Source organism: Spermophilus citellus, assembly GCF_964194105.1.
Source record: "Spermophilus citellus genome assembly, chromosome: 8".
Lineage (NCBI taxonomy): Eukaryota > Metazoa > Chordata > Mammalia > Rodentia > Sciuridae > Spermophilus > Spermophilus citellus.
The window spans coordinates 1,183,972-1,427,764 of NC_138189.1; the positions used below are offsets into that span (position 1 = coordinate 1,183,972).

Sequence of the window (243,793 nt, forward strand, 5' to 3'; positions counted from 1 at the left end):
CTTGGAGGGACTGTGGTGACAGTCAGGTGCTTCCCAGTCCAAGCAGTCCCCAGGAGAAGTGGGAGGAGGAAGGTCACCTGCCTGTCCGTGGCAGAGCTAGGAGGAACAGAGGACAACAGAGCCTGGGAGAGGCATCAGGATTGTTAAGGTCACCTGGGTGAGAGGAAGCAGATGTCCTCACAGGGCTGCGGGACAGGATGGGGGGCCTGGTCGGGGCAGGAGGCCACACTGGCTGCGAGATACCAGTAGGCTAGCCCTTGGCTGGCCAGGCAGTGTGCATGGTGCTTCAGGCAGATGACTTAATCACAGGCGGGCTTTGTCCCTGGGCACCGCCCCCCTGCCGGATCCTCCGCCTGGCTGGGCCCCTGGCTGCACGCCCCCATCCCCAGCTCCTAGCAACCTGCAGTGGAGCATGGGCGAATGGGAGCAGGGCTGGGGGCTCCACCAGGCTGGGAACAGCGCGGGGGTGGCCACAGGGTGCGGCCAGGGTGGATCCACCCTGGGCTGGCTCAGGGGACACCCGCCCGGCCTGGCCCGTGCCAGCCCCCGAGGGGGGTATCCTGGGAGTGGCTCCCGGCTGGCATCCTGGCAGAGGAGGTGCCAGGGCCACGACTGAGGGGGGTTGGGGGCTTTGTAGACTTCTGCCCCCCCTCTTCCTGGGGGCCCCCACCCGCCTGATTCTGTCAGAGCCTTAGAAAGAGAGACAAAAGCCCCGAGAGGCCCTGGGAGGGCCGGACACAGGCAGGAGATGGGGTTTTAATGACCAAACTATCGTGTGGGAGCAGAGGCAGCTCATTAACCCTGTCGGGCCCTCACACTGGGCCCACCCAACACTGGCCAGGCCCTCTCCCAGTCCTCCTGACCCCCAACCCATGAGAAGGTGGTCTTACCTCCAAAGACGCATTGCCAGGGTGCCAGAACTTGCTCCCTGCTCCTTGCAGAGGTTCTGTGCAGGCTGCGGGTGGCGGGTGGGTGCAGCAGGACGCCAGCCTGGAACACCCCGTCCACCATTACTTCCCCGCAGCCTTCCCGCTTCCTGACCTTGGATCTGAACTCCAGCCAGGGGCATTGGCTTTGTGTGGGAACCCACCCTCCTTGTGGATTGGAGGGTGGAACTGGTGACCCCCAGGTTCTTCTCGGATATCTGCCTCCCAAAAGTGGAGGGAACTGAAACCCTTGGGGGCATGAGAGGATTCCAGGCCTGGCCTATGGAAGGACCGAGGAGCTGCAGATGGGGCTGGGAGCGGCAAGGGCCTGCTCTGTAGGGTCAAGTCCAGATGCTGGGTCCAAACAGACCAGCATGGACGACGCTTGCCCCTGTCTGTGCAGGACCTTTTGCCTGTGTCTGCATGGAGAGCAGGCAGGGTGTGCCTGTGGACCTGTGTGCGGTGCCAGGTGGGTCGTGGTGAGGGCACCCATGTCCAGGCCAGTGCTGGCGCTCCTGTGTCATGAGCAACAGCCACTCCAAAGGGTCACAGGCTCTCCGGAGCCTCCCTGATCTCTGCCCACCACAGAGGCCAGGTTCTGAGCCTCAGGCCACCTCCAGGATCCCTGTCCTCTTAGCTGTGGTCTCTCTCTAAAAGGAGGTCTGGCTCTGGGATGGGCACCTCACCCTTCCCCCTGGGCTGGGCGTCCTGGGACAGGCACTGGACCCTGCCTGCATTGACCACTCCAAGAGAATGTGACAAATGAGGAAAACTTGGGGCCTTTGCAGAGGCCTGAGCCTGGGAGCCTCTGAGGAGGGTGGCGTCTCTGGGCCTGCCTGGAGTCCTCCCCACCCCTGGAGGACACAGGCTGGGCTGGGTCTCCTCACCTGGGGAATGGGCGCCAGGGGCCTCGAGGTCCTGGGGGGCCAGACCAGGGAGGGGCCAGCAGGCCTGGTGGGTCAGGGTGTGGCTGCCAGCGGCCAAGGCACAAACAGCCGGGCTTGTTTCCCCCCACGGTTCGCGGGTTTCCAAAAGCCTGAAAAAGGAACGTGGCCGGGAGGCAGCGTGTGGCAGCCGTGAATGGAGCCTGTGAGCCGTCCTGCAGGCTGGCTGGGGGGCCGGGATAAAGGGCCCCAGTCATGCTGCTGGGCTGGCCCAGCGCGAGTGTGCTAAGTTGAAGCTATAAATTACCCACGGCCGTGGCCAGCGCCACCGCAGGGCGGGCGGGGCGGCTGGGAGGGGGCGCGGGCTCTGTAAATCGGCCCTTTCACCGCTGGAGGCCGGGCACGAAAGAAAAACTTTGTTTTATTAAAGCAACATCAGGGTTGTGGCCGCCCGGCCCAGAGGCGCCGACAGAGGGGCTGGGCACCAGGCAGGCGGGGGCTCCTGCCGCACCCGAAGCCTCACAGAAAGGCCCCTTCAGGAGTGGCTGGCTCCAGGCATGGGAGCCAGGTGGGGGGCTTGCTGCCGCACCCCAACCCTAAAGGCTCACAGCCTCTACCTTGCCCCACAGCCAAGACTTGCTTGGGCCCCCCAGAGTTCCAGCTAGCCTGTGACCAGTCAGGAGGTCAGGGCCCAGAGCAGGGTCCCAGGGCAGCCACCTCACCCGCTCTACCCCGCGTTCCCTCAGTCAGAGCTGGGTGCCCAGATGGCTGGGGCAGATGACCAGGCCTCGGGCTCACCCACAGGACTCAGGCTCTGTCTGGTGGCATGGGTGTTGATTGTGGTGGCCCAAACACAGGGCAGCACCCATCGGGACAAAAACTGCTCCTACAGCTAGGACCCTCCCAGGATCTGGGGGAACCAGGGGGCCCAAGGGAGAAATGGGAGAGGGCTTTGGGAGCCTGTGGTGACAGACCCCTCAGTGGAAACGAGTGGAGACGGGTGGCTTGTCTGACTCCCACCCGGCCATGGTGCTCTGAGGCCCTGTGACGTGGTGGGCGGGTCTGGGAGACCCAGGGCCTGAGTGTGAGCCTGGGGCTGGCTCCTGCCCACACCTCATCCTCATGGGAGGCCGACACCCCCTCACCCGCTACCCCTGTGCTTGTTCCTGCAGCACCTCCCTGAGTGGAGCCCTCTGCCCCTGTCCTCATGCCCCATCCTTCTCTGAGCCTCCTAGGAACCTCCCTGGCCCCCGGTCACAGTGGGCTGCAGCCCAGGCCGGCCTCACTTTTGTGGTATTAGCCACTCGGCTTCCCTACTCCCTGCCTCACCAGAAGGCAGGCCTAGTCCTCTTCTGACCCACCAAGGGACAAAGGAGATAGGTATGTGGAACAAGCAGGATCCTGTGGAGGGGCCCAGCCTGTGAGATGGGCAGGGCGACCTGTCCAGGGCAGGAGGGGTCTCCAGACTTCTTGCAGGTGCTATTGGCTGTGCCCTGTGCCCTCTGGGTTTCGAAGACCCTCTAGCTGAAGACAGGTGTCGCGACGGCAAAAGGTGCGAATCACGCAGTCCAGGGGGAGAAACAAAGAATGTGCACACACTTCTGCCCTGGTCAGTGCTTTATTCCTCAGATCACTCAATACAATTTCACTCTATAGGTTCTTAATCAAGAAGATGACAATCCTTAATGCTAGTCGCTGCAATAGACATAATCAGTTCACAGCAAACCATTCAAGATTAATTCTAAGCACCGCAAACCCACTTAATCCTGACGGGCTCATTGCAGACATGCCCTCTGCGTGCCAAGTCCAAGTGTCAGGTCAAAAGTCTCAAGCCTTAGGCTCTAAGTCCAGCAGATGCACACTCACTCAGACCAGAGGCACACTCATTCAGGCCGCAGTGATCAGGTCAAGAACCCAGGCAGGCTTCTCCTGGGGTGGAGCTGACCGCTGGCTGAGGAGGCTCTCCCCAGGGCCAAGATGTGGCTGTAGAGTTTGAGAGTGGCGAGGAAGATGCAGAGGATCAGCAACGATGAAAAGTGTCGGGATGTCAGTCCAGGTCCTCATCAGGCGCTCAGCGTGAGGGCATCAGTGTGGGCTGGCTGAATGTCTGTTCTCTTGCTCCGTTATTTATACCAAATTTTGGGGATTTCGACCCCCTTTCAGTCCTTATCAGCTGCCACTGGGATTCCCAGTGACATCATTTACCCTGGGGTTAAAACATCTGGTCTGGTGGCCCCCCTTATTGGGGGCCAGGACAACAAACCAGAGGCTTCACTGAGTTTGTCAGGGTGGGGATAAGTGACTTGTTTGTGCCTGAGGGCCATACTGGAGGGCTCCGTAGTAGTCGTGCCTGGTGAGACAAAGGTTTCAAACTGGAGTTTGAAAATGGAGTTGCTTAGGCTCAGGCCTAAGGCCGTCCTTACAGCGGGGCTGGTGCTAGAGCTGGGTCCACCCTGGGCCTCACTGTGAGCTGAAGCCCTTCTGTCCTGGGAGACCCCCTGCCTGCCTCCACCGGGCTACATGCCCTTGTTTCCACCAATGCCCACACACCAGGATCTAGGCCTGGCCAGGACGGCCCTGTCCCTGGTCACCCCTGGCTTCTGGTCCCTCTGTTTTAGGGAGGGTCCTCCTATGCCCTAGGCCTCGCTCTCAGATGAGTTGAGGCTCCCTGGCGAACCAAGAGTGGGGCGAAGCCCAGCTTGGTGGAGAGAGGGGCCTGCCAGGAGCTGAAACATGGTATTCCCAGGCAGATTTCTGTCCCCAGGGTCCCTGGGCCAGGCAAAGCTCAGGGAGCTTAGAGTCCTAGAGTCCTAGAGCGCAGGCCTGGCTGCTCCGGGTTCCACAGCCACCCTCAGACCTTGGGCCTTGTTGCTCTGTGGTGCTACCTCCTCTTCCACCCTCCTGAGCCCCCACTCACCCCTGAGACCTGTCCAGGAGAACCCAGATCTGACCAGGCCAGAGCAGGGCACCAGGGCTTATGCTGACCAGGGCCCTCCTCTGGGCTTGGCCTCTGCTCTTTGCTCCTCCAAGACTGTGGAATGGAGGTGCTGGGTAGGCCAACCTCACAGGGCCTGAGTGTGGCCCACGAGGCTCACCTCCTCACTGGAGCCCATGCTCACACCTTGGACCGTGCTGAGCATTCATCAACAGCACCTCTTCCTGTCCCCTGAGACCCCCTGCCATGGTCCCTGCTGTGGGTGGCCCTGTAGAGAGGTGGAGGCTTAGGCTTGGAGAGGTGAAAACAGGAGCCTCAAGACAGGCTGCACAGCCATGGGCAAAAGGCAACTGCAGGAGGACATCAACAAGTCTCATCGGTCCTCCCCCCGGGTGGGGGTCCTGGGACGGAGACACCCATAATGTGTGGAGGAGGGCTGGTGCCACTTTCCAAAAGTGACGTCAGTGCAGAAGAGCCAGGGAGTGTGCCAGGTGCCCAGCAGGCTCTCAGGAGGAGTGGACTCTCTGAGAAGAAGTGGACAATAAAAGCCAGACCTGAGTGGCCCTGAGGGGCAAAGCACTGGGCTACATGCCCAGCCCCAGTGAGGAGACAGGAGTGGGGACACGTGTGCTGAGCCTCAGCACCCAGGGACTGGGAGCCCCTGCAGTAGAGTGATTTGGGGGTGGGAGTGGTCCTCTGAGCACGGAGGCTGTGCAGGGCTGGGCTGAGGGTGACACTGGGAGAGGGGAAACTCCAGACCTTTGCAGACCAGTCCTGGGCCAGTATGCCCAGCCTTAGCCCCCTGCCCCTTCTGGGTACTAGGGCCCCTCCCTCAGGTGGTGGGCAGAACTCAGGCTGGCTGGACAGCGTTGGCTGGAGGGCAGGTACTACCAGGGCACTGGGGGGCAGGGCTTGGGAGGTAGCCATGCCCCTAGGGATCATACAGCCACCCAAGAGATGAAAGGCCCTGCCCCTCTGGGGCCTCACGGTGCCCTTTGAAGGCTGTGGGAATGCCCGCAGGGCAGGCGGGTGCCAGGCCCCAGGAGGGGGCCGCTGGTGCCAGGCCCTGTGTGAAATGCAGCAGCAGCGGGGGCAAAAGGTGCCACCCTCCCTCGAACCAGTCACTGAGAGAAAACCCTGTAACTAGAGCCTCAGCTCCCCCGGCTGGACAGCCATGGGGTAGAAGGAACCCCACCCCCCAAGTCTTGGGCTCTACTGACCCTGGGCAGTGCTCAAGCCACAGGGCCAGGAGAAGATCAAAGTCCATGACAGTCTGGGGGTTACCAGCTAGTCCAGTGGTCAGCAGAGAAGCTCTGGTTAGAAGTGAGGCGCCCAGTCTGGTCTCTGCTTCTTCAGACCAGGCACTGTGTATGGGTGGATGCCCTGTCCCTCACTCTGCCCCCACTCTGGACCCAGGCCTGACCCTTGGCTGCCATCGGTGATGGGGACTGGGGGCAGATTTCAAGGACCTGGGGCAGGGGCAGGGCCTGTTGCTCCCGGGGGCCGGGCGGGGCTGGGGCTGGGGCTGGAATGTTTGCACTCTCTGTTTGCTCGAGGAGGTGCACAAGGCCCCTGCAGGGGCTCCCCTCCCGCGTGCTGGGTCTACAGCTTGGTGGCTGGTGGAGGCTGAGCGACCCTCTGGCCTGGATGGGGAATTCCAAGGCCGGCCTGGACACAAAAGGGACCTTCCTGCCTCCTCTAGGCCACTTCTGGGCGTCGGCAAGGGGTACCCGCGCCCACAGGGACATGCCCAGCCCGCGCCTCCCGCCCCCTCCCGGGGCTTCCCAGCCGGGCGCGGAGATTATGCAAATCCCCGGCGGCTTCTTAATTAAATCCCTAACGAGGCGCTGGGGCCGGGCCAGGGGCGGCGCTGAAAGCCGGGGTCACGCTCCGAAGGGGCCGCCGTCTGCGCTGCGAGGGCCCCGCGCCCGCCCGGGCCTGGGAGCGGCGCGCGGAGGGGCGCCCCGGCCTCCCCGGCCTCCGCGGCCTCCCGACCCGGTGGACCCGAGGCCCCGCGTCCGAGTCCCTGCGACTCCGCCGAGGCCGGTCGTGGCAGGGAGGCCGCGGGCAGGGCGGGCCGTCGGGGTAGAGCCCCCGCGTCCCGCGCTCCGCCTTCAGCCGCCTGTTGTTGGGCCAACAGCTCGGCCGGGCCGCCTGAAAGGCCGGGATTAGCGAACATTAGCGGCCTTTGAGCGGCTCCGGGGCGCCCCTTCCCGGCCACGCCCCGCTCACTCCGCTGCCGGCCGAGGCCAGCGGGGACCTCGCCTCCGCGTGGGGCAGGCCGCTCCCACTTATGCCACTTCATGCCCCAAGGCTGTCTGGGGAGGTCCCTAGCCCCCTAGTCCAAAGTGGTCTCCAAGTCGGGGAGCTGGGTGCTGCGCACTAGGCCGCGCTGGCCCTCGGTCCCCACGTGGCCTCTGAACCACTCCAGCGCCCCGTTCTCATCCCCACCATCCCCACGGCCAGGTCCTGGCTTTCAACCTGCCCACCGCTGCCGCCCGGTCCCAGCGGCCTGCCTGGATCTCCCCAGTTCAGCTCTGGGCACTGTCCCTGAGCTCCTCTTCCCTGGAACCCTTGGCCTCAGGGGTACAGGTGTAGGTTCCTATCCCTCCCTCAATTCCCATTTCGGCACACCCTTTCTTTCAAATAGTCTGAGTCAAGGAGGGAGGGGACCCTCCCCACCCCAGGAGCCAGAGGAGGAGCTGCTGACCAGCACCTTGTCTCCAGGGAGAACTTGGAGGATGCACTCAGAATAGTTACAGAAAGCAGCCTTATTACTACTCCCACTTTAGAGAGGAGACATTGTGGCCCCTGTGTGGAGCAACCTAGGATCAGGCCTTGGGTAGGTGTGGAGCAAGACCTGGATCTCCACTCCCATTCTCATCTGGCCCAACTCCCTCCAGCCACCTGCCTGTTCAGGGCACTGCTGGCCCTAGAGCCCTGAACCTCTGCCCAGCTGGGCTGGGGACTAGAGTTGGGGTCTTGACCTGGACCCCACTCATCACTGGCCTGCTGCCTGCAGGCTGTGGCCTGGGTTAGGTCTCCCCTCTCTGAGTTCGCATTCTGTTTCTGCTTAGTGCTGACCATCAGTGCCAGAGGCCACCTGGAACCTGCCTTCAGTCACCCAGCCACATGGACACGTGTATGCATGCACACGCATGTCCCCACATGCAGGTGCCCCTCGGCAAGTGCCCCTGCCCCAGGAGAGTAAACATCTTAATCGGAAGAAGCAACAGACTCCAAGAAAAAATGTGGCCAAACCTGACTCAGGCAGGCCTGTGGGGAGTTGGCTGCCCCAGGAGGCCCCCACTCCTGCTAACACCCCAGAGTCATGATGGCCTCTCAACTTTGGTGGTAAAACATTGACAGGACCCTGCCTCCCGCCCTTGAGCCAGACACCACATGGATGGTAGGGCTGGGTAGGAGGCACCAGGTGATAGGGCCAGGTGTCGGCATTTCAGTGAGTGCATGCTGATGGGCACGTGTACTTCTTTGAGAGATGGCCATTAGAGCCTGAATGGCCCCCGGGGGCCTCCTTGGCCTGCCTTGCAATCTTGCCTGAGGGAAGACAGCTGTCCCCCATCCCCAAGCGCCACTGATACACCCTGAACCGGTTTCCCACTCTGTACCCCTCTGGGTCAGGACCAGAGGGGGGCCAGTAGATATCAGAACGGCTTGAGGGGCTCCCCAGCTCTAGAGACAAACCCAGAGCCTGCCCAAGCCCACGGCAGAGAGGCTGCTGAGACCTTCTGGGGTGACTCTCAGCCTAGGAGTCCTGCCTCTCCTGATGGGAGGTGTCTTTGGCCAGCTCCGACCCTCTGCCTCTGGGAAAGCAGGACAAAACCAGAGTTATGCCCTCCACGGGCCCCCAGTCTCCTGGCCAGGACAAGGACAGGCCTGGCCAGGATCCTATGACTCTGGAGCAACCACAAGGAGCCTGGGGTTTGCCTCAGGAACCTAATCAAGTCATGACTGGGTTGGTGTGGAGGCAACCAGCCAAGAGGAGTGGCCCCACTGGCCCGTCCCGTTGAAGACCCCTGCATCCCACTTCCCACTGAGAGAGTGTCAGGACCAGCACCAAGGCCTTCCTCAACCTCTCACTCCCAGTTTGGCCACTCTCCCTTCTTGGCCAGCCGAGTTCAGCACAGTTCCCCTTCTAGAATTTTCTGGAGCTTCTGGGTTAGCTGGGACTACTCTTCTGTCCAGCCAAAGGGCAGTGTTTCCCTGTGCACCATTAGCCTGGCCTTGCTAGGCAGACCTGGCCACTTGGTCTTGGCCCGGGTCAGGACCAGGAAAGGTAGATCAGGGTCCTGCAGCCACTGGCCAGCACGACTCAGCCAGGCCTCCTGAAATTGCCCTCTGCTCACTTAAAGCTCCAGGGTCTGGGCTAGACCCCTCTGGGCCTAGTGTCCACCACTTAGCCAGTCCTCAGGGCTATCCAGGGAGGCCCAGTGCAGAGGCAGCATGCAGAGGTGCCCAGAAGCCCTGGAGGGGCTGGCCACATCCCGGATGGCCACATGAACCAGGATGGGTCTCGGGCCTCCTTGATGACAGCCTCCAGGCACCCGTGTCAGCAAGGGAGACTGAGGAAGGCACAGTGTGCCATGACTAGCCTGGGCCCTGGCTGGGGAGGCCCCCAGGGCTTGTGGGCGAAGGGCACACGCCACGCTGTTTGGCCAAGCAGGCTTTCGGGTGGGACTGGGGCCAGGGCCAGAGACTCCCTTGGCTGCCTCAGCCCAGGCGGGCAGTTTTAATTACCGCTCGCTGGGCCCATTGAGCCTCTCACTAATCTGGGGCCCCCGCCCCGCGGGCAGCTCAGGCAGGCGCCCCCTCCCCCTGCGGCCCGGGCACGGGGTCCCTGGGTTCTCACGTCCCGCCGGCCCCAATTAAAGTGAGCTTGGCGGGCCTGCCATGCTAATGAGCTCTGTAGGCTGCTGGGCTCAGCGCCAGGGGGCAGGGTGGGGTGGGCGGAGGCAGCTCAGGAAGGGTGGCTCGGTCCATCCCGGGAGAAGCCCCAGGAAGCCCCTCTGCCTACCTGCCAGGCTGAGCTCTCTGGCCCCCTGAGGAGGAGTGCTTGACTCGGAGAAGTGCCCAGCCCAGGGCGTAGCCTCTGACCGGCATGGGATTCGCACTCAGAGTCCAGATGCCCACAGAAAAGGACGCAGCGCTGTGGGGGACCAGGTGCCTGGGGCAGTAGAGCCAGGCTAAGGCCACAGCCCTGGATGGACTTCCTCTCACTTGGTCATTGTTCACTGGGCTGCTCAGTGGCCCTGCGGGTAGAAGCCAGTAGGGTGCAAGTTCTGGCCCCTTTGAAGGCTTGACTCCTTGTGGGGGCTTAGGCTTGGGGTCCCCCTTGGCATTTTACCCAGGCTGGGCTTGGGCACAAGGCCCTGGTACTCCTGGCTCTACAGGGTCTGGGCAGCCATAGGTCAGGGAGCAGGACCAAGGAAATTTGTCAGAAACTCTTCAGGCTCTCTTGGGTGTCCAGTCTGAGGCTGGGAGGTCCCTGGGATCGCTGGGCTTTGAAAACCTCCAAGAGTCTTCAGGTCACTGGGTGGCTATGGCCAGGGCCCAGGTTTGAGACTCCCACGTGGTGAGGGGCCCTGGTACAGCTCTCAAGGATCACAAGGCTGGCAAGACTGGACATTCCCTGGGAGGGTCCCTAACCAGACTGGGTGCTGACAGACCATGACGGACAGCTGTTGGGAGGGCTGTGTGCATGGGGTTGGGGTACTCTGCAAGGAGCACCTCAAATCTGCTTCCCAAATCTGCTGTGCTGTGTGACTTGAAGGGTTCACCTTCTCTGGGCTTTTCTAAAGGCTGGGCTGGGAGTGGTGGTGTCCTGAGGGGCCAGCATTGTGGCCAGGAGCCTTTCCCTCCCCCCCGGCCTTCCCAACGCTGGAGCCTGGTGGTTTTGCTGGGGCCTCCAGGTCTGGCTTGCAGCATAGCACCCCGTCCCCTCCGGTTATGCGCCGTGGCCTCCGAGCTGACTCTGCCAGGAGGCCAACAGGAGCCCTGCAGGCAGGTGCCCAGAGAGGAGCAATAGGCAGGCCTTTGGGGACTCTGGGAAGGCAGGGGTGCTGGGAGCCCTGGCTGCAGCTTGCTGGGACCCTGACCCTGCAGGCCAACTGCGTACCCAGGGCCTCAGGTCCAGTCAGCAGGGGTACTGTCAACACCTCTGCTCTGGTCCCCCACCCCCGTGTACAGTGACCTGGGACACACTCACAGACACGTGGCCCCTGGGTAAGCCTGGCCCCCAGCAGGGTTGGAGCTCAGTGACTCTCTGTGGTGTGCGGCCCTGTGGACCAGGTTTGTGCAGAGGGACTTGGAGGCCACAAGATGACCCAGTTTACTGGAAGAATCAGCTGCAGAGGCAGAGGTGGGGAACTGACCAGGCCACTCGAGGCCACACAGGGGTGGGCACTGGACATACATGCCTAAAGACCCAGAGATTGGGCCCCGGGGCCAGGTCAGGGCAGCATCAGTAGTCCAGTCCCTGCCCACTCATTCCCAGCTACCGGAAGATCCTCTGGTCCCCTCCTCCCAGAGATGAAAATGACGGCTGGGAGTGGCCCAGGACCCCTCCCTGTGGCTGCTCTGTTGGACAGGGAAGAGAAGCCATGGGTCCAACCGTGGCCTGGGGAGGGGGACTTCCTCCCCTTCCCTCTGGGCCCCATGAGCCGAGCGCGGGAGGTGTTGGGATCCTTTGTGGGACAGGAGCAACCTGAGCCCTGAGAGAGGCTGAAGGGAGGCAGGGGGGTTCTGGCCTCCCACTGCCCCTCCCTGGAGTGGCCCTAGTGCTTGCCGCTGCTTGGCTGGAGCCTGGTGCCAGCCTTGTCCCCTGGACAGCCGGTGAGCGTGGAGGTGTTATCTGTGACAGCAAGACAAGGGCCATGTCGCGCCCAAAGCAGGTGTTGGCGCCTGGGAAGGGGCCAACTGGAAACCCAAGCTGCCCGCCTCGCTCTGCCCGCTGCAGACCTGGAAGGCCGTCGCTGGAGACGGAGGGATCAGCGCGACCCTTGTCCTGGCCCCTCCCTGGCAGATCTGCCCAGATACAGCAGGGCCAGGCACTTTCAGAGGGAGACGGGGCTGGAAGAGGACGGCGGGAGGGGGCTCCCAGGCTGGTGTCCGGGCCCACACTGCCGCAGCCCCGCCTGGCCTTCCTGCCGGATGGCAGCAGATCTGGGGCAGGGCCGGGCGGCTCCGGTGTTGGCTTACCTGGCTATTCTCACACCACCTTCCTCTGGGCACCCTGGGCCCCAGAGGTCCCTAGGGGCTGCCCACAGCAGGCCCACTTACCCATAGGCCTCCAGGTGTCCCTGACCAGGGCCCTTCAGTTGCACAGGTCAGTTCCTGCCCAAGGGGCCATGCTCTTTGCTGACCGCATGCCTCTCCCCTCTTGGGCCCACTCAGCGGTGGCCTGGTCCGGAATGCCCCCTTGAGCCCCAGCCCCAGGCCCCGCGCCTCCCTGCCCCACATCTGAGTTCTTGTCCCGGGGCACTCTGCTGGCCCAGCTGGACTCCCGGGAGGGCGGTGCAGCCCAAGTCTGTGCGGGGAGTGTGTGGAGCTGGCAGATCTAGGCCATTGGTGTCTAGGTGGGCAGCAGGGTGGCAGGGGCAGAGCCGGGGGTGGTGTGGCCAGCGCTGCGTCAGCACCTCTCAGCCGGGGTGGGCAGGAGGCCCTGTCACCCCCACCCCACTGGGCTGAGGGCTAGGATGCGGTGCCGGCCTCGCTCTGACGAAGCCCTTTTAAATACATGAATGAAGTTGGGAGGAAGAGTGGGCAGGGCGCAGTGGGAGGGAGCCTCCCAGAGCTGGCCTGCCCTCAGAGGGCCCTGGGTACAGGGGACGTGCCCCCGGGCCCGGGGCTCATGCTGTGCTCAGGAGGGCTTGGGGTGGAAGGCCAGGGAGTCAGGAGTCTCACCCACAGAGCAGACACTCCTCAGTGGGCTGTGGCCCTATGGACGTCAACATGCCCAGCGACACCCTGGCTGCTGTGGAGAGGCAGAGGCCCAGCTCAGGTACAGCGGGCAGCACCTACTAGCCGTGTGTGCTCGCAAGCCAGGGGCGCCCATGGTGTGCACCTTCCCCGGGCCCCGCCTGGACCTGGAGACAGCCGGGCCCAGGGGTGTGGACCCTCCTGTGGACCTTGGCTCCATGATGGGCCAGCAGGGGATGGTGGCTCAGCAGGAGGCCTGCCTGTGGGAACCTGGGCCCAGTCCAGGTCCACCGGGGCCAGGCCTCCTGCCAGCCTTGCCCTGCCCTGCCTGGGCTGGGGCCTCAGGGTAAACGGAGGTCGGGTTCTGCTTCTGCCAGCCTCCCTGCCTCTGGGTACAGGCTCTGTGGGGCTCTGAGACCTCCTCCTCTCGTGGGGGCTCCTGGGCCCCTGTGATGGGGATTCGGGAAGGGTGGGGCACGCTGTGGGAAAGGGGGCTCCACCTAGCAGGGGCCTGCGGAGGCCCAGGTCCTCCCTCCAGGACAGAGGGGACAGAGGGGATGATCAGGGCTGGAGTAGTCTAGGAGGGCTACCTGGAGGAGGGGCCGGGGCAGGGCCAGCAGGAGAGAAGTGCCTAGGCTTGCTGGAGGCAGAGCTGGCTAGCCACCCCAGTCCAGGCTCTGGCCCAGCCCCTAGGGCAACACTGACTCCTGGCCATCCTGGGGACAACAATGGCCGGCATTTAAATTCCAATTGAGTCGGCCAGAGTGGCCGCGGGCGTGAGAACGGGAGCCGCCACCCCCAGCCCAGCCCCGCCCGCTGCATTCCTGCCTCCCCGGAGATGGCCGTGGCTGGCCGTCGCCAGGGGGCCCGGAATGCAGTGCTCAATGGACAGGGACAAGGGCCCATTGAGCAGTGACGGGCCGGATTGAGCCGTCAGTGCCCCCCAACTCAGGACCCCTCCTCTGTCCCCACCCCCTCTCCCAGCATTACCGATGTCAGCTGCTTGTGGGCCCCTACTCCTGCCCTCCTGAGCCAGGCCCCAGCAGGCCTGAGCCGGGTCCCATTGGACTGGCCACCGGGCCTCTGCCCCCAGCCCCTCCCCGCCCGCAGCGGGGCCTCTCAGAGCCTTAATCTATCATGTCATGGTCTGGGCCGGAGTTTTCAGGAGCTGCCCAGCGTCCACAGGGAAAGAAGGCCATGCTCTGGGGCCACAGGCCCAGCTGACCACTGCCTCTTCTGGCTTGCCTGGTCTCCCACTTTGCCCTGTCCTGTGACCAGCGGTCCCTGTCACCCCACAAAGACAAGGACCCCCCATTGCTCCCCAGTAGCTGCCCCAGGCCTGTCATTTGGGGTCCCCCAGGTACCTGGTGTTTGAGAAACCAGGTTGGAATATGGCTGGCCTGAGACTGATGCCCATTTCCCCTGGACCCAAGGCAGGGCACCGTGGCCTCCGCACAGCGTGTCGGGGAAGACAGAGGCTACTCGCACTCCTGCCCTCTGCAGCCCGAGGCAAGGCCCTTCTTGGTTTTTAGATATTTTAGTTGTCAACGGACACCTATTTTATCTATCTGTATGTGGTGCTGAGCGAGGACCTGTGCCCACCCTTGCAGACACGCTCTGCCCTGAGCCCCAGCCCAGCCCCAGCGGCCCTTCTTGGAGCAGCTGGAGGTGCATCTGCTGCCTTCTCCCTGGCAGGCCCATGGGACCCGACCCACCTTTTGGCTGGATCTGCCCCGTCCTGTCCTTTGCCCCTACTGCGGACTAGCCCTGGCCTGAGCACCCCCCTGGTGGGGCCTGCCGCCAGCCCTGGGCTCAGACTGCTCCGAGGCCGATCTGACATGCCACAGGGGTCCCTCCCTCCCCCTGGCCAGGGCTCAAGTGTACCAGGAGGACGCCGGGCACCTGAGGCCCGGCTGGGCTGTCCCAGGGACAGGTAGGGACAGAAGGCAAAGGCCCTGCCTGGTGCTGGGGCCTCGGCTGGGGGCTGGGAGGAGCTGGCATCACCCAGGGACAGGGCATGGGAGGGACCTAGGGAAGCCTCCATACCCTGCTTGGGGAATGAGCCCATCCTGTCTCCTGCGGTCCTCTCCTCGGCAGGGGACTGGCTGTGACTGGCTGTTCATCTGGCATGGGCATGTCCCCCCAGGAGCCTCAGGGTACGCTCGATAGTGAGGACCTGCAGAGCAGGGAGGTGGAGGCACCTGGAGACCAGGAGCCTGTCACACCACCCGCTTCCCTGAGCAGCCTGTCAGGAGTCCAGCCTCGGCCACCCACCACTGTCCAGCCCTCCTTGGCTTGTGTTGCTCAGGTGAGTCCCCAGGTCCCAGGAGGTACTCTGGACAGAGAGGTGTGAAATGAATGTGGAACGAGTGAAGGCCAAACTCCAAGTCCTGATTCACAAACATGGAGCCCAGTGTCCAGTCACCCAGCCCCGGGTAGAGAAGCAGCTGTGCAAAGGCCCTGAGGTGCGGGCACCTGTCCTGAGTGCCGGTGCCCAGGCTGAGCTCTCATGGTGCCCTCTCTCTTTGCAGCTGAGGACCTTTGCCCTGTCCCCAGAGCAGGCCCAGACTCCTGCTGGGAGGCCCTGCTGGCCCTGACTCTTGCCCTCCCCCATGGTTGCCACATGTGGTCCACTTCATGAGACACCTCACGAGCTCCATTTTCGAGGAAAAGCCCTGAGCCAGCTGGACCAGCAGAGTGGGGTGTGGCACCTCAGGAGGCTGGGTCCCCAGGACCGCCCACCAGGCCCTCTGCTGGCTCCCACCCTCCACACCTCATCAGCTGGGCTGGACTGGGCAGGAGCAGGCCTGCGCCAGGCCTGGTGTCCAGGATGTGCTGCAGGCAGCTGCCCCAGGGTTGAGCCCAGTTCCTTAGGACAGCCCTTAACCTTCCTCCCCAACCCACCAGGTCTGCACACCTCTGGGCCTCAGTGCATGCTGTGCTCCAGGTGGGCCATGCCTCGGGGAAGGCAGTCTGAAGGGGCCTGGAGCCCAAGGCCAAAAGGGAGCAGGGGTGATCACGGTCAGCCTACAGCCAGTGAGGAAGGGCCCGGGAAGGCATAGGATGAAGTTTCCGGTAGAGAAGCAGCCGAGCAAAGGCCCTGAGGTGGAGGCCCACTTGGTGTTTCGGGAGGGTGAGGAGCAAGGTGGTCCAAGAGCTTGTTCTGGAAGCCCTGGCCATGCTGAGGAGCTAGGAGCACAGGGCCCTGAGCAAAGAGGAATGCAACCCCATGAGTTTAAAATGGACCCTGGACTGCCTAAAGAAGGGACCGAGGTGTGCAGATGTCCCCACCTTCATGGCAGGGCCCAGAACCCCAGGGGGCTTTGGGAAAACAGCAGCAAGCAGTGCTGGAGCTGGTCCTGACCTGCTCGTCCCCCCATCATCCCAGGCCCAGCCTGGGCCAGACCCTCCAGCCCCAGATATCCTGGGTCAGTGACCCTCCGACAGCTGTCCTCTGGCCAAGTGTCCTACAGCCTGGAATTGCTGTCACTGCACTGTGACTCTGTCCCCACTTCTGCCAGGACACAGATGGTGGCTGCATGTCCCTCCAGGGTACAGCCTCAGGGTAGAGGCTTATCTCAGCCTCTCAAGGGCACAGCCAAGGTGTGAAGGGCCCTGGGTCTCCAGCTGGACCTTGATGCTCTGCTCTCAGGGAGCAAGGGGCCTCCTGCTGCTCTCCGGGAGTCTGTCCGGGAGCGCAGGACAGACCCGGGCCCAGGGCAGCCCTCCTCCGTCCCTGAGTTCCGAGGGTCTGTGTTCATCTGCTGGTCTGTGTGTAACAGTCATATTTTACTCTGTTTAATATTTTGCTGGGGATTGAACCCAGGGTCTCACTCGCCACCCCGCTGCACCCTGTCCTTTTTATTTTATCTTTTTTAAAAAATATTTTAGATGTTGATGGACTTTTATTTGATTCATTTATCTTTATGTGGTGCTGAGAACCGAACCCAGGGCCTCCCAGTGCCCGGCAAGAGCTCCACCACGGAGCCCCAGCCCTGTCCCATTTCACCTCGGGACAGGGTCTGCCAGGGAGCCCGGCTGTGTGGAGCTGGCGACCCTCCTGCCTCGGCCCTGGGCTGCTGGCACCCGGCTGCCGGTCGTGAAGCTGTGCAGCATGTGCCCTCCTCCCACCACAGCCCACACTGCCCAGACCCCAGCACAGCCCAGCCTCAGCCCTGGCCGAAAGCCACCTCTGCACAGCAGTCCGGGCCCTGGGCAGGGCAGAGGCAGCACTGGGCCTGGTCCGTGCTGTAGCTGGGCATCCCAAGGCATGGGGTCCACACGCATCACTGCACATGCTGGTCAGGCCCCTTCACGGGCACCTCCTCTTCTCCAGGGGCCAGGGTTTCCCCGAGACTGAGCTGCTCCCCAGGACCGGGGTGGTGACCCCCAGAGTGCCCCAGGTGCTGGTGGGCTGCAGCAGAGGTAAGGACACAGCCGGACCAGGCCCAGCACCAGGCCCAGGCCCAGCACTGGGCCCTCCTCCAGTCCAGCCCAGGCTACAGGACGGTCCTGGGCTGGGGGATGGGGGCCACTGTGTTCAGGGCACTTTCAGTGGGCTCTGGTACCCCTCAAGGGCTAGGAACCCCGCCCCGTGGCAGAGCAGGCTTGACCCTGCCCCCTGGCAGCTGGGACACATCTGGGGCCTCCTACAGCAGAGTGTGCCCTGTGCTGCTGCCCCCGTGCAGTGGGCTCTGGTGGGGGGCAGGGCTGACCACCAGCATGGGAGAGGGTGAGGCTCAAGTGAGTTGAGGGCTGGAGGTGTCTGGGGCACCCTGTCCCACGCACCCTGGGTGCAGACACCAACAGAAGCCCCCGTTCCTGGTCCTGACAATAGTGTCCCCAGGTGTCATCCTGAGCCTCCCATCTCCACCCACCTCTGCTCTTCCCACGGCCACATCTCTGTGGTCTGCATTTCACAAAGGACCTCACAGAGCAGGCACACCCAAGCTTCGTCAGTGAGCTCGGAGCCAGGACCCCAGGCTCAGTGCCTTCTGGGCTGTGACCACCCCAAGATGGGAAGAGTGACCGAGAGGACAGTGCTGGCCAGGGGTGTGAGGAGCTTGGAGAGAGGTTCTGGTAGGGGCCAGAGCTGCCTGTGTGCGGCCTGGGCATGGAGAGGAGGAAGCTCTGCCGTGGAGCCTGGGGCACTCTGACATACAAAAGGCTCAGAATGGAGGTCAGGCTCAGAATGGAGGCCAGGTTCAGAATGGAGGCCAGGCTCAGAATGGAGGCCAGGCTCAGCCCAGGAGGAGCCCATGGCAGCAAGACAGGAGGCCAGTGACTTCCACACAGCAGCCACGAGGGGTGGGTTGCCGGCGAGTTGGGGATTGCAGGGCAGGCTGGGAGAACTGCGCAGAGAGGCTCTGGGGAGCGGCCAGCGGCCTTCGAGTCTCCACCTGCCCCACCAGCCAGTTTCTGGCACTACCAGTTCTGTGAGCTCAGCAGCAGCAAGTGGAGGAGCCCAGAGCCCTTCATGAGAGGACCAGGTGTCTGCGCGTATGAACATGAGTTTGTGTACACGGGGGCCTTGGCACGGCTGGAGAGCCACTCTCGGCCCCCAGGTCCTTCCAGGCTGTAGAAGCACAGGATTGGTGGTCTGGGGACTGGCCGAGGGTCTTCCTGCAGTGGAGGGTAGATGGGGTAGGATGGCATCTCTCTGGAGTCCATCAGCTTATGGTTTGGGGATTTGCTTCTCCAAGGACTGGACCCAGCAAGGGGGACCTAGTGGCTTCATGCCGCGGGGGTGCAGGCCAGGCAGGCCCAGGCCTCTGGGCCAGAAAGTGTTCACGGCCAGCTTCGATGAGCAGAGAAGGAGGTGCGGGCAGCCCTCCTGAAACAACACCAGATGGGGGTGACCACTGGCCTCCTCCTGTGCCCTGTGGCCAGGGCCCACTGCCCAGTGGAGCGCCTGAAGGTCTCGCGTAACCAGGAGGATAAGATTTGAGCGAGAACAAGCCCATGGGTGAGGCCAGCTCCAGGCCCTGGGGTGACCCTTGTTGAACCCCTTCAGTTTCTGAGGCCACTGTGGAGGGGTAGTTGTGGTGAGATGGTGATGGGGTGTGCCTGGTTCGGAGGACTTGGGTAACCCAAGGAAGGCCACTTATGTAGACATTTCTGGGGTGTTCAGAAGAGGAGTGGCTCTTTTTGATTTGCTGTGTGTCCTGGGATAGGTTGCTGCCCTCTCTGAAACTCAGATTCTGCATCATCTCCTGAGACCATTCATCTCTCTGAGTCCCCAAAGTACAGGAGTCTCAAGCAGGGAGCCCTTTCCTGCGCTGACCAGGTTTGCTCAGGGTACCCGACTGCCCGGCTTTGGTGGCCTGGCCTGGGAACTGGTAGCCTGGGCATTGCACTGGTCACAGTGGTCCTGACCAGGTTGGGCACCTGGGTTGGGAGGGAGACCTGAGCTTGAGCCAAGCAGTCGTGCCCTCAGGACGGTCACATGGGAGTGCATACACAGGGGGCCACGAGGGCACCCAGGCGGGGTGTCCAGCCCCAAGCTACACTGCAGTTAGAGCCCTGCCCTGGCCTGGGGCCTGGGCTCCGCGGGGTGCAGGTTCCGCAGCTGCTGGTGCAGGGAGCTGCCCAGCCTTGCCCTGACCCAGTTTTCCAGGCCTGGCCCAGCTCTGTGCCCAGGGGCAGGCAGTGCTGCTCTGCTGGGCAGCACCACCGTCAGGGCCCACACCACCTTGCCAGCCACCTCCTGGCCGGCCTGGTGTGCCCAGGGCTCGTCCCTGCAGGGTAGGCCCTCCGGGGACTCAGCTGCCCAGGCCCACCAGCATCCTGCCCTGGTCATTACTACAGTGAGGGAGGCCCCAGCGGAACTGCTGTGCTGTCCAGAGACCGGGCCTGTGGCCTGCGTTCCAGGGTTGAGTGGGTACTCCCCGCCATCCCCTCCTGGAGGCCACTCATGGACCCTTGAGGGGCCCACGGATTTGCCGAAAAGCCACAGAGCCCCAGGGGCTGGGAAGGCCCAGGAAAGCATCTCAGAGGAGGGAAGGGCAGGAGGGTCCATGGCCCGAGGCTGAGGGACCAAAGCCACTGGGAGGAGGGATGGTGGGGGAGGGCAGCTGGTGGCTGTGGGAAGCCAACCCTGGCCTGGCCAGCCTGACAGGCCCCTGCCATCTCACTGAGGCGAGGCAGACCCTCGGCTCGAGACCACCTGAGAGTGCTGGGCTCCGGCCCAGCTGGCCTCACAAGGACACCCTAGCCCAGCCCACCCTGAGGCAGTGGCCGATCCGAGGCAGGTTCTGCCGGGAGCTGGAGGGTGGGGACCTGGCCGAGACCTTGGAAGAGCCCAGCTGGCTTCAGGAAGGGGAGCCCAGGGTGCCTACTCCAAGAACTGCCCAGTCTTCAGGCAGCTCAGCCCGGGTCCAGCTCTCTGTCCCTTCCTCCCCCTTTCACCCTGAGATGCGAAGCCCCTGGGTCTGTCACCCCTGGTGGGGCCTATGAGAGCGGTGGCCATGTGTGCAGCCTTGTCTGGCCAGGGTCGGGGACCGTCTTTGCACGTGTGGGCAGTTACAGTCATGCGGGGTGGGTGCGCCCTGCCTGAGATCCTTTCCTAACACCCACCCCTGTCGGGTGGTCAGCCTCCGCCACACCCCCAGCCCCTTGCCTGTGTGGCCCGAGAACAATAAAGCTGTCAGCAGTCGGGCCCCAGGGCAGCGGGTGTGGCAGGAGGACTCCAGAGGACATCTCTATTAGGGCTGCGCACCCTGCCCCGTCCATCCCGTCCAGCCCTGGGGTGTCCAGGAGTCAGAGTGCCCGCCAGGCACAGGAGCTCCCTGTTCACCAGGCCTCCCTCAGCCCAGGGAGCCCAGGCCCATGGAGAGGACCACCTGAGGCTGGAGCAGGGGCGGGCGGGGACTGGTGAGGGTCCACACAGGGCCTTCGGGGGGCAGCACCCAGCCCCGCAGGCCTCTTGGTGTCCAGAGCCCCGTTCTGACCCGCCCCAGCAGCCCCTCCCCGGGGTTCCTGGCGGCAGGTGGTGGCAGTGCTGGGGACCTGGGGCCTCCACAGACACTCCTCCCCAGTAGCCCCCATGTGCCCACGGGGGGCTGCAGAGGTCCCCTTCCCTGGGGAGCTGGCCGCGTGCTTTGGGAGGCCGGGCCGGAGCAGCCCCCCACAGGCCTTCACCCTGTCCACCTCACCTGACTGGGGCAGAGAAGGCCCCCCATGAACCGCAGCGGGGGCCCTGTCCTTGGCAAGAGGCGGCTTCTGTTTGGGGTGCTATGGGGTCCAGCCGAGGCCAGCCGAGGTGTACCTCACAAATTCCTCCTGACTGAAATCTCCAAAGATCCTTCTCGGGGAGCCCAGGGCCCACTCCTCGGTGTCCCCTCTGAGCACTGTGTGAGTCCCTTTCCAGCAGCTTCCAACAAGGCCCCCCCTACCGAGACAGGCCTTGAGCCCCGGCACTGGCAGGTGGTGGGGGTCTGGCCGTGAACCCCAGGCCCAGGCCCATACTGCTGCTGCAGCCCTGAGACACAGGGTCAGCAGGGGCTGGACGAGGCTGCAGGGACCGGGCTGACTGCTGGGCAGGTTGCACAACTTGCTGGGCTCTGCTGGCCACCGCAGCAGAGTTGGGGGCAGGGGTGTGGCTCTTGGGGCCCAGACCTGGGGGCCTCTGCAGAAGGGGCCCCTGGAGTGGCCATTGCCCAGCCTCAGAGAGTTCTCTGCAAATGGTGCCTTCTCCAATCAGCTCTGGGTGGCCCTGTGTGCCAGCCTGCAGACGCTGGTCCTGGTGGAGGACCTCCGTGTGCAGCCAGGTGCGGGGCCTGGGGCTGGGGGCCCCGAATGCTGCAGAGAACACTCCACCCTCTCTAAGCCCAGCTGAAACCTCCAAAGAGCAAGGCAGTCCTGTGGCCACTGGGCCCCTCAGCAGGCCAGGCCACAGGGTGACCTGTGCCTCAGTTTCCCCACTTTTCTAAACAGGGCTGATGAAAGGGCCTCTGTCTGTGCTGACCTCACCGTCCTCCCTGCCATGCAGGACAGGGGTTGCCCAACCCACATCATCCTGGGGAGGGCCACAGTGGCTGAGATTGAGCCTCCCACTGTCCCCAGACTCAGCTGGCCAAACTGGACTCTCGGGCTCTGGTTGGACACTGTGCTGGGACTTGTGTGTGGTGGCTGGGTGCAGGGGTGGCAGGGTCAAGGGTGTGGGGTGAGGCTCTGAACAGGGCACTGGCCGTGCTGCCCGGGGGTGCCCAGAAGAGCCGGCAGGACCAGGAGGAGTGGGCATTCTGCGGTGGAGACGGTGGGGCTGCGGAGGCGTTGGTCGGGTGGCCTGGATGCCTGACTCAGCTGGAGCCTGGAGTTGGGCTTGTTTATTTTTGGCAGGAAGGGGGTGGGGAGGGGAGGGAGGCCTTTTCAAAAAAAAATAATAATAAAAACGTTCATTTAGCAGGCTCCCAAGGCGTGCTGAACTCCAGAAGGGCCCTGGAAAAATGCTGAGCGGGTTTAAGTGTAAATGGACCCAAAACACCATAATTAAATTTCCCTTGGATTTACCAGAGTTTGGGGTCAAAGAAAAAATAAAACTTAGGGAAAATACACTTGAGGTTTCAGGCAAATGCCAAGTGCTTAGGAAAATAGATTTCCGAGCTGCTCAGCGGCTACTGGCCTGGCCCTCCAGCTGTCTGTCGGGGCCTGAGCCCCTCCCTGCTGGACTCCGCTGCCCTCCCCTGGCCTCCCCTGTGGCTGCCTCCTGCCCTTCTACCTTGGCTAAGCAGCCTGACTATGCCAGGCTTTGGATGGGGAGTGGGAGCCCCCCGCTTCAGATGGGTGGACACCAGGACAGTCTGAGCTCTCACCTCCTACCACACCTCTCTCCTCTGCCTGCAGACAGCTCTGGTCTCCCATCTTTGCTCATCTGAGAGCAACCACATTTTCCAAATCAAAAGTCAGGACTTGAGGTCTAGAGATGTGAGTGAACGAAGGGGCAAAAAGACCAGAAAGTCTGGTCTGAGACCATCACGGTAAGTCCCAGCTCCCAATAGCACATAGTTCATGTTGTTGCCCTTTTTGCTCAGCCTGCCAGGAAGCTCAGAGCTAAAATTTAAAAATCTTGCATAGTAGCTAGTGTTGGCTGAGGGATTTTGAAATGTTTTCTCTCTCTGTTTCCATGTTCTTTAAAATTCCATTTCTGTTATAACAAGCAAATCAAATGTGCTTTTTTATCTTTACCCTCATTCTCTCAGAATAAATTAAAAAGGCAGGGGCTGGGGATGTGGCTCAAGTGGTAGCGCGCTCGCCTGGCATGTGTGCGGCCCAGGTTCGATCCTCAGCACCACATACAGACAAAGATGTTGTGTCCGCCGAGAACTAAAAAATAAATATAAAAAATTCTCTCTCTCACTCTCTCCTCTCTCATTCTCTCTTAAAAAAAAAAAATTAAAAAGGCAGAAATCGCCCATGATCTCATCTGCACATAACACCCCACTCAAGCGTGCTCTCTCCTCTTTGGGGGAGGAGTCAGCCCTGCCCAGCTTACAGGACTACTGAGGGGCCCTGTTCCTCCTCCCATGATGCCTACCCTTGTGCCTAGACCCCTCCTGGGGAGGAGTCTCATGGCAGGGTGGAAGAAGCTCTCACAAGCTCTGGGCTAGGCACCCACAGAGGGCTGGCTGGGCAGGGTGCTCCCTGAAAGTCCCCTGTCCTGGAGTCCAGGCTGGCCCTGTGGGCAGTGGGCAGTTTGCAGATCCAGGTCCTCTCCAGAGCGTCCCCTCTGCCAGTGGCACCCCGTGACACCCCATCGGCCTAGGTCTGGCAGGGGCAGCCCAGGAAGGCAGATGCGAAGTTGGCCCCTGTGGCCTGCTGGTGGCCTGCAGCCTGGGCACTTCACCTGGTGCTGCTCTGGGGCAGCCCTCTTGACCGCCCACCAACACAGGCCCCAGCAAGCCTGGGCACCCAGGTTTGAGTCGGCACCCGGGCTGGGCTTGGCTGGGCCATCAACCTCTGCCTGGGCCTGGCCTCCACCTCCCACCCGGCTGCTTTTCACTGTGGATCCAGGGGCACTGGACCGGGGACGCTGGCAATCTGGAGGCTCCCTGATATGGGGCCAGCCACCCTGGACTCCTGCACCACTGACAGGCCCCCTGAATCAGAAGCTCTCCAGGGAGGGCCGCCCTGGGATGCAGGATGCAGTTGGGTAGTGCTGACCGGAGTCGGGGGGGGGGGGGAGTCAGGGCTGGTAGAGGGGCGGCAGCACACCATCCAGGCAATGATCTGCCACCCCGAGGGTGGCACCTGCCTTGTCCCAGTGTCCAGGAGGTGACCCCCAACCCCTGTGCTCTTTGCTGAAGCCGACCACTTAAAGTGATGGCACTGAACATCAGAGTTGTTCTGACAGTGCTGGACTGGCCTTCGGGGAGGCCGCCCTGGAGCGTGCCTTGCTCCTGACAGCACAGGCCCCTCTGGAGGCAACGTGGCTGCTCTCTGCCCCATGGTCCCCAGACAGTGCCCACAGTGTCTGAGAGCCCCCACTGAAGGGGTGATGCCAAAAGAAGTGGGTCTCCTGGGTGTGCAGTGGGCAGGACAGAGGCTCAAACGCCTGGGCCCTAGGGCCTGAGCGCTCACGGGGAAAGGGGCCCTAACAAGCCAAGCCGGCTAGGAGCTTGAGATGAGCTGGCCCTACACCCACAGGTGTCCTTACAGAAGGCAGAGGAGGACACAGAGACACAGAGAGGGCCCATGAAGAGCTGGGAGAGGGGCCGGCGGGGCCAGGTTAGGGTGCACACATGGGAGGAGTGGGGCCGGGCCGGAGCATTACGCCCAGGAGACAATCCTAGAAACAAGATGAAACTGTGCCAGGATGGTACACGCTGAGCAGGTTCAGGTGCCCAGGGAACAGGGCACCACTGATCCAGGGAGACAGGCCTGGAGCTCCTCAGAGCCCTCCTACCCGCAGGAGCCTCTCATGGGTGCCCCTCCAGTAGGAGGCACCTCCCTGTCTCTCCTGCCATCTTCTTCCCACAAAGGAACCAGGAGGGTCAACACTACCCCAGCACCCAGAGGAAGGGGGTCAAGGAGACCCAGGAACAGACTCATTGGCCAGTTAATGGACTAGGGCAGGACATCTGCTGCTGCCTGGGGATGGCATCCTGGGAGGGGACCTGGGTGGCAGCTGCCCAGGGAGTGCACTGGAGTGAGGCTGGACAGTCCTTTGGGGGTTCAGCCAGTCTGGAGGGATATATGCTAGGCCAGACCAAGTGACAAGGGTGGCACAGGCCGAGGTGCTCAACTGTGAGGTGAGTATAGGGCACAGGGCTCCCTGAGGTCAGCCCAGGCTGTGCCTGGAGCTCAGGGTGAGCACTGCATGCTGGGCAGGGATGAGCAACTGGGGATGAGGGGCTGCCGTGCCCATGTTCCTAATGAGCAAACAGACCCCAAAGCCTGGTGGGGGAGCCCACCTCTGCCCTGGCGGTTCCCATTAGCTCCGTCCTCTGAGGCCCTGCCTGAACACGGGAGAGATGCTTGTGAGGGTGGTCACAGAAGCTAGGCATATGGGGCAAGAGGACCCAGAGCATCTGCAGAGCAGTACCAACCGCTTCCTGGCCTGATGGGGAGGCCAGGCTGGTGCTCCTAGGCACTGATATCAGCAGCTTGGACCTTCACCAGCTGGAGCGTGTCCCACACTTTTGGCCAGTTCGGACTCTGCCACCAGCTCCCCACATGGTCGTTTCTCAGAGCCCTAGGGTGGGCTCCCCACACCTGGTGGTTCCCAGCCTCAGCTTTCTATTTGGAGGCCTGACAGACACACAGCCTCCAAACCTGTTTTTTCCCTGGAAGGGAGGTTGTGACCCCGCAGCAAGGAGCTCAGCTGAGCTGCGCTTGTGCCATAGGGACTTGCGTCTGGGATGCAGAGCATGGTCCCTGCATCTTCGTCCTCACCGCCAGGCCTCAGCACATGCATTTGCCTCTGCCTGGAATGCGGTCCTGCTTCCTTCACCTGAGGAATTCCTGCTCACTCGGCGGGGTTCAGTTCAGCGGCCACTTCTCAGTGAAGCTGCCCGCACTCCCCGTTCCCCACTGAGACCTCCCCTGTGAGCGGGTGAGCACAGTCCCAGCGCGCCGGGGCTGCGCTGTGCGAATACAGGCCTGTGCTGGGACTCGCTGCGCCCCCGCGACAGGATCGCCCTCCGGGCCCCGCCCCTGCTCCCACGCCCTCCAGGACCGCCTGGCGTCCCCGCCCGGACCCGCCCCCGGACCGCCCCCGAGGAGGGGCGTGTCCCTGCGCCCCAGCGAGCCGCGCGGGCGTGTCTGGGGGCGTGTCCAGGGGCGTGGCGGGCGCGGGCCGTCCCCCACTGGCTGCCGCGCGCCGGGCAGCCCCAGCTCAGTGCACTGTGGCGGCGGCGGCGCGGGCAGCTGGCGCCGCTCGGTCCCGCTCCGGCGCACGGGCGCACGGGCGCACGGGCGGGTCGACGGCCCGAGGGACCCGGCGAGCGCTGCCCGCGGGCTACAATCCGAAGTGGGAGCCGCACTCAGTGAGTTGGGTTCCTGTGGCCGCCAGGTTGGAGCGGGGGACCAGGCGGGCTCTTGGAGAGGCCCGGCGGGCGCTCGGAGGGTCCCGGGCGAGCGGCGGGCTCGGATCTGGACCGGTCCCTACGACGGGGCCCGGCCGGGAGCGGGCTTCCCGCTCTGGAAAGTTTGCCGCCGCCGCCGCCGCCCTGGGAGGGCTCTGCGGCAGCCAGGGAGAGAAGGAGGAGGAGGGAGGGACCGCGGCGGGGAGGAGGCGGCCGGCGCCAGGCGGCCCGTGAGCCTTGGGCGGCGGCGGCGGCAGCGGCGGCGGGAGGGGCGGCCGAGGGGCGGCGGGGTCGGGGCGCTGGCCCCGGCCCGGGTAACGAGCTGTTTTCCTCCCGCAGACTCCGGAGCGGCGCCCACCTCCTGCGGGAGCCCGAGCCGGGCCGTGGGGGACAGCATGTCCGCGCGCGCCTCCTGAGGACGCTGCGGCCTCCGCCCCCGCCATGGGCGCCCCAGCCTGCGCCCTCGCACTCTGCGTGGCCGCGGCGGTTGTGGCGGGCGTCGCCTCGGAGCCCCCGGGCACAGAGCAGCGCGTCGTGCCGAGAGCGGCAGGTAAGGAAGCTGCAACGTGCACCTAGAGGGGCCGGGCGGTGGCAGGTAGAGGCGTCGGGGACCCGTACAGGGCCTGAGTGGTGAGAAAGTCCCGGTGGAGTGTCACTGCAGGACTAGTGTCGGGTTCTGGTGTCCCTTTCTCCCGAGATCGCAACCAGAGCCGACGCGGCGGTTTATGGGGTTACTGGAGCCGCAGGGCCACCACCCAAGTGCGAGGCGCCAGACTCCCGTCCCCCGCGACTCCCCAGCCAAGGCGCGGTCGAGAGGGCGCGGTGGAGGTACCACCGAGTTTCCACTGTTGACCCTCGGGTGCTCCGCAGTGGAAACTTCCTATTGTTGGTGCCCCCCCCCCTCCCGGGGGCCTCAGTGCTTGGCCAGCGTCAGCTGAAGCAAGAGGTTGGACTTTGGAGGTGGGTAGGAGTGCGTAAGCCGAAGCTCGGCCTCTGCCCTTCAGTAGCCCGCGTGATGAGGTGACAGCCTCCGGGCCACCACCGCCCCCTCCCTGCTCTCTTGCCCGGGGGTCCAAAGGGTCTGCCCCTGGGTGCTCACCCAACACCAGGCAGGGAGGGCTGTGGGAGGTGAGGGCGCAGATGTCAGGGTTGTGGGGTCGCAGACGCGGGCTGGCGGTCAAGGTCCAGCAGGACGTCGAGGGTCAGCAAAGAGGGCCTGCAGAGCAACAGGAGGACAGGGTGCGCCAGGCCCGCCCAGCACACGCTTTCGAACCTGAGGCGCGGCGCGCGCAGGGGAGCATGGCGGTGCTGCGGACTGCTGGGTGGAGGGTTGGTCTGGCTGGCGACCGCTCGGAGGGAGGCCTTCGCCCCGTGAGCCTGGCCCCACCCGGGCCGAGGCCCGAACAGCCGCTCCTTTGTACGCGGGCGGCCACAGACCGCGCATTGATGGCGGCGGCCTCGCGGGGAGGTGCGAGCTGCGCGGCGGGCGCGGCGGGACGAGGCAGATGGTGGCGCGCCCCTCCCCGCGCCCCCGCGCCCCTTTCTCCGGCGGCGGCTGCAGCCTCCTGGAACAATGTCATTTTTTTATGAATGAAAGTGGGCCCGGCGCTTGAATGTGCGTGTCATTCAGCGGCGTGACAGAGGCCGTCCGGAGGTCAGCGCGCGCTTTTAGCGCCTGCTCCGATGGCCCAGCTTCCAGGGCGCCGAATGGGCGGCGGTGGGGGGCCGCATTAGCATGCGCATTCAGATAAAGATATTACTCCCTACGCCCGGGAATGTCAGCGAGCCGAGAGAGGAGCGGCGAGGGGCTGCTGGACCCCGCGGCTCGGACGCACGGTGGCCTCCCCGCACGGTTCCTCGCGCGCCGGCAGGGTGCGCACGGGCTCGCTGCTCCTGGCGCCCGCGCGCTGCGGTACCCCCGCCCCCTCACGAGAGCTGGTGGAACAGGTAGGGAGTTGATAGGTCAATAAACTTAATCCGGTTCCTTAACGAGATGGGCCAGCAGTAAAAATACAAAGACCTCGTGAAATTTACAGAGGTCCCGGCTGGTGCTTTCTCCGGGAACATAAATTATGGAGGTGGAGCCGGGTGGGGTCAAGGGCAGTGGGGAGAGCTTTAGCCACTGGACTGCTCTGGCCACCTCAGGCCCAGCCAGGGCAACCTCCATCCTTGCTGGACCACGTTCTCTGGGGAGGCCCGTAGGAGGTCGGGAGGTTAACCCTACCCCAGCTAGGAGCCACCTCGAGGGAGCAGCGCAGGTCTTTCCCCAGAAACTAGGTCCTGGCTCCAGCCTCCCCCACTGCTCCTGGGCCCGGCTGGACTTTGAGCCCTGTAGGCCTCTGGGTGGTTCATTAACCCTGGCTAATCCTCTGCCCTTCCAGCCCTTGTATTGTGACTAGGGACCCCTTGTCACCCACACCCCCTCCTTGTCTTCAGGTCTCACTTAGGACGGAACCGATTGTGGGTGCTTCTTTTTTTTTTTTTTTTAAATATTTATTTATTTAGTTATCGGCAGACACACAACATCTTTGTTGGTATGTGGTGCTGAGGATCGAACCCGGGCCACACGCACGCCAGGCGAGCGCCGCTACCGCTTGAGCCACATCCCCAGCCCCGTGGGTGCTTCTTTTGTAGTTGAGTCCAGAAGGGAACCAAAGGGCTTGAGGTCTTTGGGCAAGATGGCCTAGGGTCTGCCCAAGGGTTAGGGGACCTGCTTGGGCTCAGGGAAGAGCAGGGGTCCCTCAGGCCTTAGTCATTTAGGAGAAGCTGTAAGCCAGTCCCCTTTTGTTTGAGGGGGTGTATGCCTAGACCTTCAGGCTGCCAGCTGTGGGGCAAGGTTCAGGGTACCCTCCTGGAACCTCAGGCTTCTCACCTGTCCGAGAGGACTGAGGACCGATAATGGCAGGATTGTTTTGAGGATTAGCCTGGATAATCCCCATAAGCCCTCATTAGCCCACCCGGTCTCCGGATCACTTTTTTTCCCCCCTGACTTTGTTACGAAACTTTGTGGAATGTCTCCAGGTGGGATGGGAGGGGAAGTGGAAAGCCAGACCTTTGCTTTGCCTTCAGGGTCCCTTGGGGCACTGCCCTTCTTTTAGGCTACCTTAACCTCATACCTGGCACTGTCTCCCATACCTGGGCTTCAGACAGTGTCCTGGGCCAAGCCAGAATGCTTAGCCCCCCCTGAGCTTGGGGTGGCTGGCTTTAGATTCAAGTGTGAATTTGATGCTAGTTCTGCAGGGTGCATTGGGCCTCAGCTGTGGCGACTCAGCACTAGGAGAATGGTTTCTTGGGCAGGAGCCATGACCCTCCTCAGCAGGCTGGCTTGGCTGTAGCCTGGGGCAAGACACCCAGGCAGAAATGCCCCTCACCCCCACCCCTCTTCACCAGCTCCAGCATGTAAGCAGGTGAGGTGGCCTTCCTGGGTCCCCAGGCCTCCAGGGTAGTATTTTTGAATTGGGTTACAGTGGTGGGAACTGAGGCTCAGAGACAGGGAGACCCCAGGCCCAGCAAACCCTGTCCCCAGAACACATGCTCCTCCAGCTCTGACAGTGAGCTCTCTTTGGTCTGAGGTGCTCTGGCTGGGTTCAGCTCCGTGGGACATGGGGACACTAGGTACTGTGAGGCCTAGGTGGCAGACATCATCCCCACAGGCACAGCAGGAGCACCAGGGGCTGGTGTGGGTGCAGGTGGTTCCTTGTTGATGAGGAAAGAACCTTCCTGCCTCCTGCTGAGCATGGGGGCCAGGCTGGGGCATTTGGGGGCTCTGCTGCTGCCTCCCCAGGGGGAGATAGTGTCCACTCAGGCCAGTCACATTGTCTTTCCCTTGGCATCTCCCTGCCAGACTCTCCTAACCCAGTTCCTGCAGGTCAGCCCCAGGCCCTATGGGCCCTGGAATGTGATCAAAGGAGGTGGAGACTCTGTTGCCTGAGGTCGCTCTGTTGTCTCTGGCCTCTCCTGGCACCCCGCAGCAGGGTGGATGGGCAGGTCAAGGGTCAGCGATGGCTGAGTGCAGGGCCCCTTCCCTTCCCATCCTACACCAGCAGCCATCTGCATGATCAGCCTGGGGCTCTTCCGGGTCTCCTCCCAGTTCCTCTCACTGGACCAGGTTGAAGCAAATACTTGTGGGGATGGCTTGACCTGCTGTCCTTGCCCAGACCAAACCGGAACCAACTGGCTATTGCCTTTGGCCAAGGCCTGAAGCTGAGGCTACTACCAGCCTGTCCTTGGCCTTCTGGGGGGCCTCAGCAGCTCCAGCACTGGGTGGTCCCCACAGGACATACCAGCAGGGATGGAGGGCTGGAGGTCAGGCCCAGAGCCCACCTGACTGCGGGCCCACCAGGGCTAGCCTTAAATTGTGGTTCCCTGTGGGATGCAGGCTCCCATAGGTATTTCAGGGGCTGAGCGGGTCCTTTTGGCTGGATCCCATGGCCCTGGGTGTGTGGGACAGGCAGAGTCATGCCTTTCTGGGGAACCAGGGACTGGTGTGGCCAGAGTGGGCAGCTGGGCCTTGAATCTAGGCCACGCGTCGGCAGAATGACAAGTAATGGTGCAGCGTCCAGCTGGCTAGGAAAGGTCTGCCTAGCAGGACCACCCGCCCATCCTGGGCCCCAAGCCCAGCTACCCCCATGCAGGCGTTGTATGCCCTGGCAGGGAGGCCTGGGGGTGATGGTCAGCCCTGCTGATAGTGTGTCCCTGGTCTCAGGCCTGGCGGCCCATCAGCAGCTAGGCAGCCCCTGGGCAGGAGGCCAGAAGCCACCTTTGCATACCTGCCTGGTGCTGCACTCCCACCCGAGGCTGTCAGCCCTCAGGGCAGGGCCCGGGCTCCTCACCTGCCCTAGACTTCAGCTCTGAGTACTCACCTGATGGCTAGACTGCATCCCCTCCCTGTCTGTGGCATCTGTGAAGTGGGGTCCAGGCCCAACATCAGCCACTCTCCTGGGCCTACCCAGGTTCCCTTGTACCTCGAGGGCTGCCCTTGTACCTGAGGCTGTGTGGAGCTCTGTGGAGCGGAGGGGCCGCCACTAGCCAGTCCCACTGCAGCTCCCTTGCCTGGCCACCTGGGGCGGGGCTTGCCTTGCTGGCTGCAGCCACTGCCTTGCGCCTTGCGTGGAATAGGACCCATTGGACCTACTGACCTGCATTTCCTTCCTTTTTTTTTTAAATTTTTTTTAATATTTATTTTTTAGTTTTCAGCGGACACAACATCTTTGTTTGTATGTGGTGCTGAGGATCGAACCCGGGCCGCACGCATGCCAGACGAGCGCGCTACCGCTTGAGCCACATCTCCAGCCCCATTTCCTTCCTTCTTATTGCCGGGGCAGGGGCTGGTCCCTGGCTCTCCATGTACACTGCTTTATTTTTAATGTTTTAAACTTTTTTTTTTTTTTTAAAGAGAGAGAGAGAGAGAGAGAGAGAGAGAGAGAGAATTTTTAATATTTTATTTTTTAGTTCTCGGCGGACACAACATCTTTGTTGGTATGTGGTGCTGAGGATCGAACCCGGGCCGCACGCATGCCAGGCGAGCGCGCTACCACTTGAGCCACATCTCCAGCCCCCTTGTTTTAAACTTTAAAATTTGTTCTAATTAGTTATTCATGACAGTCGGATACATTTTGACATTGTACACAAATGGAGCACAATGTCTCCTTCCTCTGGTTGAACTTGGTGCAGAGTCACACCAGTAGTATGATCATACATGTATATAGGGTAATAATGTCCATCTCATTCCACTGTCCTTTGTTGAGGGCCACAGCCGAGTGGAGTCGGGGTGGCACCTGGCATTTTGCCAGAGGGAGTGGTTGAGAGGTGACAGCGAGCCATTGAGATGATGATAGTTAAGTTAAGCTGTGTATTCAATTGTATACAGACCCCTGCTGTCCGCCTCTTTTGGAGTTCTTGAGGGGATTCCTGGGGAGTTGTTGGTTGGTGAAGGCCCGGTGGAGGGAGTTCCGGTTGGTGTGTGGTGTCCCTGGAAGGGAGTTCGGAGGAGTTTGGAAATAAAGTTTGTTCCGGCTTGAGTGGCTCGTGATTTGTGCCCAGCCAGACTGTGGCAGTCCTTCCCGTCTCTACCCGCTCCTTGCAGAACCCAAAGTCCTTCAACCCCCAGCTCCTCATTATGGATTAGCACTTGCTTATCAGAGAAAACCTTTGGCCTTTGGTTTTTTGGGTTTGGCAGGGTCTTCTCCAGCTCCTCTGAACTGCTCTTGAAGCTGCGGTGAGGGCTGTGGGTGAGGAGAGGGCCTCCTTGGGAATTGCTGCATCCCCTCCTCTGAGCTTTATTTTAGCCAGAGGTTGATGTAGTGTTGCTTGTCCTTCCTGCTTTTGTGATGGTGGGCCCAGAACGGATTTTACATTTCCAAATGGTAGAAAAATCAAAAGAATAACACTTAGTGGCACTTTCTTCTCCCCCGGCCTTGGGATCAGACCCAAGGTGAATGCACACTAGGCAAGCGCTCTGTCACTGAGTCACACCAGCCCCCTTTGGAATACTTTGAAATTAGAATTTTCAGCGTCCTAAAGAAATTCTGTTGGAGCACAGCCATGCCCAGCCACTTAGGGATTGTCTTTGGAAGGCAGCTTTTGTACCCCAACGCAGAGTCGAGTCCTTGGAACAGAGACTGGTTGGCAGAACTGAGAGAGTTGATTCCCCTGGGCCGAGGAGGGGAGGTTCTGGCCCCTGATCTGAGTGTTATCTGGCAGGATGTTGGCTCTGGAGACAGACCCTCCCACTCAGGACCTCTGTAGCTGTGCTGGGTTGCTGCGCAGGTGCTGGGCGCAAGGTGTCTGATCCCAGGCTTCCCTCAGTGCTGCCTTTTCACCCACAGAGGTCCCAGGGCCTGAGCCTGGCCAGCAGGAGCCGCTGGTCTTTGGGAGTGGGGACACCATGGAGCTGAGCTGCGACCCCCCCGGAGGTGGTCCTGTGGGTCCCACGATCTGGGTCAAGGATGGCTCGGGACTGGAGTCCTCGGGCCGTGTCCTGGTGGGGCCCCAGCAGCTGCAGGTGCTAAATGCCTCTCGTGAAGACACTGGGGCCTATAGTTGCCGGCAGCGGCTCACACAGCGTGTGCTGTGCCACTTCAGTGTGCGTGTGACAGGTAAGCCCTGTGGGTGTGCAGGCCGGGGCCGGGGGCGTGGCTGGCAGGGCGGTGAGAGGCCAGGGCCAGCCCCGGCAGTGTGGCTGCCGCAGCCCTGCCCCAGTAGGGCACCTGGCTGGGGGCGGCTGCGGCTGGGCCCACTCACAGTCCTCCTGTACTGCAGATGCTCCATCCTCTGGAGACGATGAAGACGGGGAGGATGTGGCTGAGGACACAGGTAAGACCAGGGGCTGGGCACTCAGGGCCTGCTTCCCTCTGCCCAGCCCTGGCCACCACGGGCAGGCGAGACACCTCACTAGGCCTGGGGGATGATCTCTGTGGGCCACCAGGTGGCTCTGGATGCTTGGCTCTGAGCTCCAGGTGGCCGTGGGGTGGGAGAGACCCATGCTCACATGGGGAGGCTTGATACAGCGTTCTGGAGAGGCGAGGCCAGGTCTGGCTCGTGGGGACTTGGGGTTGGTTCTGGGTGAGGGGCTGTCCCAGTAGGAAGATGGCTGAGGGACAAATGTGCCCAGGAATTGAGAGCCCCTGGGGTGACTGTCACACTACAGCAGGAGCAGGTGGCTGTGCCGGGGTGTTTCAGTGTGCAGCTGTGCGTGTACAAGGTGTGTCCCTGGGGCAGACAGCAGTGAGGTCCCTGTGAGCAGCAGTCTCCTCCCTCCTTGGTCCTGGACCTGCTGCCTCCCTTGTGGGGGGCAAGGCCCAGCATCCTAATGGGTCTGGACGAGAAGGCAGCACCGGTGCCCCCACCCCCCTCTCAGAGAAGGAGAAAACCCAGTGGGGGTTGGAGGTGGTGGCAGTGGCCCTGGGCACCAAGGCAGGGAGGAGCAGAACCTCCAGGCTGCCATCCTTGCCAGGCCTGGCAGAGGCCTGGGGGCTGACATGGCCTGGCTGCTTCCCCTGCTCTGCATACTCCATTTCCTCCTCCTAGAAACCATGTCCCAGGGCTCAGGGCCTGCTGGGCTGCTGGCTGGGTCTTGGGCCTCCCTCAGGTGGCTGCCTATCCCAATGTGCCCTCCTGGTAGGGGCCTCCCTGGACATGCCCCCAGGCCAGAGCCTCTCAGCAAGAGCAGCCTCTTGCGGGGAATAGACATGGCCCAGTCTGAGGGTGTCCAGTCCACAAGGAGGACCCTGAAAGGCCAGCACACCCCAAACAGGAGGGGAAACAGGCTAGAGGCTTAGCAGGATCCAGCTTTGGAAGGAGTGAGGTGGACCTCTCCTCCCTGCCTCCACTGTGGCCTCACATCCACCTGCACCCACAGGGGCCCCTTACTGGACTCGGCCAGAGCGGATGGACAAGAAACTGCTGGCAGTGCCAGCTGCCAACACGGTTCGCTTCCGTTGCCCAGCTGCTGGCAACCCCACTCCTTCCATCTCCTGGCTGAAGAATGGCAAGGAGTTCCGAGGGGAGCATCGCATTGGGGGCATCAAGGTGGGCCCAGGGCAGGTCTGGGGGCCTGGCAGGACAGGGCCTGCTGCTGCTGCTCACCAGCCGGTCCCATGTCACCTGCAGCTGCGTCATCAGCAGTGGAGCCTGGTCATGGAGAGCGTGGTGCCCTCCGACCGCGGCAACTACACCTGCGTGGTGGAGAACAAGTTTGGCAGCATCCGGCAGACGTACACTCTGGACGTGCTGGGTAAGGCCAGCCGGGCCTGGGACTTGGCTGGGTGGCAGCCAGCCAGGGCAGCCGAGCCCCTGACCAGCCTGCTGACCCCTCTGCAGAGCGCTCCCCGCACCGGCCCATCCTGCAGGCGGGGCTGCCAGCCAACCAGACAGCCGTGCTGGGCAGCGACGTGGAGTTCCACTGTAAGGTGTACAGTGACGCACAGCCCCACATCCAGTGGCTCAAGCACGTGGAGGTGAATGGCAGCAAGGTGGGCCCTGACGGCACGCCCTACGTCACCGTGCTCAAGGTGGGCACCGCCACGGGGGCTCGGCCAGGGTGGGAGCCTCTGGAGGAAGGTGGGGCTCAGGGCCACACTGGAGCCTGTGTCCCTGTTTGCTCTGGGTTGGCCTCGGCCCTCTGGAGCCCCACAGCTTGGAGCTGGCTGGCAGGAGGCCTCTGGGTAGGCTTGAGCTCAGGTGACAGTGATGGTGGCCCAGGGCAGGAGGCAGCTGCCGAACCTCCCAGCACCCTCGAGGACCTCACACCTGGACAGCCACTCCCAGAGCTGGCCCAGGTGGCTGTTGCCAGCCACGTGGTGTGGCACCGCTCGACACCCGCTGCCTTTCCCTGCCCTAGCTTGGTTCCCATGGCTGCGGGGTGGGGGCCACCCGAGTGGGGATGGTTGCAACACTGGAAGCCCAAAGAGAAACCTCTGTTCAGAGACAAGCGGCCTGTGGGAGTGGGGCGGCACTTGGAGCAGGACGGGAGCCAGAGTCCAGAGAGCTGGGACAGGCTGTGGGGCCCTGTCCCGTGGCGTGGGCATGTGGGAGCATGTGTGCCCTCAGGAGCGTACGTGCCCTGGGCCCAGCCAACACTCTGGGCCTAGGCGGGGGCTGGCTGAGGGGTCTGGGCTCTGGGTGGAAGTTTGGATATGGAGAAGGCGCATCCTGTGAAGCCACAGCCCATCACCTGCGGGTCTTGGCGCCTCCTCTAGGCAGCCCGCGGGATGGCGCAGCCCCATCCCCTGCCTTCCTTGGGGCTCTCCTGCCTCCTGCCTGGTGTCCAGCTGGGCTTCCTGGGGTGTGCCTGAGCCAGGTCTCTTGTCCCCGCAGTCCTGGATCAGTGAGAATGTGGAGGCGGACGCGCGCCTCCGCCTGGCCAATGTGTCGGAGAGGGACGGGGGCGAGTACCTCTGTCGAGCCACCAATTTCATAGGCGTGGCCGAGAAGGCCTTTTGGCTGCGTGTTCATGGGCCCCGAGCAGGTAACAACTCTGTCCCAAGCCTGCCTGGCACGCCGAGCTCTAGCTCCAACGCCCCGGCCCTGTGCCTGCCTGCACGCCCCTGCACGTCCCCTCCTGCTCCCTCTACCTTATGGCCGCACTCCGCTTGTGGCCAGCCTGGCAACGCTGGCAGCCCAGGCCCACGACTGTGAATGCTGGCTTCAGACTCCTGGCCTATGCTGACCCCTCCTGTACCCGATGTGCATCCCCAGAAGGTCCTCAGAGCCTGTCAGGGGCTGAGCCCCACACAGAGCATCCACTCTTGGCCTCTCTTTGGCCACTGACTGCCTGCTCGCCTTCTGCTGTCCATCTGTCTGTCTGTCCACCTGTCTTCCATCTGCACCTCTCCTCTCTGCACTAACCCTGCATGCTGCCTTTGAGCGGTGCCATGCTGCCCGCCTGCTGACGCTCAGCTGGGACAGAGGACTCGCCGGTGGAGGGACTGGCTTCAGGCTCCATGCCAGTGCCAGAGCACGAGGCGGAGGGCCCTGGGCCGTGGCCGTGGCCGTGGCCGTGGTGGTGGCCAAGTGGTGGTGGCAGTGTTTTCCTTGCAGCCTGGCTGGATCGTCGCTGTGTGGACTCTGCCGCGGTGCCCGTGGGCGGTGCTGGCGCTCGCCTATCGCTCTGTTCTCTCTTTATAGACGGCGGGCGCTAACACCACCGACAAGGAGCTAGAGGTTCTATCCTTGCACAATGTCACCTTTGAGGACGCGGGGGAGTACACCTGCCTGGCGGGCAATTCTATCGGGTTTTCCCATCACTCTGCGTGGCTGGCGGTGCTGCCAGGTACCTGCTACTGCTGCTAATGGCTTCGCACCTGTCCTCGGGCTGGCTCAGGATAAGCCAGAGCTGCAGGGTGTGGCAGGGCCCTGCCTGCGGCTGCCCACCACATGCAGGCCTCATGCCCGGCCTGGTTCCTGGCCTGGGAACATCAACCTGGCCCGTCCTGGCCCACGTTGGGCCTCCCCTGTACCCTCAGGTCCCCCTGCCCTGCTCTGGCTTCATCATTTCCGGGTGCTGGGTGCAGTGGTGCTGCTGCTCTGCTGGGCTGCTTCCGTCCTGGGTCTGGGCCTCTTGACTCCACAGACGTTCTGACTGCAGCATTTGGGCCTGTGGGGCCATGGAGGCCTCGGTCCCTAGCTCTGGTCCCCCTGGGGGCTGAGCCCTGCCTACCCCACTGGAGCTGTGGCTCTGGCCCTGGGGCTCCGGGGAGGCTGGGCCAGGCCCCAACGCCAGTGTCTTTGCAGCGGAGGAGGAGCTGGTGGAGGCGGACGAGGCTGGCAGCGTGTATGCAGGCGTCCTCAGCTACGGGGTGGGCTTCTTCCTCTTCATCCTGCTGGTGGCAGCTGTAACGCTGTGCCGCCTGCGCAGCCCTCCCAAGAAGGGGCTGGGCTCCCCCACTGTGCACACGGTCTCCCGCTTCCCGCTCAAGCGACAGGTAACAGAAAGTAGATACCAGGTTCTGAGCCGCTGCCGCCCTAGCTCCCAGAGCTGAGCCTGCTTTGCCCTGGCCTTGCTGTCCCTGGGGCTGTCCTCCCCACCCCCTCTGGCCCCCCACCCTGTCGTGCAGCACCAACCTGCCTTTACCGACCCAAGCAGGTGTCCTTGGAGTCCAACTCGTCCATGAACTCCAACACACCGCTGGTCCGCATTGCCCGGCTGTCCTCGGGAGAAGGTCCCACGCTGGCTAATGTTTCTGAGCTTGAGTTACCTGCCGACCCCAAATGGGAGCTGTCCCGGGCCCGGTCAGTGGTGGTGAGGGATGACGTGCAGTTGCCTGGGCCTGGCAGGGGTTCTGTGGCGGGTGGTGGGACAATCACTGTGTAGAGGCCCGACTGACTTTAGACTGGAACTGGGCTGGGCACAGTGGCTTTTGAAAACAGGGCAGCTGTTGATGCAGGTGGAAGACTCAGACCTCTCAGGGTCTCAGGGTGTGTATGTGAAGGGCCTGGCACAGGGCAAGAAGCTTGAGGGTGCTGCCCTAGTCTCAGGAGCTAGGGCACAGGGTAAGGCTGGAGGGCTTCCTGGAGGCGTAGCCAGGCCTTGAAGGCTGTGCTGGGCCAGGGCGCACCCTCAGAGCCTCTCTGCTTCCAGACTGACCTTGGGCAAGCCTCTTGGAGAGGGCTGCTTTGGCCAGGTGGTCATGGCAGAGGCCATTGGCATCGACAAGGACCGCGCTGCCAGACCTGTTACAGTGGCGGTGAAAATGCTGAAAGGTGAGAATGGAGACATCAGGGGGCACCTGGGTGGGCTGTGGGCGCCACTGCTTGACACCCCACCTCCCGGGACAGACGATGCCACTGACAAGGACCTGTCGGACCTGGTGTCGGAGATGGAGATGATGAAGATGATTGGGAGGCACAAGAACATCATCAACCTGCTGGGGGCCTGCACACAGGGCGGTAGGTGGGGGGCCGGCTGGACAGGGCGGGCGGCACCCTCCCTGGGCCTGGTGTCCCCTCTGAGGCCCTGTGCTTGCAGGGCCTCTGTACGTGCTGGTGGAGTACGCGGCCAAGGGCAACCTGAGGGAGTACCTTCGGGCGCGGAGGCCGCCGGGCATGGACTACTCCTTCCACACCTGCAGGCTGCCTGAGGAACAGCTCACCTTCAAGGACCTGGTGTCATGTGCCTACCAGGTGGCGCGGGGCATGGAGTATCTGGCATCCCAGAAGGTGAGTGGGCAGGAGGCACAGGCCTTCTGGGCTGAGGGGAGGGTGACAGACCTGCTGGGGTGGAGACCCAGGCCAGGGCATCACACAGCGGGGCAGAGGCGAGGAGATGCCAGAAGGCTCTGCTCATCCCTGGCCCCTGCTCCAGTGCATCCACAGGGACCTGGCTGCCCGCAACGTGCTGGTGACTGAGGACAACGTGATGAAGATAGCCGACTTTGGCCTGGCCCGTGACGTGCACAACCTTGACTACTATAAGAAGACCACCAACGTGAGCCTGGCCCCAGGTGGGCGGGGGCTGGAGCCAGAGGTGCCTGGTAGCCAACACCTGCTCTTGTGCTCCTAGGGCCGGCTGCCGGTGAAGTGGATGGCCCCCGAGGCCCTGTTCGATCGGGTCTACACCCACCAGAGTGATGTGTATGTGCGCCTAGGGGGGAGCAGGGAGCCAGGGACAGAGCAGACTCGGTTGCTTCCCACACAGGCCCTGGGGCAGTGCGCTCTGCACTCCTTTGCTCAGCCGCCTCCCCTCGGCCCTTGGGCCCTGTAGTCCCTGGTGGCAGGTGCTGGGGTGGGGCTGCTGAAGGACTGGGCCCTGGGATCGTAGGGCAGACTGGCTTGTCTCACTTCTGCAGCTGGTCCTTTGGGGTCCTGCTCTGGGAGATCTTCACCCTGGGGGGCTCGCCGTACCCCGGCATACCCGTGGAGGAGCTCTTCAAGCTGCTGAAGGAGGGCCACCGCATGGACAGGCCAGCCAACTGCACACACGACCTGTGAGCACAGCATACTCCACGGGCCCCTGGGGGTTCCTGCTAGGGCCTGGGCGCAGCTCCTGTGGTGGGTGGGGGGCTGGTAGCCCTGTGTTTGCAAGGTGGACCAGGCTGAGGGGCTGGGCCTGAGCAGCCTCGTCCCTAGGTACATGATCATGCGTGAGTGCTGGCACGCAGTGCCCTCTCAGAGGCCTACCTTCAAACAACTGGTTGAGGACCTGGACCGCATCCTCACTGTGACGTCCACTGATGTGAGTGCCAGCCCCCTTCTGTCCCCCATGTGCTGCTCTGCTTCCCCTTGGGAGTGTCCTTGGGGATAGCCTGAGCACAGCTGGGGTGGGGCTCATGCAGGACACAGCACTGACTGGTTCCATTCCTGGCAGGAGTATCTGGACCTGTCAGTGCCCTTTGAGCAGTACTCGCCAGGTGGCCAAGACACCCCCAGTTCCAGCTCCTCAGGGGACGACTCTGTGTTTACCCATGACCTGCTGCCCCCGGCCCCACCCAGCAATGTGGGCCCTCGGACGTGAAGGGCCCTTGGCCCTTAGGCCAAGCCCCATCAATGTGAGAGTGGATCCCAGCCTACAGTGCTGCTGCTGGTGTACAGTGGACTCGGGCCCAAACCCAGGATGGATGGGCAGATGGACATAGATGTTCGTGTGTGTGTGTGTGTGTGTGTGTGTGTGTGTGTGTCTGGCGGCCCCCAGGTGCAGAGGTCTCCTGGGGCCTGCGCTGCTATACAGTGATCTCCTGACTCACCACTGCCAGGAGCACCAAGGGACCCTTGTTTTGGGGGACCAAATATGGAATGTAAGAGTGCCTGGTCCTTCACCACCACCCCATAAGAAGCACCACAGGCCAGGCTGGACCCAGTGTCCACAGTGGGCCTCAGGCCCTCCAGTGCCCAAAGCTGAGCTGCGGGGATGCCCTCTGTGGCAAGCCTCCTGAGTGGCACCTTGTGCCTGGGGGTGAGTGGCAGCTTCCCCACCTCCAGGCCTCCCCACTTCCCACCCTGCCCCTCCAAGACTGAAATTACGGGTATCCGAAGGTGGGAGCCTCTGCCTTCTATCCGAAAGTTTTATTCCAGAAATGAGTGTACATTTATATAAATAGATGCTGTGTATATGATATATATATACATCCATACCTGTAAGAGTATCTGTGTGGAGGGAAGGAATGCTGCGGGGTACAGGGGGCATTGCCTGATGGGGGAGGCCCCTTGAGGCTTGTTCGGGAGGCAGATGCAACATAGGGGAGCAGCAGGCTTTTCTGGCACTGCAGTTTTGTTTTAAAAATTGTACTTGGACCCTGTATATTTGTAAAGCTATTTATCAACCCCCAGAACCTTGCACCCCACCCATGTTCACAGCATTTAGCCAGCACATGGCAGAGAGTAAAGTCTTAACTTATTAACAGCCAAGGCTTAGCCAAGTTACCAGGCTGCAGGAGCACGTGCAGCTGCACAGGAGGCTGAGCCTCGACGGCAGTCGGCCAGAGGGCCTCCTTGAGCTCGTGTTTCCTCTGGCCTCCTTTGCAGGGGAACTAGCTTTCTATAGGAGATTTATTTTTTTGTACTTCAAAGCGAGCTGGTATTTTCATACAGATTCCAATTGTTGCATGTTCCAGGTGGGGGCCACGTCCGGGGGGGGGGGGGCGGGGGCTGGCCCTGCTTGCAGGTTCAGATGTTATTAGATGCTACAGTTTATATATATCTATATATGTAATTTATTGAGTTTTTACAAGATGTATCTGCTGTAGACTTAACACTTCTTACGCAATGCTTCTAGACTTTTACAGCCTGGACTGCTACCTTTCAGAGCTTAGGGGAGAGAAAGCCGTGAATTCAGTTCTGTTACTTTGTGTACTGTTAATGGGCCCCAAGCTTGGGTGGCTGCCTCTTGCTGGTCGCTGGTGGCTCAGGGCCTGCTGCAGTGGCCAGAGGTGTGGCTCATACTGGGGAGTGATTGTCAACCAGCAGATATACTTTCCAGACAATAAAGAGAAAGGCCTGGTCCTGGTCCCTGCCTGTGCCTCTTGCCTTCTGCTGGAATCTTGGCAGCTCTGTCCTACTTCCTGTCAGGGACAGGTTCTGTTCTTTGTTCCCAAGCGAGGGAGGGCCCACTAGCCACTGAGTTAACAGTAGTAGCCCGGGTGGTCCCCAGATGGAGGTGCGGGTCTCCTCAGGCTGAGGGGACTGGCCATCCAGGCCATGCCTTCAGAGGGTCTGCAGCCCAGGCTTCTGGCTCCCACACCTGGAGATGTGAGTCCTGGGTAAAGCCAGGGTGATAGTGTCCAGTGTGTCTTGGGGAATGGGACCTGACCCCAGCCAGCAGAACCTCAGGCCACGGGAGGTCTGGAGGCTCTAAGAGCAAGGAGGCGTCAGGCAAGTTGGAATTTTCAGGAGGGGCCCTGGTGGGTGTGAGGAGGAAGCTTTCTGGCTCTGCCGAGCTCCCTGGCTGCCACCCCTCCTGAGGGCTATGGGTCAAGGGGTTACGTCTAAGCACTAGCTGCTAAGGCCTGTCCTGCATCACCCCACTCACTATGTGGGTTCCCACTTAAAGATGCAGATGAGCCTCTTGATTCAAACCCTACACACTGGTGGCCACACCCCTATTCCTGACCACCTTCCTTCCTGGTCCAGGCCTGCTACCCACCACCACCAGGGCTCCATTGGTGCCATGACCCCGTGACCCTGCAGTGACTACTTTGTCTGAAGCCATGCTTCTGGCCTCAGCTGGTTGGGCAGCTCCTTGGCCAGAGAACACCTGGGCTGCTTCTGAGTCCCCAGGAGCCTGTTAAGTCAGGACCCCTTGCTGCTTGGTGGGCCTTGACAACTGGGGCACACAGGGCTACCCACAAGTGGGGAGTAAGCCTGGGAAGCCTTCCTAGAGGAGACAGGAGAGGGCTGTTGCACCCGTCCCCCACTCTCTGGTCTAGGCCAGATGGTGGCCCTGGATGCACTGGAGCTGAGCTGGTACACTCTCTCAGGCTCTGCTTTCTGCTGGTCCAAGTGGGCCCTCCAGATGAGGGAGCTGGATAGGTGAGGCTACTCAGTCTTGGGTCTGATTCAGGGAAGCACTGCAGTCTGGGGGCAGGCTGCCTGCCAGTGACCTCATAAGGAGAGCCAATCCTCCAACCCCCCAGAGCCCTGTCCAGAGACCCCATGCTGGGAACAAGGACACTGGACTGGCCATGGGGACACCTTGGACTGACCAGGACTGGGAAGCAGAGGTCAACTGGAGGAGGACTGCTGAAGTTCCAGCCTGGAGGGCAGTGAGGGGGTGCCAGGTGGGCTTGGGCCAGAGGCAGTGCTGTCCCCCAGCTGGGCTTAGCATTCTTGCCTGGGTAGGCAGAATGTGAGTGGGGCGCCCCCTGGTGCTGCACTGCACCCTGTTGCTGCCCTGAGGCCCCTCTCCAGCCTGTGCCCTGGTGAACCCCATAGGCTCTTGGGAAAGGGGGCTGGCCAGGGGAGTCGGGGAAGGCCAGGAGCCTGCTCAGGTGACTCACACCACTGCTGGCCGCAGAAGGAGGGCACTAGACAGTCATGAAGCTTCCTGTGGACATCTCTGCCCAGTGAAGGAACCCCTTTTTGCTGCCTTGCTGGCCTCTTCTGGTCTAGAACAGTCCCTTGCTTTCTGCTGATGAAAGCCATGCCTTCTGAACATGGCTGGTGGCCCCTGCAGTTGCAAGATCTGCTCAGGCCAGTGCTGGGAACAGGAAGGCTCCCAGCACTGCAGGCAGCCCTGTGGCTGTCCATTTCCCAGGGCTGGGGTGGGTCTCGGGTTCCCAGGGCCATCAGCTAAATTCTTGGCTAATGAGCCTCCCCAGAAGGCTGGGAGGTCACTGTGTTCTGCATGAAGGTCCTGTTCTTAGTGTCACCCCCATCAGGCACATGAAGCACATTCTTTTCTCAAGAACCCCTGCCTGCTACCCACTGTTGGCCCGCACCTTGTTTGGGTCACTGTGTCTTTGCTGCAGTTGACGCCCTCTGTGCTGGCCGCTTCCTCCTTAGGTTGATGTCCACCAGCAAACACAGCCCACCCCAGCCCCAGAACAGGCACTTCTTGAATCCTAGTGCCCTGTTGTGGCCCCTGGACTTGGGATGATCCATAATGGTGTACAAATAGGCTCCGGCCCAGGCTTTGTCCCTGGACAACTCTCCTGAGGTACCCAAGGCTGTCCAGCTCAGGCTGTGTCCCAGGACACAGACCCCAGGGCCAAGGGGTCTAGGGAGGCCCCCAGCAGTGGACCCAAGTGTAAATGCTGAGATAGGCTGATGCCCTTGAGCTCGGGGTGGCATGCCGAGACCTTCCCCCTGCCAGGCCACCCCAGGGTAGGGATCTAAAGATGGGGCTGCAGTGTGAAGACAGCCCCCACCTTCCTGGGGATCCCCTTGGGTAGGGTTGGGCCCCTTGATCCTCCTGGAGCACCCCTCGCAATGGTCCAGCCCTCACCCACTCAGGATACCAGGACCACCAGTCTCAGCCAGGAACAATCTGGGTGCAGGGTGCCTTGGCTCTCAGGACTCCCTGAGGTCTGTGGGTTGGGGAAGGCTTCCTTAGGCAGTGAGTTCACCAACCTAGACAAACCAGCCCACAGCAGACAATCATCAAGTGGCACTTTATTATATCATTTCCTCACATCGAATGGTGTCTGAAACATCACCACATAACCTGTCAGTGTCATAGGACAAGGGGACATGGGTCTAAGAGGTCCCACAAGGAAGAGGCCTGAATCCAGGGCCTCAAAGGACAAAGGCTCCTCTGGAATCTTGAGTGTTGGGCCCACAGTGCCGTCATGAAGGCAGACACTTAAGACGGCTGAGTTTCCATCTGATTTATGTCAAATGGTTCAGAAATATTACAGGAGCACAGCCTTGATGTTTTAATAAAATAAAAATACCATTTCTACAAAAGGTGTTTACACAGATCCCCGGCTGGGGGCCCATGGGACCCTGAAAGGATGACAGAGAACTTGCTCCCCCATTGCGTTCCCAGGAGGAACCACCCTGCTGGCCAGGGGCACAATAAGAACCACCTGGGGGCTGCTTTTCAGAAATTACATGGTGCCCTTCACGTTTAAAAAGCTACACTGTGATATTTCAATGGCCTCCGGATGCCACACACTAGTTCCCAGTGCCTGCATGAGAAGTGGGTGTGTAGGGTGTGAGGAGGATGCGTCGAACTGCTGTGCTGGGAACTCTGCTTCACAGGCATGGACACCCCAGCTCCAGGAAACACAGGAAGGTGGAGTGCTCAGGTGCAGGGCAGGCACAACCTGTGGACAGCTAGACACAACCACCATGGCAGGTCCTCATCATACAAGGCCCTGGCTTCTGGATCCATCATTCCTTACAACCACACCCAGACACTGACTTGGCTACAATAAATGATTCCGTACAACAAAACACATCCAGAATGGCATTGGGGAGAGAGCCTGCAAACACCGCATGTGCACCCACCAGAACCTCCCACCCATACGTGTGCCACCATGCAGGTCTGAATGGCACCTGGAGGTGCGCCCACATCCCGAGGCGCTGCTTGACCAGGGAGGGCAGACTCCAGGGCAGAGGGGATGACAATACTGGCAAAGCCACGCAGGACGAGGATACAGCTGATGGGTCCATAGTGCTGCTCACAGGAAAGATGTCCCTCCTGTGGGGCATATTTGGCAACCAGAGCTTGTCCTCAAAAGGAAGGACACTGACAGCTCAGAGGCTGCTGGAGTGTGGGCAGGTGACTCATAAAGATCACTCCAAGGCTAAAACACTCCCTTCTCCAACGCCTGAAACCAAGCCCTTCAGAGCCCCATGGCTTCTGAGTGTCTCCAGGTGAGACTGTACAATCGGATTCCTATTCTGTCAAGTTTCTTCTTTAAAGGCCAAGGAAAAAGCCAAGTAACTGAGAAACTGACATCTCCGAGTGCTGCAACCCCCTCCCTGGCTAGCTTGGCTTCATGGGTCCTATGTCTGGAGCCCTCCAGAAGGACACTCTTGCTGGCAACGCACAGCCTCAAAGGACAAGTGCAGCTGTTGGGGGAGCAGGAAGGTGGAGAGGCCACAGGACACCCAGCTCTGGCCTGCCCACATGGAACTGTCCCTGACAGGGCCATCAAGTGTGAAGAGGCTGCTGGCCACCAGAGCTCTGGAGACACCACCCAGCCCCTAAGTACATGGGGGGCACACTGCAAGCCCCTCAAGATGCCACTGCTCACTCACATGACCACCTTCATAAGGACTTGGTGGGGCCATGCAAAGGCTGAAGTGCAGAGACCATCCGGGTGCCCTGGCCCAGGAGGCCAGCTGTGGGCGATGGCCCCTCCAGCCACGTCCTCCAGCGGGCAGGGTTTGTTTCACAAGGGAAGCCATCAAGGGCCCCACATGTGCTCCAGCCAGAACCTGCTCCAGCCAGGCTGTGGTGAAGGCCTAACCCTTGGACCCCAACAGTGTGGCAATCACCTGGCAAATGATTCCTTCTCAAGGGCTGCACTGGTGTGTCTCCCCCGCACTTCATTCTGGATGTTACTCCTGAGTCAGACTCTCAAGTGCAGAGATCCTGTACTAGTCAGTTAAGGATGGGGAAGACCGAAGGTGAATCAAGAGCAAGCTCAGGAAACACACCCCAGGATCCACTCAAGACATGGGCACTACTGTCAGGAGAGGTGCTACTTCCAGAGGCCACTGAAGTCACAGACGCTTCTGTTGAGAAGAGTCACACAAAGATGACTTTGAAAATGCGGGAACAGACGATCTATTTACACAGATTTTTAGGAATCAAAGTTCACAGACCAGCTGAAGGATCTTCAGAGCTGAGGAGGGCTGTGCTCCTGTCTGATTCTTGCCCAGCACATCTGAAAACATGAGGTGCATCTGCCCAGTTCTACTTGGACATTGGGAGTCCATGTGGTCCTCACTCTCAGGGAACAGAGAGCACAGGTCAGGCCCTGAGATGGCACAGGCACGTGCAGGGAGGCGCCCCTGCTGCGACTGTCGGTGGCCTCCGTGGGGCCACTGAGTACTACACTAGATGAGTCCAGACACAACTCCCTGGAGGCTCCCAGATTGCAGACTGACTTAATCTTCATGGAATGATGAAAATTAAAAATTACTTGATTACGGAAGTTTCTGACTTATTCCAGACAAAATATTAGATCTGCCACTAAGATCACCTCAAAGCAATCACTCTCACATCATCCCACCGCAGTGGTGCGGGAGGAAGAGGACGCCCATGGGGCTGTGTGTGAGCTGGGCACCTCCCTTAGTTCTTCACCTCTGCAGCCTCCTTCTCGGCCTTGCCCTTGGCCTTCTCCTTCTCTTCCACCTTCTCCTCCTTCTCCAGCACGGCCACAATCTCAGCCACCTGGCTAGTGGAGATGTGGACATCTTCTTTGTCCACCAGCTCGATAACCTGTGCACACGAGAGGGCTCAGAGGGGCTGCCTGCTCTTGCACAGATGGCCTAGGCCATCTTCTGGTTTGGAACCTACTTGTTGCACAGCATGCCAGGGCCCCAGAGCACCAGGGTTCCCCGGGGAGCCAGAGAGCAGAGCAAGGCTGCTGGCATCAAGCCCTGCCCTGGCCAGTGAGGCCCCAACATACTGCTGGGGGCCTGCCCTGCATGGGGCTTCCCCAGAACATAGGGTGCTGGGTTGGGGCACATGCCCCTCTGCTGTGAAGACTGAGGAGGGAAGGAGGGACGGTGCTTAGCATGTAAGTCTGACAGTGCCTTGCTTTTAAATGGAAGTAAAAGAAAGTCGGCAATGTCTATGGTTATGTTTGAAAAATCACTACCTTGCCAGGTGCACCAGGACCATGAAGGCAGTGTTTTTTCAGAAGCAGAAATGATTAAGTCTCACCCCTCAGATGAGAACCCAGACTTCCCATCCAGGTCTCCAGGGCTGACCTGGGGCCCACCTGTTGTCACCTCTCAGGCCTCAGGCAACCCCAGACGGGTGTACTCAGCCCCACTACCCCGCTTGCCACAGGTGCCAGCTCCACACTGTGGCTGGAGCAAGAAAGGCAGACACTGCCAGCCTGGAATGTGGCTGGTGTCCTTTTCTAGGATTAGCTCCTGGCTTCCTCAGGCACCAAAGCCCAGCCAGGCCCAGGGTCCCACAGGCACGGCAGGTGGCCTGCTAAAAGGGGCCTTCTCAATACCCTCTCCTGGACCTGGACACTGCCACCTGTCAGAGCCAGCCAAGTCATGGTCATGACAGGCGACCTCAGGGCCTTCAGGAGGGTCCATCTTGCTGTTTCATCAGCACTTTCTACCTCTGGCAACTCACTTCCTATGCCAAGGCCTGAGGGACCCCACCTCCTGACAGCCCCCAAAAGCAGCCCCTCCCTGGACTTGTGGACGTTGGAGCAAAAGAGCAGCCAGCCAGCCTGCCCCATTCAGTCCCACTGAGACCCACCTTGACGAGGTCATCGATGTTGACCTTGCCATCCTTGTTTTCATCCAGTGCTGAGGCCAAGCTCACCAGCTTGCTTTCTGGAATGTGCTTGATTTGCTTCATGGCGCTGATGAGCTCAGTGACGCTGACAACATTCTCCCTGGGAAGCACAGCCTGCATGTGGCCACCACCTTGCTCTGCCCTTGGAACCTCACAGCCATACCCAGCTCCGACTCTTAGCCCTGACTCTGATGGCCACGTGTGAATTGGCGGACAGGAAAGACCTCTGATAGTGAAACTCCTCACACCCTGCCAAGAGCCCCACCCTTTCCTTGGGGTGCATGACCCTGGAGTGCATGCCTGGAACGGGACCACTGGGTCCTTGGGCCCCTGTCTGCCCCAAGGACAAAAGGTCGATGAGCCTCTGGGTTCAGGGGTGTGTCCCAGCTACCAGCCTGCTGCATCGCAGGGTCTGTGGTCTAGATGGTAGCAAGCCATACACACAAGCACAGCTGCGGCTGCAGGAATCTGGAATACACTGCGGTACAAGGCAGACAGCCCCATGATGGCATCCCTTGAGTGTGGGGGTCAGGGAGAGGGAGGAGGCAGGAGAGAGCTTGACTGTTTGGGCAAACAGGAACCAAATGGGGCTGAGGCTGGACTATGAAGGGTAATGCTGGGGAAGGCAGTAGGGGGACATCAGCAGGGAGGTAACAGGTCCAGGAGTAAGCTACCCAGGTGAAATAGCATCAGAATGTAAAAACTCAGGTGTGAAAGAAAAAACTATGAGCAAAGATGCCCCTAGAGTGGACCCCAGCTCCCAGGTGATATCAGGCAGAGCCAAGATGTACACTCTGGAGTCAGAAAGGACAGAGCACAGATCATGGCAAAGTGCCTGTCAGCTGCAGGCTTGGCCTCCCTGGGCCCAGAAGCCTCTTCTGTTCATGCCCACTTACCCCACAGCTGAGCCCTGGGCAGGGCCCAGCTTGCCGGCCTGCTGATCCATCTCTAGCTGTGCAATCAGGCCATCGATCTGCCCAATCATCTGCTGCACGCGCTTTGTTAGTCTCTTGCTGGCTTTAGATTCTTCCACTAATTCTTCTTCACCGGTCTTAGAAAGCTCCTTCTTGATCTCTTGCAAGTCCTAAAAAAATTATTTGCAGTTATAAAGTCTATCTTTAAGGCAGGTGGGGGCGGGAGCTGGGCACGATGGTGACCACACCTGTGTGGTCCAGGCGACTCAGTAGGCTGAGGGAGGAGGGTTATAAGTTCCAGGGCAGGCCCAGCAACTTAGTGAGGTCTTATCTCAAAACATTAAAAGGGCTGGAAAGTAGTGGTAAAGTACTCCTGGGTTAAAATCAGTACAAAATAAACAAAAAAGTGGGGATCTTATATTAAATTTAACTTGAAAAAGTCATTAAACCCATTCATTTGGGCTAGGGGTGTAGGTCCATGGTAGAGCACCTGCCTAGCAACTATGAGACAACGAATTTGATCCCTAGCACTGCAAAAATAAATACCAACTCCTCCAAAAATGCATTCATTATACAACAACAGAAAGTTGCAAAATCTTATTCCTTCCTACCAAATAATTTTTTTTTTTTAAACCAGGGATTGAACTCAGGGGCACTCAATCACTGAGCCACATCCCTACCCCGATTTTATATTTTTTAAATATAGAGACAGGGTCTCACTGAGTAAGTTGGTTAGCGCCTCACTTTTGATGAGGCTGGGATTTTGCACTTGCAATCCTCCTGCTTCAGCCTCCTGAGCCGCTGAGATTACAGGAGTGTGCCACCGCATCTGGCTGGTTCTTATTTTTTGAAACTCATCTTCCTTCATATTTGCTGAAGAATAAAGAAATGAAGCATTGGGGAAACCTAAGTGTTTCCCCCTGAAATTCTAATTCAGTGCCCCCCAAGGAGGGACAGGAGCGAAGAGTGGAGTGGGAACAAGACACCATCTCACCCAGTGACAGACGCATGGTTCCCATGGAGAAGCCCCCCAGAGGGACGGTGCTCCCAAATGGCAAATTGGTTTTTACTAATCTCAAAACTTGTTACCTTTCCCAATGAAGCTGTGAAAATAGTTCTTTTACATCAGATTAGAACGTAATATCTATAAACCAACCACTGGTTGATGTAGGATGTTGCTCGGTGGTAGAGCACTTGGTAGCCTTGAGTTTGATCCCTAGTACCATAAAAGGAAGAGGGAAAAAGAACCACCATCTAAGAAAAGAAAACCGTCAACTGGGTGCTGGGTGCACACCTGTGATCCCAGCAACACAAGGCCAGAGTGTCTGTCTCAAAATACAAAATAAAAAGAGGTCTGGGGATGTGGCTCAGTGGTAGAGCACCCTGGGCTCCACTCTCTTTGGGGGGAGTTGTGAATGAAATTAAGGTTCTGCCTGTCGAGGGGCCAAGTGGCCATGTGACACCTTCATTTTCAGACTTGGCAATGCTACATTCACACAGACAGTGGCCCCTACAGCAGCCGTGGAAAAGCTCTGGAATAAAACTGATTTCAGATTCCCTCTGAAATTTCCCTTATCACATCTTTGACAGATATCATTAAATCTTTTGGCTGATAAAGCTATTATTTCAGTCTCAGCCTTAGCAGCAAACCCTACCCACCCCTGATGTCACCGGGGAGCAGCTGCCCCACCACGCCCACCCATCCTGTCCACCTCATTGTAGTCTTGGACGTCCTCCTTCAGCAGCTCCAGCTCCTCCTTTTCCTTGGTCAGAGATGACTTCTGCTCCTGCAGCTTGGAGCAAGCGTCACTGAGGACATCAATTTCTTCCTGAGTTATTTCCTCTTCCTAGGAAAAGAGCAAAACAGGTTTAAGTGAAGGGACACAGTGGCTCCTCCTGCGGGGAGTTCGCACCTTATGGGCCAGTACCTGGGGGTAGTCTCAACTGAGATGGAGCCCAGGTGGGGCTACACTGGCCTGAGCGTGTCATCAGGCACATTCAGCATGACCCATACGTGTACCTAAGAAGCGCACAGCACTGGACAGTGAACATGCTGGTCAGCCCAATAACGGCTGGCCTCCCCAGGACTTCAATCCTCCTCATGCCCAATAAGTCAGCCTATATCTCCAGGGTTTTACATAAGAGCAGTCGCCAGCACATCCTCCTCTCTGACTCGTTCTGAATCATCATGTGGTGTCAGTGTGCTTTTAACCCGAGCAGCTAGACCAAAGCTTGTTAGTGTACTGACCTACTGAGAGACATGTGCTTTGTTTCCTAAGCTCAGTGATTACAAATAAAGCTGCTCTGAACGCTCAGGTTCAGGCTCCTGTGGGAAAATGCCTAGGAACGGAAAGGCTGGTAATTGGTGTGGTGTAGGTTTGTCTTTTTAGGAAACTATCAAAGTGGTTTCCAAAGTGGTACAACTCCTCCACATCCTCACCAACACAGGATTGGGACAGGCCAGTTTTGTCTTCCCCCACAGTGCTGGAGATGGAACCCAGGGCCTCTGCTTTCTGGGCAAATGGTCTACCACTGAGCTCCATCCCCAACCAGTCTGACTCCAACTCTGGTTGTGCTAATAGGGGTGTGGTGGCATCTCAGTGTGCTTCTCCTTTCACTGGTGGTGAATGAAGCACTTCAGGTGCTTAACTGGCTAGCTGCATGTCTTCTTTGGTCAAGTGTCTTCAAATCTTTTGCCCACTTTTGAAATAAAATTATTTGTTTTTTATATATTCTAGAAACAAGTCCTTGTCAGGTAAATGTTTTACAAATATCTCACACTGTCCATGGCTGATCTTTTCACTTTCTTAAGAATTTCTTGAAGCAAAAGTCTCCAATTCTGATAAATATATTGATTTTTTTTCTCACCTTTATCATATTTTTTTGTTGTACTGTATCTACTGGTAAATCTAATATCACTAAAATATTCTCCCATGTTTCCTTCGTGGAGTTTTTATAATCCTTTCTAGTTTTTATACACTGTGTGAGTTATATAAGGGTCAAGGGTCAATTTTTTGCATATGGCTATCTACTGTTCCAGCACAATTTGCTGAAAGATTTCCCTTTCCCTACTACACCATCTTGGCACCTTTGTAGAAAACCTACTGACCCTATCTGTCTAGGTGCTTACTTCTTTTCCATTGGGCCTATCTCTTTACCCGTTTTATGGCAACATCACACCTTTTCATGTGTGGTGGTGCTGGGGAGGGAACCTGCGGCTTCATGCATGCTAGCAGGTGTGCTCCCACTGAGCCATGGGCTGGCCCCACCACACCTCTTGATAACCGAGGCTTCGGTAAGTCTTGGTGTTAGGGAATAATTATAGATGAGTGGGAATACAAGGTTAAGGTTAAGGGGACAATTATATGTGAGTGGGAATACAAGGTTAATACAAGTCAGCCCACTGTGCTGACCCCCCCACGTACTCTCTTTTCCATGAAGCAATTTACCTGCAGCCCTGCCTGGCCGAAATGAACAAGCTATGTCACATTTCTCAGCAAACTACATGTTAACTGCAAGAGAAATATAGGCCCAAAATAATGTTGATAAGAGGAACCCAAGTTTTCCCAAAGGGGAAGATTTTGTGACCAAAACTTGAAACTGGGAGATAAGAGTAGTTTCTCCTAACCACAAAATCTATAAGAATGTATGGTTAAGGGCTGGGGTTGTAGCTCAGGGGTAGAGTGCTAGCCTAGCATGCCTGAGGCACTGAGTTCGATCCTTAGCACCACATACAAATAAAATAAAGGTATTGTGTCCACCTATAACTAAAAAATAAACGTTAAAAAAAAAAAAAAAAGGAATGTATGGTTAAGAATCCAGTTAAAGGGCTGGGGCTGTACCTCAGTGGTAGAGTGCTTGCCTAGCACATGTGAGATAATGGGTTCAATAGCACCACACAAAATAAACAAAACAATAAAGGCATTCTGTTTATCTACAACTACCAAAAAAAAAAAAAAAAATCCAATTAGGGTGGGGTAGTGGCTCAGTGGTAGAGCACTTGCCAAGCATGTGTGAGGCACTGGGTTGAATTCTCAGTACAGCATACAAATAAAAAAAAAATCCAATTAGAACCAGTCAGCTTGGGCCAAGGTAACCTAGAGGTGCCATGACAGTGGGTACTTGAGAGTCTGATGTCATCCTGCTATCAGTCAAAAGTGGGACGGACTCTTTGGCAACATCCCTGGGATCCCAATAAAACTGGAGTGCATGAGAGGTATGCTACCTCTCTCCTCTCTGAGACACTCACTCTCTCCCTTGAGACTGTCTCTTTTCCCTCCTCTTATCCCTTCAATAAACTCAGAGTAACTCCTGCTCCTCTGAGTGACATGTCTGAAATCTTTCTGACTTGATTGTGAAAACTGGGGATTCTCAAGTTTCTCAGAAGGCCCCAGCTCTGTAACACTGGGATCCAGTAGATAGATGTTCCTCTTACTTTTGCTATTTCACAAGGATGTCTTAGGTATTTTAGATCCTTTGACTCTCTCCATAAATTTAGAAAAGGTTGTCAACTTCAATAGAAGGTCCTGCTTTTTTTAAATATCTTTTTTAGTTGTCAATAGACCTTTATTTTATTTATATACAGTGCTGAAGACTCAAACCCAGTGCCTCACACATGCTAGGCAAGCGTTCTACCAATGAGCCCTAGCCGTCTGCTGTGTTTTGATGGTCTGGAGGAATTTCCAAAACAGCTGAAGGAGGATCTGCATCTCAGCAACACTGAGTCTAATGTCGCATTTTCCTAGTTCTGTCCCAGCCGTTTCTGTTTTATTTTGAGATAGGGTCTCCCTATGTGGCCCAGGATGGCTTTGAACTTGCAACCCTCCTGCCTCAGGCTCAAGTAGCTGGGATCACAGATCTGGCCACCATGCCTGGGCCCAACTATCTGGTTATAATGTGCTTCCCTTCCCTAGTGCCCTGGCTACAATACTGAGGAGGAGTGTGAAGAGCAGCAGTCCTGGCAATGCCCCAGTGCTGGGGAGCTGCTGGTGGCAGATGTGCAGTGGCATCCCTCTCCTCCTGCTCGGCATCTATTGATCACACTGCATGCTGACGAGCATTCTTGAAGAGGCCTGACAGAATCATAGTATGCTTATCTTATTAAAACATTAAGCCAATCTGTATTCCCTGGGCAAATTCCATGTGGCCACAATCCCTTCTGTAGAATAATTGCATTTGATTTGCTAAACACTTTGTTAAGAATTATATTTTGCTAAGAATTTCTGCGTCTATGTTCATAAGACAGCAGCCTATAATTTTTCTTACATGATTCTGGTTTGATACAAGGTGATGCTTCATGACATGACTTGGGGAATGTTCCCTATTCTGTCAAAATTTCCTCAGCACTGGGACCATCTGTTTCTTTTTTGGGTACTGAAAATTGAACTCAGGGGCACTGGACCACTGAGCTACATCCTCAGCCCTATTTTGTATTTTATTTAGAGACAGGGTCTCACTGAATTGCTTAGTGCCTCGCTTTTGCTAAGGCTGGCTTTGAACTCGTGATCTTCCTGACCCAAGTTCCCAAGCCTCTGGGATTACAGATGTGTGCCACTGTGCCTGCCTGATTTAGATGCACCAGTGACCCCTGTGAAGCCATGCAGGCCTGGGGGGTCCTTTGGGGAAAGAGTTTCAACTATAGGCTCATGTCCTCCCTGGTCTTGGGGCTGCTCAGGCCATCAATCTCATCAACAATGATGGGCACTTGGCAACCACAGGCTGTACCAGTCCATGGGGGCTGGGCACTCTTCAATTTTTTAAAATTTAAAGTTTTTTTTTTTTAGTTGTAGATGGACATAATACCTTTATTTTATGTATGTATTTGTATGTAGTGCTGAGGATTGAACCCAGTGCCTCACATGTGCTAGGCAAATGCTGTACCACTGCTATACCAGTCCAAAAGTCTGGGTTTCTAAGACATTCTTGATGATTCTTCATATGTTAGTTCTGTTAGTTCTCCTGAGATTTCTTTCTTTCTTTCTTTCTTTCTTTTTTTTGGTGGTGCTAGGGATTGAACCCAGGGTCTTGTACATGTGAGGCATCTCCTGAGATTTCTAAACTTCCTTATAGCCTAGTCTTTTTAAAAAAAATTTTTTTTTGTTAGGTGTAGATGGACACAACACAATGCCTTTATTTTTATGTGATGCGGAGAATTGAACCTAGGTCCTGGCGAGCACTCTACCGCTGAGCCACAATCCCAGCCCCTAGCCTAGTCTTTAACCCGTTGAAAACAGGATTCATGTGTTCCATGAGGCCAGCCTTGTCTTGCCCTATTTGCTGATTGGCCAGGCCCTGCCTGTTTTGCTAGGCCTAGCCCAGTCCTACATCCCTTAAAAATGAAACAGTTATATCTCACCTTAACACCTTCTGCAGGAATGCCTGAGGCCCACCTTCGTGGGGTCACACTCGAGCCCAGATTCCCTAGAATGTCTACTCCTGCTGTGAACTCTCCCTTGATGGTGCCACATGTTGATTTCAGAGTTTTCTGGGTCAGCAGGAGACACCTGCTTTCCCTAGGCCTTTAGCCCTAGAGTTTCACCTCCTCCTGGATTATCCTAAGTCAGGTTAGTGTCACAAGGAGCCCCTACAAGGCTCTGGTCAGCCCTGCCCCATGCAACCCTTTTCAATACAGTGACTGGGGCTCAGGCTCATCACTGCAAAAGCCCCCCAAACACAAGTCAGTTTCAGATCTTTCTCCTCTTTAGACACTTCTTCTCACAGGAACACAAAACTAGACCTATCCTACCTCATAGGCCTGAGTATGGGGCTGCCCTCCCTGGTCCTCCAAGGCCCCTGTCCACCAGAGGCAGCACTCAGGCCTCACCTTTATCTTTGTCAAGGGCACAGCCAACTCCACCTCCTGGGTACCTCCCTCTCAGCCCCAAACTCAGATCTGCCACCCCATTCTCTCCAGACACATGTGCTTGAGGCTTCTTCAGAGCCTCACGCTAAGACCTCCCTAGACACAAACCTCCCACCAGCAGCCAAATGCCCAGGTAAGACATCCTAGAATCTGCTTCTTTCTATACATGGGATCCTCCAGGAGCTCAGAACAGAAAACAATGGATGGCATCCCAGGCCACCTGGCATGGGTCCCCGGGGATGTCTGTGTCCCCAATTGGCAGGCGGTTCCCAAGGAGCCCCCAACCCAGGTCATCCAGGAGATGACACCATGTTGGCCTGTGGAGAAAGTCCTGCCTTGAGGGATCAGCCTTCATTCCCCTTCCTGCTGCCAGGCAGGCTGACACACCTAAGGCCTTATCCTTACCCTCTAGCCTCCTCCCCTCCTGGACGGAGCATGCCTCTTACCTTCACACCCTCTAGCACTGGAGCAATATCCTTCAGGGCCTCTGTGGGCAGGATCACATCAGGCACCTTTGACTTTGGCTCAACCACTGGCCTCCCAGGGGTGGCAGCTTCCACTCCTTCCAGCTCAATGTCCTTCTAGAAGAATCACAGGAAGAACCATGCTGTCACACCAGCACTCTTGCATGCATATGCTACTAACAGAGGCCAAACTCGGAACGAGTCCATTAGGTCACAGTGGAGACCCAAGAGCCATTAACCAGCAGCAGACTTGCCTGCTGAAGTCTGAGCAAGGCACCTGAGGCCCCTCAACAGAGTGGTCAGAGTGCCTTGTTCTGTATTGGTCTTTCCTCACTACCTTTCCATGGTGCTCAACACTTGTAGAGCAGGAGGCTGCCTATGGGTGGGTGATGAACAACCCAGAACACCCCAAGCCCTTGTCACAGTGCATCTTCCTGCAGCCTCTGAGTCCAGGGAAAACAAGTCTGGTCTCTGCCCAAGGCCCTAGGCCAGCACCCTGAGAAGGTAGGTTCCACAATGACCCTCTGCCAGTGCTGAGTGGGCCTCCCTGCAGTTCCCTGACTACTTCAGAAGACAAGCAAGGACATGAAGGGGTTTCCAGGGAAGCTGGACCAGGACAGCCACAGCCCCCAGTGGTGGGTCTTGTCCAGTGCTTACTGCTGCCTCTGCGGCCCTCTGCAGTTCCTTCTCCCGGTGCTCCTGCTGGATGGCGGCCTCTTCCTGCAGCGTGGCCTCCAGTTTTACTTTGTTGTCCACCTGCTCACCCTCCACCTCTGCCACCTTCATCTGGGCTTCCTTTGCCTTCAGAGAAGAAGGGCACTTGTGAGTGAGTCCCAGGGCTGCAGAGTGCACACTGTCCCAGGCCTCTCTGTATCTCCCAGCAACGTCATCATCTGAACTCCACAGAAGTGACGGAAGGCATACTGAAACATTGCCACCAGTGCTGGGAATGTACAAGGCTACCAAGTATTACCTCCTGCACCTTTCAGAGGACCACTCTATATTCAGAAAAAAGATGGACACAGGCACCATTACCAAGACTCAAGGAAGCCTTTCAAACCTGCTGCCTCCAGCCAACTGTGGCAGGATCAGGACGACTCAGTGTGCCCAAGACTGGCTTATCCCAAGCCAGGTGTGGTGGGTGGGGGTGGGGCAGGCAGATAAGTGATGAGGCGAGAACAGGTGGACCTGCAGGCTCCTGCATGGAAGGCTTCCATGGCTTAGAAGATGAGTGCCCCCCTCCCCCCCAAGTGAACTGACAAACAGGGTCTCCCAAGAGCACATACCACAATTTCCGGGAGGGTTTGCAGTGTGGATTTGAGCTGGTCAGCAGGCGAGAGAGTGTCTGGGAGGTACATGGCTCGGGACAGGATGAGCAGTGACGTGGGGATCTCATGGTGCAGGTGCAGGTCCAGCCACTGGGATCAGAACAGGTTTGTTGGTGCAGCCTCCATCCCACCTGACCCCTGGCCCTATCCTGTTCTCTTGTGAAGGGCCCAGATCCTTCAGTCCCCAAACTTTACTCTGCTGCTATGGTTTGGCAGCAACAAGCAAAACAGGGCTTGAGTAGATGGATTCATTAAGTCACTGTAACAAATGCTCCAAAAATGACATTCCATGTTTCAAAAGGTCATTTGTTGTGCTACCTTGGAACTTGACCACCCTGGTAAACTGAAGGCACAAGCCCCAGGGCCATCAACAGCTCTGCAGCTCAATCACCAGGAGTTAAGAACAGTCAACAGGCTGGGGTTGTGGCTCAGTGGTATGTATAGTGCTTGCTTGGCAGGTGCGAGGAATTGGGTTCGTTCTCAGCACCACATAAAAATAAAGTACACAATTTGATTTTTTTTTTTTTAAGAACAGTCAGCACTCTCTGTATTTAGAAACAGCAGAGCAGCAAAGATGGAATTACTGAGAACCTCCCCACTCATGCAGGAGCACAGAGACTGACCCCACTCATGTGTGTGTAGGCCTGCCACAGGTTGGGCACTATGTCGGGCTACTTCAGTGATTGACATTTGGACACAAACTGAACACACAGAGAAAGATAAGACAAAATGCTAAGAACAGGATGAAAACACTGAACAGAGGCAAGGAAGAGCCCTGACCCCAAAACATGCTATAGCCTCATGGACCACACTGAGGAGCCTGAGCAGGGAATACACACACAGCACCCCACCCAATGGCTCCAGGCAGCTGTGCTGCAGAATGCTGAAGACCACCAGAAATGGCCAGCACATGCAGGGCGGGCCCACTACTGGGAGTTTCTGCTGGGGAGCCATGCATCTGGTGAGAAGGTACTGCCCAGGAAATGCCATTTACGTCAAGAGGGGAGGTAGGTGTGCATGCCTCTTCATCTACATTGAAGAAGGAATGCCTGAAAACCAGCAGGAGGATGACAGCCAAGAAGCTGTCATCGTGGAACAGAGCTGGAGGGAGATTGGGTCTGAGCCTTGCATCCTAGGCCTTTTGAAGCAAAGGACAAATGTCCCCTAACCCCTGTACATTCACTTGATCCAATGGCACTGAGCACCAAAGACCTGACATTGGGATTTCTGCTGGAGGGCCCCTTGAGCTGCTGCAGGAGGCAGAGTGCACTGAAATCCAAATGTAGGTGCCCACTGTGTACCAGACACCTATTCAGAGTTGCCCAGCCAAGGGCATCAGAGCCAGATTAGAGAGCATGTTTCCCAGACCTTCCCAGGCTCAGCTGAGCCATCACGAAGTGTGAACATGCCCCAGAGCTGTCCAAGGAGGCCACCTGTGCTCACTGGTCTTCGGGTGACAGGAGCAAGCTGAAACAATCAAAGCCACTCTCAACAGGCCACCAAAATTGAGGACACTCATATTGCACGACAGCAGGACTAGAAGGCCAGCAAGCAGTCCCGGACTGGCTCAGGCACCCCCTTGGGTTACAGTGCCACCTCATCAGGCCTGCTTGACAGCCCAGAGGATGGCAAAGGCCCAAGCGAGTCTTAGAGGGCCTTGAACATGCCAGGCAAGCACTCCCTCACTGAGCCACACCCCAGCCTCAGTAGTTTTTCACTCTTGAAGCTTCCCACAACAGGCCTATTCTGGTCTGGGTGAAAAGCGAGCTCCTCCTAGAACTTGGGCCCCAGGCCACGCACCTGCTTCAACTGTCCTCGCAAACGTTCTTCTGTGACACCAAGGGCCCGCATGCCTCGCGCCCGGCACGCTGCCTGCAGTTCCTTGACGTTCAGGCTGTCCACCCCTTCCTCAGCAATCAGCTGTAAGAGAACATCAGCCAGTCACCATTGTGCAAGGTTTGTGGTGCTGCTGTTAACATGACTAGAAAAGAACTGTCAAGTCAGAGGCCATTTTTCTAAGAGCTTTTGCCAAGCAAAAGACAGAGCATCACACCAGAGCCTGGTTCTGGGTCTGAAGTGACTAGAAGGATGGCCAGGGCCCAGGGAACACAGAACGGCCAAGATTAACCGAGAGACGCAGAGAGATCCACCTCGACCTAGGTCCATGTAGGGAGTAGGCACTCTCAACACGCGGGCACCTCTTCCGTGTGGCAGGGCCCACGTCTTGCCAGCAGAACCTATCCTGCCCTGGCCTGATTCACAGAGCCCGCGATCTGCCAAGGCATTCTCAGTGTTCACAGGATGGAGGGAGGAGAGACCCCAACACCCTGAAGATACCTGTGGCTTCATACCCTGAGGCTGCACAAGTCACAGAGAAGTATAGGAAGCAACAGGTGGGAAGACAGAAGACACAAGGCCAGCTCTCAGGGCCCACCTGGTCTGCGTCAGGTAGCCCTAGCCCCTTCTCAGCGTTTGCCTCATAAACATCCTAGGTAGCAACTTTATCTCCATTGTAAGAATCATACTTTTTGTGATCATTGTAGATACACATGTAGCTCTAACAAAGAACAATGACCCCACGTGCCTTCTCTGGGAGTCCTAGCGATAACAGTTTATAAAGCAACACAACATTCTAGCCAGGATCCATTCTGCTCCAGGCAAGATGAAGTCACCTCCACCCCCACAAGGGCCCTCACTTGCATGGCTGTCACTTGTCAACTAAAGAATGTCATGTTCATGGGGATCATAGGACAGAAGCCACCCCTAACCCAAGACAGCCCCTGCTTGCATGGCTGTCATCTGAAGAATGTCAGGCATGTGGGGATCATAATGCAGGCAGCTTCTGGAGTTCCCTCCAGACCCATCCAATTGTTGTGGCATCCAAGACAGCTCCTCCTAATCATCGAATAGCATGGCACTAGATGGACAGAGAAGTCTGCTCAGCCATTTGCCTACCTGGGTTGTGTCCACTTGGTCTACTGTGACTAAAGCTGGTTTTCACTTCTGTCTGTTCCCTGTCCTCCTGTGGGACACCCAAGTTGTGCTTCTGGAGCATTTTCAGCAGTCCCCTAGTATCACAGTGCACACACTCCAATCCACTCTCCTGCTGGTTCAAGTAGAGTGTAGAAACCTCACCTCCCTTTACTTCTCCCAGTCATAGTAGTGATGCTTGGAATGCTGCCTGTCCTCAACCTAAGAGTCACACCACATGTGCTTCAGTCCCCATCCCACTCTAGGTGGAACCTTCATAAGCTTCGATTAGAGTGTTCAAGAAAACAAAGCGAGCTAGGTGCAGTAGCCGCGCCTGTAATCCTAGTGACTCAGGAGGCTGAGGAGGAGGATCACAAGTTCAAGGCTAGCCTGGGCAACTTAGTGGCCTCTCTAAAGCAACATAAAAGGGGTGAGGTTATAGCTCAATGGCAGAGCACCCCTAAGTTCAATCAATACAAATACTGCAAAAAAGAAAAAATTGGAAAAAAAAAAAGAGAGAATTTCTATGGTTGAAAGTTAGAGGTCACACAATGGGTATTAGAGTGGAGCCAACCTGGGAGAGAATGAGGGATGAGTGACCTGAAAGCAGAAGCAAGCACAGTGGTTGAGAGGCTAAGATGCCTGACGCACAGTGTGTGCAGGTACACTCAGGGAGCACACCCTGCGAAGGAAGCTGCAGAGGAAAGCTACCCTCTGCAAAACAATGGCAGGCCTGCTGACTGTCCTGGGGGAAGCCAGGAGAAGGGCTTGGGGACGTGTAGGAAGCCACAGTGCAGCCCAGGGCAAGGGACAGAGGCAACTTGGGAGCCTGAGGCAGGAGAACCACAAGTTCAAAGCCAACCTGGACAACCTGCCTCAAAATTTTTAAAAAATATTTAAAGGGCTGGGGACAAAGCTCAGTGACTTAAGCACTTGCCTAGATGCTTGAGGCCCTGGGTGCTATCCCAATATCGCAACATACGAACATGCAGAATAGATATGTATTGAACATCACATGGCACTCCACAAATTTGTTAAACTTTTACGTTTATATATATATCAGTTAAAGAAAAAAAAAAAAAAGGAACAGAAAGGCAAGAAACCAAAGAAGCAGAGTGGTCCGCGTGGCCTTTCTTGTGGCATGGCTCACCTTGTCATCGGCCTTTATGGACCTCAGCCTCATGGTGAGCTGGAAGCGCAGAAAGTTGTTGGTGCCGATGGATTGGAGTTCCAGCAGCCTGCACAGTGCCACCAGTTGCGGTCGTGTGAGGTTATCCAGAGTCAGCTCATCCTCAAACAATTTGGAAAACCGCATGATTTCCTCATTGCTGGGTCTTTCTCCTGTCTCCCGGATCTGCAGCAGGAGCAACCCAGAGGGCTTATCCACTTGGTAAGTTCTAAGAGCTCTCCTGTCCCCACCCCAGTCTCAGGACACAGCAGAGGTGAAGAACCAAGGGGGGGTCAGGGTGCAGAGGCCCTGGACCACCCAACTCTTACCATACTTCTATGGGGAGCCTCTCACACCTCAGGAACTCAGTGTCAACTGAGCCTGTCATGGATTCAGATACACACGTCAACTACTGGCCCTGCACCTTTCCTGCCACCATTCACTGGGAAAGGGGACCTAACCACCAATTGCAGAGGCAGTGCCCTGGGTCCTAACGCAGAACCCCAGCTGCTCAGTGGTGAGAAGAGGGCAGAGCTGTGTGCACCTGCTTTTCCCTCCAAGAGAGTCCAAGTACAGGGGAATGGGCTGCCACTTGAGCCCTGGACTGCTACTGTCTATGTGCCTGCCCTCTAGGAAGCAGAGAACCTCAGTTCAGACCAGTCTGGCCCGCACCTCTTCCCATATAACAGATAGGCTTAGTCTCTATCAGGAGTGAGCTGGGCTGGTCCCCAGCAGAGGTCAGGGAGTAGAACAGCAGACCTGGCACCCCCAGGAGCTTGACTCAGATCAAAAGGACCCAGACTGAGCCACACAGGATATCACCTAGAAACAGTTTTGGAGGTTCTCCAGGGGGAAGGCCAAATGCAGCATCCCCCAACCCAGGCTGCCACAAGCAGGTCCTTCTCTGGAGCTGCAGCCCACCAGCAGCCCCACCTCCCTTCTAGCTCCCACTTGACCCCACCCTCTCCTGGGCCTCTGAAGCGCAGCTGCTTGCAGCTCCTTGCAGAACCTACCTACTCAACAGTTCCATAGCTATACCTGCCTCTTCCCCAAAGATGATATCTCCAAAGTTGCGCTGGGGTGAGCACACTTTTCTGTAAAGGCCACAGAGCAGGTATTTCTGCCTTTGTAGCTGCAGACTTTGCTCCTCTGTGCTGCAGTGCAAAGCACCAGACAACACATAAGCAAGGGCCAAAGCCCAATAACACTGTCTGGTGGAGGCTTTCTGAGAACCTCAGACACAGTCTTTGTGCCCTATTTTGTATTTTATTTAGAGACAGGGTTTCACTGAGTTGCTGAGACTGGCTTTGAACTTGTGATCCTCCCTGCCTCAGCCTCCCAAGCTGCTGGGATTATAGATGTGCACCACGGCACCCAGCTTCAGACAGTCTTCAGACATCAAAAAGCAACACAAATCTCTCAAGCTCCATGACCCTGAGCTTGATCCCAGAGACCCTGTCGATAGCACTCCCTCTCCCTTTTCAGCTCCTGCTGCCATCACCCAGACTCTGACAAGATTCTAGGTAGCACCAGGCAGAGTGTCTCAGCCAAACTACCCACCATACCATAATCTCAGGTCTTGGGCTCCTTGTCTATGATGTTCTCCCTTCTCTGAGTGCTGCAAAGCCAGGACATGAACAAGTGATTCTGGAGACCAGCAGAGTCTCCTTGTTAAACTCCCTAAAGCACCAGCCAGCACTGCCTGGCAGCTCCGCTCTGCTGAGTGTAGCCAAAAGGAAGGAAGAGAAGGGAGGAAGCAGCTGCCAAGGCTGGAGTGCTCTGCAGCTCCACCTAGCCTTGGACTGATGGAGAGTACACGGGGCTGAGGCACACAGCACCTTCTGGAAAAATGCAGAGAAGTCTTTGGTGGCGTTTCCCTTGGCTGCCTTGTTCTTCAGGGCCATCTCCTCAATCGTGTCTTGTAGGAACTTGGCCAGCTCCAGCTTGACCCGTAGCTCCTTCTTCAGCCTCTCCTCCTGCAAGGGCAGAGAGAGGGCTGGGCTTGCCCTGGCCCACTGCCCTCCCACATCCCACCAGCTCCCTCTACTCCAGGCCACAGCTCCAGGAGCCTCCTCCAACTGCCATCACCCCTGTAAAACAAACGTCTCACACTTCCATCAGGCTCCCCCAAGCTCCCCAAGCTCTAATACACATTTCGTACAACAATGCTTATTTTCATCTAAGTGCAATACATTCTGAAACAATCTCTTCTATTTCATGGTTTTAAAAATATATACATCTTTGTGTGACTCCCTAGAGCAGGGGTTGGCAGGCATGTTCTTCACTGCCAGACAGTGAGGCTAACACAACCACTTCACTCAAAGGGGCCTCATAGAGGTTCCCAGACAGAACATACATGACAGGGTATGGAGGACCCTGAGCCTTTGTGGATGACAAGACACCTTATCCTCATGTGTCAGTCACAAGCAACATGGCTCTGGTGAGGAACTTCAGACGCATTTTTAAAGGTGCTTATGACCATGATGTCCTCACCTTGATGGACTGGGTCTCAAAGGTGGATGGCAGCATGTTGGGGAAGAGCTTCACGACCACAGGCAGCAGAAACTCCATAAAAGGCACCACCACGAAGACCAGGAAAGGGACCAGTCTGAAGAGGTCAGCACAGATCCGGAGAAACTGGAGAGAGGAGGTCTCTATCAGCAGGGGCAGAGAAAGATGCGAGCAGGAGCAAACAGTGGGAGCATTTCTGTCATCACTTACAAGGACAACCATGGGCATTGGCTCAGGAGCTCCAAGTTCCAAAACCACTTAGCAGATATCTCCTTAAACCCATTTCTTTCTTGACAGTCAAAACCACATGCCAAGCATGCTTGTGATCCCAGCTACTCGTGGCAGGCTGAGGTGGGAGGATCACAAGTTCCAGGCCATCCTAAGCAAGACCCCATCTCAAAATAAAATAAAAAGGAATAGGAATGTAGCTCAATGGTAGAACGCCTGCCCTAGCATGAGGCAGGCTCTGGGTTCAATCTCCAGCACCACAAAACAAAACAGCACATCCCTACCACCACCCAAATCTACATGCCAATCGTCTTCGGAAAGTGGTATATGGTGGTAGCTCACAGGCCAGGTTCACTTGGCACATGTCATAGAGAGACAATGAAAGGCCCAAAAAACATCTCTGATAGAACACACATTGACTGCTCCATTGTGAGCCAGCCACTGCAGGGGACACCCCAGGCTTACAAAGATAGTTCTCCTCCCCACACTGGTGCTCCAGAGCAGCCCTTCCTCATCTCTGTACCTGCCACCTGAAGCCAGAGAGAAGCCTGCTTTCTTGCACTCCCATGCTCTTTATTATTCCAAAAGACTCATGGATTCCTTTATCTTTTCACTTGCTCTCACTCTCAAATTGTCCCAGTCTGGACAGGGGCATATCCTTCAAGATGGTACTCATTTTGTCTTGATTTTGCTTTTTTTTTTTTTTTTTGGTATTCCCCATTAGTTTTAAATACTGGGGTTAAAGCAGTATTTTACCACTCAGGTAAAATTTGCATACCACAGCATTCATCAAGTTGTAAGTGTACAACTCAGGGATTCGTGGTAAATTTATAGATTCCACTGAAACCACCACCCAAACCCAGATTTATATTTTCACATGCCAGAAAGCCCCCAGTATTCAGCAAGGATAACTCCATTTTGCTCTACAAAATGGACATGTCCTCTCTGGACATTCTAGGTATGTGCAGCACACTAAGCTCTTCTGCACCTGGCTTCTGGGATGAGGTGCACCTTCCCTCCCTGCTCCCAGTGCAGCTGCTCTGAAGTCCTCTTTGTCTGGCCAGGGCTAGCCAGTGTGCCTTCTCTGTTCTTGACTTCTTCCAGTCTGTTTGGGTTGTGTATTTTGAGGGAGCTCCCAGTCTGCCTGTACCCTGAGCAGCTCCTCAAGATAAAGAAGGAAATCATCTGATCATCTAATGCAGATGCAGACGATGCATCATCTGATGCAAAAGAGCACCTGATGAAAATGTGTCTTTTCCTGATAATTTTACAAAAGCTGCTCAAAACTAATAACTGATATGATACATCTGCAAAATAATCCTAGTGGCTCAAAAGGCTGAAGCAGGAGGATTGCAAGTTTGAGGCCCTAAGCAACTTAGTAAAATTAAGTTGAGACTCACTAAATTTTAGGCTCAGAATAAAAAAATTTAAGATTGAGGATATGGCTCAGTGGCAAAGCATCCCGGGTTCAATCCCCTGTAGTTAAAAAAAGTGTGTGTGGGGGGGCTGGGGATGTGGCTCAAGCGGTAGCGCGCTCGCCTGGCATGCATGCGGCCCGGGTTCGGTCCTCAGCACCACATACAAATAAAGATGTTGTGTCTACCGAAAACTAACTAACTAACTAAATATATATAAATATAACTAACTAACTAAATATATATATATAAATTCTCTCTCTGTTTAAAATAATAAAAAAAATAAAAAATAAAAAGCGGGGGGGGGGGGGGCTGGGAATGTGGCTCAAGCAGTAGCGCGATCGCCTGGCATGCGTGCGGCCCGGGTTCGATCCTCAGCACCACATACCAACAAAGATGTTGTGTCCGCCGAGAACTAAAAAATAATAAATATTAAAAAAAAAAAAAAGCGGGGGGGGGGGGCAGTGGCACATGCCTATCATCCCAGCAGCTTAGGAGGCTAAGGCAGGAGGATGGCAAGTTCAAAACCAGCCTCAGCAATGGCAAGGCACCAAGCAATTCAGTAAGATCCTGTCTCTAATTAAAATACTAAATAGGGCTGGGGATGTGGCCTAGTAGTCAAGTGCCCCTGAGCTCAATGCTAGGTGAGATAAGCTAGACACAGGTCAAATTTTGTGATTCCACTAATGGGAGGAAACTAGAATCCTCAATTCCAGAGCCAGGAAGTGTGGTAGTGCTGCCAGGCAGCTGCTTGAACAGCATCTCATGTTCTGCTCTGGCATGGTCACTTGTGTCCTAGAGGCTCACAAACCCACCTTTTCCTGCTGGTCTCTGTAAGGCCCTGGTTCTCAAAACCAGAGTCCCAAATGACTCCCCAAATGCAGCTATTCTATACTGACCCTCTAGGCTTATTATCCTCTACTCAACACTATGAGCAAGTACCCAACAGTGACATGTGAGTCACACACTTCAAATGTCTTCCACTTAAAACAATGTTCATGGGGCTGGGGCTGAGCTCAGTGCAGAATGCTTGCCTAGCACATGTGAGGCACTGGGTTGTATCCTCACTCAGCACCACATGGAAATAAAGAAACAAACCCATAACACTTTGCTCAAATCAAAACTACCTATGAGATCCTAGGAAAATCCAGACAGGCTCTACAGACCCTCTCCTTAGTGCAAGTCACGGGGGACCTGGCCCCCAGCCCCACATTCCTGCTGACACCTGTCTGGTCTTTATGTGGCTGTTCCAAAGTGCCTCCCCCTCTTTTTCCTTTAAGACTCATCTTTTTCAGTGAAATAGCAAAACTGGAACTCAGGCAGAATGGGAAGATAGAGGAGATGGAGGGGGCCAGGCCACAAAGCAAGGTCTTACTCATTAAGCACCTGACACATGCTAGCAGGGTAGCTCTGAAGCTCTAGTGTGACCCTCTCCTGTAAATGATCCCTTTGCTCCCTTCCAAATTAGCACCCTGGGAAAAATTCCAGCCAGGTAAACAAAATAAAACAAAACCCTCTGTTCTCAATGAAGTATAGACTTAGAAGCTGGAATTATTCTCCTCAGGAACAACTCCCAAGGTCATCAGGTAAAGTGCTCCTCTGCTCACTGTGGAAGGCTTTGCTGCCCAATTCTGGGCAGACTGTCCGAGCAAAGGAATTCTGCATCTTTCCTTGGCTGCTCTAAGCAACTTAGTACTAAGTCTCAACTTAATTTTACTAAATTGCTTAGGGCCACTGCTAACACCTGGGAACATGCACAAAAAAGAGGAACTGGAAAAAAGAAGGAAGGAGAGCATGGACTATGACTTCACTTACTTCACAAAGAACAAAAGGCCTGTGGCATAACCATTAACTCGAACACTCTGCTTTGGAAGAAGGGTTTCTATGAGAGATCAAGTCACCACTGGGCATGCGAGAAGTCCAGAGGAGAGGGGCAACCCATCTGCCACAGCCTCCTGACCTTGGTCCCTTCCTTTTGGTCATGGTTGTAGGGAATGCCCGGATGCTAAGTCAGGGCGGGGAAGCTCTCCTACCCCTGATGCTGCAGAAACACTGTGCCTGCAGGCTCACACTACAGACACTGGCAACAAAAAACTGTTTGTGAGATCATCCCACTCTTATGCCTGCCCGGTGTCAGCCAAAAATTAAAGCCAGGGTCACAGCACCTCTGAAACCCCACACTTTCAGGCACATTTTAACACCAAGATGCTTGATGTCCAGTTAGAACGGGCTGAATTTATCCATCAGAACATATATTTCAAACAATGCTTGCATATTTTTGTAAAACAAAACTTTTTGCAAAACACAGAGCAATAAAATAACTTTTTAAGCATTTATAAACACAAAAGCAGAATTACAACTACTTGCTATATGGCACATTTAAGCATAATTATCTTTAAAAAGGCAGAGGATGATTTAAACATTATACAATGTGTATGTGTATTGAAACATCACATGTACCTCCTAAATAGGTATAATTTTTGCTTTTATGTATCAATTTTAAAAATACATGTTTTTCAGAAAAGATCAAAGATACTGCTAAAACATGGATAGGATTCAAACATGAGACCTGAAACAATAAGCTAGTTTCCTATCACATGCAGACAGGAGAACAAATACTCCAAATCAATACAAGGACACATACTCCAAAGGAGATGAGATATGGAGGTGCCAGTGGACTGAGAAACCAAAATCCCTTTTCTTGCCCTTGTACCCTGCTGGAGGGCCAGGAAGAACTACTGGCATCCAAATGCTCACACCAGAAGACTAGAGGCCTCAGGTTCCTGGTGAAAGAGTCCGTGTGCCTGAGCTCCCACCCCAAGTTGTATCACCAAGCTCATGAGGACTCCCCTGCTACATAGACACACAGCTGACAAATACCCAAAATCCTTATCAGTTATCATTTTACAAATGCCCACCTCAGTTGCAGGCATAAACCATTTTCTATTTCTGCAAGCCCAATGCCCAACTGCTAGAGATAGCTGGATGGGAAGGAACACGCAGGCACTTGGCTGCACTTGTCAGTGGAAGGCCCTGAGGTCCTGTGTATCTGGAGTGGTCTCGTGTTTCACATGAGAGGTTTCATAGTGGGGCCTGTTGGCACAAAGGCTCCAAGACATACCGAGAATTAGCTATGGGCAGCAAGCCTATACAGGAAGAATACAGGAAGCAGGGTCAGGGCGAGGGTGGAGCATGTGGCAGGATAGCTTCTGGGAAGGCTCTGGCTTCAACCAGGGAAAGGGGCCCACAGAGCACTGAGCTTGAGCCCATTTCCCATTTTTTTTTTGGTATAGGGATTGTAACCAGGGACACTTAACCATTAAGCCACAGCCCCAGCCCTTTCCATATTTTATTTAGAGAGAAGGCCTCACTGAGTTGTTAGGACCTTGCTAAATTGCTGAGGCTGGCTGTGAATTAGCTATTCTCCTGCCTCAGCCTCCCCAGCTGCCACTGGGATTACAGGCATACACCACCACACCCTGCCTACTTCTGTTTTAAAAGGACTGTTGTTGTAAAAGCATGGAGACAGACCGCAGGGCTCGTAGGCCACGGTTTCGGGCAGGATGGGTGGTGGGGTGGGGAGCACTCAGACTAGGGCTGCTATAGAACAATGTAGGTGTTGGGAGCTGCCAAGGCTTTGGCCTAAGTGCCAGCGAGGGTGGGCTGCCATGCTGAACTGAGGACAGCTGGAGGCCACCAAGAGATGTTCAGGAATGGGCAGGGGGAAGACTGGGTTTTGTTTCAGACATGCATGCTCCGAGTGGATCTCTGAGACCACACATGGGGAAAGAGCAATAGGGCAGTGGGATATAAGCAGCATAGGGGCAGGGCCCAGGCTGGACACACATGGGGGCATCAGCCACAGGGGCAGAGCTGAGTGATTGGACCTGCTTTCCTTGGTCCTCAGGGCAGAGGGTGCTGTGCAAGGAGGCACCGGGCAGACGTCATCTGGGCCACACGACCAATGATCCCTGAGGTATCTCACTGACCCTAGTGGGAGGTGACAAGGGTACTTGCTGACCAGGAAACAATGCAAGACAAGCCCCGGGTCTGCACTAACAGACACCAGCCAGTGTGCCCCACTGTAGGGCCATCACAGACAAGAAGGGCCTCAGGAGCAGCATGGGGTCCTGCAACAGAGAAAGGAAGTTGCCCAGAAAGTGGAAACAGAATCAAGCTTGGGTCAGGAGTAAGGGGCTGAGCTGTGACCAGTTACCAAGACAAGCATTCAGTGAGCTAGGGCAGATGATTTGGGACTCTGCAGCATCTCTGCAACTTCCCTATAGACGAAAATCATCCCAAAGTTAAAGGTTTATTTAAAAATTAATAAATAGTGGGGACCACAAAAGGTAATGGGAATTCCCAGAAGCTGGGAACAATGAAGTGCTCTTGGGAGGAAGGACTGAGCAAGCAGGAGAAGCTGTACCTGGAGGGGGATCTCACACAGGCTCCTTCCATGGCCTCCAAGATCCCACAGCTCCCACTGCACCCACAGGGCAAATGCAACATCCACACTGGAGAAGCTGACTCAACACACAGACTGCACAGGGTTCCCATGGACAAGACCATGCTGCAGATGAACTGACAGTTCGAAATCACAAAACACACATCATTCACTGTGGCCAAGGTCCACAATAAAGAGCAGGATTCATCTCCCACAAAAGTAAGAAAATGAAAATACTGAATTCATGCCAGGAGACAAATGTAAGTATACTTAAAATTGTAAATAAGTATACTTTAAATTGTTGAAGACTTAAAACAAAAAATAAATAAATAAACAAAAGCCTATCAAGAGATGGACATTATCATCCAAAGTACATGTATAAAGATATGAATGGTGTGAATATACTTTGTATACAACCAGAGATATGAAAAATTGTGCTCTATATGTGTAATAAGAATTGTGATGCATTCTGCTATCATATATAAATTAAAAAATCAAAAAACCCAAAACTTAATAGAACTTCTAGAGGTAAAAATATGAGCATTGAAAAGAAAACTAATAGATGCATTAAAAGATTATTTTAGCTGAAAAAAGAATGAACAAGATAGAAAAGAAGTATTTAGGTGGCAGTCCTGAGAGACAAAGATAGACAATAGGAAAAGGGTACAGAGTTGCATGCCTATAATCCCAGTGACATGGGAGGCTGAGACAGGAGGATCACAAATTCTAGACCAGCCTGGGCAAATAGTAAAGCCTTAAGCAACTTACTGAGACCCTGTCTCAAAATAAAAAGGGCTGGGGATGTAGCTCATTGGTAAAGTACCCCTGGGTTTAATCCCTAATACAAAAAAAAAAAAAAAAAAAAAAAAAGAGTGACAATGGTAAGAGTCTTTACCTTTTTTGTAGTGGCAATTGAGCCCAGGGGTGTTCTACCTCTGAGCTACATCCCCAGGCCTTTTATGAAACTTTTATTGTGAAACAAAGTCTTGCTAAGTTTACTAAGTTGCCCAGGTCAGTCTCAGACTTACAAACCTCTTGCCTCAGCCTCTGGAGTTGATGAATTACAGGTTTGCACCACTGTGTCCATCTTGCTTTTTTTGAAATGGGGGTCTGGCCTCCAACTATTGGGCTCAAGTGATCCTCCCCATCTCAGCCTTCTGAGCAGCTGGGACCACAGACATGCACCACCATGCCCTGCTTAGGAAGAACTTCCATGGAGCCAGGACTAAAGGAGTGGTGTAGATGCCAGCAGGACTTCTGACAGTCCAGTGTAGATGTCGATCAGTAAAGAGACACTTCCCCAGAGGAACACCGTGGCACTGGGGGAGAAGAGCCACAGCCACACAGTGTGGACTTTTCAAGGAACAGAAAGGAGGCACTGGGAGGGAACGAGGTGCTGGTACTGAGGTCCTGTCACAATTCGATGTTGGTATTATGGGGATGTCCCCACTTTTGTAGATTTATATTTAGCTATCAATGTACCTTTATTTATTTTATTTTTTTTGTGGCGCTAAGAATCGAACCCAGTGCATCACATGCTAGACAAGCACTCTACCACTGAGCCACAACCCCAGCCCTGTTTCAGAGGTTTTGTGATATTTTCCTCACCCAAAGCAGCAGAAAGCAAGTCCCAACGAGGTTTTGAAAGCAATCTCTGGGTGAAGCCAAGAGCTTGGTGCGTCCCCTTTACCTGCCTGCGCTCCCGGCGGGTCAGGGTGTGGCCGTTGAGGATGCGCCACAGCATGCGTGCTGCAATCTTGGTATCGATCCAGAGCAAACGGAAGCCATGGTAGTAATGCTTCAGCTCATCCAACACCTTCTGCCCAAGAGACTTCTTCACCACCACCTCAGCTGGTGGGCTGTACACAGGGCCACCCTCCTCCAACTTCTTATTCTTGTCCTTTAAGGATTTGAGGGACTTCTCCACCACAGAGTCATCACTAAGAGGGGGTGATGAGTGCCAGCCTCGCATAGAAAGGTACCGAGGTCCCGTAACAACCAAGCCTGCTGAAGTGGGGGTCCATGGCACTCTCGCTGCTGTGCGCAGGTGCTTGGGCCTCAAAGTCCAAACACTGAGGGGCTCATCTCTGAAGCAGAGGTACACAGGGTGGGCTGGAAAGGAGCAGCCAGATGAAATATTCCTTGAAAAAGGAAAAAGGGAAAATGGCAATGAGGAGCCAGCTGCAGTCTGTGGCTGCCCAGCAGCACACACCACAGAGAATCACAACCATGCACTAAATCCCACGTACTTCCTGAGACCTGAGACCCGAGACCCCCAGGAACCCTTAGGAGGGCTTGGGCATGATAGCAGAATGATGTGTGTCCCCAGGTGGGCCTGTTCCACATCCACCAGTATCTAGGCTCACAGGTCCCCAGAGAGATACAACAGCAGGACAGACATGCACAGAGTGGCATAGTGACCCCTGGACTCAACCCAACCTCTGGGCACCATCAACTTAAAGTGGTATGATATGCTTCTTTGGGATTTGGGGAACAGAGTTAAGAAGTCTGTCTAGTTTAGAGGTCCTCTCCCCTAACAGGTGACTTTTGATTGACAGGTTCTGGAGCAAAAGCACAAACTCAAAGACAGCCAGGCCTAAGGCCCCTACTCACTGGGCTCTAGCACTGGCCACCCCTGCCTAGCTATCGACAGCCTGTGCCCTGCCTGGCTCATATCCCCCCCGCCTTACCTCCACTGTTGTCTCGTCATAGTGCTGTCTTAAATCTGGGGAGCTGAGGAGAGGCCTGCTCCTTTCCCACCCAATGCAGGTTACACGGGGCCAGAACTGGTGAGGGTTAAGTGTTAGCCAAACTTCTCAGACTTCTATCAACAGTGAGTCCTGCCTACAGGTTTGCCCACTGCATCCACACACAAATCAGACAGGTCAGGAGGGCCACTGCAGTCTCAGGTCTCAGGAAGTACAAGGCCTGCCCCAGAGCCTGAGGTTGTATACATCACCTCTGTTCCCCATGTGGAGCTGTGATGCCATCTGCCATCCAACGTGGGACAACTGGCCTGTACAGTTCTCTTTCAGGTTTATCATCTCCTACTTATCTTGTCTGGCAAATTAGAAGCCTCTCCCATGGCTTGAGGACAGAGCCACCTGAGTGGCCATAGGCTCCAACCCACCCCAGAGGGCTGTCATTCATATATATATGAATGACACACACACACACTATCCTAGTTTCTTCCCATCTCTAGTCATTTCTACATCTGACTAGACACCAGAGTGAGGGCCATGACCGTCTGGGCTCAAAATCAGGCTCCACTACTTACTTCTGTCTGATCCTGACCAAGTAACTTCAACTCTAGGCTCTGGGAGCTTCCTTTGGAAATACATGTGAATATGTGCCTAGTGCCCCGAATAGGAAATGGCTGTGGCAATGACTATCCTATCAAACTAGTAGATGCAAGATGGGAACCTCTAGAATTGCTGAGCTTAGAGGTTGGATCCTGCAGGACCACCAGCGTGCACCTACCTGCCTTAGCTTGAAGCAGGTGGAGGGCAGGTCCAGCGGGGGCATTGCACTGCCAGCATGGAACACACTGGGCACAGGCACTGGCTGTGAACCTCTCTAGGAGCCCTCCAGGATCCGTCTTCCCTTAACTACCGACTTGAAAGCCTAGCACTGAGCTCACAGAAAGCTTCTGAAGATGGAGTGATGAGACAAAAGAGTACAGGGGCCACACCATGACACTGGTGTGGTGAGCAGAGGGTGTGTACCTCCCTCAGTGTGTGTGGGCTCTCTTCACTGTTTCACCGAACACCTGGAAACCATCCCTTGAATTCACCATCCTGAGCCACAGTGTTGCTGAGGACCAGGCCACAGAGAACGTGGCAGAGCCCACTCAGGCTCAGAGAACCACTTGGCCACGTTTCTCGTCATGTGTGGATGGCATCAGTGCCTGCATGTGGAACACGTCACTCCTCTCTCCATCACGCTTGATTATACAGCTTTCCAGCATTTGATTAACAAGGCTTCCATAAGGCGGCAAGATGTCAGCAGTTTTTTAAAGGGGCAGCCAACAGACAAAGATGAAGAGATTTTAAAACAGACGAAGCACAGAAGCTCATGGCATATATGGTTTTGGGACACCCCCACAGACCTGGCTGTGTTCAAGCTCAGAGAGCTATTATTAATAATCTAGCCAGAAAGGTTTACTGAGGCCGGTTTCAAATTTGGGATCCTCCTGTCTTAGCCTCCCGAGCCGCTGGGATTATAGGCGTGCACCACTGTGCACTGCTACATCACATTAAAACATTTTTTGATCAACACAGAACTTAGCCAGCAGCTGAGACAGCACCATCCAGGAAGGCCAGTCCAAGAGGCCCAGCTTCTCACCACGCTATCGCTGACCTCCTGCTTTTCTCTTCCTTGATAAATCACCTGTAAAATGGGGGAACCTTGCTGAGCAAATGCAACATCTCAACAAGAAGCAGACAGTAGACAGCTGGTAGGAGGCCTGCTTGGGCACACTACACACTCCAGCACTGCTGTGAAGCTGTTTGCTTACCTGAGGATGCAAACGCCAATAACCACAACCAGGACACCCTATCTTTGCTTCCAGAAAAGAAAAACCAAGGAGTGCCTTGCAAAGAAGCAGCATCTCTGAGCCCTACCATTTCAGATGCACAGTCACTGGGGGAGTAAGCATGGGGTCCCAGACCTACTCTCCTGTCACAATGTGTTCTTGACTTCTGTCAAAATTTGTAAAAATGCCACAAGTACAAAGGCCTGCAGGCTGCTCCCAAGGAGACGACTGGCATAAGGCACTCCCAGAACCTCCTGCCATGGCTGCCCTCAGACAGGCACAAAGTGAGGCAATGAACCAAGGTCAAGCCAGGGAGGACATCAACCAGGACATGTTGCCCAGTTCTTCAGGGCATAATGCTAACAGGGGCTAAGAAATCCCCAATAAGAAAGAACAAAGAAAAGAGGAATGACATAGCAACAGCCACCACCACCAGGAAGGATGACTCCAGAAGCGCAGGGCAACTCTGAGCCCTGTGCTTACAAAAATTCCACAATAAGATGTGAAACTACTGGCTCCCCTCTGCTGGGGGACTAGAGAACATACACAAACAAAGTAACCAAGAGGCCCAGTGCCTTGCTCCAGCCTGAGGCCTGAGAAGGTGTGCCTGGAAAGCAATGTTGCTATGTGCCAAGGACACATACTACAGGAACATTTGCCAGGGGCCTGGATGCACCTGGCCATCAGCATAGTGCTATTTCCCAAGCACATCTCACTGGCATTCATGCCACGTGGAAATGCAGGACAGAAAGGGCCCTCACCCCAAATCAAGTGTTCCCACCATGAGGAAAGCCCCACTGGGTTGCAGGATGCTTGTTGCTCGCTGCATGATTGCCCACTGCCTGTGCAAAGATGGCGTGCTGCCTTCCTTCCCTCACTTCCATAATTAAGGTCAAAAGCTGCTCAGGAATGTCCCAATGTTGTGCTGGATGGAAAGTACTCCACCTACTCCCCATCAGGGGCCTGGGCCATTTCAATCAAAGACTATCTTAGGCTGTAAAATAACTGCCAAACAACCATACCAATGGCTACCACTCACAATGACTTTTCTGGGTGTGATTCAAGATTTCTTATTCTGAGCAATCAAATTGAAAAATGAAAGCTCTTTGCTGCTCAATGGAAAGTGCTAATTTGAAATATGAGTTCATCTAAACAGCTTTACCATTTTTCATTAAGTAAATCTCTTCTAAAAATTTATTAATAAAGCATACATTTTAGATTTTAATATGAACCTTAAGTGCTAAAAAAGGTACTTAGCAAATTCAATGTCCCTTCCCAATGAAAACACTTGAATAAACAGCCATGGCAAAGAATACTGAAACCCAAAACTATACTACAGGCAATGAGCACTAGCCCCTGTTCTACTGCTATGATGGTGCATGACTGACTACAGCTGTCCTAAGGCAGAACTGGATGTACAGGCAAGAACTGAAACCACTTGCACTGGAGGCTGGGGTGGAAGAGGCAACACTGTTGTCTACCAGCAAGCTCATGACCCTACCTGAATCTGTGCTGCCATGTGAGCCAAACTGGAAGTAAACACAGTGGTGCCAAGCGGCCAGACTCAACAACATCACACACAGCAATGCCACAAATGCCAGCAGCAACCACTTGGAAAGGTAATAAAAAAGAAGCTGGGCACAGCGGCACACAACTATAATCCCACGGCTTGGGAGGCTGAGGCAGGAGGACTGCAAGTTCAAAGCCAGCCTCAGCAAAAGCAAGGTGTTAAGCAACTCAGTGAGACCCTGTCTCTAATGTCTCTAAATAAAATGCAAACTAGGGCTGGGGATGTGGCTCAGTGGTTCGAATGCTCCTCAGTTCAATCCCTGGTACCTCCCCCCACAAAAAAGAAAGGTAATATAAAAGAATGGCATGACTTTTTCTGAAAGAGGAGGGAAAGATCTTAATAAAACAAAGTAGAGACTGGGCATGTAGTTCAGTGGCAGGCCACTTGCTTTGCATGAATGAAACGCTGTCTCAAAATAAATAAAAACACCTGGTTCAAACCCCAGTACCAAAAAAAAAAAAAAAAAAAAAAAGTCGTCCAGGGCTGGGGATGTGGCTCAAGCGGTAGTGCACTCGCCTGGCAAGCGTGCGACCCGGGTTCGATTCTCAGCACCACATACAAACAAAGATGTTATTTCCGCCGAAAACTAAAAAATAAATAAACAAATATTTTTTTAAAAAATGTTAAAAAAAAAAAGTCGTCCATTGAACCCAGGGGTCCTAACCACTGAGCTACATCCCCATCACTTTTTAATTTTTTATTTCAAGACAGGGTCTGGCTAAGTTGTCCAAATGGGACTTGTGACTTCAGCCTCCTGAGTAGCTGGGGTTATAGGTGTGCATTTATTCATTGACAATCTGATATTATAAAAGTTACTATTCCTAAGCCAGGAGCAGTGGTACACACTTGTAATCCCAGCACTGTGGGAGAATGAGACAGGAGGATCACAAGTTCAAAGCCACCCTCAGCAACCTCAGCAACTCAGTGAGACCCTGTCTCTAAATAAAATACGATACAGGGCTGAGATGTGGCTCAGGGATTGAGTGCCCCTGAGTTCAATCCCCAGTACCCCCCCCCAAAAGTTACTAATTCCTAGTGGTTTGATAAGTTTAATGATATTTCAGTCACAATCCCATAAGGACTTTTTTTAAAATTTTTTTTATTTTATTTATTTTTATGTGGTGCCGAGGATCGAACCCAGTGCCTCACACAGGCAAGGCAAGTGCTCTACCACTGAGCTACAATCCCAGCCCCCATAAAGACTCTTTTAGAACTGAAACAGCTGGCAAGTTCATCTAAAGGGACACTCAAGAACTCAGAGCAGGGGGCTGGGGATGTGGCTCAAGCGGTAGCGCGCTTGCCTGGCATGCGTGCGGCCCGGGTTCGATCCTCAGCACCACATACCGACAAAGATGTTGTGTCTGCCGAGAACTAAAAAATAAATATTAAAAAATTAAAAAAAAAAAAAAAGAACTCAGAGCAAGGCCTAGAAATGAAGGTCGAGAACCTGGTATCTAGACAAGCATCCACTAGAAAACTCACTAGGAAAAATGGCAGACATTGGAACTGCAGATGGACCACACTGGACCAATAATAGATGCCTGGGTAAGCTTTGAATTTCTGATCAGTGCACCTCTATCTCACACATGGGCAGATTCATGAGTCCCCATGAGAAGCACCTAGTCAGCACTGGGGTCAGTACTTTAAAACCAGAAACACACAGACTCCATCCAGCTTCTTCTGAACCAAAGAGCAGGCCCTACAAGGTCACATCCTGCATGGCACCCTAGGTAACCACCACACTCCCAGCCACCCACAGACCTTAGAGTTGGCTTCAGAAAAGCACACTTCAGCAGGAATAAAACTGCTCTGTGTGCATACCTTAATGCTGCCATTCATCAGAAGATTCCATGTCAACAGTCCTGCGACTATGAAAGTGAAACTTTACTAATCCTGTATCTGCTGGGTTGAACTGGTGGTGGAAGGCACAGACTAGATCATGCTTTTTTATGTTTTTTTTTTTTTGTGTGTGTGTGTGTGTGTGTGTGTGGCAGTACAGACTGAATCTGGGGATGCTCTACCCCTGAACTATACCCCCAGTCCTTTTTAATTAGACAGGGTCTCGAATCCTGTCTTGAGACCAGCTGGCCTTGAACTTGCCATCTTCCTGCCTCACTCTCCCAGGCTGCAGTGATTACATGTGTGCACCACCACACCAGACTACGGGCAATTCTCTTAGCCAGTTTTGTCTGTGTCTAACCAACCACTGCATGTTCAGCAGCAATTCAGCCACAGAAACACTGCCTGAGCCCAAGACGCCACACAGGCCTGGTTGCTCATTCCAGCACTGACATATGCCACAGAAATCAAATTGTGCTTCAGTAACAACCAAACCTTCACACATACCTCATAGTTTTTATTTTAAAGAATTAAATCTATGGGCTGGGGATGTGGCTCAAGCCGTAGCACACTCGCCTGGCATGCGTGCGGCCCGGGTTCGATCCTCAGCACCACATACAAACAATCCTCAGCACCACAAACAAAGATGTTGTGTCCGCCGAAAACTAAAAAAATATATATATTAAAAAAAAAAAAGAATTAAATCTGTCACTGGGTACAGTGGCACACATCTATAATCCTAGTGACTCAGGAGGCTGAGGAAGGAGAATCTCAAGTTCATGGCTAGCCTCAGCAACTTAGCAAGATCCTGTCTCAAAATTTTTAAAAAAGGGGGCTGGGGATATAATTCAGTTGGTAGAGTGCTTGCCTCACATGCACAAAGCCCTGGGTTCAATCCCTAGCACCACAAAAATAAATGAATAAATAAAAATTTTTTTAAAAAAGGGGTTCAGGATGTGGCTCAATAATAGAGCACCCCTAAGTTTAATCCTGAGCACCCCACCCCATAAAATTAATAATCTCAAATTAACAAAAACCCCTGCAAACTCCACAGCTATAAGGAGTATCTAGTGGCACTGGTGTCCTGCTCTCTCCCACAGGAAGCAAGAAGCAGCTGGGTTGTTGAAGGGAAAACAGATGAGCACCACTGTGATGTCCTAAACTGAGAGCCTAGGAGGAAGAGAAGGTCTCCCTAACACAGGTAAGACCAGGCGGAGGCAGATGCCAGCAGAGAGGACAGTGCAGGGCAAACAGCCACCTGGGGTAAGCCCATGTACAAAACAAGGGAATGTGGTTGCCACTTCCTCTAGGAAGCTCTTCTGGACTGGCCCACTGGTCTGGCAGCGGCATCACAACCTTATCTTAGACACCGTGACCACCTATCCACTATTGTTTGTCATATCACTAAACTGTGGGTGCCACAGGGAAAGGCTAAGTCCACCATGCCTGAGGTACATCCCCAGAGCCAGGTGCAGGGCCTGCTGGGGTCATTCCCAAGTCAGGATGCTCCTGAAGGACTGTGTTCAGGGAGGGTCTGCTCTGCGCCCACAGAAGATCCCAACACCCCAACTGATACTGCCAAACAGCACAGGGCATGATGACATGGGAAGCTGTGTGGAGCACAGAAAGACTACCACACCAGATCACCAGGACTGTGTGCAGACGCTAGGTGTGACTGTGCTAAAGCAGCTCATAAGAAAAAGGGCTGGGAGGGCTGCAGGTGTGGCTCAGTGGTAGAGCACTTGCCTAGCATGTGTGAGGCACCACATAAAAAATAAAGGTTTGGGGCTGGGGATGTGGCTCAAGCGGTGGGGCGCTCGCCTGGCATGCATGCGACCCGGATTCGATCCTCAGCACCACATACAAACAAAGAAGTTGTGTCCACCGAAAACTAAAAAATAAATATTAAAAAATTCTCTCTCTCTTAAAAAATAAATAAAAATTTAAAAACAAAGGTAATTGTTATTTTGTATACAACCAGAGATATGAAAAACTGTGCTCTATACATGTAATATAAATTGTAATGCATTCTGCTAAAAACAAATAAATAAATAAAGGATCTAAAAGAAACAAAAACAAAAAAGAAAGTAGGATCTGCTCTTTCCCTGACAACGCAGGAGTTACCCACCACACTCAGCATTCTCAAGCAGACAGGTACAAAGTGATGAGTGTACTTACAGGCGGCTTATCAGCCCCACGGTGCTGGCACAACTGAGACAAGCACGATGCCGGTGCCCCAGACTACCTATGACAAAAACAAGGAAGAAGTAAGTGAACAGGTCCCAACCAGGCATCTGTGAAAGTCTGAAAGTAGAAACCCATTAAGTTTCTGGAAGCCTGGCTTCCAAGCATAGCTAAGTGAAAAGTCTCTCCAGTTAGGAAACAGGGTCTTAGGGCAGCCCTGAGGAGAAAGCCAAGCAGGCCAAGCCCTAGAGAAAGGCCACTGGGTCCCCGGCTTAGGACCTATAGTTCCCTCCTGTTGGGAACTCCTCCCTACTAGCCTTGGCTGGCTTTGATGGTCAGGGGCCAAGGTGTACATGACCCCCAATGCACAGGCAGCCCTACAGATCAAGCAACAACCCCAGGGTGACAAGGGCTGAAGATTATAGGAAAAACCAACACCAAAAGGAAGCCGTTTCTTGGATAACAGCTGTGATGAGCGAGCATACAGGTTGTTTTTAGGGTTCAGACGTTCTGATGCTTTCCCTACCTCACTCTAGTTCCCATAAGCATGTCAGAGGTCACTCACAGCACCATGAGGGTGGTGCCATCAAACTGAATGCAGGGGACAAGACAGTTGTGGGTGCAGTGGATCCAGGGGCAACAACCCCAGAAGGGCCAGCTCAGCCTGTGCAGAGGCTAGGTAGGCAAGAAGCCAATAGGACTGAAGGGTGGCACTCTGAAATGCCATCTGGCCCAATCCTCCAGGCAGTGGGAGTGGCAGTAAGGACATCCACTTGTCATTTTATGTCATTACCAGGAGGCAAAACTCATGCTTCTATGGGAAGGGTATCTAATACCACCAAATGTCACATTTAGGACCTTAACCAGACTGGGGACAGTCTGGTTAGCAAGTTAGGAGCTGGGGATGTTGTTCAATGGTTGAGTACTTGCCTAGTAAGTTGGAGCTGGGCTCACAAGTGTTTAGTCAGCACAATTCATAATGTAAAAGATATTAGCTACATTCTTACATGCATCAACCCCTACAAGTTAAATGTAAAAGTACAGGGTCATGAGCACGTCTTCACAGCCCCTTCCTCTGTTAAGGTGCTGCACTTCCTCCCTGCCTGGCCACTCCCGTCCCACCAGGATTTGGCTCAGAATTCCCCACCTACCTAGCCCCGAGCTGATAGCCTAGGCAATGCTGCTTTAACAGTTTCAGTCCCACTTCCCCTGCCCTCCCCAAACCCACTCTGAGGGCTAATCCAACTCTCCACAGAGACCCCTGGGGGAAAGGTCACCCAGGATGCCAGGGCTCAGGAGCCCATGACCCTCAGCAAGGGTGTCCAGGCTGCCTACACTTTTGCCCACTACAAATGTGGGTCCCACAGCCCCCTCAGTTTTGGTAATTTGCACAGAACCCAGCTAAGTGCTTCCATCACTGTCATAGTGCATCACAAATGAGCGGCTAGAGGAAGAGGCATAGAGGTTCCTAAGCACATCAGGCTCCTTCACAGCCTCATTACACAGGCACAACTGGACTACACTACAAACCCAATCTCCATATCCTTCCCTTCCCTGGAGATTGAGGCTAAAATTCCAACCCTCCAATCTCAGCCTGGCCAGCCTCACCTGCACTTTATACTTTGATCCAAGAAGGGACTTGTGAATAACAAAGCCACTACAGTCACACCCAGAAAATTCTGTCACTCCAAGAGCTTTAGGAGTTTAGTAACCAATATCAGGCACAGACACCAAATATACATTTTTACTATACCACACTTTACTTCTCCTGGCCTCCAGAAGAATAAGCTCCCATGTCAGGGTCCCGACCTCCTCCTCTTCAGAGGTTTCCCAGGGTCTCCTGGGACCTGCACTTTGAAGAGCACCAAGAACTCCTCCTGACCCCTCAGCCTGCTCCTCCATGGTCCTCCTGGGTTTAAACAACAGCACTGTGGGGCCTTGGGACTGGATACTTCTCTCCCACTAATCCTTCAGATGGACTTCAAACACAGCAACTTTCTCCCAAAGAAAGCATGGAAAGGGGAAGGAGAGTACCAGACAAGCTCACCTTGGCCTGGGGATGAAGGTCAATATCAACAGTGATAATGAACAATGATAAATCATCTTGACAGTACAGAGGCTAGATAGGATGTGATGAGACTCACTTCATCTCTGTGCCCTACTCCTTCAAACCCATCATCCTCAGTTTAAGTATGGGAAAAACATTTTTAAAAAATTGATGAGAGAAGCATTCTACAATATATCTAACCAGTACTCCTCAAAACTATGGGGTTGTGGCTCAGTGGTGGAGCACTTGCCTAGCACATATGAGGCCCTGAGTTCGACCCTCAGCACCACATAAAAATAAATAATAAAATAAAGGTACTGTGTCCATCTACAACTTAAAAAAAAAAAAAAAACTATCAAGGTCATGGAAAACAAGGGATGCCTAAGAAAGTGTCACAATCTAAAGAGCCCTGACTAAATGAATGTGTCCTGAATGGGTCCAGGAGCAGAGAGAATATCAGGATAAAATATGTACAGAATAAAGAAAAAGTACATAAAAGTATGTGCTGAATAAAGCATGGAAAAGATTAAAAATAATCTTAATATAGTATTGTCCTTAGCTCATTAGTTGTGACAGTGAACCACACTAACCAGGGGTCTTAATAATGGCCTTCCAGGGGAATGTCATTTCAGGGCATTCAGGAACAGGCTTCCCACAGCCCAGCCCGGAGTCCCATTGGCTCTGAATTCCCTTATTGGTTCTGCAGCGAACCATCTGCCTGCAGTGTACAATACTAAAGAACATGTTCTTAATAAATAAAGAACAATAACTATATATTTATTCCAAAACAAAAACATTCTGTTCTGGAATAAAAGCACCACAAAAGGAAAAAGAAAAAAAAGAAAGAAATCATCTAATTTTTAAGCCATAAACATGCTATAGAAATGCGAAGAGGCAGAAATACTTCATCAGCATCCTGAACACATCAACAGGTACAGACAACTCTGACAGCAGAGGCGGCGTGAACTGGGCAGCTCCTGCGGTCCTCCCCACCCGCCCTCATTGCTAAAAATGACAAGAACCGTGCCTGTCCTGGTGCACTTGTAATCCATAAAACGTCCAGAACTGCATTTTCCCGGGTGTCTCACCCTCACTGGGTGACTTTTACCTTTATGGCAACCTTACAAACAGGACACAAACGCGGAAGGCCGCTGAAGAGCCAGAGCACGGGCCGCCGCCCGCAGCCAGCCCGCGCCCCACCCGCGCAATGGCGGGCGGGCGGGTGGTGCCCGGGCCTGCGGGCTCCTGACTCCGCGACCAGAGCGTGGCCACAGGGCACGCCGGTCCTCGAGAGTGGACGCCGCGCTTCCCCGCGGAGGGGGCACGGACACTTTTCCACGCCCCCTCGGGGACAGTGACCTGAAGCGACCCGGGCGACTAAGGTCAGAACGCCGCCGGGCGCCCCGTGGGCCGCACGTGGCGGGGAGGCGCCCGCGCGGCCAGCCCCGCGCACGCGGCACCCGGACCCAAGCAGAGCCCCCAAGATCCCGCGCCTCGGCCCGGCCCGGGTGCTTACCCCGCGGGGCTGCGGCGCGGGGCGGCGGGAGGAGAGCTGGGCCCCGGCCGCGACACCTTCTCAGCAAGATGGACGCCATGTGCCGGCCGAGACGGCCTCCTGCGGCAGCCACTTCCTCCTCCTCGACGGCCGCGGCTCCTCACCGTCCCGGCAGCGCCTGGGCCCGGCCCGCACGGACAGCCGACGGGGACAGTTGGCAGCTGTCAGCGGGCGCTCAGCTCAAGGACCCAGCACCAGCAGCCGCCATGTCCCGGCACAGACGTAGGGCGGGCGGGGCGGGGCGACCGGCAGCCGCTCCCATAGGCCCCGCGGACGCCGGACGCCAGACGCCGGCCAGGTGAGAGGCGGCCCTGAGCCGCTGACTACCGGCTCCGGCGTGCACCGCGGCGGCCCGCCCATCCCACCTTCGGACTGCAGATCCCGGCAAGCACCGCGCGCCGCGGGCACAGGGCATTCTGGTTCTCGTGGTCCCGCGGGACTCCCGGCGAGCAGTCTGCGCACGCGCAGTGGCTCTTTTGCGGCGGCATTCGCAAGCAAGCCAGTATTTTAGCTGCCAGCCAGCTCGGCACTGTACGTCGCGTACGGCTTTTGGGACGCTGGGGAAGCGCTCGCTAGCGTCGTAAGCTCTCCAGGGGCAGGGAGCGGGACTGAGGCCACCCTTTTCTGTGGAGCGCCCAGGCCGCCCTCAGCTCCAGAATAGAGTGACCTCAGCCCCATCGTCCCCTTCTGTCTTTAAGTTGGGGGTGGGTGGAGTGAAGCAGGCTGAGAAAAGGTGGGGACCCGCGGGATGTAGGCCTTGGCCACTTTGGCCCTCCCCAGCAGGCCCCTTCTAACAGGCCTGCACCCCAATCCAGGGACACCAGGCGCTTCCTTGGGATTTCCCTCACTCTGACCACTTCCCGGCCTTTGCTCTCAGGCTCCCTGCAGAAGCCCTTACCCACCCTTTCCCTGCCCTCTCCATCTTTTTTTTTTTTTTTAGAGAGAATTTTTTAATATTTATTTTTTAGTTTTCAGGGGACACAGCATCTTTATTTTATTTATTTTATTATTTTTTTGAGAATTTTAATATTTATTTTTTAGATTTCGGCGGACACAACATCTTTTTTGTATGTGGTGCTGAGGATCGAACCCAGCACATCGCTTGAGCCACAGCCCCAGCCCCTGCCCTCTCCAACTTGTTCATATGTATAAACTTATGACATGGTCCCTCCCTCTCTGCACTCTGGGTGTACAAGTGAGGAACTCCTGATCCCAGCCAGCTTCCTAGTCTTTGAGATGTTATTTGAGGCTCCCTCCCCTTCACCCACCTCTCCCAGCACAGTTCACTGGGAAAAAGTAGCCAGCCTAGTCCTTTTCCCCAAACCAGAACCTTAAGAGATGGGCCTGCGTGGGCCTGGAGGTCCCATCACCCCAGAGAGGAGATGGTACTATTTATTTCAGGGCACTTTGAGGATGGTCATACTAAGTGTAGCCATTTCAGTTTATAAATATATAAACAGGCTGAGGCTGTGGCTTAGTGACAGGGCACTTGCCTAGCATGTGTGAGGCACTGGGTTCAATCCTTAGCACCACATACAAAAGTAAAATAAAGGTATGCTATCCATCTACAACTACAAGAGAAAAAAAAATTAAATATAAAGAAGGTTTTTTGTTTGTTTGTTTGTTTGTTTGGTACAGGGTATTGAACCCAGGGGCACTTAACCACTGAGCCACATCCCCAGTCCCTTTTTGTATTTTATTAGGGTCAGGGTCCTGCTGAATTGCTTAGGGCTTTGCTAAGTTACTGAGGCTGGCTTTGAACCTGTGATTCTCCTGCTTCAGCCTGTAAACCCCTAGGATTACAGGCATGTGCCACCGCACCTGGCTGCATTGTACACTCTTAACACCCGTGAAGGATGACCCTGACATGGCAGTCCAAGCTCAGAACCCTGCCCAGTCATTTGTTTTAGCACCATGGACTTTTTGTGTTTGTGTGTGAGCACGGAGAATTGAACCCAGGGGTGCTTTACCATTGAGCTACATCCCAAACCTTTTTTTCAGACTGGGTCTCATCAAGTTCCTGAGGGCTTCATTAATTGTTGAGACTGACCTGGAATTTGACGGTTCTCCTGCCTCAGCCTCCAGAGTTGCTGGGATCACAAGCTGAGCACCAGCTCACCTAACTTGATACCAAGGACTCTCCCACACTGTATGTGTCCTCCCAATGTTCCATGACCCTTGCTTAGTGTTTACACTGAGAAATCTGGTGGGATGTCCAGGGTAACACAGGTCCACTTAAGAAGGCATTAGGGAAGGGGCTTGGCATTTGGCTGGGGGATTTAGAATCAGGGTGCCACAGGAAGACAGCAGGGAAGGGCTGGGTGTGCTATCTTCAGGCCACACTTGGCTTCTTTTGTGTTTTGTTTTTGTAATTGTTTTTGTTTTTTGGAGCTGGAGCTCTACATTCCAGGCAAGTACTGTACACCTGAACCATATCTCCAGTCCCTACACTTGGGTTCAGGGCAGATAGAATTGGATTTGCCTCTATTGAGTTTGTATTGTGGTACTAGGAGTGAACCCAGGGGTTCTCTAACACTGACCTATACCCGCAGTCATTTTTATTTTATTGGTATCAGGATTGAACCCAGTAGCATTTAACCACTAAGCAACATCCCCAGCCTTTTTAATTTTATTTTTCTTTTTTGGTACCAGGGATTGAACTCAGGGGCACTCAACCACGGAGCCACATCCCCAGCCTTATTTATTTATTTATTTATTTATTTATTTATTTATTTATTTATTTATTTTTATTTAGAGACAGGGTCTCACTGAGTTGCCTAACGTCTCATCACTGCTGAGGCTGGCTTTGAACTCACTATTCTCCTGTCTCAGCCTCCTGAGCTGCTGGGATTACAAGCATGTACCATCACACCCAGCTCTTTTTAATTTTTATTTTGAGACAGGGTCTCACTAAGTTGCTTAGGGCCTTGTTAAGTTGCAGAGGCTGGATTTGAACTTGTGATTCTCCTGCCACAGCCACTTGAGCCGCTGGAATTACAGTCATGCACCATTCCACTCAGCTTATTTGTTTTGAGCAAGGTCTCTAAATTGCTGAGGGTCTCAATGAGTGGCCCAGGCTGGCCTTGAATGTGGAATCGTCCTGCTTCAGCCTCCTGAGTAACTGGGATTACAGGTGTGCACCACCATGCCTGGCTCCCTAGTGGGGTTTTCCCAGGAAGTGTGATAAAGGGAAAGAGGATCAGTGGAGTCAAGGGTATATGCAAGAGAGAGACTGTAAGCCTTGTCTGAGAGACTTAAACTTGGGAAGGGAAGGACAAGAGGGCACAGTGAAAGGTGGCATGATCACTGGCCTGTGGGCTGAAAGGGGATTTGGAGCCAGGTACCAAAGTGAGTGAGCTGAGGAAAGGGATACTTACCACTGAGTGGTGGATGGCTGCAGATTACTGGTGCAGGCTGCAATTAGAAGCCCTGACCCTCCAGGAGAAGAGCCTAAGGCAGGATGAAGAGCCAGGTTGCCCTTCTCCAGGTACATGCAGTTGAAGGAAGCAGAGAGCTATCTCCAGCCCCTTCTTGTGCCATTGGAATGACCTCCATACAGTGGTGTCTCCAGGTTAGGGTGTGCATGGGATGGAGGTCCAGCCTGCTTCCTCTCACAGACACACCTCCTATCCTTTCACCTAACACAATCCTGGATTGATGGAAACAGCTCAGCTAAAACACTGTTCTCACCAGCCTCCTTTGAAATTAAATCCAGGACTTGGGATAAAGGTCTTTGAAGGGAGGGTGATCCATTTGATGTCTCTGCTTCTTCCTGCTTATGTACCATTGTGAGAAGAAAGGAGCCTGGACTTCCTGCCTTGGGCTCACTCGTACCTAAGAGTGAAAGCATATTTCAGCCAGTTATCTGGAATGTCTTTGCACATAAAGCTGGACTTATCCCTAACAAATTGAAGGACAGATTCCTAGAATTTGGATCACTGGATCACAGCAAATGTGAATGTCTATTTTGTAAACTTTCAAAGTGTAACACACATGAAAAGTCAAAGTCCTAAATAAACATTTTCCCATCATATACACACCCAGGCCATCTGTGCTTGGATCCAGGTGGAAGGCTGCCACTCTCCAGAAGCCTCAAGCACCCTCTGACCTCACATCCTCTCAAAAATAAACTCTGACTATTGCTACCAGCAAACATCACTTTTGGCTTTTTAATTTTTTTTCCTTATATAAATGGAATCAGTGTAGAGTTTTTTATTTATTTATTTTTATATTAGTAATGTATGGATCCTATGGGCATTTAGCCAATGAGCCACATCCCCAGCCTGTTTCTTATTGTGGCACAGGGTCTCACTAATTTGCTTAGGACCTTGTTTAGTTGCTAAGCCTGGTTTTGAACACATGATCCTCCTGCTTCAGTCTCTCATGTCACTGGGATTACAGACATGCACCACTGTGCCTGGTGGCTTTTTTAAATTCACTTTTATGTCTCTCAAATTTATTAACTTTGTGAGTAATGGTAGTTTGTTATTTTTCATTGCTTTATAGTATCCTATTGTGTGAATTGAATATACCATAATTTGTTTGCTAATACAATGGTTGACCGACTCTTGATTTTTGGTCATAATAAATAAAATTGATGGTACTTTTTTTTTTTTTCAGTACTGGGGATTTAACCCAGGGGCACTCTACCACTGAGCTACATCCCAGTCTTTTAAAAATTTTATTGTGAGACAGGGTCTTGCTAAGTTGTTGGCCCAAAGCCTGCAACCCTCCTGCCTCAGCCTCCTGGATTGCTGGAATTACAGGTGTGTATCACCACCCAACTAGTTGACATTAATATTCTTGTACTGAATTTCTGCTGAGTATGCATGGCTTCTAGGGCAATAGGATTGCTGGGCAGAGGGCATGCTTAAGTTTTTATTATTTTTTTAATTTATTTTTTTAGGGCTGGAGATGTGGCTCAAGTGGTAGTGTGCTCACCTGGCATGCATGAGGCACTGGGTTCGATTCTCAGCACAATAAAATAATATTAAAAAATTATTTTTAAGAAGTAGTTAGACACAATACGTTAATCTTGTTTATTTATTTTATGTGGTGCTGAAGATCGAACCCAGGGCCTTGCACGTCCTAGACAAGTGCTCTACCACTGACGCACAACCCCAGCCCCTTCAGTTTTACTTTTGACAGATGGTTTTCCACAGGGGCTGCTCAGTTCCCTGACACAGGCAGAGCAAGAGTGATGCAGTCGGGGCCGGGGATGTGGCTCAAGCGGTAGCGCGCTCGCCTGGCATGCGTGCGGCCCAGGTTCGATCCTCAGCACCACATACCAACAAAGATGTTGTGTCCGCCGAAAACAAAAAATAAATAAATATTTAAAAAAAAAACTTGAGGATTTTCCCATTCCTCTTCATTTATAAAAAAAAAAAAAAAAAAAAAAAGAGTGATGCAGTCATTCCACATTCCCACCCACAACTGGTTCTGAGATGATTGTGGTTCAAATCATTCTGGAGGATAGTGACATATTGTGGTTTCATTTTGTATTTCTTTAATGATTAAAGTGTTTTTCTTTTGTTTTTGTTTTTAGCCATATTAAGGATTGAACCAGGGCCTTACACATGCTAGGTAAGTGCTCTACTGTTGAGCTACAAACCCAGAATTTATGAATTTATTCATTCAATTATTAATTTATGGTGTTACTGGGAATTTGAACCCAGGAATGCTCTACCACTGAGTTATACCCCCAACCCTTTGTTATTTTATTTTGAGACAAGGTGTTGCTAGGTTGCCTAGACTGGCCTTGAACTTTGTGATCCTCCTGCCTCAGCCTCCCCATTTGCTGGGATAACAGATAGCTTCTTTCCTTCTCTCTTTTTGGCAGTTCCTATTCACCAACCAACTCATGGTTGGTCCTAATCAGAGACATAGTCAACTTTGAGCTAATAAGCTTAAATTGCAAGGTCTGTCCTCTGTGTGGACCTTTATGAAACAGGGCAGTCACGTGGACTATTTAGTTTTCTTTCTTGAAATATTCACACATGATTTGTTGTTTTTGGACTATTTACTTTTTGATAAAATTTCTAAAAGTAAAATATTTTAATTGCAATTGGTTAAGACTGCCAATTGTGGAGGGACTGCCATCTTTCCACTGCCTTCTCTGGTTTAATGGTGAGGAGCCTAAGTGTGATTTGCATTCCAGTAGTTATACATCGCGCTCGAGGTTTGTTGGGGATCCTTAAGCTTTGTAGATTGTAAACATTTGTTTTTTAAGAGAGAGAGAGAGACAGAGAGAGAGAATTTTAGTATTTATTTTTTAGTTTTCGGGGGACACAACATCTTTGTTTATATGTGGTGCTGAGGATCGAACCCGGGCCGCACGCATGCCAGACGAGCGCTACCGCTTGAGCCACATCCCCAGCACTGTAAACATTCTTAAGAATGTTTTTACCAGGGCAGTAGCACACAACTGTAATTCCAGTGGCTTGGGAGGCTGAGGCAGGAGAATTACGAGTTCAAAGCCAGCCTCAGCAACTCAGTAAGACCCTATCTCCAAATAAAAAAGGGGCTGGGGATGTGGCTCAGTGGTTAAGTGCCTCTGGGTTCAATCCCAAGTAATAAATAAGTAAATAAAAAGTTTTTGATAATTTTGGAAAAATTTTGACCAAATTAAATGTAAAAAATATTTTATTGAGCTGGGGTTGTAGCTCAGCGGTAGAGTGCTTGCCCCCCATGTGGGAGACCTTGGATTCAATCCTCAGCACCACATAAAAAAAGTGAATGAATAAAATAAAGGTATTGTGTCAAACTACAATAAAAATATATTTTATTAAAAATATTTTTAACTTAATTTGTAAACTTTTCCTCTTTCTGTGGCTCCAATGCACATATGCTTAAGTCCTTGAAACTGTTTGTTTTCTTCAACATTTTGCTCTCTGTTCTTCAAATTGGATACTTACTACTGATCTATCTTTAGGGTCACTGACTTTTCTGTCATTTTCCATTCTCTGTCAAGACCATGAGTGATTTTGTCTTTTTTAGTTATGTTTTTTTCATTTCTAGAATCTTCATTTCATTCCATTTTTCTGTTTAGATTCTTTTTTCTTCTTTTTTAGACAATGTTTTCCTTCGATTGTTGAATGTTTTAAAATAGCAGCTTTAAAGTCTGCATCTGTCAAATCTAACAAGTAGGCTCAGAACTGGATTCTATTATTTGCTTTTTTCTGATTATGGTCCCATTTTTTCTGTCCTTTGCGTGCCACCTAGTGGTGGTGGTGGTGGTGGTTGTTTAGACAGATTCTGGCTAAGTTGCCCAGGCTGGCTAGAACTTGTAATCCTCCTGCCTCAGCCTCCCAAATTGCTGGGTTTACAAGCATGTGCCACCATGCCTGGCTGCCTAGTGACCTTTTTTTCCTTAAATATTATTTTTTAGATGTACACAATATTTTCTGAATGGACACAATATATTTTTATTTACTTATTTTTATTTATTTTTTTCTGGTGCTGAGGATGGAACCCAGGGCCTCACGCATGCAAGGCAAGTGCTCTACTGAGCCACAACCCCAGCCCTGCCTAGTGACTTTTTATTGTGTATTGATTGTTGTGGAGGTAATGGTATGGAGGCTTTAGATTCTGTTTTCTTCCTCTGAAGAAAGCTAATTTTCCCCCTAGCAGCCAGTTCAGTGACTGCAGTGGGTCACCTTGAACTGGGACTGGCTGGTTTTATGCTCTTTATAGCTGCAGAAAGTCCAAGATATTTTCCAAGCTCTTTCTTTAACTTTGGGAGTCAACTTCAGATGTCTCCTCTGTGGATCTTGTCAGGACTTGACTTCAGGCTTTGTTCAGGTGTGTGGTCACCAGCATGTGGATGGTGGGCCAGGATTCTTGTCTCTAGGTGTTAGTGCCCACACTGAGAAGTGCTGCCATATGTAACCAATAGGGTTTTGTGGAAATGACGATGGGGTTTCTGAGGCTAGACCGCTAAGACCTTGCAGCTTCTGTCTCCTTCGCTTTTGGATTATTACCCTGAATGAAGCCAAGTAGCATGTCATGAGGATACTCAAAACCTGTGGAGAGACCCATGTGGGGAGGAACCGAAGCTCTTGCCAACAGCAGCACCACCAAGGAAGCTGTCCTGCAGCCTGTAGCTGAACCTTCCTTCAGAAGACTGCAGCTGTGGACAATGTTTTGTCAGTGACTTCCTAGGACACCTTGAGGCAGAACTATCTGGCTCAGCCACTCCCAAATTCAAAGAAACTGTATGAGATAATCAATGTTTATACAGTGTTGAAACATTAACTTTTGAGGTAATCTGATATGTACCAGTGGGTAACTACAACAGGATTTGTCTAGAGAAGGTTTTACTCTCGGATGCTGTCCTAGTTCCCAGGAAATAGGTTCTGCTATCCTAGCTGCATGCCAGGGACATGATGTTTGAAAGAAGATGCTCCACCCTGGCCAGGCCAGAGCTGTCAGGGCAGTTCTCTTTGTTAAGTCCAGGTGTTCTCCCACTGAGCATGAGTCACCCATTCCTTAGCCAAGGGCCATGGGACAGCCTGGGTTCCCCTTCATACTGTCCCTCTGCTCCATGCCCTCTTCACCAATCTGGCTGCCTTGCTGCCCTCAGTTCAACAGGAGCACTCTATCCTGGCTAGACTTGGTCCCCTGTCCTCAGCTCATTGGAAGCACCCAACCCTAGCTGGACTTGGTCTCCTGTGCTACTGCCCAGAAATACAGAGCTGGGGAGGCCAAAGCTTACCTCATGAATTCCCCTGCTTTAGGCAGGGCAGCCTTGCACTTGCCACCTGAGAAGAGGCACCTCATCCCTTTTGTCTACCTTGTGTTACTTGGTGACAGCTGGTCTGGGGCTGGCTTCTATGACAGCAGGCAGTGGGAGCCTCAGTCAGATTTACCTTACAGAGCTGATGTGCCTTCATGGTAGGGCACTTGCCTAGCATGCACATAGGTCCTGGGTTCCCTCTCCAGCACCACCCACTCCACAAATTGCGAGATCCTTCTACCTTTGTGGGAAAACTGAAAGCTCAGAAACAAGTCTCATTCAGTTAACAATAATGGACTCTTACAGGTTTTAGTTTACACACACACACACACACACACACACACACATTCTAGTTGTAGTTGGACATAATACCTTTATTTAGTTTTCTTATTTTTATGTGGTATGGAGAATTGAACCCAGGGCCTCACACGTGCTAGGCAAACGCGCTACCGCTGAGCCACAACCCCAGCCCCCAGGTCTTAGTTTTAATAAAGCCAAACTGGAAGTGCAGGGTGTTATCATTAGGGGAAAATGGATGGGGGATTATATGTTAGCTTTGCAACTTTTCAGTAAAAAATAATCTAAAAGACCCACTTGGCTGAAAGTGGGTGTCTTAGGTGGATGCCCTCAGGCTGGCAGCTCTTGCTGTTCCCAGCTCAGGCTGCAAAAGCCGGCCACCAGTTCAGTAAAGAGTGGCCCAAAGCGCTCCACAAATATTTCACTGCAGGCACAAAGCTTAGGGAGAACTTTATTTTTTTTCTTTCTGCTGGTCTGGATGTGAATATCCTGTCATTTTCATAATTAAAAAAAGAAATGCTACTTTAGACCAAAGCCGGAGCCAGTGTCCCAGCAGAGCGCTGGAGGTGGGCGGGTGGGGCCTCCTGATCCAGGCCATTGCCCTGTGGGTCGTGGCTCTCGGCGCTGCTTCCTTCCTTCCGAGGGACCTGGAGCTGCAAAATCAAACAGCCGGTGGGCCCGGGACCGTGGGGGAGCGGAGAATAGGACCCCGGCGAGGCGGGCCAGCACCAGCAGCACAGATAGACTCGTGGACCGCGCCCAGCCCGGCCTAACCACAAAGCCGGAGGGACCCGGCTGCCCCGTGGGGCCCAGAACCATGGGCGTGGCTACGGCGCGGGCGGGGCCGAGCGGGAGACGAACTCCCAGGGGCGGGGCAGGCTGCGGGCGCCTTTGCTGGCCCCGCGGGTCCCTAACCCTGCTGGCGTCAGCTGATAGGCGGTGCAGGCCTGCCTGGCTTTACCCGGCCCCAGGCCCGCGGGCCGGCTGGGCTCCTACTGCCCACGCCGGCTCCGCGAGCGTTCTGGAAGGACGAGCGCACGCTGCCGTGTGCGGCCTGCCCTCCAGTGGGGACGACTGGCGGGCGAAAGCCTGCGCCCTTGGGGAACCGCTCCTACAGGTCAGCAGGCTTCCTCCCACCAATCTGGGAAGCCCGACGCTGCGCTGTTACTGGCAGCGTTTTACAAACAACCAACCAAGGAGCTGAACGGTGTCTTCCTCCAAAAAGATATGTTCAGGTCCTATCTGTGGTACCTGTGAATCTGACCTTATTTGGAAATAGGGTCTTACCAGATGTCATGGAGTTGAGATGAGGTCATTAGAGTGGGCTCTATGCCAGTGGGACAGTAGTCCTCCTAAGAAGAAAAAACAGAAACAGGCAGAGACACACAGGACTATGTGGGGGTGGGGGTGAAGGGGATGAGGGATAATGACACAAGCCAAGGAAAAAGGAAAGCAGGCGACCGCCAGAACCTGGGAAGAGGCAAGGATCCTCTGCCAAAGCCTCGACAACACCTTGATTTGGGGCATTTAGCCTAGAACTCTCAAAGAGTAACTTTATTTGGTGGCCCTGAGACACCAGTACCGGGGGAACCACCTCTGAAGCATGGGAAGGCGTCAGGAAGGATCTGGAGAAAGTAACATCTCAGATAAGAGATCCTACCACAGGGAGGAGAGAGAAACTCAGCTTGATCCAAGGGAAAACACCCTGTGGAGTGTTGGCTTCCCAAATCTGGGATTCTGCTAGCTTGGGCAGCTTCTTCAAGCAGCAGTCTTGGGGGGAGGTTGTCGTGGCACCCGCCTGTAATCCCAGCAGCTCAGGAGGCTGAGGCAGGAGGATCCCAAGTTCAAAGCCAGTCTCAGCAAAAAGCAAGGTGCTAAGCAACTTAGTGAGACCCTGTCCCTAAATAAAAAATACAAGATAGGGTTGGGGATGTGGCTCAGGGGTTGAGTGCCCCTGAGTTCAATCTCCAGTACCAAATAAATAAATAGAAGCAGCCCTGGGGGTTGGGGTTATGGCTCAGTGGTAGAGTGCTTGCCTAGCATGTGTGAGGTACTGGGTTTGATTCTCAGTACTGCATATAAATGAAAAATAAATAAAGGCCCATTAACAACTAAAGATTTTTTTTTTAAGCAGCAGCTTTGTAGGAGAGATGGGTGCAGCCCCACCCTAGTACTAAACCTTGGTGACAGGTACCTCAGGTCTCTCAGCTGGGACTTGGGTAGGGTGGAGAGAGGACTTCTCAGCCAATTTCAGTCTCAAGGTACCTCTCTTTTGCCCAGTGGGATCCCTGGCCCAGGAGGGCCTTGCAGAGCTACTCACTGGCTGCTGCAGCTGCTGCACCTGAGGGTGGTTCCAGGAGACCCAGTGGTCTCAGTCCTGGGGAGAGGCATGCTTACAACCTGCAGAGTGGAGTGGTCAGGGTTGGGAAGGGGCTGGTAAGAAGGTGGGGCTGGGAGGCCCCTCCAGCCCTTTCTCCTGCAGCTTTCCTGGGTTCTGGGCTTCCCCTCCCCTCTTTCGAGGCAGGGCCACCTGGGGGCACTGGAGGAGGGGCAGCCTGAGCTGCTGGTTTCCACTTGGAAGCCCTCTTTATTTGGCCTGGGATGGAGAAAGGCTGGGGTCAGAGTGCACACATCCCCATGGAAACAGCAATGAGCCTGGCCCCTGGGGGACCCCAGCCCTGGAGGATGGAGAGGCCAAGTGGGGGCTCAGGGACTCTTTTAGTTAAGGGGCCTGAGCCTTGCCTTTGGCAGCAGCTCTCACAGGGAGGTGCAGAGAGATGCTAGCCATGAGACTTTGAGGAGCCTGGAGGTCGAGGTGGCTTTCAGTCTGGGCCACATGGAGCAGTAGGAAAGCAGACTGTCCCTCCTGGATTATAGGCGCTGGGTAGAAGGGTGCTGAGAGCAGGCAGCTGGAGTTCAGTCTTCAAAGAAGTAACAGTCTTGAAGAGACCAAAACCAGGGTCAGCCCAGCTGCTGCTGTCCCTGAGTGCCTTGCCCCACGTAGGGCCTGCCCAGGACTTTAGCTTCTCATTAAGAGCCCTGGCAGGGGCTGGGGATGTGGCTCAAGTGGTAGCGCGCTTGCCTGGCATGCGTATGGCCCGGGTTCGATCCTCAGCACCACATACAAACAAAGATGTTGTCTGCCGAAAACTAAAAAATAAATATTAAAAAATTCAAAAAAAAAAAAAAAAAAAAAAAAAAAGAGCCCTGGCAGCCTGCCTGGGCCTTGCCCTCCAAGAACAGTTTTCCAGTCAGCCTGCAGGGCTCCCCAGTCCTGGTGCCCAGCCTGCTGCCTACACTCTCAGAACTTCCAGCCTACACGAGTGCCCAAATAGGTGACCCGTGGGACAGAATGATTGTCCCAAAATGGAGGAACCCACCTAGGAGCCTAGAGTGTGGGCTCTGCAAGCCCTGCAGATGAGGGCCTCCTTTTCCTAGGACCTCACCCATGGAGTCCTGTATAGGCATTTTTCTTCCTGCCCTCCAGTGCTACAATACCCAGACCAGAGGTGGGTGGATTCGGCCTGTCAGATTCACGGAAGGAGGCTCAGGGAGGCTAATGTTTGGCGGGAAAAGACCAGTCTACCCCAAATAACTTTCTTTAAGAAAATCAAAACATATACTTGCATGTTTTGAATAAATTTGCATATTGATTGCAGTATAATAAATGCAGACTTTTTTTTTTTTTTTGAAATCCAAAGAGCTCTGGTGGCATGTGCTATAGGAATGTAAGAGATGCTGGAGAGGTAGTCAGTTTTGGGGCTTGTGTCCCAGTGAGACAGGTGGATCCAGGGCTAGAGAAGTCACCATTCTCCTCCCCACAACCAGAGGGGTTTGGCCACTGCCCAACTGGGTGCTTCCCAAGGGTTCCTGGTGGTCTGGCAGTGAACATCATGGGGCAGGGCATCTCTGTGGGACTCTACACCTTCCTTGCACAGGATCCAGTAGGCCTCACATGTGGTGTTTGGATGAAAGGTAATCTATTTGGAAGCCCTGGATCAGTCACTGCTGCTGTGGGAAGCATGATGCTTGTGGCTGAGCACAGTGGGGAATCTGTACCTGCAGACCTTGCTGTCTTGCCTTAGTGGTCCTTCCTGGACCTAGGGCTTTATCCTCTTGCCCATCCTTCATGCTTTTTATTGAGGATGCCTGAACTTGGGAGCCTTTTTCTCACCGGATTCAGACCAGGTGCAATTGACTATGAGTATCCCCTATGTTCTGTGGAGTCCTGGAGGCTGTGGAAACAGGACCAGAGCTGGAGCAAGGGGGTCAGCCTGCAGGTGAGTCCTGTGCCACAACACCTTATCTCAACACCAGGGCATGGCTGAGTGCCCGTTTGTATCTGTGTGATGCAGTGGCTCATGTCTAAGGCTTCATGGGAGTTGAGTACTGCAACCTGCACTTTGGACTTGTGTGTATGGGTTGGGGCTGCACAACCTTGTCCACAGGCCCTGCAAATGGCAGACCAAAGAGCCCACGTCTGTTCTCAGACCCTACAGCTACCCACAGCAGCACCAGGAGTCAGGGCCTGGGCACTAGTGGGCCTGCCAGGAAGAGAACTCAGGCTGAATGCTAGCTGCCACAGGCTCCCTCGGACAGGCAGCAGGACCGGGTAAGGGGGACTTCCTCCGTTCCTTTGCTCTTCAGTGCCAGAAGATGCGCCCTAGTTCCTCTGGAGGCGAGGGCGACCCTCTGGAGCCTTGCAAGAGCGCAGGACTTGCTCCAGCAGCTCCTGGAGATAGGGCCCCATCTTTTTGCAGGAGTGTAGGGACCTAACTTCCAAAGAGCCACGGGTCTCTCCTGGGCCTGCCGCCCTTCCAGTGTCTGTAACTTTTTTCACTTCGCCCGGCTCTCGCCCCTGAAAGCACGCGAGTTGGAGTCGCTCCACACCGCTGGGGTTGCATCCAATGCCCACTGGACGCTCCTGTCGCTGCCCCAGCGTCTGGCTTCGTCGTCTCTCCACTCTCCTTGCTCGCCACACCCCGAAGCGCGGGAGCCCTCGCCAGCACCCTTCCTCGGCTCCTGGCCTGAAACCGGCCCGCACCCCGTGGACGCTCAGGGTCGCCCCGAGACCCGCTCCATGTTGTCGCTCAAGGGGCCCCCGCGCAGGACGGGCTAGCAGGACTCTGCCCAGGTCCGTGACTCGCTCGGAGACCGCTGGGCCAAGTCCCCGCACGCCCGTACGTTCCCCCCACGCCCGCGGGCTGGCGCCGCGCGCCCGCCGTCCGCGCCCACGCAGGGCGCCGTGGCCGCGCGCGCGAGGGGCGGCGTGACGTCAGCGCGCCGGACTCGCCGTGGCCGCGGAACAGGCGCCGCCCGCGCGCCGGAGGAGCAGGAGCGGCAGCGGGAGCGGGGCGGGGGCGGGCGCGCGCCCGGCGCCCCACCCGCTCGCGGCCCGTCGTCGGCCCCACCGCGCGCCCCGCCCGCCGCCTCCCGCCGCGCGCGGCCCCGGCGCGGATTTGAAAAGCCCGGTCCGCGGGCGCCGCGAGGCGGCAGCCAATCAGCGGCGCGCACTTTTCCCGCGGCTTCTGGGGGCGGCGGCGGCCCGGCGGCGGCGGCGGCGGGCGGGAGGCGCGGGGGCGGGGTCGGCGCCGCGCGCGAGAGCCTCGGCCTGGCCGCGCTGCGCCCGCCGCCGCCCCCTCGGCCGCCGCTGCCCTCAGCGGCCCTTGCCCGCCGGACCGCGCCGCCGGACGCCGCCGAGGATGCGACGCAGCCAGGTCACTGGGCGGCCGCCAACCGCCAGGCGGGCCGGGCGGCGGGCGGGGAGCGAGGCCGGAGGCCTGGGCGGCGGGCGGGCGGGCGGGCGGCCGGGGCCGGCCCGGGCACAGGCCGAGGCCCGGGCGGGCGCAGGCCGCGGGCGCGGCGGCTAACGGGGCGGCGGGCGCGCGGCCTTGTTGGGCCCGGCGGCCGTGCACCTGTGCCGGCCGGCGGCCGCCTTTGTTCCGCGGCGCTGCGGGCCCGCCGGCCTTTGTGCGGCGCGGGGCGCCGGCCCGGCGACCGCGGTGGGAGGGGCGCGGCGGCGGGGTCGCGCCGGGCGCTTTGTGCGCGGGAGGTCCGGCGGCGGCCGTTGGTCAGCGCGGCGCGCCGGGGCCGCGGCCGCCGGCCCGGCAGGTGGAGGCGCGGTGCCCGGACCCGCCCGTTCGGCCGGCGACCGCGCCCCGGCCCCGGAGAGCGGCAGCCCCGCGGGCGCAGGCGGCGGGCCGGGCCCCGCGCGGCCGGCGGTTCAGAATCCGGTTCGTGGCGAACGCCACTCAGGTTGGGCTGCTGGGGACTGGGCGAGGCGCTGCGCGGACCGGTCACGGCGTCGAGCCTTCTGACATCCCGCCAGAAACAGCCCCGAAAGTGCGTCTGCCGCGACGCCCTGGCCGCTCGGAACGTGCGTCGCCGCGGCCCGGAGGCGGCGGCCGGCGCGGTCAGCCGGGGCGCAGCGCGGCCCGAGTGCCGCAGTCGGCCAGCCGCTCCGGCGCTCCGAGGCCTTGGCTTTTAAAGGAGTTAAATCCCAAGATCGCGCTGCATCGCGTTAGCAGCTGTAAGCTTCTCCGAAGGTTGTCAGCGCGGAGAGCGAGGAGCCATCCCGGTGTGGCGCTGGGACTGGAGCCTCCTGCTTTCCCCCCCGGGGCTTCAAGTGTTCTGGTTCCATAGGTAACGTGAGGAGGGCACCGGTACTCAAAACGCAGCCTCCAGGCGAAAGAAGCCAGTCCTGTGGGCGCAGGAGCCCCCATTCCCCAGGACCTGAGAGTTCAAATCTAAACCGCCGACTGCCGATGCGGAGGACTTATGCCTGATGGTGACTTTGAGTCATTTCCTTTTCTCTCCTTCCATTTTCTCGCTGCCCAACAGCCTTCAGTTTGGTGTGATGGTTGGTGGAGTGAGGACCTAATGCTTGCTTGGGAGTTTCTGTGAAGAGCTCCCATCTGTCTATTCAGTGTGAAAATCCTCCCCTCTTGACTTCCAAATAGGCTGGTCTCTGATTGCAGTGGTAAACGTTCCATTTTAACAGCGCCAGATAAAACTTGGTGAATTTCAAAGGATCATGACAATTCTTGTGTGTGAATAAGAATATCTGGTGTGTTCCTATGTAACATGCAAACTAACAGCAAAAAAATAAGGTAAATGTGACCACTGGGTTTATTTTTATGCAACCAGTATATGTAGGGCTATTAAACCAATGCCAGCTGAAATGTGAGGAACCAGATGAATTTTAAGTCAGAATTGCAGAATGAGTCAGGAATTGGAGACCCTGTGGGTTAGTTAGGAGTGAGCTCAGCCCTCCATCATTTGATGTCCTCTCTTTCTAAGCAGTAGTCAGTCTTGAAAAGATGTACTTACATGGCAGAATGTGAACTAATTAGTTACTTCCTTTTTTTTTTTTTTAAAGCAGTTTTGGCGATTCAGTGTAAAACATGTGAAAGTAGGTGGAATTAGACTGACTTAGTAAGAAGTGCTGGTGAGAGGACAGACAACAGTAATAAATGTGTGCCGTGTGAGCTGTGTGGTTCTTTTTACCAAGTAAGAGTGCATATAGACTGATGTGCTAAGATGGGGTTCAAGTTCATAATTCAAGCTTATTTTGCCCTGGCCTTTCCAGTCCAGTAAAATTACCTAAGTAGTAAATGCTTTAAATACTGAGAATTGAAGATGTAAGTCTTCCCTTCTCCCTTTCTCTGTGGTGCTGGTGAAGGAGACGGGGGCCTGGAGCGTCCCTAGCCCTGGAGATAGATGTGTTCATGTCCATTTATTCTGGTCTGGTGTTTTTTGTTTTTTTTTTTTGAGAACTGGTCAGTCTATAGAAGGTGTATAACTTTGGATAATCATTTTGGTGTCCTCACCTCACTTTCCTCTTTTGCCCCAGATGTGTGGTGTCCTGACTCTAGGCTTTTGTGTGGGCTCCTGCTGGGCATGGACCACTGCTTATCTTTCTTTCTGAGCACAGTACACAGCCTATTAAGAGCCACATGTGACCTTTCTCCCCTTTTTGATGAGCTTTTGGAGATAGGACTCTTGTCATCATCTTGGGCAGCCTGCCTCGGCTGATACCTTCCCATGGCATGCAGTCCATAAAAGCTGAGTATTTAAATGGGCATATGATATAGGGTAGAAAAAAAAAAAACCACAGTACCAGCATTGGACCTGTTTCTTGCTGTCTTTTGTAACTCATGTTGGAGCAGAAAAGGAAGAAGCTGAATGTGGAGAGGACAGGGCTGGTCACTTTGCTTTAACTGGGGAGCAAGATGCATTTGCCAGGCAGGGTGGCTTCCTTTGCTCTTTGTGGCTTACTCAGATGTAAATGGAAATTAGCTATGAAATGTTGCAAGCAGTACCTGCACCGACTTGGAGCAAGCTTTGCTGCTGAACCTCATGCTGTGTTTGTTCTCTGTAGCACTGGACAAGGTAAAAAAGAAAGTATACAAAGTAAAAAATCAAGAGGTGACATGGAAGCCCTGGAGGAGGAGGCTCTGAACTTAAAAACTGACTTGTTTTTCTCTTGGGGAATATTTTTTACATTGAGTATAATTGGGGGAGACTTGTCATTGGCCACCCAGAGACACTCAAGCACTTTATATCTGTTGGTTTCAGTATAGCTTTTTGAGGCCAATTTATTTATTTTATTTTGGTACCAAATATTGAACCCAGGGGCACTCAACCCTTGAGCCACATATCCCCAGCCCTTTTTACTTTGAGACAGGGTCTTGCAGATTACTTAGAGCCTTGCTTTTGCTGAGGCTGGCTTTGAACTCATGATCCTCCTGCCTCAGCCTCCTGGGCCGCTGGGATTACATGCAAGGCTCACACTCTACCACTGAGCCACAACCCCAGCCACCACTGATGAGTTTTCAAAGTATCTTAATTGCTGCAGTGGTTTCATCAAGACACATAAGGATAGAAATTATACTAGTGGATATGTTTTATTTTTATTTATTTATTTATTTATTTTTAAAAAGAGAGAGAGGGAGAGAGAATTTTTTTTTTTTAAAAGAGAGAGTGAGAGAGAGAATTTTTAATATTTATATTTTAGTTCTCGGCGGACACAACATCTTTGTTGGTATGTGGTGCTGAGGATCGAACCAGGCCGCACGCATGCCAGGCGAGCGCGCTACCGCTTGAGCCACATCCCCAGCCCCCGAGAGAGAATTTTTAATATTTATTTTTTAGTATTTGGCGGACACAACATCTTTGTATGTGGTGCTGAGGATCGAACCCGGGCCGCACGCATGCCAGACGAGCGCGCTACCTCTTGAGCCATATCCCCAGCCCCTAGTGGATATGTTTTAAAAACAAGTGATTTCCCCCTCCTTTCTGGAGAGAGCTGGGACCTTTTTAAGTTGACTTAAGTTGAAAGAGTTGATACAAATAAAGTCTGTCATGCTGTTAGGAGGTCTGTATACTTCAGTAAGGATTTCGTGTTTTACACCAGGAAGCATGGTCCTGACCCCTTTTTACTGTCTCAGTCAGTTCCCGACATCCTTCCTTGTCTTCCTAAGACATAGATGTGGTCCTGTGAGTCCCACTTTTCAAGGATCTCTTTGCTCTTTGAGGTCAAGACCTGTCTCTTGCTGGGCTTTTTGGCTTCTGCATTTATTCCACCTTGGCCTGCCTGACCTTTTGCAATGCTTTTCCCCAGGCCTTGCATGATTAGTTTTAGTGTTTTTATCCCATATGCATACCCCTCCCCACAGTGTATACATGGGCTGGGCTTGCTTTTCCTGTTAATCCCTTCAGCCAGGTTTCAGCTTGGGACATACACTAGAAGGCTGCCCCTGCTTTCCTGCCTCTTTGGCAGGCCTTTGTATGCTGTAGCATTTGGGGCTGTCCCCATCTTTGCCCAGACTCTATTCTTGTCTGTCCCAGGCAGACATACTGGCCCCAAGCCCCGTCCTCTTCTGTCTCAGACTACTACAATATGCTGGTCTTTCTGCCTGATGCTCCCCAGATGCTTTTGTGACTTGCTTTTCTTCCTCTTGAGGTCTTTGCCCCAAATCCTTTTCAGGCACCATCCTTGACCAGTAGTGTGAATACTCTGCTGCTGCCTGACACTTTGCTCTGCTGGAGTGTCATCTGCAGAGCACTTCTCTTCTGACATTTCACAAATTGCCTGTCTTTCCTGACTACACGGAGATGTCTGTGAAGGTGGGGATGTTCTCCTTTGGCTTTGGCTGTTTTGTACCCCCAGTGCCTAGAGTGGTGCCTGAATGACTGGCAAGCATTCAGCAACTCTTTGAATGAAGGATCTCTGTCTTTGTGATACTGGGGATGTGAGATGTCTTAGATGTGATAGGAATGAAGTGGTTGATGTGAGCATGTTTTTTCCTGTAGTAAGACTAGAAATGGGAGGGCCATGTGCTGGTGATAAAGTTCAGTGAGGAGGCTTGTGGACCAGTACTAGAATAGAGGACCATGGTTTACCAAGGTACAAGAGGCAGGAATGGGAAGAGGGAGCTGATGCAGCTTTAATGGGACTGGGTCTTGGCAGTATGGAGGGATGAAGAGGAAGAGAGGTGGTCTGGGAAATCCAATATTTACAGTTTGAAAATTGGGTAGTGTTGGCTTGATTTTTGCCTCAGAGTAAACCAGTGAAAGGGAAGGTGGCCTTAGTTTCTGATCTACTTCTGTTCTTTCCAAAAGGAGGCTCTGATCTCACCTGTCTGCCTAAGATGCATCCTGGTGCTCCACTGTGTCTAGAAGAGGAAGCCCTGGATCTGGAACATGCTGTGTGGTCTCTACCTGTCTTTCTGGGGTCTTCTCTGGCCAACCCCTGTGGTTGCCCCAAGATCTGTCAGGCTGCCAGGTGCTCTTGGACGAGCTATGCTCTGTCCTGTGAATCTTTGCAAGTGTTGTCACTTCTTCCTGAGTGGTCTTGTTTTGTGCTGTGTGTTTTTCTGATGGCTCATCCCTTGTCTCTGGGAAGCCTTTCCGCTAGCGTTGCAGACCTGGGCCCTTGGCGCTGTGTGCATTTGTCTTGTGCCCAATTTGTCATGTCATTTTTTTTTATAAATTTATTTTATTTATATATTTATTTGGTGCTGAGGATCGAACCCAGGGCCTTGCACGTGCAAAGTGAACACTGAGCCACAACCCCAGCCCCTTGTCATGCCTTTTTGAATGCCCTCTTATATAGGCAGCATGCTACCCAGGGTCCTACCCTACCTTCTTCTCTAGGTCATGAGTTTTTCAGGGGAGGACTTTCTGAGTTACCTTCAGTGCTTGGATGTAGAAGGCACACAGTGGACAAGTGGAGACAGCTTTTGGGCATTATTTGTTTTTCTAAGGATTTTTATTTCATAAGATTGGGAATTCTTGGGGCTGTGGCTGTGGCTGGCTCAGTGGTAGCGTACTTGCCTGGCATGTGTGAAGCACTAGGTTCAATTCTCAGCACCACATAAATATATAAATAAAGGCCTATCAACAACTAAAAAAATTTAAAAAAAAAGAATGGGAATTCTTAGATTTAAAAAAAATCAAGATGTTAGAAATATTGTATTGCTTTTCTGTATTACTTTCCCTCAAAGATGATGATGGTGGTGATGATTTGGGGATTGAACCCAGGGGTGCTTTACCACTGAGCTATATCCCCAGCCTTTTTTATTTTGAGACAGGGTCTCACTAAGTTGCTGAGGCTGGCTTTGAACTTGTGACCCTCCTGTCTCAGCCTGCCCAGTTGCTAGGATTATAGGAGTGCGCCGTGGCACCTGGCTATCCCCCAAAGATTAGAAGTTGGTGCCATCTGTGTAGAACTTTGCTGTATGCAGCTTTGAGCAGTGAATATTCTTTACTTCCTGTCCCTGGATCTTCACAGCAAGAAACTAAATCTCAGAGGTGTTAAGAAACTGACCCAAAGTCACCAGGCACCATGTGATGGAGAGAGGCTTTCTGCAGAGCTGACTGCTGGTTCTGTACTCTGGGACTTATCATTTCAACATTGTAGTCTGTCCACAGGTAGAAGGGTGGGTCATTATAGTTTTGTACTTCTTTTATTTATTTATAATTTGTAGGTGCTTTTTTTCTTCCCACATTTTTTTATGGGTTCATTACAGTTGTTCATACTGACAGGATTAGTTGTTACTCATTCACACATGCATACAGTGTAACAATATAATTTAGCCAATAGCACTCCTCAACACTTAAGGTTTTGTACTTCCCTGACATTGTTTTACTCACTGAACAGATGGGTGAACATCAACTGTGCAGTGATACAGGACCTGTGTCCTTGGTCCCCCAGAGTTTAGAGACCTGTGAAGGGGGAAACGGGAGAGAGCGGACAAAAATCTTTTAAAAACGTATAAAATAGTCTTGCCAAAACGAAATAACAAAAACAAATCAAGCCTGCATCTGACCACGCTTCCGCATGTAACTAGTGGGGCAGAGGAGTATGCTAACCTACACCACTGGGCTGCCATCAGCAGAACTGTGACCAGCAACCTGTTCCCTTACACAAGGAGGCCGGGTTTGATGAGGGCACCAGCTGATTCAGCATGTCTGGATTATGTGCATCCACGTCTGGCCAGTTAGTTAGAGACATGCTGATGATGCGGAGGGTGCTGAGGGTATGTGGGTTCTACCTATTCTGTCCACCTCCATGTGCATTCAGAATTCCCCTTAACATGTCATGAAAGATCTAGGTGCATGTGGTAGGGAGGTTATGCCTGATGGGGTATCAGGAAAGACTTCCTGTAATATTGGCGCTGGGGCAGAGAGGGGACTTGGGTGTTGGCTCAGTAGAGGTTGGGGTGGGTGTTCAGGTGGAGGGAAGAGCCTGTGCAAAAGCTTTGTGATAGGAGAAGAACCAAGTGGGTGTAGCTGGAGCCGAGGGTGAGGCTGCAGAGGTGCCAGATGTTGTGTGGGGGAGGGTGAGGTAAGTTCTTTTAGACTCTGTTTTTCATTCAAAGAGCAATGTGAGGCCTTTGAAAGGGTGACACAAATCCATGTGCTTTGGAGAGCATATTCCTCACTTTCTCTAGGTATAGGATTTAGACAGACAGCAGTGAGTTCTATCAGGTTAGGGTCTTTCCATTGTTCTTGCTTTGGGTATACCTGACAGGGCTGAACAGCCCTTGTCCCTTTGAAATCTGGTGTAGCCATATGGTGTAGCTTTGGTTGGTGGAAAGTGATATCACGTCAGAGGGGAAAGTCCAAGAGATGTGCCTCTCCATTCCCTGTTTTCCTGTTTCTAACTATGGGAACATGGATGGGTGCCATGAGTAAGAATCGAGTTCTCGGAGATGAGCCAGGCAGCACATAGTTCTGGGCTTGGTACTGTGTCATAGCCTCGTCCTGGGTTTCTCAAGGTCTGGTCTTCAGTCTGACAGTGTGGATCACCTGGAACTTGTTAGAAATGCAGATTCTCTGGTCCTGCCCTAGACTCACTGAGTCGCACGCTCTGGAGTGGGTCCAGCAATCTGGGTTCTAGCAAAAGCCCTTGTGGTTCTGACACCCTCAAGTTGAGAGCACTGGTGGAGGACCTCAGTGGTCGGCTAGCATTGGGACTGTGGTATGGTGAGAAGTGGACAGGCTTAGCTGAAGTGGATTCTGCAGTGAAATTAATAGTGTGTTGTTTTGGGGGCCTGAGAGATATAGGGGAAGTTGTCAGTGGTGACTTCTGAGCCTCTGTCTGACAGAACCAGAGAGATGGAGATGTCGTTCCCTGTCCAGATAAAGTATCTTTTTTGTAAACATTTACATCTGTTTCAGTTTCTGAGCTCAGAAACAAGAAAGAGCCATTATGAAATGAAAACAATTTGTTAACTTGATTTACTCAAATATAAGTTTCTCAGTAAAGCCCACACTGACCCCTTTAAAATTGTACCCCTCTGATTGCCCAGTCTTCTTTGGCTAATTAGACTTTATTGGTGTGATTACCCCATTTGTTTTCCCCCACCGGCCCTTGAGGGAAACTTGCAGGTGGGGCACTTGTCTCTTCAATTCATGTTTGCATCCCCAGGACTGTGCCCTACCTGCAGCCCCATCCCCCCACCCCACCCCAAGATGCGTGTGAGCTCAGGAATCTTGTGACGGATGGATGGTGGCTGGGAGAACCCTCAGGTTCTGGTCAGGTATGCCCTGGATGAGGCTGAGTGCTGGCTGGTGCCTGGGTGGCATTCCTTCCCTGCTTACCCTTTGCTTTGTGTGTTCAAGTTTACACACATGGTATCCTGGCATGGAGGATGAGCTGGCCTGGTGGTGTGGGGAAGCCTGTTCAGCTCCAGGCAGCTCAGTCTTCCTCATGTGGGGGAGCGAGGGGCATTTCAGAGTGGTAGCAGCACCACCCAAAGTGAACACTCAAAAGATGAGGCTTCTGAGAACGGTACATTTGGGTAAATTTGGTTTGCCTCCCTTTTGTTTTATCTGAAATAAATTGTAAACTTTATTTGTAGAAGATGAGCTGGGATTCTGTGTCACATTCATAGTTTATTGGGTTCTTTTTGGTTGAGTTCTGAAATCTGAAAAAAAAAATTCAAGATGTAGCTTCTTACAATTTCTTTGAAACAGGAGTGATTCCTGTTCGTTCATTGTCTACCTGGGAAGACAATGAAGCTAAACTTGAATGTATTTCTCAAGATATCAGGATGTTCTTGGTTGTTGTGAGAACCTCAGTTAATTAATGTGGGAGGCCATCCTCGCATGTGATTTGAGTTACCTCCCTGGCTGGGTGAGAGGCGCTTAGACACATCTTTGTGTCCAGAGCTTTCCCCACCCTTCTCAGGTCCGACAGCTTGTCCATGTGGAGGTGTGTCTGGCCACTACTCCAAAGACCCAATCATCGCACCTGACCTTGGGACACTGCCCCCCTTAATCTTCACTGGATGGGACTTTCCCCAGAGTTTTTTGTTCCCCAATAAAAGTCCACTCCCTGGCGTGTTCTCTCTCTCTCGCTAGCCTCTTCAGTAAACCTTGATACCATTAATAGGTGGCTGGAGGCTGGAGCTAGGAGAAGCCGTCCTGGAGCTGGTTTAAAGGTAATTAGAGCCTGTCTCTTTAATTCAAAATCCCTGAGGATTTCTCACGTAGCTGAACCTTCATTTATGAAGCCTGTGCTGGCCACGGGCTAAAAATTAGTGGATTGAATCAGTGAAGGGCAGTAGCCAGGTGTCCAGTGCCCTTCTCTCAGGCCTCTGCTGTGGGCCCGTGGAGGGGGGCTGTCTGCTGGTTCAGAAGACATAGCAACAAACAAATTATGGGTCATTTTCTTCTCCACTTCCTTTAGGGGCCTGTTCAGAACTTCTGAGGTAGGAAAATCTGTGTCTTGATGGCCCATTACAAGTGAAAATATATTTTAACAGGGTTTTGTTTCAGGAGGAGTCCCAGGTGGCTCTGAAGGCAGAGAAGGATGCTGGAGCGTGGAGGCCTGCCCTGCAGTTCAAGTGAGCTGCTGGCTTCTTGAGGCTGGCCCTGTTCTTGCGATTCCTTCCTCATGGGTTGTCCTTGTCTCACAGTAGTGGCCATTGATATTTCCTCTGGTATCTTGGGAAAGCAGCCTTGTCTTGTGTGCTTCTCTTCCCTCCTATTGCCCAGAGATCCCGGAGGTGCCTCCTCACCTGTGAGCCCTCAGCATAGGATCTAAATTGTGAGTTCTCGCCGAGAGCCCATAGAAGTCTTATTTTCAAGAATGTGCAATTTCCAGACATACCAATATGGCAAAATAGAAAGTATAATTATTATTTTTAATATATATAATCAGTAAATAAGTTTTAGGAAAAATTTTTTTTATGTAGAAAATTAGAGGGGAACTTGGAACTAACCAACCAAAAATCTTTATTCACATTTCTAATTTATCTTTTTCTTTCTTTCTTTTTTTTTTAAGAGAGAGTGAGAGAGAGAGGAGGAGAGAGAGAGAGAAATTTTTTTTTTAATATTTATTTTTTAGTTCTCGGCAGACACAACATCTTTGTTTGTATATGGTGCTGGGGATCAAACCCGGGCCGCATGCATGCCAGGCGAGCGCGCTACCGCTTGAGCCACATCCCCAGCCCCATCTTTTTTTTTTTTTTATACCAGGGATTGAACTTGGGGGCACTTAAGTACTGAGCAACATCCCCAGCCCTATTTTGTATTTGGGTCTTGCTGAGTTGCTTAGAGGTCTCACTAAGTTGCTGAGTCTGGCTTTGAACTCATAATTCTCCTGTCTCAGCCTCCTGAGCCACTGGGTTTACAGATGTGTGCCATTGTGCCTGGCTTCTAATTTATCTTTTTCTTTTTTTTTTTAATATTTAGTTTTTCGTTGCAGTTGGACACAATACTTTTATTTATTTTTATGTAGTGCTGAGGATCAAACCCAGGTCCTTGAACATGCTAGGCGAGCGCTCTACCGCTGAACCACAATCCCAGCCCCTATCTTTTTCTTTATTAAACCAAGACACATACTGAAGAGAAGCTGCTCTGGGAGGTGTATGGTTGAAGGTATGTTCTCTGCCACCTTGATTCACTACTCTTTTAACTGCTGCTTCTGGTATTTATTTACCAGAAAACCCAAACACACACACACACATGAATTTGCTAATTTTGGAACTTTCAAATTTATATATTAAATTCTTTCTGTAGAAATGAGGCTTTAGCTTTCTTACTCCCCACCCCTTGCCTTCCACTTCATTCCATTATTCCCAATATTGTGTTATGAACTTAGTGCTAAAAATACAATGAATTTTTTTTTTTTCAGTTTTGTAGTTTGGACGTGGTTTTCCAGGATTAATATGTCTTCTGTTCTGTCTGGGTATCAGCTCGCTTCCTTTGTGTGTCTGGCTTCTTGATGCTGATGGTTAGTTAGGATTGTCTCTTGGCCCTGACTTTGTGCTCTCCAGTATGGGCCATTCTGTGAACCTGCTTGGGCTTCTCATAGCATGGTTACTGGCTCCAGGAAGGAGGAAGTGAAATTTCAATTTATTTTGTATTTTGCAGTGCTAAGAATGGAACCCTGGGCCTTAAGCATGCTAAATAAGCACTCTTCCAGGGAACTAAATACCAGGCCTGCAGTCCTTTAAAGGCAAGGATGAGAACTGTCATGGCTTTACTCTTGCCATACATGTTTTATTGGTGAAGGCAGAGACTCAAGGGGGCCTTGCCATACTCAGGGTGTATGTGTAATTCAGCTTTTTTTTGTTATGTCCAAAAGACCTGACAAGAACAATGTAGAGGAGGAAAAGTTTATTTTTGCTCACAGTTTTAGAGGTTCAGTCCATGGTCAGTCTACTCCATACCTCTGGGCCCAAGATGTGGCAGAACCTCATGGTGCAACGGTGTGACAGAGGAAAACAGCTCAGGACATGGCAATTGGGAAGCAGAAAGAGCTCAGTTCACCAAGGACAAACTATAAATCTCAAAGGCATAGCTCTAATGGCTTACTTTCTCCATCCACAGTTTGCCTATAGCTACCACCCAGTTAGTCCATCAGTGGATTTATCCACAGATTAGTTCACACCTCTCATAATCTAATCATTCCGTTCTGAAAATTCTTGAATTGCCTCATACATGAGCTTTTGGGGGGATACCTCATATCTAAACCATTACATTTCACCCCTGACCCTTAAAGCTCACCCCCATCTCATACTGTGAAATACACTTAGTCTGTCTCCAGTAATCTTAATAGTTCTGGCATTGCCCCAGATCTTAAGTCCAAAAGCTCATCTGAGACTCAAGGCAAAGTCTTTTAACTGTGAGTAAAAGTCAAAAGCAAGTTATATATATCCAATATAGAAAGGCACAGAGTAAATATTTCTATCCCAGAGGGGAGAAATGGGGGCATAGAAAGAAGGGATGGGATCAAAGCAAGACTGAAATTCAGATAGGTAAATAAGTCCTGTAGCTCTGTGTTCAGCTTCCAGGGCACATGGCATCTAGCACATGGTGGCCCCGCCCCTGTGGTCTTAGTGGTTGCAGCCCACCTGGCCTCTTGGTTTTTTCTCTGCCTGATTCCTGAAGCTTTCCTCAGCAGATGTCCCACAGTATTGGCTTTTTTTTTTTTTTTTTTTTTTGTGGTGCTGGGGATTGAACCCAAAGCCTGTTCATGTGGGGCAAGTACTCTTTTCAACTGAGCTATATCCCAGCCCACTGGCATTTCTTAATCTTGGGGTTCTCTGTTGCAGCTTTAGCTCCCTTCTCATATCTTCATGCATCACCCTCTCAGAGCAGCCTGCAGGGACTCTTTGAACCTACTACATTTTGCCTGGCCCCTCAGTCCTTCTTTTGAAATCTTGATGGAAGCCTCCATGATTCCTAACTCCAGGATACATTCTTGCAGAACCAGCACCATGTGGTTGATAACAAAGTCTGCCACCATCTCAAGCAGTAGCCAAGCTTCTTGGGAACACAGCTGTATCAGCCTCTGAGTGCTAGGGCAGCTGAGTATAGCAGGGTAAAACAACTTCCTAGGCCACCCTATGCAAGCAGAGTGCCCCCATGGTCTCTTCTCAAAGGAATTTTTACTTTTATACCTTTGAGCCTTGGATGAGTGAGGTCTTGCCACACCTGAGGTGCCCTCAAGCCGTCTTTCCTATTGTTTCTGGGTAAAGTCTTTGGCATCTCATTAGTGGCTATCACACTAGTCCTCCCTAACTACCACACATTCCTTAGCCTCAGTTTTACTTGCCCTTTTCTGGGCAGATGTCAAGTTTTTCAACTCTTTCAGCCGTGCTTTCTGCTCCTAGTTATCACAGCAAACTTGGCTAAAAGTTGCCAGCATTGTTCATGCCACCACCTGTATGCTGTGCTGCCTTGAAATTTTCTTTGCTAGATTAATTAGTCCATTGCCTTTACATTCAGCCTCACAGAAAGTATCAGGACATGGGAAAAATGTAGATAACTTCTTTGCCAAATATAACATGAGTGACCTCTAGTCAATTTCCAGTACAGTCCTCGTGAACCCAGTCTTCACTGTCCGTAGTCCTATTGTCATTCTGGTGTTCTGCGCTTCCACCAGAATCACCCATGAAGCTCCACTTAAAACACTCTATAAAGTTTTTCCAGTTTGCATCACTAAACATTTCAGAATTCCTCCCCCAGCAACCAGCTCTAAAGGTTTCTGAACCACATGGTTTGGTCAGTCACAGCATTGACCCCACTCTTGTGTACCAACTTCTATTTTAGTCATCTTTGTGTCACTGTGACCAAATGACCTAACAAGAACAATCGGAGGAGGAAAGATTTATTTGCCTCACAGTTTCAGAGGTTCAGTCCATGGTTGGCCAATTCCATTGCTCTGGGCCAGAGTTGAGGCAGAAAGAGCATCATGGAAGGGCATAGTGAAGGCAGCTCAGAACATGGCAACCAGGAAGCAGAGGGACAAAATAGAAACCCCAAGGGTACACCCTGGTGATCTGCCTCCTCCAGCCAACCTACCTGCCTGCAGTTATCACCCAGTTAATCCATATCAGTGGGTCAATCTGCCTGTTAGGTCATAACTCTCATGATCTAATCATTTTGCCTCTGAATGTCCTGCATTTGTCTCACACTTGGGCTTTTGGGGGCACATCATATCCAAACTGAAATGGTAAGAAATGGGTTTCCTCTTGTACTGGGTAGAGTGGCAAAGACTTCCAGCGACCTATAATTCACTGCACTTTATTGTGATTTTTTGGTTTAAGTGAATGTTTATAAATTGTTGTACAGCCAAACCATATTTGTGATGTGTAATATTTAGTTATATGACTTTTTGTTTTCCTGGTGGCAATAATTTTGCTGTTTGCTTAGTTTCCATGCATCTATTACTAATTCAGCCCCCAATTTTCCAATCTAATGGTATGGTCAGCTACACTAGGTCTGTCAGTTCCATCCTTTCTCAGCGACCTTTCTCCAGGCCTGAACTGGCCTGTGCACAGCTGTCTGGGTTACCTTCTGGGGCAGAGCCTCTGTTCTGGTGTCTTGTGCCCGGTGTGGTTCACCTTTACATCTTGGTGACATACTATCTGGTAGTTATCTTCAAGTGTGTAGCAGGTGACATTATTAAGACCATATGTGGGGGCTGGGGATGTGGCTCAAGTGGTAGTGCGCTCGCCTGGCATGCGTGTGGCCTGGGTTTGATCCTCAGCACCACATACAAACAAAGATGTTGTGTCTGCCGAAAACTAAAAAATAAATATTAAAAAATTAAAAAAAAAAGACCTTATGTGCCCCCAAATTAGCTGTTCTGTGCTTATGCTTGATGGATAGCTTGGCTGGGTATGTGATTCCGGTTGGAAGTAATTTTTTTTCTCAAAAACTTGAAGGCATTTTTTCATCATCTTTTAACTCCCCATGTGCATTTCCTCTTTGAATTGTCTGCTCTTCCGGTTTCTGGTTTTGCTTGTAGCCTATTTGAAGCCCCCTGGAAGGCTAGTGGCCTCTTTTGCATCCATCTGTTGCCACTCACTGACTCTTTCTAACCTCTTGATTATAGGACCTTTGAATTTATTGCTGTTTTAAATTTTCTGTCTTTTTTTCCTGGAACTACTATGACGTGGCTGGTCCACTGGGATATTCTTTAACATTTTCTTTTCCTCCTGTCTTTCCTTCCTACCTCTTGCCTTCATTTTTCTCCTGGTTCCTCCCGACACTTCTCCTTTCCTTTCTCCACTCCCTCCTCTCTCTCCTCCCTTTCCGCTTTCTTTGCCTGCTCTTTTCCTATCTCCCTTATTCCTGCCTTTCTCCTCCTCTTTGGCCAGGATTATAGGAAGTATATATCTGGCTGTCTTTTGTTCCCTTAGCATTTATGTACCGCAGTCTTGGCTGGGCACATCCTACTTGGCAATGGCCCTCAGCATTTATGAATGTTACTGTATAGAGAGTGTTGTTATTTTTAATTATTTTGGAAATATGTTTATATTTTCACCATATTTTTTAAAAAATAGAAATAAAAACTTTAATATGTTCATGTGTTGATGTAAAGTGTGATGTAAAATTCCCTCTGCTGGGCGGGGTATAGCTCAGTGCTAGAGTGTGGGCTTTGCATGTGCTAGTACTGGTTCCCCAGTACTGCAAAACAAAAACGAAAACACAACTCCCCACTGTACTGTTCCTCAGCACCCATTTCACCTCCTGGGAGGCACTGGTGATCCAGAGAAGAACTGAAAGAAAGGTTGTCTTAATGCCAGCTCTCTCCCTTCCCTGTATTGGGTGTTTCCCTAAGATCCTAGTTTGCTTTTGCTTTAAAGCTCTTGTCTCTCATGGTAAGTTCCCCTTAGATGCCTGGCAGCCCTCTGCTGAGGGCCCTTGTGAAGTGGAGGCTGAGCCAGGTGTAGTCTGCGCACTTGTATTCCCAGCTAAGGCTTTGGCAGTTTGAGGCCAGCCTGGGCAACTTAAACCCTGTCTTAAAAAAAAAAAAAAAAAAAAAAAAAGGGCAAGCAAGGGCTGGGGTTGTAGCTCGGTGGTAGAGCACTTGCCTAGCACATGTGAGGCACTGGGTTCTATCCTCCACACCACTAAAAATAAATAAAATAAAGGTATTAAAAAAATAAGCAAACAAGGTCTGGGGTTGTAGCTTGGTCGAAGAGTACCTCTGGGTTCAGTCCCCAGCATTGCAAACAAAATGAGATGGAGGTCAGGAGCTCATGGGGGATCTCTGCTGGGCAGGACTCCTCTGTCAGCACCAAGAGACTTTTTGCCTGGTCCTAACAGTGTGTTTTGGCTGCTGCCTGGAAGGAGCTGAGGCGAGGCTCTGTACTTTTTGGTGTTCTTGCTACTTCCAGGGCTCCTCCCTCATGAGTTGTAGGCTCTTCCCTGTGTCCCCTGTCCCTGTACTGAACTGGTCTGGTCTTGGGACAGGATGGGCTGCCAGGCAGTGAGCAGCAGGGAAGTATGTGGTTGACCAGTTCCTAGAATTCTGTTTGTGCAGCAGGTATCCTGCTGTGTTCAGTATGCATTAGAGAGAAAATACCAGTTTTTACAGAAACACGAGTGATGAAATTTAATATGTTTAATACCATTCTTGTTCAACTACAGGTTTAACTTTTTTGATTGAGATAAAATTCACAAAACATTCACAAACTATTTTATGGTGTGCAGTTTAATGGTTTTCAGTATATTCAGTGTGCATCTGTTACCACTGCCTAATCCTAAATGTTTTCATCATCTCAGAAAAAGACTTATGCCTTTGAGCAGCCTCAGCCCCTTCTCCTGGACCCTCAGCTCTTGGCTACCATTCTACTTCTGTGGATTTGCTCCTCTCGGGCATTTTAGATGCATGGAATCCCCTCGTGCCTTTTGTGTCTGGCCTTTTTCACTTAGTTGAATGCTTTCAAGTAATTTATTCTCTTTATGCTGAATACTGTCCATTGTATGGATGGGTAGACCCCACTTTATTTATCCATTTATTAGGTGAGGACTTTGGGGTTGTTTTTTGCTGTTAGGAATAATGCTGCTGTGAACCTTCCTGTGCAACTTTGTGTATGAAAGTGTTTTTGGCATCTCAAATAGATACTTAGGAGTAAAATTTCTGGGTAACATGGAAATTCTATTTAACTTTTCAAATTTTAAATCAAAAATAAAATTTTTATTATACTACTGAAATTTGAATCCATAACCTGACACATGCTAGACAAGTGCCCTATTACTGAGCTACAACCTCAATCCTTTTTAAAAATTTTATTTGGAAACACTCTAAGGGTCTTGCTAATTTGCTGAGGCTGACCTTGAACTTTTATCTTCTTGCTTCAGCCTCCTGAGTCTTTGGGATCACAGGTATGCACCACTGCAACCCAGGTGGGTTTAGCTCTTTGAGGAACCATTAGACCATTTTCCATAGCAGCTGCTGTGGAATTTTACATTCCTGTCAGCAGTTAACAAAGAGTAGGAGGACTTGACCTGTCACACATTAACAATGTGTGAAACACAGGAGAAGCACTGGTTGGGACTAGGGAGCGCTCTAGCCTTGTGCCCCAAGTCAAGGTTGGGTCCGAAGCAGGGAAGAAGGGCTTGTGTGAGCCTCCCTGTGGTTCCAGGCTTCTCTGCTGCTGAATTAGAGTGGGAACCAGGTCAGAATCCTTACTGTCCTGGGACATTTCTGCAGGAGAAGCAGAGGTAGCTGTGATAAATCCTGACCAATAGAGATGATCGCAGGAGGGAGCTTCCGAGCAGCAGTGTGGCACAGGGACCTGGTTCTGTGGCAGGCCTGTGCAGAACCATATACCCCGATGAAGACGTGTCTGAAGAATGAGGCTCTGCCCTCAGTCACAGAGAGACCTGAATACACTCCAGGTGGACCAAAGTGAAGTGGCAGTGAATGAGCAGTCCAGGTCCTGCTCATGGCCTGGCTCTGAGAGTGTCTCAGGCCTCAACTGCTCTCTGTGTTGAGACCTCCCCAATTAGACTCTGTTTAGTTAGGTTCACGAAACCATCAGAGTGGGCTGTGGCTGACACCCTGGCAGGGGGAAGGTGGGGCACTGAAGTCCCGAGGAAAGGATGGTTTTCTTGCTGCCTTCCTACCTTCCACCCCATCATGCTCTTTACTTGATGTGTCATATCTCCCGTATTTCTTTTTCTTTTTTTATGGTGCCCAGGACCTCATACATGCTGAGCAGGCGCTCTACCACTGAGCTACACACACATTGCCTTTCTTATATGTCTTCATTTCTGTCTCTCCTGTATCTTGTTTATTGTTGGGGCTGGTTTTAATGGCAACCAACTGCTGTTGCCTGGGCTCCTTTCCTTGAGGCAATGCCTCCAGTGTTGTAGACCCTCTAGTCCACATGGCCCTGTGGGATGCCCAGCTGCCTGTTCCTTAGTATGCTGAGCCACACTGCATGAATTCTGTGAATCTAAGTGATTGGTTGTGTGATTCCTGAGCACTTACGTGAAGAGCAACAGCTATGTGCGGCTCTTCCCACTATCTTCCCTGTACCTGTGACTGCTCATTTGTTGCAACTCCACATTTTCTTCATCAATATTCCCTTCTCTTTTTGCAATGATCATTTTTCATATTTATACTTTTAATTATTTAAGAGAATAAAATATTTATGAACAAGAGAAATCTTAATTATTCCCCTTGCCCTGTAAAAGCATATCTTTAACCTAACTTAAGTGAATTGAAATCAGTGTCTCCTCCCTTGGATACCTCTAATTCTTTTCTCTTTCAAATTCCTTTATTCCTTTATTATCATTAAAGTTGGGATTTGTAGATGGAATGTGGAGAGGAACCCTCTCGTTCTTTTTAAGTATAAAGGTTATTTTAGAATATCCAGCCTCCTTACTTTTTGTAGCCTGCCCAGGTGCCTTCCAGCATTTCTTGGCAGGAGGGCTGTGTCTTTACTTCCTTGGCTTCCTGGTTGAGACATGTCAGCTGGCGTACAGCTCTAGGTGGCCAGTTACTTTCTCTTCCTCATCTCTTCATCTACTTCTCCTACCTTTTGAGGCTGGACAGAGATCTGAGCCACGCCCCAGCCCCTGTGAGTAAGCTTCTTGAAGGTGGAGTTGGGGTTTTTTCGTTGGTTGTGGGTATAGTAACATATACATGATTATGAAAGTTATATTTGGCCTATTTTAAAGTGTATGTGTGGGTCTGGGGGTGTGGCCCAGGGGTGTGAGACCCAGGGTTCTGTCTTGGGACATTTCTGCGTGTGTGAGACCCAGGGTTCATCTCTACTACCGTAGCAAACAAACAAAAACATCCAAACACAGAGGCAAGGAAGAGCAATGACCGCGGCGACATCACGCACATTGTGTTGTGCTACCACTGCCCCTCTTCCTGGCAGCCTGGCCTGCACCCTTTGTGGGGCAGGCTGCTCCAGGCCCTCCTGTGAGGGATCTGCAGCATCTGCCCTTAGGAGCTGGCTTCCCTCAGTGCCACCTGCTCTTTAGGACAGGTGCAAGCAAATCCTAGAGTAGCCCACGTCCTGCTGTGTCACTCCGCGGGCTGCTGGGATGCTGCTGCTGGGAGCGTGGATGCACAGATCCACTTTGAGCCTTCCGTTTTCTGGGTGGCATAATGTGTTTGCTATTTTGTTCAGTGCTGTAACCCAGTGTAGTGCCTGGCACACTGTGGGAACTCCAGATGTTTGGAAGAGTGAACCATGGATACTATTTCTCAAAATCCCTTTCAATATTTTTCATCTTTCTTCCTTGGTGATTTATTTATATTTATCTTAAGTTATACTTCAGGGCCCCTTCCCTGCAGTTGTAGGTTTTCCTGAGTTTTTTTCCTGGGAACTCCCTGCTGGCAAGGTTGGTACACTGTGGCCTGATTCCTTCCGTCTTCTGCGAGTCTCTTGGATGCCCTTCTAGGGTGCCCTGTTGATGCTTGTTCTAGGCCTGTTTGGTATAAGTGTCTTGTCTTGGGCTTTAGGACAACACAGTCTTCTGAGAAAGAAGGTTTGAGTTCAGATGCACCAGGGTGGTCCCACTTCCCAGTTGCTTTTGGGTGGGTATTTACTGAGGGCCAGCCCTGGGCTCAGGTGATGTGGCACTGACAGGACACTGCCCAGGGATCAGTGGGACCTCTGCCTCATGTCACTTCTCTTGTTTCTAAGAATTTTGTGAGGTTGGCCCTCTATTCCCAGGACGTGTAGTGAAGGTGAGAGGTGGTCACTTGCTCAGGGTGCCTCAGCTTAGTAAGTGTCAGTGCCTGGAGGCCCAGGCTGTGGCCTCTATATTGTGCACCCCAACTATGCCGCTGAGGTGCTACTGACCTGTGTATTTTGTGCAGGTGCCCAGTAGGCCCTGCCCTCTCCCTAAGCCCCATCCCTTAAAGCCTGGGGTCCCATCATGGGTAGCCTGTGCCCTATGAGGCTCCTTCTAGACTTGGGATTTCCCTCTTTTGTTTTGATTTGGTCAGTAATAACGTTTTTCTTCAAAACAGCATTTTATTACCTTACCAGAAATCCCTCAGTGGTCTTTCAGCACAGTGAGAACATTGTTGAACATTCCTGGCATTGGATTGTTTGTTTGCTTCTGGATAAACCCTCTTAGGCTGTGATGTCTATTTTTTCCCCATGGTTGTGGGAATTGAACCCAGGGTCTTGCGCATGTTAGGTGATATTGCCCCACTGTGCCACAACCCCAGGCCTTGACACCTTATTCCTTCAGTCACAGAGGGCTGGGTTTGATTTACTTTGCTTTTGCATTGTGTGTACAGTGACCTGACTAATCTTGAGGTGTATCTTTTTTTTCCTGCTTTTGGTGTGAGGATTATGCCAGCCTTGCCTAATGTTTGGGGAATCTTTCCATCATTTCTTATGTTCTGTTTTTGTCATCTATGAAAAAACAATAGGAATGAAATATTTATGTGACAAAGAGCACAGCAGTTCAAAAGACTGGGCTGTCTTTGTACACTTGCACATTGCAGAGCAGATGTGTTATGTGGTGGCAGTTTTAGACATGGAGACTGCATGTGACACTTGTTAGTGGATGCACACTGTGGGCACACTGTGGATTGGGAAGGAATGTGTAAGTTCATGCTGGAGATGGGCCCGGGGTAATTAGGTGGATCTTGTCCTTGGGGAGCAGGTTGGACTTCATCCCTGTCCGCATCATTCTTTCTCTCCTCACCACTGACCTGGAGCGGGGCCTTAGCTTCCTAGCTGCATCCCCTGGGGCCAGAGTCTGCTTGGAGTCTGAGGGTGCTGGCTGCTGCTCTCTTCTGTCCTCAGTCTCAGGTCTGACAGGGCCTTGATACAAGAACACTGCATACTAGACCTGGAGCATGTGTATGTAGTTGTTATTCTCTAGTTTTTCTTTCCTGTAAAAATGACCTGAAGCACATGTGGCAAAATGTCAAAAATGGTCTTTCAGGATGGTCAGGATATTGTTTGTCTTGTCATTCTTGGCTCTTTCCTGCATTTAAAAGCTTACCCTCACCTGGTCTTCCTTCGTGTGAAAAAGACTGCTTCTGGGGCTGCTGAGACTGGCCAGTGAGAGTCCCTGGACTTGGCCCTTTGTCTGCTCTTCTTCTTTAGTTAGTGGATATTCAGCTTTTGACCTCCTGTGTTAGTTTTTTTTTAAAATATCTATTTTAGTTGTAGATGGACACAATACATTTATCTATCTACCTATCTACCTGTCTACCTACCTATCTATCTTTCTATCTTTTTTACGGGATGCCAAGGATCCAACCCAGTGGCTCACTCATGCTAGGCAAGTGCTGTACCAGGCCCATCCTATGTCAGTTTTGATCAGGTTTTGTATTTTTCTTGACATGCTAGAAAGAGTAGACTGTCATTTAACTTATTGGCATACTTTGAGTATAAAATAAAAAAACTTTCAGAAAAGTACTTTCAGTGGTCAGTGACAAGCAGTGCTGTGAAGGAAGCAAAGGTGGATCTTCTGGTGGCCACAGGCAAAATGGGAAGTGAGCAGCCCACAGTGGGTTTGGAGGAAGAAGGACAGAGCACAAAGAAGGGCAGCACAAGCCAGAGGACGAGTAGCGAGTAGAAGTAGGCCTACAGAGGGCCCGGTCTTCACGGCGGTCGTGTTTAGTGCTCAGCCTTGAAAAGCAGCTCGCACCTGGGCTGTGCCTGATGGGCCTGAGTCCTGGCCCCATGACTTCTTGGTGGTGTGACCTATGCACATTCTGCAAGAAGTCAGAAATTAGTTTTTGTATAGAACATGTCCGAATATGAACTTTTGTTGACTAATGATGGTCACTTTTGGCTATAGCTGGATGTGTAGTCTGCTCCTTAGCTCACTGCTGGCCCCTTAGTGCTCACGTGACAGTGCCCCCTGCTGCATTGTCGCGCGCACCACACCTGGTGGTGCCCTCAGTGCACTCACTTGACTGGAGGTGTGAGCATCCAGAGGCAGTGACAGGAAATTCTCTTATGTCAGCTCACGTTTTGCCAGTCTTGTTCCCATGATTCCTTTCTAATTGCCTGAGTTTCAGCCTGGTCTCTTTTCCCTTCAACTCGAAGAACTTCCTTTAGCCTTGCTTTGTAATGCAGGTGCTGGTGACAATTTCTTGGTTTGTACTTATCTCAAAATACATTGGTTTTCATTCTGGGAGGATCTTTTTTTTCTGGATACAAAAATACTGATACTTTTCTCTTTCAGAATTTAAATACTATTCCATTGTTTTCTGGCCTCTGTTTCTGATAGTTAAATGATCATGCATATTATTGTTCTGTATTTGTATTTAATGGGTCTTTTTATTTTTGGACTTTTGAAATTTTTCTCTGTGTGTGTGTGTGTGTATTGGGATTGAAACCAGGGGGCAGCTCTTTTATTTTTTATTCATTTATTTTCTTTTGAGACAGGGTCTAAGTTCCTCCTGAGTTGCTAGGATTACAAGGCATGTACCAGCTGAATTTCTAGAATCTATAAATTCATGTTACCAAATTGAGGAATTTTTTTGAGTCTTTTTTTCTCAAAATATTTTTTTCTGCTTTGTTCTTTGTCTCTCCTTCTTGGTAGACTCCAGACCTTTGATTTTGTTGCACAGAATGGTGAGATATTCTGTTCCTTTTTAATTCGTAGTGATTTTTTGTTTTTTAGTCTAGATAATTTTTATTGTTCTGTTTTCAAATTTCCTGACTTGTCATCTCCAGTGTGCTGTTAAGTCCATCCATTGACTTTTTTTTTTTTAAAAATTTATTGTAGATGAACACAATAACTTTATTCTGTTTATCTTTTTATGTGGTGTTGAGGAGCGAACCCAGTACCTCACATGTGCAAGGCAAGTGCTCTACCACTGCGCCACAACCCAGCCCCATCAGTATTTTGATTTTAGACACAGTATTTCTCATTTATAGAATTTCCATTTGGTATTTTTTCATAGTTTCTCTGCTGCAATTTTAATTTTTTCATTACTGTATTTTTTCATTATGTCTCTGAGTTATAATGCTTTGAAATCCTTATCACATTTCAAAAATACTGAATACTCCAAATAGGATCATTTTATGTTAGTTTTTGTTGTTTCCCTGTTTATTCATGTTTGGTAATTTTGGAGTGTATCCTGGATATTATGAATGATATATTGTGGAAATTTTGGATTCTGCCATATTTCTCTTAAAAGTGCTTTTTACTTTTTTTTTTTTTTTTCTAGCAGCTAGAATCCTGTTTCAGTTATTTCACAGACCTGACTGCTTGGAACCTGCCCCACACTGGTGTTGGCCTGGAGCTTGGGCAGAACTTGAGGTTTCCCTCTTTTATTTATAGTAGTCAGAACTGCTTCAAGCTCTTCTCAGGCACAAAAGTAAAAGTTGGGAGGTTCTCCCCGTCCTGTTCACTTTCTTTCAAGATTTGACCTGCATCCTTTTTCTTCCAGCTCTGGTGGTTTTTAGGGATGCAGAGTGGCTTTTACTTTCTGCCCAAGGCTTGTGCCTGCAGGATAGTTGGCCTGAGGCTCGTGCAGTTGACCCAGAGCCTGGGTGTTACGACTTGGTACTTTCCCTCCCTTGTCCTTTGCCTCATTCTGTGGAGACAGCAGCAGTGATTGCTGCACATCAGGCTTTCTCTACGTTGGCACCATTGACATTTTGGGCCAGTTGATTTTGTTTTGGGTTCTATCCTTTGCCTTATAGGATGTCTAGCAGCACCCTTGACCTCTGCCCAGTGATGGTCAGTAGCAGGCCTCAGTGGTGATAATCCAGAATGTTCCCCCGCAGGACTAAATGTCCCTGGGGAGTGCAGCCATCTCTACTGATAAACCTTGCTCTTCATACATGGGCTATTGCCCACATCCCACATGGGTAATGGAATCCGGATCACTCTGCGTGGTTTGTTTTGGTGATGAAAAGACCACATGGACATAGAAGTACTTTTTTTCACAAAATGGGGGTCTGGGACTGCTCTTCGATCTTGGGGGCCCTTCCACACTGGAAAGCAAGAGATCAAGAGATCGAGTGCTCCCGGAACCCCTCTATTTATTAGGGAAAAGACATTTGATAGAATATTCCACCCAATAAGGCAGGGGATAATGTTTCAGAAGGGGGGTTGTCCAGTCCCTTTGGTTAACGTTCAACCCAGAGCTGAAGCACTTCCTTGCCGAGCGAAGGTAAGGGCCACTTGCTTCACACAGTGTGTGGTGTGCGATGCCAGTCCAATACCCCCCTTACTCAAGGCTGAGGGGGTGCTTAGCACGTGCGCAGGGCAGCCCCCGTCCCCCCTCCCCGCCGGCAATGGGTGTCTTTGGTCCTTGTGTCTTCCAGCTTTCTCTAGTGCCTAATCCTGCTGGTCTTCCTGAGGGGTCTCGTTGGAGTGTGATGGTGTGGTCCCGGTCGCTGCCTTCCCAGCTGGGGTGGGGACCTGCTTGTTTCTTATTCCTAGCACTTTTATTGGCGGTTTCTCGGACTGTAGCTTTCTAGTGAAGACCCCAAGTTGATGTGTCCAGGAAGCCAGTGCGTTTTCCTAAAACTGCCTCCCTCTGCCTGTTGGTCTCCAGTGGCTGGCCTCCTCCACACGTGGGTTGCTGGGTGGATCCCAGGTGATAGAGTGGAATGTGTGTGCTGTAGTGTTCGTGCTGTCGGCGTTCAGTGGGGCCCGGAGGGGTGGCCCAGAGTCCTGGCTTAGCCCAAGCCAGTGCTGACTTGGAGTATGTGTGTTCTCTTTAGCTCTTTTCCCCCATTTTTTCTTTCATCAATCTGGAGCTAATACTTGACATTAAGCTCTGTTGTTCAGGTCACTGGGGGATGCCTCCAGGTCCTTAACTATGGCAGGAGGAACTGGGATGAGCTCCGCCTGTCAGTTGTTTTGCTCTCCAGTGCTTCTCTGGTGTCCTGCTTAGGCCCAGAGTCGTCTAACCACCTGCACACAGGGCTGTGTTGAGGGTGTGTGCTGGGGCAGGTGTAAGCTGCACCTGTGTCCTCCCATGATGGTTGGTGGTCCAGGCAGCCTGTGCTGGACTTCCTTTCAGGGTTCACATTTTGTGATTTTGTGTAATTTTTGTGATATTAAAAAATTGCCTCCTGGGGCTGGGGATGTGGCTCAAGTGGTAGTGTGCTTGCCTAGCATGCGTGAGGCACTGGGTTCGATTCTCAGCACCACATAAAAATAAAAAAGATATTGTATCCACCTAAAACTAAAAAAAATATATTAAAAAATTGCCTCCTACAACTTAAATTATTATATGATATAAAGTACCTCAAAACCCCCAGCTCCCACAAAGCTATAGAACTGTTAGCGTGCTTGTCCTAGGTTTTGAATATAATGTTGCTTTTTCTCTTCTTTTTTTTAAAAAATATTATAGTAGCCTAAGAACCGAAGCATCCAGGCTGGATGGAATTTAGTATCAAAAAAAGTCCTCTGTCTGTCCAGAAAGCCATAAAGTGCATAAAGATGAAGCAGGCACCAGAAATCCTTGGCAGCACAAATGGGAAGACCCAGAACTGTGAAGTGAACCGCGACTGTTCTGTGTTCCTCAGCAAAGCTCAGCTTTCTAACAGCCTACAGGAGGGAGTCATGCCGAAATTTAATGGCCATGATGCTCTTCCCTTCATTCCTACTGAGAAGTTGAAAGATCTTACTTCCCGTGTGTTTAATGGAGAACCTGGTGCACATGATGCCAAATTATGTTTTGAGTCCCAGGAAGTAAAAGGAATGGGGACGCCGCCCAACACTACTCCTGTCAAAAATGGTTCTCCTGAAATTAAGCTGAAAATCACTAAGACATACATGAATGGGAAGCCTCTCTTTGAATCTTCCATTTGTGGTGACAGCACTGCTGAGGTGTCCCAGTCAGAAGAAAATGGACAAAAATCTGAGAACAAGGGAAGGAGGAACAGGAAAAGGAGCATAAAATATGACTCCTTGCTGGAGCAGGGCCTTGTGGAAGCAGCTCTGGTGTCCAAGATCTCAAGTCCTACAGATAAAAAGGTATTTGAGAGGGATTCCATTGGGGCATGTGACTGAGTGTTGAGCACAGGATGTGTGTGGTGGCAGGTGGAGGCGATAGGGAATGTCCTGGTGTGGCAGTTGCTGTCTGTCTTCTCACCCTGGCCACACACAGCTGATGGCACCACATTGCCACTGGAGGTGTGTCACCACCTGCTGTGCCAGTGGAGAGGCCTGGAGAACTTAAGTGCTCAGGGGCAGCGTGGCTGAGGTGGCCAGTTCTGAGCCACATCTGCTAGTGCTAGGCGCTCTAGTCCAGCTGCTCAGTGGAGGGGTGGACCCTAGTCTGCACCACCTGATGAGTGGGAGCAGCACTGGACCAGGCCGGGGCGCTCCCATTAGTCTTCCCACATGCCCTGCCCTCCATGTGTGGGTCTCAACCAGGGCCCAGCAGGTGGAGGGGGCTGTTCTTTGTTCTTGATGCCTTCCCCCACCAGCACTCTGGACACAAGTGAGCAGGGGTTGTGCCACTCACCAGAGGTTGGGAGGAGAGCCTGACTTTAGGTGGGAGGACACGTGGCTCTGTTATATTCTGCCAGGTGGTTTGTCACCATATCTAAAAGTGATATACAGGGTAGCCTGGACACTTCAGTGAGGATGGGCCATGTAAATCAGCTAAGGGCTGTGGCCTTGGCAGAAGGGATTAGATGCCAGGCAGCCTGCTCTCTCTCCAGGGCTGGTGGCCTAGAGGACCCACCTTGAGGTGCAGCTCCAGGTCCACCAGGGACTGGTGTGACCTGGTGTCATCACCAAGCCTGGGGTGTTTTGTTTAAAAGTACAGTTGTGGGATTTTGTTTAGAATTTCCACAGATAGGAGGAGGAATGGTTGAAGTTTCCTTGGAATTATTAAACTCATGAAGACCTTTTAGGGTGTAAAGACAGTGGTTTTTGAGTGCTCAGGAACAGATTTGGCTTTGGCTAATGTAATTTCAAAGGCAGGTTTTTATCCGCTCCCCGCCCCCCAGCAGCACTGGGGATTTGACTTTGAATTTCACACATGCTAGTGAAGCGTTCTGTCACTGAGCCACATCCCTAACCCCAAAGACAACTTTTAGAGAGCTCCTTTTGTAACTGATGAGTTTTGGAAGTGCTCAGGGTTGTGGTGAACCTTAGGCTTTCCCAGGGCAGGAAGCCTGTGCTTCCTGTCCGGCTTTGCCACTTGATTCTGTTGAAGCTCAAGGGAATGCCTTGATGTTTGACTCTGTCTGTAGGATGGGGTGAATCTGGTAGCTGGAACCTCTGAGCAGTTTCATCTTTTGGGAGTGTATTGTTGTGGCAACTCTATGCCATACCTCACTGCTAGGCTCACAAGATTTCAGAGCTGTTGTCTTCCATTCACAGATGGAAACTGAAGCTCCAAACCAGTCAGCCCTTTGCCTGAGCATGTAGTGATCTTGAGAAGGAATTGGGCTAGCTGTGGGAGGCTGGGCCACCCTGGCTGTGCTTGCTCCCACTGGAGAGCAGAGCCCATGGTGGCTGGGGCAGAGTTGCCTTGAGGAGGACATCCTGTTGAACCTCACAACTCAACCACATGCCAGATGCAGTGGTGCATGCCTATGATCCCAGCGACTCAGGCAGGAGATTGCAAGTTAGAGGCCAGTCTCTGCAACTTAGTGAGACACTGCCTTAAGTATTCTGTTGTATTCTGCCAGGTGGTTTGTCACCATATCTAAAAATGACATACAGGGTGGCCTGGACACTTCACTGAGGAAGCCATGTAAATCAGCTGTATCTCAGTGGTAAAGCATCCCTGGGCTCAATTCCCAGTACTGCCCAAAACCCAGAAAACAAAAAACCATAAAAACCTTGCCTGTGTCCAAGAGATGGGGAAACTGAGACTTGGGGAAGCTCTGAGCACTGAAGCGAGAGTGGTGTGCTGGGGCTTGGGTCTCCATGCTTGGTGCTTTTGAGGACTGACCACCTTCAGGCACATGGTTTTGGAATTATGTGGCTAAAGCTCTACTGAGGACCACCCCCTGGCTAGGGAAATAGATGTTTGTGCTGTTGAGTACCTACTGTGTGCTAGGCACTATACTGCTTTTTAGAGGAAGGGGAGAGGCATATAGTTGCCATGGCCTGAAACAGCAAGGGGAACATGCTCCTTTGGGGGCCGTGTATGATCTTTATTTTTTGCAGTGTCAGGATAGAACCCAGCCTGCCACATAGTAGGCTGAGCTATGTCCCTGGCCCTCCACATGTGTTTTGAACCTATAGCTGGATTAATCTTGGTCTTCCACAGGTGGAAGGCTGGATTGAGGGTAGTAATTGGTTGTGTTAATGTTTGTCTTTTGTTATTCATCTTCAGATTCCAGTTAAGAAGGAATCCTGTCCAAGCACAGGCAGAGACAAAGATCAGCTGTTGAAGTACAACGTTGGTGACTTAGTGTGGTCCAAAGTGTCGGGCTACCCCTGGTGGCCCTGCATGGTTTCTGCTGACCCACTCTTGCACCACTACACCAAGCTCAAAGGTATGGCACCCCTCCTACACCTTTTTCCTGCGCCCCCAGGCCTCTTGCTTGTGCTTCCTTCAACAGAACTACCAGAGTTGGCTTTCTCAGCGTTTTCTGAGGTTAGAAATGATGCAGGTGTGATATGTGGCAGCTGTTCAGTGTGCACTTCACCTGCCAGTTAGTGTCAAAGGAAGAAGGTCTTTGCCTTGAATGACTTTCAGACTTTATGACTAAAAATGTACTACATGTAGTGATTGTTTTTTTCAGCATGATTTTCAAAATGGTATTTTATACTAAGTTTGAGTTTTACAAGCATCCAGATTATCAGGCCTGTGTGAAGAGGGAAAGACCAGTAGAAATGATCACTTTATCTTGATGAAACTTGAGTGGATAAATTGGTGCCAGGAACAGCTGAGGAACATTTTAGAGTGTAATATGTTACCAGTTCACAGCAAGTACCTAAATAATTGGATTGCCCATACATATGTATTGAAGGAAATGTAAACAAAAGGTCAGGTGGTGGTTAGATTCTTCTGGAAAGTTCTACAGGGAAGTTTTAGTTTGGTTTGAAGGAGGTGAGATGTGTTCAGTACAGAATTGGGTTGAGCTCGCTGGTGTCCTCTGACCTCTGCATCCTTCAAGATGTGGGCAGCCAGACTATGGCTGGGCCAGGCTCACTGGTCAGCCTTGTGTGGAACCTCAGTGGCACATGTGTTCCCCGGTCTCTGCCAGAGGCCTGAGCTCTCCAGGAATGGTGACGTTGCTCCTACTTGGGTCTGGGTCTTCATGCTGGTGGCATTTCTGGCTTGTCAGCTGGCTGTGGGAACAGGTGGCTCTTTGTGGGTGGAGGATGACGGTGCTTTCTGGCAAGGGTATGGTTTCTGCCGTACCAGGAAGGGGTTGGGTTCAGGATGAAGAGGACCTGAGTGTACCACCTATGCCCTGCTCTGCCTCCTGTCCTGGGGCCCCAGTGCAGGTATGCTCCACAGGACATGGGCCTCTAACTGGCTTCCATTCCATCTCCCTGGGGGACCTTTGGTATCCTGGCTTTGCCAGAATTGAAGGAGTCCTTCCCAAGAGGCTGCAGGAATTCCAGGGTATACCTTAGGGCACCTGGACCTAAGGTGAGAGAGGACATGTTGGTCAAGTGGGATCTGAACCTTTGTGCAGTCCTGGTGCAGGCACATGTGCATGTGTGTGAGGGGTTTCACTTCTGCACTCCCCAAAACTGAGCCTGGGCCCTGCACAACAGATCTTCTGACTTCCATATCATTTGTCTGCTTGGCACCAGTGTCTGGGGATTTTTCCTTGCTTATACAAAGCTGTTTAAATACAGTTTCTCACTAGGACAGTGGATATGCATTTTCTGTGGCTAGATCTGTCAGTGTCTGCATTATCTGCGTTGGGGCTGAACTGGGAAACTGAGGCATGGAGCCCTGGTCTCTTGTCCTTGTGGCTTTTGTGTGCTGTTCTTGTTATTGTTATAGACACCAGACCTTGTTGGCATCTTCAAGGCTTCTCTTGCTTCCTAGAGCTTCACCTCTGAGGCAGTTTTGTCCCTTTGTGGAGTCCTGAGTGCAGGAATGGCTGCTGTCAATTCCACAGGCTCCACAGAATCTGGAGAGAGAGACTGGTTCAGCCACAGGGCTACCTGCAGTTTAATGAGGCGTGACGGGGAGCAAGGAAGCACAGTGCACAGCCTGGCATCAGGACGGTTAAAGGAGACCAGAGAGGGAGTCAGTGGCAGCCATCATCTTAAGACTGTGATTCGTGGCTATCAGAGATTGGCAAGCAAGCAAGGAAGGGTTATTAACCTGTATTGCTGGGACAGCTGGTTAATTTTGGAATAAAATAGGACAATGAGATACTCACCTCTCAACTGGAACCAGAAATGAAATTCAGCTAGGAACTGGGCTGCGGCTCAGCGGTAGAGCACATGCCTAGCATATGCGAGGCCCTGGGTTTGCCTCAGCACCACATAAAATAAATAAAGATATTGTGTCCAACTACAACTAAAATATATATATATATATATATATATATATATATATATATATATATATATATATATATTTTTTTTTTTTTTTTTAAAGAGAGAGAGAATTTTTTAATATTTATTTTCTAGTTTTCGGCAGACACAACATCTTTGTATGTGGTGCTGAGGATCGAACCCGGGCCGCACGCATGCCAGGCGAGCGCGCTACCGCTTGAGCCACATCCCCAGCCCCGAAAAAAAAATATATTTTTAAAAAAATTTAAAAAATGAAATTCAGCTAGATTAAAGATACTCATGAAAGAGGAGAAAACTGGGTAATATTATCAAATTTCTAGTTAGGGAAGAACTTAAAAATTATCATTATATAACAGCCACAACATGTATTTCATATCTGTCTATATTCATTTTCATTAATAAGAAGTTTTTTCCAACTATTAACATAATGGGAGAAGTCACAATTTGCTTAATATTCTTGAATTTTAGGCATTTTCAGATTAATTTGCATACTTTGTACAAATCAGATTGTACTGAAAGTGGCAGAATGCTTGCGTAGCATGTTTAAGGCCCTGGGTTTGATCCTTAGCACACACACAAATAAATACACACACACAAATAAATACACCCACACATACACACACACACACCCTAATATAAGAATAACATAAATAAAAACTAAAAGCTGGGTGTGGTGGCGCACACCTGTAATCCTTAGTGGCTTGGGAGGCTAAGGCAGGAGGATTGCAAGTTCAAAGCCAGCCTCAGCAATTTAGCGAGAACCTGTCTCAAAATAAAAACATAAAAAGGGCTGGTGATGTGGCATAGTGGTTAAGCTCCCCTGGGTTCAATCCCTCATACCATAAAACACAACAAACAAAAACCTAAAAGTTACCTAAAAAATTATGCTCAGATTAATTGTGAAAATTCATCTCCTACTTTTCCCCCTTTCCCCAAAGGTAATTTTTTTTTAACTCATTAAACTCTCTTTTCTTCTGATTTTTTTTTTTTTAAATATTTATTTATTTATTAGTTATTGGCGGACACAACATCTTTGTTTGTATGTGGTGCTGAGGATCGAACCCGGGCCGCACGCATTCCAGGCGGGCGCGCTACCGCTTGAGCCACATCCCCAGCCCCTTTTCTTCTGATTTTTTAAAAATATTTTGTTTTAGTTGTAGTTGGACACAATACCTTTATTTTATTTTTATGTGGTGCTGAGGATCAAACCCAGCTCCCTGTATGTGCTAGGCGAGCGCTCTACTGCTGAGCCACAACCCCAGCTCCCTTCTCTTCTGATTTCAACTGCTAGTTTTTATCATCTTAGATATTTTCTGCTGACTTTTTATTATGGAAATGAAGATTAATTCTTCACCCTTTTTCTATTTCTTTCTCCTGTTTTCTACATATGATTAAGGTACTTTTAAAATTTTCATAAAAGAACTACTTACATAACTTGGATTATATAAATATTATTTGATGAAAAGTTGTGTTCTATAGTTACATTTTCTTTCTTGGACAACCTTTTGTTTTTCCTGGAGTTATTGCTTTCTTAAAAAACTATGTACTCGGGCTGGGATTGTAGCTCAGTGGTAGAGCACTGGCCTCTCACACATAAAGCCCTGGGTTTGATCCTCAGCACCACATAAAAATAAATAAATAAAAATAAAGACATTATGTGCATCTACAAATAGAAAACAAGACAAAACAAACAAAACAAAAAAAAATAAGAGCAGCAAGAACTGGTGTCTGAGCCCCTCTTTTCTGCCCTTTGGCTTGTCTCTGAACCCTGGGCTGTGACCAGGACTCTGTGTAGAAGTGTCCCTGTCTTTCCCCTGTGGGCCTCAGAGCGCCCTTCTTCCCTTGCCTGCTGCGCTCTTGCCCTTTGGCATGGGCACCCTTTGCTGAGTGGCATGTGGTGCTGTGCTCCTCTGTGCTCTTTGGCGGTTGGCCTCTTTGCTCATCTGTCCTGTGGTGCTGGGGTCCAGCCAGGCAAGCGTTCCCACCCACCGAGCTACGCCCCAGCCTCCAGGTACGTTTTGGGTATCCTCCGAGAGTGTGTATAGGAGGTACATTCGAGTCCCTGCCATTCAGATCAAGCTGGTTTTCTGTCCTCATGATTCATTATGGTTTAGCTAGGTATGGAGTTTTGCATTAAGAATGATTCCCCTCAGAGAGTTGAAGGTTTTACTCCATTTTTTCCTAGAATACAGAGTTTTGGGCCACCATCCTCCCCATCCCCAGATACTGGGGATTGAATCCAGGGTTCTGTACCACCGAGCTATACCCTGGCCCTTTTTATTTGGAGATAAGGTCTTGCTAACTTGCTGAGGCTGGCCTCAAACTTTGATAGTCCCACCTCAGCCTCCTGAGTCACTGGGATGACTGGCTTTTGTGGGAGATCTTTGTCTACCCAGCCTTCTTGATGAATTGTATTTTTGTAGTTGGCTGTTTCCTTTTCTGTGTCTCATTTTGTAGCATTTTTTAGGTGTTTCTCTGGGTGTCTTTTCTGTCTTGCCCCATGTCTGTGGCCCTGCTGAGGGCCCAGGACTTCCTGTGTGTTTGACCTCCTTGAAGTGGAGGTGTCCCTAATCCCGAGTGCTCTGTCTGGGGCCTGTGTCAGAGCACAGTGTGTTGAGCACTGCCTGCAACCGTGAGTGGGAGACTCTGGTTTCTGGCCTGGCAACAGCCACACAGTGGGACATTTCTAAGACATCATGCAGAGACTTTCCTTGGTGTTTCATTCCCCAGGAACTCTGCTTTGGTTTCCTGTGGCCAACCCAGAGCATAAGGGGACCGTCTTCCCTCCCTCCCTCCCTCCCTCCCTCCCTCCCTCCCTCCCTCAGCCCAGAGACCTGCCCTCCTGCTGGCTTACCTGTTCCAGCTCTCACTCCACCTCAGCAGCATCTGCCCCGCCTTGGGTTTGGGGGCCAGTGGTCTCTTTGTTCACCTGGCTCCTGGCTGTGTTGTGGCTTCTTCCTGTACCTAAGAGTGACAGCAGTGGGTGTCTGAGGGCGAAGCTTTGCTGTGGTTGCAGTTTCTCAGAGGCTGTGTGCCCTCTCTCCAGGTGCGGTGAGCAAGGGATGGCCAGCTGTCAGGATGGGTGGGTCGTGGACCCTGCTCCTGGCCAAGCCCCTTGCTGCTGCTCTGCCCTCTCTGGTTGTCTGGCACCTCGAGGCCTTGAGAGGCAGCAGGTGAAGGAGCACACGTCCTCCCCTTCCTTCCCAGCAGCCTGTGCTCCCTCTGTTTTTGTCAGAGCATGGTGGGCACAGGAAGCCAGGGCTCCCTCTGTGGCCAGTGGGCTCGCGTGAACAGCTTCAGAGTGACAGTATGCTTTGCCTAGTTTCATCCCGAGTTTTAACATTAATGTTCTAACGTTTTGTCTTAAAATCAGGTCAGAAAAAAAGTGCACGCCAGTATCACGTACAGTTCTTTGGTGATGCCCCAGAGAGAGCTTGGATATTTGAGAAGAGCCTCGTAGCTTTTGAAGGAGAAGGACAGTTTGAAAAATTATGCCAGGAAAGTGCCAAGCTGGCACCCACGAAAGCTGAGAAAACCAAGGTGATAGACATTTTTTTCATGTACTTTCAGTCCACGCTTTATCATTTAAGTTGTTTGTTTTGAACTTAATAATTGCTTGAAATTGCTTCTTAAATTGTTGTTGTTCACTCTGACCAAATATACTGTGATATTTGGCAAGTGACAAACTTGCAGACAACTTATTTCTCCTTTATTCATTTGTTAACTCCCAGAAATAACTTGTTTTATATTTTTTATTATCCTTTATGTATATATAATTACATAAGTTAATGCAATTGGAATTGATTTCTAGTTTAAAGAAACAATAGTTATTGGCTCAGTTCTGTTTAAAAATCCTCTTAAGTTAATTGTTAATCTAAGTTATCATTTCTGATTTCTAAATGTATCTGAACTGTAAGTCTCTTTTAAAGTCAGCTACCTTTTATGTCTCTGCAAAACTCTTTTAATGTCTTTTGCTTCTTTTCAGCTGTTGAAGCCTATTTCAGGGAAACTGAGGGCCCAGTGGGAAATGGGCATTGTTCAGGCAGAGGAAGCCGCAGGCATGTCCGTGGAAGAGCGGAAAGCCAAGTTCACCTTCCTCTATGTGGGGGGCCAGCTGCACCTCAACCCACAGGTGGCTAAGGAGGCTGGCCTTGCTGTGCAGACCTCCGGAGAAATGGCAGCGTCCACAGGGCCCAGTGAGGAAGCTGCCGCAGACCCTGGGCCCATGAGAGAGGAGGGTGTTCCTATGAAGAGAAGGCGGAGAGTCAAACGGTCCAGCTCTGCGGAGCACCAGGAGAGCGACCCTGGCACAGAAAAGAGTTCTCCTCAAAAGATGGCAGAGGCCGACCCCAAAAGAGGAGTGGGTTCTCCTCCTGGGAGGAAAAAGGCCACGCCCTCTACTCCAAGGAGCAGGAAGGGAGATGCAGCTGCCCAGTTTTTGGTCTTCTGTCAAAAGCACAGGGATGAGGTCAGTATTCAGATGGGTTCTGAGGAGTGCTTCATATGCCCGAGTTTCCAAGTTGGGGAGCATTCCTGTGCATGGCTGGCTGCTGCTTGGCTGTTGGGCAGCAGCAGCCATTTTGACCCCTTGGGACCAAGACTGCCTGCCTTTGCCCCTGGGTTGCTGCCCATGTTCCTTTAGGGGGGTGGGCTTCCCTGGGGCACTCTTGGCCTCAGCGTCTAGCTCCAGGTGAGCCTTTGCTGTAGATGGCTGTCCTGAGGCTTCTGGCGCGGCCCTGCTCACCTGTGAAGCTGACGTCTCCACATCGGGATGTTGAGGACGTATCCTACGGTGTCGGCACGGGCAGTAGTAGATAGTGGTTGGTGGTTCTGATAAGGCACAGGATCTTTGGCTCCACCATAAGGAATTGAGACTCCTGGTTTGGTGGTGTGGTCACGTGAAGTGAGTGGGTTCTAGTCTAGAACCTGAAGCCTTCTTATTGTAGTGTTCTTTGTGACTTCACTTTCTCAGGAACTTTCTGTTCAGGAGTCCACACCTACATGGTACCTGAGGTTCCAGTGGGAAGCAGAGTCCTCCCCAGGCACTGACCCTGGGTGTGTGGTCAGTGTCTGCTCCTTGGCAGGCGGCTCAGCACAGAGTGGGGCCATGAGGAGCTCTAGGGATATGTAAATGTCGTTTGTGTTCCTGCCCAGGAGTTAGGATCTTCCAGAGAAAGCATCTGAGTAGTGCCTCTCCAGAAGGTCTGGTAGGGCTCTTCTCAGGAGTGAAAGCCAAAGTTCAGGACAGAAAATCCGTCACTGTGATTCTCTGTGTAGCAGATTAATCGACCGTCTGCACTGATGGAGCAAAGACGTTTGGTGCAAGTCAGCTTTGTGATGAAAAAAGGAGTGGAAGGGAACTCTCTGAGTCCATTGAAGTGTCAGATGTCCTCGCAGGGGTCCTCCGATGGCGGTACCGAAGCCCCACTAACAGCACCAGTGGGACTGCTTGCTTCCTTCCCCATGTACTAGGAGCTGCATGCTGCAGTGCACAAGGCAAGAGGGAGCCGAGAGGCAGGTGGTGAAGGAAGGGGAGCGGGGCTGGCTTGCTGAGCTCCCTGTGGGAGATGCAGGAAGTCTTTAAGATTAGTAGGAGTTCACCAAGGCTGTGGACATGTGATCACTGCCTGAGGGCAGCAACAAAGACGAAATATAGTGTTTAAAAAGAGGAGACAAGATTTGCATTTCCGAGGAACAGATGTGTGGAATGGTGTGTGGCTTTGGAGAAACCTAGATATACTCACTGCTGGCCAGGTCAGGATTCTGCAGCTGTTGGCTCCCTCTTATAATCTACAGATTCAGTGCTGACACAGCGAACCTACCAGTGTGAACGATGCTAATCTGGCCACAGGGCCCCTGACTAGACAGGGAGTTCTGTTGTGAAGATGTTGACACTAATGCTGGGGACACCGCCTAGAACAGGGCCTAGGAGTAGACTTCCAAGTGGTGGAAGTGCGTGGGAAAGAGCTGCAGGCCAACAGGGTGAGATGGCTGCTCTGGACACCACTCTGGGACCCTGGGCAACTTAAAAAACTCAGCAGACCTGGGGAGAAGAGAGCTCTTGAGTAGACCGGCCAGTGCTGACAAGTTGGGGTGTGAACATCAGAGGGTGGCCTCAAGGGTAGCCTGAGGGTGCAGGTGCTGCAGCATTTGCCTCTGGAGTCCAGAAGCAAAAGGAAGCCCTTGAGTCAATGTGACTGGGGATGGGGGACAGGGGATGGGGGCGGCTATGGGAGGTGTGTGCTCTGGGAGGAATGGCTGTCCTCAGTGGCACAAGTGTGATCTCAGTTACCTGTGGCTTAGGAGGCACTTGGTGGTTTCCATGCTCTTGTGGTATGTTGGAAACAGTTTAGTAAAGATGCAGAAGCAGCTGCTGTGTGCTTGCCACCCGTCAGTGCACACTCGTACCTGGTGCTCAGGATGCTCCACAGTTTACCTCATCCTGTTTTGTGGCTGACTGCTCTGAGCCCACAGGTGAAAGCCTCTCCTTTACTAGTGGCATTGCAGGCAGGAAGCAGAATCGGGCATGGCCCTGACTGTGCACATGCATGCGTGAGCTCAGAGCCCACAACTGTCGAGCCACAGGAACTCCTGGCTTTATCATGGATCTTGGCCTGATGAACCACCCCAGTTGAAAATTCCATGCGTGGAAATGCACTGAGTGTGCCTTACCTGCCCAGCAGGCTGCTCTGCCTCGTGGTGCATGGTGGTGGCATTGGTTTCTCTCACCAATGAGAGCCAACCGAGCGGCACTCACTGCTGCTGCCCTGCATGGTGAGAAAGGGCTGTAAAGAACGGTGCCATCCTGGAACTCGTTAGAATTCAAAGTTCACAGCATGATTTCTACTGACACCATGGAAATGGGAAAGATCTTGGTCCCAGTCTGTCCAGATGTGGCCTTGTTAGGTGGATTTCAGTGCGTGGCCCTTGCTTTAGCAGCCCAGGCTTCTTGCGAAGATGCTGTCTGTGTTCCCCTGAAGTGTCTAAGCTGGAGAGAGGTGAAGAGCAGAGACAATGAGCACCTGATGTAGGGAGGGTTCTATTGCCATTTGCCTGTGGTTCCTGCCACAGAGCTCTGTGAACACCCCTCACAGTAACCTGGTGGCTGAAACCTGCTGTGGGTGCTGCGGAGCCAGTGGGAAGTGCTAGGAGGAGCATGAGCCTTCTGGGGACTGCCCACTATGTCGCTTGCAGGAGGTTGAGTGAGAGATGAAAGTGCGAGAGAAGCAGCGTGGAGTCTTGCGGGATCTTTGAAGTCCTCGTGGAGTTGTGTTGGGTTCCCAGTGACAAAAACACTCAGGGTCACTCCAGGGGAACTAGGCTGCGCAAAATAACCACACAAGAGACAGAGACACCTTTTTATTTTGGAGGTCCTGTGACGGCTACTCTGACCTTAAAGGGTCCACAGAAAGAGAGCGCATGCTGACCCCTTTTATTGAGGAGAAGCCATTCAAATGAGGCAAGGGGTCAGGTTTCAGGGGGCTGAGTCTAGCTTCCTGAGTATGCTGTCAGCAGGTTGACTGACACCTAGGTAGGCCACACCCAAGGGCACATAAGAGAAGGGGACACACAAAGGGTGTTTCCATGGAACTTTCTATTCCATACAGGGCAAGGGGTAATATTATAAAGGCACAGGTGAGCATAGCTCCACCTATGGGGCTGCAGGAAGGCACACCTGTGCTTGAAGACACATTTGTTACATTTTTACTGCTCTCAAGATGGGGGCTGCCATCTACAGCCACTTGTAAGTGGCCAGATCAACCTGTACACTTGGAAAAATGAGAATTCATACCCCATTTGATTCAAATGTATGATATGTCAAGATCACTGTATTGTCATGAGCAACTAATTAAAAAAAAAAAAGAAAGTGACCAGATCACTGGAAGTGACCACGTCACTGGAAATGACCACAGTGCCTCAAACCAATCAGGAAAGGAAAATGCTGGTCACATGATGTGGAGGCCTCCCACAGAGTTGTGGCGGCCTAGCCTCTTTGGCTTGGGAATGTCAAGGAGATAGATGTACAGGATCAAGATCCGGGAGGTTGATTGCTGAAATTCAGATCTGTGCATGTGATGCTCTGGATGGAAGTGGATAAATAAAGAATGTTGAGTGGTGCAGGATGACAAGCAGGAGGAAGGTGGCCTTGGGGGGACTCAGGAGTCTGGTGAGTTTAGTGAGTCAGCTGGGAGCACAGCACGATCTGTGTTGAGGACGCTGGGGCAGGGATGGGTGGCCAAGGAGGGCATTGTTGGCCACGTGGTTGTGCCTGTGGAACTGATGCGCAGCACAGAAGCCTTTGCTGGAGGAAGGTTGAGATCTTGGTGCCTGCTGAGCTGGGAGGGGTGAGCTCATGCAGCAGGTGAGGCTGCAGGCAGACGGACAGAAAGCCATGCCTAGCCAAGGGGAAGACACCCAAGTCAAGTGACAGGATTGGTGTGAGTGGGGCAGGGAATGCCCAGGCAGGGGTAGGAAGAGAGAACCCTTGTGGTGCCTTGAGGCCAGAACCAGACTTGAAACTGCAGAAGGTGTCCTTGAGGTGGGAGGTTGCAGGCTGTCAGGCTAGGTGTGTCTGCAAGTTGCTGCTCACCTTCATTTGGAAAGGTGATATGGGGAGGTGGTGGGGCTGTCCCTGTCTAGTTAACAGGCTGTAGCAGAGCAGAGGTTAGGGGGAAGTGGGAGAGTGGATGGAGGAGGGCAAGGTTTGTGTTTGGTGGCAGGTTCAGGTGTTGACCGGGCAAGTGGTAGATCCAGGTGGTGATGGTAACCAGCTAACATTTATGCTCTGAATGCGGACGCTGCTCACATTCTACACCTTCACTTGCCTGCGTTCACAAAAGCCCAGCGCCCAGCATTGGAATCCCATCTGGTCCCAGAAGTGCTGGTAGGGCTCTGCTGGTTAGAAAAGTGTCATCCTGGGGCCCTGCCATCCATGAGGTCTCTGTCCCAATGGTGTTGCAGTGTGAAAACAACCCCAGGCAGAACGGCAACACCAGCTTGTGACTGAGTTCCCATGAAGCTTTTTTTTTTTTAAGAATTTTAACTTTAATTTAATTTAATTTATTTTTATGTGGTGCTGAGGACGCTGGGGCAGGGGTGGGTGCTTCACATGTGCTAGGCAAGTGCACCACCACTGAGCCACAACCCCAGCCCCCCCATTGAGCTTTGTTTGTGGACACTAATCTTTGAGTTTTCTGAAATTTTTGCATGAAGTGAAATACTCTTCTTTTTTTTAGCCTCTGAAAAAATAAAAAAATGATTCTTAGCTCCTGGGTCTTTCTGAAAAGGGAAGTGAGCCATAGTGGGCTGCACCCCTTAGTGTGCTGGCCCTTGTGCCCTCCCCTTTGTTGGTGCCTCTCCATCTTGGTGCACATGGGAAACAATACAGAGGCCAGCCCACTGGGCTGAACTGGGATGTGGTGGGATCTGAATACCATAGGTGTCAAGCTCCTGAGGCTGTGGCTGTGTGTGCCGCCAGATCACTGTGACACAAAGACACAAACCACCTGGAAGCCTCCTGGCCAGGAGGTCTGGGAGGGGCCTGGGGGTCTGTGTTGCTAGCCAGTCCTGGGGTGCTGGTGCTGAGTGACTGGAGGGGCAGAGAGGCCCTGTCTCTGGGCTGTGCAGTGATGGTCTTGAAGCGCTGGGGCAGGAGCAAGGAACCCCTCCTTGCTGGACCGCTTTTACTGTTCCTCTGGGGTGAGCACTGGAAGATGGATCCTGGGTGCTGGGGCCTTGAGAGGAAGCCTGGCTAGGGCCTCACTGTAGGCTTGGGGGAAGCGCTTCTGTGGCCTTGCTTCACTACTGACATCTTGGGGGTATAGAAAACTGACCTACAAATGCATTTAGTGATTTTGGAAAAGTAATGTTTTTAAATTTTTTATTTTTAACCATTTATCAGTATTCTCAATGAGTTCTCAATGAATCACAACATTAGTTAAGTGTTATTTTTCTTTTAGTTTTTTCTGAGAAAAAGCTCCATGATGCAGGAATAAAAATGCCACATGCTAAGTTGGAAAAGGCTGTACATTTCATCTGTGCAAAGCAGGAGTGAGTTGGTGATCAGGCCTTCTCTGCTTCCTATGCTTGCTCACAGGTTGTTGCTGAGCACCCTGACGCCTCAGGCGAGGAGATTGAAGAACTGCTGAGCTCCCAGTGGAACATGCTCAATGAAAAACAGAAGGCACGCTATAACACCAAGTTTGCCCTCGTGACCTGCACCCCGGCTGAGGAAGACTCTGGTAATGTGCGGCCTGTGTGTGTGGCCGGCCGCTGAACCCCACCCTTGGGGCGCAGGCAGAATGTTCCTGCTGTGACGGGGCAGCCTCTGCTGTCTGTGCTTTCTTTCTTGTCCTGGAGCTGTGTCTTCTGGTCCTCTGCTGGCCTGCAGGTCCCTTGCTATTGTTCTTGGGGAGCAGGTGTTCTGGCCATTGTAGTCGCAAGAAAGGTTTTTGTAGGAGAGGACAGAAGAAGGAAGGGAGCCAGGCCATTTCTAGGACCCCAGGCTTGGGGGGACAGGTCTGACTTCAGGCCTGTGGCCTGGCATTGGCGCTGCCCAAGCAGCGTGTCCAGTCTTGACTTGTGCTTGGCTCCTCTCGGGCCTGCTTTCGAAGGCTAGGCCTTGTGAGGCCCAGAGAGGGGCAGTTCTTGGCTTGTTTGCTTGAGACCTTGCAGGTGAGGGGGTGACGGGATTGACCTTGGATTGTGTGTCCTTTGGTTCCTTCTGGGCTTTCAGTTTAAAAAATAGAAAGTGTTACTTGGGGCAATGACAAGGTAAAGGAGAGAACAATGTAAGACTTGGAAGACATGCAGTAGTGTCAGGTTTGCAGTCTGTGTGTTCCCAGACTCATAAGTTGTGGAAAACCGCCTTTAAAAAATTTTTTTTTCCTGTTATGGGGCTGGGGCTGGAACATAGGGCCTGCCACATGCTAAGTATGTGCCCTACCACTGAGCCATGTTCCTAAACCTTTCCATTTTATTTAGAGACAGGGTCTTGTTGAGGTTCTTAGGGCCTCACTAAGTTGCTGAGGCTGGGCTAGAAACTTGGATCCTCCTGTCTCAGCCTCCTGAGCTGTTGGGATTACAGGTGTGCACCACAGTGTTTGACTGAAAACTGCCATCTTAATGTAAAAAATAGGCGTGACATCTTTGGGTATCAGAAAAGGTACAGAAAATGTGCATCTGTCAAGGTTCATCATTGAGGAGTTCTGGAGCAACCAGACATAGTGCTGCAAGACTCAGCTGACAGGAGGTGCAGGCCCTGTGAGCTGGGCTGTGCAGGAGTGGCTCCTCTATGCTGGCAGTGATCACACAGGCACAGTGGCACCTCCTTCCCTCACAGGTGTTATTTGGGGCTTTTTAGATCTCCACATCAACTGACTGTGTTGGTCTGGCCTTTTTTTCACGCTGCTTGGTGTGTGCTGCAAGGGCTGCAGCTTAGAGCCCAAGACACACAGGGTCTGCGTGTTGGCCCTAGAGGCAAGCTGGCTGCCTCTGCAGCAGACGCTGCTTGAGAGGAGTGCTTCTGCACAGGGGTGCCGTATTTAAAAAGGAGCTGGGCTTTCCCAAAGCCAGAGTTGCTCATCCTTAAAGAGTGAGTAAATTTGCCTGTGTGTCACCATCTGCCACTTGGGCTTTCCCTGAGCACTGGGTAGATAGTAAAGGTGATGGTGGGTTTCCATCACAGTGTCCATCAGGAGCATGCTGTCTTTGGGTGCCCTTGACCTCTGGCTTCCAGGGGAACCTGGTGCCGCCCAGAGCATGGTGTGCCATTGCTGTGTGCCAGCTGTCCCACTGTCTCACTGCAGACTTCACGTGAATGCCATGTTATTTGCTTCCATGAACAGCTGCTGCCGCCTCATCCCAGTGGAGGGGTGGTGCTCATGAGGTACTCGTGGACAGGCCCAGGAGCTTGCCTCCCGGTGGGAAGATAGGTATAGGAAGATGCTGCTGCTTGCATTTGAGCGAGGCTCAGTGGCAGACCTGCTAGGGAGGTTCTGGCAAGTGGGGCAGACTGGGCTTCATTGTGCTTGTGCTCAGGCTGTGACTTTAAGACCCTGCTGTCCTCTGCTCTGTAGGCCTGTTCCCATGCAGACTTCATGGCCAGCCCAAGTCTGCTGAGGGACAGAACTGGGCCCTACTGCACAGCCTGCAGCTGGAGGTGGGCAGCTTGTGCACTGGCTGCTCAGCACCCCATCATGCCTTGCCACTCTGTTGCTGTTTTGGCATGTGGGGCCTCTCTGGTGCCTCCTCCAGAGGCCTGCTGTTTGATAGGGGGCTGAGTACCCCGTGCTGGTGTTGTGTCCTAACAGTGAGTTTGAGGGTGACAGTGTCCTGAAGAAGCTGATGAGAGTCTGTTAATAAGAAATCCTGAACCTCTAAAAATAAACACTGGCACATTCAAGCTGGTTGTCTCCAGGGTCTGCGCTTGTGTTGTCCACCTGATTTGTTTTTAGGCCAGTCCTGTTTGCACATCTTCTTGGGGATTAGTGATATCCTGAGACATGACTGTGTGGATAGTCAAGCACACACGTAGAAAATGTGTGGCAGGCACAGAGTGCACACCTGTAATCCCACCTGCTCAGGAGGCTGAGGCAGGAGGATAGCAAGTTTAAGACCAGACTCAGCAACCTTGTGAGATGCTGTCTCAACGTAAAAAAATATTTAAAAAGGGCTGGGTGTGCTAGTCGTGGCACACACCTTTAATCTCAGTGGCCTGGGAGGCTGAGTCAGAAGGATGGCAAATTCAAAGCTAGCCTCAGCAACTTAGCGAAGCCCTAAGCAATTTAGCAAGACCCTGTCTCTAAATAAAAAATAAAGGGCTGAGGCTGTGGCTCAGTGGTAGAGCGCTTGCTTAGTACATGTGAGGGACTGGGTTCAATCCTAAGCACCAAGTAAAAATAAATAAATAAATTAAATAAAGATATTGTGGGGGCTGGGGATGTGGCTCAAGCGGTAGCGCGCTCGCCTGGCATGCGTGCGGCCCGGGTTCGATCCTCAGCACCACATACCAACAAAGATGTTGTGTCCGCCGAGAAATAAATATTAAAAAAAACTCTCTCTCTCTCTCTCCTCTTTCCTCTCTCACTCTCTCTTAAAAAAAAAAAAAAAAGATATTGTGTCTGTCTACATCTAGAAAAATATTTTTTAAAAAAGAATTAAAGGGCTGGGGATGTGGCTCAAGCGGTAGCGCGCTCGCCTGGCATGCGTGCGTCCTGGGTTCGATCCTTAGCACCACATACAAAGATGTTGTGTCCGTCAATAACTAAAAAATAAATATTAAGAAAATCTCTCTATCTCTCTCTTAAAACAAAAAAGAATTAAAAATAAAAAGGGCTAGGAAAATATGGCTTAGTGGTTAAGTGCCTGTGGGTTCAATCCCTGGTACTAAAAAGAAGAGAAAGCCTTTGTAGATAAAAATGTAGTGGTGTACTTAGATGTTCTGTAAGGGAATGCATAAGTGGTAGCAGATTGTTCTAAAGTTCACTGGGTATTCTCTCAGTCTTTGAATGTTAGTAAGCAAATACTGGGTTATGTATAAATTTAATACTCTAGTAGGTTAAAATAAAATGATAATAAGTACAAATATGATAATCTCTAAGGTATATTTTCAGTCCCCAGTGTTTTGGTATAAGGAGATTCTGTATGTGGAACATAGGACCTGGGGATTTCAGAGTTGCTGGGAACTTCCCCTAGGGTGGCTTGCACGTCCACTGCCCTGGCCAGGGTCCTGTACTTCGGAGAGCAGCACATGGAGTTTCTCACGTGCATTTCCCCATCTCCTATTTCAAGGTAACATTAACGGGAAGAAAAGAACCCACACAAAGAGGACGGAGGACCCTTCAGAAGATATTGACGTTGAGGATGTTCCCAGGAAAAGACTCAGGACAGACAAGCACAGTCTCCGGAAGGTAAGTATGTTCCAGGTTTGCTGGCCCCTGGGAAAGTGTGGTTCTTGGGGCTTGGGAGGCAGGCAGAGGCTCTCTGAGCTCCCTGTGCTGCTCAGCGTCGAAGCCTGCTCTTTTTCCAGAGCCCTGGGAGAAGGCTGCAGAAGAAAGCAGTGCCTACCCTCAGGGTGACAGAGATGCTGCCTCTTGGCTGTGGGAAATAGCACCCAAACCCTGGGAGTTTATAAATTGCTTTTAAATTGGATAAAATGACATGTTAAAAATAACTCTTGGAGGGCTGGTGTTATGGCTTAATGGTAGAGCACTTATCTACCATGTGTGAGGCCCTGGGTTTGATCCTTAGCACCACATAAAGATAAATAAATAAAGGTATTATGTCCATTTACAACTAAAACATTAAAAAAAAAACAAAAAACTCTTGGGCTGGGGATATAGCTCGTTGGTGGTGCACTTGCCTGGCACAGTTGAGGGCCTGGGTTCTATCCCCAGCATCATGTAACTGCAGACTCTTGTCTGTTGGACTTACTGTTCAGTGTTCAGTTGTTCAGTGAGCTGATATGAAAATCCATTAGAGATGTATGTTAAACTTCAGTAAAAACTAAAAGAATCTGGCCCAGTGCAATGGCCACACCTGTTATCCCAGCAATGCAAGAGACTAAGGCAGGAGGATTGCAGGTTCAGGGCCAGGCTCAGCAACTTACTGAGGCCCTAAGCAACTTAGCAAGACCCTGACTCAAAATAAAAAGGCCTGAGGGTGTCACTCAGTGGTAGAGCACTCCTCAGTTCAACCTCAGTACCAATAAATAAATAAATAAATAAAACGGTTAAAGAATCCGTTCCAGGCATTGAAATCATATTTCAGGAACCTCTTGAGTCTGTTAGTAATTCATGGTACTGTTTACTCAGTGGGGGTCCTAGGCAGTGTGGGCAGTACTGATGCAACCTAAAGGGGGCAGTTGGCCCGCTGGCAGCCCCAGGCCCTGTACCCCCGTGTACCACATCTGTCAGGGGCAGAGCTTGCCTGTCACAGGGAACTGAGGAACAGCAGCTTGCTGTGCCTGTGGGCAGACGTGAGTCCTTTTCTAGCAAGGCCTGCCTTGGCCATCTCCAACGTCAGTTGGCTATTTCTTTAAACTGAGTTTAGACAGACTTTGTACTTTATATTTTAATTCACATTTACTCAATAATGGTTCTGACGAAGTTGTATATTTATTATTTGGAGTACAGCTTGATACTGTATTATGCTGCCTTTTTGTTTTGTGTTACTTGGAAGAATGGAAAATAATCTTTCCTGTCAGACTGCTGAGCCACGTCGGCGTCTTAATTCTTAAGGTGTGTGTGCAGTTCAAGGGAGCAAGCAGGGCCTGCCTTACTTTCCTGGCCAACACAGTGTTCTCAGTGCCCATCAACAGTTGGGACCAGTTAGTGATTGGTGTCCAGCTTAAGTTGGGTCACATTCTCCGGGCGTCACTGAGGTTATCAGGAAGTGCATACTTAATATCTTCTCTGGACGCCAGCTCTAAAGCAGTTTTTTTTTTTTTTAAATACCTTTATTCTATTTACTCCTTTGTATGTGGTGCTGAGGATCAAACCCAGGGCCTCACATGTGCTAGGCAATCTCTCTACCGCTGAGCTGTAGCCCCAGCCCCTAAAGCAGGTCTTTACTGGTGATCATACTGAAATTGGTTGCTTTGAAATATTTGTGTAAATAATATACCTAAAAAAACCTATGGCCCTGAACTTTTGAAATATGAAGGTTCACATCAAGTAGCCAGATGGGATGTTTTCTCTAAAACTATAGCTTAGGAAATTGTACACGATATAAAACAAAGTAGTGGTGAGTCCTCTGTCAGATTTTCATGAACCTGAGCACATTCATGTCATTCCTAATATGCATCGATTATGTTTCGTGTGGCAGGCACAGGGCACAGGTGTGGGCCAAGCCTCCTTGAGAGGTGGACCCAGCAGGCAGTCCTTCCTTGGGGTTCAATCCCTAGGACCAAAAAAGAAAATGTGTTTTGTTGATGTGTGTTTTTTTTTTTTTTTTTTTTTTTTTGCTGGAGTTTACTGGGTCTTGGGAATTTATCTCAAAATTGGAGGTCCTCATTGTAGTGTGTTAGACTAGTCCTCTCGGCACTGAGTGAGCCAGTTGGGGTTGACTTGGGGTGATTGGACCTCTGGGGTAGAAGGCTAGGTTTCTTCAATGGACACCCTGCTTGGGTTCAGTGGGAAGCGCGTCGTGGGAGGCATCTGAAGGGAGCAGCCACAGCAGACCTGGGCAGGGCCCTGCACCTGCCCTGCAGACAGCTGTCGGAGTTGGGGTGCAGAAAGAGAAAGTCCAGAGAGGAGAAGCCAGAGATGGGGTGGCCTTGGGTGGGACACACTTCCCAAGGAAGTGGGGTATGGGACATACTTTCCAAGGAAGAAGTTTCCATTGCACAAGTTTTCAGCAACCTGTGTTCATTCACATTAGGAGACGTTATTCTTTCTTTTCCTTTGTTCTCCCTTTTTCTTTCTTTCTCTCTTTTTTCTTTCTAAATGACAGAGAGAGACGACCACTGACAAAATGGCCAGAGCCAGCTCTTACAGGGCCACAGAGGCAGCCTCCTCGCTCAGGAGCCAGGCAGGTAATGTGCTTAGGTCTCTCTGATACCTGGGCAGGTGGGTGAGCAGGGGTCCTCAGTGAGGGGGCCAGAGGAGAGGAGTGCTAGGTAAGAGGAACCCCGGGCAACCTCAGAGGGACCATGGGGCGAGAAGGGAGAGGTACTCATGCTGCTGACCCAAGCCCCTTGACATGTGAGTTTTAAGGCTTAACGCACGGTTAACTAAAGTCACTTTTCTGCTGATTTTTACTTTATTGTTTGAAATTTTACTGGAGGAGTGATTTAAGTCAGAATTTTTCAGATTTCTTACTTGATGGCACCAGTTGTTGCCAAAAGCCATCCCTTGAGGACCCTGAATCTCTGTTCACCTTAGCTAAGAGTAAAAGTCATTACTAGTTGCTTGTTTGTCACATGTTAAAGAAGTCAGCTTAATGCTGGGTGGGGTGGACACACTTTGTGATCCCAGTCCCTCCAGAGGCTGAGGAAAGAGGGTCGAAAGTGCCAGGCCAGCCCAGGCATCTTGATGAGACCCTGTCTCAAAATTTGAAAAGGGCTGGGATACAGCTCAGTTGGAGAGTGCCCTGGGTTCAATCCCCAGTACCAAAAAATAAAACTGCTTATCAAAACAAATTTTGAAAGGGGTAATCACACCCCCTTTACCTTTTTCATTAATTGACAGTTTATCAGAGGTGGCTAACCATCTTCAGCTCCTGGGAGAATAAGCCTGAGGAAGTGAAGACTGGCAAAGCCGATTTCCCTAAATTGTGTGAGGTGCTTTGCTGGTTTTTGAAAATGAGTTAAATAGCCTGTCTCTTTAAAGAACATGTGCAAACAGCAGGAACTCTCAGTGCGACTGGGGGGCCCTTGGTGATAGAAAGGGGTCATTACTTTCAAGTATACTGGCGGTGTTGTTGTCTGTTAACTGCTTTAGAGGTTTGCACTGAGCTTTTTATGGATGAGATGACATGTCTGGAATTTGCTCCAGAATACTCTGTCAAGGGGCAATGGTGCAAGGTGTGGATGGAGTTCTCTGGCCTTGGTCTGATGGTTCGGGGGCCTGGTCTTGGGGACCTGGTGTTCACTGTACAGTTTATCTGCTTTTATTTACATTTGGATTTTTCCATGATAAAAAGTTAAGCCCTTAATATGACAAAGGGACCCAGAAGAGTCTCTGTAGAACTTCATTTATTTGAGGGGTAATTTTATAGCAGCAAGAGGCTGAGGGTTTAAGATTTCAAACATTACTTTATAAACAAAACTATTTTTCAGCAACAAAAAATCTGTCTGATGCTTGCAAACCACTGAAGAAGCGAAACCGGGCTTCCGCAGCAGCATCTGCAGCTCTCGGGTTTAGCAAAAGCTCGTCTCCTTCTGCGTCCTTGACCGAGAACGAGGTAAAATGATGATGATGGGACCCTGTATTCCTGGGAAGGCTGTGGTTACAGGTTGAGTGAGAGTGAAGGTCAGGCTCGGCGAGCACATAGCAGTGCTCTCCATGGGGGCGCATTGAGGGCCTAACTCAGAACACGCACAGGAGGGACAGTGGTGCTACCAGCTGAGCGCATGCGCAGGTGTGAATGTGTGGACGCCCCGCTCTTGAGGCTGTTTCCTTGTCCTTACAGTCTGTGTTTACCATGCCGTGTTCTGTAGGCTTCACGCTGTCCCTCCTCACATAGGGGGTCCGTCTTGGCTCTCACAGGGCCACTGTTGGCTGAGCTGCTCTTGGCCATGGTACACTCTGTGGGAGGGGCGAGGGGCTTGCAGTTGCCTGGGGAAGCCACAAGTCCCTTGGTTTTCATGCGTTCCACATCTTGCACCTAGAGGAGAGTCAGAACTGCCACTGTGCCACTGCCTATTTCCTGGGCTGGCAGAGCAGGACAGCAGAGCAGTAGCTGTTCAAGGCTGTTGCTACTGTCATTGTGGCATGACACCTAGAAGGCACTACCAAGTCTGGGACTTTGCCATTGCCAAAAGCTAGCAAAAAGCAGCAGTCACAAATGCAGGCCTAGCATTTGTCCTGCAAGGTGGGCGTGGCCCAGTCTCCGGTGGCTCCCTTCACAGTGCTTCCTTTCCAGTTTGATTTCTTCCCTTGGTCCCTGTGGTTCTGCTTTTCTCCTTGTGGACATGAGTCCTGTTTTTGTATTAGTGAGGAGGTGGCGACCTTGGCCATTATTGGGAAGAGGGTAGTGAGGCGGGACAGGATGGCTTCTTTCTCCTGTCAGTCAGGGACAGCACTGTGGGCCCCTCTGCGGGGCCAGGCAGAGGCTGTGGTGAGGTGCTCACCTGTTCCTTGCTGTGTAGACAAACATTCTTTCCTTCTGGAAACTTGGTTCTTCTCAAAGCTTCTGATTAGGAGCTTGCTAGAACCTGGAAAGGCAGATTTTATACAAATCATTCCCCTTTTTTTTTTCTTTCTTGCCCAAGTTCAGGTCAGTATCCTAGAAATTAAATGAAAGGTGGCCTGCAATTCCAAATAAGAATATTAAAAACAGAAAGTTTTAGTTCTGTAGGCCCTTTTACTTAAGTTGGTGGTTTTGTTTATAAAACATTTTTGATGAATTTTTCTTATTCTGGTTCACTTTTCTGGTTGAGTTTTTGCTGATGCTGGTGTCAGATACGAGAGAGAGAGAGAGAAAAGCATCGAGGCCACTGGAATCCTTTCTGCGGCTCTTGGATGCCAGTCTCATGCAGGCCAGGCTGGGGTGGTAAGGGTGGAGGTGAGACGGGAGGGCAGCTGGCCGATGTGGCCTCTGCTCTGAGCTCAGGAGAACGGAATCTGTGTGTGACTGTCAAGCTGTTGAGGTTGGTCAATGACAGAGCGTATTTATATCGCATGTGGAGCCTTCCCACACTTGAGGTGACCCAAACCTATGGTGTGCATCGTGCTCCTTATGTGAGTTCACCTGGACTGCGAGGCCTTCTCCAGGAGGTCTCTTTTGTGTGGCTCACAGAGTCACACTGTTGGTTGGTTGGCCCTGGGTGATGGAGAGGCTTGTCCACCGTGCACTCACTCTGCCGAGCTGTGGCCGACAGCTGCAGGTGTGCAGTGCTACATACTGCTGGTGCTGCAGGGCTGCCCGGAAGCCTGCTGGGCTGGCTCTGGTGTGGTGGCTATGGCCGGGCACCCCACCAGCCCTCGTGAGGGCTGCCTCCCTCTTGCATGTCTATATTTCCTTCCTTTATATTTCAGTCACACTAGATTGGAAAAAAACAAGGTGTTTTCCTAAGATTGGTATCTCAAGACATTGTAGGTCGTGTTGTGGTTTAAATTCTTGACAAATGTGTATGTGGTAAATAAATTTTTATTGGAATAATTATTACATGATTCTACATCACCCCAACGAAGAGAATATATTAAATTGCACACTTGCATGACAACGGCCTGTGAAGGAATTGATGTGATTTGTTTTGTAACTTCATTTCTTATTCCCTTAGTAGAGCAAATTCTTACTTTTTCGCCTTCACTGGTGACAGCTTTTGTGGGAGCCCACATCAGTCAAGTTGGACTTGAACCAGATGCCCTGTACTGCACTTAGAGTGATGTAATGGCCCGAGATGTCTGCCGCGGGCGTGCGTCATCGGCACACTCAGTGACATGCTTGCTCTCACAGTCATTGTGTGGAAGACATATGGTACTCTGTTTTTATTGGCATTAATAAACACATACAGTGAAGAGAACAGATAACACATTGTAAGACCAAGGTAAGAACCTGATCAAGGCCATTGACTCAGTCACGTCCATCTCATGGTAGAGACACCCATACTCCGAGAGCAACGTAGAGTTCAGTTGGGAGGAGGCCCTCGGAGGGCCGCCCCAGAGCTGCAGCAGTGACACTGCCTCAAGGGTCATTTCCCCCAGGTCATAACTCCCTGCATCTTTGTGAACAAATGTCAGCACCCATTGCTCCAGAGACAAAGAGCAAACAGCACACGGAGGGGTCCTCGTCAGCTGTTTTAATTGCCAGTGAAATGCAGTCAGTGCTGTAGATACGAACCCAGTTTCCAGCACAACAGGCAGGAGGCATTTTGAGTCTGCTTTTCTATGAACAGTTTTACTATGACACTAGACACAGTAAGTTTTGGGCCAAGTACCATTCACAGTCCATTGTGAACCATCCACCTCTTGACTTGGTGATGGTCACCCAGGGCGCCATGTTGGGCTACTTCTGCCAGCCACCTCGCCAGTCACTTCTGTGGGGCGTCAGCAGCACATGTGTCATGGTCCTGGTGCCAGCCATGCTATGCCCAGTGTCCGCACATTTGCATGGGGAAGCGGCACGGGCCCCAGCTCCTGCAGCAGCTGCGCTGCTCACAGCCAAAGGAACGGGGCCCAGCTGTTCCTGGCTACTCCTCAGATGTGTCTGGTCTGTAATGAAAGTTCCTGAGGAATGCTTTTGTTCCGAACACTAAGTACTGTAACGCATGTAAGCTCTCGGGGTGCTTGGCACCTTGCAAGGATTCAGTGGCTCGCTGTTGTGACAGTAATGGTTATGACAATAAAAAGATGAAATCACCATCATTCCATTTTTATCCAGAAGCATAACTTTTGCCTTGGCATGAACAGTGATCCTCTCAACTACATTATGCATGTGGGGCAATACCGTGGTCTGACAGAAGCTGGGTCTGTGTGGCACATTGGGTGCTGGACTCGGGCTGGGGGCTGGGGGCTGCTTCATGGATCTGCTCAGAGTAGTGGGAGATGTGACCTCAGATAGCCTAGGAGCAGTCTGAGTTTTGCTACCCTTAGAGAACCCAAGGAGCTCGGGTAAACTTAAGAGTGTCAAAACATTAGCCACTGACTTTTAAAATAAGAGAAACACGATGGAATAAAATGGATCTGGTGCAGGTGGCGTCCTGCAATAAGGATGCTGGCCTCAGAGTATGGGCCCAGTGAGGGACTGCATTTGAAATTGGAGCACGGTGGGTTTTGTGTGGGAAGCCAAGGAGGGGTGCTGTTCTCTGGAAGGGAGGAGGGGGCTGTCCCAGGGATAGAACAGTGCTCACAGGGCCATATGCTCCTCAGCTGGGAAGACCTTGTGCCCCAGGGACATTAGGAGTCGGCTGTGTAGGTTTAGGGTTAGGGTAGCAGTATCTGCCCTCTAGGGAACAGTCTTGCATGTGGCAGAAGTACCCTGCTTTGAAGACTAGTATTGGTGTTGTGGCAGAGAAGCAGTTTCCTTGGGGTCAGAGGTGGAGTTGTTTGAAAGCTCAGGCTTGGACAAGCTGCCAAGAGTACAAAATTCATTATGCTGCGAATTGAACATGGAATTCCTTCGTTTACTACAACTGTCAGAACAGCAGTGGTACATGTTTGGCCTAAGGACGTTTGAGCTGCCCTTTGTTGGGACGAGTTCTGCTCGTGATCTCATCTGACTTGCTTCGGACACCCACAGGTCCATGTTTGCCTGGCCAGGGAGGTGGCTCTCTTGCGTAAGACGAGCATTGGGAAGTGGTGTGCCAGCGGAGTGTCAGGGATGGTGCTGTGGAGTGCAAGGGTTCTGCCGTCCTGCCTGGCTGGCCTTTCTGCAGAGTGCTGGGACATTAAGGGTGGTCCTGGCACTCATTGTATCCATGTTTCCCCACTGAAAGTGGTAACTTCCTGTGTTTTTAAGAGAATGTTCCTGGAAAGCAGCGAGAGACCTAGGCCCAGCTTTATCATGAGGAGGTGTCTCCTGGCAGAGGGGCCAGTGATGCAGGAGGGAGCTGGACAGCCTGCTTTGAGTGGCCCTTCAGGCCCAGGAAGACCCAAATAGGGTCTTAGAGATTGGAAGCCAGCTAGTGAGGAAAGGCAGGAGGAAGCAGCTGCGCTGTCAGTGATGGTCTGTAGTCCCCCATCTCTCGGCCCAAGGGTGTGGCCAGGCAGTGTGCGTGATGCTGGGACCCTCTAAGGGCCTGTCACAGGAACACACTGAGAAGAAAATTGAGATTGTAGGTTAGCATCTAGCTGCCCAAACAGAAGAGGTTGCCCATGCACATGTGTCAGTCAGGAGGACTGAAAGTGTGTGACCTGAGAAGGGTGTGGTGGCAACCTGGTGCAGTGCAGGACTGTGGACCTCCCAGTGCTGGAGTGTCAGCAGTGGAAGGCTTAGTGAGCTTGCTTCATTTCTGAGTCGCTGATTCTAGTGCAGCCTTCTGAACTGGCTGAGCTGAGCCACTGCACACCCTTCTGTCCAAGCAGACGCATGTGCTGGGCCAGGCCAGCCCTTTGGACTCAGTGTGGAACGTGGAGCAATTTATGTTTTAAAACTCAATATTTTTATTACCTTAGTTTAGGAACTCTAGAGGCAGACACAGCAGCTGCTGAGGACCTTGCTGTTGCCTCTCAGGCTGTCCCGCGCACCCCAGGCTTCCCAGCACGCCCAGGCTCTGCTCCTCACGGCATTTCAAGTGTTTTTGATTTAAAGAAATATGCCTATTCCTGGAATTGGGGTGTGGCTCAGTGGCAGAGTGCTCTGTGGCATGCTTGAGGACCTCGGTTCCATCCCCAATACTGCACACACACAGATGCTGACTGCTGGGTGTTCTAGGACTTTGGGTAAATGAAATCTATTTTGATTTCCTTGGGTAATATTTTTATCAGAAGTGACCACTAATTGACCTGCCAGGGATGGAGGTGGACCGTCCCTTAGCCAGCGGGAGAGCCTGTGCACTTGTCCTGGAAGGGTGAGGGCTGGAACTCCCAGTGTCTCTCCTGCCTGGGAGTCCCTCTAGCTACCTGGCAGCCCTGTCCTGGTAGGTGCCATGTACCTATGTAGTCCCGTGCTGGATCCACACTTGTAACTTTTCAGGGTTACATGTGGTCCTTGGGTTTTACATGTAGCTCTGGCAATGTTTGAAGCATGCTAACCATCCAGGGTTATTGTTTGCAAGAAATGATTGGGGTGGACTGGGGTCCTGGCCTGACTGCAGAGATGTTGCTTGGCTGCATGAGCCAAGGCAGGAGGCAGACTGGAGATGGTCTTGTCTATTCTCAAGCCCTCCAGACAAGGCTCAGCCAGCCCAGCACGCTCACCAGCCTGCTTCCCAGCAGGGTGCGGCCATTACTGAGGCACAGCTGGGACCATTTTAGAGACTCCCTGTGCTTTGGACAAGGCAGGTCTTGAACTAGGAGTAGCAGCCACATGGCCAGCTATGGCCACAACTCCCCTGGGTCCTTGCTGCCCTTTCTCACAGAAGCTGGCGTAGATTAGAAGCTAACGGAGAAGCATGTGATGGCCCTGTGGACTAGAGATCTTTATGTCCTCAGTGACTCACTCTTGGCCCTTACCCTGTCGTTTAGGAACAGCTGGGAAGGTTCCAGTCTGTGTAACCTGGAAGGGTCATTTTAACAAAAATTATTTTGAATTCCAGATTTTAGATGACGACTTATTTTAAAATCATTTTAATTCTGCTCTAATATTTCACTGTGATGTTAACTTGGAAGACCTGTTTTGAGATTAGTCCTTTTGATTTAAAACTCATTAAATCTGCTGAGCACAGGATTCCTATCATTTGTAAATCCAAAACACTCTGTGAAAGTACTTAGTAATCAGTTTCTTTTACAAAAGCGTAACTTAAACACAAAAGTAATATTGGTTTATAGAAATATTTATTGTTCAAGGTCTGTGATTGTATTTCAAAAATGATGTAGTCTTCAATTTGTGAAGGGATTTGTTTTGTCAAAAAATTAAAAACTCACTGTGTGACAGCACCCGGAAGGGGCGGGGCTGTGGTGAGTGAGCCTTCTGTGGCTGTGCTTGCTGGCAGCTGGCGGAAGGCGGTCACGGTCCTGTTCCCGTCCTGTCCCCTTGGGTGGTGCCACATTGCAGGCCCCATGCTAGATGAAGGAGCCTGTGTTCCCTGCCCTGAAGGAGTATTTCTAAGGAGAACAGGCAGCTTGGTGGGTGCCATCACTGAGTAGAGATTGGAGAAAGGGTTTTCAGACTGAAGAAAACTTGGGAAGGCAGGAACTGAGCTGCTGGGAAATTGTTGCTGCCCATCTGGCCTGGATGGGTGAGGAGGCGGCAGGAAGGCTGTCCTTTGGGGCGCTGGCTTTTCCTTTCCAGCACTTCCTGTCGACGTGGGAGGGATGGTGGGGATTGTAGAAGAGCTCTGGGATTGTGGGGCCCATGCAGGTGACATTCACCTCCACAGCTGGCTGTCACCTGGTGTGGAGGCGGAGCCTGCAGCTGCAGGGAGGGGCGCTGAGAGCCAGGGACCCTGCCTACTGGCTGGCGGGGAGGCGGGGTGAGGGCGGGCCTGCCACCTGCCATGGACTGTGATATTGTAAGGTCTGTATTCTGTATGTGGGATTGGGCCCCAGTCAGGAAATGAGCCTCATGTGTGTCATGAACATTTATAATGCCATTCAAATATGTATTTCCTGTTTATTTCCTCAAAACAGACTTTGTTAATTTAGGAGATATCTCCAAGTGGAAACGTGCTAACTTTCTGTAAATCTTAAATAAAAGGTGCTGTTCCTTCCTCTGACCCAGGACTGGTTTGTGTTTTCTGTCTTTCTCTCCATGTATTTTCTCCTTTTTTAGCTTTTAAATTCATTCCAGCCACACTCAGGGAGGAACCGGGTTGGTGGGCAGAGTGTTGGGCTCTCTTCCCGAGGGCTTGCGTTAAAGGCCTTTTTTTTGGGCTTCGGTTCCCCCACCAGATGGGTCAGCATCTGGCAGCGGTGGGGCTGCTTCCTGATGTCCTGGGCTCCCCCAACACCCACTCCATTCTCACCTCTGAAGTGCTCAGACCCCCACCTGTGACCTCTGTCTGACGGACATGTTGAATTTGGGGTTTGAACTCAGCATTTCAAGTTGCCTGTTTCTGGATGTTGACGTTAAAGAAGTGGGAGGTGAGCTGATGGGCGAGGGATGGGCAGTGGGCCCTGCACTTCCAGCTAGTCAGCCTTCCGGTGACAACCTTAAGACTCGACGCCCTCTAATCTAGTGTTGGTTCATGCTATTCCCATCTTCCTGCAAAAGGTGAGAAAAATGAGTTTTTTGTTGGACTGTTGTCACGAGATGTATCTTAGTGAGGCTCCAGTAGTGGCATTCAGGGCCCTGTCACTGCTCCATGAGCCATTCGGAGCCACAGAGGCCCCCAAAAGCAGCCCACCACCTGCCTGCCAGCCAGCCAGCCCGCAGGAGCTTTTCTTTCTTTTCTTCTAACCACTCCTGTAGTTTCAGTGAGCTAAATTTGGAAAAAGCTCTTAATAAGGGTGTTGAGTCAGTCAGATTCCCTGGTGGAGTTGCAGTTTCATTTTTAATGTGGCCCCATTTTAATACCTAGCTTGGTGCTGAAGGACAAGCAGCAAGACTGTGATGTCTTTATGGTGATTATTGAGGCGTGCAAGGATGCAGTTTCTATTTTGTTCCAGCTCCAAAATTCAGTTTTCAACATTTATTTACCTACCATCAAATACAATTTTTAAACACACCTGAATTTGATAGACAAGAAGGTCTTCTGTCTTCTCAAATGCTTATTGCTACGGCTGGTCCAGTGAGGGCAAGGTGCTCTGTGAAGAGTGAGGTTGTTGCTGGTCCTGATGCCCACTGTGGAGTGGAGGGCATTTGGGTGGAGGAACACCATCCCCCTGGGCTCCAGGTGCTCTGGGTTTCCAGGACTTTCTGGCCCTGCTTTCAGACTTTGTGTTCCCAAGACGGCCCCACTGCACCTCCTCCTGGATGGGAGGGCAAGAGACAGCAGCAGTCAGTGGGTGGAGCTGGGATGACCGCTGACCTTGGGACAGCACGTCAGTTTAGGAAGAGTGGGGCCTGCACCCCCACGTGAGCGGGCTGCACTGCCGCCACGTGCAGCCTTAGTTTCCTTTCAAGACCCATTTGGTGACTGGACCTGAGCAGACTGGGTAAGGAAGGGAGGGTTCCTGGTCCCAAAGCCTGTGTTAGCTTGCCTAGAAGAGCAAACTGGGTTTTTGTGCGTTTCTTCATTTCAAGGAACGTGCTTTTGTGTACATGAGTATTCTCAATGCTGAGTGGAGTGTGTTCACCTCTGGACACTGCACAGCTCTGTTGATGGTTGCACCACTGCAGAGGCCAGAGGCTGGAGCGCCTCACTCCGAGATGGGTGGGGGAAGGCCAAGCCTGAAGGGCACAACAGCCACCATTTTCTGTGACTAGTGAACTGTCCTCCGCCTCCTTAATCTTCAGGTCTCGGACAGCCTAGTGGACGAGCCCTCAGAGTCTCCTTATGAGAGTGCAGACGAAACACAGACCGAAGTGTCCATCTCATCTAAAAGGTCGGAACGAGGAATGACGGCCAAAAAGGAGTACGTGTGTCAGGTGAGGGGCTGCAGCACCGATCCCTTGCAGGGTGTCTGACGCAGGCTGGGCAGGCCCCCTTCCTGCAGACCCCCAGCCTGTCCCCACTTAGGTGAGCATCACTGGCTCTGTACTGTGCCGGAGGGACGTGGGGCGTGTGATGTGTGAGTTGCCCAGGCCAGCTCTGGGCTGACGTGGCACTGTGCACCAGGCACGCCCGGGTCCCTCAAGTGGTAATGCCTGGTGATGGGGCCTGGCAGTGTCTGGCGTGCTGCTTGCTTGGAGCCTGTCCCCTCTGACAGGATGAAAACATGCCTTGGGGTTTGTTGATTTCCTTGCCCAGCTCAAGCACCTGTGAGTGTGCCTTCAGGGTTTGGGGCCTGTTGTTTCATTAGCCTCTGCTGAGGGACTGACCACTGTGTCACCTGGCTCTGATGTGACCCTGAACTCATCATGGCTGCTTCTCTTCATGGCTTCTTTTCAGTCGCAGGGTAAGCAGGACACAGAAGGAGCTCCTGCTCTGTGTGGTTCATGCTGCCTGTTCTGTCCCACAGTTGTGCGAGAAGACGGGCAGCCTCCTGCTGTGTGAAGGGCCCTGCTGTGGGGCTTTCCACCTCACCTGCCTGGGCCTCTCCCGGAGACCGGAAGGGAGGTTCACCTGCAGCGAGTGTGCCTCAGGCAAGTTGTGGCTTCCCCTCCTGCCCAGAGCAGTGCTGCTGCACCGCCTCCTGCTCCCGCCTCCCTGCAGCAGCCAAGCCCAGACATCAGCAGAGAGCATGTCCCTCCCACCTGTAGCCTGTTCCCTGGGTGCCCTCCAGCAGGTGGGAGGCTCAGGGTGTGAGTGCCACCCTAGCACTCTGCATATAGTTCAGGGCACAGTGACTGGTGGAGTCTGACGGTGGCTGGGCCCCTGCATGTCCCCCCGTGGGCCTGAACTCACTCTACCTGTGGACAGCCAGCCTTCTTAGCCAGGTCACCTGGTTGGTCACAGAACACTGTCATTGGTAGGGACGGAAAGCATTAGTCTGAGCTTCCCTTTCAACAGCAGGTGGATCCAGGCTTGCCCAACTGGTCAGTGCCTTTGCCCTGCTGCCTGCTTGGGGTCACCATGGCAGGACAACTGCACAGCAAGCCTGAGGCGTCCTTGGCTGTTGTCAAAGCAGCCTAGGTGGGAACCCAAGGAACGCCTTGCATGGGGTGCTGTGGCCTGCGTCTGTGAGCGGCCCTTCACCACGGTTAGGGAGGGACCCCTGGCTGCGTGGTAGGACTTCCCTGTGTTTGAGGGGAAGCTGGAGCCCAGTCGCTGCAGGGTCACCCTTCACAGCTGGCTTTATCCCCATGAGGATAAAGTCAGCAAGGCTGGAGACAGCCAGGTGCCCCCATGGGCAGGTGGGGCAGAGTGCAGCTGGGCTCTGGCGGCCTGGAACCACAGTTGAATTCTTGGCACCCTCCTCTCTCCCTCCTTGACTGGCTATTAGGGGTCCACTCATGCTTCGTGTGCAAAGAGAGCAAGATGGAGGTGAGGCGCTGCGTCGTGACTCAGTGTGGGAAGTTCTACCATGAGGCTTGTGTGAGGAAGTTCCCTCTGACGGTGTTTGAGAGCCGGGGCTTTCGCTGCCCCCTGCATAGCTGCGTGAGCTGCCATGCCTCCAACCCCTCACATCCAAGGCCGGCGAAAGGTAGGCTGTGCCTGGCTCCCTCCTGCGGGGTATGCTGGGCTTGTTGCCAGAGGTCAGGGGCTCCGCCTCCAGCAGCTTCCCCTCCTCTTGGTACTGGACGCAAAGCTGGTTGCTGGGATTTCTTCACTGCCAGACCTGCCCCCACTTGTACCCTCCTCCTCTTTTCATCCCAAAATTGTCTTGAGGGTTCTTGGTTTTAAGAGACGTGGACCCATAGGGCCCCTGATGGGTTCTGGCTGTCAGGGCACCTCATGCACCCAGGAAACATTCTTGGATGGGATTACATCTGAGCTAGCATTTCAGGGCAGCTGTCTGGGCTGAGGGCACCAGGGCTTCTCCCCTGGGGGTGGCAATACCTGGGGATGTTTTGGGGACGAGCTCCTGGCTTCTGGCAGGGAGGGTCGGACAGTGTGCGGGACAGCCCTTCCAGTGCCTGCCATGCTCAGACTGAGGGTGTGGCATCTGGGAGCTACCCTGCAGGCTGTCCTGAGTACCTTCTGTCACCTGGAGGTGGTGCCTTCACAGGCTCTCTGGGTTTCTGCGGTGTCCTGATTGCCATCAGGGTTGGTAGCAGCCACCGGGATCCTCAGGGTGTTCTCGCTCTCAGGGAAGATGATGCGCTGTGTGCGATGCCCTGTTGCCTACCATGGAGGGGACGCCTGTCTGGCAGCAGGGTGCACGGTGATTGCGTCCAACAGCATCATCTGCACGGGCCACTTCACTGCTCGGAAGGGAAAGCGGCACCACACCCATGTCAATGTCAGCTGGTGCTTCGTGTGCTCCAAAGGTGAGGGGCCTCTGCCCTGTGGGCCTGCTCCACTTTGGGCAGTGTGTTGTAATGTACCTAGACTTGCTGCCGGCCTGCCCGCCCGCCCTCAGGGCTGGGTCTGTGCTGGCAGGGTGCTGCCTGGCCTGGAGCTGCAGGATGGAACTGAGGCCCAGGGAAGCAGGCTCACTCTGCGCCCACTATTGCAGGGGGCAGCCTGCTGTGCTGCGAGGCCTGCCCAGCAGCCTTCCACCCCGACTGCCTCAGCATTGAGATGCCCGACGGCAGCTGGTTCTGCAACGACTGTAGGGCAGGCAAGAGGCTGCACTTCCAGGACATCGTCTGGGTCAAACTGGGGAACTACAGGTGTGAGGACAGCCCTGTGCTCTTGTCTTTCTCTGTTCACGTGTGTCTGTTTGACTTTACAGTACTTAAAAGCATTGAAATGATTGCCGCTCTCTCTGAAGAGTCTGTGAACCCTGTTTTTAATATTTATAATAGATGGTGGCCGGCAGAAGTTTGCCATCCCAAAAATGTTCCCCCAAATATTCAGAAAATGAAGCACGAGATTGGAGAATTCCCTGTGTTTTTCTTTGGGTCTAAAGATTATTACTGGACGCATCAGGCGCGAGTGTTCCCGTACATGGAGGGGGACCGGGGCAGCCGCTACCATGGGGTCAGAGGGATCGGAAGAGTCTTCAAAAACGGTACGGAAGTCTCCTGTAGGGAGCAGGACAGCTCTCTGTGTGCCTTTTGCTAATCATCTTTCTGCTCTTTAGACATTTGATGTTTGTAGAAAACACTGGACTAAGCATTCTCTCAGTTAAGGCAGGCAGTCTGCGGACTGGCGTGTCTGCTGAAGCGTGGAGTGGGTCACACTGCTGGGCAGGGGGGGGTGCTCCGTGAGTAGTACTGTGTGGAGCAGCGGAGCTGCTCAGCCCACCTTGTCCTCAGTCCTGGCGGACACTTTCCCCAGCTGGCCTCTGCAGAGGCAGATGTGGAGGGGTCTCTGCCTTCTGGACCAGGGGCTGGGAAGCTTAGCAGCCACCCTGCCCTTCAGCAGACTACGCAAAGTCAGGTGGGTGGGGCACTGGTTGTGCAGTCAGGCTGGGAGGCAGGTGGGAGCAGCATTTGGTGAGGCTGCCATGACCCAGGCAGGAGGGAGACAGGGTGGAAAGGCTGTTCCACGGGCGGGACTGGCGCTTAGGCTAGGTCAAGAGTGCTAAGGTGCAGGGAAAGTCTTGCTGCGGCTCATGCAGGGTCAGCTGGAGCTGCAAGACCTGTGTGTGTGGCAGGAGGGTGTCTGGGCCTGTTGAGAGTTTGTGGGTGCGTGGGCCAGCGGCAGCCAATAACTTCTCCTTCAGGACCTCAGCACATGGGGCTCCCAGAGTTCTGAATAAGAACAGGTAGGCATCCAAAGACTCTTGAAGGTCTGGGAGAGAGAGAGAGAGAAGCTCCTGGGTGTGGTGTGGCCTGGCTGGCAAGCAAGATGCGGCTCCTGGCTGGCATCCGGCACCCTGCAGAGCCAGTGCCAAGCAGCCTTGGGAGCCGGCGCTGTGCCGTCTGTGCGCCAGCCGGGGCCACACTCCACTCAGAGCCCTCTTATTTGAGAGGACGAGAGGTGTTTTTGTTTGCTGTCTCAAGACAGTAGGCCCAAAGCCCCATGGCTGGCGTGCTTTGTCCTCAGACCCTAGTGCAGGGTGGGGAGCTGGCAGAGCCTCCCGCTGGGCCTCCTGGCGTGTGCAAGGCTGCCCTGCCCTGCCCTGCCCTGCCCTGCCCTCTGGTCACGGATGGTCTTGCAGCGCTCCTCTGTGTTCTGAACTCATTTGTTTCTGGTACCGTGGATTGACTGGACCAGGGGTGCTTAACTTCTGAGCCCCATCCCCAGCCTTATTTATTTAGTTTTTTAAGATAGGATATTGCTTGGTTTCTGAGGCTGGCTTTGAACTTGAGATCCTCCTGCCTCAACCTCCTAAGCTGCTAGGATCACAGGAGTGCGCTGCTCTTTTGCATTTTTGGCCATGTCTTATAAACCTCCCCTTTCAGAGCTTTCTGTAATCTTTAGATTCATGGAAACCAGAAACTGAATTCACCAGTGAGAGTTTAGAGTAAGCCATTAAAATGTAGAGCTTGAAGGTAGAAGTATTTACCTACTAAGAGATCTTTTTTGTATTTTATTGACTCTTTAGCATTGCAAGAAGCTGAAGCTCGTTTTCGTGAAATCAAACTTCAGCGGGAAGCCCGAGAAACGCAGGAAAGCGAGCGCAAGCCCCCACCATATAAGCACATCAAGGTGCGTGCCAGGGCTGCGTGCAACACATTCTCCAAGCAGCTCAGGGTAGGCTCTGAGGCTGCACATGGTCACACCCGGGCTGCAGCTGGTGAGAGGGCTGCTGTGAGCTGTGTCTGGCTGCCCAGAGCCGTAGACAGAGAGACTTAGTTGCTACTGAGCACAGGCCCTGTTTGCCCAGGATGTGTGTGGGCAGGTCCAGGAGGCTGCTTGGGCTCAGCCCATAAAGAGAGGAGAGGTGGAATGCCAGCCCTGAGGTGGGCCGCAGTGGGTAGCCCTTCCAACTGGGCCACGCTGCCACCAATGCAGCACAGGTGAGAGGTGCCTGTCTGGCCAGTGCTCAGCCCCTGTTGGCCGGGGCCCCTGCTTGAAGAGAGAAAGATAGAGGACGGGCCTGGCTGTGCCGAGCAGATGCCTGTAAGAGGCTGCATGTGGGTGTGGAGACTTGCCCTTCCTCAGTGCCAGGCCCGCCTGGACACAAGGGTGATGCCACCTCATAGCTGACTCAAGTGTTCTGTCTTTGCTTCTAAAATCTGGGGTGTAGTCATATCTCTGTGTAAAGAAGTATTCTCTGTACTCATCTGTACTCAGTGCTGCATTTGGGATGATCCCAGAAACAGAACCAGATTCTGGGCACGTTTCCGGGTTGATGGCATTGTTGTCCTTTGCCTCCTGCAGCAACAGCAGGGGTGCCTCTTAAGCACTGCATTGAGCTGGAGCCACTGGTTCCTGCCCCAGTTCTTGTCATCTCTCTGAGCCTTTATTGTTTGGGCACCATGTTCATCAGGGGTAGACTCAGGCTGGGGCAGAGACCGTGCCCTCCTGCCGACATTTGCTGGGTGCCCTCTGCCTGGCCACTGTGGTGCTTGGCTGAGGGCGGGTTGGAATCAGATGGGCATAGAGGAGGGAGGCTGCCACCAAGGGCTCTTGCCAAGCACTGGGAGGACCTCTGCTGAGCAGTCTTCCTAAGACCACAGCTGACTGCATAACCAGAGACCACAGCCACTAGGATGGAAATGGGAGGGGTCTGGGTGAGGACTGAAGGAGCATGTCCTGTCCGGAGGCGCTGGCCTGGGTGCAGGGCTTGAGGCTCTGTGTACATGGGGCCAAGACACATCACTTTATCCTGCAGGTGAATAAGCCTTATGGGAAGGTCCAGATTTATACAGCCGATATTTCCGAAATCCCGAAGTGCAACTGTAAGCCCACAGATGAGAACCCCTGTGGCTTTGACTCTGAGTGTCTGAACAGGATGCTGATGTTCGAGTGCCACCCGCAGGTGTGTCCTGCAGGCGAGCACTGCCAGAACCAGTGCTTCACCAAGCGCCAGTACCCCGAGACCAAGATCATCAGGACCGATGGCAAGGGCTGGGGCCTGGTGGCCAAGAGGGACATCAGGAAGGTGTGTGTTGGGCCCTTCTCCCTGCTTCCCAGGAATCAGGGTTCACTGCTTACGTAGATTTGCTTATTGTATGTTGGCACTCGTGTGAGAATGAATGATGTTTAAAAAAAATTCTTTTTTTTTGAAGTTATTAGTGAATTTTGAAAAATGTTGCTTGGAAGATACCTGAGAAACTAACGCTCGGGCTGTGGCTGTAGATCAGTGGCAGAGGGCTTGCCTAGCGTGTGGGAGGCACTGGGTTAGATCCTCAGCAACACATCGAAATAAACAAAGGCATACTGTCCATCGACAACTACCTAAAACCAAAACAGAACACACAAATACTAACACTCAAACTCCCTTAAAGGGTGCCGTCAGAATTCGTACAGTTGCTGCTCTAAGTGAGCAATTTCTGAGGTGACCTGCAGCCAGCTCTTCAGGGGCATCACCAGCAGGGGGAGGAGATGGGAGTGCTCTTGGGTGGTCCCCACAGCCTAGGGCAGGGCTGTTAGTATATGCCAGGGACTGCCTGGCCCGCCTCCCTTCTCAGGCTGAAGGACCAAGTACATCCAGGATGTGGAAGGGCAGATGGGCTGCTTGTCTTGCTGCTACCTGCCCCTGGCCTGCTTTAGCATGGCCCAGGCAGGAGATTCCAGACCCCAGGTTCACGTCCAGTACCTCCTGCAACTTCGCTCCTTCTCCTGCCTCCACTTGTTGAGGAACCTGGCAAGTTGAGCCATTTTTTCTTTTGTGGGAATCTGCATGTGACAGTGATGTAGATGGACATTGGCCTAACAGACGTGCTCCTCAGAAGAAAGACACCAAGGAAGGAGGCTTGGAACGCTGCTGCCTCAGAAACACTTGAATAAGTTGGTCATTGACAATCTTTATTCATAAGATAAGAGTGAGGTCACTTGGACTTACCTGAACTGATAAGCACTCTGTGGGGCCATCCAAGAGCCACCACGCCTATGGTTTCATGTCCACTGATGGTGACATAGCGTGTTGAGCCTGACACGGGATGGGCCCAGAGGCTCTTCCTCACCACATCTTTCTGATTTCCAGGGAGAATTCGTTAATGAGTATGTTGGCGAGCTGATTGACGAGGAGGAGTGCATGGCGAGGATCAAGCAGGCACAGGAGAACGACATCACCCACTTCTACATGCTCACCATAGACAAGGTGACCGGGCCCCTGCTGCAAGGTGGAGGGCTTGCCCAGGGCTGGGCCTGCCCAGCTCTGCTCCTCACTGCCTGTGTGCTGGGAGAGGAAGGTTCACAGAGTTTGTGCCTCTTGTTGCCAGTAAGCCACACTTAGAAAAGTGTGGCTGTTTTTAAAAGACTGGGTTAATAGTAGTCCTTAAAAACCAGATAGAAAATGATCAGAGGCAAAAATTTCTGAAGTTATAGAAGTCAGAGATGTGGTGATACCTGGAAAAAAGAGGACACTATGGACATGAGGATGGTTCATGGGGCCCTTTGGGCAGCCCTGGGAAAGGCAGTAGGTGAGTCCTAGGCTCCACATCATGTGCCACAGGTCATGACCCTAGGCCTTCAACACAGCCAGTGTCGCCAAGGACAGAAGACTCTGGGTTAAAAGAGACTAAAGGGATACCCAGAGCAGGTGTGTGCTTCGTGATCAGAGCTTTAAGCAGGCAGGGGTTTGAGTGGGGGGGTGCGTGTTGGGAGCTATAAATGACATTTTGAAAACAGGGAGTCTGTTTGGACAGGAAATTGTTTTCTTTGTGTGTGTGTGTGTGGGGGGGGGGGTGGTTCTGGGGATTGAACCCAGGGCCTTGTGCCCGCAAGGCAAGCACTCTACCAACTGAACAATGTCCCCAGCTCAGGAAACTGTTCTTGATGTTACATCTCAGGTGCAGGAGGTGCCAAGGCCCAGCAAGGGAGCGAGCCTGCGATGGTGCCTGGAGCGCGCATGTGTGTGTCAGATGCACTGGGTGGTGGCCACATACACCTTCAAGGAATCAGGGAGAAAATGGGTGTGCAGCTGGTTGTGGTGCACACACCTGTTACCCAGATGTTCAGGAGGCTGAGGCAGGAGGATCCCAACTTCAAGGTCATCCTGGACAACCTAGTCAGAACTCAAAAATAAAAAGGGCTGCCAGGCACAATGGCGCAGGCCTGTAATCCCAGCAGCTCGGGATGCTGAGGCAGGAGGATCGTGAGTTCAAAGCCAGCCTTAGCAATGGTGAGGTGCTAAGCAACTCCGACCCTGTTTCTAAATAAAATACAAAGTAGGGCTGGGGGTGTGACTCACTGGTTGAGTGCCCCTCAGTTCAATCTCTGGTACCAAGAAAAAAATAAAAGCAGCTGGGGGTATAGCTCAGTGGTAGAGCACCCTGGGTTCAATTCCCAGTACTGCCCCCTACCTCCCCCAACCAAAAAAAAGCAAGCAAGAAAATTGTGTCAGTACATGGATGCACACGTGTTTATGTCCGGGCTCACGTGTAAGAGTTGAGAGAAAGCAAGCAGAGTAAAATGTCGTACTGCGTGTGAGAGTAGGTGCACAGGGGCACTGTGCTATTTCTTTTTTATGTAGGGTTAAAAATTTTAAAACAAAAAAGTTGGTTGAAAAATCTGTGGGTCCTGGGACTGGAGAGGCGGGTAGCCCTTCCTCCTCCAGGTTCTCAGCACTTGTTGAGGCCTCCCCTGGGACCAGCGACAAGGCCTTGCTCAGAGGCCTGGTAGCCACAGTGCTAAGAAAGGGTTCAATAAATTTGTCCCAAAAACGGGGCTGGGGTTGTGGCTCAGTGGTAGAGTGCTCACCTCACACACACGAGGTTCTGGGTTCGATCCTGAGCACCATATAAAAATAGATAAGTGAAATAAAGGAATTGTGTCCAACTATAACTACAAAATAAATATAAAAAAAAAATTTGTCCCAAAAGGCAGCAGATAGCCTTTTATTTGGTGTGTTTTGAGGGAAGATTATTTTGTTAGGAATTAAAACTGTAGGTCTGGGGATGTGGCTACAAGTGGCTCAAGTGGTAGCGCGCTTGCCTAGCATGCGTGAGGCACTGGGTTCGATTCTCAGCACCACATAAAAATAAAAAAAAAGATATTATGTCCACCTACAGCTAAAAAAAATAAATATAAAAAAAAAAGAAATTAAGAAATTAAAACTGTAGGCCTGTGCCTTACTAAATTTCAGAGTCTGAATTTCAATGACAGGAGTGTAGTAGGAAAGGCCAAGTCACACATGGAGAAGAACTGAAATCATTCATGGTGGACTTGACCTGGAAGAAGGGGCTGGAGCAAAGATGCAGCCATGATGTGAGATATGCTCCGAATGACCAGACTGGTGCGTTTCCTCTGAAAACCAGGTGGAAGTGGACACAAGCCCTGCCAACACGTGTGCAGAGGGTGTGACTGTGAGCAGGATCTTCACCGAGGAGCTGCCTGGTGTGGCCACTGTGGACTCTCGAGGGCCTGCAGCTTCCAGGGAAGGGCCTGGGTGGTAAATGGTGTGAATTCTGTGTCAGTTTCAGGTCTCAGCAGAGTACCAGCTTTCTAGTGCCCACCTCCAGCCTGTGGCGGCAGCTGCATGTATCCCTAGAGCAGCCTTAATGACTCGTGTTGCTTGGGAGATGTCTATTAAAACTGACGCTCGGGCTGTGGCTGTAGATCAGTGGCAGAGGGCTTGCCTAGCGTGTGGGAGGCACTGGGTTAGATCCTCAGCAACACATCGAAATAAACAAAGGCATACTGTCCATCGACAACTACCCAAAACCAAAACAGAACACACAAATACTAACACTCAAACTCCCTTAAAGGGTGCCGTCAGAATTCGTACAGTTGCTGCTCTAAGTGAGCAATTTCTGAGGTGACCTGCAGCCAGCTCTTCAGGGGCATCACCAGCAGGGGGAGGAGATGGGAGTGCTCTTGGGTGGTCCCCACAGCCTAGGGCAGGGCTGTTAGTATATGCCAGGGACTGCCTGGCCCGCCTCCCTTCTCAGGCTGAAGGACCTCACCAGGCAACTCCTAAGGTCCTGCTCACGGTCACACCCTCTGCACGCATGTTGGCAGGGCTCTTGTCCACTTCCACCTGGTTTTCAGAGGAAACGCAACAGCCTGGTCATTCACAGTGTGTCTCACATCATGGCTGCGTCTGACTGATTCAGGAGGCCTGTCTGGCAGCAAGGACCCTGTCCTGGACACCTCGAAGAGGAGAGGGTGGCGCCTGCTGCCCTTGCTCCTCTGCTCAGCCCTCCGCCTGCTGCCCTCCCCGCCTTCCTCTTCTCTTTTCCCTTCAGGGAGTCAGATATCAGAGACCAGGACGTTCAGAACTAGCAGCACAGAGAGTTCCCGCATCCTCCCAGGGATAAGTGCAGGCTCGACAATGACCTGGGAGACCCAGGCCACCCTTGACACAGACACAGCGCACAACACACTAAACAAAACACACTGACAACAAACAGCCACTTGGGGGAACAAGGAGAGTCTGATTTCCAGAGTTGCCGTGTAATGAAGACTGGGATGTCCACTTTAGGAAATCACGAGGCCTGCAGAGAACCAGGGAAGTATGGCCCGTTTCAAGGAAAAAATAAACCAATGGGAACTCTCTAAAAAAAAAAAAAACCCATTGGCAGATGTCTAGACAAGGTCTTTTTTAAAAATATTTTTTAGTTATAGACAGATGCAGTATCTATTTTGTTTATTCATTTTTATGTGGTGCTGAGGATCGAACCTAGTGCCTCACATGTGCGAGGCAAGCGCTCTGCCACTGAGTCACAAGTCCAGCCCCTAGACAAGGCCTTTAGAATGACTACTTAAAACTGTCTCTAGAGCCAAGTGTGGTGTGCACTCCTTAGTCCCAGCAACTCAGAGGCACGGCAGGAGGGTTGCAAGTCTGACACCAGCCTTAGCAACTTAGTGACTGTGTCTCAAAAAATAAAAGGGGCTGCATGCCCATAACCCTTTTTATGGACACACCTCTCACTCTGTCTCTCTGTCTCTCTGTCTCTCTCTCTTTCTCTGTCTCTCTCTCTCTCTCTCTCTCTCACTCTCTCTCTCTCTCTCTCACACACACACACACACACACACACACACACACTCATGGCTGGGGATGTGACTCAGTGGTTTAGTGCCCTTGGGTTCAATCCTACTGCAAAAAAAACAAAAACAAAAAAAAAAAACAACAAAACCCCCCACACAAAAGTAGAGAAGTCTATAGATGGAGTGGAGGGGTGGTGTGAGGAGAGGGTTTCAGGAGTCTGGAACATACATCATTTTCTTGATGAAACTTACCAGGATTTGAGCAGGGTAAAAAACAAAACAAAACAAAACAAAAAAAACCTGCAGATGGTACTGTTGCACTCTGTGCGTGTACCAGTCTGTAGTGACAGGTCCACCGTTAGGTATAACTGTAGTGCACCGACAGGAAAGTGGGGGGCAGAAAAGCCTGCAGGATGCCCCAATTGGAGCCGGAAACCGAGCACGTGGCAGGCACCACAGACGGGCTTGGTGTGGGCAGCCCGAGCACTCGAGGACAGCTCTTGTCTGGCATTTGGTGGCCTGCTGACCTCCTCACTTCAGACACACAGCTGGCCACAAACAGGACTTAGCCCAAGTAATAAAGGAAGAGAGGAGAGTTGGACTTGAGAAGTGGAGTTTGGTGTTCCAGGGAAGTCAGTCCAGTACCGTCAACATGGAGAGCTTAATCGCAGGGTTGAACAGAGACCCCTTTGGTAGTTAGATGTGAAATTCAGCGGCTTATGAGACTCAGAGAGTGAGACCTTGCAGAGGCTTCTCGAAACCGCCTCGGTGTTCAGGAATGGGACACAACGTCCACTGCCTGGACACAGTTCAGCCTCGTGCGACTTGAGCATCACATCTGCAGAGAAGTAGGTTGAATGTCAGAAACAGTGCAGGCTGAACCCTTCCTGAAGCAGCCACTGAAGGGTGAGTACCCAGTACCTAGGAGGACAAGGGGCAGTTGCAGCAGCAGGACTGGTGTGAGTGGGCTCTCCTGCTCTGACTGGCTCTGTCCAGGCTTTTCTGCCAGAGCGGCTGGGGGCATCTTGTCTGCAGAGCTATGGCACCAGCCACAGAGTTCCTCGGTCTTAGGACACAGACAGCAGATACCTTAACACCAAAGAAGTCAGGTCTTTGAACACGAGGGAGACCCCAGACCAGTGGATGGGCCTCCAGCTCTTCCAGGACCCATAAAAGGAGGGCAACTCTGGCAGGACTCCTTATACTGGCAGCCCCCCACCTGTAGTGCCAGGGACCCCAGGGGAGTTCTGACTCCCTGGAGTCGCTCATCAGGTCCTAGGAAAGTGCTGTCCAGACCCTTTCTCAAGAGCTGCGACTGCTCAAAACCCCACCCCGGACTCTGGGCCTCTGCCCTTGGTGCTGCCTCTAAATCCTGTGGCCTCCCTGGCTCGTGGCCTTCGTGTGGCCTGTGTGTCATTGTACAGCATGTGCTGTGTGGTTTGGGAGTATGGAGTTTTGTGATTGAGACTGAAGTGGAATAAAGAGCTTGCAGTTGCCACGGTCACAACTTCCAAGCAGAGTTGGTGGCACTTGGGGAATCGAAGATGATGAACTGACATAGCTGGTGGATTTACTGTTGTCCAGTGAGTCCTGACGTGGAGAGACCAGGCACACAGGTCTCGAGGTGCTGCCCTCACTGGGTCAGGACTCCCCGGTCATGGACAGCAGTGCCCTGATCCCTAGTGTCGTCTCGCTTCCTGCAGTAAGGTAACTGAAAACAGTCCAAGAAAATTCCAGAAATGACCCACGTGGGTCGTCGCCAGCCATTCTGTGCAGTGTGCTAAACTCTTAGGCTCTCCCACTCTGACCCATCCCTCTGTCCAGAATGTCTACATGTGGGGCCATGACTGCCCTGGTCATGTGCTCACCTTCTCCAGAGGCAGGCTGTGCAGGAAGACCCCCCCCATTCATGTGGGCTTCAGAGTCGTGAGGGGGGGTCTTGGGCTGCGTCTCCATGGGGGGGGTCCTGCTGTCCTGAAGCTCCAAGCATGCTTCAGAGTGGAGGGGGGCTTTGGGGGAGTGCTGCTGACAAGAGTGGTGTAGAGCGGGGAGGGGGTGGGGTGGGCACCGTCCCTGACCTCGTGGTGGACTGAGGATGCTGATGGGGGCGGGCAGCATAGGCAGTGTGGGGAAGCCAAGCAGAGCCACGGGAGTGGTGTGTGTGGAAGCATCCTCAGGGTCTCACTGTGGGCCAGGTAGTAGGACGGCGTGGTCAGAGCGCAGGGTCACAGGGTCTCCACTGTGGGCACTTCATGACCTCGGTGATGGCTTCCCTTTGCCCCGTGCTTGCTGGGCTCACTCCTCTAAGTCGTTCCAACCCACCCTCTGTGAGCGAGAGAATCAGGATTGGTTTGGGGTGTCCCACAGATGCAGGACATCACAGCTGCCAGCACAACTGACGCGAGTCCAGCCTCACTTAGGACCGAGAGAGTTCCCTTTAAGAAGGTAACTCTGAGTCCACATGGAAGTGGGCCTTGGACCCTTGCCTTGCAGCTGAAGGGCGTGTCCTGGGGGGTCTTGGAGCTCTCCACTGCATGGCAGGTGGCTGTGGGAGACCAGGCCCTGGCCCAGGGCCGTCCACTTAGCAAGTGCAGGTGCCTCCTCACACTGCACCTGTATGTTTCAGATGCACTGAGGGGCAGGGAAAGCTGGGTCAGGGTGCTGGGCAAAGCCTGCACGAGTGCAGCCAGGGGTCCTGGCTGAGATTCGAGAATTTTGTGGAGAGGTGCCCTGTGATGAGGGTCATCTGCGAAAGGTCTGATGTTTTGAATGGACAGTGTCTTCAGATAAGTAAAGCACAGGTGCGAAGGAGGAGACAGTGCTGAGCCCTGCACTGAGCTGTGATGTGCATGGCCAGGTTCTGCCCCCTGCCTGAGGCCTTTCACCGTCTAGAGCCTGGTGGGGGGAGCCTGAGTGCCCCAAGCCTGGGTGGTAGGTGAGCCCCAGGGACCTCAGCATCAGCACAGTAGAGAGCCTAATAGTTCACCGTGGGCGGGCGGATGGCTCCATGCCTGCCTGTCAAGGAACGTCCTGAACACCTTGCAGCTATGGGAAGGACCCAGAAACTCAGGCTAGAGTTTTGCTGTACAAGGTTGTTACATCTTGTATAGTGAGCATCTATGTTCTGATCTTATTTCTATTTTTGTTTTTGAGACAGGTCTTGCTAAGTTGCTTAGGGTCTCACTAAGTTGCTGAGGCTGGCCTGGAACTTGAAATCCTCCTGCCTCAGCCTCCTGAGTCACTGGGATTGCAGGTGTGCACCTCTGTGCCTAGCTTTCTGTTTTTAAAGGAACAACCAGTGTGGCTAGATTGTTAGGGGTGAGAGAGCAACAGGGTCCCCTGGAGAGGTACCTAGGGCTGTGCCTCCTCTGCACAGAGCTCTTGGGCCCTCGACGTGGGTCAGTGGGCCTCTGTGGACATCTGTGGACATCTACTCATCCCCATTTGCACCAGCTCAGAATTGTGCCTCTTAGGTACCTCTGACAGAACAGGGACCCTGTTGTGCAGTTGGTCTAGCTGTTGCCATGGTATGCAGCTGGAGTCTGAGCGGCTGTCTGTCCTCCCTGCTTTTGGGCAGAGGTGTCTCTCCAGAGTGGGCCACTATAGGTAGATGCCATTACCCTCTTGCCATGGGAGCCTGGGTTTCAGTGAGATAATTCCCAGGGCCACAGTGAGCTTGTATTTCTGATTTCCAGGGCTTCTGTGAGAGTGCTTTCTCAAAGCCATCCATGCTGTCCCTCCCTCACTAGCCAGCGTTCGGCTCTTGTGGATGCCGTCAGTCCCTGGCCCGCTGCCTCAACAGATGCCTCTTTATCTGTGCAGTTGGCCTGGCTTTGTGCTTGGCCTGTGCTTGGTTGGGCAGTCTGGCTGCTGCCTGGCAGTGATGCTCATGCCCCTGCAGCTTGTGCATGTCCTTGTGCATGTCCTTGTGCAAGGTGGTGCAGGCGTGGGCTGGCTTCCCTTTGCGCTGTGCTTGCTGAGCACACTCCTCTGAGTCGTTCCAACCCACCCTCTGTGAGCGAGAGAATCAGGACTGGTTTGGGGTGTCCCACAGACGCAGGACACCACAGCTGCCAGCACAACTGGAACTAGTCCAGCCTCACTTAGGACCGCGAGAGTTCCCATTAAGAAGGTAGCAGTTGCTCAGAGTGGAGCCATCCGCTCAGCTTGTTTTTTTTTTTTTTGTTTTTTTTTTTTACCCTGTAGGATCGTATAATTGATGCTGGCCCCAAAGGAAACTATTCTCGATTTATGAACCACAGCTGCCAGCCCAACTGTGAGACCCTCAAGTGGACCGTGAATGGTGACACGCGAGTGGGCCTGTTTGCTGTGTGCGACATCCCTGCGGGTACTTGGGGACGGCGTGGGCACTCCTGGTTGTGTAGGCAGAAGTGGTGGCTGGGCGCAGGCTGTGGGGGGGTGGGAGATGGTGAGCTGAAGACTTGTTTTGATCGTCTGTTTCGTAGACCTCAGTGGTGCAGTGTAGATATGAGAATGGCCGGGGACCCTGCAGACTGGCTGTGGCCCCTTGCACTGCTGGGGCGGGGGGCTCTGCAGTGTGCTGTGTCTTCTCTCCTCACAGGGACAGAACTGACTTTTAATTACAACCTCGACTGTCTGGGCAACGAGAAAACAGTCTGTCGGTGTGGAGCCTCCAATTGCAGTGGATTCCTTGGGGACAGACCAAAGGTAAGGTCTTTGTGACTTCCTTCCATGAAGCCCAGGTACTTCTTAGCTGCTGGTGGCCTTACTGTCACAGGTATGCCTTCAGGGGACAGCATTCTCTTTGAAGGGGCTTGTGCTGTGGGCTGAGGCTTGTGCTATGGCTGTTGCAGCCAAACACCCCACAGGTGATGACGGCCAGATGGCTGGGTACAGGGCATGGGCAGGGCCACAGCACCTCAGAGCTCCGTGGGAAGGGCTGTCTCGGGCCTTGCCAGCTCCTGGTGGTGGCCACAGCCCTCCTTGGCCTGCACAGGCATCAGCCGGCCTCCTCCCCCAGGTGTGGCTGTGTCCAGACCTCCCACCTTTATTGTGGTGCTGGGCACAGAACCCAGGGCCTGGCCTGGCCCATCACCTTGTCACCAGCTGTGCTCCACGCAGGACCCCGCTCCAGTGGGACCTCACCCCAGCTGCGTCTGCAGCAACCCTGCTTCCAGCAAGGCCACTTTCTGAGGCTGCAGAAAGAGGCTGCAGGACACTGGTCGGGCAGTCACTTCTTCCCAACTGTGCAGAACCTGGCCTGAGCCCAGCTTTTGGATTGCTGCTGCCCTCACCCGTTCCCTTCACAGGGGCAGCCTGGGCTCTGGGTTCTCCCTCTTCTCCCGCAGGCGAGCCTGGGGCCCTGCGCCCCATCAGCCAGTCCAGCTGGGGCTGCATGTCATTCCTGGAGGCTGCCAACAGCACTGGGCTTATTCTTGTCCGAGCTCTTGGCAGTGGGCCAGATGGGCCTGTGAGTGGGAGAGCTTGTCTGGGTGTGGGCCGCCCCCTCTGCAGGCGACCTGAGTGTCTTCAGAGTTCCAGGACGGCCCCATGGCCCCGCGGCCCCACCCCTCGGGGGCTCTTTGATTCACTACTTCCTCTTGGAGTCTGCACAGTCCTCTGGTTTCTCTCTTCCTGGGTGCTGGGGATGGGCCTGGGGCAAGCGCTCTGCCCCAGGCATGTGGCTCTTCTAAGTGGACTGTACTCCTTTCTGACTCTAGACCTCAGCATCCCTTTCTGCAGAGGAAAAGGGCAAGAAGACCAAGAAGAAAACGAGGCGGCGCAGAGCCAAGGGGGAAGGAAAGAGGCGGTCTGAGGACGAGTGCTTCCGCTGTGGTGACGGTGGCCAACTGGTGCTGTGTGACCGCAAGCTGTGCACCAAGGCTTATCACCTGGGCTGCTTGGGCCTGGGCAAGCGGCCCTTCGGTAGGTGCCCATCCAGGGATGCTGCTCTCACTGGACCTCTTCTCTGCTGAATGGGCCTTGTCTGTCCAGTAATAGTTTGGTCATTTGGGTGGTGACTGTCTCGGTCCAGAGGTCCTGCCAGAGCCCCACAGGGAAGTCCTGGAGCCCACCTGGGAGTGGTGCCCTCCCTCGTGTGTGCCAAGAGTCCACTGCAGCAGCCTCAGCTCCTCTGGCCTCCTGAGTTGTACGGCATCCTTGGCCTGGCTGCACCATACCTTAGTCCCTACCAGGATGTGTGGGGACACTCCCCAGTGACCCGGTGCACCAGGAGGAGCTGCTGGGAGTGCATGGACCACATGGTCATTTGGAGGAAGATGAAGTGGGCCTGTCTCCTGCCACCCCTGCTATTTCAAAGCGAGTGCCAGCATCAGGGTGAAACTGCTGTGGTTTCAGAAGAGATTAAGAGACCCTCTTGCACCTGAGGGACAAAGAGAGAGAGAAATATTTGCAGTGGATGTGATAGCTACCCTTAACCTAAAGTTCTTTTCAGTTTAATGCCAGAAAGGCCAGTGTCCGGGCAGAAGATGCCCTTTGAACAGGCAGCTGCAGAGCAGGGAGGGCGCAGGGTGGGAGACCAGGCACGGCTCACCGCAGGGAGCTGCCTCCTGGTCCACTGGTGGCCCCCATGCTCCAGGCCCTGGTATGCGTAGTAGCAGCCTTTCTTTGGCAGTTGGACAAAAACAGTGTCCTGTGCTAACTTGCATGCATTTGACTGGACAGTTTTGTTTTTAATATTTTAAGTTGTTGGTAGACCTTTGTTTTATTCATTTACTTATATGTGGTGCTGAGAATACAACCCAGTGCCTCACACATGTGAGACAAGTGCTCTCCCACTGAGCCCCAGCCCCTTGACTGGACAGCTTTAGAAATCCTTTCAGCCTGGATTTGATGGTACACACCTGTGATCCCCACTACTTGAGAGGCGGAGGCAGGAGCTCCCGATCCATCGCAAGTTTGAGGCCATCACGGGCAACTTATTTCTCTTGTAAGAAAGTAAGGGGGCTCAGTGGTGGAGCACATGCATGAGCCTCTGGGCTCAGACCCATGCACATGAGCCCTGAAGACCTGGTGTGCGGCTGTCCCTCCTGTTGCTGACGCTGTGCTTTGCTGTGCTTTGTTGCAGGGAAGTGGGAGTGCCCCTGGCATCACTGTGACGTGTGTGGCAAGCCTTCTACCTCGTTCTGCCACTTCTGCCCCAATTCTTTCTGTAAGGAGCACCAGGACGGGACAGCCTTCCGCTCCACCCCGGATGGGCGGCCCTACTGCTGTGAGCATGACTTGGGGGCAGAGTCGGGCAGGAGTGCCGAGACTGAGAAACACTTTCCAGAGCCCACCAAGTCCAAGGGGAAGAGGAGGAAAAGGAGGTGTTGGCGGAGGGTCACGGAAGGCAAATAGCGCCAGGTGGCGGCATGGTCCAATCCAGGGGTGGCGTGGGGTGGCCAGCCCTGCCTGCAGGGAGGGCGAGCATGGCAGCGCCCTGGGACCCAGCTGGCAGCCGCCACGACAGACGTCCAGGCCTCCTAGGGAGGGAGCGCCTCCCCACTGAGCCACCCGCAGCTGTGCTGTCTGCACTGACAACCTCCCAGCCGTGAGCTGGACAGTCGGACAAGCCAGCCTGGCCCAGAGCGCCAGGCCACTGAGGCCCTGCGGACGTCCGTGCTCCCTCCCAGGCTCTGTTAGGCTGAAGTTGCTATTGAAGATTAATGGGTGTGTGAAATGTCTTTATCTCACCAGAAGCGTGTAGAGTAGTGTTTTCTGCAGGGTCCCTGCTCCGCCCCACGCCGCTCGGCTTCTGCACAGCGCTGCCACCACTCAGGAGACGGGACTCAGGCCCTGGTTCCCACAGACCATGGTTCTGATCATTTTGCTCTTTGGAAACAGCTTTTTTTTTTTTTTTTTTTTTTGTACTAATGTGAATTTTTCCTTGGAATGCTTCCTTCCTTCCCATCCTGGTGACAGGCTGGCCCCCTGGAGCGTGGAAGTGGTGGTGTGTTGCAAGCTCTCCTGCCGTCATCTCTCTGTGGGTTTGAACCCAATGCTGGTAACACACCTGCCGTGGATGTGCGGGTCACGAGGATTGGCCTGTGTTCATAGTGGGCCACTTCTCCTTTGGGTCTTTCTGAACACACTAGGTTCTAACCCACATTTGAGGGGAAAACTTTGTATATTTTTTTCATTTGGATTTTTCTTTTTAATCTGGCTTTTATTCTCAATATATTCTTGCTAAACCTGTTTCACAAACCACCACCAAATGAAAGGTGTGCTCACTGATGCGACCCTGAGTTCTCTTTCAGAGGCAATGCACTCAGGGCGTGTGCCAGACTGCTGAGGGCATGGGGCTGCAGCAGGACTCCGTGGCTGGAGTGAGCCTTCCCTTTACTCTGTGGGCTCACTAGCCACGCTCCTCTCACACGCTCTCCAAGGGCACCACAAGCAGCAGCACATGGTCTCCGGTGGTCAGGCCTGGAGATAAAATTGGCTCTTAATTATTGAAAGACCCACAGAGAGAGCTGAGGAGTACTAAGTTGTCTCTGGAAGACCTGGTCCTTCCTTCCTGGGGGTGCCTCTTGTTTGTCCTGGGGAGCATGGAGCACCATGAGAAAGGGGGAACCTGCAGGCATCCTGCAGGAGGGGGCGTGCACGGGTGGCAGGTACTGCTTTGTGTAGAGGTCTTGCCTGCAGCTGTCCTACTGCCCTGTGGACCCAGGACTGGCTGCTCTCCAGGGCTATGGCTGCACTCGGGCACCAGGTGTATGGGCCTGTTGGCCCAGCACCGCCCAGTGGGAGGAAGTTTGCTGACCGGCAGCCATCCCTTTGCTTTTCTCTAATCATTGTCCCCAAAAGTAACCTTATCAAGGACCAAAAGAACAAGCAGCTCTGCAGTGGGCTGTGGCTCCCACATGAGCAGGTCCACCAGACAGGCCTTGGGGGTTCCACTTAGGGCCTAACTCCACTCAAACTGTCCTCAGAAAATGCTGGATTTGGTTCACAGATTTTCTGCTCTTTATGCCTTGAATTCAGAAGGCTATTCGGTGACAGGCCACGTAGCATCCCCATATGCACACGGCCCCAGCCTTTGGAGCACAAGGCCCCAGGCTCCTCAGATGGGTACCCACCAGTGTTGTCACTTGTCCAAAAGATACCTTCCTACCAGCCGAGCGAACATGAGAAGTGGTTTTGCAATGCACTTTGGGGAACAGATTAACTTATTTTTATATTGGCAGTGAAGTTTTATGATTTTTAAGTCACCTTGATATCTCCAAATTAAACTCAAGCTTCCTAAAGGAAATGCTACAAAAATGTTAAATGATTCCCCTTTTCAAAAAACAATGAGCAAATAACACTAACTTTGAGAATCTCTATTAGATCAGTTCATAAATCTGAGTAAAACAGGGCCTTGGGATAGTGGCCAGGCATGTAGCCATGACTGGTGCTCCAAACTGCCCGAGTTCGTTCTGAGTCTGGGGGAGGATTTGCTTTTGAGGATTTGATGGCTTCCCAGACATCAGCTTCAGTTCTTTCTTGTTAATGTGAAGTACAATATGGAAATCAGCCGGATGCCCCAGTATTCTTGGCATCAGGAGTCAGCCTCGACCTGCCCTGTGCACACCCCCATGCATAGGCAGCTCACATGTGCAAACCTGGTGCCTGCCCATGCCAGCACTGGCCTGTGAGGACAGGGGTGCCCCACCATTGTGTGGTCACTTGTGGGGAAGTGTGTCTTGCATGAAAGTAGAGAGGATCCAGCTGTCCATCCTTGGGGACAGCCCTCCTTTTCCCCGTGATGCCTCCCGGGCCTCCCTGGGTCCCAGGGCGCACACAGGTTGGTGCTCTTGAGGCCTCTGAGATGTTTTATCATGACACCTGAGCCATGATGTGTACAGTGCCTGTATTTTAGAACCACCTTATTTTCAAGGATTCAAGAAATGTGTCGTCTTAATTAAAGTACACAAACAGTTGTCAGTTGCAAGTATTTTCATCTGTGAGAGGTGTAGCTGGTGACTTGGTGGAGTAGAGCACTGTCTGTTGGCGTCATGGTGCCACTGTGGCCTGTCGAGCCATGAGATGCCGCGTCAGAATGAACCAACCCTCAGTGAAGTGTGCCTGTCGGTGTCTGAGCTTCATGCAGGTGCAGGTTCCTTCTAGGAACACTGGGTGCTATCACCAGGTTTGATAGTTAGACTTTAAAACTTGAAATTTTGGGGGGAATATACTGAAATATAGATTTGAGAATTGCCAGTTGGGGGAAAAATAGCATTTAAAGTGGAAAGTTGTGTTTGGAAAATTGTGTATGAGTATTTTTGTATTAAAAAAATTTCAAAGGCCCTCTCCTCACTTATTTGCTGTGGGACTGTGTTGACTTTCCATCTCCCGCTGCTCGGTTCCCAGTCCCGCCCAGGGAGGCTCCTACCTCAGGAGTCGATTCACCTCTGCCTGGCAGGGGGAGGAAGCAGTGGAACCCCGGGAAACAGGGAACGCCGGACGTCGGAGAAGGAATTATGATTTTGGGGGAGGAAAAAAAAAAAGTTTCCCTCCTTCAAAAATAATTTGGTCCCAAGTCCCAGTCAAGGTGAAAAGGTCTGAGGCAGTCTGCTCCTCTCCCGGCCGGCCCTATAGCTGGGCAGTCCCAGGGCCCTCTGCTTTCCCAGTAGGGCCTGTGACCACAGCCCTTGCCATTGGTGTGACCCTCATGCTGACACCCACCCTCCTGCCTGGAGGAGCAGGTCCCTGGAGCAGGGAGATCAGGCCTGAAACAGAGGTCTGTGGGCCTCCTTTAGAAAAGCTGGACTTTAATCACTCAAAGTCTTACAATGAAAATAGGGACCTGAAGACTTGTCATTAAGTATCCACAGCTATACAAAAGACATACAAAACTCCCGGGCAGATGCTGACGGGAGGTGAGGCCCACTGCCTCCTCTGGCATTGCCCGGGCAGTGCTGCCACCCTGCAGCATCGCCAGGTACCACCTTTGGTCCCTCAACCTTGCGGAACAGGGTACACTAGCAGGGAAAAGCTCTCACACTCAGTCATTAGAATTTAAGAAAAAATAAAAAAGGTAAAAGTCTAACAGGCACTAAAATTGGGAAGTTATAACATTTTTGGTTAACTAGAACATTCAAAACTGTAATATTGGATCCAAAAAAGTATCTTAAATCACACAAAAAAAGTAACCCATATTAAAATATAAAAAATAAGCCCCAAACACCAGAGAAAAGACCTAAAACTTGAGTAAGCTGGGAGCTCCACAGCATTATGGGCAGCCGGGCACAGGCAGGGCCTCAGCCTGCCAGCATCAACCCCTGGCTGCTCTGCCAAGCCCTTGTCCCTCAGAGCCCTACGTAGCCAGGGCCAGCAGCAGAGGCAGGTGATCCTCAGGATACATTGGTCATGGGCTTGTACTTCTTGAAGCGTGTCCACTGGCCTGTGGCGTAGTTCATCTCGAACACAGTGTCCACCAGCATGGTGGTGCTGCCCTGGCCATCAGCCTTGGGCAGGTCCTCTGTGTGCTCGCTCAGCTTGATCTGGATCACGTCCCCTTGCTCCTGGCACGGGTTCTCTGTGGAGGGCAGGGGCTGCTGGGCAGGGGCCTGGGGCTAAGGAGCCCATCCCCACCCCAGTCAGGGCACCACCCAGGCCCAGCCCCATACACACCTCTGGAACCAGCCATGAAGCCCAGGATGAGGGCTTTCTCGGGCCGTGTGACCTTGTTGGCTGTCTTGAACATTTCCTGGGCGGCAAACATCTGTTCTCTCTGTGGGCAGGAGGAGGATTGGATTTGGGTGCCCAGGCCCCCCTGGGTCATCTCCCACCCCAGGTGCAGATGGGCAAGACCATACCAACTACCTGGCAGCCCACAGGCCCTGCCAGGACCCACCTACCGTGAGGGACAACTTCTTAGGCTGCTGCTGGGCAGGGGGCTGGGTCTGGGGGACCACCATTGCCACTGGGGGCGTCTGAGCGGCTGGGGCAACAGCTGGGGGTGTGGTGGGCGTCAGGGGTGATGTGGGTGCTGCAGGTGTAGGTGCAGCAGGGCTCAGGTTGCTGTTGTACATGGGTGCCCTCTGCTTAAACTGTGCCGGCAGTGTGGGGTTCGGGGTGCTGGGCTCCTCAGGTGGCCGGCTGGCCTGCAGGCTGGTTTCCCGGGAAGATGGTGCTAGGGTAAAGTAGGACCTGGTGAGGGAGGCTGGGACTAGGCCCCCCACCTCCCCCTCCGCACCGGACCTGTGCCCAGCCCCCATTCTCCAAGCCACCTGCCCCAGACCCCACCCTCCATTTCCCAGGCCCTGACCAGCTAGCACCCCAAACCCATCTGCTCTGTCCTTCTCCTGCAGGACAAGCAGCCCTCCCTGGCATAAACCCTGCATGCCCCACCAAAAGGGGCAGAACCTGCAGTCCCAAGCACTTTCAGATCCTCCCAAGTGGCCTGGGGTCATGAGGTGCTGGCAACAAGGCACAGGCTGCCAGGCCTGAGGCCTTTCTGCATCGCAGCACAACCAAAGCCTAAATCAGGTGAATGGTCCAGCTCCAGCTTCCCACAGATCTCCAGAAACTTGGGGGCTGAGGGTCTGTCCCCGGGCCCTCAGCCCCTCCTGCCCCTGGAGCACAGCCAGGGGACAGCAGACAGTGGCTACCTGTCTGCAAGGGGTTTATTTCTTGGCAAGGAAGGGCTCCCCCACCCCCAACCAGCAGAAGCTAAAGGACAACAGAACGGATGTCCTGATAATGAAGAAATAGCACTGTGGGCCCCTGCAGCACCATGTGGGCAAGGCCACTTTCCAGGTGGAACGCTGGCTCCAGGTGGCAGGAGGAGCCCTTACAGCCCCAGGAGCAGCACACTGCAGTCACTCACCTGGGGGAGCCTCGGAGCTGGGGACATAGGAGGAGGCTGGGACCACACTGGGTGTGGAGGGCAGGTAACTTGTGGAGGGCAGTGCAGGCTCGCTGTTCAGAGACCCAAGTTTCTGGAAGACAGTGAGGGCAGCACAGGCCTGGGTTTCAGAGCAGCCCTCTCTGGCTTGGCCTGGACCTGCACTGTACATCACCCGACCCGCTTAACAGATGTCACAAGCCTCAGGGCAGAGCTGCTCCAGGCTGGCCCAAACCTCAGCCCTGCCACCCTCCCTGGTTCCTGGAACCCCCTCGGCAGAGGAGGGGCCGAGCAGCTCCCACTTGGGAGGCCACGACCCACCATCTCTGGAGAGTAGCCACAACTGCCCGCAGTGCGTGGACACTGTAGGGAAATGCGCCAGGCTCAGCTGACCCACAGACAGCCTGGACAGCAGGAAAAGGCCCTCTTCCCAAGGATGACCACACACCAGCCTCCCTCACCCTGTACCTCTTAGGCCACACCACTCCAGACTCAGGGTGATACGCCCCACTCACCCCTGGCAGGACCCTTACTGAGGCACAGCAGTGAGGACGTCCCCAGGCAGCAGTGTCTCCAGGAGTATGTGGCAGGTGCTCATTCCAAACCTGAGCTGATGGCTAGATTAGGGTCCTAGCCCAGGCCACCCCTCGTGTGTACGCGCACATACACATATACACACATGCTCGGTCACTTTCTCCAACCTTCAGAACGAGAGCGCCCTGCGGGCTGTGTCTGGGTGGGGCAGCAGAGCCCTACCTGTGTGGACACCAGGCCGGCTGCATAGTCAGGGGTGGCGTTCTCCACCACCGTCTCCTCCTTGGCCGGCTTTTCCACCACCTCTGTGTCTGTGGAGAAGCCAGAGGTGCTGTGAGGTGCTCTGAGGCCTCAGCTGGCTCAGGGGCAGGCGCACGGGTGCCGGAAGGGACAGGGAGCGCTGAGGGCAGGTCTGGGCCTCCCTCCCAGCCCCGGGGGAAGCCCGTACATACCCAGGGTCTTCCTTCTCCTCTTCGCCTCTCGGCCAGCACCGACCATGTCCAGCTCAGAAATGTCGAGGAGCTGCCAAGACAAACAGCTCCAGGCTCGCCCACGGCCTGTGGGAGGGGCTGCCTGGGGCGCTGGGGAGTGGGAGCAGGCCTACCTTCACACCCCTCTCTTTCCGTAGTGGGGTCCTGGAAGGTGGGATGGGGGTCCGGTTTCCGGCAGGGCTGAAGACACTGGGCGTGGTGGGGCTTCTGAAGGGAGCCTGTTTCGGGATGCCTTTGAGTGGGGCTGGGGAGAAGACCGTGTCTGTCAGTGGCCAGCAGGGATGTCCACAGGAGCCCCGGCATCCTCTGCCCACAAGAGAAGGCTGGGTTGGAGCTGCCTTGGGAGGACCTCGGGAGGACCTCAGGAGGACCTCGGGGAGGACCTGGGGACGACCTCGTCCCTGCCACTCTCCGTGTGTTCTGACGAGGCTGTTCCTGTCAGTATTGCTGTGGGGAGCAGGTGTTTAGCTCAGACCCCACTGGCCCAGTGTCCTGTCATGTGCTCCTGCTGTGAGCCCAGGAGGGCTGGAATCAGGGGAGAGGACAGCTGGCCAGGTCAGTTGGGACCCCAGGTCTGCAAAGCAAGGGCTGCCTGGGGACATTAGGCTACCCCAGAAAAACAGCAACACCTCGACCTCTGCCAGGTCACCAACCCTCCTGTCTTCGAGGTGGAATGCTGGCCTCCGCTTCCTTCTTGTGCCCTTTAGTGAACAGGGCCACAGTCCACGAGAACCGAGTCCTCCCACACCTGACCAGGCTCTGCACTGCTGAGCCCTGGCAGCTGTCCACCTTTCCTGTTTAGGGTGCCCACCAGGGCTTATTCCAGGCTTGGGGCTGAGAAGTGCCCACTGAGTTGTGCGGTCAGAACACTGGGTCAAGGGTGGAAATGACTGATGGACAACCACGCTCTCCCACCCCAGCAAAATAGGTACAGCCCTGCTCTGGGGGGCTTTGCTAAGGAGACTGGAAGATGGGATCTGCTCAGCAGGGTGGAGCCGCAGCCATGAGAGGGCCAGGCCAGGCCAGGGCCACACTTCTGCAGGAAGGGGCCGCCCCTGCAGCGAGGGAGGCCAGCCGTCACCAAGGATCCTGTGATCATGGACACGTGGTGGGACAAGATGCCGAGGGCAGCCGAGGCCCCTCCCTGCAGCTCCCTAGTGCACAGCAGCCCTCCTGCCCTCCGGCCTCGCGGCCTCCGCTGGAGGTGTGCCAGCCCCTGGAGCTCCAGGGGCAACCCTGGGTTCCTGTCACCAGTACTCCCTCTGGTCACATCCACACCAATCTGTGTGAGTGGGCACACAGATCAGCCTGGGCACAGACGCAGGGCTCCAGCGCAGCAGGGCTGCCCCATGCTATTGAGCATACCCATCCCGCAGTCTGCGGCCCTGTCGTGCCACTACGGGGAACCCTGTCGTGCCACTACGGGGAACCCTGTCGTGCCACTACAGTGCTGGCCAGCAGCAACACTGCACTGGACACCACCCCAGAGCATCACAGGGACGAGGGAGTCTGCCCTCTCCTGTCATGTGCTTCTGCAGGGCCAATGGCTCAGTGACTTGTCCCAAAAGGAAGGTCATCGCATCTGGCAAGTAACAGAGCTGACGGGCGGGCATCTGGCTTACTTGTGGTGTCCATCTTGCGGAGCAACCCCCGGCCCTTGGCATGGAACGGCACCCCTGCACTCCTCTTCAGCTGCTGTGCTGTCTCGGTGGCTATGCAGAGAAGGTCACCCATCAGTCCTCATAATGACAGGGCCTCTTGCCCACCAAAAGGACACTTCAGAAAACATGAGCCGTGAGAAGGCCGCAGCCCAGTGCAAATACCACAGCCAGGCCTTCTGCCTAGAACTCCCAGGTGAGTGCCCACAGGCCAGGAGGGCCCCCAGAGCACACTCCCCTGGACTCTCCTCAGTGCCTAACAGGACAAAGAACAGGGACTTCCCTGGCTCAGCTAATAATGCTGCAGGGTGACAGGCAGAGTGCCTCGGCTGCCCCTGGCCAGAGCCAAGTTCTGCCACTGAGTCCTGGAGGTAAAACCTAAGGGACAAGCAGACCTCTAAGAGTTGCCCACTGGCCAGAGACTCTGCAAGCCCCAAGAACTGGGCTGGCCCTGGGATGCTGCCTCCTTCAAGCAAGAGTCACAGCAGGAGGCAGTGGGAGAACAAAGCATTTAGGTCTGTCACTAATGACCCCTCAGCATGAGGCCTCACTGGGATCTGTGGTCGTGGTTGTTTTTTGTACTGGGGATTGAATCCAGGGGTGCTCCTAATCCTCAGTCCTTTCTTAAATCTGTATTTTGAGACAGGGTCTAAGTTGCTTAGGGCCTAAGTTTCTGAGGCTGGCCTTGGACCTGCGCTCCTCCTACCCCAGGCTCCCGAGCGCTGATGTAGGTGTGTGCCCAACACTGGCTGTGGTTTGGTTTTCCAGGTTGTTCTGCTCTTTTTCTGAGACAGCATCAGGCTATGTTGTTCGGGGGGCCTTCTGCCTCAGTCTCCCAGGTGTGTGGACTACCACACGGGGCCCATGCCTGGCGTGAAACCCATGCTTTGCTACTTAACTGGCGCCGTCACTCCTCACTGGACCCAGCAAGCACTTTCCACACAACTAACTCCTACAAGGTGAGACAGCAGGCATCTTCAAGGGAAACCGGGAGCACCGAAAGCTGAGGGACAGGCAGCCCACCTGCACTGCTACGTGTGGGAGGCCTGGGCACCCATCACAGATCAGACACCATGACCTGAAAATCCTCAAGTTTCTGACCCATGCTTTCAGAAGTCTCTGAATAGACAGCCGGGCCCTCGCAGGCAGCGGGGCCTGAAAGCCAGGGCCCGCAAATGGTGGCCGGGCCCATGGCAGCACTCACACTTCTGCAGCAGCTCCGCCCGCAGCGTGGCACTCTTGGGCTTCCGCTTTAACTGGAAATGCTTCACGGGTGGGGTGAGGGGCCCGGCGAGCGTGGTCAGGGCGTTCTTGTTCAGGTACTGGCACTCCAGCGGCAGCATGGCGGACGCCTCGCACTCGCCCACTGTGGAGAGCCCCACCCGGTTAGAGACCCTTTTCCAGGGCACTATGGCAGCCTCTGCTCTGCTTTCAATCCCCCCAGGGCCCAGGAGACTGGCTTCCCCTGGATCCAACTCCACCACCCAGAACTAAGGTCGTCAAAGTGGGCAAGTGGGCCAGGCCCCCCACCCAAGGCAGAACCTCAGGGTAACACTTTAGAAACAGAACTCCGTGGGAGAGAGGAAAGGGAATGCTGGCTGCTCTGCTGCAAACCTGGGGGCCCCTGGTCACATAACCACACCTAGAGGGGCTGCACCCCTTGACCTTGGATTCTGGCCACACATGCTGTGCAGTAAGAGGAGTAGCTGTGTAGCTTCTCCAGACTCTCCAGGAGCCCCAGGTCAGTGGCCTCTTGGACACTGCTGAATCCCAGACTTACAAAACTGCCCACACTCATTGCCTGAGTCTACGTGGTCACTGAGGGGTCCAAACTCCAGGAAAAAACTCTTTATGGTAGGGGGACAGGAGTACCTGCTGCTCCCATTGGTTACATAACCACCCTGAGAAAAGCATGGTCAGCTCCTGGAATTGGCTGCCCTAGGCTCTTGCAGCTCACAGGAGGACAGCTCCCTCCACCCGCTGAGCACACCCCCGCAGGACGCATGTGCACCTGAGTGGCTTGTGTGCTCACAGGGTCTGTGTGCAATTACAAGTCCAGTAGACACCTGAGGTGCCAGAAGCACCAGCACAGCTGGCTGCACAAGTGGCCCCTGCACAGCTGGCCTGGGCAGCATAACAGGCCACCTGTGCCCCCAGCCGCAGTGCTGCCTGCCAGCACAGTCTGCTTCTCAGGGGCTGCCAGTTCCCATTTTTCAGAGGAGGAAGAATTCCGAAGGGACAGATGCCCTCTTCACCCACGTTACTTATAACCACCTGCAAACACTCTGCCTTTCTCCTTTTGGTACTGGGGATTGAACCCAAGGACGATCTATCACTGAGCTACACCCCCCAAACCTTCTTATGTTTTATTCTGAGACAGGGTCTCTCTACGTTGTCCAGGCTGGCCTGGAATTTGGAATCCTTCGGCCTTAGCTCCCAAGTCACTGGGATCACAGGCATGCACCTCTGCATCTGGCTTCTGCAAAGACTTTCCAAATAGTTTTCAGTTCACATTCTAACAACAGAATGGTTGGCACATTTGTAAAATGCACACTTTTAAACAGCCAAAACCCAGTGCAGAGACCTACAGGCTGTGGTCAGCTGCCAGAGGAACTGGCACAAGGCCAGGCAGCAGCATGTGGACATGAGGCACATGCAGGTAGTATTCTGGAAACACGTAGCACACAACTGCCTAACAATCCAGTTTCTTCCAGAAAACATTTCTCTCTTCCCAACAGAACACAAAGCCACACTTCATACCCTTTTCTCTAAGTTCTCCTAAAATATCTTGAACATTCGGGTTCTGCTCCTCAAGGTCAAGGTTAAGGGATCCTGTGTCAGGAAAGGACTTCAGAATGTCAGCAACCATGAGGACCCAGGGGTCGGAGTCCAAGGTGGCGAGCTGGATGATCTCCATCAAGGCTTCCTTCATCTGCAGAGGAGAGAAGAGAGAAGCACAACAGGCTGAGCCCAGCACGCTGCGCACAGGGAGGTGTCTGCACCCCGCCCACTCCACACTCCACTGTGGCCTCCGGGTGAGCACAGGGTAGCCCACCTAGACAGCAATCACCTCACGGCCCATACGTCCTCCTGGGGCTCCCTTGCTCTAGTCCCCTACCCCAACCCAGGGCCACCCCTCTTCCCTGCACAGCCACAGCTTTTATAGGTGGCAGTGGCCAAGCCTGCAGTGCCTCCCCACAGCCTCCCTGACAGCTCCTGGCAGCACCAATTCCCTAGGCCTGTCTCCCCTCTTAGGGCCACCTCCACTGCCGCTTAGGAAGTCTGCACGGAGCATCTCAGGTACCGAGAGCTGAACCCAGGCCAGCAACAGGTGCTGAGGCGGGTGGACAGCCACACCATTCCTTAGGCACAAGGAGGGCCTGGCCTGAACAACCGGCTTGCACCTGCTATCCCCGACCACTGCTAGGAGCCATAAGCAAATAATATGATGCATGGCACTTTCGGTTGTAAGGTGACGCCAGCTAGCCATTGAGATGATATGATTATGTTAAGATTTACATTCATATGGAAATTGGACTCTTGCTGTTCACCTTGGCCAGTTACAGGACTCCCGGAGAGTTCCCATTGGTTGGGGAAGGATAGTAGGAGGGAATTCCAGGGGAGGTGGGCGGGGGCGTTCTGGGTGGACCGGTTTTGGCTTGCCGGCGGCTTTTTCAAAAATAAAGTTTTGTTCCTGCTTGAGTGGCTCGTGATTCTGTGCCCAGCCAGACTGAGGCAGACCACAGTGCCACCTAACTCACCCAGTCCAAGAACAAGGACACAGAGACAGATGTACAGGGAGGGAGTGGACATGCAGACACAGGGAAAGATGGCCACATGGCTCAAGTGGCTGGTGCACATGTAGGCCAAAGACCTCCACAGCTGCCAGGAGAGAGAGGACAGCCTGTGGCCTGCGGCAATGTGGCTGGCCACCCACTGCTGAACTGCTGTGGTCCTGAGCCACATTTTTACAGCAGCCTCAGGAAGCCAACATCCACCAAGAGAGAAAACTGGACAATGTTTTCTAAAACTGGGGGAGGGGTGCAGAAAAAAGGAGATTAAAACCAAAAGGCCACTACTCCAGACTGAATTCCACACCCTCCACACTCCTGGTAAAGTCTGCCTTACAAGATGGCCTGAGAACAGCAGTGTCCCTCCATTCTGGAGCCAGAGTCCCACGCCCAGGCACCAGATGACTTAGGATCTGCCAAGGATCACTTCCTGGTTCGGTGGTCCCTTCCCACTGTGCCCTCATGTGGTGAGGGGTGAACACTCCCTCAGTCTATTTCCAAAGGGAAATCAATGAGGGCTCCACCCCAACACCCCGCCTTGGGGTAGGATGTGGAAGACACGACCCGTGGACAACTGCAAATCCATCGCTGAGGGAACCTGGAAATGGAGCCTCTATGGGGAGGCAGGTCAGAAGGGGGGCTCTGGCTCGTCTGCCGGGGTTTCTCTCCCACTTCCCACAAGGTGAGGGTGCCATCAGACCGAGCCACCTGCAAGCAGGCACCCGGAGCTTGGACTCCCAGCCTCCGGAAGTGAGAGAAATCTACGTCTGTTGATAACCTGTGAGTCTGAGGCAGAGTTGGCTCTCTTTCCCCTCAGGCTCCACATCCACGGATTCAGCCGACCATAGATGGAAACATTCTTAAAAATAAAAGTTTGTACTACACATATATGGACTTTCTTCTTGTCGTTACTCCGTAATCAGCAAGGTCAGGGAGCCACCACATCCTGTGATGTGCTCGAAGTCTCCTAGAGACTTGGCACACACAGGAGGAGGGCAATCCTAGATGCAAGTACTGCTCCACTTCACAGAAGGGATTGGAGCCCCTGTCTATGCTCTCTGCAGGGGCTTGTGTCCTGTCCCAGCTACCAAGGGACAACTGCCTTGTCTGGCAGTGACACTAACACAGCCACCTTCAGAATGAACACCCCCATCAACACACCCTGCCTCAGCCACGCTCTCCCTGTGCTTAACCACATCTGTGCGCTTCCTAAGTACGTGCACCCTACACTAGGGGCTCCAGGACTAGTGGTGAGGGGTGGACCGCGTCATGAATAGGAGGATTTCTGGCCCTTGCCAGGAAGGCACTGTGGTGTGCTGCTGGAACGCTACATGGGTGATGTGCAGGCATGTGCACACACACCGTAAGGAAAGTTCACACCAAATTTGTGGCTAGGGACCCTGAATTCAGGACACAGAGAAAAACAGACACCCAGACTAACAGCACAGAAAAGGGTGGAAGGGTAGACTGACACAGGAGAGACCACCTACCAACAGAGCTCCAGGGGATGGAAGGAAAAGAGCACATGGGAAGGACAAGTCACAGGGCCAAGGGCACAGCTCAGCGACACAGCAGGGAGGGAGGGGAGCACCCCGCTCAGCAGAGCGCCTGGCAGCCCTCCCAGAGGTGCTTCCCCACCATAGGAGCAGACCACTCTCACCCCAGTGTCTACTGGAGACGAGCAGAGGCACAGCCAGCAGAGGGCCACCCAGCAATGAAGCCTCCTGGACTTGGCACACGTGACTCAGCACAGTGACATGAGAACTGAAGTGGGCCACAGACGGTTCCAGGAAGGGAGACCCATTTGGTAGTGTGCTGTTCAGAGAGGCCTCACTGGACCCTCTGCAAAGAGGCAATACCACAGCCTTGTTGACCAGCTTCTCAGTGGATGAGTGCCAACTGGCGTGTGCTTCCAGGGACGCTGCTGCCTGTGCACGCTGCAGACACACCAGCTCCTGTGCAGAACAGCTGCACCTGCCACAGACTCTGGTGAGCTGGGCAGGCCATTCTACATACTGAACACCCCTGCGGTCACCAGTGCTCCTTCCAAACCAGCTCTGGGGCCACGCTGAGGGTTGGAGGGACTGCTGGTCTCATCCGGTAGCAGCATCTATTTCCTCAAAGCCCTTTCAAACACAGCCTGAACTTCATCCAGGCAGTGCCTGGTCACCTGCAGGAACCCCCCCACCTCCCTTGGCAAGAGCGGTTCCACACCAGCACACAACAAAGGGCCCCACGTTGCTGCTGTGCCCCTTGCTGAACGAGCTCCCTCTACTGGCTGAAAGTGGCTGCTCACTAGCTTTTAAGACTAGGGATGGGGAACAGCTCAGTGGCACAGTATTTGCCTACCATGCGTGAGGCACCGGGTTCGATCCTCAGCGTCACATAAAAAATAAAATAAAGATATTGTGTCCACCTCTAACTAAAAAATAGATGTTAAAAAAAGTAAAAGTTCTATTACAGTATTTCTTAAAAAAAGAAAAAAAAAGAACAAAACGAAACAAAAACCCCCACAGATACATCACAAAATAAGTGAACTGGTTCCAAGATTTCACTCAGAAACAGGTTATAGTAGATCCTGTGTATATATTTTTTCTTCTGTAGTACTGAGGAGCAAATTCAGGGACACTTTACCACTGAGCTACACCCCCAACACTTTTTATTTTGAGACAGGGATTCACTAAGATGCTGAGGCTGGCCTCCAGTGTGTGATACTCCTGGCTTAGCCTCCCAGATCACTAGAATTACACTCACGTGCCAGCCGGATATTCAGGTCAAACATTATCTTGGGTGTGTACGTGAGAATGTTTCTGGATGAGATTAACATTTGGAACAGTACACAGCAAAGTGGATGGCCATCCTGAATGTGGACAAACCTCATCCAATCAGCTGAAGACCTGAATAAAAAGTGAGGGGGGGTGCCAGGTAAAGTGGTAGACACCTGCAGTCCCAGCTACTTGGGAGGCTGTGGCAGGAAGACTGCCTCACTTCAGGAATTCAAAGCTAGACTAGGTGACCAAGAGAAATTCCATCTCAAAAACAGGGGGGAAAACAGAATAAGAAAAAAGCTACATAAGAGGATGTGCCCTTCTACTGGACTGTACAGGTGGACTTTCCCAGCCTTCAGACCTGGGCCAGAACACGAGCTCTGCCTGGCTCAAGTCCCTGGTGTGCACCAACACCCTGCTGCTTCTGCTTCTCAGAAGAACCCTGATACACTGGGGAACACATCCAGCCAAGTCACTCATCAGCTAGACCTATGGTCCCTTGCAGAAAGGATTCATTTTCAGGGTGATATTCCTAAGGTACCAAACCCTTATAGGACGAGAAAAGAAGGATAGGCTAGACAATGGAACGAGGATAATTCAGAAAGATTTTTTAATACCAAAAAAAATAAAAAATAAAAATGGTTTTCAGGAAAATATATTGTCCAGAATGGCTAGTTCTCTCACAATTGAAGTAAATGAGGTCTTCATTATCATTTTTTTAACTTTTTTTTTTTTAAAGAGAGAGAGAGAGAGAGAGAGAGAGAGAGAGAGAATTTTTAATATTTATTTTTTTTAGTTCTTGGCGGACACAACATCTTTGTACGTGGTGCTGAGGATCGAACCCAGGCCGCACGCATGCCAGGCGAGCGCGCTACCGCCTGAGCCACATCCCCAGCCCTCATTATCATTTTTTAAGAATATATTTTAGTTGTTATGTACCTTTATTTTTTATTTATTTATATGTGGTGCTGAGGATCAAACCTAGTGCCTCATACATGCTAGGCAAGTGCTCTCACTGAGCCACAATCCCAGTCCCCCATTTCTTAAACATTGGCGAAATCCAAAAAAGAAGTCTATGTGCATACATACACACATACATACATACATACAAAGAAAGCTGACATGCCTGTCCTAATGCTAGACACAACAGATCTCTGCACACAGACCATGGTTCACTTCACCAAGCAACTCAAATGTTTAACTCTAAACTTGCATGCACCTAATAACATAGCCCCCAAATTCATAAAGCAGTAGCTGATAAGGAGGAACAAACAAATTCATAATCATCATAATGGGGAGATGAACAGATCATCTCTGAATTTTTTAAAAAAATATTCAGAACAGAGTAGAGCACAATTAAGCAAGTTTGATCTAATGAACATATGTATATTCAGCAAAGGATCTTTTTTTTTTTAAATATTAATTTTTTAGTTTTCGGTGGACACATCTTTGTTTGTATGTGGTGCTGAGGATTGAATCCGGGCTGCACGCATGCCAGGCGAGCGTGCCACTGCTTGAGCCACATCCCCAGCCCCAGCAAAGGATTTTAAAACTAAGAGAATAAACATGCTTCTAAAGCTCACCCACAAACATTTACAAAAACTAACCATATATTCTGTCACTAAGCAAATCTCATTTCAGGCAAATGAAATAATTTGGACTATTTTCTCACAAGAGTTCACTATAGCTAGAAATCACTAATAAAAACATAACAAAAATCTGTTGCTCTTGAATGTACGGAAATTGAGAAACATTTCTAATTTACACAGGGGTCAGTGAAGGAATTATCATGTATTAAAACTTCATAGATGCAGCTGGGTGCAGTGGCACACGCCTGTGATCCCAGTGGCTTAGGAGGCTGAAGCAGGAGGATTTCAAGTTCAAAGCCAGCCTCAGTAACTTAGTGAGGCCCTGTCTCTAAATAAAGTATATAAAAGAGCTGGGGATGTGGCTGTGGGGTTCAATCCTCAATCCAAAAAAAAAAAAAAAAGGGGGGGGGGCTGGGGTTGTGGCTCAGCGGTACAACGCTTGCCTGGTACATGAGAAGCCCTGGGTTCAATCCTCAGCAAAACATTAAAAAAAAAAAAAAAAAAAAAAAAAAGGTTCTGACAACTACAATTAAAATAAATAAATAAATAAATATTTTTGAAAAAGAGGAAAATAGAGGATGCATTAAAATCATTTTATACAGGCAGGAGCATTCATTCCCTCAACACAAAAATCTGACAAAGACTGTCTGGCAAGTTACACTACAGGTGGATTCTACCCATGAGCGTAGATACAAAATTCCTACACCTGTTAGCAAGACAATGTAACCCAGTAACAGAAAGTAACCAGCTTAGGGGTCAGGAATACAGCTTTGGTTTACAATGAAATCTGTTAATGTGGTGGTGCTACTATGGAGGGCAGTGTGGCGATTCCCTAAAACCCGAGACTCACCACAGAAGTGCAGTCCCACTCCCAGGCACAGACCAAGGAGACAAAACCCTACCAGGTGCGCTTACAGCAGCACCACCCACAATAGCTGCCAGTGGGAACAGCCCCCAAGCAGTGGACAGATGCGCAGTCCACTCAGTATTAGAGGAGCACAGCACCAACACCTGCCACAATGGGTACCAACCTAGAAGGCACTCTGTTCAGAGAAAGGAGTCGAGTAAAGACCACGAGCTGCTGCCTTCCCAGCACCGGAGGCCGAGCCAGGAGGATGCACGTTCCAGGTCAGCCTGGGCAACTGACAGAAACCTGAGTAAAAGCGAAAGACGGGAGGCTGAGGCAGGAGCATGGGAGTGCACCTGGGTTCCATCCCCTGTACCACAAAACCAAAAGTAGGGCTATGTGCTGTGTGATTCCATTTATGTGAAATGTACAGAACACGCAGCTCTAGTTTAGGACTGGGGGGAAAAGGACTGTGGGGAACTGCACCGAGGACAGAATTATTTGGGACGAGGGTTAATGGAAATGTTGGTTAGGATGATTCTCTCTCCGAATCACTAAAAATCACTCCCTCAACATCTTCAGTGGTGAACTGCATGGCATGTGAACTGTATCTCAATAAAGTGGTTAAAACAACAACAACATAAAGCTCAAAGCGGGGTGTGGTGGCACATGCCTGTTAATCCCAGTGGCTTGGGAGGCCAAGGCAGGAGGCTAACAAGTTCAAAGCCAGCCTCAGCAACTTAGTGAGGCACTAAGCAACTCAGTGAGACCCTGTCTCTAAATAATATACAAAATAAAGTGCTGGGGGCTAAGTGCCCTCCTCAAAACAAAAACAAAACCAAAAACCTCATTCAAGCTGGGTGTGGTTGTGCATGACTGGGTCCCAGGAGTCAGGAGGCTGAGGCAGAAAGACCACCTGGATGCAGGAACTGAAGACCAGCCTGGGTGACATGGTTTACATCTGAGGTGTCCTCCAAAGCTCAAGGGTGAGACAATGCAAGGAAGTTTAAAGGTGAAATGAATAGATGCAAAAGCTTTAGCCCACTCAGTGTCTCCACTTGAATAGATTAATTGGGTGCGACTACAGGCAGGTGGGTGTGGGGAGCCATTGTGAATCGTGGACTGAGTGATGCTGGAGCCATCAGGCAGGAAAGCCTGGCATCAGGAACTCTTCAGTGGGTTGAGAACCCCTGGTTCACACTGCGTCCTACCTAGCTCACTGCTCCAGTCTAGCACAGCCCTGGAGATGGGCGTGGCCTAGGAAGAGCCCAACTGGCTGCTCACCCCACCCATATCCTGAGGGGGCCCACACTGAAACCTAGTACCTACCTGTCCCCTGGGATCTGTCCACTATAAATAAAGCAAGCAGGCTCCTTCTTTGCTAGAAGCCTACCACTCCAGTCAGCTGTTACTGCCCTTACTCTGAAAAATACATTTCTGGTCTTTCATGTCTATTTGGTGGTTCTACTTTCAAGGTTTTTATTTTGCAGCCAGCCCATCCCTCCCATGGGAACCTATCCCCCCACCCTCTGGGAAAGCCATCGAGGTGAGGTGTGGCTGCAGGAGGTAGGTCCCTGGGAGTGTGCCCTTGGGGCTTACATCTAGTCTCTGGTGAGCAGAGCTCTCTTGCTGCTTCAGGGTGCCATGTCCTGACTGGCTCTCCTCTCCACATCCTTTGAAGTTCTGAGCCATGAGGTTCTGCCTCACCTCAGGTCCAGAACGATGGAGTATGGACTGAATCTCTGAAACCATGAACCCCAACAGACGTTTCCTCCTCTATGTTGTTCTTGTCAGGTCTTTAGTCACAACAATGAAAAAGTTTACTGTGGGGCTGGGAGGTGGCTCACGTGAGGCCCTGGGTTCGGTTCTCAGCACCACATAAACGTCAAATACAGATACTGTGTCCACCTAAAACTAAAGAAATTTAAAAAAAAAAAAGTTTACTAATCCATTGGGCAATGGAGCAAGACTCCTTATCAGGAAAAGGAAAAACAAAACAAACATCTCATTCATAATTAAAATAATTTTTTAAAAACTCCCTAGGAATATAAAAAATCTCCTTGGGCTGGGGATGTGCCTCATTTTTAGTGCACTCACCTAGCATGTGTAAGGCCCTGAGTTTTTACAGGCTCTAGCCCTGCAAAATAAATTGATGAACAACAAAAAAAGAATTTCCTTGACCAGATAAAGGGCATGTCCATGAGAAAACAGGAAACAAAAATCTTATTGTCAAAACATTCAAAGTTCTTATTGTGTGATCAGAAATAAGAATGTACAAAAGATTTCTGGTGACCAGAGAAGAAAAGATATCCATTTTAAGCTCACAGAAAAATTAAGATTCTACAGAAAAAGTATTGTAATTAATGATACTTCCAACATGTATGTGATTCAAACTCATTATCTAAAAGCTGATATCTACAGTTGTATATACCAGTAACAGAAAGTGAAATTGTTATTAGTAGATCCATGAGCTACAGCACATAATGAAGTGCAAAGGCTGGGAGAAGTCAAAGACATACCTGAGGAACAAAGTAGGAGAGTCAGCCCTGTTGGTTAGCTGCCCAGACTAGGAACTGACTTAGAACAAGCACAGCAATACACAAATGCTCATGAGCAGAGGCGGGAAAAGACCCACAGCAGAGTGACTGTGAGCGCACAGAAAAGGACAGTCATTGCAATCAGTAGTACTGGACACTCATCTGGACAACTTTGTGGAAATGGAAAAACCACACCCAGCTTCACCAGCTGACAACTCCGGGCAAACCGAAGGCTCCAGAAAAAGGGCACAGCCACACAGCTCTGCCAAGGGAAAGGGCTGGGCCCTGGCCTCGGTGGGGGGCCTTTCCCAAAGGGCCAGACCAGCACCCAGAGTGGATGAACGCAAGAGCTTCTGCCCAACTACAGATGCAAGCTAGTGGAGCCGCAGCTGGGAGATGCTGGATCCTATGCCGCTGCGTCAGGATGGCACCCAGCATTTCTTAAACCCTCCACCTGCTACAAAGCAATGAAGAAAGACAACCAGGAAATAGTTTTGAACATTCACAAAAAGAAAAGCAAACAGCAAATAAACTCATGAAAAAACGTTTAACCAAATCAGTGATAACGCAGATACAAATTAAACCATCTAGTAATATGCTCATGCCAACACAAGGGACAGGCTTTGGAGAGGAGCACTATTTGATACGATCACTCTAAAAACAACCTGGCATAACCCTAACACCCCCACACCTGCTCCTGAGCACTGTACTGTGAGGAGTCCCCTGACCAGGGTCGATGTTGGCGACTGCACCACTCACAAGAGCACGAGAGCAGGGCCTCAGTGCCTCCCTGAGGTGGCAGGGGGAGCATGCCGGGTCTTGGGAAGGTGCACTACGCACGAATCCGCCAGCGTGCCACCAGGACACACGCCAAGTGAGCCCCCTGATACCGCGACACTAGGTTCCCACTAGGCACGAGGGAACCTCGCGTGTGAAAAGGGGCGTAGGCAGCCACCGGCCGCGGGAGGAGGAGCTCTGAGGAGGGCGGGGCCCGGCGGCCGACCCTAACCCACAGCCACAGCCGGGCTCGCGTGCCCACAGCTCACCAGGGGCCACTTAGGACCTACGACGGCGCACAGGCGACATCACAGCGGCCTGGAGAGTTCAGACCACCTTGGCGCTTCAGTATTCTGCGCGGAGAGCGACGCAATGAAGCGCTGGGGACAGCCGCCAGGCAAACCCGCACGCCCACGTCCGACCGGCGACGGCGCGGGCCTCGGCGGGGCGCCCCGCAGCCCACAGCGGCCCGGCACCTCCGCCAGGGGTCGCCTCCACGACCCCGACCGCAGCGGCGACGCCCACCGCCACCAACGAAGACGCTGGCGGCCGAGGCGCAGGCGAGAGGGTCTGGGGGGGAGGACGCGGTCCAGCGCGGGAGGACGGGGTCCAGCGGGAGGACGGAGTGCGGGGAAGGATGCGGTCCATCTGTTGGACGGGGTATGGGGGAGGACGTGCGGGGAAACTGGGAGAGGACGGGGTGCGGGGGGACGGGGGAGCTGGCGGAGGGAGGGTCGAGGAAGACGACGGGGTGCAGGCGGCGGCCCCCGGGGGCGAGAGGGCGGGCAGGAGCGGCGCGGGCCGGGCGAGCGCGGCCGGCCGCCTCACCTCGTCCACCGTGCGGCGCGGGAGGTGCAGTGTGCCGAGTAGCAACTTGAGCTTCACGGCCGACGAGAGGCGGTGGAAGCAGAGGCGGATGTTGTCGATGACGGCGGCCGTGAGCAGGGACGCGATGCTGGGCGGCGCCCACAGCTCGTCCGTGGCGCCCAGCTTGTTGTGCAGCCACAGGCCCGTGTCGCTCTCCCGCATGGACGCCATCTTGGGGGCCGCCGCGAGCCCGGGCCGGCATCTTATGAGGACGCCTACGCGCCCCCGGCGAGGACCCCCAACATGGCGGCGCCCGCGGCCGCGGGGCGGGGCCTCGGGCGGGCCAGCGAGCGCAGCTGGTGGCTGCCGCGCCTTCGGGCGGCTTCTGGGCGAAGCCCGAGAGTCGGAGTGACGGGACGACGCGGTGAGGCTCGTCGGCTTCCGTATCGCATCGTGGCGGCGCCGGGAGATGACGTTCTGCTGAGAGGCTGTCGCGCCGCGTGACTGACCGCGCCGGCCGGTGTCTCGCGTTCTGCCTGGCGTCCGCCGAGGGGAGGTTGCGCTGGCCGGCTGAGGCCCAGCTTCTGGTGTCTTTCGGAGCGTCCGCCCAGCCGCCCCGCGGGCTCGCGTCGGGTGTTCAGGAACCCTGCGAGCCTGTCGCCGAGCGCAGACTTCCCAGGCCGCCGGGGTCCTGTCAGCCCAGCGATTTGGGAAGCCGAGGCCGGAGGATGGCAGGTTGGAGGCCAGCCTCAGCAGCTTAGCGAGGCCCTGTCTTGAAATGAAAATAGAGGGGGCTGGGGTGCAGCCCGGAGTGGCGCCCCTGGGCTGGGCCCCTGCGCCTTGTAAACGGCCGGACGGCTCTGGGGAGTGGCGTGGCGCCCAGCCCGCGGCCGGCAGGGCCGCCCTGGGCCTTGGGAAGTGTTGGTCCCCGCCCCACGGCCTGCCCGAGCTACCTGAGGCCCGGGCTCGTGGGTTTTTTTTCTTCTTTCTTTTAGGTATTTTACTTTATTTTGTGAGGTCAGGCAACGGGCGGCGACCAAAAGAGGCAGGTTTTAAAAAGGCCGCTGAAGGAGGCTTTATGGAGACCCACTCCAGGCCGACCGCGGTCAGAACGTCAGAGTTGACAGGACAAGGGTCTGAGCAGAAACCGTAGGGCCTCCACAGGGCTGGGATTTTATGGGGACTTCGGCAGGAAGGGAGGGCTTGGGACAGGAAAAGGGATTTTTAGGGTCCCTTGTCTTACTGGGAACTGGCTGAACTCCAGGATTGGCCCGGAGACCCTGCTGATTGACAGGTCAGCCAGGAGATCCCGCTGATCGACAGGCGTTTCCGTGGGCGCCTGCTTGACGTTTCTTCCTTTGTTCCTGAGTCCCCGCTGCCCACCTGACAGATTCTATCCCCATCTTTGTGGCCTCTCTGTCTTTGGTAAGTGGAGGTGGACACACAGATAGATGCGACTGCGCATCTCTCCGCTGCTCCATTGTCGGTGATGTCCAATTGGAAGTTGGAACTTGGCAATGTGGAAGAACTTACACCTTGGAAATCGGGCAAATGCTACAAAGCCAAGGCTGGAGTGCTACTTTTGTTAATTGTTAGATAAAAGAAAGAAAATGTGTGAGGCACTGGGTTCGATCCTCAGCACAAAAGCACAAAAGGAATGCCTGTAAACCAACGAGAAAAAGGCAGGAGATCCAGCAGAGAAAAGGGGAAAAGATGAGGCAGTGCACAGAAGCATGCCAGATGTTGGATTCAGGAATCCGAAGAATCTGAATTAAAACAAGATGTTGGGTTGGGAGGTGGCTCAGTGGTGGAGCACTTGCCTAACATACACAAGTCCCTGGGTTCAGTCCACAGCACTGTAGAGAGAAAGAAGATGCCCATTATACCCATCAGATTATACAATTAAAAAGTCATCGATCTTAAAAACAAAATACATGAATGTCCAATTGTTCCAATACCATTTGTTGAGAAGACTATCTCCACTGAACTGCTCTTGAACCTTAGCCATCTATTGTCCATGCATGTGTGAGTTCATTTCTGGTGGTTTCTCTCTTGTTATATTCATCTAGCTTTATGCCAATACCACATTGTCTTTTTTTAAAAATACTTTTATTTATTTTTATGTGGTGCTGAGGATTTAACCAAGTGCCTCGCACAGGCTAGACAAGCGCTCTACCCCTGAGCCACAACCCCAATGCCCCCACACTGTCTTGATTATGAAAACTTCAGACTAAGTCTTGAAATCAGGCAGTGGTAGTTCTCCAAATTTGTTCTTCAACAAAGTTGTTTTGGTATTTTAGGTCCTCTGCATTTCCATATAAACTTAGAATTGTCTACCAAACACAACAAAAGCTCTTCTGGCATTTGGGCTGGGATTCTGTTGAATCTGTGGATCAGCGGGAATGTAGGGAGAATCGACGTGAGTCTTGTGAATGTGGTATATATGTTTATTTTGGTTCCTTTAAAATCTATCAGTTTCATTTTGTATTTTCTATTGGATCAGTCTTGCACATCTTTCGTTTCTAAGGATTTCACTTAGATTGCAAAGGGTGTTTTAAAATTCTAGCTTCTGAGTATCTGTTGCTAGTTTACAGAAACATGGTGGATGTTTGTTTGTAGGGTTTTGCACCCTGCACCCTTACTAGCCTCACATGTTCTAGTAGTCTTACAGAGTCTGGGCCAGAGGCCTGTCCAAGGATCCCACAGATCTGGTCTGGCCGCTCACCCCAAACCAAGCAGAAAAGGCAGTGGTGATGCACACAAAGGAGCTTTCATCAGAACAGCTACATTTAGGAGACAGGGACCTGTGTCCGTAGCCCTGTTGGTTTGGTTTAGCAGTACTGAGGATCAAACCCAGGGTGCTCTGCCTGTGAGCTGCATTTCCAGCCCTTTTTATTTTTTGAGACAGGGACTTGCAAGTTGCTGGTCGTCTTGATCAGGTGAGTTCAGTGTGTCTCAGGATTGGTGGTGGTGGTGGGGTCTTATCTAAGATTAGAAAGTTGCTATTGCCTGGAGGCAGTCTTGACTCATCAGATGTTTGTCATACCTGGTTCCTGGAATCCCAGGTAGCTCAGAGGAAATGGGACGGAGGCAAAATGGAGGTAGAGAGGCCAAGCCCTGTGTGTGTGTGTGTGTGTGTGTGTGTGTGTGTGTGTGTGTGTATGACTCGCTGCAAGGGATCAAATCCAGGGGCATGCTATCACCTAGCCACATCCTCATCAGCCCTTTTTAGATTTTATTTTGAGGCGGGGTCTCGTTATGTTGCCCAGGCTGGCCTTGAATCTGCTATCCTGCTACCTCAGCTACCTGAGTAGCAGAGCTTACAGGTGTAGCCACCCCTCCTGGAACAAGGTCTTTAGGCCTGCCTTTAGCCACCCATCAGACATTTGCAGACCCAGGTGAAGCATCAGAGCCCTGTCACAGGCTCTTTTTTGGTAGATCCTATAGTTTCCTGCGAAGAAGGAAATCACCTGTGAATGTGTTCTTGAGGCTTCAGGTGTGCAGAAGCCAGGACAGTGAGTGGCACCAGGCTTCTGCAAAAAGAAAAGTTCCTTTGGGCAGCTTTATTTTTTAAGCTAAGTCTTGCCCACATCCCATGCGGGCGGTAGAGTGGGAGTGGGAGTTCTGCGTGGAATGAACTGGCTGTGAAATAAAGCTAAGAAAAGAGGGTGGTGAAGAAACCACACTGCACAAGAGTAATTTTGAAAAGTGAGGGCAGGATGGCTCTATGACCTTAGGAGTCCAGCTTCTACACTGGAAATAGACCAAGTGAGCCACTTTTAGGGAACAGAATGTTCTTCACCAAATAAGGCAGGAGGTGGGCTGTCCAAACCCAGTGGGTTACTCCCAATTCCAGAGCTACAGAGCTGTCCCATTGGTAGAGCAGGGCACAGATCTCACGCCTTGGGCAGTCTGCACACGGGAATTCCGGGATCATTCCCAAGGGGAGACCCAAGTTCTCCATGGCTCAGTACTGAGTAAAAGAAACTCAGGTGGCTTCACAGGTCATGTACCACAGCTAAGGACCAAAGAAAAGCCAAAAAGCTTTTTTGTTCAATGTTTTAGCTTTAAGGCTTAATGGACTGGTAAGGAGGCCAGGGGCCTCCCTGTTGGATGCTTAGTGAAGAAATTGACAGGAAGTGGGGAAAGTTGGTGCAGTGCTGGCTTCTTTGGGGGAGTTATGTTCTATGCACAGGATTTGGAGCTTGTCACATCTTTGAGTGGACACTGGCTGCATATGGTCATGTCCACTCTTGAAAAGTTAGTTCTATACATTCACATCAGTGAGAGACCTAGAGGCTTGTCCTGAAGTTCATCCAATGATACTAGGGATAAAAGCTATATCCCCAGCCCTGGCATGACGGACTCCTCATGGCAGTCTGTGCTTGCTGCCCACATAGCTACCACTCTGCCACTTCACTGCTCCCCTACCCCTTCTCAGCAGGGACAGTGGGCTGGCTGCAGGGCTTGGTGGCCAGGGAGCCATGTCAGTAATGGTGGTGGATACTCACGTCTTCGTATAAAAGGTGGATACCTATACCCGGTGAGTGGTAGGGGGTGGATACCTCTACCTGGTGAGTGATAGCAGGGTGGACACCTCTATCTGGTGAGTGGTAGGTAGTGGACACCTCCACGTGGTGAGTAGTACATTGTATAGTCTCTCTTTCCCTGTGATCATTAGTATCATTTTTTTATATAGTTTTGTCCCTTTTTATTACTTTAACCCTTTTTTTCTTCTTGGTACTGGGGATTCTACTTAGGGGTACCTCACTGAGTTATATTCCCAGTCCTTTAAAACATTTTTTAAAAATTTTAAAACTGGGGCTGGGGATGTGGCTCAAGCGGTAGTGCGTTTGCCTAGCATGCGCGCGGCGCTGGGTTCGATCCTCAGCACCACATACAAATAAAAGATGTTATGTCCGCCAAAAACTAAAAAATAAATATTAAAAAAAAAATTCTCTCTCAAAAAAAAAATTTAAAACTGGGTCTTGCTTAAGCTGCCAAGACTGGCTTCAAACCTGTGGTGCTGCTGCCTCAATCTCCTGAATCGCTCCACTCACCTGCATGGGCCACTGTGCCCAGGTAAATCTTCATGTTTGAGTTTTTTAAAAATGTTCTCTACTTTTATGCCCCAAGGCAAGTGTCTCCTGACCTCACCCTAATCCCTGCCTGCCTGCCTGCCTGCCTCTGGCTACCTCTACCCTCCCCCACCCCCATTTCTTTGGGTTTTATACAGGAGATTGAAAACCATGAGTGCTCTACCGCTGAGCTACTTCCTTAGTCTTTGTATTTTTATTTGGAGACAGCAACTCAGTACATTGTCCAGGCTGATCTCAAACTTGTGCTCCTCCTGCACCAGCCTTCCATGTAGCTGAGAAATAGGTGTTGAGAGCCACAGCCAAGTCGGGATGGCGCCTGGCATTTTGCCAGAAGGAGTGGTTGGGAGGTGACGCCAGCGAGCCAATGGTATGATGGTAATTAAGTTAAGCTGTGTATAATTATTAAGATAATGACTGATTGCTGTAATTGGATGATGTTAAATTGAAACAAGCTGTGTATTCAGTTGTGTATGTAAACCTCTGCTGTCTGGCAATAAGATGGCTCCTGCTACCTCAGGTGCCCGCTACTTTTGAGTTCTCGTGGAGTTCCCATTGAGTTCTCGCGGAGTTTCTGTGGAGTTCTGGAGAGTTCCTATTGGGTTTGGGCAATAAAGTAGTTCCTGTTTGAACCTACAAGTGGCTTGTGACCTCCCGGTTTTGTGCCCAGCCAGACTGCGGCATTTGGTGGCCTGTAAGGGGAACTCCTCGTCCCTGAGGGCAGGGCGAGAGGATGGGTGACCATTTTAAGAGACAGTGTATTCTTCTTTTGATTTGTTACGTTTCTGTTTCAAGCTGCCTGCCCTTAGAAATAAACAGGATACTAGAAAAGTTGTTTGGCCCTGAGGAAGAGATAGAGATAGACCACGGATGCACATGTCAAGAAAATAGAAAAACTGATACAAGGAATTTTTGTTCCGTTTTGTTTCGGTTTTGTTTTGTGTTATCTTGTTGGGTTGCGTTATCTTTGTAGCAGAAATATGGTATCAGAAATTAGTAAAAAACAAACCGAAGGAGTTTTAAGTAAACTGCTAGAGGAAGGAGGCACCACAGTAAAACCAAGAACAGTTAGGGCATACGTTGATAAGATACAAAAATGTAGACCATGGTTTCTTAAGGAGGGTTGTTAAATATATCACAATGGAACCATCATGGTGAAGATTTAAAAAAGATAGAAAAGGAAAGCCCAGGAACTCTGCCAGTTGGCACATTACCATTATGGATGTTGGTACAATCTTGTTTGCTTAGTCTAGGAGAAGACATCTTAAAAGAGGAAGTCTCCCGAGTTACTCAGACAGGGGAAGAAAGTTTTGAGAAGGAAGGGCTATCAGGGAAGAGGTTACAACGAGAGATTGCTACTAACACCTTTCTATCACCTATGTATATGGAGACAACATGTGCTGAGTGGCCCTCAACCCTCGTAGTTGATAGATGGGATCCTGAGACAGGACCTCAAAGATTAGCATGCCCTGTATTTGAGGAGGCAGGAGGGCAGTGAATTCACCATGCTTTAGATTTCAAAACAGTGAAACAGCTAAAAGAGGCTATAACAACCTATGGTCCTCAAGCACCCTTCACTGTAAGTATGGTCGAATCCAATACCAACTTGAACATGACGCCAGCAGATTGGACTAGTATGTGCAAAGCTGTGCTAAATGGAGGACAATATCTGTTATGGAAGATTGCCAATCAGGAATTTTGCACGGAGACGGCTAGGCGAAATGCAGCAGCTGGTTATCCTCAGAGAAATCTAGATATGTTGTTAGGAAAGGGACCTTATGAGGGTCAGCTGCACAAATTAGATATGATCCTGGCGTATACTCACAAATCGCTTCAGCTGCTGTTAGGGCATGGAAAACTTTACAGGGGCATGGAGATTTACAAGGTTAATTAAGGTAATACAAGGAGCTAATGAACCTTACGCTGAATTTGTAGATAGGCTTATACAAACAGCTACCAGAATCTTTGGGGATGTAGAACAAGCGATGCCATTAATAAAACAACTAGCCTACGAACAGGCAAATAGATGGTGCAGGGAGGCCATTAGACCATGGAAACATGTATATTTAAACACATATATTAAATTATGCAGAGACATTAATGAACAAAGGCAAGTCTTGGCAGAATACCGGGTATTTGCCCACAATGCCATAGAGGGAGACATTGGGCTAAAGAATGCCATTCTCAAACCACTATAGAGGGTACTCCGTTATCAAAAAACGGACAAGGACCAGGTGTTTACCCATGATATCATGGAGAAAAACATTGGGCTCTATTGCCAAAAAACGGACAGGGGGGCCAATGCTCCGGGGCCCACGACCACAAATATACGGGGCATTGGAGGAACCCAGCAACACCATCAGGGTAGTGCCCAGGACACATTACCCATTAGATCCCTCATTAGACAAACCAGAGGGAGCGCAGGGTTGGACATCTGCGCCTCCGCCAGAGCAGTACTAACTCCAGAGATGGAGTTCAAATCATTCCCACAGGGGTAAAAGGACCTCTTCCCCAAGGAACAGTAGGCTTATTATTAGGACTCAGTTCTTCTACTCTAAAAGGACTTACGATAAGTCCTGGGGTAATTGATCCCGATTATGAAGGTGAAAAAAAAATTATAGCCAGTTCTCCAAAGGGTATATCAGTAATTTCACCAGGAGATAGAATAGCACAGTTATTAATAATACCCAGCCTGCATGATAAATTTTCCAGTCATACTATAGAAAGAGGTTCCAGGGGATTAGGCTCCACAGGTGTAGATTGGGCTATGCTTTCTTTAAATTTAGATTCTCACCCCATGCTAAAACTAAATATTCAAGGACATGAATTTAATGGGCTACTGGATACAGGTGCAGACCTTAGCATTATCTCTCATCAAGAATGGCCAAAATATTGGGCGTTACAACAAGCCACTCAAACGCTTCGAGGCCTAGGAGTGGCAACTAATCCCCATAGAAGTGTGGTGGTATTAGATTGGAAGGATCCTGAAGGATGTGAAGGAACTATACAACCATATGTATTGGATCATCTTCCTATACATTTATGGGGACGAGATATCCTAGATCAATTAGGACTAACATTAACAAATAACATCAATTCAAATGTGCCCACTATTATGGCTAGACAAGGTTTTAGGAAAGGAAAAGGATTAGGAGAAAAATGTATAGTGGCACCATTACAAATAGATCAAGAAATAGATAGACATGGATTGGGTTTTCAGGAGGGGTCACTGAGACAATAAAAATCACTTGGAAATCAGAAAGACCAGTATGGGTTCCTCAGTGGCCCCTGACTAAAGAAAAGATACAAGCAACTCATGACCTGGTCAAACAACAATTAGCGGAGGGACATATACAACCTTCTGTATCTCCCTATAATACTCTCATTTTTGTCATCAAAAAGAAATCTGGTAAATAGAGATTATTGCAAGATTTAAGAGCTATTAATAACGAGATGGTTATTATGGAACCTGCTCAATCGAGGATTCCTCAATTGTCTGCTTTGCAAAAAACCTGGTATGTTTTAGTTATAGATATTAAATATTGTTTTTTTTTTCAATTCCAATTCATCCTGAGGATAATCCACGTTTTGCATTTACTATCCCTGCATTGAATCATGAAGGTCCTGATCAGAGATATGAATGGAAAGTACTCCTTCAAGTGATGGCTAACAGCCCAACTATGTCAAATTTATGTTAACAAAGCAATTCAGCCACTTAGAAATCAAAATCCTGAACTACAAATATTTCACTATATGGACGATGTATTATTAGCACACAAAGATTAAAAACACATTGCTAAAATGTTATGCCACACTTACAAACTTATTAAAAAATTATAATCTAGAGATAGGAATAGATAAAGTACAATTAAATTTTCCAATTAATTATTTACGAGTTCTATTATCCTCAACCATAGTCCGTCCACCAAAAATTCAAATACGAGTAGATCAACTCAAATCACTTAACGACTTTAAAAGTTATTAGGAGACATAAATTGGATAAGGCCTTATCTAGGCATACCAACAGGAGAGTTGGGACCTTTATTTGATATCCTAAAAGGTCCATCAGATCAGATTCAGCCCGCATGTTAATGCCTGAAGCAAGAAAGGCATTAAAAATCATTGAAACATATATGGAAAATATGCATTTGGATAGAATTGATATAAGTTTGCCTTTATTATTTATTGTACTACCAACAAAAAATATTCCTACAGGAGTATTTTGGCAAGAAGGTCCATTATTATGGATACATTTATCTTATTCTCCTAACACTATTCTTACCAGGTATCCTGAGGTTGTAGGACAATTAATACTCAAAGGAATAAAAGCAGCAAAGGGAGTGTTTGGAGTTTCTCCCAATAAAATTATTACTCCATATACTATGGATCAAATTGATGAGTTAGCTAATGAGTTAAATACTTGGGCAATAATCACGTGCAAATCTAATGTTTCATTTGATAACCACTTACCATCTAATCCTTTGTTGTCTTTTTGGTCTTCACATCCTGTCATTTTCCCAAAAATGACAAGAAAAACACCTATCATGAATGCTCCAAATATATTCATTGATGGGTCAAATAATGGTACAGCAGCAGTAGTTACCCCTGATCAAACTTTTACATTTTTAGTACCCAAACAATCAGCTCAAAAGGTAGAGCTTAATGCAGTATTACAAGCTTTTGTGATGTTTAAGGATTCTGTATTTAATTTATTTTCCGATAGTCAGTATATAGTTAATGCTATAGTATCCCTTGAAGATGCTGGTAGGATTTCCCCTTCCTCTACTGTTTTCTCTTTGTTTTCCACTATACAAAGTCCAATCTGGGACAGAAAAGATCCATTCTTTATAGGACATATCAGGGCACATACGTAATTGCCTGGAGCCTTTAGTTTGGGCAATGATTTAGCAGATAAAACTACACATGACATACATGACATAGCTAGAAGAAGCTACAAATTTTCATAAATCCTTCCATGTCAATGCAAATACTTTTAAAAAGTTTTTTAAAATAACTAAGGAACACGCTAGACAAATATTAAAACAATGTCAAAATTGTGTGACCTTTTTACCTCAAGTTAATCTTGGAATCAATCCTGGAGGACTGATACCTAACCATATTTCGCAGACTGACATCACACACTTGCCAGAATTTGGAAAATTAAAATATTTGCATGTTACAGTTGATACTTCTTCCGGATTTTTGATGGACTCCCTTCATGCCGGAGAAAAAACTTAAGATATTATAGCTCATTGCTTACAAAGTTTTGCCACTGTGGGCGTTCCAAAACAGTTAAGAACAGATAATGGCCCTGGCTATACTTCTACATCTTTTAAGCAATTTTGCTCATCATTTGGCATTACTCATATAACAGGAATCCCATACAATCCACAGGGACAAGGCATAGTTGAAAGAGCTCATCAAACTATTAAAATGTACTTATTAAAGCAAAATGAATGAATTGGGAAGGGATATATATCCCCCAAAGATAAACTTAAAATAACTCTTTTTACTCTAAACTTTTTAAATTTGGATTCATCAGGGCTTAGTGCTGCAGAAAGGCACATGTGTCCAAAAAATGTACATAAGCCCAAGGTACTTTGTAAGGATATTCTAACAGGACAATGGAAAGGTCCTGACCCAGTGATTGTCTGGAGTCAGGGTTCTGTTTGTGTGTTTCCACAGGGAGAACAGCAGCCGATTTGGATTTAGAGAGACTAACTAAAGCAATTTCTACAGATCAAAAAGAAGATGACTTGGCTCAAATCACAACAGCTGATATCCAGAACTTCAGTTTAGCTATCCTTATATCTGCGACAGTGGTTCTCCCACACCTGGAGGCTAATGAATAATGAACACCATTAAGGCCTATTTCAAATGTAAAAAAACCCTTGGGGCTTGCTTGTGGGAATACCTTCAGACCCATATGCAAGTTACAGGAAGAAGGATGGGATATCAAAAGAAGAGTCAAACCCAGGTGGTAACCAGGATGCTTTTTTCAATATCTATTTTATTATTGCCCTCTCCCACTTCATGAAGTTCTATTTTATTTTTTGAGCTCATACAGACCTAGGTTAATGTTTTTCTAATCAGTTCTATTTTTTGACTGTGGAGTTTTTAAACGTTGCAATGCAGATTTCACCTGTGAAAAAAATACAAGGCCTTTACTATTATGTTTTGTGTTGCATGTATTGTGTTATGTGTGCACACTTGTGTTTTGTGTTATATGTCTGTATGTGCATATGTCCATATATCATATATGAGGAGCGCTCATGAAAAAATGGATCCAATTTTTTTTTATTCACGTAATTTAAATGGTTTATTTTAAATTGGGTAAATAGCTGTTGAGGAGTGTTTTAATATGTGAACAAAAAAGGAGGTTAACAGATCTGTTTGTTACTTTCACCTTTCCTTTTCATTATATCTAATTCTATTCAGGATACTAAATTGTTTAGAAAATTGCTTTTTTTTTATTGCCTGCTGGAATGTTACATAATTTTTTTTTAGCCATCATTGCCAGAATTCCTATCTTCATCCCAGTGCTGGTGAAGACAAAGATAAAACCAAACTACAGCTTCTGCGATAGCTATCACAACAAACTGTATAAACTGATGCATCAATGAATAATGAACTCAACAAGTGATACTCAATCAAGGAGTCGATTTACTTTGGGAGGAAATGGACATATTAATGGATTCCTCTGCTTTGAACTACTTGCAGAACTTGCCTGGATTATGTATCATTTATATGCATTGTGAACTATCTGTTGGTATAGCGAATTATGGTAGTGCCGGGGTATCTTTGCTGATGGTGTCATCGGTGGTACGATTTTTCCAAAAGGAGCCGTCAATGGCTTGATATTGTGGCATTTTGCATCCTCCTCCCTTCTGCTTGCGGCAGGTTGTTTATGGTGTTTGTGTAAAAACCATTATCCACAAGTATGGCTAAATGCTGGGCCAGTAGTCAATGACAGGTAAGATCCAATTGCAATGGTACCAACCTAAGACAGGAGGCTGACGCCTTGAGGTCCGCTCATCCGATGACTGGTAAAGACCATATGTAGTATTGGACAACCTAAGACAGGCACGGTCCCTAAGCCACATACTTGTTTAATTAAACAGAAGGGGGGAGATGTTGAGAGCCACAGCCAAGTCGGGATGGCGCCTGGCATTTTGCCAGAAGGAGTAGTTGGGAGGTGACGCCAACGAGCCATTGGGATGATGGTAATTAAGTTAAGCTGTGTATAATTATTAAGATAATGACTGATTGCTGTAACTGGATGATGCTAAATTGAAACAAGCTGTGTACTCAGTTGTGTATATAAACCTCTGCTGTCCGGCAATAAGGCGGCTCCTGCTACCTCAGGTGCCCGCTACTTTTGAGTTCTCGCGGAGTTCCTGTTGAGTTCCCGTTGGTTCTCTTGGAGTTTCCGTGGAGTTCTGGAGAGTTCCCTTTGGGTTCGGGCAATAAAGTAGTTCCTGTTTGAACCTACAAGTGGCTCGTGACCTCCCGGTTTTGTGCCCAGTCAGTCTGTGGCAAATAGGCACGTGCACCACACCAGGATGAAGCTCCGTTTTCTTACTTACTTTGGTTTTTTGCTTTTCTTCCTTCCTCCATTCGTTTCCTTTTTCCTTTTTTTTTTTTTTTTTTTGTTGGTGGGGGGGACTAGGCATTTAACCCAGGGGTTCTTAACCACTGAGCCACAACCCCAGAGTTTTTTATGTTTTATTTTGAGACAGGTCTCGCTTGCTAAGTTGCTTAGGGCCTCACTGAATTGCTAAGGCTGGCCTTGAACTTGTGATCCTCCTGCCTCAGCCTTCAGAGTTCCTGGGATTGCAGGCATTTGCCACCATGCTTGAATTCTTTCTTAATACATGTGAATGCCTTTAAAATTTACACTACTGATTATGAGTGAACTTGCCTATAATTTTGTTTATATGATTTACTATGTTCATTGGCAGTTGAGGTTTACTAACCTCCTAAAATGAGTTGGCAAGATCTCCCTTCACCAATTTGCAGTTACTATGCATAAAGTCTGGTGTTAGCCAGCTTACCATTGCTGTGAGGAATGCCTGAGAGCATCAGCTAATGAAGAGGAAAGGTTTATTTGGTTCACAGCTGTGGGGTTTCCATCCAAAATTGGTTGCCCTGTCACTTTGGGGCCTGTGGTGAGGTAGAGCATCAGGTGGGAGTGTATGGCAAAATCCTTGCCCTCAGGATGCAAGAAAGGGGGAGGGAGTTCCCAGAATCCTCTTCAAGGGCATTCCCCCAGTGACCTAAAGCCCTCCTCCTGAGCCCCACCTTCTGAGGTTCCTATTGCCTCCCAGTAATGCCAAGCTGGTGACACGCCTTTAAACACTGGAGCACTTGGGGACGCCCAGGTGCAAGCTGCAGGGAAGGGTCACTTGTCCTTGGCAGTCTGGTTCATCCATATCTTGGGCCTTTTAGGGCTGGGTAGTCCTTTCCATTTCTTGACTTGGAACCAGTGTCTCTTTCTTTTACTAGTTTATAACATTTTGTATTTTTCATAAATTTATCAGTTTATATAACATCAGATTTATTTCTGGGAGTTTTTGTGGTGGCCTCTTTTAAAATTTTTGTTTTAATTCTATGTTTTTATGATTTGGACTTCTGTTAATTTCAAATTGTAAAAGTTTTGTCTTTTTTCAATAGTTTGAAAAAATGTTTTTCAAGTCTTTCCTCTTTCTGCTTGCTTCTGCATCTTACCTTTGTTGTATTCCAGTACATTCTTTCTTTTTTTTTTTTTTAATTTCTTTTAGTTGTGATGGACATGGTACCTTTATATTATTTATTTATGTGGTGCTGAGGATGGAACCCAGTGCCCCAGGTATGTAAGATGAGCACTCTACCACTGAGCCACAGCCCAGTCCTTTTCCAGTACTTTCTGGGTGCTGACACCATTGTCTTTGCAGTCCAGGGCTAAGGAACCAGGCTTCCCAGCTGGTGCCACTTTGTGATGCTCACTGCTCCTGCAAATCAGTCAAATGGGAAAGATGCCTCAAGAACATGGTGTCCCTGTTCCCTCTGTCCATGGCCTTGGCTGAGAAGACTAAGAAGCTGAAAGTGACTTGGTCTTAATGGGAGGCTCCTGGTCAGATTCCTTCTGCTCACTGTTGGTCTGCTGGTGGGCAGCAGCTCACTTGTAGAGCGCAGCCTCTCCTGTGAGCCGGCAGAGTCTGCCCTCCCTTTCTGATCCAGAGATAAGCCAGAGACAATCTTATGTATAGAATTTGGACTGCTTTTTTCTGACTCTCCTTTCCTTCTCTTCTGGAGATTGTGTTGACTCAGGACCTGCCTCCACTGGGCCTCTAGTCTAGAGGACATTGAGTTTCCTGAGTTTCACCTTCAGGCCTCATGCTGGGGTACCTGCCTGTCCTCTGGCTTGCACCTTAAAAATTGCCTCAAAACTCACCAGGCTGGTCTCTTCTTCCAAGTTGTCATTTCCCTCCCCAATCTGCTTGACTTTGTCCACCCTCTAAAGCTCCCCCTGCCCCTAGGATGGAGCCTAGGGCCTTGACCCTTTCAGCAGTTTCTCCATCACTGAGCTGCATACCCAGCTGTAAGGTGTTTGACATTGGGAGGCTTTATGGTTAGGAATGTGGTGTCCCCCTAAAGCTCACGTGTGAGACAAAACAAGAAATTTTGGAGGTGAAATGATGAGATTATGAGATCTTTAATTTGGTCAATGGAATAATACACTGATGTGGATTTTTTGGGTGGTCACTGTAGGCAGGCAGGGTATGGCTGGAGGAGATATGTCACTAGGGGTTAATATATTGTCCCTGGAGTGCAGAGCTCTTTTGGCTTCCTGATTGCCATGTTCTGAGCTACTTTTGTCTGCCATGATTACTGTTCAAGATAGTGGCTGACCATGATGTCAACCACATGGTGCTGGTTCTGCAGGAATGCAGGGTGCTAGAGTTAGGGGATCATGGAGGCTTCTCCTATAATTGAGAGATGCCAGGGCTAGGGTTGTGGCTCAGTGGTTGAAGCACTGGGTTTGATCCCTAGCACCACATAAAAAATGAAATAAACAAAGCTTAAAAAAATAAAAACAAGTGTCAGTACTATGGGACACCTGCTGAGGAACGCTGCAGGCATCAATCTGAGACAAACCAAGAGAGAGGCCATGTGGGCTACAACCAGCAAGGTCTAGGGGCAGAGCTACACAAGCCCTTTAGAGGGAGTTTTATGGTACCAAGTGTCCCAGATGCTGGACACAGAACTGTAGGACTTATTTACCAGCTGGATTTCAGTCTAACTTTGATCCCATCCCTTCTTTCTATGCTCCTGTTCCTCCCCTGTGGAATGGAAATGTTTATTCTGTGTCTTTCTATGTTGGATATATGTAACTTGCTTTTGATCTTTATGGGGAAAACATCAATGGGTTTGCCTTGAGTCTCAGATCAGCTGGTAGCTCTTCTGGCCACAGCGGCAAAACACTGCCTGACAGCAGGGCTGGCTGTCAGCTCACTGCACATGCTTCTCACCTTCATGGTGCATGGAGAAGTATGATATTTATTGTTTAAGGCACCCTTGATCAGATTAGGGAAGTTCCCTTATATTCCTAATTGCTGAAGATTTTTAAAAATCAGTATTTTATCAAACATTCTTTTTTAATATTTATTTTTTAGTTATAGGTGGACACCGTATCTTTATTTTATTTTTATGTGGTGCTGAGGGTCGAACCCGGTTCCTCACGCATGCTAGGCGTGTGCTGTACTTCTGAGCCACAACCCCAGCCCTTATCAAACATTCTTACAAAGTGTTTTGTTCTGCACATATTGATATGATTGCAGGATTTTCGCCTTTGTTCTATGAATGTGGTAAATGGATTGATTGCTTTTCAAATTAAATAAATCTTATTTTCCTGAAATAAGCCCGATTTGAACATATTATTATTCATGTATTGCCAGGTTATCTAGTTTCTTAAAACTATTTAGAATATGCACTGCTTTGTTCATGGGTGGGAGTAACCTTAAAGATGCCTATTGAGTTTAAGGGTCAGAGCCACTCTGGGTGTGCTGCGGGGGGTCACATTTTGAAGTAGAGAAACCCCTGAAGGTACGGAGAAGCTGGAGCGTGCAGATGGCTTTCCTCAAGGAAGGCCCCACGTACCAACTTAGCTCGGTATTGAGAACTAAGATCACCTTTGCCAACCAAACTTAATGTTTTTTTTTTTTTCCTCCAGAAACATCTTTCTAGGAAAATATGACTAAACCATTATATAACTTCACTGCTGCAGGAGAATCATGGTAAACGGTTTGCCAGTCAGTCCAGGAACCAGCTCACCTCTCAGAGCCTTCATCTGGATGCATCTGTGACTTTTATCACTGGATGAGGGCTGGTCCCATCACAGCAAGGTCCTGCACTGGAAGACAGACCATCAACCACCCGAGCCCAGACTGAAGTCCATAAATTCCTCTCAGGCTGCCCACTTGGAGCAGAGGATCCTCTGCCAAGATGTGGTCCTCACTGCTACTGTCAGTTGGTAAACTCATCTGTGCTCATTGCACAAGTTTTTGCTGTGTTATTGGCAGTGAATGATCCTGAAGGGTCCTGACATCCTTTCGAGCCCCACTCATGCTACAGTACAAGTCTGCTCTTCAGGACCAGGACCCTCCTCTTGATCCTTACACTTGGCTCCACAGCATGGGCTGCTGTGATGCTGTAGGGAGCCCGTCTGGTGAGCATGTGCTCCTGCATGCCCAGCAGAAACCTCTGTACAAAAGCTCTGATGGTTTGATCGGACCGTGGGTGCTTTTACTCTGGGACATTGCCTTGTCCGGCAACTACTGCTCTACGCCGGTCCTCGTCTTTTCAGGAAGAGGATGGATGGATGAATAGCATGCAGGAAGCCATCACTTGAGTGGCTCCAAGTGCTAATGAGATTAGAGGGTCTCGTAAACCGCCTGTTTTTGTTGTTATTTGTACTGGGGATTGAACCCAGGGGTGCTCTACCACTGAGCCACATCCCCAGCCCTTTTTAGTTTTTATTTCGAGACAGCAACTCTCTGAAACAAGCTGGCCTCCAACTTGGAATCCTCCTTCCTTAGCCTCCTGAGTTGCTGGGATTACAGGTGTGTATTTTTAGTTTGTTTTTCACACAATGAAATTATTTAAACCTCTACCATGAAAAAATATATAGGACAAAAGTTACCAAAATCAGGGCTGAGGATGTAGCTCAGCAAAAGAGAGCTTGCCTAACACTGGGTTCCCTTTCCAGTACTACAAAAACAAACTAAAATGTTACCAAAATCAGGAGAGAGGACACACCCTTGTAGAGCCTGCATAGATTAAATGGATGATGACATCATGAGCAGATGCATGCCAGAAGTTCTGACACTGATAATACACAGGAAAATTCTAGCACACACCATGCTTAGGCCCACTTGAGGGGGTAACACCCAGAGTAGCTCTGTACCTACCAAATAAATTTCCAGTCAAAACCTTCCTGCAATGGAAATATAAGGTCCAGGTGAAATCTACTGAACACTTAAAAAGTAGTAGCAATTCTACAGACTGTGCCAGCAAACAGAAGAGGGGACACTTACCAACTCATCTTGTAGGGTCAGAATCACCCCTGCATAAGAAGCAGATGATGACATGACTACAGGAGAAAACTACAGACCAATATCCTCATGTATCTTGATGTCAAAAGTTCTAAGTGAATCTTAGCAATATAGAAGGATGATAATGCCTCTTGACCAAGAGAGCACATCCTGACACTGCAGCATTGGTTGAACATAGGAAGCCAATCCACACATTTCCTGTTTTAAAGCAAACAAACGTCTCAGCAGATGCAGAAGAGCCTTGACAGACTTCAGTATCCATTCATGATGAAAAACTATCAAATCTGAAAAGCCTCTTGCAGCATAAGGACGGGGGGTGGCAGGTACACCGTTTGACACTGGCATTCAGCACGCACTCTTCACGATAGCCCAGGAGTGGAACAGCCAGAGCTGTCGGTTAATAAAGGAATGGGCAAAGTTACACCAGGGGTACTACTCATCCACAAGGAAGAACAGTACTGATCCCCACAACAACACCGTTGACTGGAAGGTCTGTGCTCCCTGAGCGAAGCCAGCAGGGATGTTGTGGGCTGTGTGGTCTGTTTATGTGACACGATGACATGTCCTGTGTAGGCAAATCCACAGAAATGGGGTAGATTGGTGGTATTGGGATCTGGAGCAGGATGTGGTGTGACCAGTGGACAAAGGGTTTCTGTTGGGGTGGGAAGGTGTTAAGTAAGGTGATGGTCGCACAACTTTGTAGATATCTAAAACCTACTGAGTCAAGACTTTAAAAGAGTGATTCAGGGTATTGATTACACCTCAGTATAGATATCTTAATGCACAAGGAACAGACTCGCAAATGATTTGAAGTGACCAGAGTGGAGATGCTCAGTCTGCTGGGGCACAGTGCCAGAAATGGGCCCAAGATGGAACAGGTGTTTCACCAAAGAATATAACAGGCTGATTAAAAAGACACTTGAGAATTGGTTACTAGAGGAATGAGCTTTAAAGCTACACTGAGGTGCTAACATACTACAACAGCTCAAATTAAAAAGTCTGACTGCACATGAGCTTGGTAGGATGTTGAGGAGTTGGGACTCTGAAACACTGTTAGGGATATGTGAAGCTATAACCCCTCTGGAAAATCTGTTTCTTCAAACGCAAAACCTGTGCTGTCCCTGTGGTCCAGCCCTCCAGTTCCAAGATGGTCACTCAAGGGGAGCCCCAGAAGCACGTGTACACAGAGGCCCCCTCATAGGGAAGGCATGGGGAACTTGTGGCACAGCACCGTGGCATCCTTCTCACCAGAGGAAGGCATGGACTGCTGATGCCATGGCCTGGACAGACCTCGAAACAGCCATGCCAACCACAGAGTGACTCAAGAGACCCATTGGCTGCTTCCACTGTCACAGAGGGAGAGCAGGTTGAACAGAGAAACCATAGGTAGATGGGGGTTGTCCAGTGTGAGTCACCAGGAAGGGCCTTGGAAGCCTGCAGGGTGGATGTGTTCATTGTGGATGGTGGATATGATGTCACATTGGTCAGAAGAAGGCCCATGGCTCAGTGGTAGAGTGCGTACTGGTGTGAAGCCCTGGGCTCCATCCCCAGCACTCCATAGAAAAAAAGACCAGACGGTATGGTTCCAGTTTGTTGTATGTCAGCCATTCCTTAGTAAATGTGTAACAAAGGGAGAAAGGAAATTTAATAATCTATTAATCCCTTTCTACTGATGCTGGATACTGGGAACTTTGACTGCAGAAGGAGAAATGAAGTCCAGTCTGGAGCACAGACACCAGGCAAAGCCTTTTCTGTGTCTCCTCTGGGGAAGAAAGACCTAGCTCCTGCAAAAAAAGTGTTGGTTGGCTTTCTGGAACAACAGAAAGCATGAGTTTTATTGGGTGCTTGCAGGCAGGGTGCAGGTACTCTGGCTCCAGCAGGGCACAGGCCCTGTCTGGGGGTGGATGACTGAAGCACAGTCACAGCTGTCAGGCCCTGAGCTGAGGCCCAGCTGGGTGTTTGTTCTCTGACCCTACTGTCTCATCATCAGAAAAGGCTGTAGGATCATCTGGAGCACCGGACTCACCCGCTTGATTGTAGTTGGCCAGGTGTTTGGAGTGGCGATTTGAATCATGGTCTCTGATTGTCACACAGCAGAAGCTGTGCCTGTAGTGGGAACTTCCTGTGCAGAGGTGCAGGTCAAGACTGCCCAGTTGCCATGGTGACACCCTGCTTAAAGGAGGTTCTATGCAAGGCACAGGATTACCAGTCTTGACCCTGAGTTCAGACACCAGCTGAGAATTATGAGCTCAAGTTGATAATTATAATTGGTTATGCAGTACTCTGACCTTCAGTTCTGCATGCTTTGGAGAAACTTTCTTACAGACAATCCTTTTGATAATAAAACCTATGCAATGAACATGCTGAGCTAGCTCTGGGTCATTGTTCCTCCATTAGAAGACAGTGTCCCCCTTGATCCCAGCTTTCTCTGTATATGTTTGTCCTTTTATCAATTCCCCATCGTCCCTCACTGGTTTTCTGAACTAACAGGTGTGCTTTGTTGCATCACACGACTACCTCTGTCAGGTTACTCCAAGTGAATTTGAGGACTAAATAAAGACCCAGACCTAGAAAGTACCTTTTCTTTGGATTCAGTGACTACTCCTCAGCCACGGTTCCCTCAAGGGGGCAATGCAGGCAAGAAAGCAAGGAGCACGTGCTGAACCCTTTTATTGGGGAGAAGCCATTCAAATGAGGTAGGGATCATGTTTCAGGAAGTTGAGTCTAGCTTCATGATGTCTTGCTGTCAGCAGGTTGACTGACATCTAGGAAGGCCACGCCCATCTCTTGTGTGGGGATCATAGACATAGCCAGTAAAAATATGCATATGTTGCCCACCCAAACAGAGGGGCATTGTTGGTTCAGTCCACTCTGTGCACTCAATGCTCATAGTTCACACACACACACACACAGCGCTTTTTTTTACCGAAGAATTATAGCCATGTAATTTTTTATAAAACTCTTGTTTTCTTTTGTTGGTTTTGGTACCAAGGATTGAACCCAGAGGTACTAGACCACTGAGCCACATTCCCCAGTTCTCACTGAGTTGCTTAGTACCTTGCTTTTTCTAAGGCTGAACTTCATGATCATCCTGCCTTAGCCTCCAAAGCTGCTAGGATTACAGGCATGCATGTCCACACCCAGGAAAACTCGTGTGTTTTTTTTAAATTCTATATTTTTGAGCTTGCTGTGACCTTCATGGACATTAATTCCAGGGAGATAACCAGACTGGATGATGAGGGGATGGAGAAAAGACAGACACATAAATAGAGAAAAATCTGGGGCTTGGTGGTTCAGCCAAACTCTGATGGAGGAAGACTGACCATGACCAGTCTCAACATGTTTATTATTAAGTTTTATTGGAGCAAGGGTGCTTCTAGGAAAGTTTCTTCAAAGCAAGTAGAGTGAAGCTCATACGTAAGAACAGCCCAGTTATGGTTACCAGTTTGCACCCATAACTTTCTGCCTGCAGAGAGCTGGCATCTGCAACTCCAGGTTAAGAACCAAATAGCCCTGTGGCTGGCACAGAATCTCCTATTGAACAGGGAGGGTGTCACCATAGCAACTGGGATATCTCAATCAGAACTTTCATACCAAGAGCTCTCCAGAGGGGCATCGCCTCTGTCATAGGGCAGTTTCAAAATCCATGATTCAGGGGCTGGGGATATTTCTTAGTTGGTAGAATGCTTTCCTCAAATGCACAAGGCCCTGGGTTCAATTTCCAGCACGGCCAAAAAAAAAAAAAAAAAAGATTCAGTCTCTGCTCCCAACATGAGCTCATGGTTTTGTGGAGAATTCACATTTGATCTTGCACACCTATGTGGGAGGCCATCCTCACATGTGATTTGAGTTACCTCCCTGGCTGGGTGAGAGGCATTTAGACACAGTTGTGTTAGAGCTTTCCCCACCCTTTTCCAGGTCCAAGGGCTTGTCCGTGCAGAGGCATGCCTGGCCACTGCCCTGAAGATCCAATCGTCGCCCCTGACCGTGGGATGCGGCCCCCCTTAACCTTCATTGAATGGGATTTTCCCTTGAATTTTTCGTATCCTCTCTCTCTTAGTCTCTTCTGTAAACCTCAAACTGCATTAGGTGGTTGGAGCCAGGAGCTAGGAGAAGCTGTCCCGGAGTGGTATTAAAGGTAATAAGAGTCTTGTCTCTTTAATTTAAAACTCCCTAGCATTTACTCATGAATCAAATCTTCTTTCATGAAGCCAGCGCTGGTCGAATGGCAGAAGTGGTGCCCAGAAGTGAGGTGTGAGTAAATTGACTAGGTTGAGTTAGGGAGCGCACCATAGAAATATGGAATTTGTGACATTTTTAGGGTCACGGAAGTACCAGGCAGTTTTGGAGAGAAGGGATGTTAAAAATTTTTTAAAATGGGGAATTCAACTTCTACTGATAAAGACATGTATTTGACTATTTTAGAGACAATAATTAATCAGAAGGAAAAGCAAGTTAAAAAGACTCAGTTGCTATAATTCTTAAAGGTTGTAGGTGAATTTTGCCCTGTCTTTTTTATTATATGGGTCATAGTCCGTGGCCCCCTGAAGATCTATTGAAAGGTATTCAGAGAGCCATTAAGTCTATTCAAATGGAAAAATTGCCTGAGGCTAAGGAAATCTCCTTTCATCTAAGCTGGCTAAAAACTAAGACAAATTATATTCAAACAAAAAACCTTAGGGCAAAACCGAAAGTAAAAAACTTAGCCTTGCCTGAACCAAACCAGAGTAATCCGGAGGAAGACCATAGAGAGGAGGCCTCTGGGAGGATAGAAGGTCCTTCTTCCAGAGAGGAAAATCCGGAAGAGATTCATAGAGAGAAAGTCCTTCTCCTCCACATGGCCTACAAGCCCAGATTCAACATGACCACAGGGGAGAATTTACAGAGGAATTGCAGTCTGAGGGAGAGGAATCGGATAATGAGATCCAGGATTTATCAGGGAATTTCAACAGGCTGTGCTTATCAGCACCTGCCCCGGCCATTGTCTGTTAAAGGGACGAATTTCAACAGATACTCTGAGCTGGCAATGACTTTTCTTACTCCATTCCAGTGGGGAATTAGGAAGGCACAGGAACTGGGGAAGATACTAGAGAATTTCAACTCTTCCCAGTTTTTGAACAGGTTAATGATCAAGACCAACATGTTTACATCCACACGGTAATTCCTTTTAAAACTATTAAAGAGTTAAAAGCCTTCGAGGTCTACTGTCCATATTCACCATTCGTGCAGAGCTTGCTTGAGACTATTTGCTCTCAACCACTCCCACCAAGTGACTGGATTTCCACCACCAGGGCTCGCTTGAGTGGGGGGGATTTTCTACTTTGGAGGTCATACTGGACAGACTTTTGTTCTGAGCAAGCAGAAAGGAATCAGAGACAAGATCTCCAAACACCCATGGACATGTTTTTATCAACAGGTGAATTTATTGATTTGGAAAGGCAGCTAAATTATATTATATTGTGGTGTATGATCAGATTACAACCTGTGCAAAGTGTGCCTGGAGACAGATTGCCTCCAGGGACCAATCTAACGTACTTCTGACTAAAGTTAAACAAGGTGCTAATGAGCTTTATTCTGATTTTGTAGCGCAACTCTATCAAACTGCAAACTGTTCCATTGGCAATCCAGGTGCTTGTGAGTTTATTGTTAAGCAATTGGCATTTGAAAATGCAAATAAATATTGTCAGGATGTTCTCAGACCCCATAGAAAAAAGGGCACAGTTTCAGAATTTATTCGCTTGTGTTCTGATATCGATCTAGCCCATTTACAAACATTTATGCTCTCTGTGACTTTAAAACAAAGTCTGCAGCCCCAAGAATTAGTGCACAGACCCCGCAGGAGATGCTTTCATTGTGGGGGGAACGGCCATTACTTGTAATGCTGGTAATTTTAAACTCGGTGCTCTCTCTGCTATTGGTAGTAGATATTACAGGGTTGAAGACCACGTGGCGGACCAAGATGTTGCTGATCAGCCCGCCTTCTTGCCCTCACTTCTGCCTGGTAGGAAGACAAAAAACTTCCAGTCGGCCATCCCCAGGCTGAAAAAACAGGGGAACCAGAAGGAAGGTCACCCAATTTAACATCATCACCGCATGGGGAGCCGCCATTTTTACTGGAGCGAATTTCACAAGACAGTTTCTTTACAACCCTCAATGACAATTGAATTAAATCCTGAATTAGGACCACAACAGATCCCTACTGGGATTTTCGGGCCACTCCCCAGAGAAAGTATAGGGTTAATTTTGGGACCTAACAATTTAAAAGGGGCCATAGAGGTGATACTTGGAGTAGTAGATTCTTATTTTGAAGGAGAATTAAATGTTACTGTAAAATCAAATTATGCCCTTCGGCTTACTCCAAAAAATACATTTGCTCAATTAATTTTATTACCCTGTAATTCGGATGGACACCTACAAGTAAATTCAGTTTCCAAACCGCCAGAGTGTACTGGTCTCAATTAGTGCACCAGGAGCGCCCCCTACTGGAAATTAAAATTAATCATAAAAAGTTCAAAGGTGTAGTGGACACAGGGGCCGACATATCAGTCCTGTCTAGTCGTTTCTGGACTAAGAATTGTCCCTTACATATAGCACCAGCAAACCTAGAGGGATCTGGACAAATCTCACAGCCTGCTCAAAGTGCAAATTATCTCCTTTGGGAGGATCCTGATGGGAACAGTGGAGTTTTAAAATATTATGTGTTAGAGTCCTTACCAGTAAACCTATGGAGAAGAGATATATTAAGCAAAATAGGATTATTATTAGTAACTCCAAATTCGGTGAGATCATTTGAGGAAATTAATCAAGGGCTTCTTCTTGGAGAAAATGAAGGAACTTATCAGGAAGAGTATCTACTTACAAACCAGTCTCCTTGACAGAGATTATTAAATACTCCAAGCCAAAATTTTTACTAGGGGCCCTGAGTGTTTCCCCGATCCAAAAGACAGCAGAAAAGATCACCTGGCTCCCAGAAGAGCCTATATGGATTTCTCAGTGGCCCATTTCAGGGGAAAAACTTAAGATAATTCATATGTTAGCTGAGGAACAACTTCAGGCTGGTCATATAGAATCAATGCTTAGTCCTTGGAACACCCCCATTTTTGTTATTAAGAAAAAGTCAGGTAATTGGAGATTACTACAAGGATTTAAGAGCAATAAACCATGCAATTCAGCCTATGGGATCATTGCAGCCCTGACTTCCTTCCCTCACAGTAATTCCTTTAAAGTATAACTTAATGATAATAGATCTAAAAGATTGTTTTTTTCTCAATAAGGTTGCATCCTGAGGATTGTGAAAAATTTGCTTTTCATGTCCCAGCAATTAATTTTAAAGAGGCTGTTAAAAGATATTTCTGGAAGATTTTTACCTTAAGGGATGCGTAATAGTCCTACTTTATGTCAAAAATTTGTGGGTCAAATGATAGCTCCTATAAGAGATAACTTTCCTGATGCATATATTATTCATTTTATGGATGATATATTATTGGCTCATGCTAATCCAGAAGTACTTTCAGAAATTTTTACTCAGAGCCTTCACTTACAGCAATGGGTTTGTGCATTGCTCCTCAAAAGATACAAAAGATGCCTCTCTTTCAATATTTAGGTCAGATAATTCAAGGAGTACAATCTGTCCTCAAAATCTACGGATAAAAATTAAGGAATTACATACCCTTAATGATTTTCAAAAATTATTAGGAGATATTAATTGGCTGAGGCCATCCTTAAAACTGACTACTTTTGATTTAAGTCCTTTATTTCAGATATTACAAGGAGATCCTTCTCCAACCTCTCCACATCAGCTGACAATAGCAGCTAGAACAGCTTTTAAAAAGGTTGAAAGTGCAATTAAAAATGCACAGTTTACTAGAATTAATCCTAAAGAACTAGTGTATTTATTAATATTTACAACTGTGCATACCCCAACAGGAGCAATATGGCAAAGATTGGGAATTATTGAGTAGATTCATTTAGCCCACTCTCCCCAAAAGACATTAATTCCTTTTCATGACTCTATTGCTCAATTAGTAATTAAAGGTAGAATGAGAGTTTTACAATTAATTTGATCTGAACCTGATATTATAATTATTCCATTTTCTGTTCATCAAAATAATTGGCTTTTTCAAGCTTCTAGTTTATGGCAAATAGCTTTTGCTGATTTTCCTGGTCAGATAGAAAGTCATTACCCTTGTGATAAAATTATTCAATTTGCATCAATAACACCGCTTATTTTTCCAATGATTGTAAGTGCCCAGCCCATAGATGGAGCCCTATTGGCGTTCACTGATGGTGCAAGCTCAGATAAAGCAGGTTTTTATAGCCATGTTCACACAGAGGTAATACAAACCTCACATACTTCTGCCAAAGAGCAGAGCTACAAGCTCTCATTTGTGCCTTAAATTACTTTACAAATGAGCATATTAATATTTATTCTGACAGCTTATATGCAGTTGGAGTTACCAAAAATATTGAAACTTCAGTTATTGGATATACCTCATCATAAGAGCTATTTAAATTATTTCGTAATCTACAAAAGGCGGTGCAAATATGAAAATACCCATGTTTCATAGGACACATATGAGCTCACACTAATCTTCCAGGACCTTTAAATTCAGGTAATGACAAAATTGATAAATTAGTAGCTGTTTGTCAACATATGTCTCCATATGATTGTGCACAAGCTTCCCATTCCTTACATCATCAAAATGCTTCTAGCTTATGTAAAAAATTTTATATTACCAGACAACAAGCTCGTCAAATTGTAAATTACTGCCCTAAGTGTGTTATTCACACTCCATCTCTGCTATCAGGGGTAAATACCCATGGATTAAAACCAAATCAAATATGGCAAATGGATGTAACTCTTATTCCTCAATTTGGTAAACAATGTTATGTACATGTAATAGTTGATACACATTCCAGATTTATTTTTGCCACAGCATGTACAAAAGAAAATACTCAACATGTAATTTCTCATTGCCAAGCAGCCTTTGCTGTGTTAGGATGCCCTTTACAGATTAAAACAGATAATGCACCAGCTTATGTAAGCTCTTCTTTTCAACAGTTTTGCCAAGAGTTTCAAATTGACCATAAAACAGAAATTCCTTATAACCCCCAAGGTCAAGCCACTGTGGAACAAGCTCATCTATCTATTAAGCTGCAGTTACAAAAATTAAAAGAGGGGAATAGGTTTATGACTCCCCAAAATAGCCTCAACCATGCCTTGTTTGTTTTAAATTTTTAAAATTGTGACGCAGAAGGTCACACTGCAGCTGAGAGACATATGTCTTCCACAGCAACAGGCCCTTTAGGTAGAGTTTTGTGGAAAAACTTACAGACTGGTCAATGGAAAGGCCCAGATCCAGTGATTATGTGGGGCAGAGGTCATGCTTGTATTTTTCCAGAAGGTGCTTTCCATCCTACCTGGGTGCCTGAACGCACAATCAGACATGGAAGAGATAGAACCCAGATTCAAGCAACTGAAAATCGACCCGGAGAAGCCTCCACTCAAAAGGAAGAGATATCGAAGAAGGGTGAAGAGGAACCAACATGACCCAGCTGAAAAGCTGATCTCATGGGAAGACGTGAAGAAGCTGACAACACACGCTTCGCGAATAATTCAACTCCTAGGAAGGAATAAGACCCCACTGATGATGGTAGCTACAGTGATTGTCCTGGAGGGCTGTCAGGTAAAAGAGAGTCGAGCAGACACTTACTGGACATATTTCCCAGATCCACCCCTGGTACATCCAGCTGTGTGGACTGGAGAATCTATTCCAGTGTTTACTAATGACTCATTCATGATGGGAGGATTTACAGATACTCCTATTACCCCCAATCATGTGACTAGATTTAATTATTCTGGCTACAGTGCCCAATTACCTTTGTGTTGGTCTCACGATAAACATGCTGGCTGTCTGAGTATCATTTGAGGAAAAGACAGCGGTTGGGAGACCTAGACTGACTCATTATACTATTTATGGAGACTTAAAACCTTATACTAGATCAGGGATTAAAATGGGACTTTCCCATAACAAACCAGTCATTTCTGCAAAACCTCCACGGATACCCCACTGTCCAAATGGTTCTACAATTGAGATTGGCACCTTTCCTAGATGATAGATTGTGTAAATACTTTTCCTGTATAACATAAGGTGTCTAAAGATAGTGGGTATATTTTAGACTGGTCTCCAAAAATTTATAAAGACAATTATTAAAAAATTCTGCTATGACACCTGTAGGATTTGTTAGTAATATTTTGACTTACAGTGAGGGAGGTATTCAAAAAGATGTTTGGCGCTTAATTCATGCCTCAGAATTCTTACATTTTACAGACAAACCTTTACCAAAATTTCTTGGCAAGAGCTGTAAGGAGGGATCTTGCTATGGCTTACGAGTCTGTGTCCAATCTCCTTACGTTTTGATTATTGGAAATGTAAAAGTTAAATGGATACATGACTGATATGTTGTAACATGTAACAGATGTAACCTAACCAATTGTATTACTAGATATAATAGAGGAAAAGGAGTGCTGATACTTCATCAGCCCTCTTCTGTTTTATTGCCTGCTAATATTTCAGAGCCATGGTACGCTGATGCTGGTTACCAAGTCTTGCAGCAAATTCATACCCAGCTAGTGATACCTAGATGTGCCATTGGAATTGGAATTGTGGGAATTATGGCCTTGGTTTCTTTCATTGCATCCACTGTCACAGCCTCGATAACTTTGTCTCAAGATATTCAACATGCAAAATTTGTTTATTTTTAATTTTTAAAAAATATTTATTTTTTAGTTGTAGTTGGACCAATACCTTTATTTTATTTTATTTATTTTTTAATGTGGTGCTGAGGATCAAACCCAGGGCCTTGCACGTGCTAGGCGAGCGCTCTACAGCTGAGCCACAGCCCAGCCCCGTAAAATTTCTTAATAATTTAGCCCAAAATACTTCCAAGGCTCTGTGCAATCAAGCAAATATTGATGAAAGGATTGAGACTAAGTTAAACGCCTTAGAGGCGACTGTTATAAATATAGGTAATGAACTTTCAGCTTTAAAGTTTAAAGAAAGGCTTAAATGCCACACAAGTTATAAATATGTGTGTGTTATAGTTTCCAAGTACAGTGCTTCTCTCTGGGATTGGGAGAAGGTTAAGAACCATTTGTTGGGCATTTTGCAAAATAATAATAATAGCTTGGATCTTTTGGCACTCCATCATATATCCAAGATATTCAAAATAATAGAGCTGATTTTTTGGATCCTTCTTCTTTGGCTAATCAAATATTGAAGAAATTAAATGGATTTAACCCTGGAAATATTCTTAAACACTCGGCCTGGTACATTATTGGATTGTTCTCTTTGCTGTTAATTTTTTGTGTGTGTTGTAATTATAGGATGGCGAGTCTTCAGAGCGAGAGTGCAGAGGCTCAAGAGAGTAAATCATTGCTTGCTTTTTAAAAGAAAAAAGGGGGAATATGTGGGAGGCCATCCTCACACGTGATTTGAGTTACCTCCCTGGCTGGGTGAGAGGTCCTTAGACAGAGCTGTGTTAGAGCTTTCCCCACCCTTTTCCAGGTCTGAGGGCTTGTCCGTGCAGAGGCATGCCTGGCCAATGCCCTGAAGACCCAGTCGTCGCCCCTGACCTTGGGATGCTGCCTCCCTTAACCTTCATTGGATGGGATTTTCCCTTGAATTTTTTGTTCCCCAATAAAAGCCCACTCCCTGGCGTGTTCTTCCTTTCTTGCTAGCCTCTTCTATAAACCTCGCCACTGCATTAGGTGGCTGGAGGCGGGAGCTAGGAGAAGCTGTCCTGGAGTGGTATTAAAGGTAATAAGAGTCTTGTCTCTTTAATTTAAAACCTCCTAGCATTTACTCATGAATCAAACCTTCTTTCATGAAGCCAGCGCTGGTCAAGTGGCAGACACCTAAATTAATGTATTTTTTCTGATCAGTCTTATCTAACTGTAGAGATTTTTACACTCTTTGTTCAGAGACCAGTTTTTCAACAGTTGACTCTCAAATATATTAGAAAATTTCTTCTTACAAAATCCTAAGGAGGGGGGCTGGAGTTGTGGCTCAGTGGTTGAGTGCTCATCTAGCATGAGCAAAGTCCTGGGTTCGATCCTCAGCATCACATAAAAATAAGATAGCGGAATTGTGTCCAACTACAACTAAAATATTTTTTAAAAAATTCCTAAGGAGGACATAGACATGATGATGTTGGGAATAAGTCTGGTAGTCATCAAGGACATATAGCTGGCTACCTGAACCTTTTTTTTAATATTTATTTTTTAGGTATAGATGGACACACTACAATGCCTTTATTTTTATGTGGTACTGAGGATCGAACCCAGGTCCCACCCATGCTAGGCAAGTGCTCTACCGCTGAGCCACAATCCCAGCACCTCTGAACCTTTGATTTCAGTGTCCATACCAAGGGGTGTGGACAGCTCTGCAGTATCTACCTCAGACTTTACACCCAACAGTTCCACTGTACAGACCTACCATATATTTAAGTCATAATGTAAAAGTCTGACAGGTTCTATTTTAATTTTTTTTAAAGAGAGAATGTTTTAATATTTATTTTTTAGTTTTTTGGTGGACACAACATCTTTATTTTATTTTTAGGCAGTGCTGAGGTGCCGCAGTCTGGCTGGGCACAAATCACGAGCCACTCAAGCAGGAACAAACTTTATTTCCGAACTCCCCTGAGTGCCACCCACATGGTCCTTCCAGGGACCACACACCAACCAGAACTCCCCAACCGGAACTCCCTCCACCGGAACTCCACCAATCAACGTGAACTCTTCAGGAATCCCGGCGAGAGCTCAACCAGAACTCAACGGAAACTCCGCCAGAACTCAAAAGTCATCATCTTAATGCCTTGCTGGTGTCACCTCTCAACCACTACTTCTGGCAAAATGCCAGGGGCCATTCTGAATCGGCTGTGGCTCTCAACACTGAGGATCAAACCCAGCGCCCCACGCATGCCAGGCAAGCGAGTTACCGCTTGAGCCACATCCCCAGCCCTCTATTTTAATTTTTAATGGGTTAAATCTAATAGAGGCTTTAATAAACATCTGAAACATTGCCTCCTATCTATGGAGCTCCACTTACAAAGAGTTATAAAACAGACTTATGTATGAATGCACACCTGTGTATTGTATTGTTTCTACATACATGCTTGTGTCCATGTGGTATCAAAATCGACATATAAATAAATGAGCACTCATAAATTAAATTTTAAGTGTATTGGCTCCAAGTACCTTTTAATTCATGTGGCTTAAAAAAGAAGTTAAATTAAGTAAACAGATTAAAATTATTAACTCACAAATTTTCCTAGGTGGTCAGACAATAAAGTATTGGTTTCTATATAATGTCTAAAATGAGCTGGGGTGGCCAAGGCCCCCCGACTCAGCTCCACATGGCAACATGGATCAGATGGCCAGCTCCATGGAGCAGGTGCCCAACCTGCTGCCCAAGGTGCTGAGCTGGAGCAGGGTCAGCATGTCCTGCTGGGGGTGGCAGAGCACAAGAGCTTCTAGGGGACTCAGATGGTCATTATCAGTAGGGCCATTAATATACAGGAAGTGGCTGTAAAGGGAAAACAGGCCAAAATATCCTGGGCACCCACAATGAGAAAGGAGCTTAGACCTGGTCTGTGATCAGTCTGCTACCCCTCTACAGAAACGCCATTCTCTGCTGGAAGTTTGGTGATGTGTTGCACAATGGAACACTTCTCCACGATGGACACCCCAGTGTCCCGAAGGACTCTCTAAGATAAAATGAATTGAGTAACATGAGCAGGATGTGGGGGCCACCAGAGCAAGGGGTATGGACAGCTCTGCAGTATCTACCTCAAACTGCTGAGAATGAGATGGAGTACCATGTCAAGAACCCCAGGTTCCCATAAACCTTTAGATGAACAAACAACATCTGGACAAGCCTGGAGAAAGTGACATCAACACCTTTTTCCAGCTAACAGTGGAGATGTTTTGCTATCTGGAGTGTGAACTGAACCTCTTCCAAACTGTGTTCAACTCCCTGGATGGGTCCCCACAGGGCAGTGCTGCCTCACCCTGAGGATCTGCATCTATCCCTCCCTCCCACTCTGCCCTTCTGAGTGCTACTTTCATCTTTGCCTGTTACTCCTGTGAGCCCTGCTTAATTCTTTGCTCAGGACACCAAGGACCTGGAACCCCACTGGACGCCCCGTAGATGACAGAAGGCTCATAGGCACACCCACCTGGTGCACTCATGCAAGGCCCTCAGGTGTCAGGCCACAGACAGGAACTAGATGGGTGCCAGGGCCCAGAGGAGGAGGGGGCCTTGTGGCCTAAATGGGGACAGTAGCAGTTTGGGAAAATGAGAAAGTTCTGGAGACAGACATTGAGGATGGCTGCACCACACTGCACATACTTAACACCACCAAACCACACTTAGGAAGAGTTAAGATGGTAAGTTTTATGTTACATATATTTTACCATAATTAAAAATAAAAAGTTCCTCTGACTGTGGAAACTGGACCCCAGCGGCTGGTCACAAGCAGACAACAAGGAGGACCAGCAGCTAGGGGCCTGGGGAGGAGTCCTGGTGGACTCTATGGTGGAGCTGGTGGGACATCTGAAGGACCATAGCAAGTTTTAGTGGAGCATCCCAAGGATGCAGCTGCCCTTTGAGGGGTGAAGACTGTGGGCAGGCTACTTTGCATGATCTTGAGGGGCAACAGCGGTGGACGCACACCCACTAAGCTGTTCTCCAGTGCAGGTGTCCAGAGACCAGTGGACATGAACCTGAGGTGGAGGCCCTGGCTGCTCACTGCATGACCTTCACAGCCTAATAAGGTCACAGAGGATGGGCTAGGTGGAGAAGAGGCCCAGGGTCCAGCTTTGGGGAGAAGTCACGAAAAGGTGGGGGTAAAGGGATGGCCCAGAGGCAGGCCAGTATGTGAGGGCAGGGCGAGGACAGAGGCAACCAGAGTGGGCTCCAGAGAGAAAGGAGAACATGGACAGTGTGGAGGCGATGCCGGCAAGGGCGCGGGAAGGCTTGTGTGGCCTGGTAGGCAGGAAACCGCAGCCTGCTTGCGGAATTGCACAGCAAGGCGCAGGAGGGCCGCTGGGGCCTTGGAGGTCAGGGGCCAGCAGGGACAAGGAGCGTGTGTGGTGCCCAGGACGCGCAGCCCCAGGGCGGTAGACGTGCACCTTGGCGCCAGTGTCCAGCGTGTGCTTGGAGCTGGCATGTTGGCTGGATCCTAGGAGGAAACAGGCCCGAGGTGCAGACCTCAGGGCGGAAAAGGTGGGAAGGGTACACTATCAAGCCCAGGAAGGGTGCCAGCTTTGGGGATCCCCTCCCCACTACCCAGCCTGCTTGGACCAGGCGACAACGCTGCTGGCAAGGCACCACCGCCTGGGGTCTAGCCCGAGCCTTGCTTCTGGGGGAGGCCAGGACCTGGCTGGGGACAGATCACAAGTCCAAGGCACCGTGCGGCCGACCGGTTGAGAAAGGCCTCTGCCACGAGGCTCTCGGGACACCCCTGGCCTGTCACCTGCGTGAACTCACAAGTGCGCGCTTGCTGGCGGACGCCTCGTCCAGGAAACCGAGTTCCCCCGCCCCGCGCGGCCCTGCCTGCGTTTCCGGAAAGTCGGGTGCGGCGTCCCCACCAAGCGGCTAGGTCCAGGGGCACCAGGACTCCCGCATCCTCTCGCAGGGTGAGGACACCGCGACTGGCCGGCCATCCGACCGCAGGGGAAGCAGGGGTCACGACTCCGTGGAGGTCGAGGCCGACAGGGCGGGGGACGCAGTGGCCGCTCCGCGTCGGGGCACCCTCCAGGGGAAGGGCTCTGCGGTCCGCCGGGCCCAGCGACCGAGGTCGCACTCATCGGCGCCACGCTGGCCGCTAGCAGCGCCAGGTTGAGTCCCGCAATCCGCAAGTTCAAGGGGGGACGGCACCGAGAGGCCAAGCGACCACCCGGGTGGCACAGCGGGGAGGCGTGGCCAGGCTCTTGGCTCCGGCGGAGTCGGGGGAGGCGGGGGCGCCGCCAGAAGGCCCGGGGACCCGCGAGTGTGCCTCCGCCCCGCCCGCGCGCAGGGACCCCGGGTCGGGCCCCCGCGGTCCGCGGCGCACCCAGGGGCTCCGGACCCGGCCCGGCAGCCCCGCAGCCAGAGTGCGCCGGGCCCGCGCCGCGCGGTCCCGGGGTTCCCATGACAACGGCGGCGGAGGCCCGGGCGGGGTCGGGTCGGACGCATGCGCGCGCGCGCCGGACGGAGCGTCTTCCCCAGTCGCCCGCTTCTGGTCGCGGGGTCCACGAACCGCGGTAGGGGCGGGCGGGGCGGCGGGCCGGGCTCTCGGGGCCGGGGCCGGGGACACGGCCGGGGCGGGGACCTGCGGAAGACGTTGACCCTGCGCTCGCTGCAGGGCGGCCCGGGCTCCTCCTCGGCCATGGCCCCCCAGCCCGCGTGCCGGTGCCTGCTGTCGCCTCTGTCGCTGCTGCTGCTGCTGCTGAGCCTGGCGCTGCTGGGTGCCCGCGCCGAGCCCGCTGCCGGGAGCGTCGTCCCCGCGCAAAGTAGGTGGCCGCGGAGGGTGGCACCGGGCGGCGGCGGAGCCCCGGGGCGCGCGGGAGGCCCCGCCCCGCCTTTGTTCCCGGGAGCGGGTCCGCCCCGTGGGAGGGGAGGGGACCCTGGTGCTCGGGTGGGACCCTCGGCTCGGGGGGAACCCTGCAGCGGTGACGCCGGCCCGGGCCCCCAGGCCGCCCGTGCGTGGACTGCCACGCGTTCGAGTTCATGCAGCGCGCCCTGCAGGACCTGCGGAAGACGGCGCGCAGCCTGGACGCGCGGGTGAGCCGCGGGGCTTGGGGGCGGGGCCGGGCTGGGTGTCGGTCTCGGCCTCGTCCGTGCTGAGGCAGACTGGCCCTCCAGGAAGGCCAGCCCTCATCCAGGATCCCCAGGTGGGGGAAGGCCTGGGGAAGCTGAGGTCGGGGAAGAGAGTGCTGGAGTGGGAGGGATGGGAGGTCAGGTCCGGCTGGGTGGTTTGGGGATGATGCATGCACTGGACTCTCAGGGATGCCCTCTGGGGCACCAACAGGGATCCCTCAGGTCCTGGGGCTCAACCAAGGGAACTACTAATTGGAAGGAGGAAGAATTCCTGGAAGTAGAGAGAAGGGGAGACCCACCACCCACAAGCCCCGGCGCCTTCTCTGCACAAGCGCAGAGGGCCCACTGGAGGCCTAGTGTGCCCCACACCCAAGCCCGGAGCTGGATTCTTGGAAGGAACTGTCCCCACCTTTGGGGGCTACAGTGGGAGGTGCAGGACAAAGAAGCCCTGAGTGGGCAGCTTTGAAGAAGACAGGGAGTAGCTCCTAGTAGAAGAATAGGAGGTGGCTCCCAGCAGCCCCCAGTGGAAGGCTCCAGAGAACTGGGGTGGAGATGAGGCAAAGGAGCAGCCAGGATATCGGGCAGCCAGGATGTCGGGCAGTTCCGGGGCGGAGAATCCAGGAGTCGGAGGCCCCCTGGACTGGAGTCAGTGAGGGGAGATGGTCAGTGGGGACTACTTACATGGCTTCTCCTTGCTTTGCAGACAGAGACCCTCCTGCTGCAGGCTGAGCGCCGAGCCCTGTGTGCTTGCTGGCCAGCTGGGCGCTGAAGACTCTCTGCCAGTGCTGATCCCTTTCAATAAACGCCTGCCCCCACACTCGTGTCCTGTCTCCTGCTCTGGCCACCCAAGCCCTGTGCCACCCCCAGGAGCCCTGGTTGGGCCCTTCTCTGGGCCTGGGTTTCCCCAGATGTTCCAGGTGGGAGGGGCCCTTCTGGTTCATGTCTCCATAGCACCAGTGCTGAGAGGTGGATAGCACATCTGTCCACACTCACGGACCCACACCCACAAGCATCTGGTACCTGTCTGGGTCCTGCCCGCCTGGCCAGCCTGCCCCTTTTAGAGGCCAGAGGATTGGAAACTGGCCTGACCTCCCTGAGTTCCCAGAGGAGATGCCCCAGGGCAGATCCCCCCAAGGCTTGTCTGCCCGGGAGTGGGGTGGCTAGAGTTGGGGGCTCCCTGAGGCTGAGCTGGCAGGCTCCAGAGCCTGGGGCTACTGGGAGAGGGAGGCGGATTGGGCAGTGGTGGGTACTCCGGAGCATCGTAGGGAACGCCCAGGTAGCCACCACTCATCCCAGGTGGGGTAGCTGGCCCGTCTGGGGCTCCAGTTCCCTGGCTACTGCTGCCTGGGTATAGCACTGCCGCCTGTGCCGCTGACTCGGGAGCGTGGCACATGCGCAGGAGATTGTGGTCCACCAGCCCCACCTCTGGGCCTGCCCAGGTGTTTTTACTGCCTCTGCTGAGGATGGACGCCTGGATCCTCCTCAGTGCTCCTGCCCTGGCCTTCAGACCGCTGACCTGTGCTGGAAGGGCCTGGCGGTACCTGGCCTGCAGCCTCTAGGGCCTCTGTTAACCAGCCCCATGGAGGAGCTCACACCGTGGTGAGGAGACGTGGATATCCATGGAAGCCCGACAACAGGCCAGGGAGAAACGGTACTGAGGCCGTGGCAGACCTTGGGCCTCTGCTGGCCTTCACCCCTTCCTGGGCCGTGTGGTGCCTGCCAGGCTGTGGGGGCCAGGCTGTGCTGCCATTGGTGGGCTTCAGTTAGTGTAAGGGAGGCTGGGAGTACAGCGTGTCTTGTCTGGGTTGCCAGGTTCATCAACTCAAGATACAGGAATGAGGACGCACTTCTGGTGTATGCATTTCCCATGTTCATTCAAAATTCAGACTTAACCGGGCGTCCTGTTTCATGGGCAGCCATTAGCCCTGGTACAAACTGACCTCTCACTAAAAGAGACGGGGATGACTAAGAGGGTGTTGCAGGGTGCTCTCTGGGGAGATGCCCTGTGTGACAAACAGCTAGGGCACAGGGCCAGGGGGCTTGTGGGCATGTTCCTGTCCTGCCAGCAGGGGGCTCCGGTGGCAGGGAGCTGGAACAGGAGGTGGTCAGTGGTTAGGAGGAAGGAGGGGGTGCAGGGGCCAGGAGCCACCTTGGGGCCTTGCGGGGCTCTGAGCAAGTAGATGAGGTATGTTTGAACAGGGTGCTTCTGGCTGCTGTAGAGAGTGACCTCTGCAAGGACAGAATGGCCCTGTGAGGGGCTGGGGCTGGGCAGGTGGCCACAGGGAGGATCAGAAGCTGTTGGGTCTCAGATATATTTGAAAATAGAGCCAATGGGGTTTGGAGTGGGGAGGGAGGAGGCAAGGGCAACCCTTGAGCTCTGGGGGGCAACCCTTGAGCTCTGGAGGCCACCAGACTGGTACATGTTGCAGAGAGGGAAGGTTGGAGTAGATAGGCTGGCCGAGATCTGGGTGGCCGAGTGTGGACAGAGGAGAGAAGTGGAGAGGCCTGGGAGATGAGATGACTCCCGGAGCAGAGGAAGAGGCCTGAGGTGCATCCCAGAAGGAGGGCAAGGGCTCTGGGCAGAAGGGAGGGCTGGGGTGTTACCTGCTGCTGAGGGGGAAGCTCCAAGGCCACACCACAAGATCTGGCAACGCTGGTCACTGGTGACCTTGACCAAAGACAGGCTCAGTCAAAGGTGCCGAAGGCCTGACCTCAGCCTCTTGAAAGGAGCACAGGTGGAGGGAGCCCACTTGACGTGTGGTCAGGGCCAGTGGTGTGCTCTGTCCTGGGGTCTCCGACTCTTTGCCCCTGCCCATCTTATCTTGGCTCTGAGGCCGTAATAGGCTGCAGATGATCTGGGAAGGTGAATTCCCGACAGGTGTGGGCATGGCTGCAGTCTTGGATGAGAGGGTCCTTATGGAAGCACAGAGCAGGGGAGTGGACAGCGGCAGGGCCCTGCCAGAGCCAACGAGTCCGGGTTTCTGCCTCTGTTTTCTCTTCTGTGAAATGGGGACAGGCACCAGCTTCCCCCACTGCCTTGGAGGAGGAAACTGGGGCTCAGCCAGGACGGGGCCTGCTCCTTCGCAAACCCTCGCCTGCTCTTAGCTGGTTCTGGCGCATTACAGTGCCCTGTGGGGGTGGCTTCGGGGGTCACATGGTTACAGGGGACTTGGGGAAGGGGCTGGGGGTGCAGTCAGGCCAGCTGGAGGGAGGGACCTTTTGCAGATGACAAAACTAGAGACCCACCAAGGGCACCAGGCCTCATCTCTGTCCTTGGACCTCTCCATGGACAGCAGAACAGGGTAGCCTCAGACTAAGGGTGCAGGGGTGAAGGGTGGAGACTGGACCACTTTGTTCTGAGGTCACCTAAGGTCTCAGGGCCCCTTTATACCCAAGTCTGGAGCCTCAGCTGGGCCCTGTCCAGCAGCTCCTGGAGAGGGCTTTGCCTCTCCCTTTTCTTGGCCCCCACCAGAAGCGTGTTCCCCCAATGCCCATCTTCACTTCCTCCAGTCCTCTGATGCTTCCAGGAGCAGCAGTCCCCCACTTTTCACAGTGCTGACCCCTTGCAGGCTGACCCACTCTTCCTGCAGTCTACCTGGCCAACCCCAGGACACTCAGAGGGGCCCCGTGGCTGGCCTGGGGCCTTGGTAGGTGCTCAGGAACCCTAAAGGGGTCGATGAGTGAGACGGTAGAGATTTCCGGTGACTCCTTTGCCCTGTTCTGGAAAGGTCACAGCCGGGCCCAGACAAGTCCTCGGGTTTTGGAAACGTGCAGGGGGTACCTTCCCAGCTTGGTGTTGTCCTCCCCACACCAGGGTCCTTGCACGGGGGGCCCGGGCCAGTGAGCCGATTAACCTCTCTCTCCCACTCCCACGTTCCACCCACGGTCGGGCCCCAAGGGGACCTCGGCTAGAGGCCCCAACTCCACAGCGCAACGCAGGCTGAGGATCCTTGGGCCTGAAGTCCCAGGCCTATCCTCAACCCGCGGGAGTGGGGAACTCTGCTTGGGATGGCCCTTAGGGGTGACATAGGGGAGGGTGCAGAGCAGCACAGGGCTGGGTTCAGGGAGCGCTGAGCATTGGGCCTGCGACTACCCGTTCCCCCACTAGAACTCCAGGTCTCCGAGCCCAGCCTGCTGCGTCTGCAGGTCCTGCTCCCGGGTCCACGAGAACGCGGCCTAAAGCGGAGAGCCCCCGCGGCACCTGCACTGGTGCCACGGGGCGCATGCGCGGGCCGCGGAGGGCGGGGGCCAGGCCGGGAGGGGTCCCGAAGGCTCTGCACCCCCGCGTCCGCTGCGGGAATCGGGTGTCTGAGTTGGGTTCTGCCTGCGCCGGGCTCGGCGGGGCTGCAGGCGGCGTGGGCATCTCGCAAGCTGGGGCTGCGCCCCCACTCCCCCCCGCCCGTGACGCCCCGGCCGCAGGTTCCGGGGCGCCGGGCCCGTAGGAGCCGCGGCGACCCTCCCCGAGATCTCGGCCGGTCACCGCATTCAGACAAAGGGGTGGAGGTGCTTCCGTGACTGCGCCCAGCGGCCGTGGAGGAGGAGGACGCGGTGCTGCGGTCACCGCGGCCCGCACCGAGCGGCGGCTGCGGGAGCGCAGGGGGCGGGGCGGGAGGCTCCCGTCACACGCTCGCCACTCGCCGGGCCCCGACCGCCCCCGAGCCCGGAACCCCCAGCCCAGGCCGCCGCCGCCGCCGCCGCCGCGCGCCCCGGGCCCTACGCGAGTCTGCCCGGCCGCGCCGTCGTGTCCCGCCGCCCGCCGCGCAGCGCCCCAGTGTGCCACCGGGCGGGCGCGGAGGCGGTGTCTGCTCCCACCCCCGAGATCACATGGTGACCCTCGGCAGCCAATGCAGTGGACGCTAGGACCCTGCGGGACCCCGGGCGCCGCGACTGCACCCGCGCCGCTGCATTATAAATACTTCTCCAAAATGCGGCGCAGCTCCCTGCGCGCGCCCCGGCCGCCCGCCGCCTCCGCCCCGCGCCCCTGAGCCGCCGCCGCCGCCGCCGCCGCTGCCGCGGGTCCGAGGGCGCCGCGCCCTTGCCCTGGGCCCGGGCAGTGCCCGCCGCCGGCCGCGTCCCCGCGCAGCCCGCCTGGCCGGGTGCATGCATTGTGGGCCTCCCGACATGGTCTGCGAGACGAAGATCGTGGCCGCGGAGGACCATGAGGCGCTGCCGGGGGCCAAGAAGGACGCGCTGCTCGCCGCCGCCGGCGCCATGTGGCCCCCGCTGCCCGCCGCGCCCGGGCCGGCCGCCGCGCCCCCACCCGCGCCGGGCCCCCAGCCCCGCGGCGGTCCCGAGGGCGTGGGGCCGCCGGCGGGGCGCGGCGTGTGCATCCGCGAGTTCCGCGCAGCCGAGCAGGAGGCGGCGCGCCGCATCTTCTACGACGGCATCCTGGAGCGCATCCCCAACACGGCCTTCCGCGGCCTGCGGCAGCACCCGCGCACGCAGCTGCTCTACGCCCTGCTGGCCGGTCAGTGCGCGGCGCGGGCGGCGGGGACCGCGGGGTCGCCGGCCGCCTCCTGCATGTCGCAGTCTCGCGCGGGGCCCGGGCTCGAGCGAGCCCGGCGGGCCCCTTGGGGACCGTCGCCCGAGGCTCCTCCCTCCGCTCCCGCCCGGCCCCCTGTGCAGACCCGCGCCTCGGAGCCCGGGCGGGGCCTGGCCGGAGCTGCGCCCGCGCCCCGGCCCCGCCGTCCGGGGAGGGACGGAGCCCGCACACGCCCGCGCCCGCACTCTGCGGCGGGGCCGGGGCCGGGGCCGGGGCCGGGAACCCGCGCGCGCCGAGCGGGGGCTGCGGTCGCCAAGGGCAGAGCCCCCCACCTGCATCCTCGCCGCCCTCCCTGCGGGTCTCCCCGCGGGTCGCCTCCTGGGCACCCGGTGGCGGTTGCGGGCGGCGTCACGGGGCAGCTAGCGCGGTGCTGCGGCCGACGCCTGGCGCGGGAACTATATATAATCGGCGGGCGGGGGAGGCTGCCTCGGCGGCTCCCAGCGCTCATGGACGACGGCCATCTCCGCGGGGCGCCGGGTGGACTGTGCACCTGGGCCACTCTCGGAGGACGGCCCGCGCATTTTTGAAGCCCCGCCAGGGCAGGGTTGCCCTCCCATTCTGCCGACAAGGAGCTGAGGCGATTCTCCCAAGGTCATACAGCAGAGGAGACTCACTCCTCCACAGCCCGAATTGCGCTGCAAGTGGCATAAATCTCTCCTGCCCCTGTCCTTGTAGGCCTGGAGGTCCCCAAAGGAGGGAACCCTGCCACCCCCACTCTCCAGCTGTAGGATGGCCTACAGGCCTTGTGGGCTGCTCCCCGGTAGGCTCCTGGCAGCCTCTTGGTTTTGCACCAGGCTAGATCCAGTGGGGAAGGGTGGGCAGAGCCCCTTGGCAGCTGGGGAGGTAGGCACTGGCATCAAGGGGACCCAGCCCTAGGCTGCCCCCCAGCCATTCAGGGCAGCCTGCCCCTGCTTGTCTCAGATTACAGAGGTAGTTTATCTTTGTGGCAGAAATTTTGAAACTAGGGAAGAGTAGTAAGGGGCACAGACTGACCGCTGCTGCGGGGAGATCTCCCTAACTTGTGTGTCCTTAGAAGTGCTGGTTTACCAAGGTGGCAGGGCTGGGTGTTGCGGTCCCTTGTTTGTGTAGCTCACCCCATGACCAGGCCTGCCCTGCACCTGCCAGCTCAACTGTGCCCCTTGCCTGCAGCACTCTGCTTTGCTGTGACCCGCTCGCTGATGCTGACGTGCCTGGTGCCTGCTGGGCTGCTGGCCCTGCGCTATTACTACAGCCGCAAGGTGATCCTGGCCTACCTGGAGTGTGCGCTGCACACAGACATGGCCGACATCGAACAGTACTACATGAAGCCACCTGGTGAGTCGTGTGGTCTGCAGCTGCCCTTGGCCCCTCCTTCTGGCAGAGCTGCCCTTACCCCCAGCATCTGCGGGCCAGGGCCAGGCACAGATGGGCCTGGGCTGGGGGTTCCTGATGACCTGAGACTGCTGAGTGACTGAGGCCTTGCCAGTGGTGGGGGTTCCAGTGGACTGTGAGAAGCAGAGCTGAGCCCTCCCCCTGGGTGGCTTGAGCTGACTCTGGGCCAGGGTGGCCTGACTCTGCTGCTCTAGCTGGCATCTGCTTGGTGGGGGGCAAGATCCTGGCTGTCCTACCTTGCTGGACCCTGTGCTGGCCTGGAGTGCAGGGGCCCTGGGTGGAGGGAACCCATGTGGCAAGGAGAAAGGACACCTGGACATGCTGTAGCAAAGGATACTCCAGGGAACAGAGGACCAGGGCAGGGATCCTGGCCTTAGCCTTGGCCTCCATTTATGGCGTGGTTTTGGGGCCACTTAGTGAACAGGAGGGTCTTGTTCAAGCCACTGTGGCCTTCTGTGGTGGGAGGGGCTGGGAGTCCAGTCTAGAGAGACATGGGGCTACTCTTCCCCCAGGCTGGCCCTGAGGCAGGCTGGGTCCTGGGAGCCAGAGGAAAGAGGCCTTTGGCCCTTTGGGGCCTGCACACCTCCCAGGTGCTAGGGTGTCTCTGGGCTGAGGAGAGGGGCACTGACCAGTAGGAGCTGGGTCAGTGCTGGGCAGTGGCAGTCCACTCTGACAGTGCCAACTGCTGCTGTTGCTGGCGTGGTCTGAGTTGCCCCATCCTGGCCCTGCCCACCTGGCCATGGCCTCTGCCAATCTCCTGACTCTTTCCCACAGCACCAGTTCTCTGTGTGGAGCCCTCACCTGGCCCTGCATGGAGGGAAGGGGGCACCAGCAGGAGGGGTTCAGGGAGGGGCACGGGGGTAGCTGTGGTTGCTGCTGATGTGCAGGCTGGGGGCAGAGATGAGCGGGCCAGCTATTCCTGAGGCCTGGCCACAGTCATCTGAGGCCATTGGGTCTGGGAGCAGGGGCCTGCTTGGCTGAGTCTGCCCAGGTCTTGATCCCAGGGGAGGGACTTGGGCCTCCGACAGCCACCCTCGCTAGGGCAGCCCGGTCTTAAGAGCTGAGTGTGTCTGGGCTGCAGCATCAGGTCAGGCCGCAGAGAGCAGGCCGGCTGGGCCTGACCGAGGGCATCTGGAGGAGACAGCTGCACCTGCTTGTCCAGCACTGTGCTTCCCCTTGGGTCCAGAAGAGCTGGGAGATGGGCCACAGGGGCTGAGTCTCCCTGGCTTGGCACCCTTGAGTCCTCCCCAGCCTTCCTTGGAGTATCCCTGACCCTCTTGTCCTCTGCAGGCTCCTGCTTCTGGGTGGCCGTTCTGGATGGCAACGTGGTGGGCATTGTGGCTGCACGGGCCCACGAGGAGGACAACACAGTGGAGCTGCTGCGGATGTCTGTGGACTCGCGCTTCCGTGGCAAGGGCATCGCCAAGGCGCTGGGCCGGAAGGTGCTCGAGTTCGCAGTGTTGCACAACTACTCCGCAGTGGTGTTGGGCACCACAGCCGTCAAGGTGGCTGCCCACAAGCTCTATGAGTCGCTGGGCTTCAGACACATGGGTGCAAGTGACCACTACGTGCTGCCTGGCATGACCCTCTCGCTGGCCGAGCGCCTCTTCTTCCAGGTCCGCTACCACCGCTACCGCCTGCAGCTGCGCGAGGAGTGACCGCAACCGCCCACCCGCCCGCCACCCCGTTCACCCCGTCCACCTGTGCCCGCTGCCCGCCGCCTGGTGCGGCCCTGCTTTCAGACGCTCACCTTGGCATCTGTGTTGGGTTTTCCTTTCTCAGCGTCTCGTAGTTATCTGGCTGGTTCTGGGGGCCTTGGGGCTGTTGCTCATCCGTGACACTTTGGTGGGGTGGGTTATCTGCAGCCATGGCCCCTTGCCCTCCCCAGCCTGTCAGGGTGACTTGCCACTCCTTGAAGAGTGGCATCGTGGACCACCTAGACTGTCCACCCAGCTGCCTAGCCTGCCTCCGTCAGGGAAGGCTTGGCCTTGCCCACCAAGCACAGAACCTCTGCAGCAAAGCCCCCCAAGGAGCAGCCTCCTGGCCCCTAACCAAGCTATGGCTCAGCTGCCAGTCCCTGGAGTGTGGTCTGCTGGGCCGGCTGGCCGCTGCCCCATAGGAGGCAGAGCTGAATGCGGCCCTGCTTTGCTCTGTGCATGCTGAGGACGTGGCCTGGCCGCAGCATGCCGCATGCCACAGCCCCCTGCCCTGCTGCCCTGCCCAGACTGGACCCCAGGACCGAAGCTGGTGAGCACCCTTGTCCTGGTCTGAGCTTGCCTCCAGGGGGGCCTGTCCTCTGCCCACCCTGCCTGCTCTCTGGTGGGCCTGGACTGCCCCCACCATCCTGCTCCATCCACCCTGTTTTGCTTTGACATCATCTCAGTCTCGCTCCCGTTGATCCATGTGCCCCTCTCCCTGGCTTGGCTGACTTGGCGGGCACCAGGCGTGGTTCCTGTAGCAACCCACTGCACAGTGTGGCAGGGGTTGGTGGGGGACACCTCTCCCCCAGCGCCTGCTAGATCAGGTGGCCTCTCCCAGCTGCCTGAGGCCCTCCTGCCTCAGCTGTCCACCAGGGTCTGCCCTATGAATCTTATAGCCCAGGCTGCTGCCGGCAATACCCAGCCACAGCTTCTCCCAGTCTGAAACCAACCCGTTTTCTAATAAGTTACTTAGACAGAATAGCACTCTGCATGACTTTAATTCTTGGGACAAACGGTAGCTTGTACCTTCAGACACACGTCCGTGTGGTGCTAGCACATGCAGTATTTCTGGCCCCATTGGATGGGGGTGGGTGGCCGGGTTGATGGAGGCTTCCACGGTTTGAAATTTGGAGGGAGACTCTAATTTAATGTGATTTCCCCCTAAAGACCATTCCTGGTGGTGAGGAGGGTCCAGGCTGCCCCTCCAGCCCTGGCATGCAGGATTGAGGGGCAGGGTGAGCCCCTCAGCCTCAGGAGGAGGAGCTGGGCGCTGCACGAGGAGCGGTGGGTCCTGGGGCCAGGTGAGGTTCCATTTGGGGACTGGCCCAGTGGGGATGGCCTGGGATGGGGGAGAAAGGTGGTTACTGGAAGTGCCCCTATGGCAGCCTGGACCAGGCTCTGGTGGCGAGAGGGGTATAAAGGCCCACTCAGACCTCTATGGGGTTGGAGGGGGAGGAGGAGTGGCAGTGGGGCAGGCCGCAGAGCTAGGTCCCAAGGCTATGTTCTTAGAAATGGATGGATGGACGTCCCGAGGGGCCTTTTGTCCTGTTAGCAATTGAGGCATTTGCAGAACACTGTACAGACCCCGATCTCCCCTGTACATTCCTCCCTGGTGGCGCCCGGTCCCCACTCGGGGATGGGAGTTTTGTAGACTGTACAGAAATCGGCCCCTATTTTCTTGCAGCTCTCAGATTTTGTTAACCTGGATTATACAGACAGACGTAAAGTGTTTTAGCAAAATGGAAAACAAACAGTCGTGCCTTTTCCTCTTTCTGTTTGGTCTGGTTGCTGGGGCTGGTCTTGGGCTGGTCTTACGGGGCGTTTGGGGCTGCCGGCTGGTCTGAGACCTGGGGCACAGGAGGCAGGGCGTGGTGGAGTCAGTATGTGGTTGGTGGGCAGCTCCGCCTGCTTCTCCTGTCCTGTGCCTTGGGAGCCTGCAGTCTGTGGGGTCAGGGCACGGGATGGGGGTGCTGGGGCTCTCCCAGGCCAGGGCAGAGCCTGGGGACTGGGGCAGCCAGTGTCTCCTTGGTGGTGAGTTGAGTGAGCTCACAGCCCTCCCCCACTCCAGAGGGTCCTGGGGGAGGGCTGTGTCCTCCTCACCTGGTGGCCCCAGGCTCGCTGAGGGAACGTCTTCCTGGCTGCACTGCCCAGTGGGTGCAGGGACGCTTTCTGGACTCTTGCCTGTTCTGTGCTGCCCTGTGTTGCTGCCAGGACTTGGGAGAGATGCAGCAGGAGGAGGGCAGGCTCAGGCTGCACCTGGGACAGAGCCCCCCCATCAGGCCACTGCAGCTCTGCAGGTCTGGAAGGCTGTGGGCAGGTTTCCTGCCCCTCCAGGCTGGAGGCTGGGCCTCTCCCCACCTGCCTTATCCCTCCAGCCTGAGCAGTGACTGCTCCGCAAATGTGCACTGACATGAATTTTATATGTTTGTAGAGATTCTGATGTATCTTCTACCTCCGTGGAGGCCCTCCTGGGCCTGGCTGCCATGTGTCCAGTGTGGCTCCCCTGAGTTTGCTGGCCTGCTGTCCTCCTCCCCCAGGCCTTGCCCACCTTAGGTGGCTGGCACCCACGTTCCTGGCCTGGAAAGGCCTGGGGAAGGCTAACATGCCTTTGGCCATTCCCACAGGAAGGCCCTGTGCTCAGGGTCTGGATACTTGGGATTTCTGTTGTGTGTTTGGAAGACTGGTTTGGAGTAGGGAGGGTGAAAGGTAGAAGTAGAATGTTCCAGGACATCAGCATTAGACAAACCTATGGTGTGCAGCAGCTCCCTCTGCCCAGGCACACATCTGTGCAGACAGATAGCCCCTAAGGTGGGTGACCAGGCAATCATTTCACCCACATGTGCCTCAGCACATGGGGGCTCTGAGTGTGAGGGCTGGAGCCTTCGCAGCCATCGTGGCCTACCCTCCTGTCCCCCCTCCCCCCATGCCCAGTTTGGGTTTCTGCTGCACCACCCTGGGCACGGCAGCAGCTGTGATACTACCTCTGACTGGAGAAGCTGAGGAATAGGGCCAGCCTGGTCTGAGAGGGTAGACGGCTGGCTCTGGAAGAGGGTTCTGGCTGGGAGGTCTTGTGGACAGCAAGTCTGAAGCTATAAGGTCCTGGGGCAGCCCCTGGTATCCTTCCTCAGGCAAGGCAACATGAGTCCACAGGCCTTAGAAGGGATGGGGCTGGGGACACCCTGAGGTGAGCTTCATGGGCAGTCTGCCAGGTGCCTAGGAAGCTCTCTGAGCCACAGGGGTCATCTGTAGCCTGTGGGGGGCACAGTGCCCCTGCCCGCCTGCCTCTCCCCAGTGGTCCCACGTTCCCGGATCCATGGGACTGAGTTACAAGGCTGTGTCTGGGGCCACAGTCCTGGGAATGTGGGTTTCTGGGTGTTGCTAGGGCATGGGACTTCTTGGGGACTGAAGGTGGCTGCCCAGCCAGGCAGTGGACTGTGTGGGCACCTTCCTGTTGGTGCCTGGGGAGCCGCTGCCTCTGGCCGCCGTGGGCCCTGTTGCTGATCCTGTCTGCTCCCTGCTGACTTGCTGTGTCTGTTGGAGGTGGCTCCTGGGGGTCAGTTCTGGTCTCGGGCCATGTTCTTGCAGGTGACTCCTGGGACAAAGATGTCAGGGATGAGCTGAGGCCAGGTGTGGAGCAGACCCTGGAGCGCACTGTTTCTTGACGCTGCCATCTCTGCTCCCAGTAGTGACATGTCCACAGAGCTACCCTGGCCTGGGTGAGGATGAGCCCTGACATACCATTGTTGGATGTATTAAAAAAAAAAAAAACACAGCAATAATTAGCCATTTTAAAGGAGTGTACCTGTGTATGTAAACGTGCATTCCTGTCTTTGTACGTGTGCGCTTATGTATGTGTGAGCATGTGCATGAGTGTGTGTGTGCAAGCACACACAGGAGTGTATGGGTACATGTGTATTGTCTATATGGGAGCATGTGTGTTCAGGAGCATCTCTGAGCAGGTGTGCATGTGTGAGCACATGTGTACATGTGCACATGAGCATGTGTGTCCACACGGGCACCTGCAGGTGTGCATGTGTATGTGTGAACATCTTCATGTTGCATGTGTGTCTGTGAACATGTGTGTGTGCATGTGCACACATTCATGTCTATGAGTGTGTGCCTGGGCATGTCCTTGTAAGTGTGTGCACATGTGTGCGTGTGAATGTGTGTGCACATGTGTAGCAGTGGAGAGGGCACCGGTGGGAAGAGCCTCCTTCCTGCTCTGGGAGGTTGCTTGTGGTGAGAAGCAGGGTCCTGTGGTCATCCCTTGCTGTGCCCACTCCTCTAGGCCCAGATCCATGTGAATGTAGCACAGCCCTGTGGGCTGGTGAGCCTCTCATGACCCCGCTTCTCTGGCCACCTCCCTCTCTGTTGAGGGCAGGGCAGAGGAGTTGGAGACCCTGGGACAGGACACTGGCTGGGCCTGGTCCAGGTGCAGGTCTACTGTTGTGGTTGTTCCTGAAGCTGTACTGTGAGCCCACATGGGGCGGAGGTGTCCTGAGACCCGGGAAGTGCCAAACAGCCCCAGGGCCAGGCAACAAGCCAAGTTCCCAAGGAGACAGGCTGGGGGCCTGAGTGGGTGTGTGTCCCCGCCTGCATGGCCCCCAATGCTGCTGTTTTTCAATAAAACCAGAGTTGAAGGAACCTGGCTCTGTGCTTTTGTGAGGTGGCTCCGAGGCTGGCGACGCTGGACTCCGTGCTGTTGGACTCCCTCCCCCACGGCTGGGCTGCCGCTGCCAGCTGACCCGGCCTGGAAGCAGGCCCTGAAAATTACACCTGAGCATGGGAGGTGCAGAGAGGT

At 52.3% G+C, this 243,793-nt stretch overlaps 6 protein-coding genes and 1 long non-coding RNA gene across 25 annotated transcripts; 5 read left to right on the top strand and 2 right to left on the bottom strand.

The window, feature by feature from the left end:
• Positions 1-26,010: 26,010 nt before the first annotated feature.
• On the top strand, positions 26,011-41,657 carry FGFR3 (fibroblast growth factor receptor 3). Of its 4 annotated transcripts, none has more exons than XM_081303023.1 (18): positions 26,011-26,167; positions 26,546-26,756; positions 33,034-33,303; positions 33,467-33,520; positions 34,566-34,735; positions 34,817-34,940; positions 35,027-35,217; positions 36,023-36,173; positions 37,439-37,629; positions 37,788-37,936; positions 38,286-38,407; positions 38,483-38,593; positions 38,673-38,863; positions 39,009-39,131; positions 39,207-39,277; positions 39,493-39,630; positions 39,773-39,878; positions 40,011-41,657. In XM_081303023.1, the coding sequence occupies exons 2-18, from the start codon at positions 26,648-26,650 to the stop codon at positions 40,155-40,157; spliced, it is 2,418 nt and encodes an 805-aa protein (XP_081159149.1). In that variant the 5' UTR covers positions 26,011-26,167; positions 26,546-26,647; the 3' UTR covers positions 40,158-41,657. The 4 variants fall into 4 exon arrangements, with proteins under 4 accessions (XP_081159149.1, XP_081159146.1, XP_081159147.1 ...); XM_081303020.1 differs by lacking the exon at positions 36,023-36,173 and adding an exon at positions 36,833-36,977 and having other exon boundaries at positions 26,052-26,167; XM_081303021.1 differs by lacking the exon at positions 36,023-36,173 and adding an exon at positions 36,833-36,977 and having other exon boundaries at positions 26,052-26,167; positions 37,791-37,936.
• Positions 41,658-44,230: 2,573 nt separating this feature from the next.
• On the bottom strand, positions 44,231-84,331 carry LETM1 (leucine zipper and EF-hand containing transmembrane protein 1). The gene is made up of 14 exons (XM_081304428.1): positions 84,072-84,331; positions 80,503-80,569; positions 72,072-72,522; positions 64,277-64,420; positions 63,622-63,759; positions 61,766-61,969; positions 59,446-59,565; positions 57,604-57,735; positions 56,975-57,118; positions 56,300-56,434; positions 50,704-50,838; positions 48,974-49,161; positions 48,039-48,177; positions 44,231-47,033 (listed from the first exon to the last, which is right to left on the bottom strand). The coding sequence occupies exons 1-14, from the start codon at positions 84,148-84,150 to the stop codon at positions 46,884-46,886; spliced, it is 2,226 nt and encodes a 741-aa protein (XP_081160554.1). The 5' UTR covers positions 84,151-84,331; the 3' UTR covers positions 44,231-46,883.
• Positions 84,332-98,482: 14,151 nt separating this feature from the next.
• Positions 98,483-177,486, top strand: NSD2 (nuclear receptor binding SET domain protein 2). 5 transcript variants are annotated; one of them, XM_081304579.1, is made up of 22 exons: positions 98,486-98,858; positions 124,211-124,836; positions 127,160-127,322; positions 132,689-132,855; positions 133,301-133,783; positions 139,412-139,556; positions 143,107-143,225; positions 145,768-145,849; positions 147,095-147,219; positions 155,977-156,108; positions 156,642-156,765; positions 157,566-157,766; positions 158,374-158,553; positions 158,742-158,898; positions 159,034-159,239; positions 160,722-160,825; positions 161,955-162,224; positions 163,269-163,385; positions 171,422-171,563; positions 171,798-171,904; positions 172,918-173,122; positions 174,285-177,486. In XM_081304579.1, the coding sequence occupies exons 2-22, from the start codon at positions 124,240-124,242 to the stop codon at positions 174,554-174,556; spliced, it is 4,098 nt and encodes a 1,365-aa protein (XP_081160705.1). In that variant the 5' UTR covers positions 98,486-98,858; positions 124,211-124,239; the 3' UTR covers positions 174,557-177,486. The 5 variants fall into 5 exon arrangements, 4 of the variants coding, with proteins under 4 accessions (XP_081160707.1, XP_081160708.1, XP_081160705.1 ...); XM_081304580.1 differs by having other exon boundaries at positions 124,214-124,836; XR_014023329.1 differs by lacking the exons at positions 171,422-171,563; positions 171,798-171,904; positions 172,918-173,122; positions 174,285-177,486 and adding exons at positions 165,544-166,822; positions 166,973-171,403 and having other exon boundaries at positions 98,483-98,858.
• Positions 177,487-177,918: 432 nt separating this feature from the next.
• Positions 177,919-196,690, bottom strand: NELFA (negative elongation factor complex member A). Of its 2 annotated transcripts, XM_081304584.1 has the most exons (12): positions 196,428-196,690; positions 195,850-196,367; positions 185,473-185,644; positions 183,917-184,078; positions 182,677-182,766; positions 181,168-181,298; positions 181,016-181,085; positions 180,786-180,874; positions 180,012-180,123; positions 179,041-179,315; positions 178,814-178,913; positions 177,919-178,718 (listed from the first exon to the last, which is right to left on the bottom strand). In XM_081304584.1, the coding sequence occupies exons 2-12, from the start codon at positions 196,057-196,059 to the stop codon at positions 178,534-178,536; spliced, it is 1,596 nt and encodes a 531-aa protein (XP_081160710.1). In that variant the 5' UTR covers positions 196,060-196,367; positions 196,428-196,690; the 3' UTR covers positions 177,919-178,533. The 2 variants fall into 2 exon arrangements, with proteins under 2 accessions (XP_081160710.1, XP_081160711.1); XM_081304585.1 differs by lacking the exon at positions 196,428-196,690 and having other exon boundaries at positions 195,850-196,373.
• On the top strand, positions 194,757-226,275 carry LOC308654887. Of its 7 annotated transcripts, none has more exons than XR_014023330.1 (4): positions 194,757-195,681; positions 212,137-213,025; positions 217,436-217,655; positions 226,138-226,275. It is a non-coding gene; the product is annotated as an uncharacterized lncRNA (long non-coding RNA). The 7 variants fall into 7 exon arrangements; XR_014023331.1 differs by having other exon boundaries at positions 194,757-195,581; XR_014023332.1 differs by lacking the exon at positions 194,757-195,681 and adding an exon at positions 196,428-196,563.
• A 2,715-nt stretch (positions 226,276-228,990) lies between these two features.
• NICOL1 (NELL2 interacting cell ontogeny regulator 1) lies at positions 228,991-231,194 on the top strand. Of its 5 annotated transcripts, none has more exons than XM_081304319.1 (4): positions 228,991-229,217; positions 229,925-230,072; positions 230,255-230,343; positions 230,639-230,954. In XM_081304319.1, exons 2-4 carry the CDS (start codon positions 229,949-229,951, stop codon positions 230,843-230,845), a joined length of 420 nt encoding a protein of 139 aa, XP_081160445.1. In that variant the 5' UTR covers positions 228,991-229,217; positions 229,925-229,948; the 3' UTR covers positions 230,846-230,954. The 5 variants fall into 5 exon arrangements, with proteins under 5 accessions (XP_081160445.1, XP_081160444.1, XP_081160441.1 ...); XM_081304318.1 differs by lacking the exon at positions 230,639-230,954 and adding an exon at positions 231,083-231,194 and having other exon boundaries at positions 229,086-229,217; XM_081304315.1 differs by lacking the exon at positions 228,991-229,217 and adding an exon at positions 229,224-229,823.
• Positions 231,195-235,149: 3,955 nt separating this feature from the next.
• On the top strand, positions 235,150-243,593 carry NAT8L (N-acetyltransferase 8 like). Its single transcript, XM_081304675.1, has 4 exons — positions 235,150-235,846; positions 237,071-237,235; positions 238,583-242,951; positions 243,018-243,593. The coding sequence occupies exons 1-3, from the start codon at positions 235,480-235,482 to the stop codon at positions 238,948-238,950; spliced, it is 900 nt and encodes a 299-aa protein (XP_081160801.1). The 5' UTR covers positions 235,150-235,479; the 3' UTR covers positions 238,951-242,951; positions 243,018-243,593.
• The last annotated feature ends 200 nt before the right edge of the window (positions 243,594-243,793 follow it).

What these genes read in the sequence shown, in the direction of transcription:
- FGFR3 (XM_081303023.1), top strand. Translation starts at nt 26,648, where the DNA reads ATGGGCGCCCCAGCCTGCGCCCTCGCACTCTGCGTGGCCGCGGCGGTT. An exon ending in TGGGAGCTGTCCCGGGCCCG is followed by an intron (nt 37,937 to 38,285) that starts GTCAGTGGTGGT and finishes CTCTGCTTCCAG; the next exon opens with ACTGACCTTGGGCAAGCCTC. An exon ending in AGTATCTGGCATCCCAGAAG is followed by an intron (nt 38,864 to 39,008) that starts GTGAGTGGGCAG and finishes CCCCTGCTCCAG; the next exon opens with TGCATCCACAGGGACCTGGC.
- LETM1 (XM_081304428.1), bottom strand. Translation starts at nt 84,150, where the DNA reads ATGGCGTCCATCTTGCTGAGAAGGTGTCGCGGCCGGGGCCCAGCTCTC. An exon ending in CCATAAAGGCCGATGACAAG is followed by an intron (nt 59,566 to 61,765) that starts GTGAGCCATGCC and finishes GTTCTCTTACAG; the next exon opens with CTGATTGCTGAGGAAGGGGT. An exon ending in CAGTGCTAGAGGGTGTGAAG is followed by an intron (nt 50,839 to 56,299) that starts GTAAGAGGCATG and finishes CTCTTTTCCTAG; the next exon opens with GAAGAGGAAATAACTCAGGA.
- NSD2 (XM_081304579.1), top strand. Translation starts at nt 124,240, where the DNA reads ATGGAATTTAGTATCAAAAAAAGTCCTCTGTCTGTCCAGAAAGCCATA. An exon ending in CGAAAGCTGAGAAAACCAAG is followed by an intron (nt 132,856 to 133,300) that starts GTGATAGACATT and finishes GCTTCTTTTCAG; the next exon opens with CTGTTGAAGCCTATTTCAGG. An exon ending in CGTCCTTGACCGAGAACGAG is followed by an intron (nt 147,220 to 155,976) that starts GTAAAATGATGA and finishes CTTAATCTTCAG; the next exon opens with GTCTCGGACAGCCTAGTGGA.
- NELFA (XM_081304584.1), bottom strand. Translation starts at nt 196,059, where the DNA reads ATGGCGTCCATGCGGGAGAGCGACACGGGCCTGTGGCTGCACAACAAG. An exon ending in CCGCAAGATGGACACCACAA is followed by an intron (nt 181,299 to 182,676) that starts GTAAGCCAGATG and finishes TCTTCTCCCCAG; the next exon opens with CCCCACTCAAAGGCATCCCG. An exon ending in CAGCTCCGAGGCTCCCCCAG is followed by an intron (nt 179,316 to 180,011) that starts GTGAGTGACTGC and finishes ACTTTACCCTAG; the next exon opens with CACCATCTTCCCGGGAAACC.
- NICOL1 (XM_081304319.1), top strand. Translation starts at nt 229,949, where the DNA reads ATGGCCCCCCAGCCCGCGTGCCGGTGCCTGCTGTCGCCTCTGTCGCTG. An exon ending in GAGCGTCGTCCCCGCGCAAA is followed by an intron (nt 230,073 to 230,254) that starts GTAGGTGGCCGC and finishes CCGGGCCCCCAG; the next exon opens with GCCGCCCGTGCGTGGACTGC. An exon ending in CGCGCAGCCTGGACGCGCGG is followed by an intron (nt 230,344 to 230,638) that starts GTGAGCCGCGGG and finishes ACTAATTGGAAG; the next exon opens with GAGGAAGAATTCCTGGAAGT.
- NAT8L (XM_081304675.1), top strand. Translation starts at nt 235,480, where the DNA reads ATGCATTGTGGGCCTCCCGACATGGTCTGCGAGACGAAGATCGTGGCC. An exon ending in GCTCTACGCCCTGCTGGCCG is followed by an intron (nt 235,847 to 237,070) that starts GTCAGTGCGCGG and finishes CCTTGCCTGCAG; the next exon opens with CACTCTGCTTTGCTGTGACC. An exon ending in GTACTACATGAAGCCACCTG is followed by an intron (nt 237,236 to 238,582) that starts GTGAGTCGTGTG and finishes TGTCCTCTGCAG; the next exon opens with GCTCCTGCTTCTGGGTGGCC.